At 40.9% G+C, this 288358-nt stretch overlaps 8 protein-coding genes and 1 long non-coding RNA gene across 31 annotated transcripts in view; 3 read left to right on the top strand and 6 right to left on the bottom strand.

The window, feature by feature from the left end:
• The window catches only part of dnaja3 (DnaJ heat shock protein family (Hsp40) member A3), an 18933-nt gene extending 7493 nt beyond the window's left edge, over window positions 1-11440 (bottom strand). For both annotated transcript variants that reach the window (XM_022244595.2, XM_022244596.2), the window contains exons 1-7: window positions 11231-11440; window positions 9247-9380; window positions 7409-7492; window positions 6789-7004; window positions 5734-5886; window positions 2085-2232; window positions 1306-1499 (exon numbers count right to left, since the gene is read on the bottom strand). In XM_022244595.2, the coding sequence (XP_022100287.2) occupies window positions 1306-1499; window positions 2085-2232; window positions 5734-5886; window positions 6789-7004; window positions 7409-7492; window positions 9247-9380; window positions 11231-11411 (1110 nt within the window). In that variant the 5' untranslated portion in view covers window positions 11412-11440. The remainder of the gene's footprint in view (window positions 1-1305; window positions 1500-2084; window positions 2233-5733; window positions 5887-6788; window positions 7005-7408; window positions 7493-9246; window positions 9381-11230) is intronic.
• Window positions 11441-12499: 1059 nt separating this feature from the next.
• LOC147799949 (methionine adenosyltransferase 2 subunit beta-like) lies at window positions 12500-25164 on the bottom strand. 2 transcript variants are annotated; one of them, XM_087133540.1, is made up of 7 exons: window positions 24962-25164; window positions 21317-21383; window positions 20896-21100; window positions 19577-19691; window positions 18077-18223; window positions 15640-15842; window positions 12500-15041 (listed from the first exon to the last, which is right to left on the bottom strand). In XM_087133540.1, exons 3-7 carry the CDS (start codon window positions 21070-21072, stop codon window positions 14781-14783), a joined length of 903 nt encoding a protein of 300 aa, XP_086989666.1. In that variant the 5' UTR covers window positions 21073-21100; window positions 21317-21383; window positions 24962-25164; the 3' UTR covers window positions 12500-14780. The 2 variants fall into 2 exon arrangements, with proteins under 2 accessions (XP_086989666.1, XP_086989665.1); XM_087133539.1 differs by lacking the exon at window positions 21317-21383.
• A 27878-nt stretch (window positions 25165-53042) lies between these two features.
• On the top strand, window positions 53043-125598 carry LOC110984407 (dachshund homolog 1-like). 14 transcript variants are annotated; one of them, XM_022244600.2, is made up of 10 exons: window positions 53043-53855; window positions 102212-102324; window positions 111028-111444; window positions 112290-112367; window positions 115069-115398; window positions 116483-116566; window positions 118019-118186; window positions 119015-119155; window positions 120138-120237; window positions 121067-125598. In XM_022244600.2, the coding sequence occupies exons 1-9, from the start codon at window positions 53458-53460 to the stop codon at window positions 120188-120190; spliced, it is 1782 nt and encodes a 593-aa protein (XP_022100292.1). In that variant the 5' UTR covers window positions 53043-53457; the 3' UTR covers window positions 120191-120237; window positions 121067-125598. The 14 variants fall into 14 exon arrangements, with proteins under 14 accessions (XP_022100292.1, XP_022100298.1, XP_022100297.1 ...); XM_022244606.2 differs by having other exon boundaries at window positions 102209-102324; window positions 111028-111381; window positions 112293-112367; XM_022244605.2 differs by having other exon boundaries at window positions 102209-102324; window positions 111028-111381.
• Window positions 125599-125782: 184 nt separating this feature from the next.
• On the bottom strand, window positions 125783-139847 carry tmem33 (transmembrane protein 33). The gene is made up of 8 exons (XM_022244684.2): window positions 139697-139847; window positions 137305-137515; window positions 134440-134534; window positions 133593-133780; window positions 132082-132149; window positions 131364-131497; window positions 130800-130883; window positions 125783-130439 (listed from the first exon to the last, which is right to left on the bottom strand). The coding sequence occupies exons 2-8, from the start codon at window positions 137428-137430 to the stop codon at window positions 130304-130306; spliced, it is 831 nt and encodes a 276-aa protein (XP_022100376.1). The 5' UTR covers window positions 137431-137515; window positions 139697-139847; the 3' UTR covers window positions 125783-130303.
• A 1109-nt stretch (window positions 139848-140956) lies between these two features.
• On the bottom strand, window positions 140957-193283 carry LOC110984415 (adhesion G protein-coupled receptor L4-like). Of its 4 annotated transcripts, XM_022244615.2 has the most exons (27): window positions 193171-193283; window positions 191948-192285; window positions 191000-191063; window positions 186053-186233; window positions 185182-185319; window positions 173731-173882; window positions 171993-172072; window positions 171451-171574; window positions 169879-169989; window positions 168487-168526; window positions 161996-162108; window positions 161029-161131; window positions 159307-159404; window positions 156687-156784; window positions 155437-155622; window positions 154191-154383; window positions 151214-151433; window positions 150791-150923; window positions 149449-149501; window positions 148538-148664; window positions 147055-147158; window positions 146630-146729; window positions 145753-145906; window positions 144900-144966; window positions 143993-144145; window positions 143088-143256; window positions 140957-142663 (listed from the first exon to the last, which is right to left on the bottom strand). In XM_022244615.2, exons 2-27 carry the CDS (start codon window positions 191972-191974, stop codon window positions 142505-142507), a joined length of 3147 nt encoding a protein of 1048 aa, XP_022100307.2. In that variant the 5' UTR covers window positions 191975-192285; window positions 193171-193283; the 3' UTR covers window positions 140957-142504. The 4 variants fall into 4 exon arrangements, with proteins under 4 accessions (XP_022100307.2, XP_086988802.1, XP_086988803.1 ...); XM_087132676.1 differs by having other exon boundaries at window positions 191948-193218; XM_087132677.1 differs by having other exon boundaries at window positions 150791-150914; window positions 191948-193218.
• A 76-nt stretch (window positions 193284-193359) lies between these two features.
• Window positions 193360-223792, bottom strand: ccdc138 (coiled-coil domain containing 138). Its single transcript, XM_087132679.1, has 13 exons — window positions 223590-223792; window positions 222112-222164; window positions 220127-220381; window positions 219212-219435; window positions 216779-216931; window positions 216138-216257; window positions 215574-215789; window positions 213912-214052; window positions 212525-212647; window positions 210925-211129; window positions 210052-210228; window positions 209684-209822; window positions 193360-207646 (listed from the first exon to the last, which is right to left on the bottom strand). Exons 2-13 carry the CDS (start codon window positions 222143-222145, stop codon window positions 207496-207498), a joined length of 1938 nt encoding a protein of 645 aa, XP_086988805.1. The 5' UTR covers window positions 222146-222164; window positions 223590-223792; the 3' UTR covers window positions 193360-207495.
• A 16689-nt stretch (window positions 223793-240481) lies between these two features.
• Window positions 240482-244861, top strand: LOC110990902 (uncharacterized). 3 transcript variants are annotated; one of them, XR_002600037.2, is made up of 2 exons: window positions 240482-241539; window positions 241962-244861. XR_002600037.2 is itself a non-coding variant. In XM_022255986.2 (2 exons), the coding sequence occupies exons 1-2, from the start codon at window positions 240742-240744 to the stop codon at window positions 243209-243211; spliced, it is 1338 nt and encodes a 445-aa protein (XP_022111678.2). In that variant the 5' UTR covers window positions 240482-240741; the 3' UTR covers window positions 243212-244861. The 3 variants fall into 3 exon arrangements, 1 of the variants encoding a protein (XP_022111678.2); XR_002600036.2 differs by having other exon boundaries at window positions 240482-242164; window positions 242672-244861; XM_022255986.2 differs by having other exon boundaries at window positions 242672-244861.
• Window positions 244862-244903: 42 nt separating this feature from the next.
• On the bottom strand, window positions 244904-275071 carry LOC147799948 (uncharacterized). Its single transcript, XR_015424343.1, has 2 exons — window positions 274774-275071; window positions 244904-251681 (listed from the first exon to the last, which is right to left on the bottom strand). It is a non-coding gene; the product is annotated as an uncharacterized LOC147799948 (long non-coding RNA).
• LOC110984417 (adhesion G protein-coupled receptor D1-like) lies at window positions 254513-287676 on the top strand. 3 transcript variants are annotated; one of them, XM_087133017.1, is made up of 26 exons: window positions 254513-254993; window positions 255416-255479; window positions 258004-258178; window positions 258695-258835; window positions 259473-259618; window positions 260233-260312; window positions 260745-260868; window positions 261746-261856; window positions 262242-262278; window positions 262907-263016; window positions 263971-264073; window positions 267132-267250; window positions 267894-268921; window positions 272905-273090; window positions 273446-273650; window positions 276305-276533; window positions 276803-276929; window positions 277244-277311; window positions 278005-278131; window positions 278450-278553; window positions 278869-278968; window positions 281644-281797; window positions 282485-282551; window positions 282930-283082; window positions 284114-284282; window positions 284819-287676. In XM_087133017.1, exons 1-26 carry the CDS (start codon window positions 254901-254903, stop codon window positions 285038-285040), a joined length of 4242 nt encoding a protein of 1413 aa, XP_086989143.1. In that variant the 5' UTR covers window positions 254513-254900; the 3' UTR covers window positions 285041-287676. The 3 variants fall into 3 exon arrangements, with proteins under 3 accessions (XP_086989143.1, XP_086989144.1, XP_086989145.1); XM_087133018.1 differs by having other exon boundaries at window positions 276806-276929; window positions 284819-287675; XM_087133019.1 differs by having other exon boundaries at window positions 268797-268921; window positions 284819-287670.
• Window positions 287677-288358: the final 682 nt, after the last annotated feature.

Raw genomic sequence — 288358 nt, 5'->3', positions numbered from 1 at the left:
AGAGAGAGAGACCGATGCGAAACAGGGTTGTGTAGCTGAGTCCCCCACAAGTCCTTATAAGACACTCAATTTCAAGTCAAGTCTCAGGCTATTCAACTAATACGTTTGCCTTGGTTTCATTCATCCCCTGTTAATGGTGACAAGACTTGTCACTCGACCTGTAATTGCGACTCAACCCAACAAAATGAGTCACAAGTCAGTGGGGCAACCTCGGCATGACAGGCCTTTAGAAGAATCTTCCACAGTGTAGGTCAATGGGAACCCTCACACATTTTTCACCCATATAGAGTACTGAAACATGATGTCAGTGTTAACCAAGGAGTGTAGTGCAAATGAATGGAGTACGCGCGCGTTGTTCACGCCCTAGTTCTCATGTTCCTGCCTTTTACACACATGACTGTGAGCGTGACGTGTTCACTTCGGTACTCTACTTGTACTCTTGTTCGTTTTCATCAGAATGCCAAAGTGAGTGATATATCAAAACAAAGAACTCCGTTTACTCTTTCTCTTGCAAACTGAAACTGAGCCTTAAGACTCATTTTGTGGTATCCAGTCACAATTCCCTCTTGAAAGACAACTGTGTAAGAGCTGGTGTCTGTGACATCATCACTGGTGCCCTACCAACAGACCTAGCCAGGCCTGCCAGCTAGACAGTAACATATATTAACCCTATCCCCCTAGGTTGTTGAATTAGAAACGTACTGAAATTCGCAGATTTTAACAGATACAAGCAAGTCACTGTAATGAGCCCCCAGCTGGACCAAGAGAGGGTGCAATTTTCCTAGCAACATAGGCTACTCTGGTAGGAACTGTACTCTGATAGTTTACGAGTGGCTATGAAACGCGAGCGTGCAGTCGCATCGCCACCAACAAAATGAACACTCCCGACCAACATGGCCCTTTTCAACTGATGAGGGGATGCTTCTGCTCAAGGTGGATTACTGGCACATGACTGGACAGAACCTCTTCAACTCCATCAAGTTGCCACTGTTGAAGTTTCAGTCATCTGGCATGCATGGACCTCTGTGGTACAGGGGTGACTTGACAGTGGTTGTACCAAAACTAACAAAATCAAGCACAGTCCAACACAAAGTACCACCAGCCAGTCACTCCACAGAACTATCACTGTGTGCTCCCATTTAAACAAGATCCAACACCATCACCCTTGGCCTTTGTTCCTCAATCCAACAAAGCTGAACAAGTTCATAATGTATAACAAATCATTGTTGGAGCTTGAGGGCCAAGAATATGTAGCCACTTGGGCACTAAGAACTTTGCATACAGTGTTGCAGAAGTTATACTTACACTAAGGTGGATACTGTCATAGATGCCTTTGATCTTGAGACTGCCACCGAGCGCGGCTTGGGTGAAGCTAACTGTTACATCGGAATGAACGTCAGCACCATCACGCCTGAAGGTCTGGCTGCGGGCTACGCGGAACGTAATGAAGAGCTCCCTGTTACCAACCGGCATCCGGACTGTCTGGCCATCCTCAACACCTTACACAATCAAAAGAAGATAAATAAACAACCACAACAGAGACATGTCTTTCACTGGAATGCCTTCAAAGAAAAAAAAGCTGTTTTTACAGAGGGAACTGAACCTTTGTTGTCATAACATGGAATTTTTCGTACTTTTAATTAAAAAATTTTTTTTTTGTTCTGAGCCTGGTGTAGGCTCAGAACCAAAACCAATCAGCAAGCATGAACTGAAAGCAGGTAAAAGCTCCGTAGAGATGCTAGAAAAAAACCCACAAAAAGTATAAATCTACACGTTTATTCAGCTATTCAGCCACAAATATGCCAAGTAAGGGCTGCTTACAATGGCAACAATCTGCGCTGAATTGGTTGAGTTTATGCCGTGTATATTCAGTGGGCTACAGCATTACTGGCTACATGTTGAGTGTTTAAGCTATTACATGTATCATAATTCTTTCATTTTTGCTGCAACGGCCGACATGCGTCATATTATGAGACTATGAGACATCACCAAGCAGACTGCATATACGCAGTAGTCAAGACAATGACACCAATGATTACTTTGGAGAATTTCACAGCGTACGTTCTCATGCAATGACTTCTTACCTGCTGGGACGGGCACGGTGACTTTCTTGCGTTGCATGGTTGTCCCTGCGCCCCGACAGGTCATACAAGGGACGGTGACGATGACACGCATGCCCCTGCACTGCCGGCAGGTCGTCCGCATGACAAAGGGACCGGTGTTGATAGTCTCCTAAACAATCAACCCAGCAGAAATAAATTCTTCAAATTTTACTGTAACATAGTCCCCTGTCCTTCGCTGGTTGATTGCTTATAAAACTGAAATGGGAGACATAAAAACCGGAAGTTCTCTAATGTACAACAGTCAAAGACCCAAAACGCAGTATCTCACTATTTGTAATATCCGAGTCCCGGAATCATGCATAAGGCGTGAGGTCAAAATACAAAGGTTAAGAAACAGTTCAACGGTTTGAAAAGAACCATCTGCCCTGGACTGTCTAGCTTCACGAGCAACCCTGACAACAATGGAGTTTGTGGCTTACACAGCCGTAGTTGTGAAGACTAGATCCTATTAAAGGAGAACTTCAGTGGGCCTGGTCAGCCCTCCTTGGCTGGCCATAAGGATTAGTGGTTAACACCTTGTGATAGAGAGGAAAAATCAACTGCTTCGGAAACGTTTTGAGTTTTTTGAGTTGAACATATTTCATGACAAAAAGACATCGCCACAAGATCATTGTTCATCTTTAAGCGCTTTTTAGACTGGAAAATAAATACGTTTATACGGGCGTGACGGGAAATGCCAAACATGGTTGCCTCCTTTTACCGCCTGACCTATCGTCTCTGAAAGGAAATATCCACATAGACAAAATTAATTTATTTGGAACTTCAGTCAGGTGTACCATATTCTTTGAAGGTAATAAAAAAAAGTCAAACTCCGCATCAAATAGTGCTGCAAGTATGTGCCAAGGTTTGGAACGTATGGGCACGGCTATAGGAGATTGGCAAATATCATAATAAATCTTAATATACATGAGCACGATTGGATGTAGTTAGAATTTAGAAATGTTATGCAGCGACAATGCTGTACGTTGCATGTTCTTGGCTGATTTCTGAGTGATTCTCACCACATGCTTTTCACAACCATCTCATGATGCGGGCCATTGTAAGTTTCAGTATGTTCACGCACGTGTGGAGCACGCCGTACAACTAGTTATCCATTTTTCGTTGTGTTTGTTTTTTATTAAGTTTTCTTTTATGTGTTCCTGTGTGCCATCGATGAAATGCCTTATTAAAGCCGTACATCTGAACCGAACAGTTTGGTTCAGTTCAAAAGTGCCTTGTTTGATGATTTTTGCCTCGGTTCGGCAGTTGGCCTGCAGCACTAGATTAAATTGTGTTTATTGTTTTAATTTACTGTGCATTAAAGTTTCATAGGTAAAGTCAAACACCAGAGATTAGTATAAAACCCGACATGTTTGTTTTCCAACATGAATTTTGTGCAGCCACAAAGTATACAAAGAGTACAAAAGAATCCCACGTATAAAACATATTGCAATGTGCACGCATGTACTACTGACTTCAAGGAAAAACATGTATCCTCAAATCGTGCAGATGCAGCCGCGAAGTGAAAGTGCGTAGTTCGCGTACATGTCTTCCTCGATCCTACACATGAAAACCTGCGAGTGTGCAATGCTGAATCCCAGCTTGTGCACACGGGCAAAAAAAGAGGTTTTATCGATAACTATATGTTGGCGAACAGAACACTACGTCATGTATGATTCAGGTAAATACTATTTCGAGTTAGTATATTCGATTCTGCAGGTATACAGTTAGGTGTGTATTTAACTCACGATACCGAGACAAAATATCAAGATTACAGGGTATTGAGACCTGAAAAGACTGGGTCTGGAAACTGACAGCGCAACACAACTACTCAATACACATGTTTTATCAGGAAATAAAAACAGTCTGCCGATCTAAATCCTCCAGCGGAGCTGCAAAGTAAAGAGCTATTGACTCATCCACCAGACCGCAAAAGTCTATGATGCGGTAATGCGATGAGCTGTTCATTGTTTACTGGAAGCTGCAGAGTGCACAGTGTACTCGACCGCAACGGTTTGGCCAGCCTCATTGAAGCGTTCGTCTGTTCGATGTTGACCGTCAGTGGGGCTTAGCGTTTACAAAGCGTAATAGTGCTGCAAGTATGTGTCAAGGTATGGAACGAATGGGCGCGGCTATAGGAGATTGGTAAATATAATAATAAATCTGAATATACATCAGCACGATTGGATGTAGTGAGAACTTTGAAATGTTATGCAGCGACAATGCCTTACGTTGCATGTTCTTGGCTGATTTCTGAGTGATTCTCACCACATGCTTTTCACAACCATCTCATGATGCGGGCCATTGTAAGTTTTAGTATGTTCACGCACGTGTGGAGCACGCTGTACAACTCGTTATCCATTTTTCTTTGTGTTTGTTTTTTATTAACTTTTCTTGTATGTGTTCCCGCGTGCCATCAATGAAATGCCTTATTAAAGCCGTACATCCAAACCGAACAATTTGGTTCAGTTCGAAAGTGCTTTGTTCTATGATTTTTGCCTCAGTTCAGCGGTTCGCCTGCAGCACTAGATTAAATTGTGTTTATTGTTTTAATTTACTGTGCATTAAAGTTTCATAGGTAAAGTCAAACACCAGAGATTAGTATAAAACCCGACATGTTTGTTTTCCAACATGAATTTTGTCCAGCCACAAAGTATACAAAGAGTACAAAAGAATCGTACGTATAAAACATATTGCAAAGTGCACACATGTACTACTGACTTCAAGAGAAAACATGTATCCTTAAATCGTGCGGGTGCAGCCGAGAAATAGAAAGCGTGTAGTTCGCGTACGTGTCTTCCTCGATCCTACACATGAAAACCTGCGAGTGCGCAATGCTGAGTCCCAGCTTGTGCACACGGGCAAAAAAAAGAGGTTTTATCTATAACTACATGTTGGCGAACAGAACACTACGTCATGTATGATTCAGGTAAATACTATTTCAAGTTAGTATATACGATTCTGCAGGTATACAGTTAGGTGTGTATTTGACTGACGATACGGAGACAAAATATCAAGATTACAGGGTATCGAGACCTGAAAAGACTGGTCTGGAAACCGACAGCGCAACACAACTACTCAATACACATGTTTTATCAGGAAATTAAAACAGTCTGCCGATCTAAATCCTCCTGCGGAGCTGCAAAGTAAAGAGCTATTGTTATGACTCATCCACCAGACCGCAGAAGTCTATGATGAGGTAATGCGATGAGCTGACCATTGTTTACTGGAAGCTGCAGAGTGCACAGTGTACTAGACCGCAACGGTTTGGCCAGCCTCGCCGAAGCGTTCGTCTGTTCGATGTTGACCGTTGGTGGGGCTTACCGTTTACAAAGCATTGCACGCTTTCAAAAGCATTTGTATTTGACCTCACGCCTAAATTAAGTTTTAATTTATGAATTGTCTATTACTTCGTGGATTGATATACAAAAATCAAAATGACCAACGGCGGCAGCTCAAAAGGTAACGTAACACCAACAGACATAAAATAACCAACAAAATCCCACTAAACCATTGTTGGAGGGACATTCCATGCACAGCTTGAGTCAAATCATGGTCAACCGTTACTGTATGGAATCAGCAGCAATGCCAGAGTATACGACACAATACTTCGAAGGACCGTTCCTCCTACCTGCCCAGTGCCATTACACCGGTGACACTTGGTTGTCTTGGTACCCGGTTCTGCCCGATTCCCCTTACACCTCTCACATGTGTCCTCCATGGTCACTGTCACATCCTTGTTGACCCCCCTCGCCGCCTCGCTGAACGTCAAGTCCATCATCACCTGAGACAACGTCAAACGAGGCAAGGCAAGGCAAACATACACAGATTTCTGAGTCAACTGCAAAAATAAAACCTCAACAAATTTCTAAAACCTCATTATCTCTTTAAATCTCCAAAACCCTCCCAATACTTCTCAATTTTATTTTCTTTTAAACCAATTTTCTGATGTATCCCAGAATATTGTAACATCACATGCCTTTAAGATCTTCTAAATCTCTCAAGTGTCCTAAACTTCTCAAACAACATATCCAGCTGACACCTTCAACTTCAGTCTTTTCCACTTTCCAGTATTTTTGATAACTAAATAGTCTCTTCCTTGTAATTCCTCCTCACAATCTTTCAAACCTCTTAACTTTCTCCAAAGTCTCATTATCTTCATAATCGTTTAGCCTTAAAACCTAACTCTCCAGAGTTACATGCATCCAACTGAAATACATTTTGTCATCCCTAAAACCATAATATCCTTCCCTTTAACCTCTGATGACTTGGAAAATTCCACAACACTCATTTATAGCCTTCAAAATCTCATTGCAGTCTTCCGTTCTTAAAAACCTGCCAACACTCTCAACCACTGACATGCTCTTCACATCACACAACACCGTTAAACTCTTACCTCGGGAAAGATTCTGCTAAGCCCTCTAACGTTTTGATACATCTTAAACCTCTTCGGCATTAGTGAATATGACTGCTGGACAATAAAACTTCACAGATCCTTGAAGTTCCCTTTAAACTTTCATAATAACATCCTGAAACCTACCTGGTAATCTAAAAGGAATGATAAATATGACCATTTCTTCTTTTATAAATTTAAACCTCTTAGATCTTAATGGACATAACTCCTTGTGACTGAATGAAACCTTGCATATTCCTGAAGTTCTGTTAACTGTTCAATGTGATGCCTACCTCGTGGCCCCTGTCCAATCCGCCAAAGATGGAGTCCCCAAAGGGTGAATCCCCTCCAGTTCCCATGCCAAAGCCTGCATTGCCAAAGATCTTCCTGAAGAGCTCCTCGGGATCCATTTGTTGGCCCTGCCACTGGCCTTGCTGGAAGCCACCCCCACCAAAGCCTGATGCACCCACGGTGTCGTATTCCCGCCTCCGTGCCTCGTCACCCAAAACCTGCTCATTGCCAAGTCACAACATCAAGGTATCAACTCAAAAAAAAATTGCTTTTGTGTGCAGTAAAAGAAGAGCTAAAACCGAATCTACTTTCACTTTCAGAGTTCAGTAATTGAGGACGTCGTCTTTTTCAATGAAACCTACATTTGGGGAAAAACCCTGATTTTTGAAATTCTAATTCTAACTTTGTGTCTCTGTTGCATCTGACCTTTGTTATTTGATATGGAAATATCACCAGACTTGATTTCAAACTATTACTATTTGTTTGGCAGGTAATTTGATTCAATTCATCACTCTTGGAAATTAGAAAATGTGCTCTGAACTTCCAAAATCACATGTCAGATGTGACAGGGACACGAAAAAAATGGACCCCTAACTTCTGGAATTACCCAGATCACACAAACCTCATATGCTTCAGCAATTTCAGCAAACCTCTTGGCAGCATCTTTGTTGTCCTTGTTCCTGTCTGGATGATACTTTTTGGCCAACTTTAAAAACAAACAAGAATAGGTTTGTGAGATAAGCATATCAAAGACCAATGCCACAGAACTGCTGCATACTGAGCTGAGCTTGGGCGAGGAAATTGCTCAACAAAAAAAGAAGGTTAATAGCTAAGACCCCAAGTGATATACGCAACTACTGACTGGTCCTTGGCTGATTTAAATTGCTTGAGCAACGCTTTCTACCTGGCAGCCCTATGAAATAAACTGGGCCCTGATCTAAAGGGAAGCCATTCAGTTAAGTCTTCCACGAGTCATATCATCAGTCAATAAACTAATCTCGCCACGAGTTAAAAACAACAGAAGCAAGTCTGTTTCGAGTCGCTTTGGCTCATCTGGCCAGTGCTTATCTCCGGATCCCTTGGCATGAAATGACTGAGAATACGTCTCTTCCCCCTGGATTGGATGTAGGTCCACAACAGGGTGCTCCCCAGCTAAAATGAGTATCCATTTACACTCCTATGCAGAGAGAGAAAGCAGGGTTGAAGTGACTTGCCCAGGGCCACAACCTGTAGCCAGAAGATGGATTTAAACTCCTTACCCCCTCATCGTGGGTAACGAACCTTAGCCTAGGGTGAATGCATGGTTAAATAGGTGGTACACAAAACTTGAGGGTTTACCTGGGACTCCGGTTTGGGGCACCGTGTGTTTATATGCGTGGCCAGGGTCTCCGAAATCGGACAAAGGGAACAGGGCATTGTAACAAAAGACTGTACTCGAAACAAAAAAACAGGCTGCTGGGCATTACTGACATTTTTCACTCTCAATAGTGGAGATAATCCAGCCTTGTTTTGAAACAGTATACCACGTTTTGGGGCATTTAGTCCGAGCGGATTACCACTGGGGACAAAAGCACTCTACCACCACAGCAATGAGCCACACAGCACCGCTGCCTGCTAATCTGGCCCCTATTGAAAAGAGGTCAGCAGCGCACTGTGCCAGGTTCGTAAACAAAAGAAAGTTACATAACACTGCACAATCTGGGCTCTTTTTACAAGGCTGCAGGCCTGGCTGAAATACTCGGGCGTCAATAGATTTTGTCTTCCAGACTAGAGTGGCTGCCAGACAGTAATTCGTGTGGGTGTAAACGTCAGTTAATTGAAATAATAAATTTTTGAAGAATTTTGAAAACTGAAAATCTTGAAAAAGTCCCGATTATGTGCACTGCATTTTTCAAACCACCCAGCAGCAAGTGGTTAACAGTATTTGGGGGGGGGTACCTCAAGGGAAAGTCTTGATTAACTCCTTGTTTAATATTGACCCTCCTATGCTGAAGTCGCCCTTTGGGTCATTTGGTGAACACTTCGAAGAAGCACAGCTGTGTTGTGTTGTGCACTGCACCAACTGTCCCTCACAGGAATATCAGATTGCACTTTTGTGCTGCCCAACAACTGTGCTCCACTGTTTCATGTGCATAATTGTGCAGTAAACCGAATGCAGTGAAGAAGACTGCACAAAAGACCCTGGGTCATTTTGTGCTGGCAATCTACTGTGTACACACTGAACCTGTGCATGTTTGAGTTCCATATAGAAACTACATGCTCACCAGTGACTGTGGGCATTTGTGCACATTTGTGCCGTAAAACCAAAGGAGGGTTAAGTTAGCATTCTTCCCTAACCACTATGCCACACTCAACCACAAGTGAAAAGGGATAAACAATGACAATGCAATGTCACTGTCAAATGCTCACAACTGTAGCATTAAGAGAAAAACTGACATCGAGGACTCATCAGTGGCCCACCTCATAGTAAGCCTTCTTGATGTCTTTCTGCGAGGCATTCTTCGGGACGCCCAGTACTTTGTAAGGATCTGAAATGGCCGTGGCTGCTGGGCTAGTGTGGATTAGTCTGCCAAGGGATGTCCCCGAATGAACTCCTGCCAAACAATAACAACAAAACATGGTGAGATATGCACTGACTGTGAGGTACATACATACATGTAGCTTTACAAATGTACAGTAAACTCAAAGTCGTCATATCATTTAAGTCGGCCTTTTGACAAAAGTCCTGATCGTCTGCAATGCAGTTCCATCGAAAATTTCATTTCTAAGTCGGCATTTATAGGTCGTCATTTCACATAAGTCGGCACGTTTTTCTTGGTCCCTTCTCCACAAAACCACAAAAAATTCCTTCTTTGCTTCGTCCGCAGGGGCACATGATCAATTATCAAATTTGCAGCCTATGAGGATAATAATCGAGAACAAATTTGCTGGGATCGACCATGGAAGTAGAAAGAAACCAGGGTAAATCGAAGCTATTGAATTAGTGCAAGAAATCATAATGTATATACATGTAGGCAATACATGTGTACATGTAAGTCAGCAAAATGACAACTTGGAGCACAAGACGGCATTTGCGCAAGTCGTCATAATTTCTTGAGTCCCAAGAGTGCCGACTTAGCTGAAGTTTCCTGTGTGTTTTAGTTGCCATGTTCCTGTGTTGTTTTATGACATTGCAGTGTCCAAAATGCAAGGTTGGTGAATAAAAGTTTGACTTTCGAAACTTGCCAATCTTGTAACTTTTAAAGAGTATTTGAATCAGCCAGGGTTGCTTTTGCTGGATATTACTGTATGAGAAAGAGGAAACATACACATAGATATGTACATAATTGAGCTCAGCCGAAAATCCCTTTGTATTAACCCTCACGGTAATATACTGCCGTAACAAGTTAAAACCCATATCAACAATGCTTCTCCAAATTTTCTCACGGCATATAGGCTAGGCCTACTGGAAAAACAAACATCAAAGAACTGAGTAAGAAGGTAAATGTTCAAATTTGTACAAACATTTACCTTGTGGATTGCGTCTGGCAACATTATCAATTGTCACATTTATCATCCAAGATACGCCAACAGACCACAATAAAACAAAGTCAAAACAAATATCCCTAAAATATTTTTCCATTAAAAAATTCATGTAATTTGAAGGAGGGGAGGCAATTTCACTCTTTGATGCTGAGCATGCTGAAGGCACTGTCAAACTGCTAATTATTTTAGCCGAGTTTCAGAATAGCATAGCCACGCATAGGCACCAGCAGGGGTATGGCATGTTGAGCAACACCATAGCAACATGATTTTGTTGACAAAAACCATGTCACTCTACAAAAGGGGATGGGTGACCCACAATTTTCTTTAGCAAAATGTTCTCCTTTTTTGAACGAAGTTGCGAGTACAGGCCTACTATCGGACATGGCATGCTAGCTGCACAAGCGTCAACACATACAACAAGCATCAACAACTTGAAAATACCCTCTAAAGATTTTAAAGTGTTTTTTTCATATTTTAGAGACCGTAAGTCCTGCCACTGTGTAAGAGAAACATTGAATTTACTTCCAGATTCATGCAGAAAAATAAAACTTTTTCGTGATGCATGGATGCTGCCATCTTTCTTTACTCTATACCGTCTACGCGAAAACAAGATGGCAGCCGGCCGGTCGGGCAGCACGAGCAGGCCCAAATTTGTCGCTCAAATTTCCACACCGAAATATCATGTTTGACAATATGATAGTTGAACATGTTGAATATGATATGTGGGAGCCTTACTAATGTTGTAAATATAAAAATTTTGCATAAAAATGTTCAACATTTTGTTGACACTTTGTTGACGCTAAATAGCATGACCCGCATGGGGGGCCTGGGTCCTGATACGAGTGACCGGTGCGGCATGACCGATGACACCGACACGACGACGGCATGCCTTTTTATATTTTTCAGACTCCGAAAATACCATCAATTGTGTTGCCGATGTGCTTTCGCAGCAGATATGACGCTTTACAGCCATCATGCCCAAATGATCTAAAGGCCCTCTTGGTAACAACGGTGCATCTCAAGCATGGGAAGAATGGTTGAATCCTGCGAGAATTCTGCGGTAAAATTCGCAGCAATTTCGTCATGCCTGTCGCAGCCATGTTCCTCGGTAGTCAGATGCCCCTGCTGTTTTACCACACAATTTGATATGTTTGTCGCCTGGGTGTAAACCTGTTAAACTTGTTCCAGTCTATCAGGACGTAAAACTGTCAGGGTTACGGCGGCCGGCAAAGAACGCATCATCGCCATCTGACGGTTAGTCCATGCGTTTTACCATGGTTTCTGCTGTCGCATGAGTTTGATACCCATCCAGTATAAACTGTGGGGCACAACGAACCTTCGAAATTTCACTTTGTTGCATAACTTTTTACAAAGTTCCAACGGCCTCTAGATTTGAAAAAAAGTGATGGTAGCATCTTCGATCCGTGTAGTCCCTTACAAGGAAATAACTAACTAAACTACCCCCCCCACATTTACAAGCCCACACTTTACAAGTCTTCTCTCAAGTGTTCCAATGGTCAGTTTTATATTAAAATATCACATTCAATTTATTTTAGCTCTTTTGCATGCCTTGACACAGGGCAGAGCCAGAACCAAATTTTCTGGGGGGGGGGACTTGTTCAACATTTCTTGAAAACTTTTTGGACGTATTTTCATATAACACTATTATGGCCTTTTTGTGAAGGGTTAGGCTGCATTTTGGACCTTTTAATGTACTTTTGGAAGGGAGAGAAGTGACATAGACAATTAAATGCCATTCAGTATTTCTTAATAAGATATTCTGGCTCTTTTCTTGATGGGGGGGGGGAAGCCCATTGGCCCTGAATTGCCTTGATACCTATGTTGCTTTGCAGACAATTAAAGACTACCGTTCAAAATTCGTATTTGGGTTATAAATGGACAGCAGCTGTGTGACAGTGTAAAGATCAAGAGCAGGCCTCTTGCCAAGGGGGTGGAGGAGGAGCCCCCACCTGGCAAACCATAAGCATCAAGATTATCTATTGTTCTTGTGATGTGTCGCCCCCCATGTCAAAAGCTGGTGACAGGGCTGGTAATGGGTTGGAACTCTCTCTTCTATAATTATAGGAATTTAGAGAACGGATGTAGAAAAAGATCATAACCCTCTACAATTGCCCAAAAGCAACATATTTTGCCAGAACTCAAAGGAAAGGTTTCAATACTTCTTGAATTATTTTTTCTATTCATTTAATGCTCAAAACCCTTGAACTGTCAAAGAGAAAAAAATGTTTGAGAATGAATTCATTATGAGTCTACTCCTGATGAAAATTAAACCGTAGAAAAAAATTCCAACAAGAATGTTCACCATAGCATTAGTTTCAAGTAACACATACCTAATATCTATTTCTATATTTGTGTATTTCTAGGAGTAAAATATTAATAATCAATAGAAATGTACCAGATATAAGCCCACGATCAACAGAATTTTCAACAATAAAAGCCAATACTGCAACTGTTCCCATCTGTGCTCCCACTTAGAAATAAACATGTAGATTTACTCTCAAAATCCATACAGGATTTTTTAGTAATCATCCGCATTTCCAACCCTATACATGTTCAGAATCGAAATATATGATTTTTTCCCAAAAGGTTATATAGCAAATTAAACATATGACTAAACTCATTTTGCACTTGCAATAAACTTTAGATATCCAATCACTCTCCATAAATATGACTTCTTTCATTTTCGAGTCACTTTACAATGCCTGGTGGGGAACTGTACTTCACTACCGTTGTTTCCGTTTATTAGCTTGCTGAGTGACATCCTGGGGATGATTTGACAATTAACAGTGGGACAAACTACTCTCATCAAATGTCCAGTTTATGATCCAGGGATGAGGAGAGGTTTTCAAGTTTTTCACTGACCGTACATGGTGCAGATTTAACTACAGATGGTAAAGTAAAATACCAATTACTTTACTTGCACAATAATTTTCCAAACATTTTTCCCAAATGGTTTGCACTTTTGTGAATGCAGAAGACATGGCTATATATATTCATATCAAGTTCCAATAATATCAGTCAATCACACGGTTGACCAAAGGTCAAATCATGCATGCCAGTTTATGCATACAGGACCCCACTTTAAAATTATCAAAGGGAATATTTCCGCGAACCACTGCAAAGTGGAACTTGAATGGCCTTATACCACATCATAGTTATTCAATCTATCCATAATTGCAGCATGTTGAAATGTTTTTGTGTAATTTTTTTCACAATGAGGTAAAGCAGAAAAACATTAATGTAACAATGCTGAGATCCAGGCACACAGAAAAGAAATTCCCCCCCAAAACTGCTTGATCTTAATTTGAAGTCATGATCAAAAAGGTGTCTGGCATACACCATGGGTAAAGATCCTACGGGGATGGAGTGGATATACCCCCCTCCCCACTTTGTTTTTTTGGGGGGGTGTACCAATATAATTAACCCCCCCCCTTTTCAAGTCACTGACTATGCACACCCTTAGCCTGCACCATTGACTACGTACTTGCCAGCGTCACAGTCTCACTTGGGATGGAGGCCGTGCCGAGCTTTCAGAAATCCCCCCTCCATTATGTGACAAAAAGTCTCCGCCTATGGCTTTATAGAGTCTTTGAGAATGACACCAGCAGTCCCCTTGTACTATCTTCACAGCTACAACAGAACTACTTACATTAAATGTAATATGCAAGTATATGGCAGGTTTTCCTGGTGTTGTTCCAGGGAATATTTTGTCCACACGGCTAGTTACCATCATATACAATGCACATTTTTGAAATGAAGGTCTCAATCAATGCAAAACGTCTTGAGCTCCAAGGATATGTAAACCACAAACAGTAGAAGATGGAGTGAAACAAATGTTGAAAGTTTGGAGAAGACTGAAATATGACAACATGACTGAGGTATGAATTTAGTTGCACAAAATAAAATCTTACAGTAATTTGAAATATTTACATTTAATTATCTGTGGCACTGTGTAAAACTGTTCGCTGTTACTGCAGATCCATTAAAAGCACACGTCTACTCTACATGCAGTTATCTCTTTGATCCTAGTTTGTTGACTTAATTAAGGACTCAGTACAGTTATTGTACAAGAAATTGTCACTTATTGTATCATATAAAGGCATTTCCATTATCCTTACACCAACAACTAACCTCTGTGCAAACAATATGTTCATTTAGTTTTTGAGATGCATGTATTTGACAAGGTTGTAAAAGGTCTTTTCAAATAACCCAGAGTCCCTCAGCATTTTTTGCTCTGGGAAGTTTTGTGAATCCACAAAAATTGAACACTGAGCAGTTGATCTTAATCTTTGTACTTAAAGTGAATCGGGATTCCACACTGATGTAAATGAAAGACGCAAGGGTTATACAGTTCTGAAACCATCAAATCAATTAATATCTCAAGTGTTGGATTTCAGCAGGTTAAGAAGGGAAGGTTAATGTAGAAAGAGCCTTTCAGTAGGAAAACATTACTTCTTTTCATAGAATGGTCTCAAGCATGGCTCAATTCCTTCCCTGAACTTTGTAAACTGACCAATCCCAAGGCTGGTTAGAATAGAGCAGTCCAGACGGCAGTCATACGGCCTGGGGGTTCCAGATGGAGGGTTGGGATTGGCTACCATGTGGTCGGCTTTCAGACCAAAGATGTCCACCATGACTTTGGCCATGTCATGCTTGGTCATCTGCTCGTTGTGGCACCAATGGAAGATTCCCTTAGCGGCGACTGGATTCTGGGAAAAAGAAAAAAAGAAAATTGAAGCGATCACAATTTGCTTCATTAACCATCTCCCTTCCTGGATCTAACAATAACATGCAGATTGTAATTACAAGAATATGTACAAGCTGGATCAGAATGAGCTTCATGCCTTATGGGGCCAATTTGAAGGGCTGCTAAGCACAGAAACTTGCCAGGAAAAAATATTGGCTCAGCATTGCCTCAAGTGGGGGATGTCTACTCTATAAAGTGGCTGAGCGCCTTATTTGCGTAACATAAAAAAGTCTTGCTCAGTAGCAACAGGTTCCCAGCGGCATTGCCATGTAAGGCATATTGCCTGTGAACGATACCTGGCTAATTTTTGCTCAAAGAGAAGAATTGCTAAGTACAATTTCTTTTCTGTTAAGAAAATTGTCCACTCCCCTAAAATCTGGTGTATTTACACATATAAATAGACTCTACCACTCAGTTTAGAAATCTTGGATCTAATTTTATCCACTGAAGCATGTACAATACAGTCAGTGACAGAGTCCATATTTTATACAGGACATCTTTTACACCACATTCAAATTTTTTTTCTTTTCAACACAAACAATAAAAAGTTAAGTATGCACCTTAAGGTAGAGGTCTCCTAGCTGTCTGCAGACCAGCGCAACATCCTGCACGTGGGTTGGGTAGCGAAGCTGATAGGCACACATGGTTGCCTCCTTGCTGCTATCCAGCAAAGCTTTGAAAAGGACGGTTACCGCACTCTCTTCAAGATACTCCACCTCACCGTACAGCACTGGAACTCGCAAGATAGCTGATGGACAGGCAGCTATGAAAGAATGAATATCCAACTTAGATTTGGATCATTCTAGAAATTTGGGGTCTGACATGAGAAATTTTCTGTCCATGTCATTTGACAAAGGATATATCATTGGAATTGACTTCAAACTATTTTTATTTATTTGCCAGGTAATTTGCATTACTTAATCGCTCTTTTAAATTGAAGAATGTCTTCACAATTTACTAAGTCACATGCCAGATGTGACAACAACAGGCAAAATTGGACCTCAAGTTTATAGAATGACCTGTTTCGCAAACTGCTTAACCTACCAGAAAATCACAATGTGTGCCTCACATTTTAAACCCTTTAAGGGGTGTGTGCCATTTGATTTGAAAAGTTCATTCATTGTTGAGACTGTCATCTGTTGAGGTTGGCGGTGTTTCTGCACCTCATACAAATTTATAGGCAACTTTGCCTCCTCCATTGGTCCATTAATGTGTCAAGGAATTCAAGATTGCTCCCTCTCAAATTCTGGTCCACGTACTGATTTAATTTTGTGAAAAAAAAAAAAAAAGAAAAAAAAATCAGCTAACTTGATTTCCAGTCAAGTAAATCAGTGATCCTGACTTAATCTGACCTGTGTTGGTTAAAAAAAAACATACAAGCATGGCTGGTCATGAAAACCACAAAAGGTTTCTAGTACATCATAATTTATGAAGACATTCATAAAACAATAAAACGGTCACAACTGCAGGCATAACGTGAGCAGACACAAGAAATACTTCAGGGCAAAACAAGCATTTGAGTTTACAACGAATGGAGGAAAAAGAGTAAAGTTGCTGGAACCTCCACATTGGCTGAAATGACTATTTTTTAACACAGGGGTTGATGGTTAGACAGAGAGATCTAATACCCTTGGCCAACACCTTGGGCGGAAGTCCTTCTCAAATTGTTTTCTTGCATACATTTACATGTACCAAGCTGGATTTGTACACTGTCCCTTCACTGATATGTATAAAGTATACAGTGAGTGATTTTCCAAAATAGGATCTCAGAGTCTTTTGCATGCCAAGATAAATGTTCCCGTTTGAGTAAGATACAAATGTGCATGTAAGCACGATCTCTTGCCAAAAATCACAGAAAAAACCTTGAGGAAATCTGACACCATGTCTACTGCTCCTCCCCCCCCAAAAAAAAGAACTGCTGCAACTCTTCCAAGCTTTATTTCAGTTTGGTCTTGTTTGAAGTCCAATAAGTAGACTTAAGTATCACAGAGTACATGTAGGGAGTTAACGCCTTGGAAACAAGTACCCGCCCGATGATATCAAAACTAGGTTTCTTTTTTGTGGGCTAGGTACTCGTAAAAAGAAAAAATCCACGTATAAAATGTACATGTACATGTATGTGAACCTTAATGGTGAAGGGTGACATTGCTGAAAAATCACCGTACCGCTGAAAAGCTTGGTCCCACTGCCGTAACTCTGATTCAGAGATTGATGGACCTACTTTTGCTACAAATTAAAGGGAGCACTTTGTTTAATAAAAAGGTGGGGGAGATTCCCATCAAACACTGAGAACAATGTGCTGCTTCCTATGTAGAAAAACAGAGTCCTGTTTCAGGCACATGGTCCGCTGGGATTGCCCTGTGTTCATAGTGAATAAACCTTTGTGCACGCCAAACAATGTTCCCTTGTTTGGTGAAGCAATCTACATTCAGAATTGGCATCATGGCAAGAACAGAAAAAACCTTTTTAGCTTGTTATAGTTGAGTTCTGAAGACACATGACATTGTGTTCGATTTGGATGCTTCCATATTTATTTAAACAGATAAAATCAGAGAAAACATGTTTTCCTTAGAGGTGCTCTTTAAGGGTTCTTCATAGTTTTAAGGGTACCCGGGTACCCGGTACTGACAAAAAATAGGTACCTTGTTCCAAAAATACCAGTAAATGTACACCACTATGAAACAAGATAGTGCAGTCTGGGTGCCTCAGATTATGAAATGAATTCCAAGTGCTTGGAAGACAAGGTATAGTGACAATGGGCATCTGCAGAAGAACTGGATTTAAAAATCCAAGTCTGAATTATTTAGGCAGAAATTTGTAGATTCCTCACACCTTTGTTAAACTGTGCATGGAACCTGTCCATTCTTTCTCCTTCAAAGTGCTCTGTTAACACAATCTTGGTGCTAACTATCTGGTTCTCATTATGCGACCTTTTGAATCAGCGCACATGGGGATGTAGGATAAGGACTCAAGCTACTTTGTACATCTACATCTTACTGTTAGCCTGCACAGCAATCTCTCCATCCAACTTAGATTGGCCGTACTTATTGAGTGGGTTCGGCTTGTCCTGGACTTTGTATGGCGGGTCCTTGCCGTCAAAAATGTAATCTGTGCTCAGGTAGATCATGTAGGCTCCAATCTCACCTGTTCAAAGCAAGCATAAATCCCTAAGTCAGATGGGAAGAACAACGAACATAGGGATGGAGACAGCTCAGTTGGTTGAGCACTGGTACACTGTTAGGGAAGTAGAAGATTAAAATCCCATTCAGGTCAATTTCTCTGTTTAGAATTATGAGATCATAATAATGGCTAATTTCTCTGCTTTAAATGTGACCAACTCTGCAAAAAAATGTATCAAGGGACGCTGTGCTATATCACACCAACTGATTTCTATGTGGAAAGGGTGACTTTTTACTTCTTGGTTTACTGGCTTCTATTACATGTATATGAATACACTCAACCTAACTGTTGCTATGAATATTCAAGAGACTTTCTTCTTGGCTAATTTCTTTTTTCCACTTCCTGTGTTTAAAGGGCTTTATCTCTGAAAGCACTTCTGTTAATGGTTATGATATGATTAAACAAAAAACAGTATATCTCCACTTTTCTCCAGATTGCAAAATGCCACAGGGTTCAAACCTACACCAAATTAATAAGGCTGTGCCGAATATCTGAATATTTGGATATTCGATCGAGTATCAAATATTATTTTCCAAATTCGAATATTCAAATGCAAAATTCATAAAAACGAAGGGAAAATTTTTTTGTTTTGAATGCGAAAAATTGCACTGTGGAGGCTTGTTTCAGGCAGACTCAAATGAAAAGCGGCAGAAATCTTACGATTAAAAAATCAATTTATGCATTACAAAATTTTAAAGGACAAGAAGTATTGTTCGTCTCTTAATCTTGCTAAATCATGGTTAGAGATACTTCCAGACACGAGAAGCTATTACAGTAATTAAAATGTAAAATTTTGTGCATTACTGCAACTGATTTTGTATATGAATTGTTCATCAACAATCTGCTGGTCGGTACAAACGAAAATTCCAATATTCGATCGAATTGGAAGTCGAATATTCGAATGGCGAATTATTCGAATTGACTAAGCCCTACAAAATAAAGTTTATAATGTAACCAATTCAGATGTGTATGTGATTCATTTTGAAAAAAATGTCCCATAATACCTATTTTTGTATTTTTTTTTATATATAATAGTGACTAGTGTTTTCTGGGATTTTAAGGATTTTCGTGCCAGTTGGTGGGCTGTTTCATCAAGCTTAGTGCCAGACGGTAGAACGCTATGGTGGAGATCCCCAACCTGCACCGTACCAGCGTAGCGATAACACTGAGCCACACATTTGCCACACTTTCATTTGTAAGGAACCTCCATGTAAAATGACAGAGGTTGGGCCTCAATCCTACACAATCCTCTGAAAAACATGGATCCTAAAATGCTTGGGGAAGTTGGACGATTATAGATTTGACTTTCATTCTCACCACAAATGGAAGCTATTGTCGACGTTGCCCCAACATTCAAGTTCTTGGTCTCATCTGCCTGTTTTTCAACAACATCCGGCCTCCGTTCAGCTGCCGAATGGATGACTACATCTGGCTGCATAGCAAACGCGAGTGGGGAGAAGTGTCATTACCACAGCTCCAAAATTTGAATCTGTTTCTACCTACACCCACAGCACTATTTTTGGTTATGAATTCAAACTGCAAGTTTTAAAAGCCACCGAATTACCAGTACATAAATGCAATTTCTAGGATGCCAATATAAAGTCTGTACTGGACTACATTCGTTTTGCCTACAATTTATATGGGCAGTTTTGGCAGAAATATCATCCTTTGGTTGTTTTTATGTTACCTCCATTTCCTTCAAAATGTACATGTACAATTGTGTCATTAATTTCTAAGAGCCATACATGTAGTTTTAGTAGCCACTTGTAGGAGAAACACAACAGGGACATAAAAAGGACAGATCCTATACAGGTAAACATTGTAAAGAAAAGTGCGTAGCTAGGATTCTATCGAGAATATATAGAGACGTATCCCTTAAGGAAACTGCCCGCAGCTTTGCATTAACCCTAACCCTCTACACCATGCAAAAACTGAACACTGTTAGGGTTAAAAGTGTATTTCTTTAGCCTTACTATGGGAAAATGAGTAAGTTGTCTAAATCCACTGTAATAACGATACTTGTGCTTTAAAAGTTGATGTGAAATCATTATAGTATCTACGTAGCTCATATTGTCGTACCCTCCTCCCCAAAAAAGATTATATGACCATGCGGTTAAAAACAGTCACAAAACCAAAATGGAGTTGAAATTACCACTGTCTGTAATCTGCGTCAACATTTAATTAATGGTAAAATAAAAACCAACGATGTTGATTTCCCAAGAATCCTGAGTCCTTTAAAGTAAAAAAAAATCAGGGCTTTCACCAAAAAAAAAGACAAAAAAAGGATAATGATTAACCAGATGCAGTGCAATTGACTGCATAATTTTCTAACCTTAAGTTGATATCCAAACGTTTTTTTGACATCACATGACTTACTGTTTGCCAGCACAAATCGTAGTCTTCCACTGTCCTAACCTATTCAGTCAAAGTTGCTGTTTCATTCATTCACAAGTTGGACGGTTTTAACTACCAGTACAAATGAATCCTTACAAACTGCATGTGTATTCATTATAAACGAATAAATACAAAAATGCTCTACATGACGAGCTATGATGTGGGCAATGAAAACAGAAGTGAACATCTCAACTGGTGTTTTTGTGTAAGTACGGGTAACCATACAACTGGATCTTTTTTACCTTGAAATCTGAGATGATACTTTTGACGGCAACGCCATCTCTCAAATCCACCTTTTTCAGAACACCCCCGGCTCGGCTGAAGGCCAGACCTACCACATCCCACGATGCCTTGGTGAATTCCTTCACCAGCGCTCGCCCTAGCAATCCCGATGCACCAGTTATCAACACTTTGGGCATGTCTGCGTTGTGAGGTCTAATTGGCCATCTGCAGAAAAAAAAAAATCACACAACTTGATCAAATATTCATTTCTGTCCCCAACAGACAAATACAGGAGATACCATCACAGGCTGTCCACAAAGCATGTACATGTGCTGGTACGTATTCACAAAGGGGGAGTTCTTAACATTATGATTACCTTGTGTATGGAGGGGGGATCCTAGGCAATGCATACATGTACATAAAGGGCCAACCGGTACTTACATGTATAAAGCATCCAAAGTATGTACATTTCATTTCAATCATCCCCACTATTAACAGCATCTCTGGTCTGGTGAGTCAAAGAGCAATACGGAAATTTATCTGGATTGGAAACTTAATTAAACATCAGTGGCAATGACACCCAATTGTCTGCAGTAAGTCAGTTGGGGTTTAACTTTTTAGTACCAGCTGATTTTAAAAGTAGGAGTTTTGTTGGCGAACGGTATGGGTCACTACATTTAATTCACAGACCCCTGACACACAAATCTCTACAATCTGCTGGTCGGTACAAACGAAAATTCCAATATTCGATCGAATTGGAAGTCGAATATTCGAATGGCGAATTATTCGAATTGACTAAGCCCTACAAAATAAAGTTTACAATGTAACCAATTCAGATGTGTATGTGATTCATTTTGAAAAAAAGTCCCATAATACCTATTTTTGTATTTTTTTTTATATATAATAGTGACTAGTGTTTTCTGGGATTTTAAGGATTTTCGTGCCAGTTGGTGGGCTGTTTCATCAAGCTTCGTGCCAGACGGTAGAACGCTATGGTGGAGATCCCCAACCTGCACCGTACCAGCGTAGCGATAACACTGAGCCACACAACTTAATTAAACATCAGTGGCAATGACACCCAATTGTCTGCAGTAAGTCAGTTGGGGTTTAACTTTTTAGTACCAGCTGATTTTAAAAGTAGGAGTTTTGTTGGCGAACGGTATGGGTCACTACATTTAATTCACAGACCCCTGACACACAAATCTCTACCCGTTTAATGAGGTCTGTCCTTGTTTTCTCAAGCACAGATATCGGTAGTGCAGTCATTAGGAAGCTAGGCTACATGTACGTGTCTAGATATCAAATGGTTGTACAGGTTTGGATTCCTGCATTTTTTGGTCTGCTCCGAAATAGCTTCTACATCGAACAATCACTTGACTTTCCAGCCCATACCACGTGAACTGGTTTTACTTCAAGTATTCCCACCTGCGGCATCCTACCTTATAGTACAACATTTGGGCACTGTCATCACCTTCAATATTTCTGCATGCATTTGCTACTGTAATTATTTGGACAGTCCATCTATCAATATAAATGACAATGTTGGCAGTAACAAGGGTGCGTCCAAAACCCCAAAATGGATTTAAGACCTCAAGTGCATCTCGTGTACATCTCCCAAGGTTAATGTTTGACTCTGACATCGTTATGCCTTATGCCCCGACTATAGCATCTGGGTCAACTACAGTTGGGACAATGCTAGAGTCAGGACGTAACAAGATTACCAACAGGCCCAAAAAGCTGTTCTCATGGTGCACCCATGGATGTTTTTTTCCCTTCCCCAACTGTCAATCTTCCGTCTGGATTTATTGTCTAAACTTGGTCACATTGTTCATACTGTAGGAGGGTAGGATGTGGATTCTGGTTACTCACCAACATTCTTCTTACATACATGTACCAGTGGAACACTGTTATAACAAGGTCCTTGGGACTTCACAAATTTAAAGTAGTTACCATGCAAAACAAAGAAAATCAAAGACTTGGGACCTCAAACTGTCCTTGTTATAAATGTGACCTTGTATTAACAGTGGTCTTATCTGTGTTTGAATGTCCCTTGTAATCAGTAGAACCCAGTGGGAATTTTTTTACATATTAAACACAAGCAGATTAGTCTCCACAAATCAAACAATCCTTATTCTGAATAAAAACCACCTTTTCCCATTTGGTCATGGCCTGGCAGTAGTACTTACACGTAGCAGTGGCCAAGCACCTCTCTCACCAAATCTGAGACAGTGAAAAATTAACTTCATACTTTTTGCAAAGCATGCAAGATTGCATAGCTGCATCTTTCTCTCTCTCATTCTCCTGATCACAATCGTGTTTTTAACTACTAAGAAAGCATCTACCGATGGTCAAAACATAACCTTGGCAACCACGGCACTCTGTGTCTAAACAACCTAACAATTGTCAAGAGTTTGAAAATAGACCCCAAAAGCGGCCACTTTGGGATTAGTTTGGACATGTGTTATAAAGTAATGAGCCATAAGAATAAATTGAAGTCCACCCGAAAAATGGAATTTAGAGTTTGGTCAAGTCCCCCCCCCAAAAAAAGAACGTTAACAAGGAAGTCAAGTTGGTGAACGGTGGGCACGGTGGGGTTGTTCGCCATTTGTCACGTAAACTGACGGCGAAAACGCCCGCAGCATGCACTATGCAGAAAATCATGCTGGTGTTCGAGATCTCTCCGGGAGATTTATGAAGATTTTTCCTTGATATGTTTTTCAAATCTGATCTTAAATATTCTGAAAAGGAGGAGCAAGAAAGTTACAACCGAATTGATAACATGAAGGTAAGAGTGGTCTTAACCCGAGGTACGAGTTATTCAAGGAACGAGTTGTCTGAGATATGAGTTGCCCAAGGTATGAGTTGACTCGATAGCAAGTAAGAAGTGCAGGTAAAGTAAAGGATCGGAGTGCATAAATTAAATAGGGTGTCGGTCACTTTGCCCCATTTCCACCTCGCCCCATGCCACTTCGCCCCTAACCACTTCGCCCCATCTCCACTTCACCCATTGATTATCCTCCATTCTGTTCTTCAGTAACAGAGCTGCAGGCCTAGATGCAACTAGTAAAAACATCGACGTTTGAGTACCCAAATAACGATCGGAGAGCCCAACTTTCAGAGACCAACACAATGCTTCTGATTTCCTGAACGCCGGACCCGAATTTTTCGGCGGGACCCTAAAATTTTTATTGGCAAGTTACATGCAACGCATTTTATGAACAACCCTATGGGAGAAGTGTACCTGCAAAATCTTAATCTGTTTCCATTTTATATACTCCAATTCAAGCCACCGTCTTCCAACAAAGTGTTGCATTATTGATTTGGGACGAAGATATTTACAAACTTCGAAGTTTAAAGCTTGGCAGAGAAGGGAAATTCAGAGAATTCCTTCCAACAACACCACTTTTTGTCATGAACCGTGCTTTGACTAATTTGTGAATATTAATGTTCTAGTATTGTCCAATCAAAATTACGACTTGCAGCTCATTCATCCAGCTTTGACCAGTCACATTCATTCTCAGCCTGTAGAGTGACTGGTGCCCTTAAAAAAGACAATTATGGGTGATTTGTTCTTACAAATATTTGAAAATGTATTTTGTATAATCTGATAATATGCATGCATCTGTGAGTTGATGAGCGGATACATCAGTTGTCATTACATTTACATAAAAAATACTTGGTGGAAAACTGTAACTTAATTTTTGACTGGTTCACTTCCCCCATAGGGTTGCGCATAAAATGCATTGCTTGTTTGTCATCCACACGTATAGTGCATTGCAAACGTCAAAAAGGTTTATTCACCATAATGGACAACGCAGTCGACATTAATTTAATGCCGTAGAGTTTTCAATAATAACTACATGTCTTTGTGGAACTCCCCTCTCGACCATTTTTTGAAGAGGCTTGTAACACACTCGAGCACGGACGACAAAGTGGAAATGGGGTAAACTGGAAATGGGGCGATGTGGAAATGACTGTAAACTATTAATTAAATACAAACAACCTACGCTAGGGTAGATCATGATTCATGGGCTAAATAATGCACCCATTAACATTAAGTTACTTTAGAGCAGACCAGTCCCTTACCTGCAAAAAAAGGACGAACAGAAATATTCTTTTCGATAGGCAATATCGCGACACAAAGCACCTATCGATTAATGAGGTTTTTCACAGCCAGGTGGCATCTGACGATCACAATATTGTACAGGGCATGAGGGCAACAATAAAAGCAGAACTAGGACCATGTTGGAGCTCGGAGATCGAGAACGCCCGCATTTTTCGCAGAACGCCCTCAATAGGCAGCCATGAGCAGGTGTGAATGTAAATTACGGTAGCTGATCACTGTCAAGAACATTTTTATATTACAGCATTAAAGGTGGTGTACACTGTTGTTGTTTTTTTGGTCGTAATTTCACAAGATTGGCTGATTACGGTGTGTCATATTCCCTGCAACTTACATTCCACACACTTGTTTTATTATTGAGTCAATTGCTTTATGAAAAATCGAGAAAAACAGCGCGGCATTTTCAACGCTTAATAAATTGAAGGTCTTGTAGTTTATCTTACGTAAAATCTATGGATTATAGGGCGTTCGTAGTACAAGCGAACATCGTTCGCGGAGTCAGGGTGGGAAACGAGCATGACAGGTTCTCATTCCCTCAAAAAAGGAGCAGTTTTCAACGGCTAGGAGTAATCAGTGTATAAGAAAAAGTTCATCCAGGAACACAGCAGTCGACTCGTGTACATGTACATGTACGTGTCCGTGACATCGAAACGAGTAGGCCTGTATGATGCACGTGCGCGCACGATCGTGTTTATAACGGCACTTTCATGGCGGTTCACACGTCTATGAAAGTCTAAAACACCACTCATAGTTGAGTCATTAATAATAATAAGTAAACAAGAACTATGTCTTAAAACAAGGGAGGGGTGATCTTGAATTCGCAAAGTTTTCCGTTAAAGAAAACTTTCCTTAAACAAAATTCAACTTCACACGGATCCAATTTATTTCTACTTTACACCTAACCGTCAGGTTTCTATAATTCTTGTTCACAGTGTTTGTGGCGAAAGAATGTCGGTATATTTTCAGCTACTTTTAGGTTTACCCGTTCATTAATGAAGACTCCCACAATATCTGCAAACACTATGTAATAAATTTGGCGCCTGTTACAGGAAGTGATATGCGAAGTGAAATTAGTCGGCGAGGTTCCGAGTTGCTCTAACGTTATGGGACAATTTTACCTGCCCCGTGTCCCCTCTAGGTCTACTTATCCTATCCGAGCAGAACAAAAGAGGGCGTGTTTGTAAATGAAATTGACGGGTCCAGTCCACTAATTCAAGCCCCATTGAAAACAGTGTAAAATCAGCACCGTTCAGGGCCCAATAGCATGCACGCCGACATCCCTGAGATTTCTGAAACACAAATGAAATTCTTGTCTGGTCACTTATCTTTCAATTTCTTTTCAATTTTTTGTGGGTTAACCAATTACATTTTTAATTATTCCCACAAAACAAAATCACCCCCCAAAAAGTGATTTTTCCGAAGTCTGATTGCAGCCATTTTTCAAGTGGCAACCCTCAACTTTCTCGGGCACTTAGGACCATTTTTCAACCGTAGTTTTCAGCCCTTCTGCCCTCATATGAAAGCTCAAAGACCCAGGAAGTTGATCCTGGCAACGATTTACACAATCTCACCGTTTTGGGGGCCAAACAATCTGCTTTTTCAAAAGATACTGTGGGGGCACTTTTAATGCTAATGAGCTGGTCAGAAATTCTCACTTGAATTAGTGGTCTGCACCCTGACGGACCTTTTGGTCAGTGAATTGATCTCCATTATGTAGACTGGATAGGACACCGCGCATTGTTTTTGCACAAAATGCGCGGCCAAACAATGGCGGCGCTTCAGGAGAGTTATGTGATGCAGTATGCTGTGCATTCCTGGTCAACATAACCTTTTTCTCAGGGAATGATGGCAAACCCCTCGGGCTCCCTCCCGAAAACAAGCCAAAAATAAACAGAAAATGCAAGCATATCATTTCCGGAAATAACTGACCATTTTCTTATTAACTAACCCACTCAAAGGCGATAATGTTCCTGTGTTCGTGTGTGTTCGCTTTTAATACTTTTTAAAAAACCTATCGTGTACGGCCTTGCTTTAGCAATAGTTTCACTTTGGGTCGGTTCGATCGTTATTTCCACCAGGACATGCAATAGGTTTGGTCAGTAAATATGATGTCCATAACTGTCCATGTGTTTTTCCGTCTGGTTTCGATGAACCAACACTGAAAATATCATCAATAAAATGATTTTAATATTACACACTCTCAGGAAAATTGTACTAAATAAAGTTCATTTATATTGAGTAAATTTTATTGAAAATCGACTTGACACGCGGCATACAGAAATGCGAGAATCTTTTCTGTGAGCACAAAGTAAGCGCAGCTTTAAATGAGCAACCAAACTAACTTAGTGCCATTTAAAACAGACAATTATTAGCTTAATCAGCTTAAAAAGTTGAGTTGACAACCTGACTTAAAGATTTACATTTAACAACTACTTTCTGGCATAAAAAGAGTCAGTTTTAACCGAGAACGAATAATTTTGTTATGTAGACAAAGTTTCTTTCATTGCGTTGACTTTGAATTCCCTTGTAACTTCATTCAACAGAAACGTCAGCACTCTGCTTCTCACTTCAGTTTCATCTCTGCCCCGAAGAAGAATTCTGTCACTCATATCACATCGTCTGTCACACTATTTGGGTTCAGTACGTCTTTAGATCCGACAAACACAAACCATGGCTGTCTTGGACATTTTTCCGGTAAAATCTTGGGAAAATAAACGGGGTAGTCATTCAGTTTTTTAAACCACTTTTTCCAATAAGTAACATCTCAGACGGTCCCAACTTCGAAGTGAAGTGAAGTGAAGTTTCATATAGAAAGCCTGATAGGCTAGATGTATAGACTGTAGTAAATATCTTACCAGGCCTGTATAGGCTAAAAGCTAAGCATTATAGTACAACTTGAGAGGCTTTCTGAAACTACACCTCAACCATTATTCTTTCCAAATTTATCTACTCCAAGTACAGTATTAAGTTTTTCTTCGAAATCTGACGACTGAAGCACAAAAACCTCAACCAGTTTCTGAAAAACCCCATTTGAAAGTAGGCCTACACGCAACGAAAATCGCAACGCTCGTTATTTACCCTCCTGAAAATATGCATACGCAGGACGCGTTTTGGACGCGATGTCCTATCCAGTCTATTTTATAATGGAGATCAATGGTACCAACTCACCACATAGGCACACAAGTGTAATGTGCGTTCGACGTGGATCTCAGAACATGCAACGAAATTATTCCAGAATGGATGGTCTTTCCGTATACGCAGAACGCGTGCAACAAAATGGTTGCAACCATTTATCTTTCTTTTGATGATTGGGGCTGCACTTCAGCTCAGGGCGGATAGCAGAGACATATAAACACATGGACCAACAGTCTTGCGCGTTAAACCGTGACTTTTAAAAGCGTGGGCAAGCAGACAAAACAGTATTTGTTTACGAGTTCTCTAACTTAAGACGCTCCCTTTTTTACTCTTTTGTACTGGTATCTCTTCTTTTCAAATGTTGCAACCACACTGTTTCGAATCTGCACTTGGTCGGAGGATTTTTTCTCACAATCAAAAAAGGGCTTCATGGATTTTTGGGCTGGAATTCTTCATCTGTGTGTAAATTCCCTGTACTACACCTCATAAATATTCATGAGCAAATTGGAGCGCGTCCACCTCGCGTCAGGGAAGTAGAAAATTTGATACGCGACCAAGTGACGTCATAGCGGGGAGTACTCGCTGCCGTGCGAGAGTTTTTTTCTGGTAGCATAAAAAAAAATCCCTCTGGAACCTGCCGCGTAAATATGTAGTTTGTGTCATGTAATCTTTACGGAACCAGTCTGGAGTTGTATCCTAATAACTATTCCAGTAAAGACCCCAAACGTATAATAGCACCAGACTATTAAAGCCCTGTTTCTACGCACATCTGCACTCCACTATCATTACATGGAAATTTAGCAGCTGAGAAACAGCAGTGGCGTCTGTGAGTACAAGTAACGTGAGATTTCTGTTTGAATATTGATGAAGTGTAGTAAAACAAATACAGCATGGTTTATTTCGGGGAAATAGTGGGAATTACTGGTCGATTTGTGTAGGTCAGTTTGACTACCTCCAGCTGACCTACACTTCGGAACCAGTAATTCCCATTACTTCCCCTCAAACCATGCTGTATAAAGCAATACTGAGGGGTGAATTTGCCCACTTTTTGGATTTAGTCGGGTGCCTTATCTAAGCTACGGTACCCCACCGTTGTTTCGAAAAGGAGCTGCCTGTCTATGTCTTTGTATGTCTGTGACTGATAATCTCTATGGTGTAGACAAGAGTAGGCCTACGCCGTAATGAACCATAAGCTGGACCAAGAGAGGGCGCAATTTTCTTCGCAACGGAGGCTCCTTTGGTCGGAACTGCACTTCACTGGTTCACACAAACGAAATGCATGCGTTAAGGTCGTGCAGCTACCAGCAAAATGAACACTCCCGACCAAATATGGCTCTTTTCAACCGATGAAGTTATGCTTATACGCGTGAACTAAAAATATTAGGTTTGCGGCCGTAAAATTAGGGAGGTTGGGTGACTGGAAGCAGAACCGATATTTTTTATGCCTTTGTCACATTTAAGGGCTGGGTTCCCCCCTCTCTCTTTTTCTTATCTTTTTATTAATTAGCTAATTTTTTGGTGGGGAGGGGGGGCGTGCCCCCCATGTCCCCTGGATCTACCCCAGTAACGCCGTAAAATTAAGGTGTTCATAACGCCGTAATGGTGGAAATTCAGTGAACACATTAAAATATAATGGGGATTTCAACTTTGAAATGCATGAGATAATCCTATCGTGTGCCATTTCGCGTGTCCCACATAAATAGCAGTATATACTGCTTCCGTGAACTGTCATTAAAATAGAACTAAATTATGATAAGCTGCTCACATGAAGGTAAGACGAATGAACGGGGAAAAATAAACAAATGCTGCTTTCAACCTCCATTTTGAATGACTGAAAACAACTGTACCCCTGTTTTTTACTTTGAAAGTTTGACTTCGGTTCGGGCAGCCAAAGCTCAGGTGCATGTAGAAGTCACGGGCACATCACACACTTCGTAGAAATATAACGTCTCCGTTGCACATTGTTCTTTTGATGCAGATTTTCAGTTTTAGGCGTTTTTGAACTAAGTTTGAAAACCCCTTGATGACCCCCCGTGGTCATTTCCTTCACGGAATATCTTGCGAAATAGCCCGCCCTCTGTTGCCAGTTATTTGCCAGATGCAGAGACCGTACCGTGACAAATCGTTGTGTCTGCAGTCACAGACTGTCAATCAATACACCAGTGTTTATCGTGAAAGGTTCAAGTTAATGTATAATTATTTGAATGAAAGTTATTTACGGTGATTACTTCAACAGAAAGTACCCAGGGCCAATCCAAAGTCCCGAAGGCCTAGGCTACTGCCTCTAGCAATCAACTCCACAGGTACATGATCATGATGAAAAAAAGAAAAGAAACTGGCCAGATTTGATGCTATGAGTCGACCTATTTCTTCTCTGTGATTGCATTTTATTGCGTTATAGGTATTGTCACCGGTGATTCAACGTAGCCAATAAGGTTGATTGATGGGTAACAGGTCCCAGCAACCCCGCGAACGCGTGGCGCGCAGCTCTTGGCACGGTGCGAGGGGCCAGTGTGACCAACGGACGGCGTGGTAACTGGCTCATCCAAAGTGCAACGAAAAATAAACACAACACCAGCAGAAAACGACCCACGATGTTGACAAGTTGCCAACTACTCACCAATGTCTTCATCCTGGAAACTACATGGGTTTGGTTTAGTAGACGGAACTTAGTCTAGTTTTTGAGCAGTGTGCACTCAGTGACCAAAAGCTGAAAATGACACGTAGCCATATACGACTGATTCGACTAGGACAAGGTGGAAAGTAATATCGACTTCGCACCCGCCTGAAGTTATTATTTTGACAGTGCGAATTTTGCCCAGGCAGGACACTCGATTCTGGGTAATAAATCAGTGCGTTTTCATCATCGTCACTGCCGCCAAAACAACACAAAGCTGACATTGCCCGATAGCATCTGGAAACCCATTCCCCCTTTTTCTCGTCAAATGAGAATTTCGAGGCCCCTGACCAGTGATTGCAATTCGAGGGCGATATATTACACTCATCAATCAGGGAATATGTTTTGAATAAATAGCCGGACACGATTGTGACGAAGGCACACAGAGCGCGTCGAGGCTGATTCGCAAGACAATTACGTCAAGGTTCCGTAGCGCGAATGGCATCTATAGCCGTTCAACGGGCAAGGACCTCTGTTTCCCCAGCGAGCTCGAAGCTTCTTTGCTGGTCAGGTCGCCATCCCTGAACTTGCAAACTCCAAACTCGATGATGCATTTGCCAATAAGTTCGTTGTCATACCCCCATTTTTACATTCTTAATTCAAATGGCAGTCAAACGAGGGCGGATCTCTGGGCAACAAAGTTCATACCTCTACTCCAAAAGGAAGCCGGATCCTCTCCCCTCTTTTTTGAGCGATAGCGAAAGGTAGATTTTTGGTCATTTCATTTCCCTGCCTTCACAAAAGCCAGTGAAAAGCCCCCAAGTGGAGCCTGACCCCCCTAGGAAGGCCGTAAACTATAAAATATCACAAATCTTTTGCCCTTTCCCCCCAAAGCCCCCCTATGGCTCTTAATCCACCCTTGCAGTAAAGGAACTATATTTTGTCAATGAGAAAACATTGGCAAAAGGTGGTCAGTCATTTGTGTCCGTGCAGTGTCAGCCCCGATGCAATGGTGCTCTGCTGTTTTATCCGCTGTCGTGATCTGTTCTGTCATTATGGTTTATTGCTTTGTCGATAAAAGAATCAGACCCAAACCCGAAATTTCTAATTGTGAAATCTCATGGGATTGATTATATTGCAAATTCGAAAAAAGAGCTTTTCCTTATGGAAATATGTGCACTTCATTATATAAATCCATTGGAAGAACTACCTCATTGTAGCTTGTAACTTCTCAATAGGTTCCATTCAACTTGAATCTTGCTTTTCCTGTAATAAGACCCGGGCGTGGTAAATCATTTGGTTGGTTGTTTTTTAACCCACTTTACCTCTCAAGGAAATAACCAGACCTTTACAAATTATCCTCCGGTATCAATTTCGCACAAAAATCCCCTCTAAAATTAACACTATCCACTTGGTACCTTTTATGGTCTCGCCTCCTCTGCAGTTTAGTCACTCTCGCCTCCTTTCTGTCAGCCTAGATCTTCAAAAATGAGATACAGGTTTTGTGTACATAACGTGATACTAGATGACTGGAGTAACAAAATCCGAACTTTACTGATAGTTGGGCGTAGTCGGACTGAAAACTCTCTGAAAGGTCAGGCTTGTTAACAGTCTGTTCCACATTGTCAGGAGACATTGCCGCTCAAACTGGCAAAATGACGCCCCGCCAAGTTCAGCTAGTGACTAGGCAACATTTGCATACACAGCAGTTTTCAAAATATTCTCGGAAGAATTGTGTAGGAAACCATGGAACATTTCAGACCAATTCTTGGTAAAAGTTGGTGTAATGCAGCTAATAAGCACGTGCGTCTGTCATAATTTCCTCCCTCGTTTTTAATGGCTAACGAACGTTTTGCACTTGTCTGTTGATCGGTTTGTCCGTCGGTCTTTTTTGTTAGTCTCAACGCATGGTAGGTTGATTAATGTCAGAAGAGTTACTTGACAATATCTTCCTTTTGTTTGTTTCTCCGTTTACGTTTTTGTTGCTGCCCATCCCTTGCTGAACTTGTATAGATGTACTGTATACCTGTGACTTCATGTCTGACTATAGTCACGTACTTCAACCAGTGTTTTCGTCTTGCTTGTAACCTTGTCAGCATAACCTCCTAACAAATCGATTTTGTTAACTTAATTTGATTTTTGTCAGGTGATTCCCAAGACTTGTCTGGTGTTTCTTTCCAATGATTTAAATTTACACACGGGCCTGTTTGTCATTTACAGGCAAATCTTATAAAGTGTTCAAGTTATTATTAAAAATGCGAGGGTTCACTTCTTCGGCTCTATTTCATGTCACAATGATGGTGTTTATACTTCTGGAATTCGATAAGCTCAGTGTTGAAACTCCACAGTGTAACTTTCAGGCAGAATAATAACGAGACAACAACAGACCGAGCTCCAACGATCATTAGAGTGTATTACGTTAAAGGCTGCTATGGAATGATTGATTCCTGACGGGACAGTGAGCGCACGCAAGCCCGCCACTGAGATTGAGAGGTTATGCAAATTAATGGCCATATTGATTTCAATAATTGGAAAATATTGTAGAAGTACGATGGCCTCGATAAGCGAGAGCCATTAAGATTGTCTCGTTTGTCTGCGGATCCTTGGAGGCAAGCCGAGAAATCACGGGGAGTAATCAGTGGCCATCGCATGAGTGGACTCGCCGTCATCCGTCTTTCCCCGGCGTGCTGATGAGACGAGGGGAACATGCAGCGGCTGGGGACGGACGGCGGGGCAGCATATTGCGTGGTGCTCGATTATTCCCGTAAAATACATCGAGATTAAACCAGAAATGTACTTTTCTTCATTAGAGGTTAATAAATGACACAGCAATGCCATGTGGGATTGCTGCCTCCGCAGTAGTTCTTAGAGAATCCGAATCTGAGCTGTATTTTATTGTGTATAGGTCCTTCACTCGAAAGTACAGGCGGACAATTATTTCTAAATATGATATATGACTCTGCCCTGCTGTGAGTAATGCTGTTTAAATTAAATAATGTCTTGTTGTGTAATTTCACTGATAAACCTCTGACATGTATGAAAACGAGGATCTTATTTCAAATCTAAATTATCTGATACCTAGCTGTTTATATATTTGAGTTTTTGTTTGCATGACTTAAAATTAGGGAAGGTAAAAGACATCAAATCCCTAAAAAATGATGCCACTTTACCGTGACCAGAACTGAAGAAAAATTCTTCGGATTTGAACTCCTTAACACCTATGCCCGCGCTACGGTCGCCAATTTACTGAGAATAAAGCCACACGATATAGATTAGTTGAATACGTTACCCGCATGGATGCTTTTTACAGAATGAGATATTACGCGAAGTTCAAACCAGAAAGCACCCGGCCGTTGCAGTTACTTGGGCGCATGTAAAAGTATGTTAAAATAACTTTTTTTTCGTAATTGACAGCGAGCCAAAAATGCTTGAAAACCTATAAGAGATAAATGAAATCCTTGTCAAGATCTCCAAAGTTGAGACTCGTCATGGAGCATCTGGGATGATGATCTCTGCACTGTGCGTGTTCCTCATTGTCAAAACAGCCCGATGCGGCACACCTGTTTCTTTTGGGTATGCTAGTGTCACATTTACTTTGCTGTGCATGTCATGTTACAGTTTTTCAGGAATTAAGTGATCTTCATGTCACGTGACCTGAAGTAAAAAAACCCACTCCAATGACTTTGCTGAGCTGCACGAGGACACCTCCCGAGTGATAGATCGATGAATTACGGTATGTTATTATTTCTGTTCACCATCATCATCACGTCACCCGTTGCTACAAATATATTTGGCGCCAACTGATATGAACACAATTTGCACTCTTCGTCTGCGCTGGGGGTCTGATAAATACAACTGTGTACATACCGGCCCCAGCAATATACAGGGTTTTTCGCCAACTGTACTTTGGTCTTTGTACAAGAATTAATGGCAATTAAAATTGTGCCTATTCGTGACGGTCGTGTTGCCTTTGTTTATCTACTTGCGTTTCCCGCGCTGGCTCGGGTGAAATAAATGACTTATTCGTCCTGTACACGAGCATTGTCAAATAAGGACTAAATGGGTTGACAGAACTCGTAATCTCAGCTTATTCCGAGAGGTCTATTATTTTGTCTTTTCTTGTCAACTGTGTGGTTATTAAACCCAAGCAAACAATATTAACCAACACAAGGTCTGTTTTTCTACACTAAACAAACTGAATCAGATATAATCTATTGTGGACAACTATATTTCTCTTACTTGAAAAGGTTCAGTGCCGTTTTTTTCCCCGAGCTTGTGTCAATTTTTGGTCTTTTATGATACTTCTGAACAAGCTCGTCGACGAATTGATTATACTGCAATACGTGATATCCAGTTTGCATGTATTTATCATTACAAATTACCACTGTATGGGTATAAACCGATTCAGCTGCCCAAACAAAGTTCTTGAGCTTTGTTTGTTCCGTTGATAGCTATTGAAATAACTATGGCCTTCAAGTATTTATACCTGTAAAAAACATTTTTTGTTTCAAATATCTTTTGTTCATTCTTTTGTCATTTTGTGCTCCTCTAAATCCTCTATGACGATTCTGATAAACATGTATAATTCACTTGTCCAATCGCCCTATTGGCTTACGGGAGCAAGTGCCCTAACTCTCCCCGTCGAAGCTGTGCATGCACCCCACGGTTTCCTCTTTAAAATTGCACCCCCAATACCCCAATGGTTAGAGGGCGCACTTTTGAACTCTGGTACAGTACTATGGAGTATTTTTTCAAGCTGTTGTATTTTTTCTTGAGAGAATTTTTAAAGTGAAAATGCGATGGGAATAGTGGAAACGTGTAATCTCCTAACCGGTCGGTGGACGTTTATTGAATGTTTACCGACATCGGTAATCCACTGTTGAGAGGAGGCAGTTGATAAAGCGCACATTATGAACATCACCAGTTTTCCTATTCCTATTGACATACATACTTCTATAAGCCATATTCTTTTCATGCTCACTTAGAAAAATTCCGTGTCAAGCAAATCCACCACCCACCCGTTTAAATGCCAATTAGGCCTAATGTTATAGTTATAGGCCTAATGATAGAGCCATCTATAAATTTGCTCCATTCAGCGTCTGGTTTGACTAATTTGTTGCTCCAGCGCTGGTGTGTGTAAATCTTGTCCTAATATCTCTCGTTTGACCATTTTGTTCATGCCACTTTTGCCTTTTGAACAAATAAAATACAAGTCTGGTGAATTCATATACCCAATATGTGTCTTTGATATGTTTTTGAGGTTAATTACTATTCCAGTAAGGCATGGCCTCAAGAGACGTATTGCCATTGAAAAAAATTACTGAAGCCCGTGGCACTTTTGAAACTACAGTGCAACCCTTCTTGGGGGGGGGGGTAAAGAATAAGTTGACAATTGTTTCAGAAAAAAAAAAGCATTTGCCCGGGCTCAAAATTTGGATATGCCATTAGCACGTTGACGGAAAACAGTTTTGTACTGTTTTGTTCAAATACTCAGCTCCCTTCTGTTCTCAAAACAGCGCAAGTTTTGTCCACTCTTAATTAACACCACCAGGTGCAAAAAAAATTTGTTCAGCGGCGTGGAGACAATAAAACGATTCCAACTGACCGGAGGTCAGGGTGTGTGCACTGGGCCGACTGCCAAGACGCAACCTCCCTCACCTTTGCCTCCGAAGCTATCTTGAGCAATGCCAGGAAACGGTTTAACACCCCCTCGGTAATCTTCTACTCTGATCCGTTGTTGAAATATATTGGTGAAACAAACTCCAAGTGTGACGAAGCAGATAAAAAACCAGCAGAGCAAAAGCAGCTCACACTGCACACCTTGTATGTGTTTCAAACAAAATCTCTTGAAAAGTAGTACAGAAAACACTTTGTGCAAATTGCGTCAATAGGGTCTTCTCTTTTACGTCACTGTTGTATTTTTCTTACAAGTGGTTGCTAAAACTATGGCTGGCCGTCATACAAAAAGAAAAGAATATTCATAAAGTGTTAGAAATCCCACACTGCTGTCAAAACACCAGACAATATTCAGTAATATTCAGACATGTATTATTCAGTAATAGATGAAAATAGAACCATCTATAAATTAATAAGACAAATATACATTTTGAACGAACTTGAGGTAAAATAATTAAAAAAAAAGAGTGATTTTGTCCAAACTTTGGCCCCCTATACAAATTGTGGGCAAAATGATAGTGGTCGATATTAGTCACGAAAACAAAGCCGATCCTTCAATAGTTTTTTTGAGTTAAATTGATTCTCAAGAAAATTTACCTTGTAAGAGGTCAGTTTTAGCATTATTGATTCTTAAACACTGTAAATATCAGTAGGATATAAAACAAGATGAAAGCCTAAACAGAAAATTCAACATTACTAGCTTTGCAGGGTAATTATTAATAGGAGTTATAACCTTCACAAGTCAGTATAGTTAAGAAACAAGCATTTCTTTATCTAATTCGACAAGGGGAAAAGTTTGGAGAAGTGCAGCCGTTTATCAACATCACCAGACATTTCCCGCGCCAGCCTCACGCGCAAATCTATAACCGAATTCGGGCTGATCTATATCCGAGATTCCTGCCTGGTGGAAAAAAATCCAGAGTTTATGAATAACGATAGTTGATGTGGTTGCCTGTTGGCCTTTTAGCATGGATATTACCGTGATTCGCGCAGGCAGCTCGGCCGACAATGCATCACCTGCTCCCCCGCAGATAGTCGGCTCATTATACGCTCACTTCAACCTCATGTGGACGGACTCCCCCCTAGGCCCGTTTACTCAATCAGCTCAAAACGGTGGGAAAGAAGGAGACCTTTGTTCGCGTTCCTAAGTCACTTCACCGGTTACAGATGCGGTAGAAAATGGATTTAAATCCTTACTATTTGCTTTGTGTCTAATGGGCGAGAAAAGAGAGATGAATGAGGAGAAATTAAAAAGGCTTTAGGTTTTGCTCTAATCAAGCAGTAGCTTAAAAATCAAACATCAGTGAAGAATGCCGCATTGTTCACCTTTATATTGAATTAGTCACAAGACCTAGGACGAGTTTTCTCATGCATGGATAATGAGGACATATAGGCACAAATGATGATTTGCTCTTTTAAGTCAGTCAATCCCATTGTGTGTGACGTCATAAAATAAACTTCAAAACTTCAACAAAAACCAACCAAGTCTCCTTGCATCCGCACCGGCTTTGGTATCTTCATACACCTCAAGTTCGGACCAGAAAAATTGAAGTTGTGACTCAGTCACTTAAAAAAATGATAGTGTGCGATCGATTTCTGGCGTCGGGAATACTAACTCACCGCGAGCTGAATTTGCTGGCGATATTACCGCCACATTCGCAAAATGCAAATCGCTCACGGTATTATTGTAATTATAAAATAAACGCAGCTGCCCGCTATACGGTTACACTTCTCAACCTTGCGCCCCAGGGTGCTGCGCAGTGTAATAATATGTCTGATTTCTGCTTTAGTAATTCTCTGAGTCACTCCGGCATCAGAAGTACAGTTGGATTAAGAGAAATCATAACCAAGTCAGCTATTGTCTGCGTTTCCTAACCCCCAATCCCATCAAAATCTGAGCAAGTCACACGATTGACCATTTCCCGTATGCCTGCAGTAGATAATCCTCACATGATTTTAGTCATTATAAAAAGTAGGCCCTACAATTATGAATATATTACAATGTGCAGACACGGAACTATTAAAAAGGAGATGCAGGAAGGCGTCATTTTGTTTTAACGTCAACAACCAACTGTCTTTTTTCCAAATTTGTTTCCATCTTGAGCGTGAAGACCCTATTAACTCTGACAAGTGGACGACCTCATAGAATCTCGACAGTTACATGCCAACTTTCGTTCTTCCCACCAAAACATGAATACATTGTTACCGGAAACAATAATTCGTCCCATGAGACAAGGCACAGGTGTTCATGTTTGGACTCACCATTATCTGTCAGTTTATAATTCAACCACCCCGGCATGCCAAAGGCGTCATAAAATGTTGCTCTGTAATGTTTTGTAACAAAGATCCAAAATGTCACAGTGACTAAAGAGATACCTAATGATAAAACTTGAAGAGGCATCTGAAAGGAGGATGAGTGGAGTGGAACGAGAGACGACGAGGAGGGTAGAGAAACGACGTGCTTAACTTCAAAGAAAGGGTTCAAAATCTGATAAAAAGAAACTTGAAAATAACGATGAAAGAGAACATTCTGTGATGATGAAGTATGGAAGATCGTTTTGGAGGAACCGTCAAGAGCTTCCTGGGGCTGTTCCCCTTCAGTACCGCCTCAGAGTTAAGTTTGGTATCATTTCATATTATGTCCAAATTCCCGACGAGCCTCCTCTCAAGAAAATGAGAACCTGCGGTTACCCTCCCTAGATAAGCTCCGTATATGTTTTCATTGAGTTCGCTTTGTTGTCTTGTCTTTACATTACAATTTCTATGACAGTTATTTGGAGAATGAGAAGGCTTGACGGGAGGATGATCTTGCCTAAGGCAACTGGCTACGGGTGGATAATTATAAGGCGCATTACGGAAACTGTTAATTAATGGCTTTACGTATTTCCAACAATTACAGAAAGGCATCTTATTTCAAGCCGTTCCAAGTACTGGACGCGGCTAATTATGTTCGCTGGTATTCACGCACTCCGGCACTAATTTCCATCTAGGTACTAGGTATTACAACGAAATGGAAACCTTTAAGGTTGATTGTGACGTTGATTCCTGAGACAATGCGCGATATAATGTGACCACTTCCGTTCAAGGATAGAGAAATCATTGGGCAGTGTGCATTAAAATGTCATTCACCTCACGCACGATCCCGGGCATTTCCGTACAACATTCTGCACTGAAGTTGAGTACTGAATGAGACTGGCTGACCGCCTAGGAATGAGGCGCAGTACCTTCTTCCGAGCGAGGCAAATGTCTCTGATCGAAAAGTTCTCCGCCCCACCTGTTTTGCCCCGTGCATTATGAGTAATTCACTGACAATGATTATTATGGCATACGCACACCATGGTGGATTATGCAATGATGAAGCGGCACTGCAGCGGGGGCTTAAGTGGGCGACACCCGAGAAACTGTGGTCGGCGTGTCTGGTCGAGATACTGGGTCCGACTATGAAACATCTTAAGCCGCCCCATTGCTAAGGTGTGATTGCTAAACACCCAGTCACAACCTGACAAAACCATCGGAAATCGAGTGGATGCAGATACAGACCAAAGTACATGTACATACTGGGGTCGGCCTGCGGTCCCAATTTTAATGCGTCACTTCGCAACTTTTGGTAGTTGTTATTCAACCGTCGAGCTCACTTGGAATGAGTTGAAGGATATTTTGAACCTTTGTGCTGCGTGCCTCCCTGAAACAGCCCCTTCAAATTCTTGATTTCGGCAGTAACACAGCATATTTTCTGACCCTTTCATCGTGATCAAGCTAAAACGAATGACTGGACGTCTAACTAAAAAAAAAAAATTAAAACTACAGAAAAAATAGAGGAACAAAAGTAACACAATCAATCAAACATTATCAACCAACAAAAACATTAGCAACAGCAGCATCCACAACAAAGCAGTCGCAGCAGCAATAGCAACGACAAAGACATTGCTGTAGAAACACCAGCAGCAACTGTAAGAAAAGCAGCACTGGTATTGACAACAGCAGCAACAGAAGCACTGGCCCAAAAAACAAAACAAACACCTGCAAACATGACAGTAACAGCATCTGCAACAACAACATTTAAGACAAGAATGTCTAGGATTTTCTGACAACTGACGTTCGACATGATTCACAGAGGCCTTACTCAGGGCAACCGTGGCTTTTGTTCTTCTAAAAAGGTGCGTCGAAATACTTTAGCCTATTATTTATCCGGGACCGTGACTACCGCTGGAAATGTAGTTTGTGGCTACTACAGCTAAGTGGTCCCAAACGGGCCTGAGTTACCTAGTTAAACCATGCCATTCTAAGACAGCTACTATGCATTAAGTATTGACAATGATCCAAAGAGTACCTCAGAATCTCGACTTCATCTCCCGGCTGTAGGCCCTAGTATCTTGAATTTAGTCCCAAAGTTGAGGCCTTTGTGTTTGCCGAGGCTTCACTGTCGGCTCATGTAATGTAACACAAAGGGTGAAAACACGTTTGTGTGGTTCCCGGCAGTAAACAAAAACACTGCAAACTGATCTATGGAGGTCAAAGAAAAGGCTATGCTCATCTGCATCAAGGTCCGCGTCGTTAACAAAAATGCGGATACTCTTCGAAAATAAATGGACAGTATTATCAGGTATGATGAGCAGTCTGTCGGAGTCCTAGTTTAGTGGGAAGAAATGGAAGATATGGAAGATATACAATCACTCTCTGCAACAAGACGGTGGCAGTGCTTTAACAAGTCACTGGATTCTTTGATTCATTTTGAGTCATTTTAAGCAAGCCGAGCCAAGTTAAGTCAATCAAGATGTGAGGGTTTTTTTCCATTGAATTAAATTGTTACAGTAAACACAAAATGTCGTTCGCCAGAAGTGATGTTTTAACCTAGTTTTCGCAAAGATCGTTTTCTTTTTAGCTTTGATGGATAACGTTTCGTGGGAGTAAATTGAATTTAATTTGGCCTGTTTTGATATGGATTCATATCTCTAGAGTACTGCAATGGCCAGGCAATAATATGCCAAACGGTCTGAAGTGGCTCCATTATGTAACCGTAAAGACAGCACACATTCCTCGTCCACATCCGGAAATGAACAGTCATCAGTCAAACGTTGTAACACTGTTAGATGACATTTTGATAATAAGAACGGCGTTTAAAATGGCTTCTTTTGTCACACAAACGGGGCCAGCAACGCGGGCTCATGTTGGCCAAGATCTTAAGCATGAAAGGCGAATTTGGCCCATTTTTGGAATAAGGCATCACAGGGGGCTAAAATTATAGTGCAAGGGGCGGGCGGTACTTCGTGATAAAGGCAATGATCGGACAGAACGGCGGAGAGCGTACAAGTTCACCTTTACAAAAGGTGGTTGGGTCCAGAGAAACGGACTGTAAGAGGAGATGTTGAGATTTCCAAAGCGAAATCTAGACAGCAAATCGCCATCGGGATGGTTCCAAAGTTTGGAAATTTTAAAAGTAACCTCTCATTGCCTTTCTGAAGAGAGGCTACATTTGGGGATTTTCATACACACTTTTGGAAGATAGGGAATATTGTCTTTCACTTAGGGGAATGGCTCCTAGTTCTTGGGGGAAAAGTAGAAGAAAGTATAATATAATGTATAAAGTATAATATGTGTGACAGTACTACTTTCTTCATAGGCCTGTTTTGTAACTGATATCTGAGCGAAACGAAATTCTATTGTTAAAACTGAAAAACAAAACCCTAATGCGCCTGTTACAAAATGTGAGTTTTGCGCGGCTGCTCGACTTCTCAGTAGAATGGATGAGTAAATTCAACAGAAAGTACATACGTCAAGCTTGGTAACATTATGGCAAGTTCCTTGTGTAGACAACCATGGGATGATTAATAACTCGACGAAAAAGCTGATTTCAGCTTACCTCGACTGTGTAATGTTCTATAATGTTAGTCCCCATGATCGTGATGTTGCCTAGCTTATATTATCAGCGTTAAAGACCATTTCATTCCCTTCGGGTAGTTTCTATTGTTAAAAAAATTGTTAAGGTGGTGTTAAAATTGAAAATACAGCAATGAACTTCGGCCATTGGTTTTTCTCAACAAGTTGTTTTACGTGAGGCTTTGGTGGATCACCATGAACAGTTGTTATTCAGTAAATCGGTTTACTAGTCTGACAATACAAGGTTGTCATTACAAAGAGAAATATAACCCAGGTTTCCTAGCACTGAGCACAGTAATTAGTCACCATACAAATGCCACTTCACCTCATACTGAAAGCAGCCACTACCACGTAAAGGAAATTAGCTCTGTTTGGCGTCGACTTTGCCCACCTATGACGCCAACTTGAAGCTTCCGACCCCGCCTGTTGGAGAATTTAACAACTTTTGCCATAAACGACTTGAGACAGTGTAAGCCTCGTGCACCCAATCGAACTGCCCAGTTGCAGCGAAATGTCATACTGTTCGAACCTTGCCGGTAATATATTATAACAGGAGACTCGAATTACGTAACAGCTTCAGCATCATAACGAGGAGTCGTGTGTGCATAGAGCTACAATCTCTATGGTGTGCATAACAAAGCGAAAAGAGCCCGGTCGAGCTGTTTCGCGTTGTGTATGGACCTTTTCCAGTGATGTCACGATCGTGAAAAAGGTCACTCTTTGGCTTGCACCTCACTCCTTACTTCACTCAGATTTCAACTACCTCGCCGCACGGTAGCTAAGAAAGAGGTTTACTTATGTGGATGTCCGTGGTTCCAACCCCAGAGGGTACGATTTCTCTTTTTTCAGGCTGATGTTTGAAATAATCGATCAGATTATTCAATCTACTGCCCAAAGTTGTAGCCTTGAAATTACAGACATTGTGGACACGTTTCAAAATTTGACATCAGTGACTAATTGTAACTCCATGCCCGATTTTTCTCCCCGCTCGCCCCCTAGTTCCTTTTACTAATTCCCTTCTGAAATCCCCCAGGCCTCAGTCGCCTCACCTTATTATATACCGGTATACTGTTTGGCTGGCACCCCCACCTCATGCTGATTTCAACTGCCTCGCCGCAACTCCCTTCTGTCTCGCATCCCCCTCCCCCTACAGACTCCTACATCTTCCAAACGTCACACCTCCCTAACATCTCTCTTCTTGCCTCACCTCACACTTCAACACTAATCCCTCACCACTTTCACGTAACCGCCCGCCTCATTATTGTCTCAATATCCTCACATTCCTATCCTCTAAAGCACCCCCTGGCTACCCCCGCCAACCCTGTTGTATCTTCCACTTCTTTTTTGCCTCCTTGCCCCACACGTCAACAATCATATCCCTTATCACGTAGCCTCCCGATTTTTCCCCTTCAAACTCCTATTCCCAACCTCTTACCATCATCTTATCCTCCTGTGAATCCCCCAAACGCCCCCTTCTTTTCTCTTCAGTCTGTAAAACCCTGTTGAATATCCCATTCTGTCTCCGCCTCCTAGCATCGCATTATTCCTGTCCCACTTCCAACCTCCCGTTGTTCCCTCGTCCCCCTGTGTGGTGCCCGATATTCCTGTCTCCCCATCAGACTGATATCATGACGGATCTGCACATACAGAAAACGGAGCATAGGAATAATTGATGTGGATCTGGCTGTCAGTTTTGGGCATGGGGGATGAAAGGACGATGGCGGGTACTAGGTGAGACTCAAGAGTGTAATAAACGCTGCTTGATGTAACCGGATGTACGCGACTCGCTCCTTGGAGTAGTCAACCGGTCGAAGAGCGTCCGACAACTCTTGCATGTTTGCACGTCAGAAGTCGAATAGTTTTAGTGCAGAGGCATGAGTGATCAATGATCCAGTCGTGGCTTGAGTAGGCTGCCGGGAAAAAAACGCGAGGTGAACAGCACATCGTCTTACTCACAGCGATTAAAAAAGCGGTCTCTTGATAGCATCCTTGACCGACCCGGGTCTTTATTTCCGAGTGTTATTGCCACTTGCACATTAAACACGACAACAGCCCACACGTGAAACTTACTTTCTGGGGGACGAGTTTGATTTGCATAGAACGATTTTAAGAGAAGAAATTACTAAATGGTAGCTTTACCCTGATTTAACTCCCTTATTAAGACAACTAGTTCCATATGGTAGATGCGTATTCGGTGCGTTTTATGCCGACGCGTTACAACAGAAGGTAAATCCACCGTGATCACAGTGATGGCAGAGGAGGACACGGACACTCGACAAACTCTGAAGCGTACTCTGAAAGGAAGCCTTTAAATTAGGGTGTAATTGATCGAGGAGAGCTTCCACGGCCAACCCTGACCAGGGGGTATAGTCGTGCGCTCTGTGTGTCAAACAAAGCGAGACTGTGGACACGAGGTTGGACACAAGTGAACTTTTGGAAGCTACTCAAACACATCATTAGTTACACCATAGAGGAAGGAGGCTGCAGTCTCTGCCCAGGTCAACAGCCATTAAACAATACTTTATGCAATGGGGGCAATGGTGATTCCCACTACATTACAGAATCATCGCTGGAAACTTCGTTGCAACTTCCGTGATAAAGAAAGTTGCAGTAAACTAGCAGTAGAACTAGTATAAATTGTGCTTTTGTTCCATGGTGAAGAGTTTCAAATGATGTAAACTATTCTCTGATAAATTCCGTTTGAACAAAACTATTCCACGCTAGTCCCTGAAATTAGACGAAACTATTTACACTAATTAGATGGCATATTTTATAAACATGCAAGAGTCGTCAACAATTGCTGTCGCTCTCATCCCACGGCTGATAATCCTCTCATCCCGAAAGACTTGTACGACTGTATACAATCACATGCAATGTATGATTGTATGATCGCCAAGATGTCAAAATAACGCAATTCACGGTGTAACTCAGCGTTGGTTGCGGGGCCGGGTCCAAGCGAGGCGGCCCGGGGCGAGTTGCGGAGGTTTTCATTAGACAGGCTTGTTAATATACCGTTTCATCTCTGTCGTGATACTCACGGTGAAGTGCAGCGCACGGTTCATCCAGAGCGCATCAACCCCGAGACACAGTGGGCCCGTGTAGCAGGCTGATCATGCCCTCTGTATATCACGGCGATTGGGCCAGGTACATGACCAAAAACAGGCTAACTAAACGTCGGCAGTAAGAGAGCGCGAGCCGACACAGCTCTTGTTTTTGTTGTCACTGTAAGGGCTTGATTTGATTCTATTTTGCTCTCTTCAATGGCTTGATAATAGGGGATGTGACGGAGATCGCAGGAGAGACTCTGTGTATGTATACATTTTTTTCAATGGGCTCGCGAGGCCAAGGAGAGCATTCCTCCGGAAAAATGAAATAAAATAGACTAGAATGAAGTTGGAGCACAAAAAGAGAGACAACGAAATTTTTGAGAAATGACTCCACACTGTAGTTCACTGTCTATCTGCTACTGTTGAGCTCTGAAAATCCTCCCCTTCAAAAATGCGGCAATCTAGCTTGTTTTTTGGCATGATGTGAGAGTCTCATTCCAAGGCCGGATCAGCCAAGCCGAACAGATCTTTTAAAGGTGATCGTTATTTCTGAGACCTGACTGAAGAAATTAAAAATAACATTGCACTCATCAATAAGCACTGTTATCAAAGGCAACAGGGAACATAGTAATCGTGGCTGCTGGCGCCGTTCGATTTGGTCAGACGGACTTCCGATTGTTATCATTATTATTGTTGTTAATCACTTCTGGTAATGACACCAAGGATTCCTCACATCGCCGAAGGCGGTGTAGCTCGCAAGCCTGAAGAAACCTGTAGGGAGGAGACGATGAAAAGCAGTTACAGTTTTAGAGGTAGGAGGAAAACCATAGAAGAATATTTTAGATAAACCAACGGAATCAGGTAGCGACTGAAAACCAAATCCACATGTGGACCAAGCCGGGATTCGAACCCTGACCGCAGGGGTGGACGGCGAGGAAAGAACCACTACGCCAACCTGACATCCCATGAGAGTTGCACGTGTTGACTCTACCACTCCACCCTATTACAGAAAACTCGGAGATTTGTGGCATCGTGCAAACTTTAGAGTCTTGGCCTTGAATAGGCCTACCACGAGAGATTTTATCTTAAAACGAGAAGAAATCAGGGAAAGGCAAAAAGTGTCGTATGCGGCTTTTGGTGGTGGTGGGGGGGGGGGCAAATTCAGAAGCGAATGCGGCTTTTGGCTTATTTGTAGTTGTTATTCAGACTCTTTTCGTCCTGGTGGGACTGCATACTTGAGGATTAACGATATTTTCCTCCTGTTCGATGATCCACCTTTTCTTGAACTATTCCCCATCACTTAAGGAAGTTGGGACAACACTTTAGCTTGTTGAAGAATAGAAAGCGTGCCTTTGAAACTATTTCGGATACAAACAAGAAAACGCCGCAATCTGAGTTACCCTTGAAACGTTTAGTTACGATTACGAAAACTCGTAATCACATCGTCAGGCGCCTCAGAAGCATGAATTAAGACCAAAACGTAAAGATTCCACGAAATGAAGCTGAAAGCACGAACCATTTTCATTTTTGATTGTCTTCACAGATTTAAGCAGCCGTCGGAAACTCTTGTGACACTCAACATGTCAATGGCCTCTCTGTCCAAGTCCAAAGAGATCGCTCACTGTACTATTACCAATGTCCGCTGCACAGACCACGGGTAGGATTATTAGTTATCCTTTAATGACGGGGCGGGCCTGCAGCCTTCAATGATCGTTTTATAGTGCTTTTTATAAAAACAAATAGTTTTCTCTTCCACAGTGCATGCAATCATACGATGAGGTACTGTAACATTCTCTTCTAAGCATCGTCCCGAAGTCGGTAATGAATTGCATTTGTTGACTTTTGAATTAGAGAAGGATATCTCGGACTTTTTGTTTCCGAAATGGGAGTGGTTATGTCGAGGAGGGCGGGAAAACAAATATTTGATGGCTTTCTGTTGCATCGCCACCCATCTGTCAGTCCGTCCTTCCTTTCATCTGCCGTCCTACAGACACACTGCAAACAGACGACAATCAACCGCAACTAACAAACGCACCAAAGAAACAAAGACAAAAAAGGAAGACAGACACAAATGCACAAACAGATCTACCATTAATACTAAAACATTCAAAGAAATGTTGAATCGATATTAAAGGAAAAGCAAGCGCAACTGCTGAAATTAATCTTTACGCGACTGCCCTGTTATTCTCAATACACAGAGCAGGTTCGGCAAGGTTTGAGTTTTTAGCGTTGGGGAGCGGGATAGAACATGACGGACGATGAAGTGGTTTCCAATTCATTAAACCTAGAGTGCCCCCGGCATGAATTTTAATGAATCATTATCATTTTTACACTTAACGCCTATTAATCTGCATGATATAAGGCCAGGGCCTAGTCCAGGTTCGGGGCCCAATATAGAGACCTACGAGCCATGGGAATTGTAGAAAGCAGAGACAAGAAATCCTTTCTGCAAACAAGGCATTCTAAATGCGAAACAGCGGCCTCCCAAAAATCCCCGGCAGTTGCGCCTGACGTGCCCAACGCAACGCAGGGCACTCTCCCTGAGCAAACTGATAGATGTCGTTTCCACGCCGCACGTCAAACACCAATTTCTCCCGTCTGAGAACTCGCAGGCACTCCCAGCAGATCTTCAATTTCAATCCTTTAAATTGTTAATTACTATATATTTCTCCATCGTGTGGGGGGCTTGATGGAATGAAACGCTCAGGCCTGGCGGATTAATTGCTAGGTTTTTATTGGTTTGTTCAGTCAAGTGAGCCCTGGCCCTGTGCTGCCGGCCCGCAACACTCGCGCTGCCAAGTCTTTGTTGTGCATTGTCAGGGCCACGGAAAATTACTCCGTTTGTTTAGTTTCGTTAGGCCCTGTTGATAGCATTTTATTAAAAAGTATCGAACCGTTGGTGCCGGCAATAAAAACCATCTCCCCCAATGTCAATGGTATCATTTATTATTTGCCAAATGGCGAGCGGAATTGGACTGTCCGTGAAGTCGTGGAAATGAAGGGGGAGCGAAGGCCTTGCAGCGGTCGTGATGTCAATAAATGGACGGCGCGTCAGCTAGCGGAGCCGTGCCCTCCGGTCCGCTAAAAAGTGAGAAATTGTTGATTTGCCAAGATGCTTCGACCCAAGATCCGTCAGGCCATGGAGGAAAACAGACAGTGGCAACAAAGGGAGCTATTTGAAGCCAACAACATGGCAAACTGCTTTTGGGACAAACTCATCTCAGCACAGAATGAACCAACATTAGCTAACGGATCACAATACACACAAATAACTTGCTCATTTGACAAGTGACATTAAAACTTTTAACAATATTTGTTCATTTCCGTCAGCGTCATTCCATTTAAACTTGTATCTTCCCTATCGGTACTATGTGTAATTAGGTGCTGATATGGGGAGGGGTCATCCCCCTTCCAAAAAGGAGCACTTTTTTAAACAATAAGAGAAAGATACTTTTTGACAGTTCCCTCGCCAAGCGTGTAAAATGTACCAAAATAAAGTTTCACAACCCCATAAAGGCCACAAGGGTCAATAGAAAATTCCAAAATGTTGCTTCCCTCAAAACTCTCCCCAAGTTTGCCCCCCCCTTCGAAAATTTGGTCCTGGGTATGTCTATTTGACAGGAATCTCTTATGTATAATTATGCTGACTGGAGCCCTGTGTGTAGGACTATAACAGGTAAAGTCTAACTACATGTACATTGTTATACTAAGACGATTTAATGGTATCTAAATACTAAATTGAAATTTAAAAAAAATGGTTGGGGAGCTTTTCTATTCTAAAAGCTGTTGGTTTGTTCACGTTTGTAAGTATACAATGTTGTTGCAACGTCATCGACAAAAGATAGATGTGCCTTCTGGAGTACCATGCCATTTTTGTAATCAGCTGTAGTCAGAGTTCTCGCAAAAAGGCGCCAGCGGTTTTGTGTCTCCTTCGAAGGCGTTCAATAAACGAAGAGAGAAGAAATAAATAGATATTGCTTGCGATTGGCTCGCCTCAGTGTTTAAAGAATAGGAAGTACGGGCGACTACGCACGAATCGCTTATTCTTCACGGCAATTATACCGAGGACTTTGGCCAATATTCCCCAGCAAGGTGAAGCCAGGCACGGTGTATGGCAGAAACCATTAATGCCATCATCTTGATGATTAGTGTTGTTTGTGAGCACAAAACTACGGTTTGACCACCCGCGATAAACCGCTTGCCTTGTTTTCATAGGCTTCATCAGATCGATTTTTGAGTTTGCTACACGATAATTTATATAGAAAAATACCTCAAGACAAATCAATAAGCCGTGATAAAGTGTTTCTGTTCCCCAGTGCCACTCTCAAAAAGGTCTCAGAAAATGTAACCATTTATCTGTGTTCATACACATAGTCGGAGCTTTTTGAGTTTTGGAATGTATTTGGTTACATGTTTTTGGTTCATTCGTTTCAGTCTTTTCCCCTTTTCCCATTTTCCCACTCCGCTGATCGTTTCCGGGTTCGGAAATCAAGGAAACGAGACATTTGGTTTATGGGTCTGAAAATTGTAGCTCTGGATTTTGTTAGCTTGATATATTTATGTAATTTAAACTTAGGCTGTAGGACTCCAATTTCAGAGTAGTGTCATGTAAGCCTGTGAATTTAAGTCTGCACACAATGGGTTCATATTATGCTTGTTAAAAGATACCGAAAACCCTGTGGTTAAGTAGTTTTGTTTTAGTCTTTCTGAATGAAAAGGATCTCTTGGCTAGTCAGGGACACCTCAGGGTGCATTTTCATGTTTTTAATTTCTTGTATAGTATATATAAAAATTATGCCATACGTGGAAGTCATGAGGTCGAATTTAGGGCAAAATATTCAGCATTCACCCTAAGAAGTTTGATCACCCATCATGGACAGATTATCGGTAAAAAAAATCCACGTTGTGGGCCTGTAATTGAAAACGAAGTCCCAAAAGACATTGGTACTCTTTAAATAGCAAATTATTATTAAACTATCATTATGACCGTTTTGTGTGATAAAAGGAGATCTTTTTGTGCCCAACGCAAAACGTCACTGTTGCTAAAATTTCAGCCCCAAATCACATTTTTCTCAACACGGAGTTGACCGGGTGCTGCATAATTATAACTGACGCTACTTGTCATATTAGTAACGCCGTTTGATCTCTGAATGGCAACCATCGTTAGACAAGAGAAAGCTGTCATTAAAATAAGATCCGGGCAAAATTATTTGTGTGGCCGAATCCTGTCAGCTACACTGCACACATTTCACGGGGAGCTAGTTAAAAAGTGGACACTCGATCAGGCGGCAGCATACCAGCATTTTGTCCCTGGATCTGCAGCTCTTCAACTGAACTGGACTTCACGCTCGCCAACCCGGAGACGCAACAGGTTCGACAATTTTGTTAACAGGGGAAACACTGACGCGTCGCTTCAAATCATCGCGAGATTTGAGGAACGGATAAAAAGCAAGGTTGCCCCCATTAGCGGATGGGGAGGGAGGGGAAAGGGAGCCAAATTTGGTTTCTGAAAACTAATATTTAGGCCTATTAGGGGAGATTTTCTCACTTTCCTTCCCTCTAAAAGCATGTGGATGTCTCAAAATTTAGCCTCACCTCTCAGAAAGGCTTTAAAAGTTTATATCAAGAATTTCCAAACATCCCCAAACCATTTCAACCCCCTAAAAAGATTGGTTTTGGACTGCCCTTGCTTGCCCTGCGAGGATTTCAGCCGAATTCTGCCAAAAAGTTGAGGATCTGAAGGTTTCCTACACTCGGGCCTAATAGCATGACTGACACACGTCTCTTCTTCCCCCCTCCCCAGTTTCCGATCACTATAGTTTCATCGTTTTAAAAACCTTCCCTCTTATTATTTTGAAATACCTTTTTGTAAAATCATTTCATTAAAAAAGACCGAATTGGGAAAAAGCCTTTCAACTAGCTAAGATTAAAGCTTAATTGCATAATGCAGCTTTTGATTGGTGAACAAACCATTACTGGTCAACCGGGGTAAAGGTTCTTGGGGGGGCATCTTGTGGCCGGGTCTGGTACTGAAGATTTCAACAGTCCACACCTGAGTTAATTAAAACGTGGAATGCGCGTGAGTTTGGTGTGTGAAGCTCCCTTTTAATCAAACTAAGGGTCTGTTCGTATTGTCAGTGCAAAAATGCGGTTTAATATCTCGTGCGTATCAGCCCGTGCGTTGAACACATATCAAAGGGTGTACAGTTAACATTCTTGGCCTGGAGAAATGGTCAGTTTGCGAGAACGGTATGTCCGATTTTCAGAAATTTTGTGTCAAAATGACAGCAAGACATCAGCTTAAAAAACCAAGGAGGGGTCGAAGTGATTAAAAGAATATGTTGCGATTATACTGGAGATAGTGTACAGGGTGGATCACACGTTTAGATGGAGAAAACTGTTCTAACGTGTATTTCTGTGAATTAACCAAGGACTGGGCTTAAAACGGTTTATTCACACAGTTGTCGAGATAGAAAAATAATGATGCTCCTAAAATAGTCGGGTTAAGGCTGCTCCTGGTCAACGCAAACTAACTATTGGACAATCACGATCGCAAGATCTTGTCACAAGTCAACGACTTATGAAAATACCACATGATGAAGATACAGTTGCGAAACAGCTGCGGACCGAATTTAATAGACAGCACCGTACCGTACGCGTGGCTGTACTCGTGCCGTGGTGTCACGGGTCACGCCCTCTAGTGACCGCAAGTGGCCATGGCCACAAGACCGCCCCAGTATAGGCGAAACCGTATACAAAAAGTCCGGCTGCGTATGTTACCCGCGGATAGCTCTGTCAAATAATTTCCAGGCAAAGAAAGTGGAAATTTCTGTATTCCGCTGCTAAGTTGGGCATTGATGCCCTGGAGAAAAAAATGGAAAAGTCTGGCATGGAAATGGGGGGGGGGATGTACCAGTCAACACTGTCCCAGACTAAAATGTTTTTCTGTTCTCGGACATAAATTAGGGACAGCCGTGGAGAAATCGACACCCACAGCTTCAGAGGCCTTAGCAGTTTTAAAGGAAATTACAATAAAAAATAAACTTAGTTCCCAGGCTACCGAAAGGGCTATATTCATCTGGATCTTGAGTGTATTTTGGGGGAGGGGTTGATAGTGGGCAACCTAAAGGTGTCATCTGTTTCAAGTACTTCGATTTGTAGTTTGAAGAATGCCATTACGTATGATCAAATCTTTCAGTGTTACATAAACAACACGTTAATAATCGATCAGCTAAAGGCAATAAAACTGCAGAACGATGGTTGAACCACGGAGGAATAAGAACACACCTCCATGTTAGAACTAGGGAAGACACCAATGAACGAAAATGGTGTTTGGAAACCAAACCGAATAAAAATGTCTTGACGGTCAAGGGACTCATGCATCAATCTTTCGAGGGATGGAAAGATTATGAAAAGGATGTTAAAGTTTGGGAGATATTTTAGTAGCAAATTCAACCAGACTACAAACATTTGTCTTATATCCAGAATTCTTCTAAGCTGTACTAAAGCTTTCCCAGCTTAGACAATGCAGATTGAAAAAAGGACGCGAAATATTCCATAAAGGATACTAGCTATTTAAAGAACAGGTGCCCAATTAATTACTGCCGATGCTTCGTTACGCATCCCTATTCCAAAGTGGAGTGACCCTCTGACCCCACGTGCGTGAAAGTGCGTCGCACGTCCAATACTAATGTGTTCATTTCATTCATTGACAAAACGCAAACCACGAGTACGATTGGTAGAATGATGGACGAAATGTGCACATGACACGCACTGATCGCGGTCTGTCACACTTGTAATCGCGACCACAGTTGGGTGTATGAAGGGATCGGAGTGGATTGAATTGCAAATGAAATTCGGCAAAATCGTGCACGGGGACGTTATCAATCAAGCACTCAATTGCTGCATGCGGTGGTGGTGGTGGTGCTGGACTGTGGAAACATTAACAAAAGACCGGCCCGGGAACTTCGCTTAGTTGTATTGGCAATCGCAGCGTGGTGTTTGTCGTGGCTCTGCTTGATCTTTGGAAAAGAAGACGTGAAGTAAGGTTCAGTGTAACTTCTCGGTACACCGTTCGTTGTTGTGCGAGTTACGGGGAAAGAAAACAATGATGAACTCGCCACCTACTCAGGTCCCACCGACCAGCGTGCTGTACAAGCTGGACAAGGTTGCGTACAGCACCCCGCCACCGGTCAGCTCGGACCCGGCCAACAACGAGTGCAAGCTGATCGAGTACCGGGGGGCCAAGGTGGCTAGCTTTACCATCGCCGGCGATGTCATGATCTGTCTGCCCCAGGCCTTCGACTTGTTCCTCCGGCATCTGGTGGGCGGCCTGCACACGGTCTACACCAAGCTGAAGCGGCTCAACATCATCCCCGTGGTCTGTAACGTGGAGCAAGTCCGCATCTTGCGGGGCTTAGGCGCCATCCAGCCCGGAGTCAATCGCTGTAAACTGCTGACCAGGAAAGAATTCGACATCCTCTACGAAGACTGCACCACAGCAAGGTAAGAAAGTTTTCTTCTGGCGCAAGCTCAGTGTGTTTCTTGGAATCTTAGAGAGGTTTACAGTTTCGTGTCATAGCCCTACACAGAACACGTGCAGGCGAATGAGTCCATTCACATTTTTGTTTCAATTCAGTTCAGGGGATCGAAGATTTTTTTTTAGTTGTGGTTATAGAATGATAAAGTAGTGTACAGATTTTTTTCTCAGAAAGGGCTTGGGTGCTTTGTAACATGTTTGTAAGGTGATGGTCAAAATGCAGGATTTTCAAATGACCATGAGACTATCAGAAATTCAGTACCCGTATGCTGGTACACATGGTACATGTACTACCATCATGACCATGCAGGCTGCCTTGTGTAAGATTTTTTTTCAGTATGTGTTTGCTTTGCCATTTTTAAATTAATAATTCAAAGTCAGATTTTTTTGTATCATACTTAAACACATTTATGTTGGTAGCGCATTTGTAACTGTGTTGCAAAAACTAATTGTTTCAGTCGTTTGACCAGCTTGTGGGTGTACATGTCAGCCTTTCTTTCCAATATACATGATATAGAGAGAGTTCCATATCTGGACATCACTTGACATCCTGTGCACAAACCGTATGAAACTGGTGTGAAACATTCTAAGTGTTTTCTAAGTACATTTAAATGTTTAAATGTTTTCACTGCTAAATTTGGCCTGTAAACTACTGCAAGAGAAAATTAGTGATGTGGAACTCTCACACCTCAATTTCAATTAAATGTAACTCTATTCTCAAAACAAAATCTTACTTTAAAATTTAAGCCTACTTAATAAAAAAGTGGACAGAAGTCATAATTTTTTTAAATGTAATTTACCAGTCATCGCAAGTGATAGGGTAGACGGTGTAACAGCTGGTGCAGAGGCTGTTTTCTCCTCCAAATTCAATACAGAGTACAATGTAACAAATTCTGTAGAACTTTACCACTTTGTTGTGTTGGACTCTGCAACTCTCCGAGGCTTATTGAGACACCAACTGATTGAGATTATGGTTGAAAGATCTGTACCATATTCCATTAAGAGGCTTTCATACAGATAATGCAATGTTTTTGAGAATATCAAAGGGAAATGTGGCCAGCAGTGTGCTCACAGCAGATAAAGAAACCACATTGCCTTTAGTTTCAGTGGGAAGGCGTTGCAGGGCTCTTAGTGATAACTGAAAACACTAACCTGTACTGGCATGCCATCAATTAAACAAACATACCCGTCAAGGGGGTTTTAGTTTTGCAGGTAAATATTGTGTTGATAAATGGCAATCGTTAATAGCGTGATATGTGGATGATTAATCGTAGATAGTTTGATACTGATGTTGTTTTGCCTGCCATAAACACAAGGCCTCATTTTGAATGTTGTGCTAAATCTGCAGTACTGGGTCCCAAGTCCAACTTTATTACACAATGCTTGGTGTTTTGCCCGTTTTTGTTTTCTGGGAAATGTTGAATTTCAGTGAGTAACTTTCAGTGGGCTGCAAGTACTTTGGTTCTCTGCTTTGTTACAGATGTCAACTTATCCCAGTTTGTACGTATACTCTGTTGTAAATAATGGAGAGATTATTGAATCTTTGCATGATTTGGAATGAATATTGGTGCTTAAATTCAAAGGCTTTGAATAATTCTGACAGTGTCAAGAACATGGTCAATCTTACAGACTTTATAAAGCATATTGTATTTGATTGTAAGGAGCTGCACATTCAGGGGGGTGAACTGAACCTTTCAACAAAAACCTCCTAAGCAAACAACTGAAAGACCTCATCGACCATTGTGTTGTCCAAGGCATGTACATAGCACAAGGGATCGCATCACACAACTGCTACATAAACTTACACACTGTGGCGTTACTCGCTTCGCTTGACACATTTTATGAAAGCAGAAATGTGCACGAGTCGCCGTCAATAAAACTCTGCAACTGTAGAATGCCGTAAACAAATTAAATTTCCCTTGTTGGGGTGATGAACGGATGTGGCACTGTTGCAGATCTCATTTTGTGCTAGGGAAGTCCATATCTTTGTCAGGTCCGGCCACAGCCCGAGATTTTATTGCAGGATTCTGAGCAGTTACCCTGCCCTGTGCTGTTCTTGTTTACGCTTTCGAAAAACAGAATTAGGAACAAAAGCTGTCATTTATTACCTGAGATAATGCGTTCCAGTCTTTGCCATAAAAAGAAAATCTGTTTCTTTTGGAAGTATATTACTCAGCGGCCATATAGCCCAGGATGTTGATCATAAATTGTTGGAAAGGAGCATTTAGTGGGGCATTTCCAGTTTTGTTTTTCGACTTGCTCACCCTGTGCACTCGCTAACTTTGTTTACATGAATTTGTCTCTCCTGTCCTGCAGTAGCCAAAACAGCTACATATTGTGGTTCAAGCATTGTTCTTTTTTTCTTTTTAAATCCTGCGGCAGGTCTGTGAAAAATTTTTTTGGTTGTAAGGAATTTATCTTTGCGCTGGACATGGGTCAGCTTACTAAGGGTTGCCGCTTGAAGTCAGGTCACTTGATGCAAGTTCCCAAAAAGATCACTGGAGATGTACATGTACATCTATGTGAATCACAAATCATTAATTATCTGCATTTATTCTCCCACAAAGAGAGGGGCAGACAAAATTCATATCCCTCTCATCACTGTAATTATGACCCCCCCTCCCCCCTGAGGTCATAGCTATAGTTGTGCTGCCTACCTTGCCAATCATTTCCGTTATTTTGCCCCCTAAGAGTTCATTTTGGCCTTGTTTATAGTGGCGAGACTGCTAAACTTGCAAGCCTTATCGGCTGCCCCCGTGCTGAGTCAAACATTGGTAAGTGGTTTGTCTGTTCCTGTTTTTGAAGTGGGAGTAAACTGAAAAATGTGTTTGCAAGCACTCAACTCATGGAGGCTTTTCATGGCTGCCATGACGTTTCGCTTTTTTTTAATCAATCTCCCCAGCTCTCCTTAGAAATGTTATTTTGGAGAAATATGAGGCTGGTTTCTGTGGTTTTTTTTTTCATTTGACACAAAGCATACTTGATACTTGTTGTGGATTAGGAACACATTGTATGTGGTATATTTGAGACATTTTGTGATCAGTGGTTCAGTGGCAAGCACAGGTTTCTGTTTCTGTGAGAAACAAGGAACAGAATAAACATATGTAACGGCATTAGGGCACATTAACAAACAAAACCAAATCAATTGAAAACATACCCAACAGTGGATTCATGCAAATTTACTTTTGTGTTCGGAACCCAAATGAATAATTAGAGCCACATGTATGTAAATAATAGCCAGTTTACGAAACCGAAACAGATTGAATAAAAATCCAACAAATGAAATTCTGGAAATTGACAATTCTTTCTATTTCTAGTAGTGCTTATTAGTAAAAGAAAAAGTTACATGGAAATAAGGTTCAATTAATTATAAAAGGTAGTGTAGCCTTCTTCAGGCTTCTTGTTTGAAACTTGAAAGTCCTCTTTCAGTGGTTTGTACACATTGAAGACAGCCCCTAAATGTTGTTTTTTTGTATTAAAGGGTTTATGCACCCTTTGGTATGATGATTATTCAGCAGTTTGATCAAGAATGCATCCTTGATGGTGAGAAGATGCCTCCTTGGTTGTCAATATTTGACCAGTACTATGCCGGGGAGACAGGTCAAGTGGCCCGGATTGTTTTGTTGGTGAATTGTAAGCTAGGGGTCTTAGTCCCCACCTCGTTTAGTTCTCACAACTCCAGTATTCAGTGATCCCCCACCCTGTCAAGTGGCCCAAGATGAGATATCAAGGCCTGGCTCTGTGTGTTTGAGAGTCTTAGCAAAGGGCAGTCACAAGCTCCTTGAGAATGGAGGGTGTCATCCCTGATCTGGACTGTCAAGAGAATGAAGAAGGCCGAAGAAGAAATCACCTCACGTGGTTGGCTTGGAGTTGTTATTACACTGTGTGAAGTTGCCGAATACAGACGGAACGGCAAAAGGCCTGAACACATTTCTGCTTGTGGATCATGGTGATTTCAAGCACTATCCATCTTAGTCCTTGGCAGTTTGCCTGATTTGGACAACTTCAAACAAAACTTACAGTTTGAGAAATGGAAAAAATCGGCTTTTAAGTATAACAAGCAAATTAACCAGTGGAGTGCAGGTGTGCTGTTTGTTGGTTCACAAGATTTCCCCAACATTTTTTTAATGGTCATGCTTACCATGAAAAAACAGCATTGAGGGTTTGTGCAGCATGAAATTTTCTCAGTGAAAATCTGGGTCTCAAAACTACAGCTTTTGAAAGGAGTGTTTTTGTTCCAACTGGGAGCGTAAGTGAAATCCTAGATGTATTTCTGGATAAATCTGTAAAATTCTGTAAAATGTTGTGTTTGTAATTAGAGCACATTGCTTAACTTTCTGGCTGAGCTATAGTGAACATTTTTTGCCATTTGTTGATTTCTACAAAAATGTTGCATTTTATGCAGTCTGTTGGCCTAATTAATTTAACATAATATAGGAATTTTTCTAATTGACAAGGAGTCAGTAATGTTCGGAAGAAGATGAGAAAACAGTCCCCAAATCAAACAACACCTTTTTGTTGTGAGTGTGGAAATAATAGGTGGATTTGTCATCCCTGAGCAGAAAGTCATTTCGTTAAATACAACATCTGTCACTTCAATTGAGCACAAAAGGACATCGTCAGATATATATGCCGGGCAATCAAGAAAGCATTGGGCAGAATTTAAATGAGACATTGTGGCCGTGAAGCCTCAGATACACACCGAGCCAGTTGCATTTCTAATGATCAGAATAAATCGTGATAGCAATCGAGATCTGGTATAATTAGATCATTTCCCCGGCTTGTCTGACTGTAGTACGCTGTGCTCAGAGAGCCCCCCTCAACAAAAAACTGTGACAGATGGCTTACACTCCATTCCGATCAGCAATCAGAGTTTATATTATTGGACTGCATTGAATGAAAGAGGTCATCCAAGACAAGTGGGGGGGGGTGTGACTGGGCCTGTGCCATGCAGGCTGTTGTTGGTGCACTGGGTCAGCAGATCCGAACAATAACTTCAGCCCTTTTTTCAGTTGCCGAGGGAGCATTCAAATGTATAGAAAGATTTTACAATGCATGGTCATTCATTTGAAACAGTGCAATTTGACAGTTTCAACTTACCTGGAGGAAATTTATTTAGTAGAGAGGTAAACCATCTACCATAGTTTGTTGCCACCATAACTGCTCGAAGTGTAGTGACATGGGTTAGTTCATAGGGGGTAATTCTAGAAATTAGGGGGCCATTTTGTTTTTTCATGTCCCTGTCAGATCTGGCATATGATTTTGTAAGTTCAGAACATATTTTGTAATTTCCAAGAGTGATGAATTAATGCAAATTACCTACCGAACAAATAGTAATAGTTTGAAATCAATTCCAGTGATATCTCCATGTCAAATAACAAAGGTCAGATGTAACAGGGACACGAAAAAGTCACACTTTTGGACCCCTAATTTCTTGAATTTCTCAGGGGTACTTCTGAATATATGTATTTTCTTGGATGACTACAAGTAGAAGCTATCTTTGTTTTAAGTTTTTGTGCTTCACTGTTCCTCAGAACTCCTTCAAACAGTGACAACTGCCTGTGGCAACGCCCATTGAAATTCGAATCTGAGAGCCCAGCATAATCCATTGAAGCTACATGAAGAGAGTTAATTACATGTAAGAGGTCCACAGGACTTCAGAGCACTTTGTCACATTTCCAGTTGGCGAGTTTTAAACCAATTTCACGATTTTTTCTTGAGTTTACAACAATGTTTATTTAAGGTCTCTAAATATCAGTTAGACTGTGAATTTTCTAATCTTGAAAAGAAATTCTTTTCAATGAATGTTTGAGGACAAAAGTGGATATATCCATCTTATCAAAGCTGGTGTTTGGATGCCAAAACGATGCATATAGTTTAAATTCCAGTTGAATGAACAGTTACTTACAATAATTTTAAATATTTTGATTCATTTCCGGACGAGTGCACATGCATGATTTCGTTTTTTGCCAGAGGGCAAATCATCCCTTTTTGACGTGTCACTTTTATGTCACAGTACAAGCCCATATTATGCAGTGTTCAATGGGACTCAAAAGAAAGACTTATGCAGCAAATAGTGCATGTCAGTGTCATTGTACCGGTAGGTAGTTCCGTACTTGTACATGTACTTGGCTCTAAAAAGTGTCTGACCTCACAATATGCTGTGTGTCATAGCTGTCAGGTGTCGGAGCTGAACAATAGGCCTTTTCTGCTCTGATGGAGTAGCTTCAAATAGATCATGGGGAGGTTCCTCGTACTTTCTTGTTGTAAATTTCATAATAAGAGCAAGTTTGCACTGGTATGGTACAACTACACATGTCCACTTCAAGCCCAGACTGACTTTGGTGGAAAGGCTGTCTGCTCAAGGATGGCCTGGATGGTGCAGTTGGCTTCTTTAAACCCACAGACCAACCTTGGTCACATCACTGCCTATTAGTATTACCCTGGCATAGCGTGTATGCCAATGAACAGTGGTGATCCAGAACCAAGAGGTTTTTATGAGGATGCTGAGGATAAATTTGTTGAGAGCTCGTTTGAGCTTTGGAATATTGAGTTGTGCAGTGCAGTGCTAAGTACAGTTTTCTGTGGCAGGTGCTCAGGAGGATGGCCAACAGTCTGTAAGTACATGTACATTGTACAATGCTGTGTGGTGATGGTGGTGATTGACAGCTTGAACTTTTGATTACATTTTAAAATCATGTTTTGATAAATTTTGTGTCATTGGTTTTCTTTTTGCAGTTTTGGGGTTTTGTTTTGCACATTGGTACATTTGTGCATTTGGAACCATCTGTTATTACAGGCACACCAAAAAAAAAAAAAAAATTGAATCATCTCGATGTTTTCAAAGCGTTTCCCTCCAAAAAATTTCCAAGTAGTAGTTGGTTATCTTTTTACTTTTATCACCTGCAATCTGTGGCATTACTCACCGCTACATGTACGTGTACATGTACATGTAGGTGTGTGTAGTCCTTTGTCAGTGCCAGCTCGACATTTGAAAATGGAATTGATTGTGTTTAAGGCCATCTGTCAGGAAACGGCAGGTGAAATCCTGAAGAGAAACCAAATTGCATTACCAGAAATTTGTGAGCGTACATGTGTGAATGTGTGTAGACAAACATTTGTCCAGATCTGAAGTTCTTCTAACCAATCATGTATAATGCACATGTTGTTGGAGTTGAATGCGTTGGTGCTCATGGTAGTTTCTTTTGACTTGCAGACACAATGCATACTCCCATTTTATATGCATACTGCCGGCTCCAATAAGTTGCAATTCATTTGCTGGCGATATTATTGAGGGTCTGGTGTTTATTCAGTGGGAATGACAATATTGAATCAAGAAATTGCTTTTTTCTCTATTCACATAGGTGAATTGAATTCAGGGGAATGTTTGGTGTTGGTGTAACGCCTTTGTTAGGCTTATCAGTTTCACGCTGCTCGTAAACGTCAATGGGAACACAACAGCAGTTTTCAAATAAAGGTGTGACGTAACCTGGACTTCAATTGTGTTTGACATTGACTGTTAGAATTCTGTTATTGTCAGGGATGGAGATGTCTGTTTCACTTTGGATAAGACCAGTCTCAGCAGTGAAGTACATGAACCTCTTGGTCAGTAAGCAGAATTGCCCCCCCCCCAAAAAAAATTAATGAACCCATTATTTTTGGCTAATGTACAGAACTCATTCTTGCTTGCATGGGTTTTAACAAGAGTGGGGCATGGGGACATTTGCCTCCCCCTCCTTCGTCTTTCTTCCAAAAAGAAGAAAAGGAAAGTATGAAAAAGAAAGCCGAAACAGGGATGACAATTCCTCAAAATACTTTGGGACTGACCCCTTTCCAATATTTCTGTTAGGTTGTTATATATTGCCCCCTCCCCCCTAGAGCTCGGCCCACCCCACCCCTTCAACATCGATTAGGATATGATAACCAAGTCCACTCCAGTTTTACCTTGTAACAACCACTACATGACAAACTACTAGTACCACGTGAACCACTTCACATGCAAATGTGTGTGTGCACATAGGACACTGACGCAAACCATTTTCGTTTCCACAGTTACCACGCTGTTACAGAAATACAATTGGGATAAAGACATTTTCTAAAATGTTGGACAGAAATGTCATTATTATGTACTCTCGGGGATTTCAGAAAAAATTTCAATAGAAGTCTTTCAACTGGTTAAATAAAGGTGGGTGGTACTTTGTAAAAACCAAACTGTACCGAGTGAGTGCACAGGGTTTGTGGATGCTACTTTGTGAAAATGGGAATCATTTGGTTAGTGTAAAATATGTGTGTGCACTCAAGTCCATTATGTTGTTACTACTGGCTATTGTTGACAAATCATTTCTTATGACAAAAATTCTCTGCGTTTGTGAAGTGACTTTTTAAACTTGTTTTCTAAGTGCTTTGACACCAAGTATAAAAGAAATTTGCAAGGTTTTGAAAAGTTTTCATTTGAATGATTGAAAGGTGAATAGAGCTTAAGACAAAAGTGCCTTTAAATCAGCTTTGCAGAAAGATTTATAATCAAACAAATAAAACTTCGTATGGGAACTGAAGTTTTGTCCAGAAAAACCAAAAAAACCAAGAATTTGTTCATTCAATCTGAGTTGTGTTTTCCAAGAATACGCTGATAAACATGTAAATATACATACACGTGTACAGCCTTGTTAGGAATGTATGGATTTCAGCTTTCTTGAATTGTCCGAAAGTCTGTGTTGTGGATAAGGCATCCCCAGTGAAATTGAAAGTAGCCTTAAATAAACACGGTTATTTCTTGAAATAATATTACGAATGGGTAATCCATCATTGTGTTTCTGTGTGCTGGTTATTGATGGTCGACTCACCAAAATCTATCATTGGGCACTGAATCTGCTTTTTTGTAACAGACGAACATTGTCTGACCTGCAGATACCGTGTTCTGTACATGTACAAGGCTGTGTGCAGTGCTGTAAACCAGAGCGGAAATACACACACAGAGAGACTTTTATTGCATTTTTTTCCCCCCGAGGGTGACCAGAAAAGACTAAAGCTAGGCGAACTTTGCATGTGTTGTATCAAGAGAGATGATGTCACTGCCAGACGTAAAAATTGGGAGCTGTTGTGGGAACTCTCTCAACACCTCACATGGGCGAAATTATTCACAGCCAGGTACAGCGGTGTGAGTCAATGGCTTTTGTCTGTTGTGGTCTTAAATACCTGTATCCTGTAATTAAGGATTATCGGCCAGGAAGATGGAGGCATAAGACACAGGGGCTGTTGTTGTGGACACTTTTTTTTTCCCTTCATTATGAGCCAATAATATTTTTGGGGTGGGTGGTCTGTCAATCGAGTGGATACATTTTTGTATTCTTTATTTTGGTTTTTTATTCCAACACACATTTCTCACCCTCAGTTTACCTTTTAGAAGAAGGCTTTGAGAATCTGTGAAGATGAGGTATTGAAATGACATGTAAGGAAACTGTGTGTTCAGTGCTGAGTTTATTGGCTCAATTGGAAACTCACACTCAAGCTGTACCATTTGGCCAGTTTTTGTGGGTGGACTGATTGAGATTGGTAGGATGTCTAGCGATTTCATTAAGCCTTCCCATCCACGCTTCCAACCACAGACATTTTCCTCCAATTCGACAATAAGCAGAGAAATAATTCTGGTTGAAGAAGACTTTCTGTACAGTGACACTTGAGCCTGCAGAGAAACCGGCAGCAACTCAAGAGTCAGTTACAGGACATTGTTGTTAGGTTAACTTTTAAAACAGATAGGAAATGCCCAATATCGCTTCCTACAATAAAATGCCGCAGGTCTCCACTTTGAGGAAATCTGGTCATTGAATAGGATTCCTGCCCACGTAGGATTGCCCAGGATGGATGCAGTAATAAGAAAAGTTCTGGAAGAAAGTAGGCAGCGAAGGACTGGGACAAGTTGACTGTCACCGTTGTTTGCACTTTCCAGCAGAGGACATGCGGCACCAGCAGGGGCGTACAACTACACATATGCACACGTAATGTGAATTGTGTTTGTGCATTGTGCCTGTTTGCATACATTCATTTGCACTTGGCTGTTGATAGCATCTCTGTATCACCTCAGTGAAAACAATTTTTTTTACAGGTGGAAATAGAAAAAAAAAAGTCATTGCATTGGTACTGTAGTTTGCTTTGGATAACATCTGACCTTCGACACTACGAACATTTACAAAAGAAACACAGTGCGCTCACAGTGAGCATCTATTGTTATTGCACTGTGCTTCTTTTGTTAGACGTTCATAGTGTGAAGATGTGATGTTACGGTTTAAGAAAGATGATTGATTTATGGAAGATTAAATACATTGCATTTTACAATTTAGTTTTAAGTGACCTTTTCTCAAAAATTTTGCACTTATTTTTTGGAAAGTTTACAAGCGAAAGAAAAAAGAGATACATGGTTACTAATAATGTGCACAGAATCCTGTTGTACGGAATGCACTGCTGCCTCCTGTGGGTGCATGGCATGCAGCCATCAAAGAAATGCTTTGGTTTCCTTAAAGGGCAGATTTTTGGCGTGCAGTTGTTTGCTACATGTAGGTATAGGAAACCTTTTCTTAGCAAAACAGGCTCTTAGCCAATATGTCGGATGCCGTATATTGCCATGTGATTGAAATGCAAACTTTCAAATGACCTTTGTAGCTTTGTTGAACATGTAAATAAGCACTTTGAGGTTACACATTTTTGAAAAAATGTTTTTTACAAGTGTACAAAGTGTAAATGTATTCCAGCCTCTCCCCCTCCATTTTTGATATTTTGAAAAGCCTACATGGCCCCCTAACCCTCTTGCCCAGTGAATGGTTTGTACACTCATGAAAAGATAAGAAAAAAAATCAATGGCACATGTAAAGATGGTTTCTGCATTGTAAAATGTATCCATGTGTGCCCTTGAAATCATCACCATTTTGTAAACTTTTTCCCCAGAGAGTTTGCACCATGAAGATGCATGTAATCTCTATGGTTTGATTTGTTTTTAGCTTTTTGGTCTTGACGTTAAAAAACACCACATGACAACAACTATAAATCACCCTCTTCCTTTCCCGAATAGAAGTTCATTCTCCCGCTGTTCACTGAACCAATTGTGCACACCGCACGCCCTCCACATTGCCTCCAATCCCCTCCTCCAGTTTTATTGAGGACACGTCGGATCAGTTTTACACAGAATTCATTTAAAAAAAGAAGCGAACAAAAGATGTGATTGAATGGAGTACCTCCATCAACTGGGAATGGCACACATCGACAATCTGCCAGGGCTCTGCCTAGGCTGTTGAGTCAATACAGCAAAATGCTTTTTTTGTCTCATGACACAGACGAAAATTAAACCAATGCGTGTATTATTACTGAAACAGATTGTAGCGTATCTTTTCAATGTTTTTGGTAAGCTGTAGACTGCCAGGAAGGCAGTGGAGGAGGCAGTGGAGAAGTAGTGATTAAGTGAGTGGTCAGGCTATGATTTGGTACAGTCGCTGACTGCTTTCCATTCACTGGGCTCGGGGCCTTGTCAATTGTTAACTGGGCCGATGATAAATGTATTTAATCACCCTGCGCTGGGATTCACCATACCCCCCTTCTCAATGAATGTTTTTATTTCATTTGTTTGGTTTTGTGTTGCCAAATGCTTGCTCTGTCATCTTTTGTTGTGGGTTTCTCATATTTTGGCTCCTGCTTGAGTTTCCCTCTCTTATTGTGTTTTTTTTTCTCTGCTTAGCAAGACTTGCCCGAGGGCTCGTGGCCCAAACATTAATATCACAATATCACGGGCTGTATGGAGCATCATTGGCCTGCTATTCACTGACTTACAGCCACAAATCGTGGCAATAACACAGTGCAGGATATGTACCCCGTGACAATGGAGACTGGCTGGCCCTCCACAAGTGGGGCAGGAGAGTGTAATAAGTGGCTCTGCGGATCAGACTGTCGACTGCTCAGTTGCACTCACCTGTCTGCATGGGCATCCCCAGGATTATTTTTCTGGATGGGGCAGACAAACCACTCACCAGCAGCAAACTTAAAACCATTAATGGTAGAAGGTGCCTATTCTGAGGTATATTCAAGCAACTGGTCAATTTTCTTCCTCTTTCCTCCTTTTCAATTATTTCTTTACATTTTTCCCTCCCTGTTTATTTGCCAATTTCTTTTCACCGGGACGGGAGCAGAGTTGTTTTTTTTTAGCTTTACCCCCTACCCATGCCCTTGCAGGGCTCATGCCTGTCTGCCCTTTCAATATTTCATATGTCTTCCACAGGTCGTACTTTCAAACTATTGAGTATTTACAGTTGGAGGTTCCCCCATTTTGGGTTTGAATTGAAACAAGTAAAAAGTGAACTTTAGGGTGTATGACTCATTCTGGGGATTACGTATGTACTCAGACTCGACTTTTCATTTGAGACTCATCTGAGCTTGTTTGATCACTGTACATTGCACCATAAGCCTTAGCTTCCAGTCAAACAGTGCTTTGGTGGGTAGGAGTGCTTGCAAAGAAAGAAGTACTAATGTATAAGTTTTGAGTAAGACTCATGTTTATAGACATGAGTGCAAGCCAGTCAAGGGATATTATGTATCGTTACATCTTCTTGCGTGGGTGGTTCCAGCTTCTGTTTGTTTTTCTTTGAGCAGGTGATGTGACTATACAAATGCATCAAGTTGTTAATTCCCTTCCTTCCAGTTTTGTTCGTACCACATACACACATGCCTGATGATGGAACTGAGCTTTTCTGCAGACGACAGCCAGTCTAGAACTGACGCATTCTTCTGTCAATCTGAATGAAGAATAAGCATTAAGACAAGCCCATTAATAGCCAGCCGGGCCACTGCCAACTCCATCCACCCAGGAAGAAGGGGGGGGGGAGCGTCATGACTTGTGTTTCCATCAAGGTTGTGCGTACTTTAGCCGCAACACCCTTTATGACATTTGCAGATATTGTATTATAAATTTATGCCCCCCTAACATCCATTAGTGTAAATGGCTAACATGCACGGAGACGGATTTTTAATTTGTATTAATTTCGGTTGCTGCACGGCCTTCAGCCTGGCGTGCTTGTTTGTACTGGCGGGAACAGATAAACTGGTTCTAATATATTAAGAACCATACATAAAATATATGAGATGGCAAGATGGATAAGGCTTTTAGGCCTCTGATTGCATTTTCAATAATCCATTTACTTCAGACTAAAAACAAAATCCTTCTTGTCCCCAGAGGAACGTGGGGTTTTGTTTTCCGTCTTTGTTTTGCTTAGGAACTGAGTGTGAGAAATTTATGGGATGTACATGCACAGTGCAGGCTTTGGTCAGCCTGTTGTACTTTTTTTCTTCCGGGATGCCACAAATGCATGTTTCAATCACTGTCACTTGTTTTGCTGTTGAGTTGGTCTTGAGTGGGACTTGTGGCCAGTTTTGTTCTCCTCTGGAAGTTTTCTGTCTCTCCAGGGCTGATTACCATTGCCCGCAGACATGCTGCAATCTGTTGGCTGTTTTTTAAAAATGCAGGCTGTTTCTTTAAGAGTTTGGTAGTGTCTGGAATTGACCTTGTTTTTTGGGGCTATAGTCATGCAGGTCGGGATGCAAGTTGTAAAAAAGAATCCACACCACAAGGCATCCAATTCTGACAGGATGGGATCTCTGTCAACATTTTTTTAGTTGTATAATTTACTTGAGAATGATAATGATCTACACAGTCCTTTTTATGATATTTTGGGAAGATATTTCTTAAACTTTTAAAAACCCTCCAAATCAAAACAGTTGTTGAGTAATGTTTTAAAACAGGTTTTTGCAAACAGTCCCAAATCCTCCGATTTTAATATGATTTTACATATACCCTAGGAGGTTAGGGTTAATACACGTTTTATTCTAACCCCCTGTTTGTTTCTCCATTTCTCTTTGCCATTTGTTAATTTCTTTGTTGCTTTAGTGAAGTTCCTCCCAAAATCTTTCTTTAACCCCAAACCCCCCCTATAATTTATAAAGTATTGGTTGCTGGCCCTAACCTTCGCCATTCACACAAAGTTGAACACCCATATGGGTCTTTGTGCACAGACGCTATTGGACTATGTTTTTCAGAGGTACATGTATGCCAAACCCAATGCAGAAGCCAGCTTTTATTGGCCTACCAGACCTATCCCCACAGAATTAAACACTTTACTACTGTTTAATTCTTTGTGGTTGGGGAAGGTTAGGGTTAACTTTATCAGGAATGTGGTCATCAGATGGAAACAGTATCTTTAGCTATACTGGTACTTTGATACTTCTGAGAAAACAAGAGTTAGAAACAATGACCTGCAGTTGCTTCCCTAGTGTGAGTGATATGGTGCAAATGTTCTCAAATAAGTCACCTGGAGGAAGGTAGTGTGTCGGCCTGCTAATATCCTAGCACTGGATAGGAATGATTATGAGCACAATTGTAGCAGTTGGTTTTGCAGTTCACCATTCATCACACAATGAACATTTAACAAAAGAAGTACAGTGCAATAACAATGGATGCTCCCTGTTAGTGCACTGTGTTTCTTTTGTTAGATATTCATGGTGTCAAGTGCTGATCTGTTCCTACATTGTAATGCGCTACTTGAATGGTTGAGCGAATTACCATTACACCCAGAACCGACAAATGTGAAGTCCCTTTCAAAGGAAGATACTCTGGCTGTGGCTACAGTATGAAAAGGGCAGGCATCTTAGGTTTTCCAAGAAACTCTGTCTCCAGGGAGTTTGCAAATTACAAGTGTATTGCTATTGGGAATGGGTGCATTCCACCACTGAAGAAATCAACAATGGTGAGATAATCACAGGTGCTTAATCAATGACCATTGCATTTGACTACGCAATGTGGCTAAGCTCCATGGTCTAAAGCATTAGTCCTCCGGTCAGAGTTGAGAATTTGTTTGTCTCTCAGCCTTATTCCGGTTTCAGCCTCATTGATGATTAAATTCCCATTTCCTGGTTTGAAGTTTGGCCGATGATGGATTGTCTCAACGTGTGTTTGGTGATCAGCTGCTCGCTGGCACCCAAGTCATAATAATCATTGTTCTGTGAAAACAACTGATAATGAATGATTCATATGCGGAGGCATTGAAGAGTTTGTGAAATGTTTCTCGTTCTGGAAGTTACAACGTAGCACGGTACATTCTGTATCCTCACGAGTTCCAATTTGTCAAACATTAACCTGTTACTTTCTGAAATGATGGCCAGTGCTCCTTCAGGGATGAATGATGTCCTGTACTTTGTGATAAGAAGTTGGTGACATCTTCAAGAGGGATAGGAAAGGACATTCAGAGCTGGTACAAAGACAAAGTTAAAAAAAAAGCCCTACAATACAGTAACTTGTCAGAAATGACAGAAAATAAAGAGGTTTGTGAAGTAAAAACTTGTGTTACCCCCCCTTGACTTACAGGTAGGACAGGCAGTTTTAAAGCTTTGAATACAGTCAGCCCCTTCTGAAAAAAGGGAACATGACTTGTCCAGTGTGCCATTTGGTGGCAAGGACACAAGTGAGTGGGTGATTTGTTTGAAACACGTTATCATATGGCCTGCTTATTACTGCAGAACTTGCAGAATTTGACTACCCCTTCTGTATGTTTGCCTGTTTCTATTTCAGCCAGTTTCCATTCTATTATTACAGACTTACAGGGTTTCTGTTTTGTCGACACTGCTGTGGTAATGCACTGTTGTTCTGAAAAATGAGAACTGTGTGGCTGTTGGACTTTGAATTGTGTACATCAACTGACAAGTTGCTTCTTAAATTTGATGTTTGCACCCTGCCTGTGCCATTAACCAAATTTGCTAGCATTAAGCCCAACTGCAAATGTAGCAGTGATAAACTTTTTTCTTATTGCCTCTCTGTCCATTCTGTACTTTTTGCTGTGAAGAAGAAGGACAAAACCAGCCCTTCGCGAACTGTATTTAAAAGCACACAAATGTCCCTTGTCCTGTGTGTATGCATCCTGTTCAGCACGCATTCAGAACAGAAAAGATCATCCCGCACACAAATTAAAGCAATATTGACCCAGCGGTGCTTGTAAACTGTACACACTGCTGTAAATGAGTTCAAAGTACAGCGAATTATTTCACAGAGGATGTTTTCATTTGCCGGAAATGTAATTCTTGTTGCCACGGTGCCAGATATTCAATATTGAACCAGTTTGGTACATGCACTTGTGGCATAGACCATTTGCATTACATGTATGCTGTACACAGAAGTGAACAGGTACATGTACATGTACATTTACACTGTACATGTACATGTACAGGTACGTATACATGCATGCCTCTCCCATGTGACATCACCAATCTCACTGATACTTTAGTTGCTGACTCTTAAACTTTGACCTGCACATTAATTAATAATGAACCTGTGGTAATTCCGAACAGCCTTAATTAAAACATAAGTCATCGTGAAGTCTACATGTATTGTACCTAAACAAGCAATGACCACTTTCAACATCCTTTGCTGGAAAAGTACTCTCTCTCAACTCGTGTACCGGTGCATCCAACAAAGATGGTTGATTGATCAATTCTTTTTTTAATCTGAAAGCACCGACCAACATGAACAAGTAGAATGCTGGTATTGTTACTCCATGTGTCTTTTTGTCATCAACAAGGACAGAGGGAGCTTCCTCCCTCCAATTGATTTCTTTGTTTGAGGCCGGCTCTGCAATTTTTGTTTGCGTTAGCTTGTATATATTGACATTGCCCGAAGACCAGTACATGTATGGTACATGTATACGCATCCTATACAGCTGGTCGGATACGGTGCGGAAATCCAGCAAGTCGTTGCGTTTATCTGAGTACTCTATGTAGCCTCAAGAGAAACAGAGCTGAAATGGGGATAAAGGTGACAGAGGCTGGGAATAATTAGCCCATCAGTGGCGTAAGTCAGGTTTGGATTCTGTGAAACAGTTTGCATTGACTCACATGCATTTTTGAACTCTGCATGAACTGTATTAAGAGTAGATCCACTGACAAGTGCCACAGGAATCAAATGATAACTCTTATCACATGTCGATGTTTTTTGTGCATTTAGATTGTCGAAATGTACATGTGCACTGCACTTAGAAAACATGATGAGTACATCCTTGCACGAAACTATTGGGCGTTTGAAAATTCTGCCAGTTACAAACAAATACCTTTGCGTATTCATGAATTTACCTGACCCGGTGGTATGGTTATGCAGTGCTTTCCAGGAATGGCTCTGTTGAGCACACAGGATGATTTTGAATGTGGTCTTTGTTTGGACCAAGATTAATCCACCACTGTTGCCTTGACAATGGGTTTTGTAGTAGGAGACACAAATACATGGTGAAATGGCCATATGTGTCTTTGGAGAATGCCTGGAGGTTATTAGTGTAGAGTGGATACAAAGAGTCCAAACTGATAGGGCTCAGAAATGTGACTGTATATGTAGGCCCTTTGCAAGTTCAATTTTAATAAGATCTGGTGCACTGAGTTGTGTGATTCCACATGAACATAATTTGCATTCAGCAGACTAAAGACACTGTTGCTATTCCTTTGGGGCCAGCTTTTGCATAGCGACAACTATCTCTGGAATGGACTGGTTTTTGTGTGCCCTTTTTATCCATTGATAACAGTGTATTGGTGCAAGGCGTCTCTTACTATGTAACTAAGCAAAAGCTGGCCCCGAATCACAAGTTACAGCAACAGTGTCTTTAGTATGGAGAATTCAAATTGAGTTAATGTGAATTTAAACTCAGTGTACCAGATTTTATTACATTCAACTCGCAAAGCCTCATTGCTGTAGACTGTGAGGATCCATTGCCGAACAGCAGGAAATTTCTTACAGAAACAGCAGACAGTGATGCTTGGTCAGTGACGAGCTCCATAATGGGGGACACACACCGGAGGTGTACACATATTTGTTTCGTACTTGTGGAGACAAAAACAGAGTATTTCACCTATTTTGTGGAGACCCCTAAATGTTCTGGGGACAGAGAAATGTCCCATAACTGGGTCCTAATTTGCCTAACAAAGGAAAACGTCTCCTTAACGGGCGAAGGCCTGCCTACTCATACAGGCACTCTAGTTGTGGGGACTAGGTGCATGTGTTGAACAGAAGTTATTGTGAGGACAAACTTGTCATGATCACAGAGTTTTCTCCCCATAACTTGGTCCCAAATTTCCTATCCAGAAAAATTGCCCCCTCATTGCAGGGCCGGCCAGGGCAGTGGTTCGTGCCTGTACTGTGGTGCAAAGTTGACAACCAGGCACCCATTTTCACCTGAATTATGCACAGACTGGAAGCATCTTTGTGTGGGCACTAGGAACACAGCAGCAAAGGCATTTTCATTCTGTCGCAGCCCTTAAAAAAAGCTGTTCAGGATACATTTGTGTGTGGTAAGAGAACAGGTGCATCACTAGGAAGGGGGCAAAGCTCTTTTTTTTGGGGGGGGGAACTGATGAGTCCCCTTCATGAGTAAAAGTGACAAACCATTAAAGGTGGAAAGGTGTTAGTTTTGAGGTACTTTCTTGCAAACTACCCCTTTTATTATTCTTTGCTTTCCTTTTTCCTTTCTTTTTATTCTAACATTTCCCAGGGAAAGTGCACCATGTTCCTTCCCCCCTCATTGCCCAAACAAGCCTGTAGGTGGGGGGGATGGGGGTGTTCAAATGAACCCCCTTGCTTACTTCCGAGTTCTGCTCATGTGTGCGTGATGTTTTTGTAACAAATATATATTTTTAATGCACCATAATTTTTTGGAATATACGCCGCTGCTTATACGTTGATTCACACGCTGAAAATGTCCCTACGGCTTATACGGCAACATTTGAAGAAGGAAACCAGTCACTAGATGCCTTGTCGTGCCTTCACAGCCTAGACTGGGCCACGCTACCTCTGAGGCTGACCAGCCAGCCACATGTGCAGGCGGTGCAGCGCTCTGTTGTCGGTTACATTGGCTCTACTCCAGTGTAAGAAATGAAGGAAACCAGTCCAGAGAGACTGAATAGATGTGTAAATGTACCGTAAGTACCGTTCAAACCTCGAAAATCATGTGGCGCATCTGTTCCTTCATGTCTTTTATGGTTGTGCAGTCATGTTGTTTATCATTTCACTGGTCATTTGGTAACTCTTAAAAAACTGCTGCATGGCCCACCCAGCAAAGACACTAATCCAGCCTGCCAAAATTGGTGATTTTGAGGACTTGAGAAAGTTAAGGTTTAATGACAACACCTGTTCACGCACTGCCTCATGTTGTACCCAAAAGTGGCGCGGACCCTAACCTTGGGCACTTCGAATATTCGCTTCTGACGTTTGTATACAAATATGGCACAGTATTTACCTCCAATCTCACAGAAGATGAAATTTAATTTAACTCCAAATATTCTGATTCATAAATGTTGATTTCACATACCCGCTACAAAGTTCTGATGAAATTTTATTTTCTGTATTATCCAATTTTTTTCAGAGGTGCAAAATGAACGCTTTTAAATACGCCCCCCAATTTGTTTTGGGTACAATTTATAGTTGTGTAAATGAGTGGAGGTAATAATGATTTATCAGAATTTTTCAGTTTTATTTCAATTCTGAAATATTTTGTGGGCCTTTCTGAAATTTTTTAATAATAATGTGCATACCATTTGCTTGTCACCTGTCGCCCGATTCTAGGGTGCTGGTTGACGAGTAAATTCATACCAGGCTAATTAACGACACGACGTGCCTTACATGCATCTTTCGGTTTGTGACAACCATGCAACTTGTTCCAAAGCACAAAGTTCCACTTTGGGTTTGAAACCCCCCCCTCCCAGTCTCTGGTCAGGCAACGGGCCTGCCATACATGTATAAGCGGAGTAACATTGCCTCTTGAGGACACGTTTGTGGAGTTGTCTAAACATCTTTGCAGTTTCCTAAGAAATTATGTAAATTTGAAGTTGTTTCTGAAGTAATTGGAGTATTTGACAGGAAGCATTGATATTATAATGTTGGAGGAGCAAGCTTTTGGTTGGTGCATCTAACCATGAAAACACAGATCTAGAAATTTCAAAGTTGCAAAAAATTAACTTTAAAATTTAAGGGCCGAGCAGGACTGAACTGGGTTATTTTTGATCAACTTCTTGGTCGAGCGAAAAAATTGGCTGTGATCTCCAGAACACTCTGATAGAGCCCTTCCATTGAGATATCCAGCTGTATATTGGAATACTGTGATCACAGTCATGCAATGTCTTTGTTCTGTTTTTAAGTGCATGCATGCACATTCATGGTGTAGAGTGTCCAGTCAGTAATGGGTCTTGATCCGTTCTTGACAGCAGTGTGAAATGAGTGTGAAAAGCCTCAGGAGTTCACAACCCCAGGGTGAATTCTTTTTTTTCACCCAGTATTGGGCACTTTTGTGAAATTTGTGCTCAGGCAGAATTATCTCCAAGTCTTGGGCGCACTTTTGGGTCACTTTGGGTCAGTTACCACCTCCATGGACATGCTGGCAGAGTTGGAGGTGTCCTGCATCCCAGTGGGCAGTGCTGATCGAGATGCATTCTTGACCAAACTTTGGGAACCAGAGGCAAATGCATGTTATGCTGAATGGTCTCCATATCAGTCATAGTACAGTACGTGTAGTACCGTACTGTACATGTGCAGTACGTGCATTGGTCTTGGTTCTTGTGGAAGTGTGAGCAGCATGCAAGGCATGGCATTTTTGCCTGGAACTCGGGCAGAGGGCATTCAGAGCCCTGCCTGACAAATGGCAAATGGCAGGAGTAATCATAATACAACAATTTTTCTTTATCTAATCTTGAGGCCCTCGACTTTCCAAACGCTGACTGTTTAGTTTAGTGTGATTGGATGCCTGCTTCCTCTCAAAAATGAGAGAGAAAAAAAGTAAAGTCATCTAAATACTACAGATGCCTGGAGCACTTTCAAGAGATTTGTACAACAATAACAAAAGAACACGATTGCTGACCGAGAAAAAAAACCCACTCCCGGTTAGAAAGGAATATATGAAGTTGAATATCAAAGCAATTTGCCCCACTTGACGTCTGGTGCAGCCTATCTTAATTGAAACCCAAGTTGGGCAGGCAAGGATGACAAATGGCCGATGTGTTGTCTTTTCCGATTCAACATTGGGGATAGCTGACGCCAGTGTCATTAGGTTTGATGGGACACTCGGCAGATCCCTTGTAGATTTGTTTGAAAGCATTCAATTAATGCTGCTTTTGTGTTCCTTGTCTGTCAAGCAATTCTGCAGCCCCACATATCAGAACAGGGACAAAGTTTTGGTGGGGGGGGGAGAGGGAGAAAAAAAAAAGAGGTTTTGAAGTATACAAACCCCGGCTGGCGACAACTGGAAATGTAGGCCGCTTGTCACAGTCTGTGTACATGAAATAAACAGAAATACAAATGGGACAGTTAGTTTCCACCCTAAATTTGGCATCTGCAGAGGCCTCTGTGTAAAAATAATCAGTATTGGTGATTGTACTGGTACGTGTGTAATGTGTTGCAACAGATACTTCCATTTTTTTTTTTAATTCCAAACTCTAAGTGTTCAAAAACATTTCTAAGCTACTGGTTTTTAAACTGAAATATTGTCTTGACTTCTTTTTTTTTTTTAATGTGTTACACTTTTAAACATGGATTATTTACATTTCATCTCATAGATTTTGTCAGATATCAAGAAAGATTTCATTGCGTTGTACTTGTCTTTGGCCATATACTACATGTACATGTATAGTTACTCCTTTTTTTACAAATGTGAGGAAGAGAATTTGTGTATGGCGTAGGGATATTTTTTATTTCTTTGTACAACTTACATCATGACAGCCCTAAATGACAGCACTTGACCATGGTGTCATATTACACACAAATACAAACTTCTTGGATGTTTTATTATACAGGACTCCACTTCAAACTGACCATGGCCATACCCTAAAGCCGTTAAGAAAAAAAAATACCCATACATGTACGCCTGTTTTGGGCATTTACACATGTGACCAACTCCTGTGTGGGGCTTCTGTTCCAATGTGTTCCATTCCATTTTTTGGCCTGAAATGACTGGACACAGCCAAAAGTACATTGAAGGGTTCAGTTTAAAGCAGTGACCCTGTTGACAATCAGTAACTTAAGTTCCAGACATGAGGTGCATGCATGCATACATATCCTACATAGCTAGGCATGGTCATGCCATGTGAATTATGTCAGTGCAGTCAAACCAGCTTCTGTGTTTTTGTGATTCTGTTCAGCAGTTCACAGCAGTTTGTTGCTGCCTTATCACATACAACAAATGCTTCTTGTTACTGGGGATCTTCTTGCCCAGTGATGTGAAGCCTTGTGGATTCTTCCTTAATGCCATGCCTTCCTTGACATCACAATGCCTCTTTTGTGTCCTGGAGTCTGGACACCAGATCACAGCCGAGGACATCAAAATTGGTGCCACAAAGAGGTCCTGTTGCACCCCTGTATGGCGGAGAAACAGACAAAAAGAAAATACCAATGGCCAGGGACTTAATTGTACTTTGTTCAACTCTTTTTTCCCTAAAGTAAAAGAAACTGAAAACCATTTTAGCACATTTCGAGTGATAATGTATTCATCCCCAAAGCTTCCTAAGTTGTCAAAATAGCTGAGAAAATTGATCCTTGATTGCCAAGAGGGCACGCACTGAAGAACCCAGATGTTGTGTTGGCCGAGCATATTGTATAATTTGGACATCATTATCCTTGCTCGGGGCTCAGCGTTTTTTTAATTTGTTTAATTCTTTGGAGATTAGACTCCAGCGCTGCAATCCATCCAGCTTCTCCAAACAGGAGTTTGGATTGCAATATTAAGAAAACAGCATTTGCAGGGCCGGAATTATTTATTAAGTAAATTGTCTTATGTGGCACTTGCACGGCTTAAAATCTCGGAGCCATCCATTATGTATACAATCAGGTGTGTTGTGTGTGTGTGTGCATGCATATGATAGGAACTTGTGGTGACAAGTCTGCAATTGTCAATTGCACTCTGGTTAAAAATATATGTCTCCTGAAATAAAAATGGAGATTGTATTCATTTGATACTCATGTGACTTTGCGCAACCACTTGCGAGAGCCTCAGCCATGTTATGAATTTATTAGCATTCAAAGAAAATATTAACCAAGGAAATGGCAAGAAGAACTGTGTTTAAGATGTCACAGCTGGTACCATTAGAGCAATTGTAAGACTTTCCAGAGGTCCTAGGGTCCAATCCACCTTACCATTTTCCTTGCCATGTTCTCTCCATTTTGCCAATCTTGTTTGAAAGAGCGCATCAACAGATCTTTCATTCAGAGAAACTCCATCATGTTAAACATTTGGTAGATCTTACAATTACAGAAACTCTATCGCGTTAAACATTTGGTAGATCTTACAATTACAGAAACTCTATCGCGTTAAACATTTGGTAGATCTTCCAATTAGAGAAACTCTATCGCGTTATAACAAGAAATCTCTTTTTGCTCCCATAGTTTTGAGTTTATTTAATTAACCCCAACAACCAGTGTTGTCTTTTGCTAGAGGTTTTTTGCAACTGCCAAAATGTTTGTCAAGGTGGTAATCGAGCTTAGATTCCAAAACCAAAAATGAAACACGAGTAAGAAAACAGAAAAAAATGGGCAAGTTAATTTTTAAAAGTGGTTGCTATTGTCCACGGAAACTGTGCTGTAGCATGAGGGGAAGATAATAAGACCAGGTCCAGTTCTGTAAATATTGATAACTTGCTTTGTTGGCTGTCTAAATGGCCGGATTTGTGTAAACATTCCCAAACCTGAAAAGGCATTGCTATTGAACAAAGACTTGATTGGGAAGTAAACTGTGAACTCATTCTTTTCCAACACACTCCAGCACAGGTTGGAAAGGAAACTGTTTGTTATTGTAACTGTATTAGCAGGGTCACCTGAAATTGTTAACCTTCCTGGTTTGAATTTTTTTCTCTCTCTCAGTTGTTGATGGGGATTGACCGGTTTGCTGTTATTGGTGGATTTATTCTAATTCCGGTGGTATAGAGTTTCTTGGCATTGAAGGATACTGGGGCTTTGTTTGTATATGTAGACCTGCCTTTAGTAGGATTATATCCTTGCCACTACACACATTATAAGCATAGAGAAGTGCTTTGGGTATGGAACAAAAGAATGTCATTTACTGGGCCTTGCAGCTAGTGTTGTACACACAGAAGCCCAGCAAATGCTGCTATAAGACCCCACCTAATAATTTTTGCCAATTACTTGGTGTGCACACAGTCATGACTGTCATATGGTGAATGGTTGTGTATGTGTTGGATGTAAATTGCCTTTACGTGTTCACTGTACACATGCTCCTAAGCCTCATGTCTTATACATGTACCTTGACCTTTTTTTGAAGACTCTGCTCCTCTAAGTTTTAGCATTGGTTGGCAGAAATGAAGTTTGTTTACAATGGAAGATGTGTTTTAAGATCATACTCAGTTTATTTCCCAAAGCCTTGGAAAGAAAATTTGTCGGAAGCATACATAATAGTACTATAGCAAATCACTGAGTCCATTTTGCCCTCCATTCTGGCAGAAATCAAACGAGGGCGCCCTGTCAGTGTAAACAAGTGGCATAATAGGTCAGAGTATCATTAACAAGCAAAGTACATTTCCCTCCATTTTCAGCACATACATGTACTGTTTTCTCCCCTCTGCTTGCGGTAAGCGCCTCAGAATCTCAGTGGCATTCTGTATGGTTTTTGCACCGTGTTCCCCCCCTCCACGATCCCGCATTATCTCTTAATCCCTCCGAGACTCTGGCCGCCCAACCTGGGTGTGATTCCTCAATTTCGTGTCAGTCCTGGCGGACATATTACCTTACTCTTTCATTTGCGTATCGGAAGAGAAATGCTCACCCCGGAGGCATTGAATGGAAGGGAGAGATAATTACTCGGACTGTCTTATAAGGTCATTGAATTCTAATACATCACCGCGAGCTATATCTGCTCAACTACGAGCCTTAAGTGTTTGTTACGAATATCTTTTTTCCTGTTTTTCTGGGTAATAAGTATATACATTTATTCATGATGACTTTTTGATCGAGTTAAAAAGAAAATATGAATTTGCTGCCGTGTTTTTTTCTATGGGACTCATCTCTGGAATATGAATACTACAGTGTTTTATGGGGAGAATTTGAGATTAAAGAAATTCTGAGAAAGTTATATTGACGTTTCATCTCAGGATCTGGAAAAGTCATTTACACATGTTAATAATGGATTAGAGTATTGCCATTTTTTCATATTTGTATTAAGTCGTTACATGTCAGTAATTCTGATGCTTTTTTGCTATTTGCTGACATTGTGAGATGCTGCTGAAAACAGGAAAAAAGCAAAACAAAAACTGGTCTGCTAAAGGCACCCAAATAATCAGACAGTGAAATTTTAATCTTAATTTTGAACACGGGTCAGGCATGGATGCTCAGTTAAGGGAGGAAGGGGCATCACTTTGATAAAAAGGGGCACGGAACTATAGTTGATTCTTATTTCAGTAAAGGGGTAATAGATTGAAAGAAAATGCTATCTTGGACTTATGTTGCGGCCACCCCTTACCCTCTGACCGTGGGGGAAGGCTTCCTCCATGTTCTGACACAAATTCAGTTGTACTCAGCGTTGACAAATCAGTCACTTGATCTTTGCCAAAGGAAAAACACTGAAAAGCATTAGAATCCAAGTACATCGTTGCCAGTGAAAGGTAAAGGCAGGGGATTGTGGTAATTGCACCAGATGTTGGACTTCCTGTACCACAAACTGACTGAAACTTTTGATTTGGAAAAAAAGTGTCACACAGACAAATGGGTGGGTGGATGCCTGTGGGTGAAAGTTACTTATTATTCTTCAGACTAGTTTAGAAAGCCTGTAGGAGTCAGTCTTGTCGGGAATTGTTTAATAGTTTCATGCTGTTGTAACTTGTAATGTGAAGGTAGGAATGTACATACATGTACATGTAGTAAGTATCTGACACCTGTTAAAAATTGCATAATCTTTGAACCATTCACTTTGCCAGCAGTTCTGTTGCAGTCGTTTTGCTCTTTTACTGTGTGTTCCACTCCTCGGGTCAATTTCTGGATAACTAAGTTTGACTGGAGAGTTATATTTTTCTTTGCTGTAGATTGGATCCATTTCCAGAAAGTAGTTGATGGATCCAACTGCCAGTATTTCCTGTCCGGGTGTGTGTGCAGGATTCAGGAGTGGCTTTTTTGGTAGGAAGATGGGCAGGGCAAATGGAAAGGGGGGGGGGAAGAGGGGGAGAACTGTACTGTTTGGGATTGAGGCTACCTCTACCCATACACAGGAAACCAGGAGCAGGCCAGTGTTACATTTGTTGTTCATTTGTAGCACATTTCCAGAATTAGTGGCGGAGCCATGTCTGGATAGTGTAGACCTACAATGCCAGCAGGGCTTGTGCCAGTGGTGGTGTATGGGAGGGGGAGTAGTTGGTGTGTTAGCAGAGTGGAACAGTCGAAGAAGGGAGGGAAACTCTTACTTCATGCATGGAGCATGATTCACGGCAGTCACAATTTTTTACGTAGTAGTGTAAGCAGTATAAAGAGGCTGTGCATGAGCATATTTTGACACCTTGTTTAGCATTGATATTTTGAGGTGAGTTTGGCACATGTGCTCTCCTATTCACTACAGATTAAAAATCACTTACTAGTTGGAACAAGATGATTTTGAAGGAAATTTTTGTTGTTGAATAGGCTGAGTTTCTTCTTGAGTTTCCAGTGGAATGATTTGTTTGGATAGGATTCTAAACTGATTCACTCTAAGTATAGTTTATTTTCACTCTAGTTTTAGACCTTCGTCTGCAATCTTTGAAATGAGAGGAGAAAATTCATTTGGGGTTGGTCAAAACCTGTTCACACAGGATTTCTCAGGTACAGACACCTACCTGCAACTTCTTTTGTAGCAAAACAACTATTGGAAGATCAAGAAACTTTTCCTGTTACCCCTGTGCTCTGCCACTACACTTTAAGAGGAACAGTCTGGTTGGGTCATTCATGTACTTGGCAGTATGTTTTTGACTTGTGTGAAGTGTATCAAGAATTACTATTGTTTGATGGCTACACATTTTTGTTTTAGCTCGACCTCATGAATCCTCTACCCAATGAAGAGATGAAAATAGATGTCCTTTGCACTCTGTTAAAAGGCCTTGGTTTATTTGAACAGTTTAAATGGAATAGCCGTATTTACTCCAAAAGTTAACACGTCAAAGTTGTGGACTATCGGGTGTGGTTGTGGGATGGATCATAGGGCCCTTGTTTCACAGTGGGGTGAATAGCAGTTTTGGGCCTCATAAAATAAATAGTGGAGGGCAGGATTTAATCTCTGTGTGGAAGGAAAAATTAGAATGACAATAGTTTGTGGTAAGAATTGTTGTTTATAATCCTCAGGTGCTGAATGATACAGGTATTTGCCAAGGGGATTTCTGACATGCTTAACATGAACATGATAAATGGGTGTCGTTTCTTTGTTGTAGTGTTTCCTTTGACTGTTGTGCAATTGGATAAATTAGTGCAGTGTTAGGCAAATGATGCTGTAAGTTTGATGAATGGAGTTGGCAATTATGTAGTGACCAAAAAGACATTCTTAAACTTCTGGCATTGCAGATGTAAGCATTAGTCTTGGCTTTTCCTCTTATACACTGTGTATAGTACCAATTGACCTTTGTTTTCAAGCTTCACTGTCATTGCACGTGTACAAATTTGCCTCAGAAACAAAAACGTGCATGTGTACATTTTGTCTCTGCAGCTAAATTCTGTTCTCGCAAAGACAGTGTTATACATTTTCTCCAGTACACATACGGTACATGTACACTGCAGCTTTAAAAACAGGAAGGGCAGCAAAACATTTAGACATCTTCCACAAGATTACCATCGTGCCAGAGATCAACCAATTAAAAAATTGGCTGACCTGTGTGAGACAATCACTTGTGGGATTCTTGATTTTATTGTGGGCCAGTGGTTATTATAATTGCAAATTAATGTGATTAACCCAGACTCCTATAAGAATATGCAATTCGGTTGCCTGAAACACATGAGTAGAAACCCGGTCTTCCGCACATGCAGTGAGTAAATAGTAATAAATAACAGATACATGTTTTGTTTCGTAACAACAGGCATATAATATTATCTCTTCCCAGAAAGGAAGTATGTGTGGCAGAGGGAGAGAGAGGTAAGAGGAAAGGGGAGGTGTTTACTCAATTTCTCCAAGGGCCTTTCTTGTTCAGTGGGCACACAGTGGAACAGGGGTCATGCCTCATAAATTATAGGTATTCTTTGAGTCACTTGGTCTCTACTGAAACATGTGACTTGAGGAAGATACATTGTCGACAATATTTAACTGCAAAAGACTGGAGTAAAAGAACAAAATGAGCTGTGGAGTGTACATGCATTGATCAGTGTGTGCAACCAACTGGCTCGTACTTAAATGTACATGTACCAGCATACCTGTATGTAGGGTTGATTTGCAGAAACGCGGAGGAGCAATTTACGAAAGAAATTAACCATGTGCGAATTAAGTTGAGTGTATCAAGATTTGGCCCATTTGTACATTGATGCTGAAACCTATTCACACTTTAATCGGCCAATTTCCCCCCCCCCCTTCCTAATCGGTGCCTGCAGCCTCTATAGGCAAAAGAAATTACCCAGAATATCCTGTGTTGTATTTTCCTTTGTGCCGTAATTGTTTTGTGCAGGTGTTTCTGTAATTAAAGCCAATATTGAGTCATGGCACTGGTTTTGTGTTGGAGTGCGCAGGAAATGGACTATATTTCATTTTGATTCAGCGGCATGTCAGTGGGGGTAAGTGTGAGAACAGCGAAGTATATACTCTGGTAAAAAAAAGTTGATCGGGGACTTGTTGTCAAGTTGTGAACGGAGTAAATGTCATGGCAGCTTTAGTTTAAGACTGTGGTTTTATTTTTTTGATGGGTGGTGACATATATACCCCTTTTATTAGACAACTTGTAGAAGATAATGTCAGTGTCTGTTTTGAAAAAAATTCATATTATTCAATGGAAACCTAAATGGTGCTCTGTATGAATAGCTTCAATTTGTTGTGTAAAGGTGCAACAAATCATGCTTTGCACGAGGCGCGGACCTTCTTGATCGCTTACATCAATCAGTAGGGTTGCCCATGTACATGTATATGCAGATTGTGGTAGTGGAATACGGTTACAAAATTAGAGTCTTCAATCAAAGTAATCTAGCAGCTGACACGTGCTAAAGGAGTGCATGTACTTGGTAGTGATGACATCAAAGAGAAATAGTTTCCAAGAGAGTCCAGGAGATGAGTCAATGGTTGATGAGTCTGTAAATGTGTAAATGTGAATTCTTGATGAAGCTGCGCTCCATTTCACAAGGACGTGAGGTTGTAATGCAATCCTTTGTTTTCACCTCTCTCGTGAAAGTCTGTGGTACTTTCCATTTGGCTGACTAGGCTAGTGGCAGAGTACCATAGTACCAGGCTTGGGCAGCTGAAAGAGTGTGTTTCTCCCAAAATGTGGTAACGAAAAGTTGCCCGAGTTTGCGACTTGTTTTTGGTTTCTTTTCCAGTAGCTCTGAGCTGTAAGCAGTTGTAAAGGAATCATCTCAGACGACGGAGAGTGGTACACAGTTGGTTCTGCCGATTAAATCGTCATTTTGTGCAATTATTTCACCATGCCAAAATGTCTTCATTTCCACATTTTGCATTCAGGTGCATGAAACCATTGCGGGGAGGGGGGGCAGCACAAAATAGCGATGTAATCAAAAGCTTTTTTTTTGTGAGTAGCATGCGAGTACATTGCCTGTAGTCATTTCTCATTGTCTCCATGTGTCTTCAAACACACTGTATATAGGTGTAGGCTTGAAAGTGGACAATTATTTCAGATTGTATTCCTGTAAAGAAAAAAATGCAGTCTTTGAAAATGCAGGTTGTTTTTAGCAATCAGTAGGCCTATGTTTGTAATTTGAGGGGAATTTTCCTATGGTGCAGTAAACTTTTCTCAGTGTATTTTATGCATGATTGTACACTTTTCAGGTGACTCTTTAGGCTGACTGTGTTCTGTTATGTCTTCAAGTCATTCCTTGCCTCTCCCCCGCTTTCGCTTCCTGGACTGCAAATGAAACTTTTCAGCGCGTTGCCATTGATGGCATAACAAGCTGCCACAGCCAGCCTGTCTGTGCACTGACTGATCGGGCATTGGGGCACTGTCCTCCATCATGAAGATGGGCCTGCAAGGCATCATGGGAGGATGAAATAGAGACGAGAGGAAATATGGTGACAAAAAACAATAGCCCTGAGGGGCTGGACTGGCGGTATCGGTATCGTGCTGATGCCTGGGCACGGCACACCTGATGGGAACTCGGCTTTCATCGAATGGCTCTCGATCATCGAATTACTCGAGAGCCGTTCAACATATCTATTTTTTCCTTTCCACCCTGGCCATTGGGCCATTTGTCTTTAATTGTGTTAAATTACCTCATGCCTGCACTGATACGCGGAAACGGCAATGAGAGATCTGTGCAGGAGGCACTGGTCAATGGTGTGGCATAGATAGTGACTTGATGGTAAAGATTAATAACAGATGGAACACAAGATATAGCAGGAAGGGCAAGCCCAGGCTATTTAATTTCAGCCGCGGGAATGGCCGGGGGATTAATGTGATGGAGGCAAGACTGGGGCTAACGAAGACATTTGCAGAAGTCTATAAATACAAGTTTCTTGGAGGAAGTGTTGTTTCAGCATACCTGCTTTAAGGAAACAGGTTTGATAAATAACAAGCCTTGGGTCCGTTCCCTTCCTCCCACTCGCTTTCTGCGATCGGTTTCCCCGAGCCACTGGCAAGCAGGGGCTGATGCCGTACAGGGCAAACCTGGGCAGGAAGGGCCCTAATTTTTGGCCAATTTTCGGTGGGATTGCTGGGGTATTAGGAGCAGTTACACTTTCAATTTGCTAATTGTCGCTGCTTGGTGGCTGATAAGACAACCTTGCCAACAATGCGACTGTCAGCACCTTCTGCTGTGTGGCCTAAGTCCCTCGCTGACAGCTTCATTTGGGGCGATAACTAAATGAGGAATGGAGTCGGCCAAGGAGGGGTTGCATTAGTACAGGGTTAAGCATACACCCTGCATGTGTCCTGATCCGTTGACAGACCCCCACAAGACACCCCTGTGCTCGACCCCCTCACCTTGGGCGATTAGGGCCCTGCAGTTTATTTCTTCCCCCAACTGCCTGGCAAAAGTGATTGGGACAAAGGTGGGGGATCAGAGAGGGTCCTGACAGCCCACCTGGTCACACTGTCAGTGTGACAGAGGGATTCAGGGGTTTAAGGAGACACAGCAGAAGGGGGATAAGCCTGGATGGCACTATCCAAGTCTCCCACCGATTGCCCAACCACTTCAGGAAGTTGTTGGAATCCAGATAAACATTTAGCGGTTGTTTTAATCATGCTGGTGCCAGGGGTGTTTGCAGTGACCATGCAGTATTTCTCGTAAAGGAAAGGATTTCTTTTCGTGTTAGAAACAAAACAGTCATCTCACATTTCTGATTTCTTTCGTTCTTTTTTTTTATCAGGGCGGGCCCACATTTGAGTGAAGCCCACTTGTTAATCATGCAGGTGGCAGGATTTTCCAAAGTATGACAGTGCATTATTCAGTTAAAGGATTTCTTCTGTGTGATTGAGATAAAATAGAGTTCCTTCATTCAGTATTGATCTGGGTGGGCTTACTTGAAGTTAAGCTTGATCGCTTCTCACAAGGCACAAGTGCTGCGTCATTTTCTAATGATCTTTATTTAAAGCTGAATATTGGTATTATTTTGGCAACATCACATGCAAATAATTCCGTAGATAAAATGTCACACATACCTGTGCACAAGCACACAGATACCTTTTAGAAAGATTTCAGCTCTAGAGGTGCATAAATGGTTTGAGATTAAAGATTCTGATTTTGTACAGTCAAGAGGTGTAATTTCTGTCAAACTTGATCACTCATACAGTGCGATTGATTTTGAAGTGTGTGGAATTGAAAGACAAGGGGGAGGAGAAGCCAAATTGGCTACTGCAGGGAATGCAGCCAGTTCTTAAAAATCGGAAATAGACATGAAGTTGTGAAATCTCTCTGCTGTGTTAGGAGAGCCTTTTTTTGTTCTGACACGAAGTTGCTGAAGCCTAGGTTCCTTGCAATCTGATCAACTTCAGCATTTTTGCTAGGAGATCCGAAATTGCCTATACCAGGCAAGATATGGGATGGAGGGGTACCCCCCTTACCTGTCCAATCCCTATACACACTCTAGAATATTGTTACCTAACACATCCCCCCCAGAAGTCTGTTAAAAATTCCTGAGATTCCCATCAAACAATGACCAACACAAAGGCGGGGGGGGGGGGGATTTCTCTCCGTCCCATATCTTGCTTCAAATGAAATTGCCACTGGACTCTCCAAACTTGTCACTGTCCAGGAAATTGGCAACCACATTCTGGCCTCGTGAATGTTTTCAGTAGATATACTCCAACAAAATATAATAGTGACTTGGCTGTCCCTTCCTCAATCCTGTAAGTCCTCCCACAAGTCCTTGTGAATTTTGGAGGATCTGAGAAAATCAAAGTTAAAATCGTAGTATCCTTTTTTGGAAAGTACTAGTACCTAAAGAAAGTTTTGTCTGAAGTGGGCCTCCAGAGCTACATTTACGGCTTCGAGCACGTCCCCGAGCACGCCCCCCCGCATATCAGTGTTGTTGTCAAAAACATCACAAGACCAGACACAAGACCATGCACAACAATAGGCACAAGTAACAAGGTGAATAATGACAAAGGAATGCTTTTGTTGCAGTTTATTTGAATAGCCTGTGGCTTGAATTCAGACTGGAGGTCTTGTGTTGGTCTTGTGTTGGCCATGTGCTGGTCTTGTGTGGTCTTGTAAAGGTCATAAGTGGCCTTGACTACAACACTGCCCTATATGTCCAGTTGAGCAAAGACAAAGACCTAGGTCTAGTCAACAGATCCAGAACCAGCCTTAGATTTATGGTGAAGTAAGCAATATTTCATTTCTCCTTGGCCTGTAACCAATTTTTTGTGTGTAATTGCATTTATGCATGTCGTTTTGCTTCATATGCTTCACTCGTATTAAGTCTGAAACTTTCAAAATTCAATACAATCTGCCCTTCCCAAGGTAGAGCACATACTGTATTACAAAATATGTGCTTGTAGATAATGTCCTCATCACTTTGAAGTCTTGGATTATAACCAAACCTGACAGCGCATTTCCTGTGCCATTTTCAGTTCAGTAGAGGTTTATTCTCCGCAGAGGCAGAGAATGATTGCGGCAAATTTTAATTTTTTTTTGGTTTTTAAATCTTTTTTTTCTTCTGTTGTTCTGGGACAAAAAAGAAAATATTTTTCAGGGGCGGTGCCAGAGGGGAAGGGTGCCACGGAAGCAAACAGAGACCGATTTGGACAGGACTGGACTGGAAATTTTGTGTTGTCATCATGGCTGTTTCCAGCAGGACCCCTATTTGGAACACTTGGCATCTGTGGTTGATCTGTGGCACAACAACAATGTGTTGCCGATCTTTACACAGGAATTTTGTTTTGTGGTGGTGTAGATTTTTTTCTGGAGGACCAGCTTTCTTAATTCCACTTTCCCAAGGAAATTGCTATGGAAGCACACATCCTGTATAAAAGTTGTGAAATTTTCAGCATTTTCCTTTTGCCATCATGATGTTTATCATTTGATAGCTTTGTACAATCTTTATAAGTTTTGGGCAGACATGATTTCCAACAGAGTTTTCGCCTGTTGTGAACTGAAGAGTGCAAAAAGTGCATTTTTTAACTTTGAACAGGGTCCAAATGTACAGAGCCATAGGACAAAGTTGCTTTCTAATATACAGGTTTTGCATGGCAACATCAGGTGTACCAGCCAGAACCATTTGGTTCATAATGCCATTGACTGGTTCCCAGAGGGTATGGGCTTAACAAGCTATTTTCTAAGCAGCATTTCTTGCTTGGTAGCCAGATTGCGTCTTTGAAAGACATTTTGTTTGGCATGCTTGAGTTGACTGTACAAACTTTTTTTCTGCTTTAGAGGATGTTGGCACTATCTGTCTTGTGGGCTGTCTTTTGGTCTAGGTGTAGTCATCAATAACTTTGAAATGGTATTGGATTCCTCGTTAATTTTTTTTGTTAGATGAGGATGTGTCTGGTAGTTTAATCCCATTAAATGCCCCCCCTCACACATTACCTAGTTGAATTATTCATGTTGTTTCCACCCAAATGCGCTAAAGTCCCCATCAAACTATCAGAGTTTTTAAATAAAAGAGCAGAAGAGCCCCTTTGCTCTTGTTAATATTCATGCAGCGGGACAAGGAAAGGGCACTATTAATCATTAACTGGTTCAGGCTCATTATTTTTTGAGCCCATCGGTTCGTCCTGACGGAGGGACAAACGTTTGACAGGCAATTCCATTGCGTGACCGACCACGTGTATGGTGTTACGAGTAACCGTATCACACATCAATCATTTATGCACTGATAATCATAAAGTGCCTGCAATTCTACATGCGCCAAGAGAAAAAAAAAAGTCCAGATGAGAGACGTAATATATCACTCAATCTCCTACAAACATATTTTTTGCTGGAGTGATGTGAACTCAGAAAGACTGAGACAAGCATCCGGATATCCGATACCTGACAGAAAATGGCTGCTACTGTACCTGTACAGTTTCATTTTGTGACCTGAAGCGTTTGTACATTTCAAACCAAGCTGTGTGAAAAGGCAGCACAGTTGCCCATCAAATGAAATAAAAAAAATTGCTTTTTTGGCATCCAAAGGATGCCTCCGATTAAATTTGGAATCATTTTACATGTATTTCATACAGCCTCGCCATGACACTGTAGAGTAAGCAGCTGGAAGTGGAATGGTATTGTAGGGAAATTACACAAAACTTTCCTGTTTTGAGTGGCAATGACAGTTTTGTGGGCACTCAACCGTATGAGAAATTTGGGTCCCCATAATCCTGCTGAAGCACACCATTGAACATTTTCATTTGATCAACAATAAGTGCATGTCTACTGTTATCTTTCAAAAATGGTGGATACTTTTTAAATACTTAGAAAAGCCAAAAACGAACAAGGAATTTTGGATAGATCATTGATTTTTTAGAAGGTTCTGTGGTTTTTAGAACCCTGGAGTGAAAGTACATTAACCTGACATTCTAAAGGGGATGCATCACAGACAGCTGTCAAGATTCCATGCTGTTGAAAGGAGAGTCTAGAAGGTCACTATAGGACCCCAAAGTAATTTGTATATCTTAAGTTGAGGCTGCATGTCCTACCATTGGAACTATGCATGTATGTTGCTGAGTTGAATAAAAATTGAAAGAGAAAACAAATGAAATGTAAATTAATGCAGTGTTGCCCACTTTCTTCTTTCAGTGTTGCTCTTTTTTGAAGCATATGGGACTGTCCATTTTTATTGGTGTATTTTTTTTAGGTTACAGTTGACATTTTTAAAGTGACATTTTCAAGTCGAGAATTTCATAATCCTTCTTTTGGGGGGAATTATTAAATTTTTTCAAAAGAAAACACTTAACAGAGAGTAGTGCCTGGGAAGTTTTCTTCGTTTCATTAATGTTGCCTTGAATTTAGTAATTTGGTGTTTTAATTTACTCCAATAATCTCCATCATATGAAATATTAACAATGAGAAACACCCTGGACTCTATTATACAATTAGTGTTAAAGGTCATTAGTAAGGCACTCCTTCAAACACAAAGGATGATCCATTTTCACTTGCCGTTGGAATGAATATTTAAGAGTAGCTAGGGAAGCACATGAAGCTAAAAGGAATCATCAATAATTATGAATGCTTCGGTTTGCTTCTGTTAAATGGCTGCTGAGTGCTTTCTCTGCCCCAGTGAATACTACCAGAAATAATTAATTGCGAATATTAATATAACATGGCCCTGAAATTCACTTTGTTGCTCTGTTAACAGTTGTCAAGGCTATGCTAATGCCTTCCTCCTTTTTTCCTTATCTGCAAGTATGCTTATTGTTTTGCCAAGGAGTCTTCAAGGTTATCGTTAGCTTTTGGTTTGGGGGAGGTAGTTTAGCTGTTGAATTATGAATGAGTTCTTAAAATATGGCTGCGTGTTTATTCTCGTTGGTTAATTTTTCACGTTTGCATTAACCTGTGCTATTGGGACGTCTTAAATGGCATTTGCCTGATAATGGGAGTATAAGATGTCAGGTAAGGTGTTGTCATTCGAATCATCTGTGAAGTCTAGTGCTGCTGTTGTGTGTGTCAACTATCAAGGCAGAAAAGGGCATAAACATCTCTGTGTGTTTTTGGGCTGATATGTTTATTCTTAATTTGTTAATTTCTAGTCAAAGAAAGCTTAGTTTTTTCCCTAGGTGTCCATAGCAAGAGTTGCTGACCACACAGTGTGGAAATGAATGAAATGAAAATGAATGAAATTTTAATGAACTGTCCTAGATGGAAATAGTTTCAGAAGTTGACATCAACCACTTGTTCAGCTGAGGTCACATTTCTTGAAAAGTTTCATGTGGATAAAAACATCATGGATTCTCTTGTGTAAAGCTACGCTAAGTGACTTGGAAAACTTATCCAATGAGCCTCTTGAAATGCAGCCAAGAGTCAGTTGTCAAAAAAGCAGAGTTAAACTAATTTGGATTTTTCCAAAATGTGGTTAACAACCAAGTGTGCCCGAAGCAGAACAACAGTTTGTTGCATTCTTAATCACGAACTTGAGCTTTGGAGCTATGACAATGGAATCAGATATAGATCCTGTGTTAATTGAAAGCAATGTTACACACAGACCCGCTCGCCATACTCATGAGCAAACAATGAGTGGAAGGAGCGGCCATTTTGTTATTCCCGGGGGACTGTTGGCATATCACGCATCCAGGGCCTTGAGGCAAATGACCAGATGCACGCCAAGTCATTCACACATGCAGATTTGGAGTGCTGAGCTCGGGGAGCCAGAAAGAACCAAAATATAAACCAGGAGGGTTCTGGCATAATAGCCAGGGGCTTTCTATTAAAAAGCTTTTTAATTAATTGGAATATACTATGACTGAATAATGACAACTTCTGGACAGGCCAGGGGTGTCAAGTTTCCACGCAAGACATGCAGAAAAACGCAAATTGGATTCGGGGCCTGGGTGTTCCCGGCAGGGCTGACGGATTCACTTTCACGAGTCGAAAAAGTCGTCCACTTACTTAACGGAGGGGGTTTTCTGTAACTGTGCTTTATTGATCGCGGTGTGTTGTGTTTCGCCGCTGTTTCATTTCAAAATGTGACACTGAGATGGGACAACAAACCAGAATTAGCGCCTGGGCACCATTTGGACCAGGGGCTGTATCAGCTTGCATGTTCCCTTTCTTTTACTGTGAGTGACTGTGGCCCACACTCATGTTTAGACAGACTCGGCGTCAGTAGGGACCAGGATTTGCTGTCGGATTCCCTCCCCGCCCCGACCGAAATCATAACAACAGTTGTGGATACAGTTGTATGGCTGCACACAAAGAAATGAAATTCATGCCCGATGGTGTGGAGTCCTCGGCGAAGGGACACGATCTGACAGTGGAGCGCTGCTAGCGGTAATAACCAGTGTTTGCAAGCAGACACAAAAGGCTAAATTGGATGTTGAACTGAGGGAAAGATTAAGTTACGTTTGTGATGGAGCGAATTAAGACTGACACTCAGCCCTGGATGGGAAAAGTATTAATTGCTTTCAAATGACAGGACTGCCTATAGAGTGTTCTCGCCAGCTAAAGAAAATATGGCGTTTTCTCAATGTGACCGACTGACACATGATACTTCAATGTATGCTGGCCATGCAGGCTCAGAAAACAGGGAAATAAATGTCTTCAAGGTTTGAAAAATAAATAGAAACTGGCTGCCAGTAAATTGGTTCATCTGAGTAGCAGCTATGGGGAAGTGAAGGAGGTTTGGGTTTGTACTGACCTTTTAGTTTTTTCTTCTGTTGGGATGAGGTTACGCTTTGGTTTATCTGAAAAATTGATAAAGGCAAGTCCTAATACATTATATGCATTTAAGGTTACATGTATACTGTTGCCAATGAGAGTTAGTAAAGTGCTTTGGGGTATTAAAGCTGAATAGCCTGCAGTTGTGTTTTCTCGTAGTTTTCCTTATGTTAGGAGTTGGGCCCCAAAATCGTGAATTATGAGAGCTTTAAGCTGTCATGTTTTGATACTTTTCAGCACTTTTTTACAAAAAAGGAGGATCCATTTAATCATGGCCGTTTTTTAGAGAACTCATGCCCTGTTGGCCACTAAGAACCCTGAAATGTCACATGAATGTTTTGTGGATTTCTTGTCATCTCACACATCTTACCGCTGATGGGAAGGTAAAGACTAGAGGCCAGTGAGTATATATTTAACAAATGACCAATATGATGGAACAAATCCCCAGCCCAACACCTTCAGCAATTTAAGTGAAGCCTTCCTGTCCCCCTCCTGGTAACACTACTCCCTTTGCGATGGTCAGTTGTCTCACCCGCCAATTTATTTTTTTGCTTTGCGGGGCAACTTGATACGTCGCCCCGATCCAGCCCGCGCGCCGAGTTCTGCTGGGAATTAGTTCCGGGTATTTATATGCGAAGATTCGCACTTAAATCATTTAGATCGGGGGGACTACATTAGTGCAATCTAAACAGATGAATCATGGGAACAATGTGTGAAACTGCTCTTAGCTCGAAATGAGTAATTTCGTCTTGCTGTCTGCTTGACAAGGCTTGGGCACGATGCATCTGATTTGGATCAGTTTCTTTGTCTCCCACGTCTAATCCTAGAGCACCAGTATTTTTTTGTCCGTCTCCGTTAAATGATTGGTTAAAAGCACTGTGGTTAAGAATAAAGCAAAAATCTCTGCATGAAATAAGGATGTCCTCCATTTTTTTTTATTTCAGTGGTTCACGCCGGGCAGGATGTTGGCTGTCAATTTTTTTTGCTCATGTTTTCTCTTCCCGGGAATTTTTGGATGTGATATAGAGTTACCACAATGAGGACAGCGCTTGCTCCCATTGGGTGAGCTTTGTTGTAGATTTTTGCCCGATTAAAAAACTCCACAACAGAATACCCATAGGTCACAAAATCACCCGCTGTAGGTTGTTCACAGAAAAGGTTGAATTCATCTGTGGGTTCTTTAATCATTTGGGAGGGGAAGGGTGTGCCTTTTACCTGTAGTACAACACACAGTGAGTGCCAGTATATACTGTGCTTCAGCATTCAGCACAACTGTTAATTTGTTGCAATTTATTTTGTGAAAACCCACAGCTACTGCTTAGTAGAAAATAGTACACACACACACTCACAAAATAAGGAACTGGGGTGCTTACCCCTGGTACTGGTAACAGCGACAGTATCTTTACATCACATTCTGTTAAACTGTCTACATGTACCATCTCGATGTGCTGACATGAAAATTGATGAAGCAGTCGTAATTTTTTGATGTTTAATTTGTAATTTCTGTTTTGCTCATTAATATTTATGTGTTTTCTTGCCAGGGTGTGGGGTCTTTTGTGTAAGATTCGGGTGGCTATTACTTGCATGATGTGATTATCTTGAAACTAAATCTGGACATCTGTATGTTGCACTGGTCACTTCTGGGTGACCTCGATGTTAGTTGGGCTGAAAATAATTGGCTAAAGCCAGAAATGAAACTAACGATCCTGAACTGCTGTTGCTGGAGATTTTTGGGCTGCACGCTGAGCTGCTGTTAGGCCCAGGGCCTGGGGGCGGCCGCCAAACACAAAGAAGGCGTTTGTTGTGGTAATGGCTGAGCCACAAGTTTAAATGGATGCGGTCTGGAGAGGGCAAGATGTGGAACAAGAATGATGGATGACAGTTGTCAGAAATGCCATATCATTTGGACTGTAAGTTTGTCTTTTCTTGGTGTTGGGGTCATGTACATGTACCCAGTGTTTTGGCAAACCCCCATACAATCAACCTTTTTTGTTTGGCCATCAGCTGTCTTGGCCAATTTGTCCTTGGGATGGCCTGGAAAATTTATTGTTTCTCATCTCAAACCTGGTGAAGCATCTGTCCCTGATTCCATGGGAAACTGCTTGAATATCATCCTGCAGCAGGCAGAATGTCCTGTCATAACAGTAGTCAGAAACTAGGAAAGAAATACTCTGTCACTGCATATTTTGCAAAACAAAAAGAGCTTTGTCTGCATTTTAATCATGTATTTCTTGTATACATGTCTTTCCTTTACTATCCAGAACACACCAAATGTAGAGTGCAACTTTTTCAGCAACATTAACTTGTAAGAGAACCAATCTCTCTCTATAGTATAGGTCACGAAGTCAACACAGTTGACTCTCATTATAACAAAGTTACAGGAACCAGACAAATTACTTTGTTATAACTAGGACTTTTTTATATAAAGAGGAATGAAAAAACAAAGAAAAACATATGAATTTAAAAACTTGGGATCTTTGAAATCAGTTTTTATCAGTATTTTGTTATAAAAGTGTTCTTTATAATGAGAGTCAACTGTGTATGCTTACTGTGAAAATGCTGTGAACAAAAATCCAATGCAAAATTGTAAAATGGGTGTTTCAGAAGCTGGGTCATGCAGTACTTTAGTTTAGATTTTTCCTGAGCACATTAAACTGTTCCAAGTGCAAGCTTGTAGTTTGGAAACCTGGTACAAACCAGAAATATAACAGTTTTTTTCTTCCACATCAGAGCCGTACAGGGCATGTTGTTAGCCCATTGAACTCTTTTTGTGTCCTTTTTTGGAACGTATACATTTAGTAAAGCAATTGCTGACAGAATTGCTTATATACAAGTAAACAGAGTGTGGATTGTGAAAAAACAGGCCGAGGTCATTGTTCTCTTTTGAAAAGAAGAAAAGCAAAGCAGTGGAGATTGACTTTTGATACAATCAAAGTGAAGCTGATGGACTGAACATCATTTTTGACAGAAAGAAAATGGAAATTATTTCAGTGGTGATGTACCATAATATGACACATGCTTGATCAACTAAACACACTGATAATGATACGTTTTCCGTAACCCAAACGAACAAATGAACTGAACAATGAGATCAATCAACCAGATCTCGAGAATTAAATTTGGGGGGGGGGGAAATGGATCATTCAAAATGAAGTAGACATTACTTGATATAGATGAGCTCAAGTGGACTGTATGATACAAGATGGCATCTAGATTGGCTTGTTGATATGTCGCAAGTTCAGGGTTGAAGTTTTTGGAGGAGGTGTATGATCCATTATCCCTAGCTATCATCAGCTATGACGCTGTGGTCCTGGCCCGAAACATGTTTTGGTTATCATAAGGACAGGTGGCTGTTTCAAGTGCATTTGTTTTGTTTGGGCAGGGGTTAAAGTCATTTGTATATTTTTACAACTTTTGATCAGTCCGAGCTGGCGTGCATGGGAAATGACATGTGTCCATAGTCCCATGTGTTCTTTTTTCTTTTGATGTTATTGGACGGCTTGGGTTGGGCTGACATCCATTTGTAGAATTGATTCACTGTTAAATATTTGCAACCTGTACAAATAAACAGATAGATTGTCCACACAGGTTGTTGGCAGTTGGTGACTTTGTTATTATCGACCCGTTTATACTTCAACTCCTTGCGAACTGTTTTGATTTTGGCTGCATATTTTGAGATGGTGTAGCCGCAGTGCGTCAGTGTTACGTGTATCAATTTAGCCCTCATGAAAAATGTTGTCTCTTCGGACGTACACAGTGAATGGCCCACCCAGGCCATCAGGGGTATGTAAAGTACTTTGATCCGACGGGTAAAGGCACCGTACAAATTGCGATGATTAATTTATTCAACTAATGATGCCGTCTGTAGTTACGCCGTCTCCCCATGCATTATGATCATATTGATAAGCTCCATAATCCACCCAGGATCTCTGCTCAGCCGTGGGGTTCCAAGAAGTGCAAGTGCCTGTGCATTGTCAACTTGAATTTTGGCGGTGGCGCCGCATATTCAACACACTGCTGTAAATGATAACCACTTTGCCATACAGATATACATTGTACATGCAGCTCTTGACATTTGACGTTTTGACTGTTTGACGAGCACTTTTTCTGAAGATGATCGTACTGTTTTGATTGAAACATGTGAAATTTGCCCCTGCCAACCTGTGTACAGTAGACTTGAATCCGGAATTCAAGCCTACCATTCTTCTCTAAAGTTCCTACAAAGGGGAAAATTTGTTACCGTGACATGGTGCTGACGTGACCCTTTTTAAAGCCAGCTTCATGTATCACTGTTTTGGACATTCAATCTGTTTACATCCTTGGTGAAGAAAATCACCATTCGCTATGTGACATGTGATTAATCTTGTGGAAACGGATCGTTCAGATCATTGGTTATTAATTGTGTTTTTGCATTTTCTAGCATCTAAACCCTATGCAACGAGAGAGCTTTATCAATTGAATTCTGTGACCTCCTCTGTGCAAGAAGTGCTTGCTCAGTGTCACCCCACCTTGCTAGATATAAATCATAGAAATAGATCAATAAATGTACAGGAAACCATTTGTCAAAATTGGTCAGAGTGTGTTTCCAACATGACACAACATGCACGCCTGACACTCTGCCAGCACCAGTCCCTGTGTCAAGCCTGCTCTCATATATGGCTCTCCCTGTTTGTTTAGGTTCCGAGAAAGTTGATAGTGTTTTCCTGCCTTTGGTAAAAAAGATCCCCTGTGTTTGTTCACCTTTGCTGGGCTGACACCGGTGGTTAGTGAGCAGACAGTGGGATGGTTGGGCCCTGAAGCTGACTCTGTCTTCATGTTTCATTAATACTACGGTAGCTTAGCGCTAGTTGACTGCGCCCGTTCAGGGAGCGTTTATATGACAAAGGAGCTGGAGGGATCCTGTCCTCCAGAGAAGGAGCAACAAAGAAGAAAATGAAATTTGAAAATAAATCCATTTTGCCAGCCTAGCCTTTTTCCAGAATAGAGGCAGGCAGTCTGTTTTTAGTCTGTGCGCACTTGTTTACATCTCCGTCCATCCTCCGTCAGTGACTGTGAATCAACTACATAGCTGTCAGTTTTTCCTGGCAACCTACATGTATGCGGAAAATATATAGCAGGTATCGGGCAAAATTGACTAGTGGTCGGCCAGTGGTTGGACTTGGCCTTAGGTTGTGATTGGATGAGCAAGCTACACATGCACGAATCAACCTGGTAGATACTAAATGCTGTTAGCAGATAAATATGGTTTTACCGAAGTTGTTGCTTTCCGGGCGTACCATATCTCAAGAAATTTCCGGTTGAAGAAAAAAGGGATAATTGAGTTGTTTTTTCATGTTTAGAGTTGGGTGGTGATGTGCCGGCCCCTCCATCTCTAGAACAATTCTTGTTCGGCAGGTTGTTGGATGCTTTGAGCATATAAACACAGTCCATGAACCAGAGTCAGTACTTCACGCTGACTATCCTAACAAGCTTGTTTTAAAAAAGAAACAAAAAAAAGGAAAATATATTTTTTTTGTAGAGGTTTATGAGTTGCTGAAAGTTTATGCTTCTAAAACTTGCGGGAGCCTTTTACTTAGCTCAGGGCTGTAGGCTGCAAAAAAGTTTTGGTACATGGCAGCTTGTTGCTTTCATAAAAGAATATAGCTCATAACTTTTTGTTAAAAAATGGTGTTGGGCAGGCGCTGCTAAACTTCTTGCCAGTTTTAATCAAGGCTAATATAGTGGAGGTACAGTACCCATTCTTGAAGGAGACATGAAATAGGCTTTGAATATGTGTAGGAAAGCTTTCTGGCTATATCTAGGGCTTTCCATCTCCTTTGTGACAGTAAAAGGGAGAAACTTCAACATTTTGGTTTTATGCCAATAAGGGCAATTTCCATATTTGTGAGCTAGAGCTTGCTGTCATCCAAGGCAGGACAGTAATGGTCTTATTGCTTTGTGTTCAATATATAGCACAATTTTCTGAAGTTTCTTCCAGCAAGTTCCACTTTTTACTTGTTTATCTTGTTGAACAGCTTTGAAGAATAGAATTTTAGAAATAGCCAATATTTCTTCAAAACTTTGAAGGGGGGCAATTGTGAAGGGCAAATGTTTGTTTTTTCTCTAATGCTCTTTTGACAAGTATTGCCTCGTGTGATGAGAAATTTGTATTCAGAGGATTTTCTGATAATGGAAAAACTGACACTATTTTGTCAGTTTTAATGAAAAGAAGTATTGAGATTTTGTTCGTGTTACTGTTACACATAGTAATGCATATGAAAACAAGTTGAGTAGAAAGTCCACTGCATGTTTCCAGTAATCTCATACATGTATGTGGTGTGTTGCTGATACTCTAAGTTGTTTCTGTCTCTTGTGCCTGAGCTTTATCACATCTCAGCCTTTATTCTGTTCACGATTTTTGAAACCTTTTTTGGTGTTTTGATGCCATGCTGATTTTTGGATCATTATGTTTCAATAGTTGGGTGATTTGTTCCAAGTGTCCTTAAACTACGGATGTTCAGTCCAACAGGGAGAACTTTCCGTTCTTACTTCAGCCTAATGTTGAACAGTACATGCAGCAAGGGCTGCAGAAAATTACCCCATTGGTCGAAAAAGTTCAACTCAAATGTGACACTGTGAATATCATTTAGAAATAATTGTTGATTATAACTTGAAGTGTACAGAAATAAGAGTTCCCTAAATTGGAGGTTGTGTAGTTCCTATGGGAATGAAAATGTTGATGGGGGACATCTGACCAATAGTGGCCTTTGATTGCCAATTGTCATTCACATTACGGATATCTATTCTTAGGAGGTGAGGTCCTGTACATCACTTAGCATGTTCAAACTTGATGAATCTAAAGGCTGGGCCTGCCTTGACCAAAAAAAAAGTCTTAGGAGCCAAGCAAAAAACATATTCGGTTTGCCTGAATTAATAATGAACTCGGAAATGCACACGAGCATGAAGAATGGATGCATTTTTAATGGAGCTTGGTGGCATGGCTTTCAATCATCAGAAGGACTTGGCACTGGGTCCAGTGGGATTTGCCCAGGCAAGGAGTAAAAGTACAGTTGCTTCAACAGCCTGTCTCATCGGGACTTGTGTCAATTTTTTTTTGAGGCAGACGTACAAGTCATAGGCAACTTGCCCTGCACTCTTTTATGAAAATTAAAGCTATAATTGATTTTTCTTGGCTTTATAATCCAGTTGATATTGTTCCTACTTAGGCCTTGCAATATCAAATTATCCCTGGAGTTTCCAGAGATTTGAAAGCAGATCGGATTTCGGAAGACCAAGACATCATCAATCAGAGAATCGCAATAAAGGGGCATTGAGACACAGCTATCAGTCACTTTTCTGGTCCAATCAGTCACTTTTCTGGTCCAGGCAGACTGGATTCAGGCCTTTGGGGAAGAATGATAACTGAATTCGGCATTTTGTTAGACAATCTTCAAAGTGCATGAACTTGGGACGATTGTGCTTGTGCCGCTATCGAAATAGGAAAAGAAAATGAGAAACCTTCACTTGATGTAGCAATTTAGGTCTGGACTGAATGTACAAAAGGTTGTACAATATTAATTGGTTTGACCGAAATTTTTCATTTTCATCTATATTAGAAAGGCACCATTGTCTGCAGTTCAATCCATATAAGATTGCATGCATGTTTAGTGCTGCCTCAACTCGTTTCCTGGGTGAGCAGTTCAATGCTAACACTCTTTAACATTGTCATTATGAACCTTCTATGGTATGGTAGAAGGTAACAATAGATTCTGGTATAGTTACATCATATTCTCAGTTGAAAGCATTGGTTTTACATTTTCTTTGTTGTCAGTTTAATGCACTGATGGTAAAACCTTTTTTTTTTTCCAAAAGCATCTTTAAATGGAAATTTCATGAGACTTATCTTAAAGTTGAAATCGTGCGGAAAAAATCGGAAGTAATCTCTCCTGGTGATATCGCGACCTTCTGAGAGTGTGATCAGGGCAGGACCTGTGCAGATTGATTGCAAGCATTACGATATCCATGACTGCCTGGGTATTAGGCATTACGCTCATTATTGTTTCAGCGCCCGGCGCGAAGAAAGGTAACTCGGGCTAAACACAACATCAGTCTGAGCTGACTGCTGAGTCACCTTGGTGTTAGACCAAAATGAAAACAAAGAGGGGAACAGTTTAAAGATGGAATGTTTGGTGGTTTCTGTGCAGGTTGCTTTAGAGCAATATGTGGACACTCCATATTCAAAGATGTTTACCATTTTCTGACTGTTTTTTGAGGGATTAGTAATTTCTGTGTGCAAATCCTTTATGAAAAGGAATTAGGTTGGAAGTGGAAAATGAAAAAGGAAAAAAAATCATGATGAAAGCAAGAGCTGTTGAAGATTGCCACAATGACTTTGTATTTTTGAGCAATCTTTTGTTGTAATTGCTTTTTTTGGATGGTGTGCTTTGACTTTTGATAAGCGTCAGCTCATAGATAACTATAAAATTGGAGAACATTGTTTGAATTGAGGTTGAAGTGGTTCAGACACAAACTGAGTTGTTGGCAAAAAGCACACTTGGAACAGTTTTTTTTGGATGAAATACCTAGTGATGTAAGAAATGCAGTGTTTGAAGAAAACTTGAGCGAGGAAATGCAATTTTCAACAACTCCTGCAGACAAAGGTAATGGTGCTAATGATAACGATGGGGAAGATGGCATTAGCAGCTATGAGTCTGTGACAGATTTGAACAACTACATGTAATTACAAAAACAGTGATAGTGATAATGACAGAAACATGCACCTGTAAAGTAACAACTCTCTGCGGATGAAAAAATAACTTTAAGACAATAGTAGGGAGATTTGAAAAGTCGTAAAAGAATTTTAGTAAATCACATTGAGTAATGAAATTTGAGTAGAAAAATTCCAACAAATTAATTTTGCAGATAGAATGCTTTAGCTTTGTTGGGTATGGTATTAACCTGCCTGATACATGTTTGTAATGAATTATGTAACAGCACTGGGATTTGGCAGACATATCAAGATAAAACAAAATGGAAGTATCTGTTTAAAAGCAGTACATTTTTGTAAAGAATTATGTAATAGCACCGGGTTTCAGAAGACATATCAAGATAAAACAAAATGGAAGTATATATTTATCAGCAATAATCAATATCAATTATTGAATGCACGAGATATCCTGGTCAAGGTTTGTTTAAAACTGTATTTCCTTACAAGTGTACACCACCCACAAACATGCATTTAATTCAATAGCTGGAGTTTCTCTTAACATTGTAACATATTTGCACATGGTGTGTTTGCTCTTGGCGTGGAAATGGACACCTGTTTACGACAGCTTCAGGCTTTCTGTGGCCCCCCAACAAACAGGATTTTGGGGTTGTAGTGTTCAGCCATGACAACAGCCAAATCAATTTGAAATAGCAATTGGCAAAGTGCTGTTTGCATTATTTGGATACCCGCCTCAATGTTTGTGCAAACGTATTTAAACATCAAAGGGCAAGGCAGGCCGATACAGTGCAATACAGTCTGCAGACTGGCTGTCAGAATATTATGTTATTGTGTTAATCATTAGTGCTGATATGCTCATCTCTATGACCTGACAAATGTGTTTTGCCTATGTGCATAGCAGGCTTTCAAGTACATCTTCATGCTGGTTATACAAATACATGTGTGCATTCCTCTCAATTTGGCAGCCATTTTGGGTTCTAGGTACAAATATACATGTATGTGTATGTGATATTCATTTTTTCTTGCGTGCTGCAGAAGTCAGTTTAGCCATCACTTTCAAAACTGTTTTATGAACTTCCCTTTTTTTTCTCCTCCAATCTTTCTCATTGGCTTTATCCTTTTCCTGTGACACTTTTTCCGTTTTATAATGCAGTGTGTACTTGTGTACATGAACCAATTTCAGATCGAGGGGTTTTTGTGAAAGATGCATGGTGTTCTGGCCAAGTTTTGAGTCATGAATTTTTTTTGGGGGGGGGGTTGATGTCTACATGTACAGACTCAAACAGGAATGTTTCAAGCAGTAAACTTTGATGTTGAATACTTGCATGACACTATATAGGGTGGGAAATTTCAGATTTGTCCCCCCCCCCAATAATGTGTACATATTTTGGTCATACTGAGAGGTTGGTCTCCAGGTCTGCGTTGTACCTTCCTCATGTCAGTTTAAGCACAAGTTTCCTGCACAGTGGTGGATTTTACAGGATTTAGGAAGGCTCCCTGGCCAAAGAAAAAGGCTAATGGAATGATAATTATTAAAAGGGGTATCAATTTATTTCCCTGATTAAAGTTATGGCCTTGTAAATCCAGTAATAAGGTGCTCAGAGAAGGATATGTTCACATGAGATCTTATACTTTGTTCTCGTCTCTTCTTTCTCTCCCCTCTTGCACAGTAGTCGGCCGGGCAGACCTCCTAAGCGCAGCCTGCCCATGTCCCTGTCACAGACGGTTCACATGCTACACGGCCTCGGACATGGAGACCCACTCAAGAAGCCCAAGATTGAAAATGGTAAAATGAAAGCCCTGACACTAACTGTCTTTCCCTCCCACTGGTATCTACACACCCCTCCCCCTTGGTTCCCCTACTGGCACTGGTGTTGATGGTGCAGTAAGGTTTGTTTGATTTGATGGGGGAAAAAGTGAAAAAAGGCCCTCTACATTCCTGGTGAAAATACAGTGTACACGTACATGTACATAAGTAGGTTTTTTCACTGGTCAATCAATGGTTAATCTCCATTAACTCTAAAAAGGGGGGAGGCTCTCGACACCATATTTTTATGTCAGCGCTGTTCAAATTGGATAGTATCCTAATAAAGATAATTTGTGCAGCCTCTGGCCACATGGAAGACACCCCGTCCAACTTAAAAGTCATAGTTATGCAGATGTCTTATGCTCCCCAGCCTAGCCTTTTCCAGATATGGCTCGAGAAGCATTCTGGCAAGACCACCTCATGAAATTATAAGACTGCCCAACTGTTGCCTGACCTGCCCTCTTCAAACCTGCCCCTGTTCAATGTAAACACTTCATGGGAGCTTGCAACTCTTGTGGGAAACGTTTCCTGTTCATACACTCCTGATGTTCATTATCAAAGTGGATGATTTACTTGTCGGGCATAATGGAATTAGACAAGCAGAAACGTCTCAACACTCCAATTTTCCCCCTGCAAAAAATAATTGCTTTGGGGACCGGGGTCTCGCGTGAGAAGAAAATGAGGTTGTCTTGAGTGCGGAGTTTCCATCCAGCCAATGATACCAAGGATTGTGTTTGTGTTTACAGGAGTAAACATCACCGTTGACCACATGGAATGAAATGTCAAAATCTGGAAATATGGCTGTTTCTTAAAAAGAAGTCCCAATGAAAAAAGTCATGTAAAAAGTATGACACTGTCAGTTCCACAGAATGTATCCTTTATACATTGCAAAGGACCTTCTGTTCCTTCTGTTCCTGAACAAATTGGACTGCAGTTGCAGCATTCTGTAGTCACTAATTGATACTGCCATTACTTCTAATATTAGAATTAGAATATTACTGAGCCATAGAGCATGGAAACATTTCATGTGATGACTGCTGCATGTATTTCCCAAGGTCAATTAATATTTCAACCGACACGCTGTTTGTAATTGAGTATGATGCATAAACTGTTTCTCATACAAAGAAATGAGGAATAAATGGAGATTGTGGTGGTTTACACGTCTCGCACTGTTACCCAAGGAACGCCCATTCCCGAACCTGTTTTGAATATTTAATGAGATTATGTTTTATGTTTCCCAGTGCGCCATATTTTGATATGCCAACCATGTTTACTCAAAAGACACCTGATTAAAATCAATGGAGGGGTTTATATACATGGGTTATATATATATGAAGCTACAGTGCCAAATATGCCAATCTGCTAGGAGTTGTCACTATTGGATGGTACAGGTACTTATTGACAGTTAATACCTACCTGCAATGACAAAGGGAGATTAATCCTAACTGAAGGGACTTGGACTGGAGCTTTGGCACTGGGGGAAGATGTCCACGAAGCGATGGCACGATGAGGGAAATGTGGGAGTTTGGGCTCAGCAGTCACTGGAATTGATGGATACAGACGACAGCATTGGCAGAACCGGCCAGGCGTGTGGAGGGCGTGCAGCGCGCTTAAAGACAATGGAAAGGATTACGCGCACCGTGGATTCACGCTGTCAAATAGTGTGAAGGCCAAGGCAATGGGCATTTGGTCTGCCTGTATCAACTGACAATACTGCGACACAGTTTTTCATTTTAAAAAATGGCTTGTTCAGAGGTACATGTATCCCACCTTGCAGTAGGGTTTCACCAACACTACTTCATTGTTGCTAGGTTATTTGAGTTACCTCATCAAGAAAGAGAAAAGGAAATTAAAAAAAGGGCTTGAATTTGCAGGAATCAGTTACATGTATTTTGTTATCCCTTAGAAAATGACTTCAGAGTAAAAACCAGATTGATAAATAAAATTGTTTTTCACTTAGAAATCCTTTGTCGGTATGAAATTGAAAGTGCAGGGTGTACATGTTTATTTCTGACAATTCTCATAAAAAATGTCTCAAATGAGGAAGATGAGAAGGCAATAGTCTTTAGACACCCCCATAATGTAGCATGCTTTAATGCTCTATTTAGGAGAATGGTTGTGCTGCATTAATTGAGGGGAAGAAGGGGTTTATCCCACTGATATTTTCCTCCAAGTGCCTTAATTTTGCAGTTGCCCCATTTTTCACAATACCTTTTTTCCCTCGAGTGCTTTTGATTAGTCTTGCGCTGTCTACTTTGGTCATTATGTCCAGATTCACTTTTCCACACTGAATAATCTCATGTTATTGGCAAGCATACTGCTTCCTTACGCTTTCCTTCTTGAGGCACCACCAATACCACAATGCTGCCCTTGTCTCATTTTAAACACCTTCCATCTTCAACTGAAGCATCCTTTGGCGTGACAAACTCGTGCACTGCAGCCAAGTTGATGTGCAGTGACAGTTACACACCACTAATCACCCGAAGCTGAACAAATTGTTCCACTTTCCTGATCAGCAAGATATAAATACAGCCTCTGGATTGTTGATGCATTGTTGTCCGCATTATGTTCAATAACCATGCAGCATTTCAGCTGAGCATGAAGTCCAATATGTTAAGTCTACTGTTAACAATGAGAACCATTCATAGTTAGACTCTTGATACTTGACACATCAGTCTTGTTCAATCTACTTATCTAGAAATTTATGCAAATACAATATTTTGTAATTTGATTTCTTGCAGCTTGCACATAGAATGCAAGATATCAAAACACCTCTTGCTATAAAAGTATTTAGAAAAGACAGGAGTCCAAAGCCTTACTTTACATGAATACATACATGTATATTTACTCTAATTCCCTAGTGTGTCTGCAAAACCATATTAAAATTTGAGGATTCATTACTATTTGGAATAGCTATGACATGCAATACCCCAGTGATTCAGAAATAATATCAATTGCTGCGCACTTCACTGTGCTGCTTTTCTTACTGTCTGATTGGTCATGTTCTAAAAAATACACGCCTCCGAAATATAGAACTGAAAAACAAAACAACATGCTGGAAGTTCCAAGACTTTCTAGAGCAATTTTGAGGCTACAGTCAGCCCACTGCAGCAACTTAAACTGTGCTGGTAGTCAACAACTTGGGAACAAGTACTCATGGTAGGATATGATAAAACATGTCATTGCTTCGGTGATGTGGCATAATATGGATAAACTTGAGTAACAATAGCTGCATTGGTACAGGTAACATTACCACCACTGCTGTAAACACAGAGACAAAAGCCACTATTCTTGGCTCTTTTTCCTTGAAGGGCAGAAAAATTAAAAGCACTGGCATTAATGATTTTTACAGCCCAAACCATCTCGGGGAACGAAAGAAAAAGTGCAATGATTTATGCTGTCTGAATTGCCAATAACGTTAATGACATTCTGCTCTCAACTTGAAGTAATTGTCCAGGAGGAGGCAATAAAATAAACTGTAATTATCTGTGACCTTGTGTTGTATCAGTTTGCTCAATATGGCATGTAGAAATGGAATTTGCATAGCCTTGTGCAGTTGTCAGTCTTCCATGAATTCTTTTGTCATACCATGGAGCTTTAAAAAGGAGCTTCATGCACCTGTTAACTATCCCCATCCCCCACCATTGGCACCAGCCCTGCCAGTATGACATCTCCATGGTTACACTCAATGGAAGTTCAAAAAGTGTATACCGTACCTTTATACAGGAGAAACTTTGATAACATTGGGTTATGCAAATGTTTCCTATTTCAGAATACATCCTCACTCCTCATATCCCTAAGATTAAGAAGTAGGCTGTATTCTTTATTCACTTAGGTGATGTATTCAAAAGGACAAAAATACTTTTAAGTTTTACCAAAAGTTGCAGGCAGGAGAACACCAAGGGTTACATTTCTTATGACATTGTAGGGGTGGAGAAAAAGAACAGGAAAATAATTAACAACATGATGCATGTGAAATTAAAAAAAAAGACCACCAGAATTCTGGATATGTAACAGCATTCCTGTCCTTACAAAGAAAAATCCATGCAGCTTTCAAAATACCCTATTTCTTTGCCCTCAGATTTAAACAATAGAGACAATTTTTTTCTGGACACAGTTGGACGCGTCAGTTGTCCCTGGCTGGCCCATCCACAAAGTTGTTTACTGTTGAAAATCTCAAATCTCACAGGGGAGACTGGACAGTGTCTTTCGATATATGTATATGAAGAAAATGTAAGGGAAGCTGGACATTAATCACAGTTTGACAGTGTTTGTGAAGGCTTTGGCAGCACTGACCAAGAGGAAGGAAGGTCAGCGTATTTCAACAGGAGGATGGGATGTATTTACCAATTCCAGATGTGTGTCCTTAGCTCAGAACACTGCCCAGACTGTGCCCATTGTTGTGGCTGTTTTATTTTGGATGTTGTGACAGCCATCTTGGACAACCCTCTTGAAGGTTGCTCATTTTTTCCCATAAAGCGATCCATTGAAACCTCTGACTAGTGGTTTATAACAGCTGTCAAACAAATCCTCAGAACAGCCATGCAACTTTTCCTTTAAATGAGCTGATTTCCTTAAAAGTCACATTTTAACTGCTTGTGTGTTGTTACGAGCTGAAAAATGTTCACAAAAGTCATCTGAGATTTTGAGTTTCCTCTTCTTTTTCTGAATTCTTAGTTTCACATTTGTCAGGAGTCTCTTGCTGTATTTAGTCAAGGTGACAATTGGAAAAGTTACCTTGGTCTTCTGTGCCACTTTCAATTTCTTGCATCAGTCTGTCTGAAAATGACCCTGTAGTTTTAAAATTGTGCTCAAGAGAGCCCCCCCTGAATCTGCTCGTACATGTATGTAAATGGTCAGTCCCTCCCAAAAAGTTAAATAATCTGGGCTGTCAGCACATAATCATATGCGCTGTAGTTCAAGTTGTTGAAAAGTACAATGCAAGATACGTACATCTATCAGAATTTATGTCACTTAATGTTGAATCTCCAAGCAATAAAGTTGGTGACTCTGTTGCTTTATCTTATTTGCATATACATGTATGCACATGTAAATGAATGATTTATAGAGTATGTTTTATAGCAATCCACTTTATGCATTTTTCATCTGCCCACCATTGGTCGTAAATTGAATAATTTAAGTCCTAAGTATCCATATGTTGTTTTAATTTGTACAGATTATGGATTACATTTCGAATTTCAATATTTTGAGAGAAAAACATAAAATTGCATATGTACATGTACCTGAGAGTTCATCAATCTTGTTTGGCTGAGTTTTGGCAAGTTTTTGTTACATGCATCAGAGAGGTTCTAATTATATATTATAATTAATTAGATCTACAATTTGTGATTTGAATGTATAGAGGGTTTACCGGCACAATGGCAGGTAAATTGTACATGTAACTGTACATTTAAATTGCTGGCCATTGTCTCTTCAAGCTGGCTGCCTGATTGTATTTCATGAATAGAAAAACTGCAAGAATCTCTATCATGTGCATGCAAGAAATTAAAGAAGCCGGATAAAATTGGATGACTGCATTTTGTACACACCCGTGTACCTGTAACTGTTTCCACTTCAGCTTGTACATGTGCCTTGTTTTCCATCTTGTACTTTGATTTGTTAGGCTTACATTGTGTCGAGCCTAATTTGATGTGGAAAGCATACCACAATTGCACACAATCTCCCCATATTTCGTTGTGGTACATTTCCAGTTTGACCATAGCAAAATGCTTTTATAACAGGCTGGGTTTCAAATGACAAGTTGCAAATTGGTAGGACTAGGATGATAATTGATAAAGTACCAAGATTCCCATATATATTGATATTTGTGCAATTACACCATGATTTTGCTAATCTTGCCGTCCACTCCCTAGTTTGGAACCCCTATTACCAATTTCCTAATATGACTACAATTCAGCTGTCCAGCTGATGGTCCACATGTATATGTACATTGTACATGGACAAGTAAATAGTCAATAGAAAAAAAAACATGAATGCAATGGATCACTTGAAAACAGTCATGACAGCTCCTCCATCCACTGACCTTACACTTTGATGAAAATTCTGTGAAATGATCTGCAGGAAATTAAAAAAAAAAGAGCTGTACTGAATGATGAAGAAATGAAGTGGCTGAAATGTGTGAATGAGTTGAAACAGCAGATGGTCGTGTGATGTGTTTAGAAGTCTGTCCCCGTGGGGGGTCTGACCTGTAAAAGGGACAGCGGATAATTAGCTTCTTGATAACTTCCAATACATCACAAGAATGACAAACCGAGAAGTCAAGATAACAGGTATTTCACAACAGCCCACAGGGGACAAAAAAAGGCAATCAAGTATCATGGCTGGATACTGCTATGCCAACTATGCCTGTATTACCAGTTGAAATATCAATTCATATTCCACACTCTTTTTTTTCCAATGGGAAAGTTATTTTTTTGGAGTTTTAATTGGGCTCTGTAGCCACGTCTCGGCAGGACACTAGTCATTTGATAGGAGACACCTTTGGTGAAAATATAGATTTGTTGATCTTTATGCTCTTGAGAGAAAGATCGTTCATGTATGCGTTACATATATTGGCTTGTTTGTATTCACATTTTGAATTCAATCATGAACTATACTCATTTAAAATGACTTGGGAGCTAAAAATCAAGCCAACCAGTGATGTCAGTATGCTGATACTAAAGTTGTTTGTTTAGCTGTTGTGGTTTGTAGTTGTGATTATTCACAGTTGTGTTGATATCAAGTTGTCCTTGTTTAACCTTTAAAGCGATGATCGTGAGCCACTTTATAATAAATCCATCACTTTATGGAAGATGGGAGAGGATATCCCCTATTACTCCCCCTCCCTGTCAAGTCCCTCCCCCTTGGGTACATGTACATGTATATATGGCTGGATTCTACACAAACTGTGCTTCACAAACGGTGCCTCTGGTCAGCTGTTCAATTTTTTGTTTATTGGCATTTCTCTCTTTCATCCAGCCCTGTTTAAATTGTTCAACCACCGTTTGTGACGGCACATGTACTAGAAAGTTGGTGCACATGCAGTAGCTATACTTAAACCCTTACTGAGAAGGTTTGAAATGTGTTACAGAACAAGTAAAGGAAACACACAGATTCACGTCTGTTTATTGACCCCTCAGCTTGCGAGCTGTTTTCAACTTTAGTTTAAGAGCAAAGGAAACAGAAGATGTACCAAGTTAAGCATAGTATTGTGATGCAGAACGCAAGTGTTTAGCATTTCTTTCTTTTGAAAGAAGTCACCTCATAGAAAGCACTGCCTGACAGATGCAGTTCCAAGTGGAATATTGCCTGCATTTACTCCAAAACCAACCACTTGAAAGTAAACAACCGGTGTTTCCATTCAACCGTTGCGTGAAAACCGCTTAGCCTTTGTAGTAATTTATGCAGTCTGACATCACAAATGATGTTAACAAGGGCAGTCGTCATCAAAAGCTGCAATCAATTCAAGGACAACTCTTTTGATCAACAACCTTTATGGCAGAGACACACTCATTATAGCTAGGTGTCTCCTTCAGAAAGACATCGCAAACACAATCATCACTCGAAATATCTTTGTACGAAGAAGGTTGTCCCAGTACTTTTAACATTGAATAGAAATTGCAGTCTTGCCTTCTCGTAGTCACTATCCGTCACATACAATTGATGCTATAATCCCACAGACACTTCACAGTTATTCATACAAGTTTTTTTTTTCTGTTATGATTGATTATTGATTCTTCGTTGTCAGAGACGGATGGGGTGTCGTCCAGAAAGTCAGCGCGAATGCAGTAAAGGGCTTTTCAGCCGGCAAACATGACAACCTCAAGTGCCCTTAGTGCACAGCGGGGAATCGATAAAGTCGTTCGCTGAGATAATTATGAAATTGTGAAGTGTCCAAGAAATGCTTGTTACAGAGTGATTGTAGTATGACCGGAGGGCAAATTTTGTCGCTGGAGAGGATCAGCTCGCATTGATGATTGCAAGGCAAAGAGCTAGACCTTCATTGTAGGCCAAGTGAAAAAGTTTGTGCCCCAGTCCATGTACATATACGATATCTTTACTTGGCTTGCATACAAAAGGTGTCTGTTTATGACTGAATTAGGGTTTATTAAGTGAACTGTCTTTATATTGCAGTAATCATCAACGATTCTGCTAGATATTTTCTTTTTTGTTGTAGTTATGACTTGGCACAATTTATTTAAGTTAATTGTCGAGTTAATTGTGATATCACAATTTTAAAACCCCCAAATGCTGCAAAGTTATTTTCAAAAGGCCCGCCATTCTTTGCTTGAAATGATTTCCATTTTTTTGTGGAGAAAATCTTTGGGATAGGCCAGCTTTGCACAGCGTTGCTTAACACCAACAAGATTTGCTTGTCAGAAAAAGGGGACTGGATAAATTGCCATGTGTAACTTGAAGCTGGAGCTCGGCTTTTTTCAGTAAGCACACAGTTTTTTTGCGATATTCCCTGCCCTGTAGCCTCTTTGACTTTGGGTCATACCACCTCCAAGATTAGGGGAGAGAAAAGAGATAGTTTAACCTAAAGTTCTCCAATTGGACCTTAAGAGTCCTTAATTGTCTTAAGAGTACTCCGAATTATGAAAGCTGTTCTTATGGAATTACATGTAATCCAGTATCCAGTTAAAATCATTTCCATGTATTGTGTATGTTTTTTCAATGCAGGATTAGCTGGTCTGAAGGCACCTCTACCATTCAATGGGTATGACAGCCTGATGGCAGGGGCGTCACCCTACTTGCTGACTACCCACCCAGCCCTTGTTTCCAGCGGCTCATACCCTGGTCACCACATCTCCTCCCCATCGATCTACACCAATGGCAGCTTCATCGGGGGTGCCGCCTCCCTCCAGAACAGTCTGGGAAGTCCCAACAGCAAGTCGTCGTCAGGCGGGAGTGGGGACCACCCGGGGACGGACAACGAGAGCATCTCACCTCGGACTGACCACTCCTCGGGTGGTGGCGGTGGGGGGCCGGGCTCCCGCGAGCTGGCGTCTCCGCCCGTCGACAGTGACTTTAACGGTGAGGAAAAGGAGGTGGATAGGAAGCACCAGCAAGCTATGGCCGCTATGGAGCAAAGCTTAGGTATGGCACCCTGAGGCGCTACATGGGTACTCTCGCTGTCTGCACCATACACCAGACTTCTGGCATTAGTTTGTTTAACAATTTTATCCCCAAAACAGGTGACTGATTCCAAATTCATCACAAAACCCAAGATCTGAAAATACACACCAAATCTGTCCAGCAAAGCTTCATATATGGCTTTGTCCCCTCCCTTTTTGTGGTAATTAGTTTTTTATTCCCTGTACATTGTTTCTTTTCTACTGTAACATAATACAGTACATTTGCGTTGACAGGACATCTATTGACATCATTTTTTGTCTGTATCCTCAACTGTCATAGATTTCTTTAACTCAGTGTAGTAGCTTTATAAGGTGCCTCTAACTGACAAGTACGTGAACTTGTGAATATTTTGAGTTCACATATTTGAAACAGCAAAATTTGAGCAGTACCATTTTTACATGTTTGTGAGTATAACAACTATTCAGAGATCTTCCGATGGTGACCGATGATCTTCCGATGCTTCTAATTGTTCTGAAGTTGTTGCAACTTGCAGGAAATAAGTGAAAACTAATCACTTCTGTGAGAAAGCATTGTTTCTGAAAGGGCCTGCAAATGTTATTCAGTTGCTTTTTTAATCAATCAATCAATCAATGTACTAATTATTAACTTAACAATTTTCTGTTTGAATGTAGAGCCCATTATTGAAAATCCGTTAAAAGATGCAAGAGAATCGAAAAACTTTGATCAACAAAGCCAATTTGTCCTCTGTTGTATGAAATGCTTTATAGAACCAGTGTTTCCCTTGTCCTTTTATTACACAGCATCCAAGGCTTCCAAGTCTGACATTGTCTTATTTTGTTTTCTAGCAGCCCATGCCAGGGATGACGTCCCAACGAACTCGCCAACTGGTCACACCAACAACCATTCCAAGACGTCACACATGAGTAAGAGACAACCCCTATTAAAATAATCTTTGTAATGGCAACACGCCCAGCCCCCACTTTATCTGGCTGTGCATGTGGAGAACATTTCTCCTGGCCCCCAGCCAACCCCCCAAAAACCCTGTGTTTCGCGCACCTTGAACAGTTTTGTCCTGCAATTAGCAATGAAAGCATTGTTATCACAAGGCACATGTACTTCAATGTATTTTTACTGCCAGATATTTTTATCACTGAAGGCCATGGGGTAGCACCTGTGATATCTATCCAAAGTACTGGTTGGTGAATAAGTTCAGCACTTCAAAATGGTTTTTGAGAAAAACATCTAAACAGGATATTGTTAGGCGAGTATTTTTTTTCAAGATCCGCTTATTTTTGAAATTGGTGTTGATCAATCTAACCCACTGAACCAGCACGAAGCAGACAAAATCCAGATTTTCTCTGGTTTTGGTGAACTAGATGAGTCTGCCAGAAACTTTGTGAATGAATCAGCCAAACCATGTCTTACGTGAAAAGAAATTTCCAAGCAATTTGCATAAATGGGGTGATGCAGATTAAGTTGTGAGTCTGGTTGCGGACCCGCCCCTTTCCTTTCCCCTAGGGGATGTTTTTGGGTGTGGTTCCCCAAGCAAAATTTCAATTACCAGAATTTCTTTTTTTAGTCTGCTGCATAAACTTTTCATGCACCTTTAGGCCCAGTGGCACCTCGGTTGGAAAAAAAGGTCTGTAATCAGGGGATGACAGACAAAAGTACGCTTGAAGTTGAATTAGGAAAACTTCAATCTTGCTTTATAATTTGCACCCATGTGAATGTTTTTAGTAAGATTTTCGTGAAATGCTTTTTTTCTTTGCTTGCCAGCATTTTGGAAAAAATCATGCTCTTAAAATCTCTGGACAAGTTTTCTTCCTCAAATTGTTTTTGAGCCCTTTCCGACTAAAAAGAAAAAAGGAGACTGACTTCGCAATTTTCTGTCTGTCTGCCCATCAAGTGAAAAACAAAAACATTGCAATTCACAAAACAAATCTGAAGAGGAAACGCCAGGAATAGATGTGATGGGAACAAGGGTATTTCTACGTCTTGCGGGAAGACAGATTAAAAACCCAAGGCTCAGAGAAACATCTTAAGGAAAACATCTGTCAGATCGGCCCACCTTTATGTTATCTGCTGCCACTAACTTGCCGAGGAGCTCCGCTCAACCAACACAAAAACAGGAAACCTTCCATTCTTTGTCGAGCAAGGCGGGGGTATTTTTGTACCCCGGCGCCCCCTCGGGCTGGTGCCCCGTCAATGAGTCTGCAACTTTTTATCGGTGGTTCCGACCCCCAGTTAGGCCGCCCTCATTCCTCGAATCTCAAGTCAATGTGGCACATTGCAGCTCATATAAATACCTGCATGGTGGAGGTGGCCGGTGGTTTGGTGGAGGGCGGCCGCCTGCACGGCCGAAACACTTAGTGCTTGTTTGACTGCTGAATTGCATACTTCACTGCTGCAAACCAGAAATGCTATTAGGGGAGAGGAAAGGAGTCGCCAATTCAGGAAATTGGCGCGCATTAGCTTGTCACTCGTGCTTCACCCGATGGCCTCAGTGTGTTACCGATGAGGGATTTTAGCCTGTCATTTCCCCCCCTTAACGCAAAGCTAGCTTTTTTATCGCAGCGTTCGGGCTCCCCGGGGATTGGCCCTCACTGTCTCAACTCTTTAGTGTTTGTGTTGTTATTGGTCTGAAACAGCTTCAGTCCTTTTATGAGTTATCGGTCGTGCCAACTCCCGGGCAGGCTGGCACAAGTAGGGGGCTTAATGCATCGCAGGTTGGGGGGCAGACTATAACAGGAATCTGGGCAGCTGGTTGGAGTACAGACCCCCAATTCCTGTTGTTATTTGTTCAGTGAAGTCTGTGTCATTTGCAAGTCAACCTTTTCAACTCGTTTTCCCCCTCACTCCTTTCATAACTCAACTTATCAAATTAAATCATGATGTAGAAACATGCTGCTTGTGTGTTAGAAGCTGGGGACCTTAGGTCATTGAACCATTGCCAACCATCTAATCTCAGCAGAAAGGAAACACATTAGATGTGACCTGGAAAACTTATCATAGCCAAGACAGCAGCACCAGGGAAAAATTGATGTTTAAAAAAAAATGCTACAAAACTTAACCTGTGTCTTATTGTGTTTAGATTGGCTGTCAAGCATCCTCTCTGTGAAATGAAACTGGTTCCTTTTTTCTCAAGCCCATGCCAATTTTTTGTCACCAAAGTTTGATACATATTGGCAGCGTAAATAATTGTTTTCAGTTTCACACTGTTGATTGTAATGCCAAACTGTTTTAGACCAAAAATTGGGTCAAAACAGTAACAACATACATGTACATGCGGTGGCAACACATGCAGTTTGGTCACCTGGGTTAGGTTATGCCATTGGGGCTTGCCAGAAATACCACCTGTTTCACTGTGCATGTGCCAGGTGAAGCCAAGCTGTAAAAAAATTTGGGTGGGGAAACCCTGTTCACCATGGTGATTGTTTTGCCAATTTTTTTGCAGTTTCTGCTTTCCGGGTAGAGCAAATTGGGGTCTATAAAGCACAGTTTTTTGTAGTCTCAGTCATGGGGGGATACCACTGTTTCAGCAGGGTTCCCAGGAATGATTACTGGCCAACTCAGGTCGGGGTAATAAAGAATGAAAGTTAATGGTGTGATTGTGTTAACACACAGATGGCCTACTGGCTGTGGACGTGTCCAGTTCCAGATCCTCGTCACATTGCCAGGATTCACCCGAGCGGGAGCGGTCAGTCCAGCCCAGCTCCCATTCCACGCCCCATCCGCACCCCCACCCACACCCCCACCTGCACCACAACCCCCACTCCCTGAGCAACTCCCTGGGCCTGTCCCTGGACCACAGCACAGCATCGGCTGCCGCCAAGGAGATGTTCCCTCCCCAGGGGCCCTCGTCCATTGAGACACTGCTCACCAACATCCAGGGGCTGCTGAAGGTGGCGGCCGACAATGCCCGCCAACAGGAGAAGCACATCAACTTGGAGAGAGGTGATTACATAGCAGCCATTGTTCTGGGCCCAATTTTCTGAAAGAGCTATTAAGCAGGAAAGACTGCCTAGCAGAGAACCAGTGACAGGCAACAAGCAACACATGGCATTTGGGCTGTTTTCACTATTTCAAATGTCCTTTTTGCTCAGCAAAGTTGCATCCTAAGCAACTCCATGACATTTGGCCCAGCACAGCGAGAGTTATGCCAGCTTCAGAAGTGCCATTTGCTTACAGTAGTACACACAGCACTTGGAAACTCCTTGCTAATTCTCTGACCCGTTCAAACCAAACAGTCCCGGAAATTTGCAACATCGCTAAAAGAATACTCACAATGCCAGTACGCACTGGTTGATACCTAGCGATATCAACTTTTTGTGCACATTTACACTTAAACTATACTAGCTTTTGGGATGCTTTCTTCAAGTAGGCATAATTCCTCCTGCCACATTTAAAACCGACTGTTCCATTAACTGTCAAGCAACACCCCCCAAAAAGAAATGACTGGGTCAGGATTACACCCCATCCCTGTGGACATTGAGGACCCTCCTAGGTACACCTACGGACATCCTTTCCCCTCCTCCAGCTTGTTTAGAAGAAGGAAATTATTAATCTGTTTACACTTCAGAGCCAGAAAATGTCCTGTGGGGGACTTTGTCTTGTAGAACTTGAAATAGTAGATTTTTGAGTAGATTTGCTCATAGTTTTACATGGGAGACAATGTGCCAATTTTCTGCCATTTCTAAGATAATTTGTTTGTTAGATTTATAGTTACTTTGAAAAAAAAAAGCGATCTACCTGCAGAGAGTTAGAGTTATGTACCAGATTTGGTTATTGTTGAAGTGTCCGTGTGAAGAAGGTTATTTCTGTAGTCTTTGAGGCTTGGACAGATACTGTATTTTGACTGTGAAAGGACAGCCTGCGTAAAAGCTCTAGTTGAGTTTCTACTGTTTTTTTTGTACCGGTAGTTGGTCAGATGTGACAGAGTCCAGGAGACAAGAGGCCATTTTGAAGTCATATTGAAATTGTAAAATTGTTGCGTCATGTGAATGTTAATAACTGCTTTCTCTTGAATTTTATCCGTCAGCCGAGTTGAGACTTGAGCTGCTCAGAGAACGAGAAATGAGAGAGTCTTTGGAGAAGCAACTTATGGGCGAGCAGAAGAGATTGGGTTGGTATCTTACCTGGTAGGACGTAATGTTGCACTCACAGGTGTTGGTTGCCTGCGAGTATTAAACTTGAGCCCAGAATTACTGAAGATAATTATAAGAAATCAACTGCCTTCGCATTTCAGATGTAATGACTCATCAAGTCTTGTGGTGTTTGCCCCCATAAAACCCCATCTCTAATTTTATAAATGACGTGGCTCCCTTCGAATAAACTGGGCTGAATGAAATCATCCCAGGTTGCAGAATAAACTTACATTGAGATAATTTCCTGTTTTGCTAGGGGGTTATTTATGGTCAAACTGGTGTTTCTGCGTGCATCAAAATAAAAAACAGAAGCCACGTCCCAAATATCTATGATACGCTGAGAATAAGGTCTAGGGGAGGCTCCCATCCCCATAACAGCTGGAGTGTATCAGGCATGGGTACCAGGCGTTCTGGTTTTTATCTCCTTCCCATTCATGTTTGGGGGCTATGAGGAGTTCAACGAGGATCACTAGAGGGCCCCCTTCCAGCCTTGTGATAGGTGCTTGCAAGCACAGGTTTTGGGGTCAGATTATGTGGGTCGCCGTATTTCAGTGTGTGTGTTGATGCTGTGTTATGAGGACACTCAGCAGTCCCATGACAAAGGTAGCTGCATCTCAATATTTGGGCTATGGCTGGAAACAATACATGGGCCTGTGGTAGTTGTTGGCTAGAGGCTTCAGCCATTCTCATAGGTGGGTGTACATGTATTCCTGTTAGCCACAACTGAGGCTTCTCAACACAGCCTTACAGGGGGGGAGGAACATTGTTGAGACACTCTGAAGTCCTTATAAGTTGGTCAAATATTTCCTGACTGTTAAATATGTTGTCTCTCTATTCACACATTCTTTTCATGAAACAAGAATTTGTTGCCTCGTTTAAGAATGTACCTGTGGTACTTATTCTCAAACTTCTTAGATATATTTTCCGGCTTTGTTGATTTTTTTCTTCGGAAAATCCCATTAAATTGCTTTTGCAGTTAGTTTGTAATCTAAGTGGGATATGTAGTGCTCTGTTCAAAAACTTCAGTGACACTCATGATTTTTTACAGTGCGCACGAGATTAAGCGGGGGAAAGTTCAGATTAGAAACTGATAGCAGAAACGATTAAATGGGATTTTCTGAAGAAAAAAATGAACAAAGCCAGAAAACCTGAGAGAAAATTATCAAAATCACACCCCTGTACACCCCTTGCCGCCAAGGCCGTATGTGCGCGTGCGTGCATAATTGTGAATTTATTAGTGAAAAGGTCCACTGTTTTTAGGAAATCCATCAAGTGAAGTATGGATTGAAAACCCGATACAGACTCTAGCTGAGAGTCACAGTTTCAAGTCTGGAACACAGAAGAGAAGTTGGGAAACATACCACCACATCAGCCTTTATTGCAGCTCTCATGTTTTATGTCTTTGTGTGTTTTCCTCTCTTTGTCTTCAGCCATCATCCTGAAACGACTGAAGAAAGAGAAGAAAGCTCGAAGACGCCTGCAGGAGCAGCTGGAGCTAAGCCACAGCAAGAGACACAGTGTGTCTGGGGAGACTGAGGCTGCAGCTATCGCCAGGCAGAACTCCACCGAGTCACTGCGAGCACTCAACGGTGAGTGTGGTATGTATCACTCGGACTTCTGCTTGTGCACTATCACAGGCTTCAGTATAAGGCACGGTAGGGGAGAGTTTTCTTGGTCGATTCATGAAGCTCATGTTGTTAATGGGTTACTTCAGTGAACTGTGTAGCAGTGGTCAAGTGGGAGTACCCATAAAAGAAATATAACACGAAAATGCAAAACCAGGGAAGGGGTACAGAATCCTCATTTCTTATTAAGCACAAATTGTTGCCAAACAACCTCTGCATGTTGATGTGAAATCTCTCCAAGCATTTCATGTTGCCTGGTGTAAAACTCACTTGTTTGCTCATAAATTTAGTCAGAGGCATTAAATGCAATTTTTCACTGCCTGTCATGGTGTTTCAAACCTTTTTAGTTGTTTGCATCAGAGAAACTTTTTCAAAGGCTGTCAATGTCGGTTCTTTCAAGCAGTAATCAACAACACAGAGGAGTTTAGCACTGAAGTCTGCCTTCCTCATAGTGTGTGCTAATATTCAGAGACATCTAAAATGGAACTACAATCCTGGACAAATCTCATTGGACCATGCCTGCCCTTGTCAGTGTTTTTTTCATTGGGTATTAAAGCTGGGTCGAATCTTGTTCTAATAAATGACCGCAACATTGAATGGCGGAGAGGGGGGAATCTTTTCACCGTGCTTCCCACAAGGTGTTCCAACTATTTTGTCCAGGATTGTAGTTTGCTTGGTTGGGTGAGCGTCAGTATTCAACATTCCAAAGTTCCACAGTCATCCTTTCGAAATTGATAGTGTTGAGTCTGACAATTGAACCCTCCAACTTCTCATCATTAAAAGAAAGGAATTGAATTTCAGCAGACTCCCTCTCGCACGAGTTGGAGAAGGAACGTATGGCGAGAAGCGAATCGGATAAGAAGTCGGCAGCCTCCGACAGCAGTCCAATGTCCTTCAGCCCTCCACCACCGACCCAACCGCAATTCCAACAGGACCAAGCATGTAAGTAGTGTTGGATTCTCCGACAGTTGTGCTCAGATGAAAACTAGCATTGTGAGTTTGTCGAGAAGGTGGCTCTCAATATCTGTGGACAGGGCTCACTCAAAATGTAACTGAGTCGAGTTGTTACAAATTTTACTGGTCTAAGTGGGGTAGTGGAACTGCAAAGGAATGAGAAGTGGTGGTGAGAGTCGAAGCTTTGATGCTTAATTAAAACTGTACATGCCAGCTGTTAGTCCTGCCACTTGACTTCTGGGGGAGGGAGGGTCCAACTTGGCACTGTGGATTTATCAGGTCAAAGAATGGAAACCCATGAACTTGTTTGAAACCTTACTGATCCACTTGTCCAAAGATGGAAGATGGGAAAGGGTCTTGCTTGAAAGTAGTTGTACAGTCATTGTTTCTCACTTGGCAAAACCTAAATCAGGTTTGCTGGTCAATTTTTGAGGTCCAGTTTGGCCTGGCATTGTCTACTGTGTTGTGCTGTTCTTTCCCCCATTCCATGCATAGAACAGTAGTTCATCACCTGTGGGCAGTTTTTGGTTTTTTTGGTTCATTTGCAGTGTATGTTGTGACGTAGGTGTGGGCATTTGTGGTGGTGTACATTTTGAAAGACTGTTTAAAACTTTGCAGAAATTAAGTGAAATTCATTGTTTTCGTCTTGCTCTGTCTGTTTTGGAAAATACCCTTTTTTGGGCTTTCATTTCAAAGACTAGCTTGCAGATATGATATGCCATTCATGAAACATTTTTGTGTATCATAAATGAATGATGCATGTCTTACAGTTGACAGTAAAATTGTCAATCAATATACTTCCTGCTGCTTTATGGCATCTCAGTACCAAAGATTTCTAAAATCTTTTTTGAAAATTTTACAGAATGCAATGGATGCTCCCTCTAACTCTTAAATTTTCTTATAAAACTGCAAGATGGTGCGCACTTGGCAAACCACTGAATGCACACCCCCCCTTCACTCCTTCCCTTAGATTATCGTTGGCAAGAAGTGGAAGATGGACGCATGAAACGTCTGGACTACTAAAATATTGCTGTAGGCTGCAAAAGCTGTAACAATATGCAAAACACAAGGCAAGCTTGTTTACTTTCACTTGCAAGACACTGTCTTACCTAAATACACGTCACTGCAGCTGAGCTTTTCTGATTGGCTGAGAGATCACCATGTGACCAGTACCGACAACATTATGATTGGCTAATGGCTTGCTTGTGAGCCAAGATAAAAGGACTTAGCATCACTTGCCAGTCAGAAATACCAACTGCCAAACTTCAAGCAAACCACTGCATGCATGCTCAGTTGCATCTGGAGAAATGTACAAGATTTAATAAAAAGGCCCCTCATCTATCAACGGTCATTTCCAACAAAATATATTACAAACAGATTTTGACTGTTCTACAGCAAATCACATGCAAATCAGGCCAGTGCACTTAACAGATTTAATCCATTGGCAAATCAAGCAAGTGTGATAGCAAAACAGTAAACATTGCAGACTGCTTTTCTGCCAAAAAACTTACAAAACAAGTTTCATTTGGAACCTATAAAGCACAGTTATTACCACTTGTAAATTAGGGAGGGATCTTTTCAACCTGCATGTATCATTTGCATTGCTTCTCCCACCAAAATGATCGTCTTGTGTATGCTTGGCGATACCTTTATTTTAAGTGATTTCTTGCATGTGCATGCTATGTTTCTGTTTGGTTTCAGAGTCCTGTGGATAGATGTTTCAAAGTCTATCACAGTTCTAAATGTGATTGCTTAAATTTGAATTGATTTAAGGACAGTTTTCCCAAACCTGTGTGTTTTGCTGTAGAAAGTGATTCAGTGATGAGATTCCCCAGCCAAAAAAAAAGTCAGTGGCATGGAATTGATTATGAAATAAATGATAACTTTGATTCCTTTCAGATGCTCATCTGTATTATAAGCACGCGGCAATGTTCTCCGCCTAACCAAGTAGTCTGGTCTCCATTGTGGATTTCCTCTCGTCTCATTAGTCTCTGGGGGAATCAGTCTGCTAGCTTTGGATAATTTAGCTCCAGTGTGCAATGCAAGTTGGTCTGGAACCCAGAGCCCAGGAGAGTCAACTTGGGAGGACATTACTTATGTATCCAAGTTGGTCTTTTGCATCTCATGTCGCATGTGTCAAAGTTAAATGGAAAGCCATTACTCAAGTAAGCTCAGAGTAAAGAAAAATCCCCTGGCCGTAGATGCAGAGACTATCAGTGTAAGCTTCAATTTGTGGATTTTAAATGTTTGTGTTTGGATATTTAGTGATGGGTCCCAATGAAGATTTGGAGTTTGTGCAAGTGTACAGAATTTAAAAAAAAAAGGAAACTACAATTTCCTCAGATGGGGACCTTTGCATGTCGGGCCATGTAGCCATCTAATTTTTTATTTATTCTAGTGGATGCCAAACTGCTCGTGAGGAAAGCAGCATTTTTAATGAAAGGAGTGTATAGTTTTCAGTTTTCATAATTTATAGTTGTGAGTGTAATGTGATTTATTTTATTAATACGTGGGACGCTTGTAAGTAAATGATGAATGACAATCAGAAGGAATAGGACCAGTCTTACATTACATACATTCCCAGTGGAGTCTAGCGGCATTTCAGGATGGATCCCTGACTTCAATGTGTTAAGCATCTTGTGTAAGTATTAATCAAAACTTATTGGTATTAAGACAGTGTAGATAGATCGTTGACGTCTAATAGTCCACATCCCAGTAATACATCACGATTTTTGTTAATTAATGTTTTTATTCTTAAACACTCAGGGTCTTTTAATGCTTTCTCCCCTTGTTTTTTATCTATGCACACATAGACACAAATAACGTAGGTATAAAATGTGGATGTGATAAAGTGGACCAAAAATAAAAACCAAGTTCTAAATAAGTTTACTTGCCAGCACTTACAGATTTCAAATAGAACATTTGTAGGGAAAAAGTAAATTGAATCCGGCATACCGGTATATGTACATGTACTTTAGAGAAAGACAGACGGTCAGAAGACATTTCATTGGGCGGTAGTTGGCAGTGTCTGGTCAAAACTTTGTTAACTGAAGATGTCTCCTGAAATCTGAGAAATTCCCACGAAGCTTCGGTATATGAAAAATGTAGTCACAATGAGCAATGCTACGTACGTCAGAGGATGCTGATTGCATAATGAAGTGTTTTTGCTCATTGTGCATGTCGTGGTAGATTGTAATTATTGCTGAAATTTGATGAAATTGTACTTTTTTGTGGGATATCGTAACAGTTAACAAGTGAAAGCACAAATGCACGTCAAGATGAACAGACACTAGCCTCTTTATGCCTTTGAAGTCTTACAGAGTGACCAACTGTTGGTGAAAATGAAAATCCAAGTCAAACCCCTCCCTTCAGAAAAAGAATGGCTTGATGGCAAACAGCCATGAAAATGCGAACTGCAGATTTGTGGTCTGAAATGGAGCCCATGAATCCTTTGAAGTATACACAAAAAATGGATGACGTTTAAAAAAAAACAAAAAAAACATCCAGGCTGCTGACTGGGATAAGTACATAGCCTGGTGTGACAATGGACAAAGTTATGTCCCCACTCCCTCTGCAGTCTGCCAAATGAAGCCTGTCTGCCAGACAGTTTTCGTAATTAGCAGACGTCAAGCCAGACTATTGGACAGTACACCAAGCCCCATCTTGAATTGCCATGTGTAGTTGCTGCAGGCTTCACTTCAACAGTTTCATTTGTATTTGTATTCATAAAGATTGCTTTTTATATCAAAATTGTATTGTGTACATTAGCGTCATAAAAGTGAAGCCAAATTGCAGCATTGTTGATTTAGTTGATCAGGAATCAAACATTAATTTAGGAATGTAACTTTTGATTCATTTGTAAAGCATGTTACCCTGTAACTTGATGCAACATTGAAACTGAAATGGGTCCAGTCTGACAAGAAATCTCTCGCACTTAATGTGGATGGAGTCTCTGGGAATTATCACAGTAAATGTTTGGGAATTCTGCATAGTTTCTATCTGGTTTCTACGATTGTGCAAAGTTAGGTTTCAAGAATTTTCACATTTGATCATGGAAATGATCCTGAATAGGCCATTGAATGTTACCATATCATGTTCTCTTGGATTTCCGACTAATCAACCTCAAATTTTCACACCGAACTTGGAAATTCCACATTTGAATTTTCTGTATTGTTGGAAAAATTCAGGAAGAGCCACGGCATACATGTAAATACCCATCTGTGTGCTTGGGTATCATATTTTCCACAACAGAGGAATTTCCTGAGGTGAGTGTGGAAAAGATACAGGAAAGGTCATGGGAATCCTTCACTTCCATTTTGGACGTGTCTTCGGTGCTGTTCACAATCAGATTTCTCTGATCAAATAGTGGAAATTTCTTGGGTCAGGATGATTCAAAGTAGACTTTGTGGTAATTATTCTGTCTGTCATGTTTTTATTTCAGAGTCATATACAGTAGTCACTGCCAATAATTTCAGTTCTTCTTGAAAAATGATGCTCTGAAGCTTGATTTCTTGTTGAATACATTTTTAGTGCAAACATGAAGTTTGTAGCATTATTGACTATTGAGATCAACTTGAACAAAATAATTTCCAGAAGTTAGAAACAATCCTTTACATTTGTCTGGTATATGCTTGCTTTTCAGGTTGGGTTGATAAAAGATTGTGGGTTTCTCTTTCTCACAATGGCGCATGTGTGCTAAATTTGTTTGGTTACCAGGGTAACATACACATGAATTAATAGAAATGAGTCTAGTGATGTCTTAATAATGTACATAATTTCCACTGGATACCACTTATTCTTTGATGAAATTTTGTGCCAAAATTATTACATAAAATCTCTGTGAATCTTTGATATGATGAAAGATGTTGGAAAACATCTGTTAAAAACATTTCCATGAAATTCTACAATAGTTCACTTTTCAAAAATAATGACGGCGTCAACCCACCTTGATACATTTGATACAAGATATGTGGCGAAGGAAGACCCTCCCTCTATTGTGTCCTCCTTATGTAGACGGAATCTTTGGAATTCCTTTCAGATTTTCGGGGGGGGGGGATAAAGTAGGTACAATAGCCTTACCTATAGCTTGTGCATCACATTGGGAGTCCCCCTTTGCCACATTACATGTATCATGCTGGGTACACCTTGATGAGTTGAGGTCATAGCGCCTCAGTTTTCAACGAAAGTTTTTGATGTTTACTTCTGTTGTGGCTATGCGGGTTTGATTTCTCTCCATAGGTTGTCTTGATGCAAGACCCTCTTTTCCTGGAAACAGTTGGTAATTGTTCAGGCAATAACCCCTGTTCCGGTTTTAATATTAATCTTTTGGTGATTGATCAAATTCTTGTCGAATTCTTGTCTTGTTGCATTTATCTTAATCTTCAATGTTTTCTCCAACATCTTGATGACTTATTCCTTAATATATATACAAGACATTGACATGTAAATACGGATAGCTAGATGGCTTACCGATGTACATAAAAAAGTCAGCAATGTAAGAAAAACTTTTTTAAAGGAACTTAATGCCAGATGTTGCATGAGTTCTGGTACATAAAAGTGTGGTGATCCCTAGTTTGATTTTTTCCCTCCAATCTTTTTCTTGTAAATTAAAAAAAATTGACAATTTGTATTTTTGAATGTCTTTCTTGTAGTTAGAAGCAGTGTGCATGGATCATTTCAGATTCTGTAGGTTTGAATGTGTGTGTGTGTTCTTGTAGGATCATTTCTAGTTGCAATCACTTGTAATATCAGTCTTTGATTTTCATTTTTGTTAGTTTTAAGACTTGTACAGAATTGATGTTTGAGTAATGAGGTCCCACCATTTTGTTAGTAACAGGTTAACCTGTCGTCATTTGAGCACCGTTTCTTAAAGAGAAGTGATAAGTTGCAATATGGATAAATTTGGCCCTGTGTAAGTTTTTTTTTAATTTAATTGTCATACAAACATGTCCTTCATGAATAAAAATTGAATCTATTACTGGTTCAATTCCAATTATAAAAACTGCTTGTGAAATCATTTTCAGAAAATTGCAAATCATGCCACTTTTTGTCATAAAAAAAGTCAATTTAAGAGCGACAGAAGTTTACATTATCAGGGTCAACTCTAAATTTTGCACGACACATTCAGATTTGCTGACAATGTATTTTCCTTTTCTCAAGTGGCCTTTTGCGTGGTTTTGATTTTAGCTCCAGTCAAGTAGTTGGAAAAAAAAACCAAGTTAGTAAGTTATTTACCTTAAACCTAGACATGTTTTAATGATGTTTGTCTGAATGGAGGCCAGTGGACCCCCCCTCACCTGTTTGGAACTGAGTACACATTATTTTACTGCCATTTTCAAACATTCTTCTTTCACTGTGTTTGGCATCAACTCGTGTAATTTATACATTCAACAAAGTGGTATTGCAATAAAATAAAAAACTTTGTATTTTGAGATTGTTGTTGGTCATCAGTTATTCACTTTTCTTCTTTTTTCCAAACTGCTGTACATTTTGTGAATCCTTGTAAACAAAATATGACCAGCTTCTCTGGTGGTTTTTTTTGGTTTCATCTTCCTCTCTACAATAGTTTTGAGAGCCTTCTGTTGAAACCAAATGAGACTGAAGTCGGGAGATGTGTTTGGCTTTTTTGCACGTTCTGTTATTTTGTTTTGCAAATTGCTGCCCCAACATCAAAAATATTCATTATAATCAACAAGAGAACAATAACTATTATCTTGATAAATATGGCAAATAACGCATGATACTCCTTGATAATTCTTAAACACCGCAATAACTGACTACACTTTTAGGCCAAATTAGGAACAGAAAAACCAGTCGAAATAAGACATGACAATTAACAAAACAATGGGTCCTAATGAACCTAAATCTAAAACATGTTTTAACCACTGCCGGGGATACCGGGTCCGGACATGTACATGAATGCTTTATATGCGTGGCCGGGTCTCTAAACTCGGGCAAAGGGAACAGGGCCTTGTAACAACAGACCGTACTCGGAACAAAAGACCAGGCTGCTGGGCATTACCAACTTTTTTTCACTCTCAAAAGTGGAGATAATCCAGCCTTATTTTGAAACAATATACCACGGTTTGGGGCATTTAGAGCAAGCAGATTACCACCAGGGACAAAAGCACTCTACCACCACAGTGATGAGCCACGCAGCACTGCTGCATGCTAATCTGGCCCCTACTGAAAAGATGTCAGCAGCACCGAGTGCACTGAGCCAGGTTCATGAACAAAAGAAAGATATATAACACCGCACAATCTGGGCTCTTTTTACAAGGCTGCAGGCCTGGCTGAAATACTTGGGCGTCAATAGATTTTGTCTGTCAGACTGGAGTGGAGCCAAGACAATTCTTCGTGTGCAGTAAATGAAGATAAGAATTTTTAAAGAAAAAATGATAAATATCCCACCCCAGCATCATCATCGATAACTGCCCCGGCAGGAAGTGGTTAAGGCTTGATCATTATTTGGCTCCACAATAACACACATGCACTGGTGGTGGAAAGGAGGAACCAGTGGCTTCCCCCCCCCCAACACGATTTGCAGGTCCTACAATGAAGTGAGGCTTAATGGATCAGCCTGTTAACCACTTTGCTCTGGTGGCATTTATCAATGTTGATGATGCTGAGGAAGGATAATTATCATTTTTTTCTGTTTTTAAAATTCTTTAAAAATTCCTATCTTCATTTACTGGACACTTACACCCACATGAAGGACTGCCTGGTTTCTACTCTAATCTGACAGACAATATCTATTGACGCTGGAGTATTTCAGCCAGGCCTGCAGCCTTGTAAAAAGAGCCCAGATTTTGCAGTGTTAGGTAATTTTCTTTTGTTCACGAAACTGGCACAGTGCGCTGCTGATTAGTGTGCAGCGGTACTGTGTGGCTCATTTCTGCGGTGGTGGAGCACTTTTGTCCCCGGTGGTAATCTGCTCACACTAAATCTCCCAAATTGTGGTATACTGCTTCAAACAAGGCTGGATTATGTCCACTTTTGAGAGTGCAAAATGTTGGTGATGGCCAGCAGCCTGGTTGTTTGTTCCGAGTACGGTCTTTTGTCACAAGGCCCAGGTCCCTTTGTCTGATTTGGGAGACCCCGGCCACACGTATAAAGAATACGTGTCAGGTACCGGAAACCCCAGGGGCAAGTGGTTAATAGCCGATTCCTGATGATCTCACAACTGGCCCCCTGCTTTGAAAATCATTTCGCCGCCATTGCACAGATGCACCTGTGTCTACACGTACACATGTTGATATTTAAACTTTTCCAATTGCTTTATTGAGGGCGCCGTTTACATGTAGCTTATTACAATGTAATTGGAACTAGTTTTAATAAGAATATACACAGCTAGGCCGAGTTCGGGCGGCTTGTTCTCGCATGTTCGCGAACAGCTCGATTTGTTGTTCGTGGGTCGGCCGCTCGAACGCCGGGAACAAACAACTGGTTATCGCTGGTAGTTAGTGACAAGCAACATGCAACATGGCGGCGTCCATGTATGCTAAGTTATTTGAGAGTTAATGTTTGGATGGGCTGAATTCTTTTGTCTGTGTTACGGAAAATAATTAATGTTAATTTTGCAAAACTTCCCATTGTCTTTGGCTTTGGAAGCCATCTCTCTACTTTTTGCAGCTGTTCAAAAATCAAAATCTCCCGAGTTTTTCCGTGTGTTCCTGTAAAACCCTGACGAGGAGGTGGTGTGTGATCCTGTTCCGAGAACAGTGTTCTTGAGTCCCGTTCCCGCTGTTTGAGCGCGAGAACAAGAAACCCGTGTCAAGAACAGGCAGCCCGAACTCGACCCTGGTGACAAGTCAACTTTACTGCAGTGCTGCCATGAACAGGAGTATCTAAAACCATTTCAGTAAAGTTCATTATAAACAATCCAGTCATTCTGGGGATGTTAAATTGCTGTATACACTATATATGCACATCCCCACGCCTTAAAATGTATTGTTTCCACACAGTTTTCTAATGCTTTCTGGGAATAAAATTGGGAACTTTGAAGTCAACAAATTTATGGACAGTCCATGAATTACAAATGCTTATCTTCATCTGCTTCAGTGCGCAAGTGCTAAAAAAGTAGTAATGATCGTGAAAAAGATTTCAAGAGGGTTTATTTAGTGTATACTTATCTACATTCTACAAACTACGGAAAGAAATACAGTAGATCTATATTTGCAAATGCTTTTAATCCAAGTGATATTGCAATCAGAATGTGCGTCACAACGAATGGGTGAAGAAAATACCTGCCCTGGCAAAAGAATTTTCTTTCTGCTTACCAATCTGCCCTACTTTGACCGAGTGACCCTTAAGTATTGGAAAATGAGACATTGAAAATGCAGAGAGGAAAAAACAGTGTCCAGTGTCATTTGAACATGGTGCAAAGAGATAATAAACAGACTTATTTATGGAAACCACTAGTGCCTCTTTAAAGTGGTATTCATTTCATTTGAAACCAATGCAACCCAACCTCTCGTGGCAATTATTTTCAACCAGTTAACACCTGAACACTGACAAATTCAGGATAAGTCAGACTCTTACCTCACTACCTTTGTCATGTGCCATGTGGTAGGAGGCAGAACCATACTTTTTGTGTTTTCCTCTTTTTTGGACCTTAGCGTGACGGGCTTCCAGCCAGGATGCCAATCAATGTATACGGTTCGTGATTAGTTCCGAACTGCTTTTTTACTCAGCATGTAAATTGGCTGAGCAATATTTGCTGTCACTACACCAGTTGCTCCATCTTGTTCTTGAGCAAGATGTTGGACAACAATTTTAATCCATCCATGAAGAACAAAAAAGTGCCAGAAAAATCAGACTGTAAATAGGTGTGTTTAGTCAAATGATTGCCCTATATCAATATTCAATGGATAGCTATATGGCAAATGATTAACATGTTGGAAGGCATCCTGACCAAGCTATAACCCACCGACCCCAACCAAGGAAGAATAAAAAAAATGATTCTGCACCAGCCCGAAAAAAAGTAAATTTAGTAGTTAAACACTGACTCAAAGCCCACTGTCATGAACAGAAAGTTATGGCAGTTTTGGGAAATTTAAAGTTGTAAGCTTTGCGATTCCCCTGCAAAAGTTCAGAAAGAAGCAATTTTTCAAGCGACTCCTGTTTGGTTCGGAGTTGGCGACAGGAACAATTGCCTTGGAAATACACTGCACGTTGCATGTGAATCTACCGGTAGAACGATGGCGTTGGTCCAAAGTTTGGGTAATCTTGGAAAAGTGTGACAGCTATTTGCTTTTTTTCAACAGATATTACAGAGAGAAATGGTAATTTCCTTTAACTGACATATTTGTTCACAGTACAAGCAGCTACATTTTGTTTCCCAATTTTTAAGTTTGTGGTAAGGTAACGGTGTGGCTTGTGACAGTTAACACAGTGCCATTTGTAGCCAATGTTGTAGTCAAGTCCTTTCTGAAGTCCCTTCACAAGACAAGTCATAAATGACTTGAGTAAGGAATGACAAAGAAATGCTTTTGTCACAGATTATTTGAATAGCTTCTGGCTTGTAACGTGGCTTAACCACTTGTTGCTGGGTGGATTTTTCTTGAGCAAGACAAGATGCCGGGTCCTTTTCAAGATTTTCCATTTTCAAAATTCTTCAAAAATTCATCATTTCATTTAATGGCCGTTCATACCAAAATGAAGGACTCTTTGGGCACTACTCTAAAGCTGACAGTTAACCTTAATTGACTTTTGAATATTTCAGCCAGGCTTGCAGCCTTGAAAAAAGAGCCCAGATTGTGCGGTGTTACGTACGATTTTGTTCCCGAAACCGGCACAGTGCACTGCTGACCTCTTTTTAATAGGGACCAGATTAGTGTGCAGCAGTGCTGTGTGGCTCATCGCTGCGGTGGTGGAGAGCTTTTGTCCGCGGCGGTAATCTGCTCGCTCTAAATGCCTCAAATCATGGTACACTGTTTCAAAACAAGGCTGAATTATTTCCACTATTGAGAGCAAAAAAATAAAGCCTATGTACTCGAAAACGGGTCGCCCGGCAGGGAGTGGTTAAGATGAGATGATTTTGTGATTGACTTGTGATGGACTTGCAGGGACTTGTGATGGACTTGACTTGTAGCCACCTCACCTTTATTCAAAAGCATTACTTGAGCATGAATAGGTTTACTGACTTTGTATTGGAGGAGCAAATCGTGAGATCATCATAATGCATTTTGTCAGAAAATTGCGGAGGAATGGAGGTGTGTTAGGCTTGTTGCAATAGTTCTCGGTCACGACGCGTAGCTCATGGAATATTTGCCTATGACACAATGAAAACCGAGAGGAAATCATATAATCTTATCCACACTTGGAAATAATTTTGACGGTATTCACTTATAAAGATATGCTTCTGTTCCCCTTGGATTGTAGAAAATAGAAATTTTCTACAATCTTTTTGACCGTCTTCACTAATAAAGATATGCTTCTGTTCCTCTGGATTGTAGGAAATAGAAATTTTCTACAATCTGAGTATTAACAAATAGAAACCTGTGAGAACTTACTACTTAAACTGTTTAAACATCAAACTGTTTTCAGAAACAAGCTTTAGGCGTTGAATTTGCCCAGTTGCATCTTGAATGGCATTCAACCCTGGCTTAATTTGGTAGAATTCAAAACTTACTTGCAATATGGGTTCCTCCGTGATGCATAGCGGAACGTCAAGAATCTAAAGTACATGAAGGGGACCAGGAAACTCACCCGCCCCCTGAGGAAGGAATCATGAACAAAAACAGCCTGTCAGGGGTTAAAGGTTCCTTGGCCGACTGCTTACATTCTGGTTGGCATTCAAAATTCATTGCAGTTTGCTTTTAAGGAGTACTGCCCAAACACAAGATAGCCTCCTGAAATGTGGGCTACAGAGAGCAAAGATGAATGAAAGAAGTCAGGGTGATGTTAAGCATCATCTGACAAATTAGAGGATGCTATGGCAAATCTCCGACATTATTTTTCCTTTTTGAGGCTACTTAGCAACGACTGTGTATTAGAGAGTGAAAGTGATTGGCTGTGATGGAAAAATGATGGTGGGGAAAAAAACACCTTGGTAACTGGTGGGTAACTGAATTGGGGAAGATTTAAGTTACACTTTCATGAGAGAGACTGGAGAGAAATTTTTGAACACTTTCAGAATTTGCGGCATACGCTGAAAAATCCAGATGACTTCGTCACAGCAGTACAGTGTACTTACGTAAAGACCATGAATATAAGGCAGGGCATCAGAATAACCTCATCCAGGGCAATGAAGCGTAGTATCTGGCTTTGGTTGGTGATCAGCTTGTCTACCAGCTTACGGACCAGATACAGTGAACTGGGACCCAGCAACTGATAAAATAAACAAGGACCACATGTTTTAATTACATGGACCAGTGCTAGCACGGGAAAAAAGAAAATTCGTTTGAAATTCTGATTTAAATTTCATAAAATGCTGTTTCAACTGTTCAAACCACTTCCGAAGAGAAAAACCAAAGTGCATGCATGCATCATTCAGTATCCACTGAAAAAGAGAAAAGGAACCTTTCCTTTCAGTGCTGTAGTAAACAGAATTCACACAGGACACACCTACAAAGGCAGGATACCAGACTTGAAATCCATACAATTTGTACAGAACTCATCATTCATCCATCATTTCAAATGTCTCACTCCAATTCAAGCTTTGAATTACGCTTCATTCCGATAAAATGCAACAGAATACACAGGGAACTCCAAGGCAGGAAAATTAGCACCACTCAAAAGAAGCACCACTCCAAACCACTTTGTAATAAGTGCTTTCAATGAGGCCCTCCAAGACTGCTGTGCCTACTATGTGCGCAGGTGAAAGCATTTTGAAATTTGATTCTCTTCAGATATTCAGGACTTGGACTCGCCTTCAAGACAATACATTTTTCCTCAAAAAATGGTAAACTTACATTGAGAAGTTTCTTGGTGAAGCTGGATGCATGCAATAGTGCAAACAGGAAGGGCGGAGTCAATGCCACTGTGATGGGCGCATTTAAGGAAAACATGCGTGTATGCCAGTGTTGGGTCACTCTAGCATTTCTGGAGTTAATTCTGATTCCATCCCAGAATTCTGATTCCCCATTTTGACTGGCACAAACTACAGGAAGGTTATGTCCACGTACACAATGGCTCACTAGAATTCATCAAGACACTTGATGCATCTTTTGTTCAACAAGATCATCAGCTTTGTTGTAAATCATCCTGATATGAGGACCAGCAGCGGACGCAGCGGGAGGGTCCCCCGGGCCGGGATGGGCGGCCGGGGCCCCCGTTGTACTGTGGGCCGGGTGTGCCCCGGCCTTGCCGCAGGAGCGGGCGCAGGCATAGGACGGCCTTCCGGAATTGACGGTGGAGTGAACGAGCGCTTTTTCACCGACACTTAAGCCAGGCCTATGTAGTGATGACATTTCCTACGGAGCTTCGAGTACATTGTGCCCACCCAGCTTCCATATGGTAGCACACATGTAAACAAGGTGTGACGTCATTAATAAACTGGCGTATTTGAGGATTATGATATTGGGCCCCATAGGCAGATGGGGGGGTCCAGGGGGTCTGGACCCCCTTTCATACGAGGACCCTTTTTTAAAACTCAGGATCAAGAGTGAAAACAGCACTTTGTTGATGTTTTCTGATGTGTTTGGATGGGGGACCTGAAATGAAACCGCATGTGCTTGGAAATTTTGGCTTATACTTTGATTCTCACGCTGTGGGGGGGGGGACATGTGGCCAAGTGGTTAGGGTCTGTGGCAGTGTAGGGTGAGCTACTATTGGCACTCTCCATGGAAATATATGAATATGCAGTGCAGTTGTTGCATACATGAATATCCATCCAGAATCAGGTTGATCAAGTTGTTAGGCAGGCACAGTGGGGTCATGGGTCGGCGTGCGCCAAAACCCAGTACTGAACAGCCCATGACCACGTATCGTACCGTATGGGCAGAATTAGTGTGGCACTTATAACAAAAGACCATGCTCAGCACAAAAGACTGAGCTGCTGGGCATTACCGACATTTTTTCGCTCTCAATAGTGGAGATAATCCAGCCTTGTTTTGAAACAAATACACACTGTATGTGCCCTTGGTTGGACCCCCCGTTTTGAAAATACCTGGACCCTAAAGTAGGACAGAGAAAGGGCAAAAATTCTACATGTTCATGCCAATAATCCCAGTTAAAATATCAATTTTCTATGTGTGTACAATGCACCCAACGGAAGGCATCTAATGTGGTTGCTGATTGTCTCCACGGCAGTCCCATTGCCATCTTCAGGCACGGGGGACCACAGTATCACCTAGGAAGGACTCACATCACAAGAACAAAACACAAAGATAAAGCGGTGTATGTAGCCTTGGGGGGACGGGGGCAGCTGCTTTCCGGGGTAGGGGGCCCTGCTCGGAGGGGTTGACTACACAACAAAGGATACATGTGATGGGATGGCTGTTGACAAAGATGAGGGAGAAGAAGAGATTGTGACAGCTGTCTTCCAGGAGGAGCAGCGACAGGTAGACCCTGGTGAACTGGAATGCTGGTAGACGCTGGTGGAGCCGTAGTGCGCTGGTCAGACCGTTACAGATGATGGCCCGCTGGTAGAATCCCAGGGCCGACTGGGGGCTGGATATCAAAGAATACAATTCAATGGGGCAGCTTATTCCGAAACCATTTTTTGTAAGACTTAAATGAAAAAAATCATACTTGGCTCAACTTGTATCCTGGGTAAGGTAGCAAGGGATAATACAAAAATGCTGAGGCTGTGACAAACTATAGCTCGCACTGTACTATAGTGCAATAAACCAAGAACCCCATTCTACAGAACACTACAGCTATCTGGTTCAAGTCCAAGATGGTCTGAAAGGGTACAGCTTTGTCTATCGTCCACATGCGTTAATTCATCTGCAACTGGCAAAGGCCCAGAGCTACAGCTCCAGACACAAGGTTCAGATGTATGCTGGAAAATGAATAAATGTACATATTATTTATGCATCCTACTCAAATACACGTAGTACGGTGTTTCCAGAAATTAGGGTCCATTTTTTGTGTGTCCCTGTCATATGATTTTGTAAGTTCAGAACACATTTTCTAATTTCCAAGAGTGATGAATTAATGCAAATTACCAACCGAACAAATACTAACAGTTTGAAATCAACCCTAGTGATATTTACATGTCAAATAACAAAGGTCAAATGTAACAGGGACGTGAAAATGTCACATGTTTGGACCCCTAATTTCTGGAATCACCCAATAGAATTGAGTTAACTGGAAGGAGTTCTCACCCATAGATTGGTATAAGATAGAACAGGCTACAGAATACTGTGACGATCCGAGACATCCATAGGCAAAAGTCTAGCTTGTTATTGGCAAGATAATTCTGTGGATATCAAAAATACAAATACACATAAATACAGTTACTTAATCACAGTGCATTAGTCAAAACCTCTTAAGACCATCACAAGGCCACCACAAGACCACCACAAGCCCTCCAGTCTGAATTCAAGTCACAAGCTATTTAAATGAACTGCTGCAAAAGCAATTCTTGGTGATTGTTCATCCTAGCTGACTGGCCTTGTGACTGGTCTTATGAGGGTCACACTGCTAAACTGAAAGCTAACATGATGACTACACTATTCAATGATGTTATGCCGAGAGACTTCCACTGAATTTAAAATATGAGCACTTGTTCCATATTATTGGTTGCAAGATTTCGTTTCCATGCAGCAAATGCAGTTACAATATGACAAAAACTATATATAAAAAAAGTCATAATAATATGCTTCTAATTTTACGTACAACTGTAAGTTACATTTTGACAAACTTTACAACAGGCTTCAAAAGGTAAGAACGTGTAACACATAAAACTGCTACATGTATATATCATACAGGTTTGCGGTCCCCATTACCGCTGGGCAATTATTTTGATTAATTGTGATTAGTTCCTCCTACTCATGTCACTTCTCGTGGATTTGCAACTACTGTAATTAATCGCGCCAGCACGATTACATGTAGTTACCGTAGAATTATAAGTACCGGTTAAGTTACACACACTACCTCACTGTACATGATCATGATCTAGGGCACACCTGCTTTATTTCGGCAGTCTCCATTGACAGGTTTGTGGTCGACTGGGCCGTCAGTTCAGTTCAACGAACTTTAGCCTTTCCTACTATCAACCTCAGTCCAAAATTGTAGCAAGAGTTACCAACTGCAAGTATCTAAGGCTTCTGTGTCATGTTGAAAGGAAGTAAACTACTCATAGTTCATGGGTTCATAAATTCATTCTGCACAATCTGGATGTTTCAAATTACGCACAGATCTATTTTTTGATGCTAGTTATTTTGTGTCTTGGAGTTTTGAACTTTGTGACTGAAACAAATAAATGTAGAACAGCCTTACTGCCCCATCTACAAAAATTTGGAAGTTTCTCTGTTTCATAATTTTTTTCCACACTTAGTGAAGGGTTTGTAGAATAATTAACTTGGTGAGTTCGATGAGTAATGCCTGAACCGTCATACATGTACTTCATGTTCAATGAAGGAAACAATTTTTCTCTGTGTGAAATTCTGATTTCGAGTCTTGTTTACCTTATTTTGTATAATTTAGAGTTATTGCTTCATTCTATCCACCATAACGTGACTGAACTTAAAACACTTGTGAAAAAACACCACATTTTACACAAATGAGAATTTCCCAAGGTAATCACTTACTGCACTGGAAAACCTCAAAAGTTCAGACAGAATGCCCTTTGAGACAGACAGGCACTGAAACCCAACCATGTGGCCGCCCTGTGTAGCCCCAATCTTAGAAAGTGTGCCAGATACCCGCCCAGTTCAGCCAGTGCCAAAATGACGCCACGAGACTGTGGCTGCACTCACTGGCTATTATCCGTCAGTCAGTTAGTGATAAATTATCCATATTGCCTCACATGCTAAAACAATGAATGAAGGCTGAACAACAATGTCTGTGGGCTATACCACTAAGAAGGTTTAGGGAGGTTATTTAGAACTTCATAATGTGAGAATTTGGAATAAAAGTAACTGAGTAATCAGAATTTTCCCCACGTTTAAAGGTAAGAATGATTCTATTCAAACAGTTTCAGACAAGCTAGCAGCTTTTTTATTTTAAAAGTGAAGGAATCTGCAATCTGTATTAAAGCCTCCACAACAAATATTTATTAAAATTGTCCTATACACATTCAAAATGGAATCGGTGGCCAGGCTTCCTGCTTTTTGGCAGACTATGTAGTTTTCCAATACTCGACTGCTACTGTTTTTTTCTTTACCTGACTTTGAAGTTGTTAACACGATAGTAAGTCTGACAGTGCCACAAAATATCAAGTTAGATGCAAAAGAGCCAAACATTACAGTACTTCAAATTAATTAAAATGCTTTAGGCCTACAATCAGGGATTTGTTTTATAGACGAAGCCTCAGACAGAGATGAAGTTGAAAAATGGCCCTTAGTCACATGTAGTTGTTGTATGTACTCGGATCCAACTGGAGCTCAAGCCGCAACCGTTCCAGCATAACCCGTATGTAATCGTGATAATTTTATAGCACATATAGAGAATACTGCCACTGGCTTTCCAGATTTCAGAATTAAGGAAGAAACATAAAAGCAGAACAAAGAAAAACAAACTTGCCTTGGCACTTGCTGCTGCATAGTGTGCATTATACTTGTGCAGAATTTCTGCAATGAAACTGATGAAAGCACCATCTTCATGTGTTGACACCACGTCTCGGAATTCTTGCCACTGCTTGTGATTAATCGATTAACCCTAACCTTCCCTAACCACACAGAATTGAACACCAGTAAAGTGTGTGAATTTGTGGCACAGGGTACTGTACCCCTTAACTGCTTGTGCTTTAACATGGGTTCAGGCATACCCAAAATAAACAGAGTCCAACAGTTTTTGTGCAGAGTTTACCATATGGTGCAGGAATTTGTGTGAGTGGGTATGGTTCCTAGTAAATCACTCTGGGAGTTAGTGTTAATTGCGATTAGTTCGTGTGTGGTTAATCGATTAGCAAAATTCACTAATTGCCCAGTGGTAGTCCCCATTGTGTTTATTAAAGTATTTATTGCACTTTATATATGGGGGAAATACATGTAGATTTATTCGTTCACATGTAAAGCAATGCTTACAGTCACTGCAGCGAAACCTCCACCTGGACTGCCATTCCCCGACTGGTTGCTGCTGCTGGTCCCTGACTGACTAGTATCCTGACTCCCCTGTGGTTCATTGTCTGTGACATCTTCAATAACTGGCATGGTGCTGAACAGTTCTTGGCTTCACAATTCGGCTTGCTGTTAATAAAGTCAAATCTGCGACTGTGTCTCAACTCTGATAAAGAAACTGATAAAAAAATACACCTGTTGGAAAACGTGTCACCACAGTAAAACGGCTTTACATGTAATTCCGGTTGCTGAATTATACTATATTTGGCTGGTGTCAGCTACATTTATTGTAACTAAATGATAGTTTACCAGATAAACGTGCAATGACACTTTGGGAGAATAGAAATTTTTATTGTGACAAATCTTAGTCTGCTTCTCAGTCAACATTGTTGCTGTGACTTTATATGCATGAGACCGGAATCAGACCATTTGCTAATAACTTTTCAAATTTGTACAGCATTTCCTCTCTTCTTTCTTTGATAGGTACATCAAAGGGAAGACATTCACAACTGTAACAATGACGTCAAGTTGGCTCACTTCTTTTTTTGTTACCGTTGCCATGGCAACTCGTCTAATCTTCAATTTGGTTATATAGGTAATAAAAGATTCATTTAAATTCATAGCATGTATTGTACATGACAAGAAAACATCCATATTTGTTAATTGAAAAGTACACAAATGTTGTGTTCCAGCGAGAAGTTATATTCAATTAATTGTATTTTCAACTGTCTACTGTTGACATGGTAGACAACTTGGTAAACAAATTCAAAGAAACATATTTCTAAATTGGCAGGTGCTGCAGAGCTTCTTTTTTTTCATTTCTTGTGACAAAGTGTGGTGGCCTCACTCTCTATAAAGTCATTGTAATTTGCTCTGATAACTAAAGCAAACTGAAGTTAACATTGGAGCAGAATATTTGGTGACAGTACAGTAAGTGCACAAGGTCCGCCACCATCCCCCCCCAAAAAAATAATGTGAAGTGAAAATATATTGCTTTCAACATGACAATTTCTAACATTTTGATATACAAGAAACAAACAGAAGGTTGGGCTTACATGGAGGAAATCAATCTCAGCCCCCACAAAATCAATTTGTGAATTACACCTGTGGGGTTCACAAGTACATGTAGCCGAACTGTTGCTCAAAAAAAATCCCCCAACCACACTTTATTTGTGTTTGTATGTACAATTTTTAAATTAGAATTAAGAGGAACAAAGTCAGAAGAGTCACCAAATATAACAATACATGTATTTGCTACTTCTTTTGAAAAACTGTAAAAACACAGTACTTAGTGATAACTACGAACTCATGACACCATAGACAAAATCACCAAAAGTAGTGCGTATCTGCCTCTCTACGTACAGTGGCATGTGTGAGGCTATCGGGCGCGACCGTCATGTTGACCGGCTGCCACGCACTCATGCCCGGCGGTGGCCATTCAGAAAATCATGGTGCACTTCATTGCTCGGCGGTCAAATGTGCTCACACTCACAATCTAAACCTCAATCTTTCTGAGGAGTTTCTGACACAAATTGTTCAACAATGATTGCCAGTTTCTTGTAGATGTACTGGAAAGCCCGTAAAATATCACTTGAAACAATACCCATTTTTAGTGGATCAAAACTCCCAGAAAACTTCACGTTTTTGTGGAACTCTTGATGACGAGTTCTGGCAGTTTAAACCCTATCCACAAATGATGAAAATAGTATGGTCCCTGGGGCTAGCAATCAAGGTTACTGCATCATACAGGGAGTCAGGTGACTATGTTTGTGTACACAAAAACGATCCATGCGCACAAAGCGTGCAGAGTAACCCATTTCGGTCCTGACAGTCTGGTGAATGAGCCATACATGCGAAATGGGATTCATAGGTGTTTTCACTGAGTCTCCACGTTTAGGATGGACCATTGTGGGGCCAAGGATATGGATGTAGTAGACTGGCCCCGCAGTCTGGGGCCAGCTAGACAGAATCCAAACAAAAGTTATAGGGGCCTAGGTCAAGTCCCCCGAACACACAGCATACTGGAGTGGGAAATACTGCTTACTGGGAAATAAACAACATCTACAACCACTGCAGCGTCCACTGGAGGTCTTTGACTTTGTAATGGTCTGCAGCTTGAAGAGAAAAACTGACCAAATAACGACAGTCATTGTTGTAAAGCGCCCTCGCTGCTCGGTTTGCTAATCATTTAGCCTAGGCATGCTAGGGCCTACGTGAAATTTCGAAGACGTTTGATATCTCTCCTGCTCCTTTCATGTAAAGCAGAAGACCAGTTTACCCGGTTGATGTCGTAAAACTCATACCCTTCTTTTCAACTCAATTCAAATCAATAAGCAACAGCTTGGGTCACGACTCTTACCGTCAGCCTCTGTCACGGTACGGTCTTGTCCGTCGATGGAAATCGACCAAAACCAACGAAATATTGCATTAATGTCGGGCGTCCAGACGAACAATCGACTAACCATAGGAAGGATCTTTGATTATCACTAAAGAGCCACACTACGATGTAGCGCCCTCTTAACCTCTTCTGGGTGCAGACCACTAATTCAAGTGAGAATTTCTGACCAGCTCATTAGCATTAAAAGTGCCCCCCCCACAGTATCTTTTGAAAAAGCAGATTGTTTGGCCCCCAAAACGGTGAGATTGTGTAAATCGTTGCCAGGATCAACTTCCTGGGTCTTTGAGCTTTCACATGAGGGCAGAAGGGCTGAAAACTACGGTTGAAAAATGGTCCTAAGTGCCCGAGAAAGTTGAGGGTTGCCACTTGAAAAATGGCTGCAATCAGACTTCGGAAAAATCACTTTTTGGGGGGTGATTTTGTTTTGTGGGACTAATTAAAAATGTAATTGGTTAACCCACAAAAAATTGAAAAGAAATTGAAAGATAAGTGACCAGACAAGAATTTCATTTGTGTTTCAGAAATCTCAGGGATGTCGGCGTGCATGCTATTGGGCCCTGAACGGTGCTGATTTTACACTGTTTTCAATGGGGCTTGAATTAGTGGACTGGACCCTTCTGGCCAAACTAGGGATATTTAGGGGCGGAGTAACATAGAGAGATGGAGGGGGCTGGGCAAACGGGATGTTATAAGCATATACCCATGCAGTGGCGTAGCTAGGATTTTACGGGGGGGAGGGGGCACCAGTATCTTATGGGGGGCACCAGCTTTCAGTGGTGTGGGTTTTTTGAGGCAAGCTTTTGTTAGCCTTGTTCGGGGGGGGGGGCACCTGGAGGGGGCACTGGAAATTTGTGTGTGGATGTGTGTGTGGGGGGGGGAATACAAGTGAAAAACTTTTTTTGGCAAAAGGTTGAAAACAACAAAACAGCAACTTGACCACTTTAAGATAATTGAAATGCTACAAAGTACAGTTTTAAGTTGATACTGCAGACCAGGAGTCAAACATTTGACTTGCATATATTGAGGATAAGAATAAAAAGCCCCACTCTAATGCTGATGACATCTGCTTTCTATAAATCTAACATTTTCAAAATGCTTTGCATCATGCCTGACCACAGACATCACCAGAGAGGGGATAGTTCTCTTTCCAAAGGTGGGGGGGGAACACTCTTAGGCAGCAAACCCACAATTAACAATAGAAAGCTAGGGGTCGATTCCGAGTTACTTTCATACAATTTGGTGATTTTCATCTGCTTTTCTCTTGTTTTCTTCATTCCTTTTATTTTTTCTGCCTATTTTATTTTTTTCAACTTTTAAGTGGGGATGCAAAGCACTCCAAGTTAGTCTCCTCCCATTACACCCATGTGCCTGATTTACTGGATTTCCTTTTACAACTAAACAATATTGCAATGTACACACACACACAAAAGGGCTTACAAAGTCCAAGAAAGCACAAAGAAGGACAGAAATATCCACACGGTGATTGACGCATCATATATTTAAGGAATAAGTGAGTTAAAATTTGTTATTAAAAAATTATCTTAATAATGATGAATTAGTGTGCGGGCAGGTGTGTTGTTAAGAAAAACTAGTGCACAAAGTGCAGATACAAGTACTCAATTCCAATACTCATTTAACTAGCTCAGATACACACATTCAGTGTTACATACAACCCTAACCTACTTTCAGAACTGGTTTTTAGAACTGAATTCCTTTAAATTGTCAGGATTATTCACTAAATTGTACGTGTAACAACTAGTATTTGGTACCACAGTATAGCCAATATGTGCAGAAACTAAAACATGCCTTTTCAAGGCAACAACAACAATCAAAGGGAGCGGCACTAATTACTTGCAGAGACTTGTACAAAATATCACATAATTTTCAACTGTCTTTGATGAACATGGATACATGTCAAACCTATTTTTGTTGACACGCTAAACAAGTTTCAACTGGCTACATTCCCACAAACCTGTCTCTTCTTTGCATATGATCTGAATGCCACAACCAACACATTTCCACTTCAAATTTGCTACAAGATTTTATATGATTTTCCACATTTCCACGGTACATGTGATAACAGGTGTTGTGCAAGGTGGGGTGAAAAAAAGTGCAGTTATATTCTATTAAAGCAATTCTACTTCAATGCTCCATTAAGGCACCATCATAAGATAACTATTGAAGTTGAATACACATTAAAACATTAGTAGTGTTACAAAACAATGTCTTCCTTTCAATGTTAGTTCATGAAATGTATTTAAAAGGTCCATACAATGCAATTGTTTCTACTATTATGCTTGAAAACACACCTGTGTTTTTCACTCAACCTTATTTTGAACTTTTATTTTGCCTTTTTCAGCACGTACATTTTTGAGGGTTTTGGCAAATGCCAACATGAAACATACCCTTCCCATGATCTGTTCTTAATGTGCAAATGTTGGGTTCACAATGTGAACAAAAATACAATGTAATGAAATTAAATATTGCTAATTTCCTGAATGACATCACAGGAACAGTGCCCTCAGATGTCTGGAAAAGTACAAACAATTTTGAATGTCTAAATTTAACAGGTGCAATTTCCAATAGTTTTCATTCATTTGAAGCAAAGCATAAAGTTGCACAAAAAGTGTATTTAAGAAAACTTCACTGCATGGCCACCTTGACATGCAAAGAGATCACATATTATTCTACTCCAAACTTTTTCTAGAAGTATCAAGTTTATAGCAGGTAAATGATGAACACTCTCTGTTCCTTTCATAGAGAGACACTTTAATCATGTACGTCCTCCACAGTTGGGAAAAATGATTCCATTGTTTTCCCGCTGCTCTTGTTTGTACTCATAGTTGACCGGTTGGATTCCTTAAGTGGTACCACTTTGGAGGAATGGACGTCCCAGTTTGCCTTGCGGCGTTTGAAAACCTCTTGGACCTGAGTGATTGCAACGGTAACATGACTCGTATTTCCTAAAGTTCCAAATTGTGCAGTGACAATGGACAAACTATTTGAAACCTTTGTGCAAGTGTGTGAGCGAAGTTTTAAATGGGCTGTCAATCAGCACTTATTATGAAATGATATTGGCCACAAGAAAAACTAAAACATGTATTCAGAATATTTAAAACCGGTTTTGGTGTATTTACATACACTCAAAATCCCCCTATTTTTTTTATTCGTACACTTGCCAATGATCGTATAACTGTGATTTGTAGTCCTCAAAATAAGTCTTATTAAGACTTTGCAAAACTGATTTTATCCTATAAATGGCATTTCAAGGCAGCCGTATAAAACAACAAATAACTCAAGTTTGAGACTTGATAATTCGAACAGTTATCAAGGTAACATGCACACAACCTACCTCCGAGTTTAAAACGCAGTAGAACAGGAAAAGAAACAACCCCTGAAGTGAGTTGAGAATTGTGAAGAGATACAGGAATACTGTAAGGTCTGAAGAGAGGCTCAACATGCCAAATACCCAAGTCAGCCCCAGCACTGGCTGCAGCATCAAGGTAGCTTTGGCTACTTGTCTGGGGATGAGAATAAAATGTGTGTGTGTGTAAGATTATAAAATGATAACACAGAGAAAATGCGCCAACAGAAGAATATCAGATATTGCTGTGGTATAGTAACAATGCTCCACGGCCAATTTTCAGTTGGTATTCATTAGGTCACGAAAATGCTGCATCACAAGAGCATCAAATACTGCGGCGGTATTAACAACGGTGGAACAGGCCTAGGCCTCGATCTGGACCAAGAGATTGAGGGGGCAATTTTCCGAGCAATGCAGGCTTCTTTGGTTGGAACCACACTTTGCTGGTTTCCAAATGACTATGAACAGCACTGTCGCGTCACAGTCGCATTACTATAACAAGAAATTGAGCACTTCTGACCAACATGGCTCTTTCAGCCGATAAGGGGGTGCTTCTGCTCAAGGCGGAAAACACACTATGACAACTTGAATTACTTCCATGGTAAACAGTAACATCCACTGCAAAAGTGTGGAGTTAGATAGAATAGTTTGCAACTCTAAGATACAACTCTGACTGGTCAATGCATACTGAGAGGAGGATATAAGTCTATAATGCAGAGTCCAACATATCCAATCAGGAAGCTGTATATACTGTTGTGAACTAAGTTAGTGAGTTTCAAGATATACAGCAAATATTGGCTGATATCATCCAGCTTGGGGACAAAAAATGAGTTTGTCATGAACCTCAAAAATTAACAACCGAAACGCCAAGTGATTCTTAAAAACAGACGTACTTAGCCTGGTTCAGTCCACTTGTTGCATTCGCAGAAGAGAGTTTCCTGATCAAGCTGACAACACGCACAAGGATGCAGGTATTGATAACTACAATAGCCAGCATGGGTGCCACAAACATCCAAATGGAGTTATCGGACGACTGCAGCCAGCATCTGGGAAGGAGGATGTCAGAAGTTTGCTGGGAAATGGAAGCTCTTAGAACTATTGAAAGTTGTTCTGTATCAATGCACTTTGAACAAGTTTTATATAGCATTAAATAAAATTAATGAAAGCCATAATAGCCATCATAAAAACAACAGCCTGAAAATACAACATTGCCCCCCCCCCAAAAAAGAACAGAAGGATTGCTTTGATTAGATTGCAACAGGTTTAATACGCATGCTGACAAACTATAAACTAAAGTAATGCTATAATGAAATAACATAGCATCCGTTACCACATCGGTGTTTTAAGCAGGTTACTTCAATGTTTATGCTCATCTCAAAGGTCTGCCAACAGCTTTTGTCAGTTAAACTAAATGAGCCAGTTAATAGTTCAGGCGAATGTGGAAGCAAAACAGATTTGATGTCATGAAAAATTTGCAGAAAAATCCTGCTTCCAGTTGTGCTGGTATAAGTCAGTCTTGTTTTACAAGATGCATTACATCAGTAGGAATGATCGTAACAGTCTAAATTAAAAATAAAGTAAATGCTCACGTCTTTGTCCTAAAATACGCAATGAACATAACTAGTTTCATAATTGGCTCTTTTAAGGGCAAATTACCCTCAGGACTTCCAATCTTTTAGGTACTTCAAAACAGTGTGCTCACATCCAAAATTAACTTCTGGTTGGACTTGGCAGGCCTTAAATTAAACACATCTGCCATATGACCTGTCTTGATAATTTATGCTTCAACTGTCAACTTACGTGTTCGATTTGCGAATGCTCTTTGAGAATACCCCCACTGTGACTGCTGCCAAAATGATTGGAACGCCTAGAAATTCAAGCATATTTAATGACATCAGTGATTTCTGGACCAACTCATTCAGTGCATACAAGGCCCATTGGCAGATCAGACAAAGGTACCTTAAATGGCTAGATGGCAGGAGAGAACGGAAACTTTCCATGACAACTGCACATTCCCTGGGCCAGAGTCCTCATGCATGTGCTCAATGGCTACAATTTCATAACCTCTCAAACTTGACCTTTTCCAACTGGAAAAAATCTCAAAAAGGGGAAAAGAAATAACTCCACTGGGATTCGAACCAAGAACACCCACCATCCTTGTCATTACCCATTATCCTTAACGCAAGCCAGCATTTTTCTTTTCTTCGTCTATTGTACCCAGGACCCCACATGCTTATGCTGAAGCTGTTATGTATAAGTCAGGTAATACAAAAACATATTTCGGCGATTAAAAACTGAGCATTTCTCTGTAAAAACCTGTGTATTAACAGCCTTTCAGCATTTTAGCAGCATTTCATGTCTAGTTGTGGTTGACATCAACTAACTTTAACTTTACATCAACTAAACTAAAAAATGCACATGTATAACAACTTAATGCCATACTGATAACATACACTTTATGCTGTATAATTTTTTGCTTGTCATCTATCACTATGAATTGGTCAATTCTACAGAGCACCAAAGTGTGATGTCATTTTGAACCAGAATGTGTACATGCACGTGTTGGTTCATATGCTAATGTTTTTTACACATGCATACTTGTGCATATGATGTATTTACTTAAGTATTCAGACGTAAATTTTGGGGAACTCACCCCATGCAAAAATCATGTACAACTTGAGCCTGCTCCTCTCAATATTGAACACCACCACAACCTGTAGGTAGAGGTGAATACCTTCAACCAACATCCAGAAGAAACTGGCCTGGTTGGTGTAGTAGATCCCCATGGCAACTGCTATGCATGCATCCTGGTAACAAATACAAAGCCAAATCGATCCCTATCATCAGTATGACCAACACTGACCAAGGCTGTAAGCCTTTGCTTGTATGCATAGCCTTATAGCAGTGTTGTACATGTAGTTGAGTCACCATTCAGTTCGAGTCTGAGTCATGAGTCACAAACCTCGAGCAGTGGCTAGCTGGGATTTTACTAGTGGGGGGGTACAAGCATCTTTGGGGGGCACCAGCTTTCAGTGGTGTGATTTTTTGGGGGCCAGCTTTTGTTAGCCTTGTTTAATATCCATTCATTCATTTTTAAGTTGGGGGGTACCTGGGGGGGACACCTGGAATATGGGGGGGGGCTGTGCCCCAGGCCTCCCCCATGGCTAAGCCATGGCCATGGCACGAGTCTGAATCACAAGCTTACTTTGAGTTTGAGTCTGAGTCACAAGCCCAAAGGCAACATCTGAGTCACAAGTCATTTGTTATTCTAGTTTCTAGGTATGCGCAGCAGACAACGTACCTGCCAGATTGGTGAATCACAAGAAAAGGTTGTATGTCAAATATATATATTTGTCAGTATGACAACTGTTTGTAGTTAATTTCAAAGCATATCAAACCACCTGCTGAATAATGCAACACGGAGGCTTTTTCCTCAGTATTCATTTCTAAAGAATGGCATTTTCAGTCTAAATGGAATGTTGTGTCCTTATTCAATGATGTCAAATTGTCTTTTTGGAAAATCTACTTACACTGTGCTTAGCAGGGACGTCTAAGAATAGAAACGTAATGCGAGCCAGGCCAACAGCAATGGCTAGGTTGATGTGGACCAACACACGTTCTGTCTTTATGCTGGTATGGATAAAATAGTATTAAGACTATCAGATTTGTTGCAGTTCATTCGACGAACATTATATTGACAAATTTACCTTTCTGCGGGCATGCTTCCTGCTCAAGTTTTGAGAGAGTGAATGAATGAAGAATGCTCAAAAAGAAAATTTACAATCATATACAACCCCACTCTGATAAATTACATCAGTTGTTATGAAGCTTACCTTTAAGGGGATTGTTTGACCTCAAAGCGCATTAATTAAGCAATCAAGTCTCCTTAACTTTGTTTTTCTTTTTTTCCATGAAATAACTGAAATAAATTTCAGCTCACTAAATTTCAGCTCACTTTAAGAAAATAAATGTTGCAACCAACATGATGACACCAGCTACCGACAAACTGCAGCCGATGTAGGATGCAATCTCCAGTGCTCTCTGATTGGTTTCAGATATCTGAAGCAGCAAAGACACAAACATGACAAAGAGGAAGAAAAACTACATTAACAAACAAGCAACAACAACAATTACACTTTTTACAACATGAGCTTGTCTGCGTCAGACTTTAAAATTATCCTGACCTTATTACTGGGGTATGTCAGTCATGCATGCAGTCCTTGTGATTTGAAAATTGCAAGTGTGTGAAAAAAACACTCCTGGACATTTCCAGGCGTGCAATTTTTCTAGGCGTGTGATTTTGAAAAATGAATCATAACCTTGGGTCAATCAATACATAGTAAAATAGAAAGATGAAATTGGGTCAACATTACATATAAACAATCAACAAAACCAACAAAAAAATGATGCAACAGTTTCAGATCACACCCGCTTACTTCAAGAAAACTCGAAAAGATATGTCCAATACATGTAACAGATTCAAAGTTTTATGATGGTTACAAGATCATGCCCTTTCCATAATAGCAGCCTTGACAGACCATACAGAGCTCCTCTGATGAGCCACAAGATCACTCCAATTCTCCATTAAATTTTTCAAATAAATTTCCTGATTTTCCAGAGATTTCTCACTGCCAGATCTCTTTCCTGTGAGTTATTTCCATTCATAACGCTAAAAAAGTTTATTGGGAAACATCAGGACGTTTACGTGTCTGCACACAAAAATCTGCTGTGATCCACGCTGGCATGATCTCTCCATGGCTTTTACGCACTATGTTGTGCATCATGATTGACTGGTCTGGTCCCAGTCTGGACTTCAAAGGAATTCGTTGTTTACTACGCATAGGGAGCGTGTGCCTGCGTATTGAAAGCATGTCAACTTCTGGAGATCGTTTTGTGCAGATGCGGGTAAAAGCCCAATTTTTTTTCCGAAAAATACCATTGTTGTGATTGGAACAACTTACAGGACAGACATCTCCACGAAAAACTTGGGATAATCAGGGAATTCATTGGGAAAATTTGACTGAAAAGTGGTGTGATCTCATGGCACTGCATTTGACATGTAGAAGCACGTAAAGCCATGTACAGTCTGGTGTATGTAGCATTACGCATGCAGCAACCCTTGCTGCAGTGCTGCGCAACGTGCATGTGCTGAACGATTGTACACTGACAGAGCTGTTGCGCTCAATTGTTTCGCTGGGAGAATAAAAAATGATTCCGTCATCCCTTTCTGTTAGGTAGGCCTACTGTTTGATTCTTTTTGTTTCATTTTTCTCAAAAATTGCAAAGTATAATTATAAAGTAAACTCATGCCGAGGAGTGCGGTACGGATCGTTTCAGGCGTGCAATTATTTGCACTTCTCGGGAAGCTTTAGGCGTGTGATGGCGTGGGAGTGCAATCGCATGCCTTAAAACAAAAGGACTGTGCATGACGGTCTCACCTCTATGTCCTTGACTTGCGTCAGGACAGCAAAGCTGGTGAGATGACTGCAGGAGCATGTGACGTAGTTGGCGGTGTGAGTGGTGAGATTACATCCCTTGGAGGACCACCTACCTCCAGAGGAATTCCTGCCCAAACATACAAACAATTAAAAGCAACAAACCAACCCACCCCTCAAATGAATGCCTTCATGAATCAGTGTTGTAATCGAGATCACTAAAGACCATTCCAATGCTCCACAGAACAACATGCAAGACATCAAGTCTGAATTCAAGTCACAAGCCATTCAATTGAACATTTTGCATTTGTCACTGTCTGCACCCGGCCTCTACTCTGGAATGATCCATCTTGTGAATGATTTGTTCTCTCTTCCAGTCATAGCAAAAGTCATGTCTTTAAACAACATGTTTCAAACAAGAGAAATAAAAAACACGGTTTTTAGGGTGTAAATTCAACTAGGGAAACCCTTACTTGTTTCCCTCAACTATGGCACTAAAAAAGGGTACTGTGAGGGCACAGATGGGTGTCATGCTCCAGTATACCCTGAAATGGCTGGATCAAGCTGTATACTCCCCAGAGCTGACATGTTAATCTTTCCTTAGCTAGCCCTAACACTCCTCAGTCCTCCAACAGGTGAAGGATTGAGGAGGGTTAGGGCTAGTGAGCAGGGACAACAGCATTAGTATACCAGGACTTTGTGTATAATGGGCTTAGGAATAACATAAAAATGCCCTGTTCATAATATTATCCTCATTTTATATAATATTCACATAGCACTGGTGCAAACATCAACAGTCTTGAACAAAACATGAGGAATCAATTACATGCCAAATAAAAAAAAAAAACAAAACCCAAATACCTCCTCCCCAAAAACAATAACCAATGATAAACAAATGTGCAAGTCTGACTCACTTTGTGTCCCAGTAAACACATACAGCTGGGTCCAAATCAACATCTCTGTTTAACTAAAGTATGTTGAAAGAATGACAAAATCAAGAAAAATGATAAAACTTGGAATGATTCTGTTAATAACCTTCACACCACAGATTTGTATAAATCTTCCCAGCAGAATTTGCAAACTTTGCATGCGAGTTAATGACTTTTTTGCTCAAAGTCTGCAAGAAAGAAATCAATGATTGAGATCACCAAACAAAGAGCAAAATTTATTTATTTCACTTGATGAGCATGCAAATTTCATACATAGGAATTTGTTGTTTGTTTAATGTTAAACTTCTTAAGTTGTTAACAATTTGTAAAAATTGTATCGTGAAATGAAATGTTTAAGCAGGGATCTCAGATTACACTGCCAAATTGCCATCAAAGGAAGAAATTGGAACAGAAGTTGGAACATATACAATGGCAGAAGCAGGAAAATAATTACTTTCAAAATGTGATGAATAATGCAAAAATATTTTCAAAAACTTCCAAATACTTTCAAGTAGCCAAAGCATACACCACTTATACACCCCTGCTAAGGAAAGGTGTATGTGGTTGTTGCACATGTAAAGAAACAAATTACAAATAAGTAAAACTGTATTTGTCAGTAAGAATCATTCAGATAAGAGATTCTTTATCAGCCTTTGTGACGGAATGGAGGTTCAGGGCAAGTGTTTGCCTCCAAACAGTGATTAAATGAACAATTACAGAAAGTATATATGCCCTTTTGGTCTGTAATTTGTCACTTGAGGTTAAATCATGCAAGCCAATATGTGGTACGTACCTCTTTCATTTCGTTTAAACCAGGTGTATTCTTCCTTTCTATTTCTTAAAAATTTTTTATTCCTCTTATATTAAAGTTTTGATGGCTTGATGTGCCAACGTGCTTGCCGATAGATGAAAATCAAAGTAATATTTGGGAGGGAGTTCTCCTTAAAGTCTCCAAGCGCAAAATTAAATGACGAGTTCGCATTTTCTACTGAATGTGTGAAAGTACACAGTGCAACCGAATTTGAAGGATTTAAATAAAAAAAGAAGCGTTAGAGCAATGAGATGAGAAAAATCGCTCAAACACAAATGCATGTTCATGAATCTATTGTTTTGACGAATTTGGCAGGGAAAACCTATAGAGAGTACAACTAAGCAATATGTAGGAGGTACTGTCCCTTTTCCATCGCATACAAAGCAAGTACTGCCTGTAGGAATCAACCTATTGAATCAGACTCATAGAAGTTTGAAGAATTAGAAAGTACGGCCTGCCATTTCATTATAAAAAACGAAAACCAAAAACAAAACGGGAAAAGTATCTTGCAGGTACCTTACGAATGTGGGTCTCAAACTCCATAGAGACAGGTTTCTGTGTGAAGACGCTGTCATCTGGTTGAGGTGTAATTGAGACACTGAGGACTCTACTCAAAACAGCAATCTTAGCTGAAGAATTGCTAATAATGCTACAGCAAAGAAAAGTATAATAAATTGTCATGTATTCACCATGAACAGATGGCATAATCTTGCATATGTAGGAACAAAAGTACCCATAACAGTAGCATCAAACTAAATTAAAGAAACCAACACTTTATTCCATCATGACACCATAGCAGGACAAAAAAATATTCACTTTAAGTATTGTTTTGTGAAGTACATATTTGAGAAAAACAATTTCAAATGCAAATCCAGTGTTCACAGAAATTTGGTTTTGTTACTATTCCAATTTAACCTAATAACAGTAAGTATAATGAACCTTTCAGTGTGGGAAAACATCATTTTCACATCTGAACTAGATGAAGATCCAATAACCCCGTCCAAGTTGCGGTACAGAATGGACACGACTGCAGAGTTCAACTCATTCTCAAATAGTTCCATTGGTACAAAAGCTCTGGTGGCAACATCATCAGTGAAACTGTCGCTCTCCGGGACCATCAACTTTGAAGAATTCCCATCCCACCTCTTGACTGCTGTGGCTAAGTAAAAAAAACAAACAAAAAAAAGAAAAACGTGGCCAGGAACATGAGGAAAGAGACTCTGTTGTGGCTTCACTTTCAAAACTCTCCTCATTTCACGTCTACTTCCTCATCCCTTCCCTCCATCACACTTTTAAAAGATGAGCAGTACAATGAGAAATTGGCTCTGAGGTTCATAACTCAGTAGCACAAATTGAATGGCCATCAAGAAATTACATACTGATCGATTAGGGCCACCTCCCTTCAGATTCACATGCTGCTAAGTTATAAATGCATACACACGCCCCATGGTGAAAACTGAGATTTTTTTTCTCCATTAAACAGCTGTCATTCACAACTCATTACAATGGGAAAAAATTGAAAAGATGAGGACAAAAGATGTGACCATGCATACAGTCAACAGAAAAGGGGACTAAAATCTGAATTTTAAGATTTAGGGCATCTTTTATACCTGGCCTATGCTAACTGTACATGTGATGTTGATATACTGAGATAGGCAATAGACATAACTGTAAACTGTTGTTGAAAGAGGGTGAGAAAATGAATGAGGTTTTAAAACTCCAGGCAGCATTCAAGTCGATAAACAGCTGATGAAACGGGATGAAAGTGAATATTAATGATGTTTGGTTGAAAACATTTACAATCGATGCAAATACAACAGTACAAATAGGCATCAAAATGACAATATCACACTTTAAGCTCATTTTGTAATGATGACAGGTCACATATGTATGGAAATCAAGGGAAAGGTACTCGGTCGTAATATAAGAGACAGTGATGGTCACACTGATGGTCACTCATATGGTCCTTGTGCCCACATCAGTGGTGATGATGACAGTCATGGTGATGATAATGGCTCATATATGATGGTATCACCAACAAAGAACTTTATACCAATATATCAGATGACAAAAATGGAAAGGCAGAATTCCAACCAAATAAGAGGCCCAGGAGTAATGGACCAAGCTTTGGTGTGTCAATTATCAACACCAAGCCACGTTTTTATTTTGGGTACAAAAAACAGTGGAAGCAGCAAACAAAGGATGATTATAAATGGCAATGAAGAACACACAAAAATCCTTGGCAAACATGCCAGAGAAAACCAAATCTGCAGTGGAGACCTACTGTTTTTGAAAACCCCATTCAAGGTACCTTTTTGTGTAAAAGTTCAATCAAAGTGGAAAATTTAAAATTTTCTGATTTTGTTTAACACCTTTTTTTTTTTAAACTAATGATTTGTGACACCCATCTAACCACATCTATTGACTCACTCGCACAGTACTAATGTCTGCTTAAACAGGTTAAATGGCATATTGGTGCACTTGATACGTACTGCTTGATGAGTTGCAGAGCACAGTGGCGTTGCAGCTATCTGTAGAGTGGAGTTTCAGCTCCGAGAAATAAAGGCTCATTTGCTGTACTGTACATGCCTGTCTGTCAATTTTGGTGAATGAGGGTTACAGGTTATAAAGGGGAGTCAGGTTGCTGTTGTAGTGGTTCTTTCTCACCTTCCACCTCTGCAGTTCGGGTTCAATTCCCAGCTCTTTGGTCCACATGTAGATTGGGTTTTCAGTCCCTATTTCTGATTCTGTGGGTATTACTCAGACTATTCCCCTGGGGTTTTCCTCTCACTTCTAAAACTGTAACCGCGTCTCATTGTGTCCTCTCTACAGGTTTCTTCAGGCTAGTGAGCTACAGTGCCTAAAACACTTTGGCTGAATCCTTGGTGTCAATACCAGAAACAAAACCAAAAAAATGGAAAAAAAATGGACAAAACCCAATAGGAAATTGGAAATGTGTTTGAAGCAGTGTTGTAGTCAAGTACTTTCCGAGTACCAATGTTCTCCGCAAAATACTGAACTGGGTAAGAGGGAATAAAGCCAGAGTGCACAGGCATTTGATGGTAAATGTGCAAAGGTAAGATTACAAAATAAACGGTAGACTTCAGACACTCCCAGTTGTGTAAAATTTAAGTTTTAAGGAGAAAGGTACTCGCAAAGTACTCGGCCGAGTACTTTCTGAGTACTTTTCTCCTAAAAAGTTGATTTTAATCAAACAGTGATGGTCTGAAGTCATTATGTTGCTTAGTAATCTTACCTTTATGCATGTACCATCAAATGCCAATGTACTTCAGCTTTGTTTTGTCCTAACTAGTTAAATATTTGGTAGAGAACTTGGTTCTCAAAAAGTACTTGACTACATCACTGGTTTGAAGCCAGTTAGTACCAGCAGTTTTGTCATATGTTAAGAACAACACATCTGATGGCCCCTCGACCTCTGGAAATGGAAAACTGTATGAGGTACATGTAAGCAGCCCTTAATACTGTGAACAAGTAAATCCCATTTCCATAAAATAATATGCTGGGAGGGGGCAATAAATCCCCTTATGAATTCTTAATGTGATTTCTTTTAACACAAAGTACCTCTGAATTTATGAAGCTGTCAACCAGTAAACAGCTGTTGGTTATTAAAGATAAAAGTATAAAAACTGAGTAAAATGAGGCCTCAAGAATACATCATAAATTGCACCCATAAGCTCATAAGCTATTGGCCAGGTACAGTGAGTTAGAATAGATGCCAACGTCATGCACATGCAAGTTCCACATTAAGAGTTGACCTACCCCCGCAGGCTAGGGAATAGGCCTGAAAACATGAAAAACAAAGACTGTGATAAACAAAGGCTTCCAAAAGTGACAAAGCAGGTGAGAAGCTCACATTACTTTCAAATAAAAAACACTGAATTGTAAGTTTCCAAACCAATATTATCACTGCTGGAAGAGAAGGACTCCCCATCATTTGTCAGTATCTTATCAGCAAGGGACATCATCAGATGCTCGGTGGTATTTGCAATTTTGCCGGCTGGGGAGCTTGTCATGCCATGGAAACTGGTCTTTTTATAGAGGTTTGTGTACTCCTCCTTCAGAAGGGAATTCGCTACGGACACGCCTGCCTGTAAATTGAAAGTTTATTCATTTATTTTAAACAACATCCTATGATGCGTACACTAGAAAAAAAATGCTAATCTACAATAAACGTAAAATGTCACAAGAACTGTCTGAACCTGAATTGTCTGAAATCGTTATGGGTGTATCGACATTGATGTACGTCAGAATCCACAGGTAATACCAGGGCCTACTTATAATGTCAACCATGCATAATGATGAGCTGTCTATATTTTCAAGAACAGTTTAAATGATCTTTGAAGCTTTCGTGGTGATGATGGAAAATAAATTAAAGGTTTGCAGCATAAGCATCATGCAAGGATATCTCTTTTTTGTTAGTATGTGTGGTTTGATTTTGAAAAGAACCGGAGGGCACTCAATGTTTCAGGCAGTATGCTCTGTCCGTTGTCAGGAGACTACAGAGGCTCCAATAATGAAGCAGCTTATGTGGTGAGGTGTGAAGAGGATGCTAACTTCAACATCAGCAACATCTGATGCCCCATCCTCACATCCCAGTCCAATGGGTCTCCTATACACCAGGACAAGTTTCCAGCCTATGGGTCTCCTATACCTTCCCCCAGCACTGTCCCTCCCTCAGACTGAAGCACCTCGCCGATCATTCAGCATACCATTTTCTTCTTCAGTGCCCTTAGTAAGATGCTGAGTTAGCATCCTCTTCACACTTCACTGCCTCCAGACACCATGCTTCATTATTGAAATCTGTTCAGTCTTCTGATAACACTGAGCATACTGTTTGAAGAGTCAAGTTCACACCCTCGGGTTCATTTCAGAACCGCACATGCTCACAATAGATATCCTTGCATGGGGCTACTGCAAGCCTGAATTAAATAACGTGAAATTTATAATGTACAAAACACAAAGAGAGTTTATATTAAGATATAATGGGCTGTAGAACAATACATTATTATTTACACTCACTGCCTCTTTAGGAATCACATCAACTTCTGCTTGTAACTTCCCAGGACTTGAACAAAGATGTGAGCCCCGCATGGTAAACCCTTGCACCCTGTGACACGTGAAGAGTGTTGACAGTATCATACCTGCACAAATGACTTTGAGCTTTCCAAGGTAGCATTCTGCAGTGCGTCCACATTGCCAACTGTTGAGTAAATGTTAACTAATGACACCAGCTCCTGCGGTTGGTCAATCTCGCCTCCGCGATTCAAGATGCTTTGTGCCTGTTCGAAAATCTCCTCACCTTCCTCCAGGCTGATGTTGACAAGTGTCTGTTGGGGAAAAAACAGAGAAACAGGTGGAGGTAAGAGTGAGTTGATCCAACTGAACTAAAACAAAGCTCATTCAATTCAAAGCTTATATCAACCTTTTGACACAGGTCCTAGGTTATTTCTGTTATGTCGAAACCATATTGAATTACCTTATGCAAGGCTTTCAGTTTGACGTAAATTTTCCCTTTTTTATCCAGATTGATACAGATGTAAAGTGAATGCATGGCAAAACTGTGCAAAGACAGTACGTTTTGGCAAATCGGCAGTCTCATGTCACAGATTAGCTGACATGGTCGATTATTTTCTCATCTTATTCTTATTTTTAGGGAGACTTCTAATTGTTTTGCGGAAAGTCTGTAATTTTTAATATACAAACTGACAGGATTTCTGCCTTTTGAGTTTCTGCCTATTGGGCAAGATAAGACTGACTTCCAATATTTTTGTTATTGCTTGTAAATGAGACAGTTATGATACTCTCACCTATGATTATTTGGAAAAAAATGTGAAATACAAAGTGACAGGATATCTGTGGTTAATTGCAGAACTAATCACCCAGATATGGAAAAAAGTGCTTTGGCAGGCAAGATAATGGGTCTCTGTTTTGATGATGTCACACCTTGTTTTATATACGGGCCTCTTTCTATGGAGCCAATGCAAGCCTACAGTCTACAGAGCACCATAGGAAAGCATGTACATTACGTTTGATGTCCTAAGTACAGAGGCCTATTCTTGGTAAATATTACCATCAATGTTTACCACATCTACATAACATATTCCTGTTGCTTAATTAAGTTAACTAGCGGGCAGAGGGCAAGGTAGTGCCATCATTAAAAAATGACCAATAAAGTGACCAAGACCATGCAAATAAAGATATACCAATATTGGAACTTTCAACTAACAAGGAGCCTTCATAAACTTTTGCCGATGACCCATAGTGAATCAAACTTTGTATGAGCACTGTCACTTTTGTACAGCTGCTGTTTCAGGTCAGATACCTCTTACTACCAGGAATTTCTCACTATTGTCTTTAGTACATTGTGGGTAGCATCTAACTATAGAATTACCCTGTTTAACAGCTCTTCCAGCGAGATTGGTGTTGGAGTTGTAGAATTAGACACACTGGTACTGTTATACCCTGTTGTCCATGCTTCAGTTGTGGTCTCTGTTGAGTGAAAATACTTCATTTATGCTAACCTGTGTTGTGAATCTCATCTGGGCCCAATTTAAGGGCATGATTTTTACGTTAAAAGAGGGTCCATGTACTTCATGGAGACCGTGAAGCAGTCGGTACAGCAAAAGGAATGCTTACCTCGGAAGAAAAAGTGCTTGACTTAGTGACATGACAATGGAATTCTCAATTTGCATGCAACCATTAGCACAATCATGCCTAGTACAATCATGTCTAGCACAGCTATGACATGGTGCTTATGGCCAGCAAGATTTTGTGCTGTAAAAAGCACAACTTTTCTGCTGACTGTTATGCAGCTCCATGAAATAGGACCCTGAACATTAATGCCATTGGCCTAATGATGGACTATAATATCCACACCACTTGTTTCAAGAGTGAGGGCTAACTGGGGGATGAAAATGCGAGGAAAAAAACACTTTCGGGGTCTCGACAGGTTATAATTATTGGGCAAGGAAACAAAGAATTAGTTTTTTATCCAAGTCCCTTTATTTTTCACTCATTACATTATTAAAAAATTTTTTTGGTTGATATGTGAAAGTGTTACAATGTGTTTGTCTGTGTCAAAGCTCCACGCTGTGACCACTGGGTATCCAACTGTGTAGTTGTGGGCACGGGTGAATAGTGATGGGCGTGGGCTATGAGTTCCGACCAATAGTCATAACACAGTCCAAATGGTCTCTCCATCACGACTAGTCAACTATCTAGAAACTGATAACTGCAGATATTGGTAACTAATCCACAAGTTGCACTAGTCGTATGGCTTTGCCAACACCTACTTATCTTTTTACTCATAATGCATCATAAAATATACGTTAATTAGTAAGTTTTCTGTCAAAAGTTCATGCAATAAACACGGATGCGGACTGACACAAGAAGTTGGCTTTGAGCTTTTCTTTTCAGGGACCATTTTGTCATAAGGAAAAATAAACATAAAACAGCCATCAAAATTGGCAGTTTGGATGCATTTTAATTGTGACAGACTGGTTTACAGTGAAATGGATCTCACAAAATATCTTTGCTAAGATCAATCGACATTAAGTTCTGAGAGGAGTTGCATAATAACACAACGTTCATGAAGATTGTGTAAAAGATAAACATGTCCTCCCTGGTGAATGTGTCCCCCTGGACACTTTTACTGGATTGTACCCCGGTAAAAGTGTCTGGGGGACACATTTAGGTAGGTAAATCTGCCCCCCTGCCCAACAGTAAATGTGTCCCCCGTGCAATGTCAACCGGAATGTCAATGTCAACTCGTGTACAAGAAAGAGACTTGAGAAAAAATGTCACGATGTATTGTCATGTACTTGAGGGACATTTGTTGGGCAGCAGTTTCAAGATGTCACGTACAGTCGTTTTCCGAGTTCCTGTTTTATTATGTACCCAAGCCGTTGAAATGAAAACCTACCTCCTTTGTATTGTTCTTTGGGACTAAAATGTATAACTGTGTGGCAAAAGGGGGGGAGGATTTCCTGGAGGGGACTGATTTACTGGGGCCGGGGGGGGACACTTCTACCTAGGTAATTCTGTCCTCACCCCCCAACCTCTCAGTTTTATTGTCCACGCCGGCCCTATATTCTATGGGCTATTGTCAATGATGTCAATGACCGTCAGTAATGACGGATTTCCCTCAATTCTTGAAGCAACTGATATAATTATAAAATTCTACAAAATGTTAATCTCTTTCAAATGCCAAAGACATGGCATGCACGTTATGTTGTTTTTATGCAAGTGAGGAGATCTAACCATTTTCTACTCTTATCAAATCACAGTAAAATTTTATTCATGGAAGAAATTATTTTTTTTTATATGAAAATTTGGACAAACATCTCATGTTATGAATGAAGACTTATGAAAATGTTTTGTTGTTGGTGCCTCTCTAAGAAGACTGAGGACTGTCCACCCCCTCCCTTCCCCACTTTTTCCATAATTTGTCTTTCTTATTTTCTCTCATTCACTGGCAGTGATTTTCACCGCTGGCTCAATAAAGAAGTGACTGAATCCTGCAATATCATTCAACATTCCGTTCATAGAGCAAGCAAAATATGAGAAACAAAATTCAACTCACTCACTTATATTTAGTCTGCAATGACAATGCTGGTTTGCCAAAGAATGGATTACCTTTTGCCAGATTATTGATGACGAGGAGTGATGGAAAAAATGGCAGCTCTCCGGTGTCTTTATGCAGGACCTCACCACATACATGTACTGGCAATGTGCATGCTCAACACTACTTAGTCATGTTAGTGGAGCCACGCTATTTACATGATATGGGACGACATTCTAAGTGCCTTGACTTCGATTTGTTTAAACTACAGGAGAAAATCACTTCATTTACCATCCTACCTCAAAAGTTACTAGTCAAACTTTTTTTGGTGGTGTTTTTAAAGGCAGGTGTAAAGAAAACTTAATTGCAAACACGATGGCGGAAATATTTTTGAATTTTGCGAAGTAGGCTTGAGAATGAGAATATGGGGCAAAAATAAAATTAACCATACCTTCAGATTGGTTGGATCCATAAAATATTAGCTGCTGTTCAGCCAATGAAAGGGCCCGATTCCAGACTGCAAACTCTTCAATTACTATCTTAGTGTTTCTGCATTGACATGAATATATGTTGAAACATGCATGATTTAGTACGACTGAACAAATAACTTCAGCTTTGTGACTAATCCCTCTAACTTTGGAAAAACAATGACTAAAATTTAATTTTGTCGATTTCTATTGTGCACATGAACAACAAATGTTGAAAACAGTTGAAATTCAGGTCTTTGAATTTAGAAGAGAATTCTCAGTCCTCAGATATCATAATTGAGACACGTTTTCAAAGAGAGTCAAGCTATTTTAACAATCAAATAATTGGTGTCATCTGCAGTAAAATAAGGCCACAAGAATTGCAAAAACTATTGTGGCTCACTCTGACAGTTTTTTTACAAAGGCACATCAATTCACTCATACAAAATACAAAATCAGAACTTTTCCTTCCTGTACTTGGACCTATTTTATGATCAGCTGATCACAATACGGGTTCACTGTTTTCCTTCCACGGATGTTGGCTAAGCAAACTGTTGAAATATTTGATCAAATTCAAGGTACATATGCATGCGTAGTTTATACTGTAGATTTATTCTTTCTGTAATGCTAACTATACAGTCATTAAAAGTGGTGAATACAAGTTAACAAGATACAAAAGATCAACATTGTTGAGAAAGAAACTTCTTTTTAGGTGAAATCATGTACAAAGTGCCAGCAAAGGGAAAGAGGAAAGCAAAGGATTTTTTTGTCACCCTCAACCATACCTACATGATCCCTTTGGTTACTTAATGTACACAAATACAAGTGCAAGAAAGAACAGAAACAGTATGAGGTTTTGCAGACAAAACAGAAAACTGACGAATAGAAAACTAAAAACCCACAGCAGCTGTGGATCGGGGAGGGGAGGGTTAGGGTGTCGAAACCTCCCCATGCTCTTAATGAATAACAGGGGAAAAATGAGGTAATTAATACAAAATAAATAACTAAACGTACCAATACCACTGCAAACGATGTATGTCATGCCATTTCTCATCGTTTCTGCTTGTTCGCAAAAAAATGAGACATTAAAAAAAATCTCCGATCTGAACCCCCTCAGATGTTTTTACATCAGATGTAGAATATTCAAAGTATCCCAAAATATCTTAGTTTTGGGATACTCAAGTGCTGGTTCACTCACTTGTTACAAGTTACATTAATGATTATAATAGTCTCTTCCGATTTACTGATATTTTGTTAAGTTGCTTTGCAATTTTAAGGTCTATACAAGTTTAATGTTTGTCCAGTAAAACATGATTCTATACTGGTTTTACCATATAAGCATGATAAACGTATAGCTAAGTGGTTTGGATTTTAATCATATGATTTCATTTTCAATCTGTCTTGTTATGTGCTTTAGAAACATTTTTAAGCATTTCGCACATTAGAATGTCATTACTGTTGATATTATTATGCATGGTTTGTAATATGCATTTGGCAAAGATAGTTCACTCTAGCAATAGGTGTGGTATACTGTTTATGAAAGTTTGTTTCATACATGTGAATAACAAAACTGGTCATGTCCAGATTTGGAGCCAAAGAATTACCAAATCTTTACAGAATTATTTAAGCAAATAAAAGTGATCATGGAATTGGTCAATTAATAATCTAAAAAGCAAAATGGAAATCACTGACTCTCATTTACTCACCCAAAAAGAAGCTGGGGTCCTGTAAATTGTTTCGATTTCAAATAGAGATTGAACGCACCTGACGTTAAAACACTCATATTTACATACATCTTCATCTCTAGCCCTGCAATGCACAGAGATAAGACTTCCATTGAAATCTATAGAGGCCAGAACATTCTTAAACTAAGTACTGCATCAATTTTAAAGAACTTTATTGGAAACTGTCCAACTGAAATGAAGTGTGCAAAACATTCATGTATAAGCTGTACAATGATTAAATGCCAAATTTACATTCATGGGTTCCTACGTTATGTATTTGTTTGTGGTATATATACATGTACATTTTGTAATAATGATCATGGTAATGCATGTATTGGCATGAATCTCGGTAAGTCATGCCTAATTTGCTTGAAAGCAAAGAAATGTTGATTTTGCTGTGAGAGCTAAAATTTGAGATTTGAGACTTCACTTTAACAGGCTAAAATTTATTTGAGTAAACAAAGTCATAAAATGTGCAGCTGTCATCGGTCTGTACAAATTCAAGACCATTAAGGCCTTATTGTTTGTGGGCTTACCAACAGAATGCTGCACAAGCCACATTTGAAATTCCTGTGCTAAATATTTCTTAAGTTATGGCATTGACAAGATTTCTGTTGTCTTAGCCATTTCGACTTTGACCTTTGTTTCTTGGACCCAAATTCAATAAGCTTCTTAGGATCACCCATGAGCAATCTCTAAACCAAATCTGAAACTTATACCTACAGTAATTATCAAGTTATCGCACTGACAGGAATATTCTGGACACCATGATATACACCACACCCACAGACCACCCCCCACCCAAGGAAGGAAAAAGCTGAAACAGTATATTCCTTCACATTGGTGAGGCATAAAAATCGTATGCAGCCACAAACAGTCACTCATTAATTCTATTCAAAATGTGCAAGTTATATTGTTTGGTGAGAAGTTGCCAGAGACTATGACCAACCTTTTACAGTATTTGGTTCCCAGTTTATGTAGACAAGAAGTTCCTTATTTATTAATGAAGGACCAGCTTCTAAATTTGCTTGCCAAAGATGGCTCCCATTGACGATGTCACATCTGTGGAAAAGAAAAGACTGTATTAAAAATGTATTCAAATTCACGAGAGATGGAAGCAAGCATAATTAAAAGCATAACTTAGTAGTAAAAAATCTCAGTAGGGGATCTGGCTGTTTCCAGTGTGTACACTGTTCATCCAGACAACATGCAAACACAATCTGGCAGCCTGCATGCACTGAGATACCTGACATGATGGGCAAAACTGCTTAACATGCCTGATTCACTGCCAGCAGGCATCTGCCAATTTGTTTCCTACAAACACTCTGGGAGCAGAACTTGACCGCTGAACATTGCCTGTTGTAACAATTAAATTTGCTTTAAGGCAGCCCCCTGAATTTTTGCAAAATATGAAATTGGAGTCAGAAGATCCGATATACAGACATCATTCAAATAACTTGAACAAGTTAGTATTTGTTGTATTTGGCTTTATCTCAAATTTTGTAGGCCACAGCAAATAGCATCTAAGAATATGGCTCTAAATCTGTGGTATACTTCCATAGATTGTACGTAAGTCCAGATACCATGCACGATATGGGGCTGATGGGTACCCCCCATGTCCAATCCCTATACACACTCTAGACTATTGTTACCTAACACATCCCCCCAGAAGTCTGTAAAGAATTCCTGAGATTCAGATCAGACAATGACCAACACAAAGGGGGGGGGGGATTCTCTCCACCCCATATCTTGCATCATAAGTCCACTTTAACACACCTGCAGCTCAGTCTTGGTAAATTGTCTTATTTCACGTCAAGCATATATACAGTGTTTTGCCATCTCTAACAATTGAATGAGGGCATGGAAGTAATACAAGAAAATCTAGACCCATAATGTCCTTAATTGGCACACAGAGGTCATTGAAGCCACTGGTGAACATGGCACTGTGCCGAATACAACGATAATAGGAAGGCTTGCTTGCTATTGCCAACCATCTTTATTTGTTCATGGCATCAATAGTTAAAATGGCAAGTGAGCTGATCATTGCCTTCGTATTTGGCACAGTAAAATGGCTGCCAGTCACCTACTGATATGATGCAGAGTAGCACAGTTTACCAGAGAAGGGTTGGCGAGGACACACAAATCTGAGGATCACATGAAAAATCCTACTAATGTGATAGCAAATCCTGATCCAGAAATTTAATATAAATTAACCTGACCAGAGGGTATATGGAAATATATCGTATATGGAAACTTAAGTAATATAGGGGGGTGAGTCAGGTTGGCATAGTGGACATTTCTTTCCTCGCCTTCCACCTCTGGGGGCCTGAGCTCAAATTTGGCCTGGTCCACTGCATTGGCTATAGTCCAGCTGAAAAGATGCATGATATACAGTATAAGCCATCACTGTCACAGCATCTGACTGGGTGGACTTGACCTAGAGTGGAGACTAGAAGTGATGGAGGGTATTGAATACCGCATGAAGATCCACTGCACTGATCTGAGGGCCCGGAACGCGAAGACTCAATCAGTCCTACACAAGCTGAGAGGACATCATGATCAATGCTCCCAGCGCAACAACAACGCAAATTGTGGCGATCATCATCTTTGCGGTGATCATGGAAAGTAAAGGTTACTGTTGACGATGTTGAGGTCATCTGTCCAGCAATATATATGTAAATAGAGTATAGCCATTAATGGTATGATCACAAGCATAATGATTGGACTTCATTTGGGAATATATGTTGTAGATGTTGACGTAGTGGTGTCATCATGCAAGAAACACTATGTGGGACAAGATTTACAAGGCTGGCCATTAAAGCCCAACGAGACATAATGAAGTGAGATCCACTATTGATTGATGAGATATACATGTAAGCACTGTCCAAGGTTGGTACGTACATGCTGGAGTTCATCTGATATCGAGGTGGTTCCCAGGAAGACAGGTCATTGAGTTAGGCCAATTGGAGTAAATTTCTTGGAATTTAATTTAAGTCCTAGTTGTCCAGATATTAGAGGATCATGGCATCTCCAATCTAGATATGCTGCAGCCACTCTATGTGAGTGAAGACCCTTGGTAATGTTGAGAGGTCAAAGGGGAAGACGTAGAACTTCAAAAGATTGTCATGTGGAAGTACCACAAATACCTCATGTAAAGGTGAATTTGAATATGGAGATAGGTATCATGGAGATTTATCAATGATGCCCATGCATGTTGTAGAACTGACTGCATGATTGTTTGAAACATCTCTATCTTGAAACACTGAGGGTGAATGAATTTGTTGTTGCAAATAGATGAATTTGACACTATTTGCCTGAATCTTTCTTCAGGGTCTGGAAGAAAGTAGATTGGAAGTCAATGTCTGGAGTGTCCAAAGAGAATAATGACATTGTTTCTGTAGGAATGGGAAGGTCCTATTCCAAGGACTTGATGTTTGTTGTTCAGGATTGGAGTTGGACAGGGCTACAAGGGTTAGGTAGGAGGTGCCTCAGACCTTGAGGCAGTGGACCTAATTGCCACAACAGCCATCCATGCAGCGTTATCACTGATTGTGACTGAAATGTTTCGGTAGAGCACAAACAGGTTCAGAGGCAAGGTCGGTGAAGAGCCATTAAGGTCATTGACACCAACTTCCAAAGCAGGAGGCATATGTCTTACTGCAGAACTGAGTATATCCACATTGGATACAGTTGATTTTGAAGCATCTGGTGAAATGAGGGGTTGATTAAAGTTCCCATGAGTCTGAGGTCAAAAAGTGTGTGCAGGGTCCCGCATAAAATGGCAATTTAAAACTATAGGTCGTGGGGGGAGGGGTGCATGTCTGATGTGTAAGACTCCTGTCCCGAGGAGCTCTGTGAATTGATCAGCAAACATATATCTTTCCCAAGGAGTGGAAGGCTATATGTAGGCAGGACTTGACATAAACAAAACTCATGTTATTTCAACACGTCTAGGCAGATGGAACCTGAATTATTAGTTGTCAAAAGTGAGATGTGGGTGATCTGTTCAAAGAAGACCCCACATTCTTCATCTAGATATGGTGGACTAAGCCAGTAGTCGGAGATAGTCGTATGAGATACAGAAAATTTTGGCCTTGGCCAATTATTCTATGCTCTCAGCGCTGGTTTCCTGGAGTAGGAGATGTGAAGACTGAAGACTTGGTCTGTTGTGAGGCTATACAACTTTTAGTGGAATGATGTTCAGTAATGTTGACAAGGCCAGCAGCAGATGGCAAGTTGAAAGCCTGCATCACACTCTAGTGAAGCGAACAGACTATATCTTGGAGGACAATTGTTGTCAACATCTAATGAATAGAGGGGAGAAGCTGATTGTTCAGCTCGATGTAACCAAGTATTTCCTTTGAATCTGGTATGGGCCCGCCTACAGAATTTCTTTATCATCAGGAGGCATATTAACTTCACAGCCGAAGCCGACCACCTCATCAAGCATGTCGGACCATGCAACTATGCCGCAGCTGCTGGACTTTGTCTAATGGGCACAGCTATATGTATGCCAGCCTGGTCAGTCAGGTTGGGGAATCGTGCAGGGATGGCAGTGTGTAGCACTGTTGCATCAAAAGTTGAGGTTCTGGTTGGGAGACAAGTGAAATCATTCAGTGGGAAGTAGGGTGTTCGAGTAAGATAGCCCAAACGCATAAAAATGACTGGAATATACCTTCCATTATTATAAGTTCTCACTTGAAATAGCCTAGCGACAGCTTACCACGATGAGACACAGCTGTAGCCTTAATGTCACTAACTTCCAAAGAGCAAGATGGAAGTGCTGAGAAAGTAGTTGGAAGCAGAGGTCTAGAGCCTCTGTGGGCAAGTTCGGCGGGATCTCTACCGACTTAAATTTGTTAAAGTCTTTGTGGGCGGAGGAAGGGGATGATTGCTTGGGCAATACAAGCCAACATGACCCCTGATTTCCACTAATGGGAAAGTGGTTATTGTTTGGAAAATCAGCTGAGATGTGACTGTGGATCAAGGATTACTACTATGTGGAGAACATGTCCTCGTGACTGGAGTGCAAGACTAATCTGCTACAACGGTTTGATCTACTTGGTGGTCACCAAGTTTGTGGTGAACATACGAAGATGACTCCTGTGTCCACATCCCTCATTTCAATCAAATTTGTGACTGTTCTGTTGTCTCTCTGTGATTTCCATCAAACCTGCCATATTTACAAATTCGTCCCTGTCCTACTCTAGATGAGTTTGATGATACTTTTTTCTTACTTTGATGCTTAGATTACCTCAAAGTTTAGACCAAGTCGTCATAGGTCAATATCATATTGCGTTTCTTAATTGCAGTCATTATAATTTTGACTGAGAATGTTTTCAAAAAGTAAAGAATTTGTGCACATCTTAACGTAAGCCAAAGTTTACTTTAGAAATTCTATCCATGTTGATATCTGTTTAAGATTCTGTTATTTCCCCATATAAACATTTCTTTTGCAATACGTTCCATGATTTGTCCAAACACTGACTTCATGCTCCCTGAACGCTGATGAATGAATTGAAATTGCTGTATGAGCTTCCGTTGATTTGAGTTTACCGTTATCAAGTAAAAGACTTCTGGCGACTAGTCTAAATTTACACGTTTTCCAACAGTGGACTCTTTGGCAACCGTGGACCCCATTGTCCCCTATTGTTATAAGTCCATGATTGAAGGCGTTTACACACTCACCCACAAATACCCAGGTGGACAAGGGCATTGACCAGCACTGGTAACCCTGACAATTCTACACACAGTGTACGCAGTGTTTTAAAGGGACGGTCACTTTTGATAGTCCACTTACTTAGCATATACATAGTATATTTAGTATTTCATTTGGCTACTGGACTGGACTGAACAGAGACTGTTCTGTTGTCTCTCTGTTATTTCTCCTTCCATCGAACCTGCCATACTTACAAATTCATCCCTGTCCTGCTCTAGGCAAACACATCACCAGAATAAGCCTATTGAGCTACCCATGCATATATTGCTCAAGACAGTGGGTGGCCTGGACCAAAGCCACATGAATTTCATTCCAAAACCTGACTTAGTCGAGGGGAAGGAGAAACTGTGCATTTGAAATTAACCCTGAACATCATCTGCACTTAGCCCAACACATCTTCGTCATCCATTCACAAGCTCTTTTGCTGAAAGCCTTTCTACTGCAAGCTCTACAGCTACATACTTGCCAAGTCAAGACAAGCCAAGTCGTCCCCAACTTCAATGCACAGATCATCTTCAAGCTAGGCCCTTTATTTATCTTCATTGTTCATTGTTAATTATTTTCTGTTGGGACGATCATGGTGGAAAAGGACACGTTGCATTGTGGCAGAGGAGGGTGCACTGCAGTTGATCAAGTTTTAGCGAATGGCTGACTGGCATTAGGAAAATAATGCACAAGTTGGTGATTCAGGTAAAGTGAACACAGTAGACTTCGTGACACATTTACAAAACGGAAACTGAGGCTCTAACCATTCTTATTCTTATCTGGCCATAGATTTTCTTTTAACTTTTGATCATTGATGTGCCCCATGTTGCATTCAAAATATATACATTTACAGAATATCAACACTTTGCTGCGAGGTGGCACCCTTTGCAATGCTACCTTTCTGAGCACTTTCCACCCTCTAAATCTAAATGTGATTATCATAAATGGTCCCTTTGATTATCTTCACGTTCATGAGTGTGATAAACTGCCAGTTATGCAGACATCCAGGTGATGACTTGCTAGTTATTTACTGTGCAAGGTGTTGACCGTTGTAAGTTATTCTTTAATTCCTCCGTTCACTCTCTCCTCTACTATAAAGAAATCGTTCCATTGACTCTTAGATGGTTAAAAGTACCCTCAGATAGATAACAGATAGTACCCTTGGATAGCAAAATTAGGCAGTACAGTCAGACAGTATGCAGTGTTAAAATTTCACTCTTGTGCAAAACTTTAACAGATTGTTGGGGAGTAAACTGGTCTCCATGGAGAGTGACAATTTCACTCAGCTGAAATGAGATCATAAAGGAGATTTTCCCTTTTCGTAACAGGAGAATGAAGAAATGTGCTCACGTAGGTGAAACAAGTGTGTGCATGAATGCTACCTACTTTGTGTGGACATTCCTTCCTTTGCATGTCGTTAAGAAATTCAGTGAAACCACTCCTTTTTCTTCATCTGTGTTTGAGCACATTTTGTGCAAAAGTTTTTATGACATCATTGACTGATTCTCTTTGTTCTGTGACAAATAGCTCTAAGGTAAAAATATCTCTAAATCTGTTTTCAGAAAAGGCATTACATTGTTTGAACCTGGCTTTTAGTCCACACAAGGTTCACGGAACCTGCATTGTGTGGGCCTTGTTTGTTCATGGGTACATACTGCATATATAGGTATGAAAGGGTTGTACACAAATAAATGGTCTGCAGAACGCTCATGGTTTCACGCGTGAGTGTGACTCACCTCAAGGAATAATCATTTTCAACTGTAACATGTACATCTCCTGCAAAAGACAGAGACAATAAACCAAAATGCAATGAAATCATTAGAATTAAGACTGAGTATGTAACGAAAATAAGAATCTGTAAAAAAAGTTCCTGACATTGCTACGGCAATGAGGCATGATCTGTTTCAATGGCTAATAATGGAATTGGTTAAGACCTAGGGAGTGTACATTTATGTTTTTGGAAAAAAGACTGGAACAATGGTTAGATGAGGAACATTTTATGTTTTCAAAGGAGAAAAATTTTAGGAGTTAAAGAAAGAAATTCTGCATTTTCCCCATGGCAATGGCTTGTAAACTGAATGCTAAATAAATGCAAGCTTGCATTGACTAGTGCACAGCGTGCTTGCCATACAGTGAGCTTTCAGCCAGTTGGCATGGCTTGTAAGCTAGCAAATGCTTGACCTCGCATGAGAGCTTGCAAATAAGCTCATGTGCAAGCCTGCAAGTTTCCTTACAGGCATACTTGCAATAAATTTCGCAATCACTGAAGTACAAGTACATGTACGCGCACATAAGAACAACATATTGGACTCATTTTAAGATAAATCCTTTTAATAACAGCTATAGATTCACCCAAGAAGATGCCATTCATGCAGGGCCATCACACTCACATATGGAAATGTTCGACAAGTCACACTGGCACCCTATTGGTTGGGGGAAATGTAAAGCACGCATACCACCTGCATGCAAAAAGAATGGCCCTGATGGCTTCTAATTATGGTCGTCAGATTAGTACATAGGCAATGTGAAGAAAGATTTAGTACATTTACCCTCGAAAATTGCTAACTATTTTGTGCAGTATGCCTAAGCTGTCTTGGACAAACTGTTAGATTAATAAATCTCCTTGATGCTTATAAAAGCTGCATCGAATCCATTAGCTATATAGGTTTAGTCTTCAATCCGTTGCAAATCAATGGGGATGCACTGAAATACGTATAGATATCTATGTGCCACACTTTCCTAAAGCACAAATGAAATGCCAACTGCCGATTTGTCACATGAAAGGAAAAAAAGGGGGTGGGTTAAATAAAAATATCTCTGTGTACATAAGAGATTTGAAAGAAATTCTATCTGAGTAAAAAACAACAGGATATTTTTAATAAAAAGAGTAGCTGGCTGCAAATGACCGACAACCAAACCAAACCCAACCAACATGACCAAACCAAACCAAACCACATCCCTGCACTGCACGGCACAGCACCACACCACAACACAATACAAGTGTTTACTTTTCATGAGATCAGAAACAAAACCATGGAAACACAAGCAACAACACATGTTTCAAATTTTTCAAGCACATTCATAAATACAGTCAGCTATACATAAAAACAATAAGTTTGGCAACTTACTAGAAGCGACAATCCAATAGGAAGCTGGGTTATGTGGAAGAAGCGTCACCCAGAAAGACATGGCAAAACCACTATTCTGGCACTCGGCAAGGTTAGACAGACACATGTTTCCTATGTACAGAAAGAACCAGACAGAATTGGTAATCAGATGTAGCATTACACTTGTGTTAAACTGCTACCAAATGCAACATACAAATAGAATGTATATCAGTGGACAGACTCGGGTACTATTAAGACTCTTCCACAGAGGTGGCAGCAAGTCATTTTTTGCAAGTCCAAGTCAAGTCATGAGTTATTAGGTCCAGTCACAAGTCATGTCATAAGAAATTTGATCACAGGGCAAGTCAAGTCACAAGTCTCTTTGTCCAAGTACAAGTCAAGCTGCACATAATTTTGTCCAGGTGTAATCAGCAAAAAGAACCATGCATCAATTTACGAAGTGACAAGTTATAAAATACTTGCGGCAGGTCGAGTAGTGTCTGATATTTTGCGAGTCCAAGTCAAGTCACAAGTCAAAGCTGGTATTTACAAGTCAAGTCACAAGTCACAAAAATAGCCACTTGAGTCCGACTTGAGTCCAAGTCACATGACTCGAGTCAGCAACTCTGCTATTCCATTGACAGCCAGATTATGTACCTTAATTCAACTAGGTCTGCAAGTTAGACTATCTGCCCGACCGGTTTTCTCTGTCAGGTTCACTTTCAGAGTATTTTTTGTGGTCATGACTCTATTTTAAGGAATTTTTATTTTCAAAAGGTTTATTAGATCCTTTTCCACAAGCCGAAGCAAATTTTGCAGTTCAGCCAAAATATCGAATGCACTTGCACTATTCACTGCATGATTAAGAATACAGGTTGGGAGTTTGGAAAAGTTATTCATCAGGAGGACAATATCAAAATCAAACCGTCTTTATCTGGGATCTTCAAGCCTGCTAATAACTTCACAATACTGCAATTTAGTTTCAGTGCTTGGGTGTCCGATGTGACCAACGACCCTTATTCCTCCCAAATGTGAATCCCAGATTGGGGTGGGGGGGGCAGTATTCCACTTAAATTGCATCTCTGACGAGAAGCTTATAATGTTGGGATTGTATCAAAATACTTCAACCAACATACATTTTTGTTTGATGTTCTGACAGCAAAAACCTGAAGACATTATGAGGTGGCAACAAATCAGGATGAACCCAAGTATCAGAGACTAGAATACCTTCTACATCTGTGCTTTCGACCATAAAAATTGTGAGAAAAGCTAATCCAAGAATAACAGTTGAAAGCCTTGTACCACACCCATGTGCATATCTTAGCAAACATTAAATGCCTCCTTGGCTAGTAGAGTAGTTTTGACTTACCATAATTCTAGCATACCTTTTAAGTAATTTGAACTTTTGTTTGCAACCCACGATTTTCTTTAAACAATTTTCTTTAAGAGTAAAAACCCCAACAAAACAGACAACAAAGAAAAATTGCAAACTCCTCGACATTCTTAAGATCCATCACCAAAGCTGATCAAATTCCATTAAAAGACTGCTTAGACTGTCTGTCATCTAAGGAAGTCAATAACCCAATGACATACCATCTAAATTCAAGAATTGCATCTGAAAGTCATTTATGAATAAACCACCACCCTTGCTGGTTTGTTGAAACTTGACAACACTTGGAACTGTGCCCATCAACTGGAATGAAGCAACATCAAAGGTCTGTACATTCAAGAAAATTGAGGAACAGAAGGTCCAATTAAAGAATATACGAAGCCTTTTAGTGCAAATACCTGGCATGTCAGCATAAAACAGGGTCCATTTTATGGAACTGTGAAGCAGAAATATGGCTAGTTAGTACCTAGTAGTACTTAGTTCGTCAGATTGGGTCTAATGAATAATGGGTCCAACAAAGATGAATGTGTTTGCCAACTGAAAAAATACAATGAGAAACAATTACTACAGGTTTTCTATTCAGATATTGAAACAAAGAATACTTCATCACTACTTTTTGTCAAAAAGGCCAAATATTATAAACAATCAAAATGCATCAGCTTCAGTCCATAACTTATAAGCCTTCTGTCATTTGTGTCCCAATGAAAATTCTTCCATTGTAAACTGTGGAAGAAGTCAAACTTGCCTGTCTGTCCCCGGTTGCATCTGGGTAACTCAACATGTCCATTGGGAAATAGAGAAGGGCATCATAGTAAGCGCTTAAAACTGCAACGTAATTGAATAATAAGCTGAAAAATTAAGAAGAATTCTGTATCCGACCATTACAAAAGGATTGCATACTGACGATATCACACTTTATATATGCTTTGGGAAATGGTGGGGATGATAGATATTAAGCTTCTAGTTAACAAGGTGTAGTGTCCTCTATACACACATGTAGGCCTATCCTTAGTTGTCATTTAACACCAGTGAGTTGAAGAGTTACATGTTCATTTTAGGGTTACTCTTAACAAGGAAAATGGCTTGATACCCGGCGTCAAGGGGCTTAAAAGGTAGGGTTCATCCTGTTGATGCTTATCAGACTCAATAATTGTGGTGGTCTGACATTACAACTGTCGGCATTTCAACAGCTCCATCTCATTAAGTCTACTGGCCATGTATGCTAAGAGACATGCATTATTGTTTACGTATCTGTTAACTGGAAAATGTCAGGAAAAGGCAGTGTGACCAACCCCCAATGGGCCAGCAAATACTGTCACTTTCAAACATAAAATGTTAACGGACAGTATTTGTAATTATTCTGGTTTTAAAACAGGGTACTCTTGGCTTTATATTTTTATTTCATCTTATTTGCTTTGGTCAATCCAGAGATACGCCTACTAACCAAATGCAGCCAAAACTGAAGTTGCGCCACTTTCAAGTCTGATCCCTAGACCTCACTGAAATAACAAAATGTGCATTTCACCTTTACAATTTCATCTCCAGGGTGGGACAGTGCCACACACTTTGATACGTGCAGAAGAGTAACTTTTTTTTGGTGGAGAAAATGGTTACTTAGGTATCTACTAAGGATAAGACACAGGCCTCTGGGATTGACAATATAAAATGAACCCATTAAAAACATGCTCTCTGAAACAGTGTGTTAGGTATAAATGTTACTGTTTGATGTTTCATGTTTAAAACAGAGGGTACTTGTTGGCACAATTTTAGGGACACTATGTGCATGTACTTTATACTCCGCAAGTATAGACCACTCTCATTTCGCGTAAGACCTGTATGGGTGACCAAACTTTGCAGAAATATCACCATTAGGTCGATTTTCAATTTCACCTCAAATTCGTTCAAATTGACATTTGCCCCTTTAATTTTTGTATAGGATTGTACTTTTGTTTAGTACTTAGGAGTAAGTGTACTGTACGTTATCTGGTGTTCTGAAAGATGCATGGGACTTTTAACAATTTTGGAATTATTCTTTTTACTTTTGTACGAAATGGCAAATTCTAGTTGTAACAGATACTTGAAGGAAAAACATGACTTTGACATCAAAAAGAGCAGACCCTTTTCAACTGCTCATAAAAACTACAAAAAGTTTAGCAATAACTGGACAATAACTGGAACCTTTAGGAATCAATCCAAATGAGAGAATTGATTTCACCACTTTCACCTCTCCCTATGCATTCTGCTGCATTACGTGCTTCTTGTTACAAGACAAACATTGATAGTGATTAACGCTTTCTTTATAAACCAATTTCAAGTTTGCTCCTGGATAATAAATGGAGCAAATGTAATTTCTGCGCGACAACCATTGGTACAAAGAGTTTCTCAGTTTGACTCTGATGTACATTAATCAGCCTTCACATATGATGAAGATCCAGGCAAATGATAAGTCTTCTACTGCAGCAGTTCTGTTCTTATTAGTTTACCTTTCTTTGCGCTACAGACGGCTGCATTGGCCTCAATGTACATGTAAGTATCATTGGAAGTGACAAGAGTCCATAGGTTGCTTTCACGTTGGAGGAGCACAGGTGCTGGTAACAGGGGATTTGAATCCAAACCAATCACAGTAATACCAGACCTGCCAAAGCAAAAAAAATTCATGAGAATTAAAATACATATTAACTTTGGCTATTGTGTATTCATATTCCTCAGACAGATTTCCTACTCAACAATGTACAACTTGACCGTGAATTAACATTTGATAATGTCCACTGAGACGTGATATTGCCCGCTGCGTAAAAAACATTCTAAGCACTCTAAGCACCTGGATACAAGAGTTTACTCCATCCCTATAGGTCAAGAGTCTGCGTGCGATGCAGCATGCAGAATGCGCCACGCACCCAGCAAGTCCATACATGGAGATTCTTCTGGACAATTTACACAACGAATACACCATAAAATGGACGGGGGTGTTCGGGAAAATAAAAGTTAAATTCTAGAACAAAATCACTAGATATCTATCTTATATTGACTTCTTTTGACTCAAGACAATATTTATGAATAGGAATAAATATTATGTGCTTGGCCGGTCGTAACCTAACATTTAAGACCGGCTCAGGAGAATAAACACTGATAATGCCCAAGCCCCACATCTGTCACATCCAGTCTCCTAAGCTGGTCTTCAATGTACATTTCAGACACATATTTATTCCCTTATTATTACTCATAACAGGCTTGTTATCAGATGCAGTGGAATAATATACATGCATCATCAGTGATGAAGCTTTCTGTAACAAGAAATTTGGAAGTTGACCAAAAAAGTTTGATTTAGAAATAGGATTGAGGGGGCATATCCATGTGAAAAGGGAAAATGGACTCAAATTTTTTTCACTGAGTTTTTTAATTTAGTCAAGAGTAATTGACCACAGCTATGGAAAAAAGTCCATGACTAATCTTTGCTGGCTTTTTAACTTGAAAATTCACCTATTAAACATTATGTCAGCAATTATTTGGTTTTGACACATCAAAAAAGATATTACACATTCCTCATTCCAACAATCCCATTTCAATTTGTATGCTGAGTTGAAATTTGGATATAGTTTCATGAGAGCATTTTCTCATTACATTTTATGACAAATAGTCCCTTTCTATTCTAGTTTTTCAGGACAGACCCTTTGAATCAAGTGGTGGTGATGATGTAACACAAGTCACATAATACACAAAAAGTTAACTGTATACCAAATTCCCAGGGGTATTGAGTTTGTCAATTATAAACCTCCTCCTTCAGTGTGCAACAAACCAAATTAGAAAAACACCAACCCTAGGTTATCTGCCTAGGATAATATATCTGGCACTGAAAGTTGCTAACGCGAGTCAAATGTAATGCGAGTCACCGCATTTTAGGGTAACATGAGTCACAATTTAAACTACAGTAGTTGCACTGCTTGTTATCTTTTCATCAGTGCAATTGTTTTCTAAAGTTTATTGGCATCTTAAATAGGGGGCAGCAGATAATATTGTCATAATTCCATACACCGGGTCCCGTTAGTTTTGCAACATTCCTCATGTACATGTGTACATGTGGGCAGAAAAACAAAAGATTTGCATCTGTCATCATCTATCTGAAATAAAGGTAATGTAAAATGTAACCTTCTCACAAAATCATATCAATAGGGGTGAAAAGTGAAATACAAGTAAAACTTTGCTCAAAGTGAAAGTAAATAATGAGGGGAAAAAGAGTCACAAATTGCTCCCATCGTAGAATTTGGTCAAATGAAATGCATGCAATTCTGTGAAGCATGGCCTCCACAGTTATTGCAATACATGTAATTTGCCAGATTACACAATGTAGCATATATCGGTAAATTTTTCTCCTATTTTAGCCTCATTTTTCTCTTCCTGGATTTCAAGTGTCATACATGTACATGTACTAGGCCTAAAATTTGTATAGTTGACAATATTACTTACTAGCACTTGGCATACAGTACAAGTACATGTACCTGTATTGCTGAATGGCGTTGTAGTAAAATGGTTATGGAGCATTTTTTTTCACAAACCGCACATAAAGTGATTTAAGAGCTGACTGTTTTCCACAACCCAGCAGAAGTGCCTGCAAGGTCACCTTTGATAATTTGTATCCCACAACATTATACATGTTTACTAGTGCCAAATAATCCAAAGAATCAATGTGACAGTGACGGCGCATTAAATGTTCAAATTTGTATGTACTTCATATAAAATTACAAGGACACACACGTTTGCACTAAATATTTTAATAATTAGCAAGGTATTATTAATTGCCTTTCATTTTGGTAAAAATTACCCATAAAAAATGTCAAAAAAATTTACTAGAACTGTTTCTTTCATTTCAGATATTGCCAAATGGCTCTCACAGCAGCAGAGAGACAGCAAAAAAGACATGAAAAGCTTTGTGCTACCGAGAAGTACATGTACATTGACTACCGTAAGCAACAGAATGAGATGAGCGGAAAAAGTTGTGAGCTGAGGAAGGCAAAGGAACAAACCTAACAAAAGCTAAACAGAACAGGCTGAAAAATTCACGGTCAACCATCGTGGCCATTACAACTTCTTGTTAGGAAGTGTGCTTGATCAACCATACGTGGTAATGTGGCATTCATTCAAAATGACATTTACCAGTACATGTACAATGTATGTTGGTTTTTTGGGGGCACCACATGTCAATTCTTCAAAGTAATTCTTTTATTGTTCATGATATGAAAATGTTATAATTGTTAACTTGGCAACTATTTGTCTTCTCAACTGCAAACCTGAAAGCACTGTTGCACTGGTAACTACATGCATACACAAACAATCAAGCTAATGCGTGCATAATCTAGGGTAATCTTGAGGTGACATGAGTCACGGTAAAGTAAGTCACATCGATTATTTATGTTTTTTTCTTAAAATGGTTGGGAAATGCATCTCCTTTTAGGTGATATAGAGTTTGAGTTTCTGATAACTATTCATTGTTTTCTCCAATTCATAGTTTGAGGAGAAATTTGATTTAAACCTAAGCCGATTTTACTGCTTTCCTTTTTGAGTAATGCAAGTCACGCTATAATTACAATGCAATAAAAGCGTTGTTATCTGTTGAAATCATTTTTTGTTTGTGTATTTTATACCAAGTGTCAGTAAGTACCTACACAAAGTAAGTGGAATTTTTAACTGCTACATTTCAGTATGTGTGTGGTTATAAAAGTTTCAAAATGAACTAAAATGTAATGCGAGTCACCGTGGAAATGCCCGAGGGATGTTTGATAAAAAAGAAATGAACTTGTTAAATAAAATCAGAGAAATTCACACAATTTACAGCTTATTTTGAATTTCTGACACAAAACACATTCTTTGCCTGCATTAAAATTTAGTACACCGTTGGCTCAAGCGATTATCACAATCCATTTTCTTGATCTAGTCTCAAGATGTTTAAGACTGGCTAAACACATGTTTTAGTCCCTGAATAATTGGGAGGATAGTGCACTTGCCTTAACAATACTGCACTTGTCTTCAACTTTTGCAGTATTGTTAGAGTTTGCACAATACCTCCTTTCATCCTCCTCAAAACTGTAAACTGTCAATTTTACATAACATTTAGGGTTAATTTCAACAAATAACGCTGAAAGTTAAGAGGGATTTTTATACAATGCTCAAGCAAGCAACACAGAAACTTGCAGTTGCGAACCACTTTAATTTTTAAAGGCAGAACAGCTCATACAATGTTGCGTCCAGGAAAGGCACCCTTCAATTAGCAATTCAGGGCATATATAAAGTCCTTGTAATGTTCATTGTCTGTGCATTTGTTTACTTGTTAAACTCCACCTCGTGGTGGCGCTCTTCAACTCCATAGTTCATTTAAGGTCAAATACCATGCTGGCACCCTTTTCAGACACTTCACAATGTCTTGAGCACAGAGCATTTCTACCCTAATTTTTCAATGATCAGATGAGTAAATCCTCGATATTTGGCATTTAAAGACACCTTTGACATTTCTCCTGAGTCAACTACATGTTTTGATCTCCCAGAACCACAGTCAAGTAAGTGATTTTTAGGTGTTTTTTCTCCAGCTAGCAGACATGAATTTCATTGTTTCAGATTCAGGCTACCGTCTCCCTGAGGCTACGCTTATTGCGGAAACCAGTACAGTGAATTGACTGTGCCCGACAAGTGAACAGGCAAGATGTCTGATCAGAGCCTACCCGTTCAAAGTGAGTTACCGGACACCAGTGTTCAAGATGATACAGATGTACCTGGTCGTCCTCAACGAGAGAGACGCCCCACCTACAAGGCGCTTATCACTTCCATCCAAGCAGCCGAGAAAGAACTGAACCAGCTGTGGAAGATGACCCAGCAGGCCCTCAGACAGACGTCAGAGCCAACTACTGCTGATAACGCCCTTGCCATAGTCAAAGAGGCAAAAAATACCCTAGAGGCCTACCACGAGTGTTGGAACAAGCTGGAGAAACTGTACGATCAAGACGAATCACTCAAGGAAGATGCGCTTCAAGCCAGAACGACATTTCTCGAGAACAGCAACAATGCCAGCAGTTCCATTGCCCAAGCCACGGAATGGGCATACTCCCTTGCACTTGAGACGAAATCCAACTTTTCGGGCCGATCGAGACGCACTGAACACAGCCTGCTGTCGAAATCCTCCAAGGCGTCGTCTTCATCTTCCTGCAGTGCCAAGGCCCAAGCCTTGGCCGCTGCTGCTGCTGCAGCCGAAAATGCAACATATGAAGAACTGATCGCCAGGCGTTCATCAGAATTGGTCGCCCAGCAAGCCGCCAGAGAACTTGAACAGGTTCGACGAGACGCAGAGGCTCGAGTAGAGCACGCAAGGCGAGAATTGGAACATCAGACACTTCAAGCAGCAGCTGAAGCAGATATACAGATCCTGAAAGCCAAGCAAGCTGCGGCCATCGAGCGAGCTCGCTACGAAGCCATCACCCAGGCGGACCAAGAAGAAAACGCACTGCTAACTTCGCCCAATCAGACCTCTAATGACCACGCTTCATTGTTTCGTTCATCCAATGAAGCCAAGATACCCCCCACAGAGACATGTCAACTCCGCCCCTCAGCCCCAGAATTCAAACCAGCAACAGAACAGTCCCCCTCACCTCAGAATTCCCCTCTCCTCTCAACAGGACCCACACAGTCAACGGAGCCATTAGGCAAGCAGAGCGCCGACATCACCCTAGTCAGTCTAACAAAGGACATAACCGACACGCTTGCACGCCAGAGACAACCAGCACATGAGCCTGACATCTATGGGGGAGACCCTATAATGTTCCAGCCGTGGCTGTCCTCCTTCAAGACGATGATTAGCCAGGCCCAAACCCCATCTACACAGAAACTTGCTTTCCTGGCAAAATATACGAAGGGAGAAGTCAGACAACTAGTCGACCGTTTCCGTCATCGCTATGTGGCCAACCCTGAAACTGCCTACAAGGAGGCGCTAAAGGAACTGGAGGAGAGGTTTGGTGATAAAACCAAAATCACAACCCAAATCATAAAGAAACTCCATGATTTCCCCAAGATCAAACCAGACGAGCATCGCAAACTTCTGGAACTGGCAGACTTGTTCGCCGATACGGCCGCACAGATGAATGATCTAACCGGTCTACAGATCCTGAATTACTCCTTCAACACGCACCCAATCCTGGAAAAACTACCCAATTACATACACAATGCGTGGAGAAAAAGAGCATCGGAATACAAGACGTCTGTCGGGACCTACCCACCATTCTCCATGCTAGCGAAGTTCATCAAAGAAAAGGCCAGAATCCAAAACGACCCCGAGCTGTACCCTTCCCCCCATCTGAACCACAAACCAGAAAGAGCACCTGCCCGCCGGAGTCCCAGCTCATCCCTTCGAGTAATGGCCACCTCCACACCAGCAAAGTCTTTGTCTACTTCCCAGACGGTGAGCAGATGTCTTTATCATGACAAGCAGGGCCACCACATTTCTGAGTGCATCGCATTTCGCCGAGAACCCATGAAAGAAAGGAGAGAGTTCTGTAAAACCAAGGGCCTCTGCTACAAGTGTGGTGACAACCACAGGGTTAAGGACTGCAACACCAAAGTGCAGTGCAAGAAATGCCAAAGTCCGAACCATGCCACTTTCATGCACACAATCCCGAAGGAGAACGGCGGGGAGCCGTCTGTTGACCCACCAGCTGACAAACCGAAGATTGAGGAAACAAATACGAAGTGCACCAAGTTCCTGTCTTGCTCCTCTGCACGATCGTGTTCCAAAATCGTTCTGTGCAAACTGTACCACAAGGATCGTCCCTCAAGATCCATCCTCGGGTACGTGGTACTGGATGATCAATCCAACGCGTGCCTAGCAGACCCAGAAGTCTTCGAAGCATTGGAACTCCGAGGTCCATCTTTCCCCTATGAGCTCTCCACCTGCGGCGGAAGTAAAATAATGACCGAAGGACGCCGAGCTAGCGGCATTGTTGTCGAGTCCCCCGAAGGAAAGACCGAGCGGCTTCCAACAGTCATCGAGAATGCACACATCCCTGGAGACAAAAAAGAAATCCCCTGCCCAGAAGTCTGCGCAAAATTCCCACATCTGAAGTCCATAGCGACCAAGCTACCAGAGATACGAGATGATGTAAACATCATCCTTCTCATCGGCAGAAGCTGTCCTGAGCCCCTCAAGATAAGAGAATCTCGGAATGGGCCGAAAGGTACACCGTGGGCTCAGCGCACTGATCTTGGCTGGACAGTTTCCGGACAAATCTGCATGGCCGGTGAAAATGGACGACTTCATGCCACTGTCAACCGCACGGTCATTCGGCCTGACACCTGTGAGAATCACATCAATGTGAAAGATGTCCTGTCACCCCCCAATTTTGCCACACCAACAACCGACATATACAAAGAAACCTGTGACGACAACCTGAGAGCAATGTCCATAGAAGACCAGCGCTTCATCAAAATACTGTCCGAAGGCGCACACATTAATGCAAGTGGAAATCTGGAATTTCCCCTGCCTCTCAAAGAGACATCCACCAAGCTCCCCAACAACTATCCACAAGCCCTGAGACGACTCAACAACCTTGTGAGGACCCTCAAACACAAACCAGAGATGAAAGCAGAGTATGTCGTGTACTTCGATAAGCTGTTGACAAGTAGTCACGCGTCTCCGGTACCCGTGAAGGAGCTCACCTGTCAGCCTGACAAGGTGTGGTATCTTCCACACTTCCCACTGTGCCAGTGCAGAAAATCACAGCGTCTCCCTAAACAAGGTGCTGCTACAGGGCCCTGACCAGATGAATGGCCTACTTGGGATTCTGCTGAGGTTCAGGGTAGGAGAAGTTGCAATCATGGGCGACATCGAACAGATGTTTCACAACTTCCACGTGAACAAGGAGCACAGAGATTTCCTACGCTTTCTGTGGTTTGAGAGCAATGACCCATCCAAACAGATAGTGCAGTATCGAATGAATGTGCATCTGTTTGGAAATGTATCATCGCCGGCAGTGGCCACCTTTGGCCTGAGGATGATCGCAAACGAATGCCAACAGTCCCACGGACAGGACGTGCTGGACTTTGTCCGGCGCGACTTCTACGTCGATGACGGGCTTACGTCATGTCCTGACACCCAATCAGCTGTCAGTCTCATCAGGCATACCAGTGATGCATTGGCCACAAGGAAGGTACGTTTTCACAAAATTGCTTCAAATGACAAAGATGTGATGAAGTCCCTCCCACAAGACGCACAAGCCAAGGATTTGAGAGCCCTGGATCTCACCCGTGACGCACTACCCACACAGCGGTCTCTGGGAGTCTACTGGTCACTCGAGCGTGACACCTTCACTTTCCAGATCAACTTGGACGACAAACCCTTCTCACGGCGGGGAGTACTGTCAGTAACCAGTTCAACATATGATCCGATGGGCCTTGCCACTCCCGTGACGATTGAAGGGAAATGCATTCTCCGTCAACTCATAACCGATGCAAAGGGAGAACCGAGCAAACCCCAAGATGTCTGGGATCGGCCACTTCCAGAAAAGCATCTCCCCAGATGGACCCGCTGGCACGACTCACTCCATCACCTCGAGAAGATCCATCTCCCTCGGTGTTTCCAACCGCAACAACTCGGCAATGCCAAGCGGAGGGAGATTCACATTTTTTCAGATGCCAGTGAGCACGCTATAGGAGCTGTAGCATACCTGAAGCTCATTAACGACTGCGACCGACCGCACGTCTCCTTCTTACTGGCCAAAGCGCGTGTAACGCCTCAGCATGCCGTGTCAATTCCTCGTCTGGAGTTGTGTGGAGCGGTGCTGGCAACGGAGCTGGCAAAGATCATTCAGTCCGAGTTCAAAGATCGAATATCTATCGACAGCACTTCATTTTACACAGACAGCAAAATCGTCCTCAGCTACATTTCGAACGAGTCTAAGCGCTTCCACGTGTATGTCGCCAACCGAGTGCACAAGATCCACACCATGTCTACCCCAAACCAGTGGCATCATGTCCCCACCGATGAAAACCCAGCCGACCTAGCTTCTCGATCAGTCCCAGCCAGCCAGCTGAATGCTACAATGTGGTTCAGAGGACCAGATTTCCTCTGGAATCAAGAAGACACCTCCAGAATCGTGGAGATCCATGCAAGAGACGAATTCCTCGTAAACCAAGAAGACCCTGAAGTGCGCAAAGAATCTCGCGTCATTCACACGAGTGTCGAGGACGAGGCACATGGCACAGCCAACACGAAGAATGGACAGCAGTTGGGCTGCAGTCGCTTCTCCCGATTCTCTTCATGGACGACCCTTCTGCGAGCAGTATCAACTCTGATTAGCCACGTGAAAGGGTTCAAATCACAAAACGATGAGACCGACAAAAACCCACCTCGCCAAGTGACATCAGGAGTGCTACAGCAGGCAGAGAACGTGATCCTCCGTGCCGTCCAGAACGAGTACTTCCATGACGAAACGGCTGCTCTCAAGTCAGGCGGAACAAACGCCCTGAAGAAGGATAGTCCCCTCCGTAAACTAAGCCCATTCATCGACGAAGACGGAATCATTCGAGTCGGAGGAAGGCTTCGAAGAGCGGATCTCGACCTTGGAGGACGCCATCCTGTACTCCTACCCAAGAGCAGCCACATCTCCATCTTAGTAATACGACATTTCCACCATGAAGTACAACACCAGGGTCGACATTTAACCCTCGCTTCAGTACGAGCTGGAGGAAAATGGATCATCGGAGCCCACGACCTAGTCCGAAGCGTGATCAATCGCTGCACTGTATGTTGCAAACTGCGAGGCAAACCACTTACCCAGGTGATGGCGAACTTACCCGAAGACCGACTGCAAGCAACCCCTCCATTCACCAACGTTGGAATGGATGTATTTGGCCCATGGTGCGTCATCACAAGAAAGACGCGAGGCGGCTCGGCTGAGGCCAAGAGATGGGCAGTGCTGTTCACCTGCCTTTGCACCAGAGCTGTACATGTGGAAGTTATCGAGGCCATGGACACCTCGGCCCTGATCTCTGCGCTAAGAAGGTTTTGCTCCCTCCGGGGCCCCATTGCTCGACTAAGATGTGACAGAGGGACCAACTTCATTGGCGCCGAGGGAACACTCAATCAAGAACAGGTTGCCAGGTACCTGACATCGAAAAACTGTGAATGGATCTTCAATCCCCCTAAAGCTTCCCACTTCGGAGGTATCTGGGAAAGACAGATTGAGATCATTCGCCGAGTCTTAGATTCAATGTTCATTCAACTTGGGAAACACCAACTTACCCACGATGTCCTCATCACCTTTATGGCAGAGGCATGCGCCATTGTCAACTCTAGACCCATCACGACCATTTCTTCAGATGCAAACGACCCGCTTCCTCTGACTCCGGCCATGCTTCTTACCCTGAAGTCTCACCCCGTCGACGCTCCCCCTGGCAACTTTGTGAAGGAGGACCTGTATGGCCGACAACATTGGCGACGTGAACAGTACCTCGCTAATCAATTCTGGACACGATGGCGAAAGGAGTACCTACAGAGCCTCCAACCCCGTCAGAAATGGACTCAGGCCACGCCTGACCTCTCAGAAGGGGACGTCGTGATTCTCCGGCAAAAGGGACTTCCACGCAACAGATGGCCACTAGCGCGTGTCACGAAGACCTACCCCAGTGATGACTCCAGAGTCCGCAAAGTCGATATCGTGATCTGCGTCGACGGGACACGCCGAACCTACCTGCGACCAATCTCGGAACTTGTGCTCCTTGAGAGGGCGTCCGACTCAAAATAGCACCCCGATACTGACTGACAGATGTACCAAGCACAAACAATGATCCTCTTAGTTATTCTGTAAAAATTCTCCTCAGATTATTTTTAGACGGGGAGTGTAATGTTCATTGTCTGTGCATTTGTTTACTTGTTAAACTCCACCTCATGGTGGGGCTCTTCAACTCCATAGTTCATTTAAGGTCAAATACCATGCTGGCACCCTTTTCAGACACTTCACAATGTCTTGAGCACAGAGCATTTCTACCCTAATTTTTCAATGATCAGATGAGTAAATCCTCGATATTTGGCATTTAAAGACACCTTTGACATTTCTCCTGAGTCAACTACATGTTTTGATCTCCCAGAACCACAGTCAAGTAAGTGATTTTTAGGTGTTTTTTCTCCAGCTAGCAGACATGAATTTCATTGTTTCAGATTCAGGCTACCGTCTCCCTGAGGCTACGCTTATTGCGGAAACCAGTACAGTCCTTGTAGCTAAAGACAAACAATTCAGACTTGCCCAAAGGTTTTTAAAGTGGCTAACTCAGAACACTAGTGTGAATTTTTAGAGGTCACAGGTTTAAATCCCCCAGTCAATTCATTTAAGATTTAAGTATTTCTTTCTTTCTATGACTTCTTTTAGGCAAACACTGTCAGAAAAATGCACCAGAAAAACTTTCTCCGGAAAAGAAAACTGGCCTTAAGCTTCTGAAATTATCACAAATACATGTAAATTAATTTGCAGTGAACTGAAAGACTAAAATGCACTCGAGAACCATACATTACAACATACATGAAACAACAATGCTGGTAACTGCATTAATGAGGGCCTGTAATTAGAGCATAATGATCATTTTAATGTCTGAAAGGAGCTTTTATGTAATTTAATTTATGTTACATTTTAAAAATTGTTTACTGATATTTCAGATCAATGGTCATTCTTAGGCCTAACAAAAATTGTTCGTTTTTGGATACTGTTCCCTACATGTATTTTGTAATTGGTTCATATTTGAACACTGGAAAGAGGGAATACTCCTGTGGGCTAAATCCGACAGACACTTGTATTAATATTTAGAGGTGAAAAAATAACATTAAACCACAATTACTCTCCTTGCTACCCTTTTATTGCTTGAATGTTAAAGGAAACATGGCTTTTTGGGAGGAGGGGTTCATAACTTACAGGGCACTGCTGTTGAAGACTTTCTTATTCACCCATGAAAAGTTCTCGGAGGTAAGCTGCAGGCCTGTCCACACTTTGATGTCATTTGGCAGTTGAGTAGCAATATCGTGTGTTCCCGTCATGTTGTAATCAAAGTGTCTACAGGTGAAAAGATGACAAATGCAAAACACCTCACACAGGTGGCTTTCACTGTGACATGCGGTATTAATTTGATAAATCTGCATGATACTTTAATATTTTCATGAATCTACATTTACATGTTACCGGCCTGCACTGCAGGATTTGACCCTACAACATGGGTGTTGCTCAGATTTCTTTTTGTTGGGGGGGACCTAATTCCAGGAGGAAAAACTTTTCGAGGGGCTTAAATACTCCTCAGCTTTTAATTGTCAAACCAACAGTGAGAAGGGGTCATATTGAAGTTTTCTGATCAAATTGGTGATTTTCATCCCTTTTGATCTCTGTGATTTCATTTCTTTGGCTGTTTTCCCTTTTTTTATTTTCCAGTTTAATTGCGGGGGGGGGGCTCCCTTGCGATGCCCATGTCATACAGACAAGCATCAGCATCGCTGTCAGATATCAAAGTCATCAAATGAAATTGTATTGTCATTTTGACCAGTACTCTGTGAATGACTATATTGGTGATTTGGAGGAACACACAAGTAAATCTGCAGAAATTTGCATAACCCTCTAAAGTCATAGATGTAAGTGAACATGCACTGGAAAACAATAAGCAAAAGAAAACGCATGCTGCTCTCTGTGAAAATGACCTACGTGTACATTTCAAGATCTGCCTAACTTTTTGTGAGGATGGGTTATTTGGTTTAAAGTGTGACTGAATGCAGATTTTTGGAAAGTAACCATTTCTAACCTGATTGTGGACTGTATGAAATCCAATTCATCTGTGCTCTGCCATGACACCAGGTCCATTCCAATACGGAAACACGTTGCTCTGGCCTCAGTAAAGTTGAGACCCATCTCTTCCCCAACGGCTGCCTGCACTGAGTAGCAGGTGTCAATGTAACGCTTGGAGTAGTAAGGACATCCCGTTTCTATAAGATAATGGACAGGATAAGGTTGGTAAAATGCACGTCAGTTAATGCTTTACAACCGACGCCAAATTAAGTTTGTATTGAAGCTAGCTAGTTTGGTTTATATGACCCAAAAAGACTAGACAATATAACAAGGAGAGAAGGGACAAGGCCAAATTAACCTGATTATTAAATTACTGATCATGCCACATCAATTATTTCTGAACTCTGTGTGAAACATGCTGACATTTGGAGAATTATCAGGACTGACAAGAATACCCAATGTAGCACTAATGATAAACTGTCGGCTATGGTGTGGGGTGGGGGAACCATCTACTGTATGTCTGTTCATTCCGTAGCCACTCATCACAAGCATTCATTATCCATCAGATATTGCAGTGTGACTTTTGTTATAATGCTGCGCTGCCATGCTATCCATCCCAAGATGTGCAGTGGCATGGCAGGTATTTCATCTCCATGTGCTCCAAAACAACCCAAAGGGCGGGTACTTCTTGTGTTTTCTTCTTCTTTCATCTTTCTTGTTTTACGCATAACCCTCCCCAAATTATTCTAACATTATCATATTTTCCAAAAAAGATTCCCCTCGATACACCTGTTGGAGGAGATTTTCCAGCTTTTAAGTTGGTGATTGATGAGAGGAAATGAGCTGTTTTAATTGTTTCATTTTTATCAAAATATTATATATTGTCTTTATTTTTACAAATTGTGTAAATAGCAAGTGCAAACTTTACAACAGTATTATTCACATTTTCCTTTCAGTGAGTAAAACTTTAATAGTCAATTAATAATAACAATGATAATAAATACCTAAAAACGCATCTTAAAGCACTGTAAAATTACAATTACAAAATTTTACAAATTAAGTAACAGCATTAAGAGAAAGATTAAGAGAAGAGCTGTTTAAAAAGATGAGTTTTCAGGTGAGTTTTAACAATTTCAAGAGAGTCTGCAGATCCATTGGTAACCAAATGTGTTATTTATTTTTGGTGAAGCAACCTGAACTGTAGGCTCACACGCCTCATTAAACCACGGAAAGAAGACAACGTGACAACAGTAATTGTTTTTCACAAATGTTGATCTGGGAATAGCTTCAGCCTAGTGGAGATTCCACTGGAGTATATCCTTCCCCTCTCAAGCCCTAGTGCGGTCAGAATAACTCATTCTGTTCCTCGTTTCATCAAGGGATAGAGAAAAAAATTTATGACTTATTTCAAAAATGATCCATAAACAAACTCAATGGGATTATCAGCACTAGACCTCCAGAGAGATTAAATGACAATCAAGTATGATTACCCACCAAGAAGCCTTGCAAGGAAATTAATTACTATTAATTATGACCTTGTTTTAGGACGCTGTCTTTGAGAAGCTCCCTTAATTTGATGTCCATCATGTATACAATTTTTTGTGATATCTGTTCATCCTCATCATTATATCCTACGAAGCATACTGCAACAGAAATCTATTCCAGACAATAACACTTTACAATTTAAATGTAATATTTCTTTACCTTATCGTTTCTGTTTAAAACCCATATTCAACATGGCAGATAATTGCTAAATAAAGATTAATAATTAAGGAATGACCTATACAGAACATCTCCCCTCAACAGAATAAAAATATCATTTAGGTGTGCATAATGATAAAAACGACAGGCTGAATGAATGTAAATGCAGCACTGTAGTGATGAATGCCGACACCTTGCAACATAATGCCTAATTATCCATACAAATGGAGACATGAAAGTTTATGAGTGCAATGGTAAGAATGACTTCATTTCTGACTGAATGTTCTCCTCTATAAGGCAAAGCTGAGTGGAACTTGACATCCTATTTGGAAAAAAGGGCGATGTGCATGTATACAAATATACTAATTTGTAAACAAAATTACACCAATATACAAATTCCTCCAGTTCTTTGATGGTATTTGAGTTTTTCTTTGACTTTTAGTGCGAGAACATCCTGCACGATTTCAGAAATTTCTTTAGTAGATGGGGGTTGATGGAGGTGGTGGTAGGGTTAGATTTCTCATAATCTCCTCATAGGATGCTGGGTAAGATACAGTGAGTACGACCGTGAGGCCACACGTATTGCACAAGCATCCCCTTAGTTTCTAATAACAACCCCAAATGAATGTTTGGCTCTGTAATAACAAAAGACTGAAGTGCACACGGAATAGATGAGTGACTTCAGTGCAGACCCTACAGGGTTCAAGTCTGCCAGCTAATGCAATGGATTAACTAGCCAACATCAGTCATCTTCCATTACTGAATGTAGTCTCACAAAGTCATAGATACAAAACATCCATCTCTCTAATGTTCATGCATTTTTCACATTTTTACGTTGGCTTCGATCTTGTGAAGCAGTCGACACAATTTAAAAATGACAAATGATGCAGTAACAAAAGATGACACAGGCAGCCCATCAGGTTGTAAATGGTTTTGCTCAGTTGTGTATTTTCCGAAAGTAATGAATTATAAATGGTACAAATAAAGCAATACAACTGGTCCTATACTGAGAGAAAGGTTTTGACGACACAAGGATCTGTGGAATCATTCGATCTGCTGGCATTTCTTTTAAGATATATGTATCATTCCAAAACCCATAATGATTAAAATTAATTAAAAAGAAAATGGGCCCCAAAAGAATCAAAAATTAGAAAGGTAGTGGATACAAATACAGGGCAGGCATAATGCAACTTCTAAAATTTACAGTAACAACACTGCACATTAAGAAAATGCCCATCCGTATAAGATTATCAAGACTTACAAACATGTACACTTGTCACACACTGGTCTGGTTCTTATTTATAATGGTACAGATTGTTACAATAGATGTACAGCAAGTAGTCTAAGGTGTCATAGCTACATGTGTATAGCTACTGCAAAAATATAATTCCAAAAGTCATTATAAACTTTCAATGAGAAGGGTCTCCATGTTTGGATGGATATGAATTTAACTATTAGCAAGGATCAGTGCAATGAGAAGTATCCAGGGGGGGTAGATTTTGTTTTAAATGACTGTGGTAAATATGATACCAAAAGTCATTATAAACTTTCGGTGCATCAGTATTATGTCAACTTAACACAAAGAAGAGGAGTTTCCATGATGAAAGTGATCTCAGTAGCAAGTTAATTTGGGTGGTTATGAATTTAACCATCGGCAAGGATCAATGCCATGAGAAGTATCCAGGTACTGCAAGGGGAGTGGGGGGGAATTGTTTTAAATGACTGTGTTCATTAACAAGAATCCTAACTCCCAAAACAAAGGTGTAATGTCATTTCATAACCCACATCTGAATCCTGATGCCTTTCTTGTGGGCCTAAAGCAGGCTTTATTAGTAAGGTGGCCAAAATGTCCCATTTCTGATACAACTGTGGCTGACTGGTATGAAGCACCAAACCTGGCAGGTACATTCTTTTAGTCCTACAAAAGATCTTTAGAAAGGGTGATGATTGAAACTGCTTTTGGGGTATTAAATGTGCACAAAGTTTAAATGACTTTTATGCACACACTGCTTAGTACATGTACATAAAATCCAAAGGCTAGATTAATATGAGGTGAGGGCATATAAGAGATAAAAAATATGGTATAAATGGCATCACAACTGCTTTGCCTTCTTAAATCATGAAGTATTAAAGACGGAAATGACGGAGAGGCAATTCTGGAACTAACTTCCACTGCCTTTCTTCCCCAAGCACGTAAAAAGCCTAAAATTGTGGGACTCATCCCTCCAAAAGTCCACAAAAGATAGTACCACATAATGAAATTCCTGACTTTTTGTGCCCCTGTGAAGAAGATATGCTCTCCCCATATTCACCCTTGAATTGACTCAGTAGAAAATGTACTAGGGCTGTAACGAATATTCGAATGATTATTGAATATTCAGATATAATTTTCTGAATTTGAATATTCAAATGCCAAATTCTTTTGTTTCAAATGAGAAAATTGCACTATGGAGGCTGGTTTCAAGTAGATTCTTAAGAAATTTTATGATTCAAAAATTAAATAATTCCTTAAAAAATTTAAAAGGAATAAAAAGTTTCAACAAGGCAAGAAGTATCTCATGTCTGTTAAATCTTGTTAAATTGTGGCGGGAGTTACTCCTAGACATGAGAAGCTATTATAGTGATTATAATGTACAAGTGATTACGTTATTGCAACTGATTTTGAATATGGTTTAATCATCAACAATCTACTAGTTGGTAAGATCGAAAATTCGGATAGTTGATGCATTGCATTTTTTTTGAGGAATTGATCCTTTAGTTTTTAGAGTAACTCTTCACGGTCATTTTTGACACCAAGTTTGCGAAAATCAAACATACCTTTCTTGTGCAGTGCACATTTTTCCGAGGCGATCAGCCAAAAATGTACACCTTTTTCCCACAGCGGTGTTCAATGAACAAGTGGGATGTAGATTTTTAATATGCAGGGGTATGAAACGCATTGATTAACTTGATTTTTCTCAATTTACGACAGCAAGTTCTGCCATAACACTTTCCTTTTAATCAGCCACTGGCAATATTGAGTACCATAATTCTCACATCCAAGGTTGTTACATGTGATATCAAACAATATGAATTCTACAATTTGTAGTTACCCTAATAATCTCATAGTGTACCCACATGCCTACTATTTGGAGACAATATCAAATCAAGTCTACATGCAAATAAAGGGCAAATTAAGTTTACATGCTAAATTGGGTTCATTGAACCAGTTGGTAACAATCCAACCCATTAGCCAATGGCAAAAGTCATTGTTCAATCTTACCTTTATTGATTGCAAAAGGACTTGGCCAGCGACTGGTGCAATAGCAAGTCCAAACAACGGATATCTAGAGAAAGGAAAAGGCAGAAATTTATCATCAGTGGTTGCAGTCAAATAGTCATAAGCTGGCCTAAGATTTAATCAATCTCCAGATATCTGAACAGTTGAAATACACTTTGCTCAGTTGGAAAATCGAGGCATCCTTTGACATACACTTGTGTCTGAAGCTCTTTGCAGAACTTGCATGTACACGTACCTTTCCCTCCGACATTGTAACCACTTGATTTCTAATTCCAAGCAATTCCAATTAGAAAATGAAAATAAAGAGAGCTCAGTAAACATTACCAGACATTTTTGACACGTGATAAGCTGCAAAATGTGTAGGCCCGGCATAGCTGAATTGCTCTGGGTTAACTGGTGTGATGTTTGCTTTTCATCCTCAAAGCAGCTCATCTTGCAAAAAAGCTTGTATACAAGTATATTGAGCAAAACAACCTTGAACATTTTTCTCAGTGCCAAAGTTGGGTTAAATTTCTGAGGGGGTGGCCGATGGCACACACATAGAAGCTAATAAACTGTGGCTTGCACATAGGGTGTGCCAATTTTCATACGTCAAAATTCCAAATGGGTGGGGGAGGGACTTCTCCTGGAGTGATGTGCTCCCATGGTTAAGTTTTGATTTTCAGAGTAGGGTGTCTTCCGAAGGTCAATGTATATAATAGACCTGTTTAGGCGGCAAAATTCACTGGGTGACATGTCACACAACACATTGTCTGTAAGAAGATATTTTTGAGTATGGATCACACTTGGTTGTATAAAACAAATTGGGAATGTTACTCAGCCCAAACTCTGCGTACCGGTACCCTCATTGTCTAATAATCCATTACCCTGGAATTGGACATAACTAAACTGTTAAACAAATTAAAGTCCTTCCGCATGCTAACAACTTACCAGTATGATTATCCAAATGCAGTCCATTGCCAATCCACTTTGACTGTGATGAGTATACGTTCAGTGCAAGCACGGTTTATACACCAACTATGCAAGGGAATTCTGAACACTTGCGGCAAAGTGCAAATGGTCGCTTACATATCATCCATACCTTATTTCATAAACTGCAGTGCTGCATGCTCACACAACGCAGCCGTGATGGCCCAGAAATGGTTCTGGGAAATCCAGTGTTTGGGAGATTCAGTCGGGCGTAAAGACGCCGTGCTGATGGATCATGAGCCTCAATAATGCATTCGTAGTTTCACATACAGTATAAACCTGTACTACACATGTATATACTATGGGGAGACAATGCCAAAGAGTTGTTATGAATAAATTGAAAATATCCGTTACAGTAATTAATTCTGGTCACATACAAGAGAAAATAAGTGTTTTAGTTGGCATATTTGATATCATTGATCATTAAAAATTCAACCATTAGGAAAAAGCTCATACACAAAGGTTCATTTATTTCTCAAGGTAACAGAACTTGTTCAATTACTGCAACAAGGGTCACTATAATCAATTAATACCAGATCTAAATGAAAAACCTCACAAGAGTAAAGGATTCACAATTTAGCAAACAAATTTGCTAAACAATGGTTTTTTTCTTTGTAGCCTTGTGACAATAGGCCTTTAGCAATGCAGCACTTGTGTTAAAACCAAAACTGCACTTACTGGTAAAGCAAACCCTACCCACGACAAAGCTCAAAAAATTAGTTTACAATATTCCAGCACATTCTGAATGCTCATATGAAAATATAAAATAATGACAAAGTGCAAAATCTGGGGTGTTAAAATTGTTATTGACTTAACAATCTGGGTGTTAACTTCAACCAGTTTTTAAAGTGCATAAAATCCTGGTACACTCAAATCTAATACATTCAACACAAGAACGAGGTTTGAAAAAAGCACTTGTCTTTACAAAGCATGAAAATCATTGAAATTGTATTCCCTTGAACACACCCTTACCACATTGACCACAACTGCAAAGTTTACTGTCACATATCACTCGTCTTGGATTAACTGCATCGAGAAAGAAAAACCTGCTTTTTTAAAAAAAAAAATGCAATGATGGCTTCTAATTGGACACCAGCTCTAACTGACCTAGGCAACCCAGCATACATGTACATGTATGGTCTGTTCAACTTGACTCGATAGAAAACGTAGAATGTGACACTTACACATAGCATTTCAAGCAAATGGGCGAACAGGGGCAAGCCTCAATGTAGATTTCAAGGAGTCAATGGAGATTTCTAGGAGTCAAAACGCAACAATAAAAATCTCTATAAACAGCACATTTCCAATGATTCTGGAAAAACCATTGTTCAGCTAAGCTACATAAACCAGAAAACACACAATAAAGCATGGTGTTCACAGTTCATGGGTATTTATTACGAAAGGGCTGAAAGGAGACAAATTACTACAATGCTCAACAAACATTTAGCTATCATTACTTTTTTTAACAACACATCTCCAACACACAAAATTGAATCCAACCCTATACCGACGGTGATTTGTTGTCATGACATCCTATTTTTCAAAGGCACTTAATAATTAAATTGTCCACATCACACACAAAGGCACACAAACTGACAGATGAACTCATATATGTTGTGGGGTTGGGAACCCCCCCCCCTTTATTTTTTAAAAACACCACCTCCCTCATCCTTCTTGGAACCACATTTGCATTTTATGTTTATTGCAGTCAGTGGTGTGCACTGCTGTTTCAGGTGCAGTGCCACACTCTCTCATGAAACAGTTGTTGGGCACATGTGGCAGGAAATGATGTCACTTCCTGGGAGACACTGGAGGGTTGTGTGGTGGCCTTTGTTCTAGGGTCATTCTAACCCAAGACTCCAGTGAGTGCAGAACATTGACCACTACACCAAGCAAAATCAGTGTCTCCTTGTCCTTGTTTTACAGGTATGTTGCATTTCTTACATTCTACCTATTTACCCTAACGACAGATCATGGAAGTGCTGACAGGGAACATGTGTTGCTTTTAACTACATGTATAATGTAAAGCTATTTAAAACTGATGTTAGAGCCTGGTAAGTTTTAAGTCCTTTGTCTTGAAGAAAGCACATGGTCATAGTGTTGCAGAACATGGGGTCAATTAACTTTCTTCCCCGAGACCTGACTGAATTTTGCCAGTTGGAATACTGCGTGATTTATCTTGTACGAAGACACGTGTATTGAACTGAGAATGCTAGATTTTTGAGAACAAGTTTCGGCAGTACTGTTTGACTTATAGATATTGCTCCCAGGCATTTATGGAGAACGGCATTCTCAACTTTTACTTTGTAATTGTAAAGAGTAACTACTTTTCCCAGGCCCATATGTTCCTTTTGTTGAAACAGGTATTTCTTTGGGGACTTAACCCCCCTTTTTGGCTAGTTTTGTACAATTGCTTATAAGGGCCAGTTTGCACTGATATATTCCTTGAGTACATGTGGCATGTGCCATAGAGTTAGAGCACAGCATAGGAAAGCACTCATGCATAACTAAGTAGTGAGTTATCCTTGGACTAAAGATAAGAATAGGCCCAGTATCGATTTAGTGATGGAATCGATTATGTCTATGGCGAAGTGAGCCAGAATCGATATTTTTATCGATACCAGAATCGACGTTTCAGTCATGCGATTTAAGTATTTAACTTTGAGTAAAAGGCACTTAGAAATCATAGATGGACATGTTAGTCTGTAGAACAAGCCTCGTGTATATATAGCAGATTGCCTATTTAATTATTCTGTTAGCCAAATAGTTTTCGGACTGAGTTCCTGATTTTTGTTGTAATTATCGGCGATTTGCGTGATGTATTCTGACCCAAGACTCCAGTGAGTGCAGAACATTGACAGCTACACCAAGCCAAATCAGTGTCTCCTTGTCCTTGTTTTACAGTTTTCATCAACTATTAATGTACACCTTGTAGCGGCTAGTCCCGTGGCCGTGGGGGTGCAACATTTGGCGACCACGAAGGGATAGGTGTTTTGTCTCTGCATTGATGTGTAGAGTCAATGGCATGCACCTGTCCAGTGACATAGACACCCAAAGAAACATGCGGTAGTGGCAGTGAGGACCTGTGACTTCACAACCTGACGAGGAGAAAGGCTGGCATCAGCAGACCACGGTGAAGAGCCATAAGCGAGGGACGGTGGGAACAACTGGAGGACCAGCCTAGCGAGTTTGGCCCAAGTGTGTATTCCTGTTCGCCTGCAAAGATGGAAAAGTCACCGCAGGAACTGTGCCAGCAATTGATGCGGCAGGTTAGTGCACTGTCCCAGGCCTCATTACTCCGAGTATGCCAACACTTGGGCCTCCCAGGTTTTGAGGATCTGACAGAGAGGGAGGACAGTGTCAAGTCCCTCACCAGAAAAGTTCACCGCTATCTTCTGCGGGAAGAGCTGGAAGACCAAGAAGATGAAGGGATGGCTGTCTATTCAGAGCTGGAGAAGTTCCTGCAGGGCTTGGCAGCAGTGACCCAAGAAGAAACCAAAGAACCACTGATGAAGGAGAAACCTGATGCAGTCGCTGAGGCCCCCCTTCATTCCATTGGTTCCAAAACTGGACTGTTGACTCTCACCCACAGGGAGTTCAAAATCTCTGGGCAGATTGGGAAGCCAGGTCAGCGAGACCGGCTGACATTCTCCAGCTTGGCTCACCAGATCGAGAGTGGCCGAGCCAAAGGTCACAGTGAAAGGGAGATTGTTGAAGCGGTAATCCGTGCTGTTGTCCCAGGATGCGCTCTCCGTAGCTACCTTGAGGGAAGGAGCAACCTGACTTTACCAAGCCTCCGTCGACTACTACGGTCACACTACCAGGAAAAAGATGCTACGGAGCTGTATCACCAACTCTCTCGTCTAGCCCAAGACAACAAAGAGTCGGCACAGAGTTTCTTGGTACGAGCCCTAGACCTACGCCAGAAAGTGATTTTCGCGAGTCAAGAGAATGGATCTGGCTTAAAGTATGATTCATCACTGGTCCAGAGCATGTTCTTGCATGCACTCCAAACAGGCTTGAGAAGTGATGCAGTCAAGAATGAGATCCGGCCCCTATTGCAAGATCCCACCACCACAGATGAAATTCTCTTCGAGAAACTCAATGTCGCCGCAAGTTACGAGGCTGAACGACAGGAGAAGTTGGCTCATCCAAAAACTGCGTCAGTGAAAGCAGTGGAGCAGGGCAACCGCAGTGAAGTGGAAATGGTGGAGAGGGGGAAAACGAAACAGGGTACGCTGATGTCAGACATAGCAGAATTGAAGGCAGGAATTGCTGAGCTAGCCAACCTGAAGAGACAACTGACAACTCTGCAGGATTCCCTGCATCCCGATCGCTCTCGGGGCCAGCAACTGCAACCTGGTCAGAGATTGCAGTCTAACCCCCGACGGTCACAGAACAACCAGATGAGACGCCGGGGTTGTCCTGATTGCCAGCAGCAGGGTAATGGTGATTTCTGCAGCCATTGCTATCGATGTGGCTCGAGTGAGCATTTCGCCCGCGGATGCCGCCAGCCCAGGGATCACGGGGCGGGAAACGACAACGGGTTACTGCAGCGGGACGAGCAGTAACCAGGAAATCTACAGCCAAGAAGTCCCATGTTTTTCGTATATCTTCTTCAAAACAAACCGAAGTGGCCCGACTCGTGGGGAAACGATGCCTGGTGAACTGTTCGATCCAGGGAGTGAGGACTAGAGCACTGTGGGATACGGGTGCACAGGTGTCCATCATCCCCAGCGATTGGAGAACGGCCAATATCCCAGACTTGCAGATACAACCCCTTTCAGAACTCTTGGGCGTAGATGACCTCCACCTGACAGCAGCGAATGGCTCACCTATCCCCTTTGATGGATGGCTCGAAGTCTCTTTCAGATTGGTAACAGAGCGTAGTCATGAGATTAGAGTACCAATGTTAGTCACTCAAGCAACCACTGGAGATCCTATCATCGGTTATAATGTAATTGAGGAGCTTGTCAACATGGACAATGCAGGTTCGAATCCAGTAAAAGCGGTGGGAGCTGCATTTCCATCCATGGCAAAAAGAGAACTCAGAACTCTTGTCCAACTCATCAAGGAGGAGTTGCCAAACAACATCTGCTGCATTACAGCTGGAAGAAATGTCACGATTCCAAAGAGAAGCATTGCGGAAGTGCCATGTCGGGTGCATCTTGATCATTTAGCAGCAGGTACAACTGTTCTCTTCGAGCCAGATCTTACCGCTCCATCCCCAGACGAACTCCAACCTCAGCCATCCGTATTCAAGCTAGGAAGAGGACCATCATGCCAAGTCTCTATCTTGGTAGCCAACTGTGCAAACCGTGATGTCGTGCTCAGAAGACACACCCTGTTAGGCACCCTTTCCCATGTCAACGAGATCCTGCCCTGCCAGCGTGTGTTGAAACCAGACCTAGCTGAAGTGCAGGCGAGGCCAGTCACAGCTACAAAGGACTGTGATGAATGGGTCCCTCCGGTTGATCTGAGCCAACTAACAGAACATCAGCGTAACCTAGCAACGAAGATGTTGAGGGAGGAAGCAGGAGCATTTGCCCGAGACGAAGATGATTTGGGGTGCATCAGAGATCTACAGATGCATCTCCGCCTACAAGACGATCAGCCAGTCCAGAAGTCGTATATGTCGGTGCCACCACCCCTCTACCGAGAAGTCAAGTCTTACTTACAAGATTTATTGGCACGAGGGTGGATTTCAAAGTCTGAGTCTCCATACTCCTCCCCTGTCGTTTGTGTCAGAAAGAAGGATGGGTCTCTTCGTCTGTGTATTGACTACAGAGAGCTGAACCGTAAGACAATACCAGACAGACAGCCCATCCCACGTATCCAAGATGTTCTCGATAGCCTCGGTGGGAATTCCTGGTTCTCAACGCTAGATCAAGGCAAAGCCTATCATCAAGGCTTTATGGCGGAAGAGAGTCGTGCGGCTACAGCATTCATCACTCCCTGGGGTTTGTATGAGTGGTTCCGTATTCCATTTGGTCTTACAAATGCCCCTGCTGTATTCCAGCGGTGTATGGAGTCCTGCCTAGATGGACTGGTTGGTGAAATTGCTGTGGTCTACCTGGATGACATCTTGGTCTACAGTGATACCTTTGAGAACCACCTGGAGCATCTTCGTCAAGTATTGCAGCGCCTTAAAGGGAAAGGTGTCAAATTGAGACCAAACAAGTGCACCCTTTTCCAGAAAGAAGTGCGCTACCTGGGACGGATTGTTTCAAGTGAAGGGTATAAGATGGACCCGGCTGATGTGGCAGCTGTAGAGTCACTTCGAGAGAAGGAGCCAAGTACAGTTGGTGAGTTGAGGAAGATGCTGGGTCTGCTCGGGTACTACCGGCAATACATCCAGAACTTTTCCAGCATCGCCAAGCCACTGTACGAGTTGCTACAGAAACCAGAATCAGTCAGCCCATCCACCAAGAATGGTGAGAAACGGAGGAAACCACTGAGGGGGACACCAAAGAAGAATGGTGCAGCACAAATCTCGTCACGACAGCCGATCGCCTGGCTAGACAAGCATCAGTCAATTCTAGACCGTCTACTGAGGTGCCTGACATGTCCTCCAGTAATGGGCTTCCCGGACCATAACAAGCCATTTATCCTGCACACCGATGCCTCTCGAGATGGGCTGGGAGCAGTACTTTACCAGGAGCAAGATGGCAAGAAGCGGGTTATTGGTTACGGATCGCGCACTCTCAGCCCTGCCGAAAAGAACTACCATCTTCACTCCGGTAAGCTTGAGTTCCTGGCCTTGAAGTGGGCGATCACTGAGAAGTTCCGGGACTACCTGTACTACGCACCTAGTTTTACAGTGTATACCGACAACAATCCGCTCACCTATATCCTCACTTCAGCCAAGCTCAATGCAACAGGGCACCGGTGGGTAGCAGAGCTTGCAGACTTCAACTTCAACATCAGATACCGCCCAGGACGAAACAACGCTGACGCTGATGTACTGTCTCGTACTCCTCTGGAGATTGATGAGTACATGGGGCAGTGTACAAACGAGGTCACCATGGACCACATGAGTGCAGCGGCCCAGGCAATCAGAGCGAGAAAGTCCATCTTTTGCCCATGGATAACAGCTATCACAACTACCACCTCCTGCCCTGATGACAAGATAGAGTCTATCCAGAAAATCAGCAAACAAGAGTTAAAAGAGGCCCAGCTAGCCGATAGTATCGTCGGCCCGATTCTGCATCATGTCAGCCGTGGACAACTACCAGACAGACACGATCGGGCAGGTGAGCATGCAGACACCACTATACTTCTTCGTGACTGGCGCAAACTGAGTGTTGATGAAGATGGAGTTCTACGTCGCAGATCAGGTGAAAGGTCCCAGATCGTTCTCCCTTCTAAATACCATCGCTTGGTTTATCGAGAGCTACATGAAGAGATGGGCCACCTGGGGGCTGAACGAGTCATTCACTTGACACGAGACCGCTTCTATTGGCCCCACATGCAAAGAGATATTGAACACTTTGTCACCAACGTCTGCAAATGTCTGCAGCAGCGGAAGCCAAACCGCCAGACGAGAACGCCACTACAGAGTATTGTGACGACAGCACCATTTGAGCTGGTCTCAATCGATTTTGTGCACCTTGAGAAGAGTGTTGGTGGGTACGAATACATCCTTGTAGTGATGGACCATTTCACCAGATTCGCGCAAGCTTACCCAACAACTAACAAATCCGGCAAGACTGCTGCAGACAAAATTTTCAATGATTTTGTCTTGAGGTTCGGTTTTCCTCACAAGCTCCATCATGACCAGGGAAGGGAGTTTGAGAACCAACTTTTCCAGAGGCTCCAGAGGCTAAGTGGCATCACTCCATCCAGGACAACTCCCTACCATCCTCAGGGTAATGGCCAGGTGGAGAGATTTAACCGGACCCTTCTGGGAATGCTGCGCACCCTGCCAGAAAAGGACAAGTCCCGCTGGAAAGAATCGGTTAATAAAATGGTCCATGCATATAATTGCACTCGTTCTGATGCAGTGGGATTTTCGCCCTTCTTTCTCCTGTATGGCCGCCACCCTCGCCTGCCTATCGATCTAGCCTTTGGGCTGCAGCACCCACCCGCCCATCCGAGGGACCACCAGGAGTACAGTCAGCGTTGGAGGAGACAGATGCAAGAGGCCTATGAGTTGGCACGACAGAATGCGGAGAAATGCAGTGCCCATGGTAAACGCCAATATGACACAAGGGTACACAGCAGTGTCCTCCAACCTGGCGACAGAGTTTTGGTGAGAAACCTCAATGAAACGGGTGGACCAGGCAAGCTTCGAGCCCACTGGGAAACAGCTGTCCATATCGTGGTCAAGCGGTTAGGTGAAAACTCCCCAGTGTATGAACTGGTCCCTGAGAACAGAAATGGGAGGAAGAGAACACTCCACCGGAACCTGTTGTTGCCATGCAACCATATCAATGGCGATGGAATGAGGGCACCAACAGAACCCCCGCCCCGACCAGCTCCCCGCACGCGAAGACAAACTCCTCAAGACACTGGACCAGAAGAGAACCTATCCAGTAGCTCTGATGACGAGTACCCAGTTTTGGTCCATCCAAATCAACTGCGGCCAATAGACAGAACACCACCAGTCCCCGCCCCAAGGAGCAAACGGCCAACCGTGCAGCTGAACCATGAAGCCGAGGAATTCATTCCGTCCACAAACCAGAGTGAAGCGGGCACTGTAGACAAGCAGCCTAGTGCCCCTGGTTCGATTGGTAAGTCTGTTCCGGCTGATGTCCCAGTTCCAGCCGACGCCCCAGTTGCAGCTGATGTCCCAGTTCCAGCCGACGCCCCAGTTACAGCCGATGTCCCTGTTCCCGCCGGCGCCCCAGTTGCAGCTGATGTCCCAGCTGCAGCCAGTGCCCCAGCTCCAGCCCACGCCCCTGGCCCAGTCGACGCCTCTGGCCCAGTCAACGCCCCTGGTCCCGTTGACGCCCCTACTCCTGCTGATGCCCCTGATCCAGCCGACAATCAAGCACCCTCAGAGGACTGCCGGAACTACCCAACCAGACAACGGCAGCCCCCACAGCGCTTGACTTACCAACAGCTAGGTGAGCCCGAGTCACAAGCGCAGCCAGGCATCAACTCAGTCAGCACTGGAAGGAGCAATGTGAGCCCATACCTCTCCACTCAGTACATGTACCAGCAGCCCATGCTCACATCATTACCCATCCAGCCAACACCGCTGTGGCCACCAGCTCCGATGCAGTGGACTGCACCAATAATGCTGCCCTGGCATGTCGCTCACACACCGATGCAATCATGGTGACCAGATTCTTACCCGACACCGCGTGGAACATCCGTGCCTTCCCATGGACCATGCAGAATAATGACTCTTGGACTCAGACATTTTCCATTTTAAGCCAAATGTTGAGGACAACATTTATTTTGCCCTGGGAGAGTGTTGTGGGGTTGGGAACCCCCCCCCCTTTATTTTTTAAAAACACCACCTCCCTCATCCTTCTTGGAACCACATTTGCATTTTATGTTTATTGCAGTCAGTGGTGTGCACTGCTGTTTCAGGTGCAGTGCCACACTCTCTCATGAAACAGTTGTTGGGCACATGTGGCAGGAAATGATGTCACTTCCTGGGAGACACTGGAGGGTTGTGTGGTGGCCTTTGTTCTAGGGTCATTCTAACCCAAGACTCCAGTGAGTGCAGAACATTGACCACTACACCAAGCAAAATCAGTGTCTCCTTGTCCTTGTTTTACAGGTATGTTGCATTTCTTACATTCTACCTATTTACCCTAACGACAGATCATGGAAGTGCTGACAGGGAACATGTGTTGCTTTTAACTACATGTATAATGTAAAGCTATTTAAAACTGATGTTAGAGCCTGGTAAGTTTTAAGTCCTTTGTCTTGAAGAAAGCACATGGTCATAGTGTTGCAGAACATGGGGTCAATTAACTTTCTTCCCCGAGACCTGACTGAATTTTGCCAGTTGGAATACTGCGTGATTTATCTTGTACGAAGACACGTGTATTGAACTGAGAATGCTAGATTTTTGAGAACAAGTTTCGGCAGTACTGTTTGACTTATAGATATTGCTCCCAGGCATTTATGGAGAACGGCATTCTCAACTTTTACTTTGTAATTGTAAAGAGTAACTACTTTTCCCAGGCCCATATGTTCCTTTTGTTGAAACAGGTATTTCTTTGGGGACTTAACCCCCCTTTTTGGCTAGTTTTGTACAATTGCTTATAAGGGCCAGTTTGCACTGATATATTCCTTGAGTACATGTGGCATGTGCCATAGAGTTAGAGCACAGCATAGGAAAGCACTCATGCATAACTAAGTAGTGAGTTATCCTTGGACTAAAGATAAGAATAGGCCCAGTATCGATTTAGTGATGGAATCGATTATGTCTATGGCGAAGTGAGCCAGAATCGATATTTTTATCGATACCAGAATCGACGTTTCAGTCATGCGATTTAAGTATTTAACTTTGAGTAAAAGGCACTTAGAAATCATAGATGGACATGTTAGTCTGTAGAACAAGCCTCGTGTATATATAGCAGATTGCCTATTTAATTATTCTGTTAGCCAAATAGTTTTCGGACTGAGTTCCTGATTTTTGTTGTAATTATCGGCGATTTGCGTGATGTATTCTGACCCAAGACTCCAGTGAGTGCAGAACATTGACAGCTACACCAAGCCAAATCAGTGTCTCCTTGTCCTTGTTTTACAGTTTTCATCAACTATTAATGTACACCTTGTAGCGGCTAGTCCCGTGGCCGTGGGGGTGCAACATATATACAAAGGCATCAAAGTTTTTCTTGGCCCAAATTGTCTGAGGATAAAAACTATCATGATTGATTTCTTGGAGATAACATCAGCGGATTGTTACATACATTACACATTAATTTTAATCACGGCCAAACTTTGTCCAGTGTCAACTTACTGGGTTGGGCATGCCCAACTTCATGAGCACAGCTGACTTTGAAAAGTATCAAAAATTACAAGTGAAAGAATCAAATACAAAAATAAATATGAACACAATAATAGAAAATTATACTGATGATGAGATACATGTAAATCCTCAAAACAAGTTATATTACTATCAGGTGTTCCTTTATAATGCTAACAAAAGCGTTTCTACTTTTATGATGTCACCATGAAGTCACGAACATTGTGTAACTGGTGCACATCTACATGTACTTTGCCTCACAAAGGAAAATATGTCTGGCAATATCTTTTTTCCTTCAGGAGAAAGGTTGACTCAAAAGCAAAACATATGAGAAATAAAATGATTTATAGCAAATGTGATGTCATCATGACATCATCTCAATAATCATGTAAAACACACTACACCTTGAATACAAAGTTCCAAGTTAATCAGATATGTTGTAGTGTCAGAGATACAGGCCTTCAAAATGTCAAAATTTTGAGACTGTTTATAAAGTTAATAACAGATTGCAATTTGACAGTCATGTGCTGTAATAGGAAGAGTTCATATAAATATGCATGTATAGAAGTGATCAGGGGAATTTAAGAACATGACATTTGGGTTGTTCAGAGAAGCTTTCATCAAGGTGGTTATAATAACCACCTCGATTTAATTGATAGATTCTGGGGTTTCTGGGACATTTGGAGGGGGAGAGGAGTTTGGTCAAATTTAACATTAGTCCAATCATGGCTCCATGGTCCAATGAGTAGTGCAGGCTGAGCAGACACTTCAGAAATACTGTGCCTGTTCAAAAACTTTTCATGGGAAAACATTTTCAGTACCGCAAGATAGACTGTTCTACTTCTTTGATTCATATTGTGGTTAGCAAGATAGTGACAGAAAAAATGTCGGCATAAGGGTGTACATGTACATATATATACATATAGTCATGACACAGTGTGTGGAGATTTTGTTTTGATATTCGAAAATACACGTAATCGACATTTATGAGAATAAGCAGTTCATATTACAGGTTTTTTTTGTCTTGATAGATACTAATGTCAGTTATGATGAAGATAATATCAGAGGTCGTAGTCTATGTTTGAGAAGTTCTGTACAGGTAGTGGAACACTGTGAAAATGATAGAAAAAATGACGGATGCTACATGCAGCGAGTCAGTTTGAAGTTTATTCCATTAACCAGCAAACGTGAAACTGCATTGTGTCAGCCATTTGATGTGTCGAAAATATCTTTTACTGGTCAAGAAATGTACAAAGAATACAAAATGGGATCATCAGAGTCAATGAGAACAGAGCGTGGTGGTGATTGTTTTTAGGGCCATTTCATGAGCAAATTCTGGAACAGAAGACAGATGTCATCACAGGAGGATCATCACATGTTGAAAATTGAAATGAAGTTTCAGTGTTTAAGAAAAGGCTACAAGACAGTACAAGATTATGAAATCAGAGAAGGAGTGTTCAACAGCAGTGCATGGGCTACATAAGTAGAAACTATGGCAATGGCTGACATGCTGGATGTAAATATAATGAATATCAACAAGTAGCATGTATTGTTTGGTAGATGTTATGATAGAGAGGCTACAATGTCAGGTAGTTACAGACAATGTGTTGGGAAGTGCTCAACCCAATGACTGACTTGTTTAAATGAGAAATGAGGTTGCACCCCTGGGTGAGGTACATAAGTATGGTTTGAGGAAACAAGTATGAATAGATGCAAAGTTGAACTCAGGCCAGCCCCAGGGACATCCTAAGTTACTACCCAGGGGTGCTTTCACCACAAAATGGATGTTCCATTTAGTAGAAAACAGCATTATAGGGTCACAAAAGTAAAACCAAGTACTGCCAGAATTCTGAAATTATTGACAAAGTGCTGCAAATGGCAAAGAGAAAAATATTATATGGATACCAAGCATAGAGAGAACAAATGTTATGAGTTCAAAAAGTAAGCACTATATATATGGGTAAGGAGCAAAGAGAAATGTGATTAGGAAGGCAAACAGCCAGTACATGTATATGTATCATGAGGACGTAGAACACAGGGAAAAAAGATATCAGAGGCAAACAGCAAGTATCATGAGGATGTAGAACACAGGGAAAAAAGATATCAGAGGCAAACAGCAAGTATCATGAGGATGTAGAACACAGGGAAAAAAGATATCAGAGGCAAACAGCAAGTATCATGAGGATGTAGAGCACAGGGAAAAAAGATATCAGAGGCAAACAGCAAGTATCATGAGGATGTAGAACACAGGGAAAAAAGATATCAGAGGCAAACAGCAAGTATCATGAGGATGTAGAACACAGGGAAAAAAGGATATCAGAGGCAAACAGCAAGTATCATGAGGACGTAGAACACAGGGAAAAAGATATCAGAGGCAAACAGCAAGTATCATGAGGATGTAGAGCACAGGGAAAAAAGATATCAGAGGCAAACAGCAAGTATCATGAGGATGTAGAGCACAGGGAAAAAAGATATCAGAGGCAAACAGCAAGTATCATGAGGATGTAGAGCACAGGGAAAAAAGATATCACAGGCAAACAGCAAGTATCATGAGGATGTAGAGCACAGGGAAAAAAGATATCAGAGGCAAACAGCAAGTATCATAAGGATGTAGAGCACAGGGAAAAAAGATATCACAGGCAAACAGCAAGTATCATGAGGATGTAGAACACAGGGAAAAAAGATATCAGAGGCAAACAGCAAGTATCATGAGGATGTAGAACACAGGGAAAAAAGGATATCAGAGGCAAACAGCAAGTATCATGAGGACGTAGAGCACAGGGAAAAAGATATCAGAGGCAAACAGCAAGTATCATGAGGATGTAGAGCACAGGGAAAAAAGATATCAGAGGCAAACAGCAAGTATCATGAGGATGTAGAGCACAGGGAAAAAAGATATCAGAGACAAACAGCAAGTATCATGAGGATGTAGAGCACAGGGAAAAAAGATATCAGAGGCAAACAGCAAGTATCATAAGGATGTAGAGCACAGGGAAAAAAGATATCACAGGCAAACAGCAAGTATCATAAGGATGTAGAGCACAGGGAAAAAAGATATCAGAGGCAAACAGCAAGTATCATGAGGACGTAGAGCACAGGGAAAAAAGATATCAGAGGCAAACAGCAAGTATCATGAGGACGTAGAGCACAGGGAAAAAAGATATCAGAGGCAAACAGCAAGTATCATAAGGATGTAGAGCACAGGGAAAAAAGATATCAGAGGCAAACAGCAAGTATCATAAGGATGTAGAGCACAGGGAAAAAAGATATCAGAGGCAAACAGCAAGTATCATGAGGATGTAGAGCACAGGGAAAAAAGATATCAGAGGCAAACAGCAAGTATCATGAGGATGAAGAGCACAGGGAAAAAGATATCACAGGCAAACAGCAAGTATCATGAGGATGTAGAACACAGGGAAAAAAGATATTAGAGGCAAAAAAGAAGAAGAATGAAACAAGGAACATACAATAATTCACAAAAGCTATCATCATAACTTCATCTTAATTTCCGTCTACGACACATAAGAGTCTAGGAGGAAAACAAAATTTAATAATCAGACTTGTATCAGAGATATTGACCATGAAAAAAATCAGCCAATAATGGCTTGTCATGTGACTTGTGATGACATCATTACGACGTCAATGTTCAGCGCACAAATTTAGCCTAACTCTTAACTTGGTTTTAGTTTGATTAAGATTAACGATTTAAAACTGGCAAAAGTGCCACTGAGAAAAATGATGTAAAAAACCTATTGGATTATAGACAGAAAAACTAAGGAAAAGAAGAAAACAAAAGGGAAAAACATTGACAGAAACTATGGCTTTTCAGCAACCTTCAGGAAAGCCAAAAGGGATAATTAAATGTGTTGAATAAGAAAATTGGGCTGTTGACAGCTTCCACATGGTTTTTACATAATTTATGCATAATTTATTTGTCACATACCTGTGCTGTGGTTCCTTTTAATTTCATTTTCAACACAATTTAATGATACTTAACTCTTACTGATGTTCTTTTTCTCATTTAGTGTTTACCCCAACAAAAGTTTTGCATCTACCCGAAGTTGGCCTTGGACAAAGTTGAGGCAATGGACAAACTGGAAACACAACATGGCTGAGAAGTTAATGTCTTTGCAAATGCAATAATAACACAGGCGTAAAACGTCCAGTGGGGATGTTTATTGACAAACTGAGTTACGACTACTGATGCTACATGTACCCTACTTCGGTTTTGGTATGCTCATCTTTTTTAACTCCCCCCCCCAAAAAAAATAAATGAATAAAAACATCAGTCACCAAAGTCAACGTTTGGTGCTTGGAATTGCACTTTGAACAAAAATTTGAAGAACCTGGAGCAAGGAATTTGCAATGGGATTAGGGTGTGGAGGGGTTGCCTATGAGAGGCTAGAGGTTTAATCTTCTGAACCGTCCTTCGGTAATAATGCCAGCTACATGTACTTGGCCATCTGAAGGATGTGGGTGCTATTAAAATCAGCCTTGCACAGACCTGAACACCAAATCTTCCAACTGCAAGTCAAGAGCACCAAAAATCTTGAAGCCACCAGATACAACCACATCACAATTACGATGTAGGCGATCTCTTGGCAACATTAAAATTGAACAAGATAGACCTGAGATTGAGCATTAAGAATGTATTTTCTTGACCACTGGTCCGTAATAAGTCCTGCACGATGCCTGTGATGCCCTGCACTTCAAAGTGGCGCTTGTTGGTTCTGGAATGGTAAAGAATAGATGCGGAAGAAATAAGAAGACATCTGCTTAGTTCAAGGAAGGCTTAGAATGTGTCATGTGCTTATGACAGTCAAACATGGCTATTTCATGACTACACAATTGTTTGTGACTAGATGGGGCACCCTGTGTTTTGTTTACAACAGCCTACAATGGACGAAAGGTGGCTTGCGGTGGCATGGGTTGCCATAAAATTGATACAAATAGTGCACGGTGCATGGAACTTATTTTCACGGGAATGAGCACAAAACCGGTACCGTAGTCTCTCATGGCAACAATGCACCTGTTAGACAGTAGAAACAGCCAAAAAATGTTTGCCAGTAAACAATATTATGATTAAAATGTAGTACATTGTGCAATGTTAGAGATGATACATGTCCTGATGATGGTGTATTGTGTGGCCTGGTGCTTCTTTAATTGCATCGTTCTTTGATTCCTTGACCGTGATTAATTATCAGTTTTTTAGACTGATTATCTCACTTTGCTGCATCACCTTACAGTATTTAGAGTGCTTTATAAATTTCATGTTGTTATTATATATTATTGGAGAAAGTTACTCCTTCCATGTAAAAGCTGACAAAACTGAAAGAGTTCATAAAATCCTCCAAATTAGAGGCACTACTGCCTGAAATGATAGTCATATGTAAAACAGACAAGATCTTTCCTTTAAATGATGTGTAATATACAGTTCACTGTTTTTAAGACAGTGAGAATTACCCTCACGGCGTACAAGCTTAATCTATGTGTCATGGAATTGGCCAGGCAGAGTCATACACAGGAATCACAGTTCATAAAGTGGACTCTGTCTTAACTACATGCTGCCGGTTGGTTTGAAAAATGCAGTACATGCAAACGGGACATTTTCAAGATTTTCAGTTTTCCAAATTCTTCACGAATTCATCATTTCACTTAATGGACATTTACACCCACACGAATGGCTGTTTGGTGGCTACTTCAATCTGACACACAAAATCAACTGACGCCTGAGTATTTCAGCCAGGCCTGCAGCCTTATAAAAAGAGCCCAGATTGTGCGGTGTTATGTAACTTTCTTTTATTCACAAACCTGGCACAGTCCGCTGCTGACCTCATTTCAATAGGGGCCAGATTAGCGTGCAGCGTTACTGTGTGGCTCATCGCTGCTGTGGTAGAGCTCTTTTGTCCCTGGTGGTAATCCGCTTGCGCTAAATCCCCCAAACCGTGGTATACTGTTTCAAAACAAGGTCAGATTTTCTCCACTATTGAGAGTGGAAAAATGTTTGTAATGCCCAGCAGCCTGGTCTTTTGTTATGAGTACGGTCTTTTGTTACAAGGCCCAGTTCCCTTTGTCCGATTTCGGAGACCCCGGCCACGCGTATATAGCATACCTGTCTGGTACTGGAAACCCCGGCAGCAAGTGGTTAAGCTTGCATTTCAACTGAACATTCCAAACAAAACAAGCAATATACACTTTAGCAAAAATGGGGACTGACCATACAAAACATAACAAATAATTGCTCACAAGAACAGTTTCCTAACCACACGTTCACCATGAAGATAGTTAGGAGTGATGGACCCAGATTGTTCTTGTTTCAAAAAATATTGTTGCACTAAGGGATTTATGAGCAATTCAGAGTAAAATTGTCCCGTCACCAGCAAACAAGCAAAGACAAAAACAGCAAAACACCAACCCCCGTGAACTGAAAACTACCTGGAAAAAATTATCTTAATATCTTACTGCACCAAAATCCATCTAAATTAAATTTCTGCTTTTGTTATATTTTGATGGATATCAGTTCAGCCCATTGCAATTATCTTTACAAACATAGATGTTGAAATGTTAGTTTACTAAGCAGTCCTAAACTGTCAATTCAGGGAGCGTCTTCCAACAATGTGACAAGGACGGAGGATTAAAAAGCCAATAATCTTGTATGAATATTGTGCTGTCTATCTTTACATTATCAAGCAACAGTTAATCCCAGACTTATTCAACTGAAAGTTTAGAACCTATAATTGCATGAAGTCCCAGATATTTGCACTTACTTGATTTTTGAGAGCTTCTGCAATATGATGCTAAGCTTCTCCCAGAGCTTGGGATCTAGGTTGGGTGTGCGGAGTACCGTAGCACAGGCTCTGAACCACACATCTGTACTACAACTTTCCAAAAACTCTTGTGTCAGTGCTAAAAATGGACAAACAAGGGACAATTAAAAACAACAATTGTGGCACAATTTTGTAGTTTGGTTTTACTTCCAAAATTTCTCAACAAAATCCTTCTAAAATGGTTTTCTTAATACCTGAAAAATTAAGTAAATGGACTTACATGTATGAATCCCCAGTCCTGTGATTTGGAACCAGTTCCCACCACCAACAGTCAGGTACCTGTTTGCAAGCCACAACACTTAGCATACCTGATTCCATGGACATCTGGAGGAAGACGTCTACTGCGCTGCTTATCAGGGCCTTGTGGGTTGTCTTCAGGTAAGGCACGACTGCCTGCGTGGCTCGGTAACGCAAATACAGCTCCTTGGCTGAATCCTCCTTAAGATCCATCCGCAGGACGTCAAACACCTGCGCCAGGTAGTCCACTGCCAATATGAATCAACAGATTAGCAGCATGCAGATGTAGCTGGCATATCCACATTATATGACGAGATGTTTCCAAAAGGCGAGACTTGACCTTTTGCCTATTACAAAATTGATAACTGACCTCACACTGGGGGAAATCAACATCAATTTTCATAGGAGCACAGGCTTTAAAAGTGTGCAAGCTCAAGAAAGCAGTATACAATTCTACTTTGGGCATGTTAATTGGAGGGCCACTGGTTAACAGAAGGTTGATTTGTGTTGGATCTAGACAGCTGATGCCCTGTAGTCAGACTGTGGTCAAATGTTGACACAGAATTGTACTACCGGCTCAGAGAGAAGTGTGGCTACTGATGATCTGTGATGCAAGTGATGTCTTAAGGCTGGTCCTGCTCAGCCGAGCACTGCCAACTGGCACAAGTTTTCCCTTGCATCTCTTTGACCTACCGTCTCTGATGACCAGCCATGCCCAAACCGGGTATTGTTGTTTAGGGCTATTGCTATTGGCCAAGGCAGGCTGATGGGAAAGCCTAAAGCTATAGCCATAAAATATGCCAGTCTGACATGGCCTGAAGTCAGAGTTGGAGATGGATCTATTGCTTTGATTAAAATAGCTCTTTGTTGGAGCACAGGAAAACAAATGACCGCACTGTTGGCCACCTTGATCTGTGAGCCAACAACAGTGGGCCACATCTCACCTTGAGACAGAGTCTTCAAAATGATGAGACATGACAGCATCCTGATGTGAAGGTTGGGACTCCTGAAGAACACAGCTGCTTTGGGTTTTTCGTGCAGGCCCTCTGGTGTCTTGATGTTATCCACTGCTCCAGCAAATCGAACCACCGTGGGTTTATACAACTCCTCTCCAAGCCGACGATAGGTAGAGGAAAGGGGGTTGCGTGGCTGAGAGGAAAAAAAAAAAAAAATCAGAAAGGTTGTTGTCATCAGTATTACCACTGCATTGTAGCTATGACGAAAAACAATGTCCAGTTGAATGTGAATAAAAGCATACCAGGATAGTTTGAAATAGTACTTTTAAAATGGGCGAGGGGCCTGGGGTTGATAATGGCCCGGGCTGAAAAAACCCATTCACCTATATCTTATGGGGTATAAAAAATAAAACAAGTTGATATTTAGCATTTTCCAACAGTTTGTTCACCAGTTCAACCCCACAATCAATTAACCACTCCAGCCATACAAAAGAAGACTGAAATTCTGACTAAATGATATGAGGAATCACAGGGAACTTCCACGCAAAAGCAGGAACATTCATGTATCTGTAGGAACTTTCAGAGTCAGCAAGAATGGTCCATTTTGTGCGTACAGTAGGCAGTGCTGAGGCATCATTCTGGTGGGAATGCTGTGGTCCAAGTGGAAGGTCGCCCATTACGGTATGAGAACATGGCGTTCAAATAGAACGTTCTGACCTCTGAAATATGAGACACTTCCTTAGAGTACATAAAAGGGGAGTCAAATTTGCATACAAGACCAGGAGAGTGTTACATTAATTAGTATCTTTATCATCCGTTAAAACCACCCACATGCTGGGATCTTGATCGATGGGAATGGGTAGCTGCTTGATGTATTCATGAATGAGTATAAAAAAAATTAAGGATTTTTTTCATTGGTACCAACTTCGTAGTACCATGACAACCCAGCTTTGTGAAGCTGTTAAGCATAAAAGATAATAACAGTAATAATGACCATTTATAGAGCGCAAAGATCCGACAAGGTGCTCAAGGCGCTAATACAATGAAATTTATTAAATGCCTCATTGAAGAGATGAGTTTTCAGATCCTTCTTAAACTTCAGGAGAAAAGGGGAAGATCGTAGCCATGCCGGTAGACAAGATACATGTATACTTGGCACATTAACATTTTCTAAAGTAGAGAAAGACAACTGGCCAAAGTGCCAGGAACTGCATATTACTTGTGGCAGGTTTCCAGCAGATTTCAGCTCACCAAACTTCCTGGCCAGTACTTTCTGTGGAGCATCTATTTTTTGTTTCCTCAAAACTTGTCAAAACTAAGTCAACCAAAATACACCCCTAAAGGATTCTGATATTTGTCTTCCTTTTCATTTGATATTTATTCCAAGTCACTGCTACTTGTGGGACTTTTGGACAAATCCTAATTTGCCGAGTGCAGAACCATTCACTTAGCAAAAACAAGTTACCAGCTAGACTTTCCAAGAAAAAGAATCTGGCTGGGCGAACTTTTCTGTTTACCAGCTCTATGAAACCTTGCCCTGCTCGAACATTTCCCAAGTTACTTTTCTTGTACTCTTCTTGTATCTAACCTGTGACACTTGACCCTGGTCCAGATGCACCAATGACCAATAAATGAACTGCAGGCATGGCAGATGCATCTTGGAACTTGCTGCCGGCAAACTGTGTAGAACCTCAACAAGTGAGGGCAGTATCTAGGAAAGATCCAATCCAACAAGGGACTGAAATATACATTGTGTGACTTTCTGTTTTCTTTACAGTTTTTACCTTTTTGGGCCCTCAGCCACATTGATACACACTTTGACCATATCCTGCTGGGGAGCCTGTTTTCGGGTACCTTGGGTTTGTACGCATAGCCGGGGTGCCTGAAATCGCATGAAAGAGCTTGGGCCTTGTAATAAAAGACCGTAATTATAACAAAAGACAGAGCTGCTGGGAATTGCCAACATTTTTTCAGTTGTCAATAGTGGAGGAAATCCATCGTCGTTTTGAAAGACTATACCACTGTTTGTGGCATTCAGTGCGAGCAGATTACCACCGGGGACAAAAGTGCTCCCGCACTCCAGAGATGAGTGATACAATACCGCTGCATGCTAATCAATAAATACTGTCGGCCCGATGAGAGTAGCCACCAGAAAGTCACTCCATGGGGTTTAGGCGTTCAGGAAAAAAAGGTAAGAATTTTGAAGATTTTTGAAAACCGAAGATTTTTAAAAGTCGCCCGTATGTAGGCACTGCATTTTTAAAAGCACCCAGCAGGAAATGGTTAAGCTCAATGTTTTCCAATATACCTAGTGGAAAACCCATGATCTCCAGCTTAAATGTGGGGACATCATTAATACTACTCAGCTATCAAGCTTTTAACTCAAAAAGGGCTCGGGGTGAAATTTGCCCTTCAACATTTTCTCTGATATTGTCATGGCACCAAGCCATCCCAAAAGTTCCCTGCATTGTCTTGGAGACATTTCAACACCAATTTTGTGAAAATCGGACAGACCTTTCTTGTAAAATACAGATTTTTCCACACCATACATGTCAGCCAACAAATGTACACGTTTCCTTGAATTGCACGCAGGCTGACGTGTGTGAACTGCCTTTTACTAACAACAAAACCATTTGTCTTATGATTTGAAAGTGAAAAACCTGACTGAAACTTCACAGGAACACTTATGAGTGTTGAAAAGGACTGGGCACTTGACAGCCAAGTTTGGGGGAGGGGGAGAGAGAACCCCGCCCCCGACGGCTGAGCGGTAAAAAAAAGCCTGACTCTTTTAGGTTTAAAGGGTTGACTAGCCAGGGCACATCCAATGAAGCAGTCATTACTATAATCAACTTAAGATGGAATGCTTGCTTTTAGAAGACAAAAATTTCAATACATATGCTCTTCTCTAACAGTGCTTCGATTATATACTACATACGTAGCAAAAGTGGCCCACATTCTTAACTGTAGTTAGTTACTTTGGCGCAACGTTCTTTAGTGACGGCGGATGCAGGCAACAATGGCAGAGGCTGTTTGATGTCATCCGTCTGGACATTCTGGAGATGAACTTCACTCAGCCATGCAAGCATGAAACCAAGGACGTCATAAATGGCTGTTGTCTGCAAACAAATTGGGGAAACAGTGGGTGACACAAAAAAATACTATCTTTGAATTGCAGGATGGAAACTGGAAATGACAAGAACCCATGAAATGCCCGCAGAGGGTTTGTGATAACGACTACAAAAATTGTGTGGCTTTTAAGAGGTTAAAATAGCAAATTTTTTTCCAATAGGAAGTGAAAAAGTAACAAAACTGGAATGATTTAACCTCTACAAATCCAGAATTTGGGTTACCACAATTCTGAAATTTGAAAGCTCACACAATGTTTTATTTGTACACTGTAGGATGCTTGAGGGCAACTACTGCCTTGAGTCTGGTCCGAAATGGGCTTACAGAGCTATGGCTAGGTCTATTGTCTGCACGTCTCCACGCAATTCAAATGGAGCGAAGACCTAGACCTAGCTCTAGACAAGAGATTTGGATGCAGCCTCAGCCAAGGTTAATATCTGACGGCTTCCAAATTAATGGACCTTTCCCATGAAATATGCAAATTGGACGGGCGCATGCGCACTACTTCCACTGGTTGGCAAGTGCAGCCGTCAACACTGTCGGTAGCTTAGGCGAGCTGCTAGTAACCATAACCTGGTGCGTTGCCAGTCAATCAAAACCATATTACAGCCTTTGCCTGATACTTGAGCACGCTTTTCTTGAAACTAAGTGAAGTTTTCAGTGTCCTGAGGTTGGAAAGTAACAGTTCCTTTTCTTTAAGTTTGGCACTCATGTCAAACTATACTAGCACATAAACGGCGATAGTGACGCACATGGAAATTTGTATTGTTACGTCAAAGATTAAAGCAACTTTGCCAACCAGTGGTACTGATGCGCATGTGCCTGCTTTATTTGCATATTTCATGGGAAAGGTCCATTGTTTTTGGCCAATGACTACACATGGGTTTACCTGCCTCCTAAATTTGTGCACATTCTGACGAAAATTCTAGGGCTGAGTCAATTCAAATAATTCACCATTCGAATATTCGACCCTCGATTCAATCGAATATCCGAAAATTTGGCCGTACTGACTGGCGGATTGGGGATGAACAAACCATATACAAAATCAGTTGCAATAACACACACATTTGTACATTATAATTAATATAACGGCTTCTCTAGGAATATCTCCAGCCATGATTTAGCAAGATTTAAGAGATGAGCAATAGGAATAGTTTTTGTCCTGTTGAAAATTTCTATTTGTTTTAAATTGTTTAATGTATGATTTACTTTATGAATTGTACAGATTTCTGTCGCCTTTCATTTGAATCTTCTTGAAACAAGCCTTCTGAGTGCAATTTTTCTCATTTAAAACCAAAAAAATATTTTCCCTACCTTTTCATGAATTTTGCATTTGAATTTTCAAATTCGGAAAATTATATTCAAATATTCGATAATTGATTGAATATTCGATTATTTGGATATTCAGCACAGCCCTTGAAAATTCCTCACAGGTAATGTAAGGATTAGACGGTTCACTGTTGTTATTACAGATCTATTTTATTTCTGTTGAACTCCATTACTTTTCATACCTTGCTCTGTTTGGACACCCCTGCGGTCTTGATTGCCTCCATTGTGTCTTTGGAAACAGACACTGGACGACTCTCAGCCCTTGCTTTAGCAGACACACTGTTGAGTGCCCTCTGTCTCTCACCAAGTTCCTGCTTGCGCTGCAGGTTGGCCAAGCGACTCTGCACGCTAACAGCTTGAGATTCCAGCTTCTTATTCTGCTCCTGGACTTCGTTCAGCTGTGTAAAGGGACAATGGACCAAAACTGATTTAAAAACACATTGTGAGCGCAAGTGGGGTTTTTTCCACATATTTCTCAAATTTATGAGCAGTACACAGAAAATTAAACTACACGTATAGTGCTGATGGACTGAACTTAAGCAGGTGTAACAATGTTATTCAATTGTTTTGTCTGCATGCAAAGAACAAGATATATCTATATGCAGGTGCACACCCACCAACTACCACAGTTAATGAATAGTTTTTGCACCTTTTTAAAATTTTGTACAAGCAAAGCTGCCTGTCCTCAGGAATGGTTGCCAGGTGAGACACTGCTCACCAGAACTGGAAGGGAAAGGCTGACGTACCTGTCGCCGTAAGGTGTCGTTGGCCTGCTTCAGGGTGTCAAAGGAAGCCTTCAGTCGCCTTGTCTCCTTTGTCTTATCCTGTAGCTGGTCTGTCATCTTAGAAAGTTCACTTTGGTGTCGCTGCCAATGAAGAGACAACAACATTTTCATAGGGACATGTATTTCTGGTGTGTGGTTTGGCAGTCACCTCCAAGTATTGGTTTAGGCAGTATTTTTTACTCAATTGTTTGGGAAATTTTCCCATGTATTCTTGTGCGATTAAAATGCCAAAGAAATTTACCAGTTCAGTATTCCAACAGTGTATGCTAACAATGAAACACATCATTGTTCATTCCAGAACTGCAATACACACATGTAAAGGTTTAAGCCCTATCAGTCTGGCCATACACTGACTCGTACATACCAAGCATGTTGGAGCTTGTCTACTTTGTTCTTGAATGACATTGTCTCCTTTGGAAATACTGAACTGGGCCATTCCAGGTTATGACTACAGAAATGAACCTCAAGTTACAGGAACTAAACTACCGAATTCTGGGCCAGTTTAACCTCATATATTACTCTTCGTCAAAACAGATTCCAGTCATATTCATCCTCAGAACGTGGCCATCTTTGTATGCATGAACTTTCACAAATAAACCAACCTCCTTCAACACAGCCCATCGGCGTTCTACCTCTTTTTGCGCGTTGCGCAATGTGGAATCCTGCTCAATGAGGCTCGCCTGCTCGCGGTCAACAAGTGCCCTCTCTCGTTCCATGAGGGCCAACTCCCGCTCATGAAGAATGGCACTTTCTCGCTGCATGAAACAAAACAATTCTGTTTCAAGTAGAAATCGCTCGATTTCTTTTACTAATAAGTGACTTTTGTACTAAAATTTGAAGTACAGATACCCCCATGTTTAAAACTAAGGACTTGTGAATCACTGAGCATCAAATCAAATCTTCTTAGACTAAGTCTGCATGTATTCCCAATAGCTTGAGTTGTCAGTTGCTTTCCACAAATGAGACATGTGGCCCACAGGAGTTTGGTATCTAGCAGGTGGTTACATGTAATTTCTATTTGCCTCCATCCATCCAGAACTACATGTAATTGTTCCCTGTGAGAAATAGCTGTGGTCATTGTGAAAAGCCAACTACACTCAGTGGGGCTAGAATTAGGGATCAACCAATGATGTGATTGAACATCGGATTGGGCCGATGTTCGGCAACATCATCAAAACATCAGATCGGCAACAGAGCGTGAAATTACGATCGGACGTCAGACATTTTCCAAGCACTTAATATGTTTGTCCGAACATAATCAGAGATGCTTGGGCAAATTGTCTGACCAACATATCAATAATCAACAACTCATAATCCCACAACACAATGTGTGGGCTTATGGCATCCAATTTATTATTAGTTTAGTGTTAGAATTACGTTAATTACGCCCAAGGCATTCATCGGGGCTGATGGCTCATCACTGGCCCATGTCACCCAGCGCCATGCGTGTATGAACATATGTGAGTATACCTTGCTTGCACAGACATGAAACCGCTCCATAATTCCTTGTGCATCGTATAACGTAGATCATGCAGTCAACCAATGTTCAATTTTCCATGGTAACCCACGCATGACACATAACCTGGGTACCAGGCAATATGAACCAGTAGTGGTTGGCTGTGTTCATGCAGTTCCTCCAGTTCAAACCGAGTGTGGTGCGCGTGCATTATATTTCTGTATGTGCGATGGGAGTATGCCCTCTTTGACCCGCAGGTCTTACTTCTGCCAAACACGAATAGTTTGCTCGAACGCAGCCCTTAGTCATGACTCAAATATTGCTTCTTGATGATTAGGATAAATGGATGCATGATGGCTAGACGTATACACTTACCAGAGTACAAACTTACATGTATGTAAGTATCCTTTAACCCTAACCCTCCTCAATCCTTCACCTGTTGGAGGACTGAGGAGTGTTAGGGTTAATAATCATACTGTCTTTGTTAAAGTGCATGCTGTGGAGAGTACACAAATTTTACACTGCACGTTACAACTCTACCTTTTATATGATATGGCAGATCAAAAGCTGGTCATGGCAGAACAAAATTGATTGTGTTGTGACATTTTGTCCATTTATACTTTTTTGGTCTTATTTTGAGTTCTGGGCAAAATTTGACCTTCCTTGCTGATATGAGTACCGATGTTAAATTGAAGTAAGGAAAAAACTCTGTACTAAGTTTTGGCAAACACAAATGTCATTTGTTTATTTGAGCATGAATAAAAACAGTGTTTTTTCGTTTGGTGAGACAAATGAACAGTTATACCGTGGTTAAACCTTCATAAAGTATCCCTGAAAATACATCTTCGCGATCCGTGTTGCAACAACTCATCGCACGGACCGCGGACCCAAGGAGCAGTCAGTGTACATATTTACCATTTCCATTGACTGCCATGAAAAGAGCAAGGGAACTACACCGCATGTGGCACCACAAGGTATTGTGTGACCGGTCTGAAGGTAGCCTGCGATTTAGCCTTTACTCAAGGCATGCGTGGACACATGATGTGCATCTTTGCTGTTACGCGTTGGCACGACGATTGTGTGGTGTTATATGACTTTCTTTTGTTCAGTGTGCTGCTGACCTCTTTTCAATAGGGGCCAGATTAGCACGAAGCGGTGCTGTGTGGTTCATTGCTGTGGTGGTGGAGAACTTTTGTCCCCAGTGGTAATCCGCTCACACTAAATGCCCAAAACCACAGTACACTGTTTCAAAACAAGGCTGGATTATCTCCACTATTGAGAGTGAAAAAGTGTCGGTAATCCCCAGCAGCTCAGTCTTTTGTGCCGAGCGCGGTCTTTTGTTACAAGGCCGGGCTTTTGTCCCGGTATAAGGCTCCCCGGCTTCGTGTATAAAGCCTATGTGCTCGAAAACGGGTCCCCCAGCAGCAAGTGGTTAATCCGGCCATGGCTGTTGGGTCTCATTGTAAAGGGTTGACTAGATTACTACCATCCATCACTTGGGTGAAGTTGTTCGAACTATGGTTTATTCCGAATAACACTTAAACTGGCCTGAAGTGTCAGTTTTTCATGCTGTTCTTACCTGCAGTTTCCTGTTGATTGTAGCCAACTCCTCATACACATCCTGCACTGCTGCCATCTTATGAACTGGCTCTTCTCGGTAGAAGGATGGGTCATCTCTGTTCATCGTCTTCTTCATTTTGGGTGCATTCTGGCGGGAGTACCTAGGCACAAAGTATTCCTCGCTCTCATACAACTGGTGAGGAGAGTCACTCGGGACCTCATCGGATGCCCGCAGGGAGGATCCTGGTGATGGTGACCCAGAGAAATGAGAAAGACTGGAATGTGGCTGATGCAGAGATTAATGACACCAAGGAATTAAACTGCGGAGTAGGTCTACACTGTAACTTGAGCAGCAGTGGTGGTGATGGTGATGCAGATGTGGTAATGATAAAGATTCAGGGAGCGGTGATGACTCTGACAAGTCAATGACCAAGACAACGTCTACCATGGAAGTTTACGTATAAATTTGGAAGAGGTGGACCAAACCTTTACTCTAAGCTGCAAGGATGAATCACAGCTGCTAACTGGGCCATTCCATGAGGTTGGGGCACAATTTGTGATGGTGTCCTTTGTTACTTGGGTTCCGTAAAAATGAACAGCTATTTCCCTGCATGTGGATTCAAACTTATACTTCTTGCAAGGCTGAATACAGAGGTGTGTGTTATTTTTACAGAGTAAATGACCTACATTGTACTCTACAGGTCATGAAAGGTGGTAAAAGTTACTCATGTAACAAGGACATCGTCACAAATTGGGCCCCAACCTCATGGAATGATCCAACTACCTTGACCGCACTGTGCACAAAACCTTAAGCAGTGCTTCACAAAGAATTTCATGGTGAAATATTGCTACATATGTATGTCCCACTCTCCAGCAGTAAACAGTTGTTCATTAGTTCATATTCCTCATACAATGCTGACTACTAAGCCCATACCTTCGTCTTCCTCAACATCCTCTGCCAGGGTCATTTCCCTCCGACTCTGATCCCCCTCCCTGTCAATTCCACGATGCATTGTGTCCTCTAACCTCTGGCTGTCCAAACGCAGTAGTTTGCAGAGCTCCCTCAGGGCACGGTTGTAGTGCCGCCTCTCTGCACTGGTCAGCGTAGCCCCACTCATGCTGGGCAGGGTCTCGGATGACATGGGTGTCAGGGTACTAGGCGACATTGAGTGTCGAGCTGGAGAAGTGTCTATCAGTGAAACATTAAAAATAGACTCACTACTCAGTAATACTCTCTAGATGCAACATAATCCTGAATTACATGTATTTGTCAAAGATTTATGACAAAGGAATTTGTTGGGTCTCAACAGAAAGGGAAAGCCTTCACCGACAAGGAACTGGAGACCATGAAAAAGGCACAACATAATGTCTCTGTATACACAACATTCACAAACAGTCAGAGTATACAGAACACACAGAGTACATGCGCGGCAAATATTTTTCAAATAAGAGCTTTAGTTCCACAGGGATACATATGAGTAGATTTTTTGTTCCATACTTCTGTCGTGCACACCTGTCCCTGCCTCTTACCGGTACATTCCCTGACCTGGGTTGCCTTATACTAGTTACGCCCCTTGGAAATTTGACCTGTTAAATTAATAACTGTTTTATTTATACTGGGTAGTCTTATCAGTTACAAAAGTGCTTTCCGTAAGCTGGTAAGGGCCCTGATTCAATTTGAAACATAAATTAATTAATACAGTATGCAGTAATCTAATGTTAGCAAAGATAATAAAACAAAGATGACATGGATAAAACATTAACTTCAAGGCATCTGACGGTGGTGTAAAATAATCAATGGATGGCCACTAAATAACAAGTTTAATAGCGACAGGTTTTTCATTGCTAATGAATGTCAGACACCTTGAAAAAAGGGAGTGTGCAGCAAAATTTGAATGGTGCACCGTAAAAGTGTCAAACTTGCTCATACATGAGGACAAGCATGGCTCTTTTTACATCAAAGTCACAGTTTTGCCGACAGGGGCTGGTGAATCTATGGCTGGCAATCAGTACAAAAGCAAAAAGCTTTCAAAGCCCTAATTCTACATAAACCCTATTACTCAATATGATATAAAACATGAGATCCTCTTTGAAAGTAATGGGGCAAGTGAACGTTATTGTGGAGGTACAAATGTAACATCCGACACCAATGGTGTAGGGCTGTGCCGAATATTCGAATAACCAAATATTCGATCAATTATTGAATAGTCAAATTTATTTTATTAATTTAGTATTTTCCAAATTTGGATCTCCGAATGCAAAATTCATGAAAAGTTAGGGAAAATGTTCTTTTGCTTTTGATAAATGAGAAAAATTGCACGATAGAGGTTTGTTTCAAGCAGATTCAAATGAAAAGCGACAGAAATCAAAAAGTGGACTATTCATTCAAACAATGAAATTTATCAATCCTTTCTGGACAACTGATGGAGCTGTTGTCATGATGTCATCTATCTAGGGAAGACATACAGGTACATGTACATGTAGCTCAGTTTCGGGTTCTCTGTTCAAATTGTGAACCTAGAATACACTTACTGAAAACATAAATTTCTGAGAAGACGATGGGTGCTAACTTAGTGCTATGCACATAACCATGGAGGAAGGACACAACCATTACCAACAATGAATCATCAGTCTAGAAAAAATCTACAAAAATGCAGGACAAACTAATATAACATTTAGGCTTTCTTCAAGGGATGACATCACACTTTTGCTCATGAATATGGAAATACATGTACTCAGCATAAAACCAAAAGGCAGTAAGATACCTTTCCAATAGTGGAACAACAGTCGAAAATAAGGTTAACTGAGAAACAAAGGTGCATTTTGCAGGTGTGTATTGAAAAAAGGTGATTGCAGCTGCCCTGCAACTTTTAGCACATGCTCAACTATACAGTAATCCACAAAAGGGATATCACTTACACTCCTGTCCCAGGCCAGATTTTGACGTAGACATTCTTTCGAAATGATGTATTCTGAATTCAAAAAGAAAATGGGCACAACATAAACAGGATACACATACTGTTCACACTATCTGATGCTTGATGAGCACCCATCATCAAGTGCAAATAAGCGAGGTTACCGGAGCTAAAATTTCATTTCAGTTTGGGTCTATATAAAGAGGGCTTCCACTTCATTTGGTTCAGCATATCAACAAAATAAAATAAATACATGAACACAACGCTGTAAACTCCACGGCCCCCTGCCATACACATTATACATGTAGACAAAGTATAAAAGACCTCAAGTCCACAGGAAATGGCCTATAAAGCCTAGATTCCATAAAACAAATCACTCCCTTCTAGTTGTTGAGTTCTACCATGTCTACTTTTCTAGTACCCACCAGATATGTATGTGTAAAACATGGCCATGGGTCCGAGCTGTGATGCACTGATTAATTTTCTCACTGTCAGTAGCCTGAAAGAGCAGGGCAGTGGTGTACAGGTGGGGGTGTTCCACAATCCAGTTAATCTTATTTACATGTACATGTTGGGCTTTGTACAGAAAGGGGGTCCATCTCTGGACAGTCGGATCACACCATTTTGTTTCTCATCTGGTTACTCGACTTAGGCATTTTGATATCATCAAACAAATCTCCATCCATGTCAAGGAACCAAACTACAATGTCACTGTTCACATCTCTTTCGGGCGCGAAATGTACCGTACCTGTACATAAACATGTACGTCCTCAAAATTTTCTTCAAACTCCAAAAGCCCCATTCTCTTTTCTCTCTGACATGAAAGACGGCCTTACCAACAACTTGTTTTGACACACTGTTTCAAAAAAGTAGAGTTTGTTCCTTTATTGTTGTAGGAACAGGGTGCTAATGCCAATGGTAATGAATGCCAATCCTAGACAAAGTCTTGTGGGTACAGTCCACTAATTCAAGCCCCATTGAAAACAGTGTAAAATCAGCACTGCTCAGGGCCCAATAACATGCACGCCAACATCCCTGAGATTTCGGAAACACAAATGAAATTTGTGTCTGGTCACTTACCTTTCAATTTCTTGTGGGTTAATAAATTACATTTTTAATTATTCTCACAAAACAAAATCACCTCCCAAAAAGTGATCTTTCCGAAGTCTGATTGCAACCATTTTTCAAGTGGCAACCCTCAACTTTCTCGGGCATTTAGGACCATTTTTCAACCGTAGTTTTCAGCCATTCTGCTCTCATATGAAAGCTCAAAGACCCAGGAAGTTGATCCTGGCAAGGATTTACACAATCTCACCATTTTGGAGGCCAAACAATCTCCTTTTTCAAAAGATACTGTGGGGGTGTGCAATTTTAATGCTAATGAGCTGGCCAGAAACTCTCGCTTGAATTAGTGGTCTGCACCCGTCTGGCAGTGGTAGGTGCCACTAGCATGCACTATGGTGCAGTAGATTGAAAACTCACACTTTCAGCTCAGCAGGGTCTCCCTGGTCACTCACAGTGTAATTTATTATGGTTAACTTTGTTGAGATATCTGCTGCTGCAGTTTCCACTATCTGGTGCACACTGGATGTACATGTAAAAAAATTTGCGGGCCGTGGTGCATGCAGTGCAGTTCGTTTTGAACGAATATCGCGCCACAACAACAATACATCAAGTACATGTACATGTACATGTACATTGTACATGTAGGAACTAGTGTAACCAAAAATTGTATAGCGCCGCCCAGCGGCGCAAGATGGAAAATCGGAGCCCGTATACTTCAAGTTGCCGTTGCTTACGTGTAAACCACGCGTGTCGTCATTTTCCCGCGGACTGGTCGTATACCAGTACAGGTGTAGTTCTATTTTAACTACATGGTATGACTCCACAACTCAATAAACTTTCAGGGAGTGGTAGAGAAGTGAGAGTGCTAGACCAAACGCCCCTTTTTGCCCGGTTTTTGCTCAAAACCCTTGGGTAGTACATCGACCCAAAAAATCGTCGAAACATTTTTGGTGGGAAAAAATGGGAAAATCCAGGAATAGTGCGAGATCCCCAGTTTTTGAGCCCTTGGGTAGTACATCGACCCAAGAATCTCGGGGGAATTTTCACTTCACTGACCTTGAACTTTTGACTAGCACCGACCCCTCAAACAAAAAAGGGACTTCCCCTCGCAAACAAGTCGAGACTTGCCCGATCTGAACTCGTGACTGGCACTGACTTACACATACAAAAAAGGGATTTCCCTTCACTGACCTTGGCTCTGTTCAAATCAAAACAAACCGCCTTAAATAAATGCTCTTTATATAAAATAAAAATAAATGGCAGATCAAACTACAAACGTGAATTGTTATTTTTGCAAAGACACGAGAAATTCGGTTGACTTGATAGATTCGTACGATTGCTCTCGTTGTTTTAATTCCAAAAGTTTACGCAAATGTATCGATTGTAAAGAATGTCGCAATTGTCACGAATGTCAAGACTGCGTCAGATGTAAGGACTGCTCCACCAGCGACGATTGCGGTAGATGTATAAATTGCGTGGCTTGTTTTAATTCATACGACTGCAGAAATTCAAATGCCTTGGACAGTTGCGAGGACTGTTACGACTGTGCCAATTGTATTGAGTGTTTTGGTTGTACGTACTGCACCTGCTGCGTAAATTGTGTCGAGTTGGAAGGAATGGATCACGTGGTGTTCGTAGACGGCAAGCATAAAAAGCTGAGGCACGCGCGAGAGAACGAGTCACTGCCCGATTCAGCTACTAAATTCGACGCGGACTTATACAAAATTGGATTAATTATTGAATACAACGCTGACGTCTAACATTTAATTAAAGTAGAAATCCCGCCCGAATGAAATGAGAAAAATTTTAGAAACCTAATTATAAATAAGAACTATGTCAACTCAAGTATTTATCGTTTCAGACGACCACGAGCGCCTAAATGTCGACAACTGCGATCCCAATGTTACCTATGGCCCCTTTGACCCGAGTAAATTAATCATTTCAAATCCCGTGGTTAAAGAAGGGATCTACACTTCACCCATTTTTTACCATCACAACGACCAAAACAAACGCCTGTTGATTATGACGACAGAACCCTGTTACTGTATAAACCCACTATACAAATATGGCACTCGAGATAAAACGCCCGAAAATACACAGGGCCGTCAAATTTGTTACCAGATACAATCACCTATGGCAAGCGTACTCGATCACATAAATTTGGCCGTTTATAAATTTATCGAGTCTCAAGGGTCTAATCTCCCGTCTAACACCGTAAATGCCTACAAAGCCAGTCACGATATCGATGAATTGAACAAGATTGAATATGTAGTTAAACCGCCTTATACGGCTAAAAACCAAATGTACGTTAAAATAGATCCCTGTGCTTCGCTATTTGATCACAAAAAAGATCTATCGACTCGTCAAATTTCGATAAATTTATCAATAAGAGATGCGACGCGCAATCATTTATTTGTGCAAAAGACGTATACTACGGTACCCACGGTTCACTGTCTTGCGGAGCCAGCGTCAGGTATAGAGTGACAGCGGCAATGTTGAAAAGCGTTTAGCGGATTTGAATTAAAAGACAATTAAATTTGAAAAATCAATTTAACCTCGGTTATATCAACCGGGGTTAATTTTTTTTTTACTTTAAATAAATAAACCCTTATATAAAATGACTGATGCGGAACTTTGCCACTTGTTGAATAGAAAGGAAGTACACATAATTGGGGCAACGACAAATGTGCAACCGAGACCGCCTTGTGACCACCAAATATTTGAAATAGATGAAAGATACGCGTGTAAACATTGTGGTCAAATTTTTGGGTGGGTTTCTTCGTTTGGAGCCGCAGACGTGGGAGATCGGTACTTTAATCATCACGTTTGGAGGAAACCCAAGCCGCCAAAATCGAGAAAAACCCTACAAAAATATAATATCTGTTTTCAAAACGGCGAAGCGGGTAAAATAGAATACAAGTTAAACCAAGTTTTAAATGGTAAGATCTCTCGAGGTAAACCGTTGAAGGCTTTAATTGCAGTCTGTTACCAAGACGTAACCGGGGAAATCGAATCTGAAGTTAAAGACCTTTTTCAAGTCTCGGATAAGCACTGGGAAAACGCTATGGAGAAGTTTAACCTCGCCAAACAAGACGTATAAAACGTATATAATAAAATGGAGATTCACACTTTTCACTTAGCCCAAAATCCTCAAACGTTTAAATTGAAAAACGAGATCAACAACACCAAAGGCGACAAGGTCGGCCGAGTAAAGAATATTCAGTTTGAAGCTGGATATTTTAACGTAACAAACGCCACTGAAATTGAGTGGGATACAAACTTGGACGGTAGGCCAGCGGGGGTACTTGGCGAACGACCGCCCGGTATACCCAGAAGAGAATTAACTAAAAGACTGTTTTTGACGGGGCTAACTGGGCCTATATACGACAGACTTTATTCGCGAAGCTCATCCGAACCATTACCTCAGGGTCAAAGAGGAAGCATCGTGGTATCCCCCGGTTATTACGGCATAGACTGGTTTCACTTTTTGTTAAACTCGATACCGGGCGTTTCTTTTAAGGTTCACTCGGAATCTAAACGTGTGACTTTGGCCATTACGGACCCCAATCTCAAGTTGCGACTAAACAAAGAAGTGTCCAAGCTACTGAACTTACCCAAAATAAAACTTTTACCCAACGTTATTTACGAAGGCAAGTACGATTTAAACCCCTTGAAACTCGCGTTTATTCATTGCAAACAATTAAATACATTTGACAACTTTTATAACGGGAGGACTTTAGACTTGCTAGACGTGATAGCTACCGAGCCTCGCACCTGTAATCACTGTAAAACGCCTAAAAAGTTAATACACAGAAACATCAGTGAATTGACTTTTTCTGTTAAAAACGACAGAGGCGAGCTCTTGAATAACATCGGCAAAATTTTAATCGAGTTAGACATTTTTTAAAACGCGTAATTATAAAAGATGACGACTAACGTATACCCAGATTTAAGTAAACACCCGGAGTTGACTTTAAACTCGACTGAACAAGCGGAAACAAAGGTTTACAGGCTAAGGAAGATCGAAGAAATTAAATCCCAAATCCAAAGAGAACGCCACGCGCGGGAAAATAGTTACAAAAAGATCAAACGACTTTTAACCGCACTTGGATACGTGGAGTACGGCGTGCAAGCCCTGGGCGCGTCTTCGGCGGCCGTCGGAATGCCCGCTCTTTTGGGCAATTTATCGGCACCCGTGGGACTAGTGATGGGAGGCATCGCTATCGGCGCGTTTGGCGCTTACTCGGTTCTAAAGTACGCCTCCCGTAGACTCACCCACAAAACTAAAAAACACGAACAAATTAGAGTGTTGGCAGACGCTAAATTAAACACCATCGAAGAATACGTATCTCACGCGATTGAAGACGGTGACATATCCCAGGAAGAATTTGTCCTTATTTTATCCGAGCTGAAAAAGTTTAATGAGATGAAAGAAAAGATTAGATCAAATTCTTCTACAAAATTACAAGAAATTAAGGAGACATCCAAAGAAGAATTTGAACGTAAAGTCAACGAAAGAGCAGAAGCGCTGGCCAACGAACGAGCGGCGGTTTTAAAAAAAGATCATATGAAAAAACTTGGCGAATAAGTTTTACAAAGTCGGTTAAGTATAAAGAAAATCCAGCGAGCGAGGAGAATCCACCCACTTATCGAGAAGCGACTATTCCAACGGCCCCTCCTTTAAAATTCTTTTAAAATAAATGGGAGGCAATTTTAGTAGTCTAAATATTTTAGTAAACGAAGACAATTCCTTTACAGCCAAGTTTCCAAATTTAACGCAAACGTATAAATTACCGAGGGTAACTACGGATGAAGCGGTAAATAGGTGGTCTGCCGAGGCGATATCGTTTTACCAAAATCAATTTAATTTTGCGGTCTATTGCGCGACGACGGCCTGCGGTGTGGGCTTTGATCTACTGTCTGACCCTAATCCGTACGTCTCGGCTTTATTTAACTTTCACGTATATTACACCGTACGAAAAATATTTTACGACTGCGTGATGCCCATTCCGAGCGACGACGTATTTGACGCGTTACACAATAATTACGACCATCGGAAGTTTATGGACACGTGTCTTTTATACGGAGTAGACCCGAATAAATCGTACAAACAAACGAGGGACACTTTGTCGAACGGATTAGGCACAGCTTATTATTACGACAATGGATATATACCTGTTCCGGGTAAAAACTATGACGCTCACGACTTATACGTGACCAACGGTAAATACGCTGGGTCTACTTACATGGGATTTGGATGGGGAGGTTCCGGTCACGCGAGTACCTACACAGTCACCTGGATTTCACAGTCGGATGCAGTTACCTTGGCCTGGTGGGATTTCGTTCCTAAAAAGTCTCGTTTGACGGACGTGGGAATCACCAAGGTAAACGAATCAATTCGAGCTTACGTCTACGCCTTACTCGGGGCACAGGCGCAGACCAAGACCAGCGTTTTGGCCACCGGCACCGGATTAGACGCGCAAAGGCAATTTATTACGATTGTAGAATCTTTAATTAATTCGGGTCCCGATCTGGAACAGTCGATCGACCAATATCAAGATTCGTTACAAAACGCGAAAACGCCGTTGAATTTCGTTGTTGCTCCCGGTTTGTACCTGGTGCCTTCGGACATGGACTTACGCATCGGTACGTTTGAGGGATACAACAATAATTTACAAGTCGCGACTGCAGATATGAAGACTGGATACGTACCGAGTTTGAATAATGGAGCGAGTACTAATGAAGAAGCGATTCAACCAGAACCAGAAGTGTTACCGAGGAAGCCAACTGTAAAGCCAGTTTTTAGTAAGCCTTTAGACGCTCACAACGAAGAGAAACTGTCTTTAACCGTTGGAGCCGTTGCAGTGGAAGTCATCGGTTTTATATTCTATAAAATTTTAACTTAAACGTTTTGAATTAGAGCAAAAGAGAATATTCCCTCCTAAATCTAGGAAGGAATATTTTTTTTGTCCTTTTTACCCATTCTTTTGCACGTCCGTCAAAATCAAAACACCCAAGCCCACGAACAAAGTCCACACGTGCTCTGCCACCCATCCAACAGCTTTACTCGCCACGTTAAAAATCCAGCTCAAAATGCTACCTATGATCCCAGGCAAAGCGCCTAAAGCTTTCAACCCGAGTTTCTTCAATATGTTAGCCAAGTTCCACAGTTGACGTTTGATCCAATCGGTAACTCCACCCTTGGAAGGAGGAGCCGGCGTTGGTGTCGGTTCAGGCGTTACGCTAGGAGTTCCAACAGCTCTAACGCTGGCCACTATACTACTAACGATGGTGCTCACAGCTAAACTAAAAGCCGTTAAAATGCTCACGATTGTGACGCCTTGTTCTCTAAATATCGTTCGAATCTTCTCGCGTAGTGTCAAATCCGAATTCATGATCTTTTCGATCGTTTCCTTGATGCGATTAATTTAGCTTCTCAATTGACTGGTGTTTCTATTGATGACTTCTAATCTACCCCGTCTTTCGACTCGTAAGTCGTCTAATTGTCGTTGAAGTCCCATACGTTCTTCTTCGGACGTCGCTTCTTCCAACTCGGCTTCGACCTGTTGAATTTTTGCGTCTAACTCATCTAATTTACCTTGATTTAAAATTAATTCTCCTTTTACCGTTTGTAACGATTTATCTAAAGCGACGAGTTCTCTGTAATTTAACCCTTCGGTTTGAACGTCTACGTCACGGGTGAGGTCTTCCACGATGTCGCTCGCTAGATCTGCTTCTTGGGGTATTTCTACCAATTCTATGCTCTCGGGATGAAGTTTCGAGAGTTTACAAGAGACCCTAGCAGCTTCTTCTTTTGTTTTTCCGGAAACATAAGGACGCAAGCCTAAAACGCGTCTTATAAAATCTGTGTTTGTTCTTTGTCTAATAGTATTTAGGCTAAGAAATTTACTATTATTTATTAGAACCTTTTCGCTTTCAAACTTTACGTACAAGCGATCTTTACTATCTAAATTAAAAATATTTGGGTCTTTAATTTCTGTTTCGTAACCAGTTTCTTTTTTGATAGCTGAGTAAAAATCGTCCACTTTAGATTCGCGTAACAATTGCCTAAGATCCATTAAGTTGACTTGTCTTGTTAGTTCTGTTTCGTGTAAAGGATCGACGTCTTTAATTAACTCGTTGTATCGCTTTTCGATCTCTAAGCCGCCATATATTTCATCTTCTTCGTCTGGCCCAACGTCAATAGGATGTGTAAAATCAGGGTCTTCTAGCGTTGTATCAAAGGTATCGTCCCATTCTAAGTTTTCTTGGTAGTTTATTTCTTGATTTTCCAAGAGAGGTATTTTCTCGGGATCGAATCCTCCTTCTGCCATTTCTTTTATAGTATATGTTTTATATTTTTTTAAGCGGTTGGCAGGCTCGCAGGTAGGATACCTTGCGCCACCAACCAACCCTGGGTAGCCAATGCACCACTGGACAAAGCGGTTAATTTTAACGCATCCTCGGCGGACAACCTAATTAGATCTGGCGGTTTAATTTTAAATAGCTTGCTCGATAGCATAGCGTATCCAAGTGAGATTCCCGAGACGACAGCACCGTGGTAAACCGTATTTGCGATTCCGTTTACGTCGATTGATTTAGCGTTACTCATATTTAATAATAAAGAACTTTTAAATTGAGGAATTTTTATTCCATGTCCAAAATTGGTTCTTGGTTAGGAATTATCGCTTTACTCACTTCTCGTTTTGGTTGAATAATTTGTCGAGTAGTGTGAGCCGTCGACTTATTTTTCCAAATTAAATAGAGTAAGATCCCAGTGATACCCAATCCACCGATTATCAAATTTCTGTTTTCAAAGGCCGTTTGATAGATCTTATTTTTGTTGCTCTCTTCGCCCGCTAATTTCATCTTGACGAGTTGTTGCTTCATCTTCTTGTTATGCTCGGCTAATTTTTTACCTTGTTCTACGCGTCTCGGATTTTTACTTTTGGTGATAGTAACTGACTTAACTGCTTTCTCCGGCTGACTCACTTTGTTCTCGTTCTCGCTGTTGTTTTGTTGCTGGCTCACTTCCGTTTCCGTTGACATCCTCTTTTATAATAACAGAACTTTTGTTGAATTCCATGTGTTTAGTTGTAATCAACATAGCTGTAAGTGGAGACAAGTACACTCTGTACTTGTAACAGACCTCGGTAAGTAGTCGGCCTATAGTTTGGCTGATGATAGGATCGTCGTTTAAATCTTTGGTCAGCGCTTCTTCAGACTTTAAGTTGACGTTGAATCCGAGTAGATCAATCGGAGTAGCTATTCCTAGCAAGCGAGAGTAGAGGCTCAAAATCGAGTAACCAAGAGTTCTAACGATCTCTTTACCAAACTTAATTTCGTAGAGGTTAAATAATTTTTCTTGTTCTTTTGGTGACAAAGCTTCGATCTCTTTGATCGTGTATTCTTTGCCGAGGTATTTTTTAGATTCGCCTGACGCGGCTATCGCGCAAAGTCTGTCTTTTACGTTTGGTTGGTGCTCAGTGGATTCGCTTTTTGAATCGGCCAGTATGCTTTTGATGTCATCCATTTAAATATATATATTTTAAATTTCTTATAGGCATGCTTTAGGTGTAGGTATTCGATCGTATAATAAGTTAAGTTAGCTGCAATATCTAGCTGGATAATTAGTTGAACATATTGTAACATTTTTGCTTATTTACTATAACAAAAATAAAATCACTTGAGCACAGCTGAATTAGTTATGCTCAAGCAAAGGGTAAGTCATTTGTAACTAGTTAATAAGCAAAGGTAAGCAAATAAATAACTAGCTAAACCATATTGCAACAAAGCTATTATTTAGTTACAACTGGGCTGAGTTAGCCCGATTATAACAAAAGTTAACTAGTTTTATAGTAATGGTGTGAATATTCAATCTCTGGTTTATCAACTTCCGCGCTAGGTTACACTTTAAACAACAAAGCACACAATTTGATTTAATATGGCCAACGGAGTTATCTAATCGCTCAATAGTACAAAGATCGTCTCTATTATCTAAAAACTGCATTTCAACTTCACAATCTGGGTAAAAACAGCGCGGATAATCCTCGATCAGCCCGCGGCAAAAGTCGGTGTCAATGAAACGATCTGGATCAAATCGATTATGCTTCTTATCTGATTGTCGAGCGCTACGAATCCAACTTCTAATCGTCACTTTGATTGGATCGGAACAAATTTTGCAATGATATCTTTCTTTTTCGTGAGGGCAAATACCTTTTCCACGACATTCTTTACAATAATATCTTATTTTCCCGTGCAGGCAGATACCCAAACCGCCACATTCAGCACATTGATGTCTTTGTCGCCCGTGCAGGCAGATACCCGAACCGCCACATTCCTTACAAATATTCATTTGTCGCTCGTGTGGGCACTTATTTTGTTCTTGATTAGCTCGTACTTTAGCAATACAAGCATCGCAGTTCAAATTGACTTTACCAGTTCTTTGTACAGAGAAATTTGACAAGCTCAGGAGACACCGGCACATCTTACATTTCTTTTGACTTGCAATCATCTTATTTAATAATGGTAATTAAAATTTTTTTTCGTTTTTATTGAACGAAATAATTTGCGGGTGGTTCGGTATTTAAAATCAACTTACTAAATTTCACGTTGCGTAGGTGTCTTTTGATCTCTTCTCGTTTTTCGTCCGGTACTACATCGTTCTCGTCGAGGCATTGGTCAAAGGACGATCTATCTTTACAATGAAAGATAGCAGTCCAGGCAGTATTTTCGCGAAAATCCTTTAGCACCGAATTATACTTCTGCGTAAGTAACCAACAACTGTGAAGGTAATGTCGTCCAGAAAATGCCATTTTAGATAATGCACAAACTGAACTACCCTTAGACCTCTTCCGATACTTGATAAATTGATCTGCCGCACAATCGTCGATGATAAACAAAGTATTTATCCCGTCAAAAATTTTTGGATAAAGTTCGATTGCATCGTTTAATTCTAGTCTTTCCCGATCTAAATCACATAGGTAGACATTCTCGTCGCTGTATATCCACAGCCGTTCTAAATAAGTTTTATTCTTAAAAAGCGTCGGGCAAATGATCACGATAGCCTCAAAGGTGAAACGGTAGTCGGTCTCCAACAAATTTAAGATCCAGTTAGTCTTCCCGCTACCCGTCTTGCCCACGATCAAAGCGCAGTGGGGATTCTTAAACATTTGGCTCATTTTTAATAAACAAGATTTTTAAAGTTTCCGTCCTCCACCGTGAGTTGAGAATCCATAACTAGGAATACATACATAGTCAGCGGTCCGCTCACTTCGGCCGTTCGTTCCATCTGTATAGAGATGTCTCCTCCTCCACCGAGAGGTCTACCCGATCCGTGAGCGCTGTTGTCGTCAGAACTGCGGAAGTCGAGCCACAAACCATACTTGTCTTTTAGGTAGTCGGCCATATCTACTCCCAACAAGGATATATCTGAGACGACCCCTCTAGCCAATTCTTTATCCGAGTCTCCGAAATATTTAGTAACTTCATTCCAATGTTGGTATTCAAACAGGCCCTGTGAGTACAATTGATTAGGTCTACCTTCAACCGTCACAATCGTCTTAGTTATATGCGGATTATAGAATTTTTGGGGACTCTTATTCGTCGGGTCTTTAAACAGGATCAAAATTCCTTTCAAGCTCTTGATCGTCTGGTCTATGCTTATATTCCATAGCGTATCACTCTTGTTTACCGCTTGCTTCTTCCACGAGTGAATCCGGTCGAATAGATAATACATCATTTTCTTGTTTCTCAAGGTTTGCGCCAAGTCTCTATTGGTAACGCCCTCGTATTCCAGGGTAAGGTCTGAAATGGTGTATTCAGCCGCGGTATCTGAAGAGTTAACCACTTTGTCGTGCCCGTTAAAAGTTAGTTGGTACGTCAGAGGCTCTTTAAACCACGAAGGATAGAATGGGGTATGATCCGTCAACATAGGCGTGTCTAGTGGAATCGCGTACCTGTATTTAAAAGCGTCGGCAATCGCTTTACCTTTACCGTCGTTTGCGGCAGCATTAGCATTGTCAGCCCCTAGACGTATCTTGGCTACATTTTCTTTCTCTAGTCCAAAATACGCCATGTTTTTGGTCTGCGATGGGGGTAACCAATTGTCCTTGAAATTGTGAAATACGTCTGCATTCCGGTAACTTACGATTTTATTTCCTTGGAGAGATATATTTATTTCCGAAACCAGGTTTCTCGCCACGTTGCTATAAACGGTCCTGTTGTCGTCCGAGGCGCCGTCTAGATCGAGTTTAAAAGCCAACTTTGCCGTACCGGGCACAATGACATCGTCCGTGCCTAGGGCTGGAAATTTTACGTTTAACGTGTGGCCCGCGTCTATGGTGCTCGGGTTGTGCGTAATTGTTACCTCCCTCCTTTCGCCTTTGATCGCGCGAGGAACTTTAAGTCTGCGACTCGGGTTAAGTTTTTTGGTGTACATCTTACTTTTATATAATAGTAACCTTATTTTAAAAATGGCTAGTGCTTTGATGATGGTTGGAGGAGCGATAGTAAACGCCTTGGCCTTCACGGGATCAAATTTTTTATTTAGCAGTTTATCAAAAAGTAAAGTCGACGAAGAAAGAAAGCGTCACGACCTCGCGTTGGAGCAATTGGCGCAAGCGAAGGAAGAATGGGAACAAAAATGTGTACACATGTTAGATTTTTTAAACAAACGAATGCGACAAGAACGCGCGAGTCAGCAGACATTTGTAAACGTAGACGATGCCTTACGAGCTTATTCGGAATTGACCGGTAAGAGTATTGTCCCGTTACCGCTAGAGCCTAAGTTATCCAATTTTTACGAGCCTTCCGAGGATCAAAAAGTTCGCGAGTTTGTTTGAATTATATCCGGAACGGCTTTGGTGGGGTTGTTAGCTTATCGATTTGCATAACTTATTTTAAAATGAACCAAACTTTTAAAAAACTATTTTACAGTCCACAAGGCTACTGGCGAGGAGAAAGCGCGGTTGATCGTCTACACGAAAAGACCGGTGCGGACAAATCAGTTATTAGGAAGTGGCTAAAAAAGCAGGCCATTTGGCAAATATATTTACCCGCACCACATTACGTACCCAGACCTACAATGTTGCAATCAGAATCGGTCGAACCTAATTACGCGCATCAAATGGACATACTTTATTTACCCTGGGACCGCGTTAAAAGAAAAACGTTTAAGTACGCTTTAACCGTGGTAGACGTGGGTTCGCGGTATAAAGAGGCGGAACCGTTGACCAGTAAAACCGCCGAGCAAGTGAGCGAAGCGACCAAGAAAATTTACGAGCGATCACCTCTGACCTGGCCCAAATTCGTAATGGTAGACTCGGGATCTGAATTCAAAGGCGAGTTTAAAAAGTTAATGACAAAAAATAAAGTACAAATTCAAGCGGGTGAACCTGGGGTACACAGATCTCAAGGAATCGTGGAAAGGTTTAACCGTACTTTAGCTGAAAGGTTATTCGGCCACCAATACGCTCAAGAAATGTTAAACGTGGGTGTGCGTAACGTGGATTGGGTGGAACGTTTGCCTCAGGTCGTGAAATCGTTGAACGAGGAAAAAACGCGGTTAATAGATGCCGTGCCTGCCGAGGCCGTCAAATTAGACCGAGTGAAGCAAACACCTAGTGCACCTCCAAAAACGAGCAAGCAAGAACTTCCCCCAGACCTGGTCGTTAGGTACCTCTTACCCGGGTGAGCAAGAGGGAGGCACCGTCAGAAGGGCAACGGATCCGATCTGGTCAGTGGACGTTTACCAAATTGAAAAGCGCACCAGTCAATTTAAACGAGTGAAAGGAAAACGCGTCAAAACGGGCCCCACTTTATACTATTTATTAAACGGGCCAAATAGGAGTTTCGTCAAAGAGGAACTTCAGGTAGTACCCGAAGACACCGAATTACCGGAGTAGCTTATGTCCTTGTGCCCATAAGCCAACGTATCGATTCCGTTCGGTAATATGTAGCGCTTTGTATCTAAAGGTGATAAACTAAGTTTCTGTTGTGAAATGGTGAAGACCCGATGTTTATCCGATCTAAATAATTGTTGTTTATTGCAATAATGCGTTTTGTTAAATAGACAGCTTTTATACATCTCGTGGGTCAAGCTTTTCTCGGTTACTACCTTGGAAACCCCTTTCGCCTTCTTTAAATTGTGATCGACCGTCAGAATTGAATACATTTTCGGTCTGATACAAACGGCTTCTAAAATTGTTTTGCCACCAAATTCGTCTTTCATTTTGCCTATAACTTTTTTATTTTTGACGCTGTAAAGCGGATGATCGGGCGGATAATTACTAAAGTCAAATACATTACGCTTTTCGTTTAGGTAACCAGTTAAATCGTCGGAGCTTCGCTCGATTTGAACTAATAGAGAATCAGTGTATGTGTAAAGTAAGCGTACCCCCTCACCAAAAGTTGATTTTAGTTCGTTGTAGTAGAAATCATACATTAACGTTTTTGAGATATCGAGAATACTTACACCGCAATAGATTGGCTTATTTAATTTTGTTTTGGTTCGGTACATCTCCACAAACGAAAGCTTGCACTCCCCAAATGGCACCGTCGATTTATAATTCGGTTTATAAGTTAATTTTTTGTATTTGTCTGCATCTTGTTCGTCCCTCAGTAAATGACCGTCAATTCTATATCTGACATTTTCCATCGTCTTTCCAAAGACCGAATTGTTCATCAATTTGAAAAAGTCTTTCTCAAAATCATTTTTCGCTTTCTTGCGCAATTTCGTGTTTTTATCGATGTAGCTTTTCATCCACGGCTTTTGACGAAATTTCAATACCCGGTGAACTTCTTTGATCCACAACCCGAGTTTGAGATATTTCTGCAATGTACGATAATGAACCACATATTTTCGTTTGGTGTTGAGAGTGGCCACTAGTTTGTCCACCGAGGACACTTGCTCGCCATTACCAATGAAATCCTGTTGGTAACTCGAAAACCATTCATTCGGCACCGACATATTTTCGGGTGCGAGTGGAAAGTCATTATGTTTGTCATGGTGACGTTCCGGGTAATCTAAAGAGATCTCAAACATGTAACCGTAGTCGTCAGTTAGCCGCAACTCTTGGATGTAATAGTAATTAAATTTTGCTAAGTCTGTTTCCCAGGTAAATTCACCTACGGGTAGATATTTGCTCATCGCCCAGCCGTATAAATTATTTGCGTCTAGGTACATGATCTGTGACTCTGGCTTATTGGGGTCGTAATCAGGTAGTTCTGGATTATTGGCCTTTGCATATCGCTTTGCACCCACACTCGAGATACCGCCTCTTTTTGCCCTTTCAAAGAACAAGTGCTTGTCAATGTCTGTCAGTAGTTCCAATTGGATGTCAGAGTGTTTTAAGAGGGCATCCCACGACAGGCCCGGTGACGTATAATAGTTGGCTGGGTCAAGGCCGTAGTGTTGTTTACAGACTTTGCAGAAGTTCTCAAAAACAGCCGCTAACAATAGCACGTCCGTTTCCACATATAGGTCGTGGTAGTCGCCTAGGTTTTGGCAATTAAATTTTTGCCATACTGTCTCTGCACGAGTATATTCTTGCTCGGTTATCCCTCCCTGCTTCAGAGAGCTACAGAAAGCGTCTCTAGGTGGGAGTTGTCTCTCTTGGAACCGATCAAAGGAGTCTATATATTCATAGGGGTAAATTCCCTTTTCCAAGAGTAAATTACTGTTATTTGAAACCTTTCGCAAAGTAAGTTAAAATCATCGGGTGAACAATTTTTAACCAACCTATCTAAGGAGGCCGCCATGAAATGAAATGAGTCTAAAAATCTGAGTTGGCCAAAAGAAAACGAAATGTAATTCTCGGTATTTTAGCAATCAACTTAATTGATTTCCCGTAAAATTCGTGAGCGCCTTGCATGATCAAGAGTGTGTCATATTTCTCCAAGTTGTGTAAGATCACCGGAATAGGTGTTTGATCGACCACTATTCTTAACTTGAGATTACAACTAGCGTGCGCTGGACCTCGGTACTTCCCCGTCACGTGACAATGATCTCTAACCTTTCTAAAATTGTTAATGGGCTTTTTGCAATCCAAACATTTCCATTCTTTGAACTCTTTTTCTTTGCCTTCAACTTTAACTATACGGCAAAACTCGATTTTTTCTTCTTTTGTCTCTGGTGTTTTTGGAATATCACATTGGCATTGAGATTCGTTCGCTTTTGTTCGATCTATCAACTTTTCGCAGATCCAACATCTATTACATTTTTCGTAAATTTGTTGTAATTGATCGTTCCAAATCAACTTCGCTTTGTTTTTAAACGTTTCGTTTATATTCTCTGTTTCCTGAGAAAGTGATTCTACAAAATCTACAGCTGCGTCTTGGTCTCTATATGTTTTTCGGCTAGTGCAAACTCCATCACATCTGACGACTGCGTATGAGTACCCGCAAGGCTTGTGAATCTGTGTTTTGAGAGTGTTTGTATCGGTCGGCGGTAATTTTTCTAAAACAGACTCAAAATCGGCGTAAATGACGAAAGGCGCGTCTTGCTTATTTTTATAATTTTCAAACTTAAGTATATTATTGCCTTTGACCGGCATTTCAACTTTACACGTAGGAACGTTTAAGCCTTGACAATCTCCTTTGTGACTAGCTAACTTTTCTTCCGTTAGGAAATGTGTCATACACTTAAAACACCAATGTTTTCGGCCGTTGTGTTTATTGATGTCGCCCGTCAACCTAGAAAAATTTTTAATCCAACAATAATGGTTCTTCTCGCCCTTGTTAAATAAAAGTAAATTGATCGGTTCTTCTAAACGCTTGCTTTTGTGGAGAATGTAAATACCGTCTTTTTTGGTGTAACCAAACACATTAATCGCTAAGTTATTTTGCGATTCGATACGTGGGATTTGTGAAATCGGTGTTGGAAAGCTTATGTTTGTAAAATTTAAACCATCTGATTCTGACTTGTAAGTCGATGTTCGCTCGTCATGTATTTTATATTTTGGATTTGTTTGTTGCTGACTTTTGACTCCGTCTGAATATAATTTTAAAGCTGCTCTCAACGCCCACCGGATGCATTCTTGATCTTTATTTTGGACGTTTATGATTGCTTTTTTGTCTAACAGTTCCTTAGGCAACGGAATGTAAGAAGAACCCACCGGGTTATATTTAACCACGTTGATGTAAAAAGCGACAACTTTGTCAAAGATCCAACCCGAGCCTTTCTGCGTATGGGCCTCCACCTGTTCGATTTGTTCTTCGCGCTGCTTAGCAAGTGCATTTTTAACGTCAGCTTTATTTGTTACTACGTCTTGATCACTCTGAAAGGGAAAGGTGCCGTAGTCAATCGTTTCGTCAAGTTTTTCCAATCTAAACTGCACTTTAAGATGTGTTTGTAATTTGTAGCCTCCAATTTCTTTGAGTTCAGCCAACGCTGTTTTCTCTATCAACTGCTTGTAAAAATCAAAAAAATGTATTAAATCGTCTTCATAGAAGCGAGGAATCAACTCCCAATTACGAAAATTATTTTTAAAACGCCATATACGTTTAATGTCTACTTCCTCGAGTTCTTTAGGTTGTGTATACGCTTTAATCGCATTGATAAAGTCCTGTTTGACGTATCTGTCTTTGTTTGCATAAGGAATATTATATTTTTGTACCGTTTTCAACAGCTGCCGATATGACTGACTCTGGAGGTACCTAAATTGTTTTTGATCCGCTCGTATAGCGTTTATTAGTTCAAATCGTGTATGATATTTTCGTTTTGGTGCAAGTAATGGGATGTTATACCGTTTAACAAAATCTTCTAAAAACGCCTTCTTAAATCGATTGAAATTCGTTAGTAGAGGTCGGTATTGCTGGTTGCTCATGTCTCTTTTTATGTATAGATTTCTTAAATTTTTCTCATTTTTATTCAACATATTTTTTAATACTACTATTTTTTTATATAAAGAGCATTTATTTAAGGTGGTTTGTTTTGATTTGAACAGAGCCAAGGTCAGTGAAGGGAAATCCCTTTTTGTTTGTGTAAGTCAGTGCCAGTCACGAGTTCAGATCGGGTAAGTCTCGACTTGTTTGCGAGGGGAAGTCCCTTTTTTGTTTGAGAGGTCGGTGCTAGTCAAAAGTTCAAGGTCAGTGAAGTGGAAATTCCCCCGAGATTCTTGGGTCGATGTATTACCCAAGGGCTTTGATCAAAAACTGGGGATCTCGCACTATTCCTGGATTTTCCCATTTTTTCCCACCAAAAATGTTTCGACGATTTTTTGGGTCGATGTACTACCCAATGGTTTTGAGCAAAAAGCGGGCAAAAAGGGGCGTTTGGTCCGGCACTCTCACTTCTCTACTACTCAGGGAATCATGCATCGGATCAATGAACTCGATTAATGTCTGTTTAGCACAAAAAGTTAGCCTCGATATGTGCATTATGAATCGTTTGACTTTCATGGTGCCCCCATATTCAGTGTATACCGTCGCCTCACTGCATGCGCTTTTGTGATATTTATGGAATGGTTCACAAAGGATGCTCACATACAGTTCCTGGCAAACCGACGCAATCTCGCGTAGATCAGGGGCAGTATATGCCAGGGTGGAATTTCGGCATTAGCACCAGTACATGTCAATATCCAAGAGTCACGACTTGTTCTCCGCGGCAGAAATGGCGAGGAAATATTTTGTCGTTTGCCTCATGATTGCATTATCATACTTGGTGTGTTGTAAATTTTGGATCATGCCCTCTCAACGCTTAGTGCCTCGCCCTCAGTTAATACGGCCGAGTCCCCACAATCGCCAGATGGCTGCCACTAAGAATGGACTTGGCTCCGGTCTGAGTTTCACCAAAAGCAAGAATCTGACGCTTACGATCCGCATGGCAGCTGTTCCCAAAATTGTCAGTCTCCTTTACTGTGTACTTCTGCGATCTGCAGCTTTATTCTGGTCCCCTAAGTTGGGCCCCATCAGTTTAATACTGGACGCAGAGTCGGAGAGGGGCCATCAACTGGCAGCTAAGCTCCGCAGGCACGAACAAGCACTCGGCATGCAGTTCGATATCTCGTACGAGCCATTACCAGCAGATGCGGACACGATCTTTCACAGCACGATGAGGTCCATGGGGTATTGCCGGCAACTCTGGAGCAGCTTCTTCACGGATATGTACGTCAGCGCTGACGTCGTTGCCTGGATTGACACGGATAATATGTTCTTCTCGCCTGTAACCCCTGAGAACATCTTCAATGGCGGTAGAATACGAGTTCTTGGGGTGCCTCTTGTCGGTACTAGATGGGAAAGACTCGTCAGTGATTCTGTAAAAACCGCAATCGGCTGGAAAACGATTGCACGCTTCCCCAACTTTCCGATCTACCTCTGGAGAGATACGATTACAAATTGCAGGAATCACATTCTAAAAACTTTAAACGTAAGATAACATATTTCCTATCTCTTCGTTCTTGTTTGCGATTTTAATCAGAGGGATCATCGGAGGGGATAGAGGAATCAAGTCATTTGTAAGTTGTACTGACTGCCTTTTATAAGTCTTGCATATCACGATTTAGACAGTATGCGCACGTTGCCAATGGCAGGCCCAAATAAACAACGTTTGTCAAAACATCGTGTAAACTGTCATCATTAGGCTTACCTAAAATTACGCTAGTAGAGGATTCGGCTCGGGAAAAAAACTAACTGACTGTAATCTCCAATTATGCAGTTATTTCAGGAAACATGAGCATTTATGTAAACATAAACATTTTTGATGTGAAACGTTCTTGTTCATGATTATGTGTTTCCAACACTCTCCCTGTGTACAAACCATTTTGAAATAGACCATAATTATTTAAACAGCTGACATCATTGATATACAAGGCAGCACGTGAAAGACCTACCACTCTCCCCTATGGATGCTCTCAACTTACCCAAAGCAAGGGTTAAATGAGTGCGTTTGAATAGCCATCAAGTGATACTCGTGTATGCTTCGGGTGTCATCCTCAGGCACCCTAGCTCTCTGCATGTGCCATTATTATACAATGGAGGCAGCAAGACGGCACGTAAGCTAGGACTTAAATTTGACAGAGTTATATATGTTTCACCTATATGAAGTATTTTTTAATAAACGGCGTTATTCCCATGACACTGCTAACTAAATAAAGTTGATGTCGCTCCCGCTAACTCTTTAAGAGTCGATAGCACGCTTTCATCATGTTCATGATTGAAAGAATGAAATTTCCGTATACCTAAGCTTTAACATTAGGTTTCAAACATTTCTGGGTGGAGACGAATATGACGTTCGAGTTGGCTCATCTTGCACTATCTGTTCGAATAATTTGGTGTATTCATGGGGAAACTAATTGGACGCACCCTTCTTGAGTAACTAGGCCAACCAACACGCAGCTAACGTGATAATTTGCTGCCAATGGTTGATCTTAAAAACCGTACATGCTACTGTTGATAGGAAGTCACTTTATTATATTTATCTCTACACCATGTATTGTATGACAAACTTTTACAATTGTTCCGGAACTTGAATCACACATTTCCACTTTCCTTTCCTACAGGTTTCTCGTTTTGGAGATGCTTTTGTCAAAATCTATCCACAGGGCAAAAAAATCTGCCCAAGTGACCTCATTTTGACCTATGCTTATTACTTTGAGCACAACCGCTACTCTTGGCACATAGATGTTAAGAAACAATCCCTTGCAAAATACAACCAACACCAGGTGCCTGCTGGATTTGAAATCAGAGGGAACGAAACAGAACCCGGATTTCTACAAGTCGCAACACACAAGAAATACAATTTCATGTTTCAAGGTTTCTGCATCGCAAAGCGGTACGTGGGCACACTTCCTGCTAACTGCAAGATGTACGAAAACACTACCAACTTCCAACACTTCAACGCCATTTACAACCACCTCAAGACATGGTGTGCTCCCGGCAGGGGACGGGCAAAGTGTGCCCGACTTATTGAAGCACACTATCAGAACTTCGCCGGGTATTATCGGTCAAGACTGATGGACCTAGATCTTCAGCGAGTGCTCGCTGTAGAAGAAGAGGCTAAGAAAGAAAACATCTCGTGTTCAAAGATATTCGAATTTTGATCAACTTCTTCTTATTTCACTACTTAGTACGCGTTGGAATGAGTCAAATATTTTGAAGGTACTGTTCGTTAGAAATATACAATGAATACAATTGGTGTTATTTTATTTGATTTGCATTTGAAATTTGTAAGTTTATTTGTTTTGCTGTCCCTTTTGATTTGATTTTTGCGTTTTTAGGTATTCCAACACTGCAAAAACTGGGATGTTAAATTTAACACCCCCGGGGGTTATCAGAGGACTACACCAACACTTTTCGCTGGTATTGAAAAGTTTGGTGTTACTTTCAACACCCTTTACTGTATTGTAACACTAATTATAGGTGTGAAAAGTAACACCAACGGTGTTAAAGGAACACCCTATGGTGTGGCCATTTGATAAGTGTTGTTGAATGTTGAAAGTGTTGATTTTAACATCACAGTTTTTACAGTGAAGGTTTCTACCTGATTCAAAATACGAACGTAACATTTGTTCTCGTTTTTTGTACAAATGAATTCTTTTAAATTTGACCTTAACTTACTCGTAATTTTATGAATGATGACCTCATAGTAACGTCCAAAAAGCGTGTTTAAGCGTTGCGAACAGTGCGGTGGGCGCGCGAGTGATACATTCCTTTCCAGTGTGGGCACCACAGAGTGCTGTCTGGAAGGCCAAGTCCACGGTCGCACACTTGCCTGGAGCTCGAGGAATTTGGGGAATATGGAATTTCATGAAAAGAAAATAAAGGAACGTAGGATTTGAATCATTTAATTGTAATCATAGCTGGACATGTGAACCCCCAAAAGCTGACGTGTAAATAAAACTCTGTATAATTGAGACAGTTACATTTGGACTCATTCACTGCCCGTCTTCCTTTGCCTTGGCGTCCTTAAACGAAAAATTTAAGCGGACATCCTTAATAGATGGCCTGTCATTACAGAAAGTGGCGTCGTAGACAGGAGGTCGAGGACAATTTAGGATGGGTTGTTCTCAAACATTCTGAGTTCTGTTATTCCCGAATGTCTGTCTTAGGGCCTGCAGGGGACCTTTCCCTGGCAGATTGGTTGGACGAGTTTTAATCGTATTGCAGAGAATTTCATCTTGAGAGTGTTGCAAAGGCATGGCAGTTCTTGACCATCTAGGAGGCGTTGCCAGAGAAGAAGTAGTTTGTAGTCCTCCTGAATAACGTAGAGATTTGTCTAAGATCATCGCAATTTTGAGCGCAAGATTTGGTTCTCAAGAATCTATTCATTCTCTCAGAGAAAAGTTTTATGCTCGGAAGCAAAAACCGGGTGAATCATTGATGGATGGGCAATTGGCTTATTAGAGATATTCCAAACCAGTTGATGTTGACAATTCACATTAGTTTTTTTGTTGTGCGAAGCAAGATGACGTTCAAATTTGTACACTGTAAAACCCGAGAACACTTGACGCGTTTGTAAAATGTATTTTTGTGTTAAAAGCATTAAACACAATATGTTTTTCTAAACACTGGTGGTTAGAACATGTTCAGATTAGCTCAACACTGCGTTTACCTTGTGTAAATTTCCAGAAGTACTATGATTAAAAATCAGACTAAGAGCTCAAAACAAGTGTCGATGACAAGGACGGAGGTCAGTTTGACATGTTGCGATTACTATCTAAAAAATGGTATATCCAATGACACTCAAACAAAAAAAAAATTAAATTGATGGAATCATAATATGGTCGACAAACTCATAATTCATTTCTTTGATTTATTGAAGTACAAGTATGTAGCTACCACTGTTTGCATCACTGTTTGTAAGAAACTGAGTCTGGAAAAGTTGAATTTTTCCAAAAGAGCAGTACATCTTCAAGCGAAACATGCCAGTTCGTAAATACTGTGTTCACTGCCGCTCTAAACCGACCGTTTAAAATTGGACTCCTGATCATGCACAAACCAATTTTTCTGCCCGGATACATGATCTAAAATTAGCTGGTATCTGGTTCATAAGTGACCTCGTCACAAAGGAAGACACGCCACAATTTACCGGCTCCTATTGAACGCTCGCCGAAGTTGGGGGTTAACTCCCGGTTCCATGGTTCCATGCATTAAGAGACGATCAATGCATGTAACTCTATTGCAGTGCATGTGCTGTCGGCGTGGTTTAAACTGAGGTTACCGTGTATTCAGTGCCAGTATAATAATGGAAATGAAGAGGTAAATACAATTAGAACCCAGGCCGAGAAAACTGTATTGTGGGTTTTAAATTAAAAAAAAACTTGGTTCCTGCATTGAATGTTAAGGCAGAGGAAAAAGCAGGGAACCCAAGTGATCCTCCGTTGGTGTCAACTGAGGTAGATGACAGGTTTGAATCTCAAATTGTTGAAAATACAGTAGTACACAATGATCTTTACAATGACAATGAAAGTGATGAAGGTTATAGTTCATCCTCAGATATCGATGGGTCTGAGAAAACCTCAAATGTGGCCTCTTTCAGTTATCAGTCGATCCCAAATTGGTTGTATAAAATGCAAACATGCTCAGAGAGTGTATTGATGGAAATCTCATTTCTGCATGGAGTAGCTCAACTGAATGAACATGATATGCTTAAAATAAACACCGCAACTCTACCGTTAATTCCTTAGCTGCAGTTCTATATGGTTGACATTAATTGCCGTTTAAAGTACAATTCCATTTAAAATGCAAATAGCGCCAAATGCTGACTTCCGTGCCGGATTTACTTCTCGTCATTTCGGTTAAAAAGATAAATTTACCGAGAGCAAAGTCCCAGTAATCATTATTCAGTTTGTAAACAATAATCCATCACTAGACTGTTCACAACATTGTGAAATTGCATTAGGAAATAAATTAACTCCTTTGCCTCTCTGGTGTTCTCGTCCCCCACAATTAAGTACATTGAGCTGTTATTCTCAAAGAACTTTGACCCAGACAGAGCTTTGATGCTTTTTTAACGGATGACTGGGTTGTGTGCGCTCACGCGTGTGTGCCTTTATGTGTGATGTGAGCGAGTCATTTCTTTAGTGAATCTGAAAAAAAAAAAACAGGTAGTCGTTGTAACAAAGCATCGTCAGGACAGGGTTTGATTCAGTTTTTTGTGTGAGTTAAGGTAAATCATAGCAGGAGCCCTTTTCAGCTTTTCAGCTATAGGTTGAACTATGTTTGCTAAGCAATATTTCTATCCCCCAAAAAAGTCAAATCTGAGCAGCGTGTTTCAATAAGAGATAAATATGTGCTTGGCCGGTTTTAAATGCACGTTTCAAGAATAGACGCGATCAATGCCCGAGACTTGCACAGTCTCAAAATGGATTCAGGGCTAAATATTCGACTCAACTTGCCTTGATTGATTTAACCCACTTCCTGCCGGGGACTCTGGGATCGGAGACGTATCGTTTATATTGGGTGCGTTCGATTAGCTTACACGTGTAAGTCAAACTTACACCAGAGCGTTTGTTTAGCCATCACGTGATCCTCGTGCCTGCCCTGGTGTCAGCCACTACTACCCCAGCTGGCGAACGGGTCTCTGGAGGCTGCCCGAGTGTAATGACGTCACGGATGGACTGTTAAAGCATGGACGTACATGATGGACCGTGGCGGGGACTTGACCTTTTTCCCAGAATGCCTTGGAAAACACACTGCAGCGTTCGACAAGCCTCATTTTATATATAACGGTTTGCCCGTACCCAACGTATATTAATAAGCACTGTATGCTATGTGTCTCCACCAATCAAACGATTGCCTCTGTGGCACATGTAATAAATTATTCATCATTACAATGGGCGGGCGTATTCAACACGGCGTCCTTTCCGGCAGTGGTGTAAGCTCTAAACTACAATCTCTTTCAGAATTGCCTCAAATATGCAGCACCGAAGTTTGGGATTCCGATCGACAAACTGAAACCACAGCAAATGTTGGCCGTGAAGGCTGTTCTGGAGGGTCGAGACTTATTTGTCAATCTTCCAAGTGGATATGGCAAGAGTTTCAAATACCAGGCCGCACCGTTGTGCAAAGACTTCATTAACGTAAGTGGCCAAGACATGCCAAGACATACAGTATATACTCGGACTACTTAGCCCCCAAACACGATTGGTTCAGAGAAATGTAAATATTTCATAACACTAGCATATTGAATAATTCAGATAACCACTGGAAACAAAGTCCGTTTTCCAGTACTCAACTTCGTCTCCGTCTTAGGCTTCGTTCCCAAAACCAATCCCCTGTGGCCCTGAAGCGTTTTAATTACATTGGATTACTGTAATTTTTGGCTTTCTTGCATCTTATTTGATGTTCTGTGGCACTATTAGACTGATTACTGTGTTTAAAGCTTCAAAGTCAGCTAGTAAAAAAACAGTTGAAGTCAGAAAATGGCCAAAGCTCCAAAGGCGCTTGCGGTGGCGCGCGCGCACAGTCCACGACACAAACAGCTCGGCTACTACATGGAGGGCTTGCATGCAGTTCGTGGTGTGGTTTTTGACTATCCATTTCACCGCGGGCGCTTTTATCAAATGCTAACACGCTTTACTTTACTTTTTACTTTACTTTATTTCCACAAAAAGGTGGAGGGGCCACTAAGAGGCACAGCTTGTCGAGAAGGGCCCCCTATACAGACATAACCGGACATGTAGGACAAAAATGTTATATACGTGTATAAATCATCTACATACAACAATTAACCAAGAAAAAGTGTATATAAGTACGTGAATGAATTAATAGACAAAATAATAAAACCTGTAATCTGTAACCTGTAACGGCTCAGTTATTTCCCTTGTAATTATTCAGTTAGTACTTCTTATATTTCTGTTTAAATAGCGACAAGGTGGGTAAATCTTTTCACAAACCTAATGAGTTCCACAGTGTCACACCCCTAGAGTTGTCCTACCCTTAGGGACAGACCTTTGGTAACTGAGACACGAATATATACACACCTGTTGCTGGAAATTTGTTTTGCCTGTACAATATTTACATTTTATTTATAAAAGAACACAAAATAAGGATTATTTCTTACGTTAACATTGTTATTTATTACAATTTAAATGTGGTGATGAGCGCCTCAATGTCCCGCCACCATGTTGTTTCTATTTCTTGCGGTGTAGTCGGCTTCCGTGGCCTGTGGCTGACTCGGCAAGTTTCTGCGTCCCGCCGCCGCGGTCCAACCCTTCCGTCACCACCGGTCAACCGACTCCTTCTTCCTCTTAACGTAAAAACCCTGAAAATTACCACCATATTCCCATGTTTCTGGTTTTGCAAGGAATAAATGTATAAAATAAATATCCAATATCATATTTATACAAGGCTAACTTACAGGAACTGGTCGTTTCCTGGCTTTCCGTTTCTCTGAACAGTCTAAATGTACATGCAGTTTATTCTACTTCCATAAGTAGAAGTTACTCATCTTCAGACTAACTCGACTCACGACTACAAGTCATCGAGGCTGGCCGCTGCCCTCTCCTCGGAATCCAGCAATGAACTCCTCACATCACCCCATATCTTTTCTTTTAAACCCAAAAGAAAATTCCAGCACTGCCACGCCTTATTCAAAAGAATTCAAAATGTTTTGTGTACAATACCCTTCATAAATATTCATTATTCAAATTAATGCGCGATTGGCTACATCTACCAATAACAACTCAACTGACACTCAGCCCATCATTCTGGTAAGGTTGACTGACTTCAGGAATGTTTGGGTGTGGCGGCTCAGGAAAATAAAATCTTGTTTCACCACTAAATACCACGTTTATCATTTCAACAATCAGGGCAACAATTATACGGTATTAATAATTTAAAAGTAATTCTGATTTAATATCACTCTGTGACACACAGCTTTGGACCCTCATGCTTAACTGTTTTGGTTGCAAGTTTCGTGCGTACAGAAGAGAGACGAAACTCACTACACTGCCTTGTAAAATGGTTATGGATTTTATCATTTTTTAAAAAAACATTGAGCTGATGTAGTTGGGTACATTAGTATTATTTACTCGATGCATGAGGTTCCCTAGCTGGAAAGAATAAATATCACTGACTGTTAGTGTTTTACATTAGTAAATAAAGGATTACTATGTTCTTGAAAAAATGCAGAATTGATAATGCGCAATGCCTTTTTTTCGATGTTAAAGTATTCTATCTATTAGGCTAATTCCACAGTTGCCCCATGCAAGTATGCCATATGATAAATCTGGTAGAACTAGAGTATTATATAGAGTCAGTAAAATATGTTTAAGGAAAAATGCTTTTAACTTACACTTCTTCTGTTACAGGGGAGAAAAATAGAATCAATGTTAGGATTTGTTAAATAATTCAAATTAAGGTCATTATCCGGGATTTCATCACAGAGATTCTTACCAATATTTGAAAAATAATTATCAAAATAATTTGTAGTGTCCTTAGGATTATCAATGGATACACCATGTGATTCGATTTTTAATTCAGTTTGATGACTATTGTGGTTATGCAATACATTGTTTATTATTTTCCAAGTATTTCTAATATTTCCCTTTTCTTTATTAAATTGTTTGGCAATTACTTAAGTAACTAAGTAATTACGTTTAGAATTACGAAGGACAGTTGTCAGTACATTTTTATATCGTACATATCTAGCATGATTAGTTTCTGTTGGGTTAGACTTAAACTTGCGATTAAGTTTGTTTTTATGATTAATGGATTTACATGAACTTACAGTGACCAAAGGGACTTTAGGAACCAATTTATTGGCTTTTGATTAAACCCGTTTTAAAGGAATATGCTTATTAAGATCTACGTTGAAAATATCCATGAAGTTATCAAAGGCACAATTTACATCCAGCGTGTTAATGACTGACCTCCTATCATGTTGTCTAAGTTTTTGTTTTAGGTTTGCAATATTTGCATCTGTAAAATCGCGAGTAAAACAATGATGAGAATTATGTCGGTTTGTCGTAAATATGAAAGCAGTAAATATTGGAAAAATGGTCCGATATATCAGTCACTAGAATGCCAGATTTTGATAATGGTAATATGTTAGTGACTATGTTATCAATTAAAGTTGCAGATGTGCTTGTTATCCTAGTGGGTTTGAAAATAAGAGGTATGCAGGAAAATGAGTAAATGAGATCTAGAAATTTCTGTGGATGGCCAACTCTATCGGAAGTAATTAAATTAAAATCACCAGTTATTAAAACATATTTATTATCTTTAGTTTCATTATGGAGGATTAAATTAAATGACCTTAGGAAATCGTCAAAGTTAGCATCCAGTGGTTTATATACGACCCCAACAATTATGTTCTTTTGGTTATGAGGGGAAATAATTTCGAGAAAAATACATTCTGGAGTGCTATCATTAATGGCATTCAGGTCTGGCCTCAGAACATATTGGAGGCTACTTAGGATATATAATCCAACACCACCTCCAGTTCGATTTTGTCTGTTTTTAGTTACTAGAGTATACCCTGGTATATTCAATTCACTCATACTTGAGTTAGCGTTAAGCCAAGTTTCACTCAAAACTATGATGGAAAAGTTATGATTTAAGGGATTAAGCAAAAGTTTCAAAGAATCAATATTTTTTGGTAAGCTTCTCATGTTTACGTGTAAAAGCAAGAAAGTTTCCGCTGGATTAGCACTGAGGTAGTCCTGAAAATTGTTATGTGAATAGTAAGAGGAGTTACTAATCATAGGGTGAGGGTTATTTGGATCTTCTATAAATGGTAACTCACCAGGGTGTAAGTCTAATATGGTCTCTAATTTCATAGGCACATGTGTAGATGAGTTTAAGTCCATTATTACACTATCAAATTCTTTAGGACCTAAACAATTAAATGGTAAATTATCAACCAGGCACTGTGGACACAGCCAAGCATTATCATCTTTCGTTAAATTATAGTAGTCAGTGAGGTCCAAATTAGTACATTTAAGGTGCATCCAAAGTTTACAATTATCACAGAAAATCTCATTTTGATAGTTTTGGAAATATAACAGGCATATATAGGTACTAAAATTAAAACTAAAAACAAACACAAACAAGTCACAAAAGGAAATAAAAGTGAGAATAGGGCTAGTAAGATTACATGTAGGAATTCGTGCTAGTCTAGATGAGTGAAGTGATAATAGCAATATTTAATTTTTCATGTTGTGATGGAGTAACACTACAGGTTCATACCGCTCCGATCCGTTCAAGTAATCAGATTCTTAGGACACCAAATTATGATATGGATGGAAATACTGATACACGAGGAGTATACCTCTGACCATTGATAAATAACTGTCCATTAGTGACACTCTCTCACGAGGATAGTTGTCTCCACAAAAGTCACTGGGAACACGCCACCCTACATCATCTTCCAAGTTGAGGAAGATTGCCGCTTCCGGAAGGAGTTGGCAGATATCAATGTAGAGTCTGAAGTGTCTGTCTAAGATGATAGACTCCAGTGTATCCGGGAGGAAACTCTTCGTGACACAACTCTGCAGTCGCTGGCCAATTTGGTTATGGCAGGATGTCCGAGCAGTAAGTGCCACTCTCTATCAGAAAGTACTGGCCCTATCGGGACGAATTAGACACACAAAATGGTATCATTTTCAGAGGTACCAGAGTTGTGATACCCGCAAACCTGAGACGTGATCTCCTTGCTAGATCCCAAGCATCACACTTATAAATCCAGAGCACAATCAACAAGGCAGGCGAGATCAGGTTCTGGCTGTACATGAATCAAGAACTTACTGATGTTGTCCAGAAATGCCCTACTTGCCAGGAGGTTCAACCTGCAAATTGTAAAGAGTCTCTGATGACGCATCCCTTACCAACCGGCCCATGGCAAGTTGTTACAACTGACTGCTTCGAGCTGGATGGTCAGCCGTACTGCGTCTTTGTTGACATGTATTCTGACTTCATAGAAATTGCAGAGCTTGAGGACCTGACCACGGAGACACTTGTGAAGAAAACAGAACCAGTCTTTGCCACACACGGCTACACTTATAAGTGGCAACGGACCAAACTACGCCTCTCGAGAGTTCAGCCAGTTGCTCACGAATGGGACTTTTGCTAGATCACTATGATAGCAGAGCCAACGACAAGGCTGAATTTGCCGTCAAAATCATAAAATATCTCATCAAGCGGCCCAAACGAGATGGTGGAGACGTGTGGCTGTCCATTCTCGAGTGGTGCAACACTCCAACACCAGGGATGATCAGTTCTCCAACTCAACACCTCATGTCACGCCGAGGCAGAAACCTTATGCCATGCAACACTTCTTTCTACAAGCCAGAACCACAGGAAGTAGTACCAAATTAAAGCAACAGGCCAAGAAATTCTACGACCGCTGTGCCAAGCCATTACCTTAGCTGGTGGTTGGCCAACCTGTCAAAACCCGTCCTCATGTGGACAAAGTTCCTTGGAAACCTGGCGTTGTTAGAGATAAAGTGTCCCCACGAAGGTACATCGTTGAGGTGGATGAACGTCAGTACCGTAGAAACTGAGTTCACCTCAGGATACATTGGTTACACCCAATACAGGAAACACAGCTGACAAAGCCCTGATCCTGGACGCACCCTCTATACATCACCAGACTCAATTCCCGAATAATCTGCCTCTCACAGTGAATCACAGGTTGTGATTAGGTCTGGCAAATCTCCAAGCGTCCCAAGTATCTCAAGGACTATATATGTGACCTAAATGAACACTAACTGAGAATCAATAAGAACTGTCAGAGACTCAAACAAGGAATAGTTGGCACGATTCTCGAACACTTGTTTTAATTAAGCATTGCTCAGCATTTATTGCTCTTATGTGTTTCTTTATTGTTCTAAAGTGTTTAAAGCAACAACAAAACACCAAACGTTCGTAAATGTTACGGAATATTGTTCACCTTAGTTTTGCCAGAAAAAGTTATGCCTTTCCTAAAACAAAACAAAACAAAACAAAACAAAACAGAGTGTCGACTGTTAACACTAACTTTATGACGATTTGCTGTTTTGAAAAAAGAAGAGGTAGAAACTTTCATCCATTTTTTTACCCGATGACTCTTAATTCAAAAGAAAGGGAGATGTTATAGAGGTATAGCTTGCAGTCATGCATGGCACTTACAGACCACCATAGATCCCCGCCATGTTTGTTACTGACATGTATTCTCGCATGATGTATTTGTGAGCCATGCAGCAATAAAGACACTTGCGTTACGTTACACGCTGGTATCAGTCTACACGGTAAACACACTGAGGAAGAGACTGATTCAGTGTTGTTCGTAGGGATATTGTCAGTCAATGTTGCAGAATTTTCATTTATTCCAGTGGTTTATCAACAGTGGGACAGGAAAGATATGTATAGAGGAGGTTTAGTGCATCATAACTACCAGCGTGAATATCAATATTCAGTAAATATATATTAAAATCCCCCTTAGATAACACTTTTTTACTCTGGTCCAATTTTAGTTTTTTAGTTTGTTTCGTTTCCGGTATCCCACGTGGAGTTTAATTAAACTTTGTATTTTGAACTTCAAGCTCTATATCATTAACGCTGGCAATTGGAAGCGTTAAAGCATAACTACAAGAATTCTTTCAGACATAATTTTTTTGTAACTTATGGAGATTCTTTTACTTTCCTATTTGTTTAAATGCATCGAAAGATGCACTTTTTAAAACACTTATAATTAACTATGACTTCCTGGACAACTAAGGGTGCTGCAGTTGTAATGTAATCCAGGGAAGACATAACCCAGTTTAGGTTTTTCTGTTCGAATTGTTAAACAAGAACTCACTTATTCAAAACATTCTGAGAAAGGGATTGATGCTTGCTTATTGCTGTGCACACGGACACCAATGAATCAGCAAAGAGAAAACGTAATCCAGCAAAATCTACAGAAATGCAGGCATTTTTGTGCATAAACCAATGTAACATTGAGGCTTTGGATGACGTCACAGTTTTGCTCATGAAAATAACAATTCTCAGTAGCATAAACACCAAAAAGGCAGTGAAACACACAAACAAACAAAAGGTTGAAAATTAGGTTAAGTTGGATATTGAAGATTTGTATTAAAACAAATTAATTGCAGCTACCCTGTAATCAATTTGTTTTAATACAAACCTTCAAAACGCATCTCTATGTCTCAGTGAGCGGAGAAATAATGGTAAGCAATAAACTTGACATCTCTGGCTACATAGCACCCTGTTTGGGCCTAAATACGCATTTTCCGTGCTTACCAAATGTGTGTGCCTAAAGTAGTAGCTCCGGGAACTTGGCCCCTGCAGCTAATTGCTGGCGATTACTGTCGTTGTAATTAACCCGATTTGTCACTGCTCGACATGAACGAGTCTTTTCGTAATGGTTCCAAGAAATAATGGATGCTACCAAATTTGTCGAGGCGAGGTACGTGGACTTTGAGTGACCGGAATTAATCTCGGGAAACCGAGAGTGAAAACCTAAGTACTTGACCGCCTCCTTTCTCTCTGGTTTATGGGACGTGTCATAAAATTTATAAATTAATAAGCTGAAAAGTGATTTAATTCACTAAAAGCGAATTGTCGGCAGAGCAATGCTCCTTCATCTGATGACTGATTGGTTTGGTTGCACTAACTACGAGTACATTTTGTACGACGCGCAATCTTCCACGTTTTATATAACTGGAAAAACTCTCATACCCTCCAGACCGGTTTCTGCGCCATAACAACCACTTGACTTCGTAATGCGTAGCGCCTCACTCTATAAAATCAGGTATGAACGACGTTAAAGACAGATTGTGATAGGTGCAGTCAGAGTATCCCTTCATGGTTCGCAGTTACCGTGCCGTATTATTGAGCGTATACTCCCAACGCAGTTCACGTCCGTTCTCAATGAATTTCTTTTGGATCATCGTACTGGTAAGTTTTGATTTGTACTGTAGAAGTACTTCAGTTTAATTGTCAGGTGAACTCAAGTTAAATTGACTCTCATCGGTATGGAAACCAAGAAAATTTCAATCACACAAGCCTAATAATTATGCATTGGTTTAAAACGTGGTGCCTGTATTCGTTAAGCTCACTGTTCTTTTTAACAATGCTTGTTTGGAATTCAAAAAGTGGTAGCAGAATTCAAGAAAATGGTTATAGATCTTCAAAGAACTTTAAATACAACGATTTTTTTTCTTACAGGATGCCTTGAAAGTTGAAAAGAACTATGTCTTACCACACTAAACGGTACCTTTCAACAACAGCTGTACTTAAATCTAGAGATCGAATAAATCTTCCAAGTAATAACTCGCTATGACGATATTCATTCAAGTGATTATCATCTTTTTCTCCAGACATCTGTCGGTTCAACTTGCTTTTGCACCACTGGCCTTCTGAATACTTTTGCAATCAAAGCAGGTAAGATTAAAGGACAGCTTGCTTTAGGATCTCGAGCAAATTATCCAGACAGAATGTGGGGGTGTTTCAGGGTGTAGAACCACACTACTTAAAGGTAAAATTACGTAAGCTTTATGACCATCCAAGTTAACGCGTAACTGGGGTCATTTTCATTATGAAAAATCTGTCTTCTGCGATAAGTTATGAGAGCAAGAACTTAGTTGCACTGAGAGTTTATTAGGATCACTCTTTATTTTTGTATTTTCTCATTTTTTCAATCATTTTTAAAGCATTTTTTTCAGGATTCTCGGAATTTCCAATAGCCCAGTGGTAAAGCTTTCAGTTGTGCCACTAATAATGCCACAATGTCTGAAACAAATCACAAAAGAGAACAATCATTATCAACCACATCAATGCCTGCTCCACACGGGCTACGTCGTCTTTTTGGGGGAGTGCATCATACTGAATCAATTGTCATTTTGAAAACGGTGTTGACTTGGTTTACTTGGGCTAAATCAACACAAACAGTAATCATGAATAAAAGTTTATTATCAAAAAAAGGTAAGTTAGGTAGTAGTTTGCATCCCAGCAATTCCGAAACCCCTTGATATCAGATGAATTATTAATCCATTCCACCTGTCATTTGGTTAAAATTCGCCACTTTCCAGTACCAGTCGTGTTTACACGAGTGCCTTCACTGTCGTACATCACCGTGCTTACAACGTCAGATCCTATAAATCGAGTTGTTTTTTGGGGGTGGCAATTTTTTTCTAGATAAGCTGGTTGTTCATTTTATAGCTTCATAGAAACAACATTGTCAATTTTTATCGAAATTTTTTTTTACAGAGTGAAGGCTGATTCATACTTCGCTCGAATACGAAACTGAATTTGACGTCACGAAAAATTTGCAGCGAGATTTCTCTCGAGTCGAATAGTGTTAAACTTTTGCAAATTTGCAACGCGATTTTTCCACTGACGTCGCAAATTCGTGTTCGGTTACTTTCGTGAGATGTATGAACCGGCCTTAAGGAACGATTGAAGACAACAAACCATGCTACACACTTAACAACGCATCCAAATTCTTTTCTTTTATTTCCATGCAAGGAATACATTTATTAATATGAAATTTTAAGATAAATACCTTCTTTGTTTAATCTAGGCAACCAGACCTGCGGTAGTGTAACCAATTGAGGCCTCTTTAAGAGCGCCCACGATATTTTAGCTGGCACTTCTGACGAAATCCGAAGAGTAAAAACCCGCGGACTAAATGTTAAAATTTATAAATTTCAGTTTTAGTTCTAATAGAAATAGAAAACAATCAGGTTTGCACTAAAGATACTTTTTCCATTTGCTATTTCACCAGAATATATTGTCTGGGCTCTTGTGTAAGGAGGGGACAAATCTAAATTTTACTGGTTAAAAATTAAAGGCGATAACTACGGTACTGGAAATCAATTCGACCTATCAAATTTATAACCTTTTTTAGAATATCTGTTTTAGAAACGTGTTAAGTATTCTGGGGGCTTTGGAAACTGCCAGTCTGTGCGCCCTGGGCACCTGTAATAGGCCCCACCCTGCTGCTCCTTCTTAGCTACATGCACCAATTTTAAACACAGCTGGTTAATTAATTAGAGCTGATATTAAGCTGGAATAATACGCAATGCAACCTTTTTGTGATCCCTTCTAGATGATCAAGCCTTTATGTGTGTGTAAATGTTGGTGTTTCATGACACATAATTATACAATCTTTTCATAGGCCTCGGAGTTTTCGTCAATCCCCTGATATAACACAGGCCATAGATCCATGTCAACACTGCCTATGGAATATTATTAATTTGGCTCCGTAAAGAGCGAAAAAATTGCCTTGAAATAAAAGCGGAATTTACCTCAACCTTTCGAGGACATCTGTTTGATCATGAACATCATCATATCTAAAGAAAGCAAACTACGGCAGATTAAATCTGCTTTAAACCCAGTGGCTTGTGACACTCTTCTTAAACCTGTTTTTTTTTGTTGTATTTAGATACATTTCTGAGTGGTTTAGTTTTCTCCTTTAATCCTGTATTTCAACATAAACCGCAAATTAGACACAGACAACGATAATCGCCAAACTGCAGCGATATGTAGCCAATAAGAGGCAAAATAGCTTGATGAACTGGCAAATTCCCGTACTTCCATGGTACCGAGCATGATTGAAACAAATTGACAGATTGTCGATTTGCTGTCTTTTAAATAAACCCTATCAACAGGGCTGATGCGAAATCAGTTCAAAGCGGCAGGGGGCCCTCGGGGGCCGTACCGTGCCGCGCCCCCCTGAAAAAAGAAACAAAATTTTTACTGGAAAATGTATTGAGGAAAGTCGATTTTCTTTGGTTCGTTCATTTCTCTCCCGTCCAAATCCCCTCAGAAAGGCCATAAATAGTCCCATGAAAAAGTGTCAAACTTTTGCCCCCAAAACTTTGGTTTTGCATTTGTCCCGGGTAAATTTCAAAAGTCCAAGCAGCCAGTGACTCATGCCAACCCTATTCTATGCATCATCTTATAGACACAGGATGTCCTTACTCCAAGCGTCGCATTGACACCTGCTACTCAGTGCAGCCAGTCACCACAGAGACGGATCTCAGCCTTACCAAAGCCAGAGCGTCATGCTTCCGCATTGGAATGGACCTGGTGTCGTGGCAGAGCGTAGATGAATTGGATTTCATATGGTCCACAATCAAGTTAGAAATGCTTTCTTTTGAGATTTCTTTGTATGCAGTCAGACAACCTATCCTACCCTATCATTAGAGAGCCGTTTTTTCCGGACCATCTCATGGCTGGGCGCGATTTTTTTAACGTACCACATTATTTCCTATCGGCGCGAATAAAACCTTATTGAGTCCAGTTTACATGAAATCATGTATGATTCATGCGAGAGTTTCGACCCAGACGTTTTACGCACTCACAAGTCATATGTACATGTACGTGTACAATGTAAATGTACTGTACATTGTACGTACACAACGCGCAAAGTTGAGGTGCTGATTTTGTTCTTGTGACCTTTACCCTTCATGTATGACCATTTTATTTTCTTAATTAACAAATACGTGATGATGTGTTAATAAATTTAGACACGATGACACATTTGATCGTTGATAACGAGACACAAAATGGGCGTTGGTAGTCCTACAATGCGTCAGCTGAAGCAACCAGAGCGTGATATTCATTTTTTTAATTTATGGTCTTTTGAACTTCAGAAGATTTTTTAGCCACAATGAGACGGGAGCTTACGATATTCTCAGTCAACTGCCTCATGACATCAAAGTATGGACGGGCCTGCAGCTTGGCTCTGGGGGCTTTTTATGGGTGAACCAGAAAGAGTTTGACTTGAGCGCCTTGTAAGTAGCACTTTCCATTACCACCATTATACTTATGCATTCTTTTCGATTTTTTTTCATCTAGTTAGGTTGTTGCAGCTTAATTTCACGCTGTTAGTTTAGTTTCAGAAGCATACAAATTTTGACCAACTTTTTTTCTGAAAGCAACTGCAACAGAAAAAAAATGATTGGAATACGTCTGAAATACTCAAAGGGAATGCCGATGGGAAATAGCTTGAGAATATTTGGGCTACAAAGCAGTAACTGCATTAAACTTTTACATGTTCAACCCCTTATAAACAAACCTTGGGTTGTTTCAGAAACGTGTGTCTGAAGCTAGGTCTAGGGCCATGTTAGCTGTGAATAAATTGCCACATACTGACAAAAAGACAATTCCATCACTCGTGGATGTCTGTTTAGGCATGTCATTATGTGCTTCAATCAATTAATAACCCAGTCTACATCTCCCTACGTTGCAGTGTAATTTGAGGACGTGATCTCTGATCTTGACCTCGATGTAGAATAATCCCACTGGCCAGAGTTTAGTCCAAGATCCATCAAAATCGTCAGTTACATGTATTTACTGGAATGCAAGTAATGTAAATGCATTTCGTGAAACAACGTTTGTTGAATATCTAACGAATTATGGATTCAACAGGTCAGGTATTAACGTGACAGGACTAGAATCAGACCCTCTGTATCCTGTGCCTGTACTCCTCCATCGCAAAAACAGAAGGTGGACCTTCTTTACTGCCAATCATACTTACATGGATGCGGATGCTGCTGTCTGCAGCTCTAAGAGAGGTAACATTAAAAAAACTTCAGTTGGGGCCTTTAACCTGTAATCCATGTCTTCAACGAATTTGTTTATAAAATCGGAGAAATTTCCATACCAGCTTTTGTCATTCGGCAGAACATTTAATTGTTTTAAAAAAGGAAATTGATATCCCTGTGAATTTTTGTCGTATTGAAAGAAGCATACAAAATGAAGTCAGTGTGCCAAAAGGGCACATTTCACTTTATTGCCACAGACTACACTGCAAGTTGTACATGAGGATGGGATATTATTTGCTGAGCTTATTTACTTCCGTGTAGTTAATGCAGAAATTCTCGCTGAAAACTTGAATACTCACAAAGTACATTTACTTTAAATTAAGTATATATTTATGTAAACTTATTTAAAGTAACACATCTGTTTATTTAATGGACAGCTCGGACCGAATCAGAGAGATTTTTTGAAATGTACACAGCTTAATTTAATTTCTCAAAAATAATTCTATATTGGATCATCATATTTTAAGTGCCACAAACACCAAGTTAAATCCTGTTGGAATTTGTTGGCGCTCATGACGCTTGAGAATTATGGTGGTACAAAAGGAATTGTCTCCAGTTATTAGACTTCTTTCATTATGTTACAGTTTTGAATGTTTACCGTGACTCCCAGCTTTACTTTCCGATGAACGTGTTGAGTTTTGCGAATGCAGAAGGAAAAAAACAGGTACATTTGCTAAATCAAGGTTTTACAAAGACAAAATGACGTTTGGACGCAAATATAAAGGCCGTGTTAGAGCTTGTTGGGTGTAAATGGACTGAAGTTGGTTCGTTTTGATTTTTTATAGCATTCAGCCTTTCAGAAAAAAAAGTACCTATGATATACTTCTAGCAATATCTGACGAAGAAACTAAATTATGTGGTACTCTTTTGAATGTTCTGAACTGCAATGTGCGGTCATCTGGTGGAACCATAATTCCCAATGAGATCAGCAGACTGCACTGAAATACTTGCTAACGGCGAGCAAAATTTCTTCTTAGCAATGACATAAATTGAACCTGCTTTGTGTACCAAAGAACCAGAGGTGATTTGTGCCAGACTTAATCGTCAGTTCTTTTCTTCTGCCACTTTCTGTTTTTCAATTTTCTCGAATGTGCAGACCTTTGATGTTGTTTCGTTCCAGTTGATGGGAAAAATTCCTAGTGAAGTCACACTTGTACGAACCGGCAACAGTGGTGGTTTTTTGATCAACGGAACTGGATTTGTGTTCTTGAACTTAAGTGGTATGTCATGATAAGACCAACAAAACGGAGGTTGATATCGGGATGTCTAAGGCGTCTACCTATCGAGTTTCTTTCTTTGACTTACTTGTTTGTTTATCCTAATAGACATTAAATTTATGTTTGAAAGAAATGTGGCTCATTTAACCTTCCATAATACCGAGATAAAAATTACACAAAACTGTCAGATGTGTATTGACAGGAATGGTAGCCATGTGGAGGGCACAGCACATTAAACTTATGAGGTAAGTATCGAAAACATAGCAGATTACGTTGATTTAGGTACATTCCTTGTTTTCAAGAATGTGTTCTTAAAGCAAAGGCATTTGGTATTCTGCACACTTGCATGGTTGAGCCTTGTTAATCAATATGCAAACTTGTCACAGTACCGATTTCAGTAACCTTAACATCAGTCTAGTTTGAGCACTCATCTGCGTAAATAACATCACTAGCTCTATACATTGCAAAGAGGACATTCTGCCCTTTCTAGGGGTATATTTCTCTTTCCCATACATTAAGTCGTTTTGCCATTACAGTAATTTGTTTGTCTCGGTATACTTTTTATGTAGACACCGTGCATAATGAGCCATATATGACTGAACCCTCTTCTACAACATCCTGGATCCTATGTTAAAAGACTAATTGTTCAAAATATACGTTTACGTTTATAATACCCTGTTGGTCGAAGGAACATTTTAAGGTGCAGAATTCATCAAAGGTTAAGAGTAATGACCAAGCCTGCTGCAAAAGAGATATTTCTTCGAACCTTTGACCGCCCATTTAAGAATAATAGACAAATAAGTGTGGTCTATACGCTTGGCTGGAGTGACAGGTCAAGGCATTGTTTTGATGGTCAATTTTGCTTCTTAATTCTATGCAGGGGACGTGTGCTTGTCCAACCCTGCTGTGTGCCAGGACAGTGGTATGGCCATTTCTTTCTGGTTGACAATTCTCCCATCCAACCTGTCTCCATCACACGTTTTCCAGTCTCGTAAGGCCACCCAAATTTGTTTCTATTCTGCTGATCGTATTCATGGATTTTATTCCTCTTTTAGGATTGAAACCTGCATTTTAAAAAATGTATATTAATGATTTTGCTTATTACCTTCTCCCAAGCCCATAGATCCTCTGACAGTAAAAGCAAAAGCTCCTTCTCATTTGCATTATCAAAATTCTAATTCAAACAAACATTTCGATCTTTTTCCATAACTTACGTTCTCTAAGTCTTCAAATGGCCCTCAATGCAATGTAATCTTCAATGCAGTATTTTAGTGCTCCCCTGTGTCCAGTTTCACCTGATTTTAGAGGTCTGTTTTTGGTCACTTTGAAGGCATTTTTGGTGCCTCATTTAGGTTTGTTTTGTCTTTCTTTTGCAGGAGGAATCGGTGTCAGCATAATGCAAGAACAACTCATGTGAGTCGATCATGCACAAAGACAAATGAATGTAAACGAATTACAGGGTTTGTTGTATGATGGTAAGGGGCCTATTATTTTGGCCAAAATTTTGACTTTCAAGAATATACACTAGCCAAATATTTTGTACGGTCAAATACCACAATCTTCTAAAGTATAGCCAACCTATATATTGCAATACTTTGGGCACTGGTATAGAGCTTGAAGTGAACAGGAGGCTAGTGCAACAAACATCCTTAGTCCTCTTTGCATGGGTGGGGTGAGTGTGAGCGTGTGCGTGTAGCTAGCCCTTACCACGTTACGAGTTAAGTAAATAAGGACCGAACAGCAAGGATATTTTAAATCCTCCAAACACTTTTGGTCGTCGCAAAAATTATTGTAATCGTGAATGTATGTCCCCACAGCTTCGAAGTAATAGTATATGGGAAAGTTTCGCTAGCAGTGATTCAGGGTGGATGTGGCAGTATATTCTATTAGCAAATTTGTGTCAGGTTGTGTTTACTGTTTCTGAGGCGTGAACTGCTTGCATTGTATCACTCAGAGAAGCCAATAACCCCATTGGTTTTTCTATTTTCGCACTGAATTTGAGCATTTGGCTTCACGGAAGCCCTTTCTGACTTCTTTGCAGGTGTAACATTACGAACGGAAGTCGTCAATGGTATACACATGTGGAACTTGATGCACCCATAAATGAGGAACTTCTTGTCAACATCAACTGGAAATCTAGTGATGTGGAAGGTTGGACAAAGATTCTTGCCTCTGAATCAATGCACACGGTTTTTACTTTTAAATGTTTTTCTTTAAAACCACTGATTTTATGACAACCGCATGTTTATACCACGTCTTTCATTTCACTGTATTTCGCACCGTGTTGGAATCAGGTTCCATATCAAACACACAGTTCTCTCACGGCAAAATAAGCTCTTCGTTGTATTTAAAGAGAGCAGCAAGTGAATCTACTTTAATACTGAAGATTCATTTCAGTTTTATTTATGATCACCAGTACAAAATGAATGCCGCAAGCTTAATGCTGCCAGTCATTTAAAGAGCACCTAAAGGAAAACACATTTTCTCTGATTTTATCCGTTCAAATAAATATGGAAGCATCCAAATCGAATGCAGTGTCATTTGTCTTCAGAGCTCAACTATAACAAGCTTAAAAGGTTTTTTTTCTGTCCATGCCAAGATGCGAATTCTGAATTTACTTTGCGTCATTCTGAGAAAGCAGAGCCTAACGAGGGGAACCCTCGCCCTGTGTTCGTAGTGAATAAACCCTTGTGAATACCAAACGATGCACGTAGCCATGGCTTGGCGTGCACAAGTGTTTATACAGTGTATTGTGAATCATTGAGTCCGATAAATGAAAATGAACTTGAGGAGATAACTGCAGTGGAATGCAAATAAAGAGCCTGATTAAATCATTACTGTGGTAATAATGAAAATACACAAAGGATGTGAAAGCAGGATGACATTTACGAGAGCAGAGGATATAAAAGTTAATACGCCACGCTTTGGGGGGCTGTGTCAGATGTATCCATTGTTTCCCTTCTATATTATGTTGGTTGAAGCTCTCTCGCAAAGTCAGTAAGGTAATTCTTTACGTTGAAGTGAGAGCTTCCCTCCTTAACCCCCCAACCACACATTCCTCTCTTCTTTTTTTCCAATGGAAGTTTGTATCTCTCTTCGTTGCAGGGCTTGAGGTGAATGTTTATGTAAATGGAAGTGTTTTTACATCAAGTATGTTTTATTCAAAACCATGGTCTTCATGGTTTGGAGAATCGCAGCTTTATCTTGGGTGAGTAAATGAGAGGTGAAGGATTGAGATAAATTACCTCTATAATCATTTCCATTTAATTTATGTATTTCTTTCTTAGAAAGCCTTAAGCTTGAGCATTACCAGTTTTGTAACATACATGTACGTGTAATACATAATAAACAATAAGTCACAAACTCGCTGTGAACATTCCTTTGAAACATGCATGTTTTTAAATGGATGTATCAAGCCAAGGGTATACATTTTTGCAGTATACTGGTTGTGCTCTTTCATTGGTGCTTGGTTCCAGTATGAATCAGCGACCCCTCCTAGACCACCCAATGTGGCAATTTGGTGGCGCAGGGTTGGCATTGGGTTAGATAGGATTAGGTATGGCTGGGTGGGGTAGAGATTTGGTGGGATGAGATAGGAATATGGAGGGACGGATAGGGATTTGTTTTGTAGTGGAGCAGGATGAATAGTTAGGTTGGATTGGGTGGGGCTGGATAGGGTTTGGATCTAGTCAAGTCGAATGACGATAAGATATGAGGGTGGGTTGAGAAGTTGGTAGTGCCCTGCCAATGGGTACAGGAATTAGGTAGAATGGTACAGGGTAGGTTGTATTAGAGGGGATATTTGGTGGGCTAGGATAGGATTTGGATGGGATGGAGTTGGGATAAAGAAAGATACTGTGGAGTTGAAGTTGTTTGGAGGGGTTAGGCGTAGATTTAGTGGGGTGAGATGGGGATGAAATGGGGTGAAGATAATATAGACTGGATATTAGGCGCAGTTGCCTTTGTTGTGGTTTGGAGGGGCAAGGTAGCCTAGGAATTAGTGGTGTGGGGGTTGTTGTGGGTTATTGATGTGTGGCATGCATAGTGGGAACTTGGTTGGGTGAGATGGGATTTGGGAGAAGTAATTTTCATGACTTGTCGGGTGGGGTGGGGATTTAGAAGGTGTGGGTGGGGATTTACAAGCACAGGGTTCGGTGGAGATGGGGTGTGTTTAACTAGGGGGTTGCACTTCGGATGTGTTTTTGCACATAATCTACAGGGTGTCCCAGAAAAAACCAAATCCTGAGGAAAGAGGTTAGTATGCCCAATCCATGAGATATGATTACATGTATAATGTATAATGATCCCCCAAAAGTAGAAGCAGTATTTTTTCTAATGATACCTCGATGGTATCCCTCCTGCCATGCATGACTGAACAAAATTGTCTTGAAAATGGGGCATCCGAACTCAGTTGAAACACTTTGGATAAACCATGCTTGTCCTGGTTGAAAGTGACAACAAAAGGTCTGTTAATGAGGGAAGATTGCCTTTTGTCACTTTAAAGTTATGCAATAACCTGGTTCGAAGCAAGACAGCAAGGACAGCAAGTCTGCAACATGGGGCAAAGAGCAAAGAGTGTTTGTCTTGACGAAATTTCTTGAAAACAAGAGCTTTCAAGCCACCCAAGCTGCATTTAGGGAAGCCTTCCCTGATAGGGATCCACCGGCAAAGTCGACCATCTGGGGAAATGTGCGCAAATACCGAGAACATGGGACAAGCTTTAATTTGAATAAGGGTCATTCAGGAATGACCCTTATCCACATCCGCCACCAACTTTTGCGTGGAGACCTCAGGAGGAGACGGGAGTTTGCTCAATGGCTCCTGGAACGCTGTCAGGCCAATGGAAGGTTTCTTGAATGGTTGACAATCGGTGATGAGGCAGCATTTGGGATGAACGGAGAAGTTAACACCCACAACAAAGTCGAATACGCACCGAAACGGCACCCGCCAAATTTTACCTTTGAAACCAACATGAGTCGTGAGAAGTCGTGTTTGGGTAGGACTGTGTGGGAATGGTGTCATTAGCGGACCATTCTTTTTCGAACGGAATACGAATGGTCAACGGTACTTGCACATGATCAACGAAGACGTGGTACCCCAACTTCAGATGCATTTTCAACGGCATGAAAATGGTGTTTCCCGACATCTGTGGTGGGCCCAAGACAGGCACCTGCACACAGGCTCATCGCTGTGAGGAATCTCCTGCGGGAACTGTTCCAAGATCAAGGAATTGCTCTTAACCATCCAATTGAATGGCCGCCCCGTTCTCCGGATCTCACCCCGTGTGATTATTTTTAATTGGGGTATCTGAAGGACAAAGTTTTCACCAGTCCGTCCACCACGCAACATACAAGACTTACGAGGTTACATTGAACAGGAGTCGACATCTTACGATATGCCCCTGCATTTGTGAGACGAGCTGTGGCTGACATACGCCGCCGTTGTGAACTTTGCATTGAAAGGGAAGGCGGACACACGGAAGGTGTCGGTGCATAACCAACGGTAAATTACGTAATGTGTAAATAATCGTTGCGCCTGATATCATATCCAGGACAAGCGAGACAGAGGAAAACCTCATTTACTGGTTTATCCAAAGAATAGTGCTTGTACTTTTCGGAGATCCTTATATATTATAATCATATCTTATGGTTTGGGCATATTAACCCCTTTCCTCAGGGTTTGTTTTTTTTCTGGGACACCCTGTACATGTAAGCTTGTACATGTATGTAGTTTGAATGTGGTTAAATGCCCGTATTGAAATATCTTATTTGATGGATTATGCACGTCGTTAAAATCTCTGAAAGGTTAACGATGAACCTGAATTGTGACAGGTTCAATTGATCTTAGCCCCACCTGTACCAATTGATCACAAAAGTAGGTTAACAAGTCTTTAGCATAAGACAAAATCGTTAATGGTAAAGGTATACACTAAGCAAAAGACAGAACAGTTCTAAAGTTTCATAGGTCTGCTTGAAACGTTTACATTTGAGTCACGGCAGCTCTGCAGTTCTGGTTTTTCTCAAGCAGGTGGCACCAGTTATGAAGTCGAGTAATGGGTCTTAGCAGTTCAATCATTCATGAAAGGTTGCTTCACAATTAAGATATTCGCGGATCGATTATTCTCTCCTAGTGTTGTTCATCTGCACATAATAGACATTTGCCAAATGATACCAATGAGCGCTACTTTAAAGTATATATTTTAGTCACCAAGCTAATGGCTAATGTTATATTTATCGATCTCACTAAATCATAATCTTTGGTTTCAGATGCGCAGCTGAGTACAAATATCCGTCAAATATAATCATTAAAGAGTTTGCAGTCTGGCATCGGACCCTCTCATCGGATGAACAACTGCTAATATTTCATGGATCTGACCAACCTGAAGGTACGATTAATTTATATCCCCATATTTCGCCGATATCAATTGATTTGAATGAAACAAGAAGGCCCCGGTATTTATAAACAAATGAGGGGCGCCTGATAAGGTTGAACTTCAACGTATACGAAAAGACTATATTTTTTCTGGAAAACCTCTTTTAGATGAATAATTTAATATACGGTTTACAATTAAAGAAAATCTATGATATGAAGCTGGTTCATCCCGCAGTGACAATCTTTTTCAGCTTGGTGACTGGTGCTCTTAGTTTAAAAGATACCCCAGGCCTTTTATTCTTCTTATGAGCAATAGAATTTCTTTTAAATACAACTATTTGATACCTGCATAATTGTGCATTCGTTTATGACTCAATGAATGCAGGAAAGAAAGTACTTAATTAGCACATTCCCCCATTAGGCAAAACCCATCGCTTTCTGACTGTTCAGTCCCATGATCTGAAGAGAGTTTGAAAAGGGTTTAATGAGCCATTGAAAGTAACAAACAAAATCAATGCCATAATTGAGGCAGTCATGATTTTTTTACACCATTGCTGTGATATCTCATCTCATCATTCAAGTCACCAATTTTTATCCAACTGATATGAACAAAATTCTGCTTTGAGCCATATTTGCTTTGTCGTGGAACTGCTTAGGTGAAACCCCGACTACAGTAGCGTACACATCCAGTGCTTCCATGATGCAAGAGCCAGCAACAAATAATGCACCATTAATTACTGAAGCAACTTACACAAATAGTGCAACATTTCCAACACAAGACGGTATCACCCATGATGCAACTTCTCAAGAATTCACAACACAGATCAGCACGAATAAAGTATCCACAACAGAAGCTAGGAAGACAACAGTGGCCACGAATGAGAAGCCCACGGTGGAAGATACCACAGTGGAAATATCAACAACCAATGCAACGTCTGTTACTTCAGACACGTTCCTTACAAAAACGCACACAACTGTGACACAAGCTACAACTGAAGTACCCACAAGGAAACCTACAGCTGAAGTACCCACGTCACAAATTACAAATGAAGTGTCCGCAACGCAAACTGAAATTAAATTAACCAGAAAACTCGCGACAATTGACGCAACTACAAAAACCACATTTCTGCAACCAACAGCACAAATTATAACTGAAGTACTGACAAGGAAAAACACAGTTGAAATATCCCCGCCACAGCCCAAAGCTGAGACACCCACAACGCGAACAACTCGACTACCCACAGCTCCAACTACAACTCTAATACCTTCAACACAAATTACAACTGATGAACCAAAAACAAAATCTAATGGTGACGTTGCAACTACACAAACTGTAACAGAAATGACAACAAAAGCATCCTCGTCAGAAGCCACTACTCTGACACAAAATCACGATACGTCTACTGCAGAAAGAGTATTTACAAGTCAACACAGCAGAAACGATATAGCGACAGAGATTATACTAGCAAGTCCTTCAGTAAGAGAAGAAACTTTAAAAACACATACACACTCAACTAAATTATCCACAGCAAACTTTACAACTAAACTATTCGCAACAGAAGCTACAACTGACGCACCTACCACGCAGTTTTCAAGAGGATCAACAAACTACACTTGTAACAGCAGCAATGTTGCTACTGGAACAACTCAAACTTCGGTCTCGCTGGAGGATCTGTTAAATAAGGTAATTCTAGTTAGATAATAATATTAAGCCAAGAAAAAGCGCTCCCTGCTAGTAAAAGGATCTAAGCTGAAACAGCGGCTGTGGGGAAGTGACGATGTATTCAAACTATAGCTAGCTATGAAATATAAAAAGGGTTCCAACTTTTTTGTGGTTGCATACCAATTCATGCGTTAAATAGCGACAGCTGTATTTCCTGATGATTGTCTTATCTGACAAAACACAGCTATGTGTTGATCACATACCCAATATAATCATGATTAAAGTAATTCTGTTATAATCATTTGACAAATGATACCTGAAAATCTTTGAAGCCTATCTTTTTATCCTGCCCGTGCGTCCTGGCCGAGACGTTAAACTGCATCCGGTGGCAAGTTCTCGGTCAGGAATGACTGGGATGGTGGTGAATGTAGAGTCACCCCTTAGATGTTTTTTTCTCCCAGGTCCACTCTGGCCCAAAGTGGTAGCACCTGTTAGGGTACCAGGGTGGGTGGTTCACCTTGGGTTTAAAGTTAAGGGCGGAAGAGCTTTACGAAGTCAACGGCCAACCACCAACTTGGAGCTGGGGCCCCATTTAACGCATGTGAGATTTTCATGGATATTTCCCGTGGTAGCCCCTGTATCTGGTCCTACTGTCAGATGTACTGGCGTCTTTCCTCTGGTTTTGAGAGAGCTTAGACGAGAGAGGCCATTAAATCGCAAGAGGACCACCCAGGGATGCCTAATTTGTCCTGCCTGAAATTTTCCATTTTCCATCTTCCTCACACTAATCATCCATGCACAGGCAACTGTGACACCAGTGAGCATTCCTGGTGGAAACAAACCAGGGTTATGGTGGTTACCGGTTTTAAGCAAAATTTATGGTGATATAGCCTGGCGCGAGGGACCATGACCAACAGTGGGAGAGGCTTTTTAGTTTTATTTATAGCTACCGCCCGCTTAAATCAGGGAGCCCCTGATCAGTAAGGTTCTATAGTTCACCTCACGCTACCAGCATAGGTGTGCTGGGAATAGCGTTTAACTTTTCACCCAAGAAGCCTATACTTAAATTTGCCACATGCATCGTTCGGACAGTGACCACTGGAATGTCTATCAACAATGATTTGGGTAGCGAAAAACTGCAGGCAGGAAAAACTGTTGTTATTTTCCGTGAACTCTTGAAGCAAAATGTTCATATTGCTGCCCTTCAAGAGACTCGTTTGTCTGACTTGAGTACCATTAAGGAGGAGGATTTCACATTTTTCTGGTTCGGAAGGCCAGCAGGAGAACCTCAAATGTATGGAGCTGGTTTGCAGTGAGAAACAACCTGCTCTGTAGCATTCAGACTCCAGAAACAGTATCCAACAGGCTCTCATTCTGTCGGATAAAGACAGGAAAGTTTTCTTGTCATTTCATTTGCATATGCTCTTACATATAAAGCCAGACACGGAAACCAAAGATAACTTCCACAACCATTGGAGGGAATACTCAGACACTCACCTGATAAAGAGAGACTTGTGATGCTTGGAGACGTGAATGCAAGGATTGGTAGGATCTATGAGGATTGGCCTAACAGCATCGGCAAGTTTGGTGTCGGATGTTTGAATGACGATGGTCATGCCCTTCTAGAACTGAGCTGCAGGAATAACCTGATAACCAACACAATGTTTCCCGGTTCCGTCTCTCAGATAGTCTTCTGGTGTCATCCTCGTTCACGTCATTGGCATCGATTGGATTTTGTTATTGTGAAGCATGTACATCGTACATACAAGAACATACCGCAGTGCTCACTCTGACATCTGCAAAAATCGATACATCTCAATCTTCCCAACCAGACCTGAAACAGGCTTACTATGAGAAGCTCTCTGCTGAGCTTGAGAAATTACTAATAGGTACTAGGGATTCTGAAACCTATTGGAAAGTCTTAAAGACATGTATTCATAGTCATTTGCATAAAATGATTGGAAAGAAACAGCAGCATAACCCTGACTGACACATTGCAACGCTTCCCACAGTGCAGCCTGTGATGGAGCTGAAGCAAAATGCCGTGATCAGATTGATTGAAAGACCAACTACGGAAGCCAAGGAAGCATATAAAGCTTATGCACAACGTACTGTCAGAAAGTGTGTAAATGAGTACCGGGAGGGTCTCTGCAAAAGTATTAAGGATACACGGAACAAAGGTGACATTGCAGGGATGTATACAGCTATATACGTAAAACAACTGGACCCACCACACAATCTTTCGACCTTCTGCAGAAAGACGGTTTCATAATTACCGTCAAAGATGAGAAATTGGATCGTTGGACTGAAAATTATCCTGAGCTGTACGGATACCAGAGTACTGTGTCTGAAGCTGTTATACACAGTTTCAATTAATGATGCACCTCAGCTGATAGAACTTGATGGTGAACCATGAGGCTGTAAACAACATTCTACACCTGAAGAATAAATGAGGCTACAGGCGAAAATGACATCCCTGCTGAACTGTTAGAAGCTGGCACTACAATCCTGGCAACCCATATACACAGGCTTATCGTCTTATGCTGGTCTAGTCAAATCATCTCTAACGAGCTGAAGGCTGCCAAAATTACAACCCTAGAGGTTGCACGGAAAGTTCAGTTTGATGGTGACATCTCTGATAGATTTCCAAATTTGAGAGAGGTGAAACAGGGGTTTGTTCTCCCACCAACCCTTTTGGTATAATCTTCTCTTTTCTTTTTCGACAAGCATATGAAAACCTCAACAAGCGCAATGGTGTAAAATTCCTCATCAGAGACGATGGCAACTTCTTCTTTGCTTTAAAGCAAAGATCAGAGTACAGCCGGTTGTAATCCATTAGTCTCTTTACGTCGATGATGCACCTATCTGTGCCTTATCTGGTTATCAACTCCAGGACCTTCTCACATGCATCTCAATCACGTGCAAGGATTTTTTACCATCAGTTTGTCCCAGTCCAGTGACGGTTCTCATTGTGTCTTTGATAGTACTAAATTAGAGAATATTGACATATTTACTTATTTGGGTTCCGCAGTCAGCTCAGAAGCTGGCCTTGAACCTGAAATAGCGTTCTCTGATAGATAACGTGGCAACGACATAAGTCGTCTCACTAAACGTGTATGGAGAAATAACATCTCAATTTCAATACTAAAGTACATGCGTATTAGGCCTGTGTGCTTAGTGTTCTCCATAATGGTTCAGAATGCTGGCCGACCTATCGTCCACTGGACTCTCGTCTTGACGCATTCCATACTACGCCTACGCTCTGTCATAGGTATATCATGGGACGACAAGTTGACCAATACATGGGAGGACAAGTTGACCAATGAGGTATTGTTCCGCATCACCAAATCTGGAGCCCTTCTTCTAGGCTAAAATAGTTCAGGTTGAGATGGGCTGGCTATATCAACTGAATGCCTAAGGAGCGCCTACCACATGCCGTGCTTCACAGCGAGTTGAACGAAGTACCAGACCTGTTGGTATACTCTTCAAAGATGTTCTCAAGAGAGACTTAACTGACCTTGGCATTGACCAAGCTTCTTGGACTCCTATCCCTTGTCAGCGAGACATTTGGCATGCCGGTCTTCTCCATGGAAAACAGGTTCTATCAATAACTTGGAGAAGTTGAGAAAGTGTCGATGTACAATAAATGACAGATGATAGAATATCTCGACGCACGCCTGCCATGCATGCATAGCTGCAGAATAGCCCTACAGCAAACTATGTCCACAGCTATAGGGCCTATTAATACAGGCAAGCGGTAATGGAAAGGGTTAACAGGAAAGCCACGTGCTGCAAAATATTTTACATTTACACACAAGGCGGGAGTCAGCTCATTATGTAAATATCCACAGGCAAATTGTGGTCATATAGGTCCAAGCATCTCGTATCAGGTCTGCTTTGTTGCAGAGCGCAAATCTACAATTACGAGAATGTTCTGCTTGTGGGAACTCACTTTGAATTTTACGGTAGTAGATGTCATGCACGTTCTCTTTCTTCCCCGACAGGAACTTGGCAACATCAGCCTGGAGGAAGGTAAGGAGATTCTAGAACAGGCACAAAGCATCTTGGATGGCGAAAATCAGGTTAACCAAGCCTCACATCTCGTATCATTAGTGGACATTTACATCACTGTTGGCAATGTTGATGAACTGCAGAACGCTACCTTGGAGGACTCTCTGTCATTTGTGCAGGTATGATATGCTGTCAACACACCTAGCATACATTTACAACATCGTCCTTCGAATCCCAGGTATTAATTTAATTCCTTGATAGAGGAGTTTATGTGATTCAAAATCTAGAAAAAATATTTATTTATGTGATTCAAAATCTAGAAAAAAATATTCATTCACTTTCATACAGAAAATCTCAATAGGCCTAAGCATCACAGGTTACAACTCCCTTGAAAACACAAATTCGAAAAGGAGCTAGGTTTTTGCAGTTTTTATTACATGTTAATTAACACTTTTACCGGTCATTTTTTAATGCATTGTCCAATTCTGTTTGAAATAATCTGAATTGGTATAATCAATTAAATTTCAATTGCAGACTGGCATATCATTAGCTAATTCTCTTCTGAGGGACAAGTACACCAGTTTCTTTAAAGAGACCAGTTGCTCTAAACCTTGCAATGACTCGACAAGCTCCCCAGCTGGCAAAATTGCAAATACCACCGAGCATCTGATGTTGTCCCTCGCTGATAAGATTCTGGAAAGAGACGGAGAATCCTTCTCTTCTAGCAGTGATAACATTGGTTTGTATAACTCACGGTTCATTGTTATTCCTTTGATATTTATGTTAGTTTCTCATCTCATCTGCATTGGCTCTTTGGCAGTGTGACTGCCATTTTGAAAGCCTTCCTTTATCATTGCCACTTTCACATTCAGCAGTGTAAATTGTGTAACCTGGACGTGGAGTTCTAGGCCGCCGCCGGTGGTGGAGTGTTAGGTCCATTCGTATTAGGTGATGAGACATCAAGGACAAGTGAGTTAACCCAAACGAGTGAATCAGACACCAGATAGACAATCCAATATTTATTTTAATTGTTGATTCATTTGTTTCGTCTCAGGTCTTGAATCTTTCTCAGATCAAAATAAACCCTGTTTGCAAAATAATTACATAACTGTAATGGAAGAAATATTGTACACAATGGACAGCATACTGCCACAATAGTTAAATCATTGTATAATTATTGCACATGAAGTCATAAAAATGGTCAGACAAACATACAATCGAATATACATGTAGGCCTAGTTGTACTTTGCTAAATTACCCCAGTGTCATGGACATGCTACAGTAGCTGACAGTTAGTAACGATCGAGCCTACAGTCAGGCTTGCAGGCTCCCACAGCTATTTCTTATGAGCTGCGGCCAAAACATATGGCACGTGTACATACAAGTATGAAAGACAACTATCCATCACTACCATATGTCGAGGAACGGCAGTGTGAGCAACTGCACAGGAATGGACCTTGCATTATATAAAATGTACAGAGGCTTACTTCCAACGTTCAATCATGTTCCTAACGCCCCACCACCCCAAACCATTACAGCTCCGCGTGCGCGCAGTGCTACAATACACAGCCAGTATGTCACACACAAGGTCTACCGTGCACATCACGTACAACGTTGTGCAATTTGACATCTACACGTATAGTATTGTTAATACGTAACGTGTATACACAAACTAGTGTGAAAGATTCTCACATTTATGGTTAAGAAAACATTCCCAAAATGACTTAAAATGTCATTAGCCTCAAGTATAATACCAACTTATATGCTCTATGGCGAGCAGTGTTCACGATGGTACGAGTCTAGTGGAGGTACATAACCTAGAAAAGGTACCGAGAGAAAGGAAGTTAGGGCAACTTTCTTACCTGGGCGTTGCTCAGTTCGCAGCGGCGATAAAGACCGTACTCTAGAAAATTCGAGAACGCCTAACGCCCACAGGCACAGCCACAAAGCCGTGGCTGAATATACTGCTCCGCACTTCTTAAAAATGCACTGTGTAATTAACCTCAACCATTGCATACATTAGAATCAGCATATTATCAACGAAACAGTGTCCTTGGTAATATACACTCCAAGATTAATAAAGAAATATAACCTAACTGAAGGAATGAAATGTGGACTCCGATGGACTATTTGTTGCAGTGGATGTTGAGGCTCGATCTGTCCGCGCAAGGTACAAGCTGGCCTGCGGGCTGCATAATTAATTAGCTCTCACCCCATCAGGGCGCTGACGTAACTACAGGCCGCTACAATTGTTTTTCGCGTTGTCTGATCACAGTGATATATCAGAATTTAGGATCGTCCCTCACCTAATGAGGAGAGGGAGTTGTAAAATTAAAGTGCATGTGAAGCCTTTTGCTTGTGCAAGACAATTTTTAAGTATGGATGAATTGCGGTAACGCAGTCGACGATTATCTCTTTTGTGAATTGTGTGGTTCTTAAAAGAACCAGTTTCAAAAGTTCAAGAGAATGCCTGTTAACATAAACAACTGTGCCCGGTTTGCTCCTGTGAGTATCATTCTACCATCGTCTACCTTGTCATCAGCATGACGATAATCATCTTCATCACCACTGTGGCTGAAATCATTGCAACCCTGAGCACTTTGCCCTTGAGCACATAGATATGACCTGTCACTGCAAAATGAGCTGAGAGTAAGACAATTTTCAATTACCGACACCGTTCGTAGTATTTACCGGTTGTCATTATTTGTTGGATCAAACATCTTCAAAACCTGCTGTTACGCAATTTTTTTTATTAGCTCTAAACTGTTCTTTGCCTATAATGCCGCCAGTGATTTTAAAATGCCATTTTCCAAAAGCAGAAATACTTCTCCTGTTATGATTACAGTTTGCAAGTGATATGTCTACTACAGAGATCATTATCTTCACGTTATGTACCATCACGATTGCGTTTGTTCTGCATAATGCAAAAATGCTGAATATCTCATTCCCAAATCTTCAAAAGTCTGACTTCATTGTCATTTTGTATTGACAAGTGACATACCTGTGTCCTGCTAAAAAATTCTTTAAAATCTTTCCTTTGCGTCTTTCCTTCATTAATTATTTGTGTTATGAAAATTATGACATGTATTTATGGAAAAAAGCAAATCATTGGTTCCATTATGGACTGTTTATGTCAATCGTTCCTAATAAGAACAAAATAATATCAAGTTTATTTAATATGTAATGGATCACTTAACAATTTGTGTGTAAGGGTTGTTTCTCATTTCGCAACCGGTACTAAATACAACCGAATTAACAAAAAGTGGGATTTTGGGAGAAGAGCGGGGTCGTGCCACAAGACACGTGACCGTGAAAGATTTTAGACGCCACCTGAATAATGCCAAGCCACAATCAAAATGTCCATGTCTCCACGACCTTTGTTCATTTTTCCAGCCACCGGAATCAAGAGGTGGGACCGGGAAGGGAGTTCATCGCAGTTGACGCTCCCGGAGAGAGACCAGCAGTTTAGTAAGGATGTTGCAACCGAAGCTGTCATACCAGTGGAGCTATTTCAAGATCACCCGAACTCTGCAGTCGTGTTCGTCCTGTACCGCAACCTGCACCGTGTTATTGGAAATTCATCTACTGCAGATGTGAAAATGATGTTTCCCCAAACTGATAGGTGATATATATTTACTAATTAAAGGGAAGTTAGAGGAGTAGCCCTGATCGATTTTAAAAGAGCATTATCGTGTACAATACGGTGCTATTTGCATTTAAATTATATCTCACTTTGTTAATGTGAGTAGGTTCGGTTTAAATTGGTCTGATGCTGTCAGGATGAAAATATGTGTCAGTTTTTTTGTTGAGCTGACTTTGCTGTTATTGCCGTTAAATCCATCTTTTTGTGAAAATGCAAAACAAGTTATCATACTTTTCTTTGTGTGATAGCAGCAATTCTTTAGCAGAGATTGCAGTCTTGAGTAGAGTCCTCAGTGTCTCAATTGTACCTCGACCAGATGAGAGCGTCTTCACAAACTACCCGGTCTCCATGAATTTTGAGACCAACATTAAAGAGGTATTTGTAATTGTTTTTCATTTAGTAATTAATAGCCCTTTTCTGTTTGTTTAGTTCTAATTTGGTATTTATAACAAAAGTGTAGAGTACTCCAATAACCTGATTATTCTAACTTCTAATATGAGTATAATTCAACAGGTTGATTCCTAGAGGCAGTGCGGTAGGCTGTGGTGGAGAGAAAAGGAGAGAAAACCTGGAATATTTTGCCAATCTTGGCTTAATACAGATCGGTGGTGGGCTGAGGTTTATCAACAGAGTTTCCAGATTGGCATTTTGTGAGGCCTTGATCTTTTCACTCATTTGAACTATTTCAGGTAAATGCTGAAAGACCCAACAAAGTTGTGGATTTGGACACAGCTGTATGTGTTTACTGGGACACAACGTAAGTCAAAGCCTTTTGCACGTTTGTCTATAATCGGCTAGTTAATGTTTGTATTCGGTAATTGTTGCCAAGACATTATACTGTTCTATCAATGGGGCATTTCCTAAAATGTGCATCATGACTTGGTGCACTTATGTCATTATAGCGTCTGCTCATTAGGGACACGTTACTGGGGAAAAATGCCAGATCTTGGAGAGTATAGAGGTCGATTCAACCATTTCAGGCGAACACGGCTAATCGAGCACGTTAACCATCTCTGCTCTTGCAGATACCTCCGTTCACTCCCATAATTTAGGGAGGCAAGTTGGGGTTTGTGACGTGCCTCGATACAATTAGGTTTGAGTTCACATCAGCACACAACGTGCCGTATGGTTTTGCACTGTTTCGTTTGTGGGTGGATAGTAACTCATATTGTACATGAGTTTACTTACGATGAATTCACGACAACGTTGTAGTCAAGACCAGACACAAGGTCAGGCACAAGACCACTCACATCACAGTCAGTCACATACTCAATAAGCTGGGTGGATAATGAAAAATAAAAATATCAGTTGCTTGTGATTTGAACTCAGACTTGATGTGTTCGCGTGTTGTCCCGTGGAGTCTTGGGGATTCTCGACTGTGATCCTGTATTGGCATTACTTTGATGGGTGGGATGGATTGTTGCTTTAAATTGCTTAAATGTTATGGCAGGGATTCGCCCAGAGGTAGTTGGTCCTCCAAGAGATGTAATTTCACCACAGTCACCCCTGCCTACACCACATGCTCCTGCACTCATCTAACCAGTTTTGCTGTTCTGATGCAAGTCATGGACATTGAGGTGAGTGCGTCAAGAATGTCTGACATATACCCCTGTAATAAGGTCAGTGTTACGTGTCTTGCTTTATAGACAGGTTCAGATAGTTTTCTATCATCTGCTTTGAGTCAAAGGGTTCGGGGGACTGGTATCAGAACTCACCAATGGGTGATGTGAATGAAACGCATGATGCAAATATTATGCAGATCCGTCAACAGTGGTCTTGATGGTTTTAAACTCGAGCTCTGGCGGGCTAAGCTAACGCTTTAATAAACGCAATTGCTTTGTTCTTTTGCCTGCTTTTTCAGTGTTTTAATTTTGTTTGTTCCCTTGTTTCTTCAGATATCTGAGCCTGATCAGAGGGCATTGGAGATTACATCCTATATCGGCTGCAGTTTGTCAATAACTAGTGTTATCATGTTGGTCACCACATTTATTTTCTTGAAGTAAGTTCAGAATCTTTCAGATCTTACTAAGGTAAACAATAAAAAGTCTAAATAAGGAGGCTTCATAGCTTAATCCATGCTCTTTGTAGTCAAACGATCCACATAAAGGTAGGTTTCATAACAACTGGTATAATTTACCAGAGTGAGTTCGTATTTTAAAGGACCAGGTTTTTGGAGCATTCTTCTTTCATTCTCTCAAAATGAAAGCTGAAAACGTGTCAGTCGAAAGAATCAGTACTTGTCAATGCTTGTCAAACGTGTGTCAAAATATACACTTAAAAAAATGTGACAGTTTGCATGTTTTATCTATGCCAGCATAAAGACAGAACGTGTGTTGGTCCACATCAACCTAGCCATTGCTGTTGGCCTGGCTCGCATCACGTTTCTATTCTTAGACGTCCCTGCTAAGCACAGTGTAAGTGGATTTTCCATAAAAGTTTATGGTTTGGTAATAAGGATAGAACATTCCTGTCGGAGTGAAAATTTCATTTATTCTTTAGAAATGAGGGAAACGCTCCATATGTTTCATCACTCAGCGGTTGGTTAGATGTGCTTTTGAATAACTGCAAACAGTTGCAGAAAACGACTTTATTTTGACACCATAAACGTTGCTTGTACACAAGCAATACTCGATACTCATCAATACATATTGATTTGAGCAATGAAAAAATTTTACAGTCAAATGCAAAATGAGAAATAGCTACAAAGGTGAAACCTGACGATTACATGGTACAATAGAACAAACAGGGTGGCCATGTCCACGGCTGTTTACTTGCTCCTGGGCGAGGGAGCGGCCACTGCCGTTAACCCTCCTTTAGCATGCAGCACCTCCAATTCATCAGCAATTGCCTGCCTAACGCATGATAATCGCATACACATCTGTTAACGTGCGGAAGCTGGATTGTACGGAAGCCGGGTTTTTGCAAGCATTGAGGAAGGAAACGGATAAGTGATGCAAAAGTACTTTTGTACTACAAGTGAATATTTTGGCACCATTGTCTTGTAGCTACCATTTTATGGGGGGGGGCAGCCACCAATAGACTTCAGGCAATATGCAACATGTTAGTTGTTCCATCAGTGGGGTACACTTCGTTTGAATGGACAACAAATGTAAACAAGTGGGGGCCGCCGGCATATAAAGCATAGGGAATAGAGAGACCCCCCCCAGCCTTTGTATTGGCCATTGTTATACTGGTATCTCAGAAATTCTTTTCAGACATCTAGGGGGATGTGTTAAGTGACAGTAGTCTGGAATGTGTATAGGGATTGGACTTGTTGGGGGTACCCCTCTCTCCTTTTTCGTGCCTGGTAGAGCCACCGCATAGTTTTCGTTAGATAAAATTAATGTAGCGGGTACTGCCGGTACATGCAAAAGTCCCCCCCAAATACGCGTTGTTCGCCTCCTATCCCTTGGTACTCATCCTTCTTGCGTGCGGAGCGACTCTGGGGGTTAACGGTGTATGCATGCACACATACTTCCGTGTTTATGGTGCCTTGGGGGACACCAGAAGAACACCACGAGGAACATTCGTTGCCCCCTACAAGAATTTCACGCAATAAATTTTTAGATTTATTGAGAAAGGAGGAATTTCCCAGGTATACCTTTCAGTCGCAAATTGAAGTATTTTACATGCATGAGGGACATTTGGTCGAAATATCAGCAGTGTTGTAGTCGAGACCATCACAAGACTATTACAAGACCAGATACAAGACCATGCACAAGACTACTCACAACTGACAGGTTGAACAATGTCAAAGCAATGCTTTTTGTTGCTTGCGTCTTGACTGGAGGTCTTGTGTTGTCTTGTGAAGGTCTTAAGTGGTCTCGACTGAAACATCAACATAGGAAAGCTGTTCTGGTTCAAATGGGAGCGAATTGGAAACAGTACAAACTTTGTGTACTGTAGTCGTGTGGACGTACACTCATCCTTTCACCTTCCTGTATTTTGTGGGACTTAAACCTCTATGGGAACAAATTTTGGTCCCAACAACTCGGTCAAGAATATCCAGTCAACAGGTACTGTCTCTTAACCCTTGGAATGCTCACCCAGTAAACTGTGTCCCCAGTTGTGAAGGTGTTAAGTTCACTGATGAATTAACTTTGATCATGTTACCACGTGGATAGAATAAGTCAATTACTAGACCAAATATGAGGCTTGTCCATAGAAATGTTAGCACCTATATATTGCGTAGCCTACGTGCAGTGGTTGGACAGGTACTTTAAATGCTGGATCTGTAGACCAGTTAATAAATTCACGTGCTTAATAAAATTACGTGCGAATGCGCATAAATGGAAAGTGGAGACGAGATGCTTGAGCGCCCAGTTGAAAATGTGGAGGGACACAAACTTCAACGTTATTTTCTCTCAGATTCTTCACGTTTTTTCACTTTCGTCCTCGGAAAACCCTCTCAAATCATTATAGCTATTACATTCTGGAATGAGAGGAACTTTTGGAGAACAAATAAAAACTTGAAAAATTTCGTTCGTTCGAAGCGCACGAGGTCGCTTCGTAAAAGCCTACAGGCTTGGCAAAACAAACTGTGCGATACGTGAGGGTACAATCCACCATTCTCGGCCGACGACGTTACTAAGTGGCAAACAAACCTAAACCAGTCAGAAACCAGTCAATTCAGCATAGTATGAGTGGTGCATAATACCCTGAAGTACAAAACTATCTAATGGGACATGGTCGGAGAAGAGCCCTGTAAATTTCTTTCGACCTCGTGCGCTTGGGGAGAAAGCAAAGACTTTTTTTAGTGCTATGTAAAATGTATTACAGCAGAAAGTAACAGAAATGATAATGTTTAGAGTTTTTTCGAAGACGAAAGGCAAAATGTGCAGAAACTGAGAGAAAATGACGTTGAAATTTGTGCCCCTGTACATTTTCAATGGACCGCTCAAGCTTTTTGCCTCCACTTGCACGTGCGCATGCGCACACGTTAGAATTTATTAGTGAACTGGTCTGTGTAGTGAGTGGAAGCAGACGAGGGAAGAGGTTTTTCGCAGTACCAGCCACTTGCTTGCTGCATCAAACAAGCAGATAGCCATGATAAATATACAATGGAATGGGACTTTGCGTTTGTTGCCAGGATGCATGTATAGCGGTTGCCATGATGATCTACTACACCAACATGGCTAGTTTCTTCTGGATGTTGGTTGAAGGTATTCACCTCTACCTACACGTTTTGGTGGTGTTTAATATCGAGAGAAGCAAGCTCAGGTTGTACATGATTGTCGCCTGGGGTGAGTTCTGAAAAGTTACTGCATGTGATACACTTAACCAATCATATATCGATGCTGAGAAGAGAACATATTTATTATCATCTTTTTTCAGAGTTTATTTGACCTGGTAATCACACACACATGTACATGTACATGGTTCTCACTAGCCAATAACGAGCTGAGATTGATACACGAAGCCTGCGTCTGAAGCCTTGGCAGATCCATAACCATTTTGGGGGGGGGGTCTTTTCTAGCATATTGATTGCCTGAAAGACTTCAAAGATCAGGATCGTACAGGTCTATACTATAGTACCGGGTTAGCTAGCGGAATACCTGGTGGAACTAAAACAGCCCAGGTACCGCAGGGGTCCTTTTTAAACTGGGTCTGAATGGCCACGGTGTCTCGATTTCTGCAACGGATCAGTTTCGACCTTGAATAAAATCAATTTGCCCACCAAACACCACAACTTCACTGGACTTGCCGTTAACATGTGTCCTCTGAAATGACATCATAATGATGTCATTAAATGATATTTCAGCAAGTAGCTAATGACAAATACATGTTCAAATTCGTGAACCATGCTGTTTTTCCCTCTGACTTCAGACATAAATAAATTGACTACTTGATGTTTGACAAATACAATTGTGCCCAATAGCTGCGTTCGTAACTCGTAGTTTCCCATCTATTATTCATTATTTATTTTCTAGGTGTTCCAGTCATTCTGGCAGCGGTCACACTAGGCGTATTCTCAGATAGCATTCGCAAATCGAACACGTAAGTTACTGATTGCAGTAGAGAATATTATGGGGCTGATTTCACTGCACTGTAATGATGGATGTTGCAGTTTTTAATACTCTGTTTCAGCAAAGAGGATGTAACTTTTCCTCAATTTGTTGTGTCCAATTATAGCAGCTGGTGCATGAAAACTTTTTTTCTGGCTTGCAAATAATTAAGAAGGGCAATTGTTGAATCAACTGTAGTTGAATATGATCACAGATGATTTTCCACACGTATTAAATTTGTGCACATTATCTTTAATCTGTAATGACAATTACTTCTTGAAATATATACAGAGTATACATTTTGAACGAGACATTTTACCATAATTTCCAAAGTGTCCCTCTCTCTAACTCCCAACGTTCTCCTTCCAAGGTGCTGGTTGCAGTCGTCCGATAACTCCATTTGGATATTTGTAGCACCTATGCTGGCTGTTGTAGCAATCAACTCCTGCATCCTTATACGTGTTGTCTTAGTGATTTTCAAACTCTCCGCTGTGCATGCAACAAGTAGACTTAAACAGGCAAAGTACGTCTTTTTTAATACCATTAGAATAGACTATTCGCACGGTTTCACTTTCAATATATCTGTGTCTGGTAAATCAATTCGAAAGCTGCCGTTGTGCCCATTCAGATGGAATTTAGAGCAAATCTTCTACCGTATGTAACTTACACTGATGTACGTGGTGGTAATGAAAAATCAATCACATTGGTAATTCACAATTTCATTTTAAAACTGGAAAATATTGGATTTGCAGTAGCTAAAGTTGAAAGGTGACGTCAAATGCTAGCCCCCCGCTTCTGTCAGAACCAGTTAGCTGTCTCTAAAAGTTTTCAATGACCAAAGCAAATAAAATGAGGTCTCCAAAATCTTCTATATTTTCAGTAAGTTTATTATATTAAAATTGTACCCTCACTACAGTACTTTACAAACATCAAGTTAAGGTTAAAATGACTTAATACAGATGATTGACTCTGCCCAATAGTTCAAGCGATATAAATTCGAATTCCTCCCCCAAATTAATTACAGCTTTCTTGTGAAATTAAACAATGAAACTTCCTTAACATCTCATATCCCCACTTATCAAGGAACAAATTCAACTTGCCCTTCAACAAGTTCAATTTAGCAAGCTTAAATTCAACACGCAAGTTGCGCGCTTCCGTGGCAGGGACGCTTTGCCCACTTGGTGTTCAATACGGGCGTTTCACAATAGTGCGCCTCCAAGAGTTTGCAACGCGTTGGCCAATCACAATGCACGAAATCTGTCGACCCAATGCGTGTTTAGAAAGGGTAGATAGATATTGTGCGTTGAGATTGGCCAACGCGTTGCAAACTCTTGGAGGCCCACTGTTGTGCGTCACCCGTACTGTAGCTAAATGACGAGAGGGCGCTGTTGTGCACTTCATCGGCAGAGACGCCTTCGCCATTTGGAGTTGTATTATCGACACATCTTAGTGCCAAATCTCTGTACTGTTACACAGTTTATTACCTTGGGCTGTTACAGCATACCGGATAAAAACATATGCAGCTTAATGAGAGTGCTTTATTCTCATCCCCAGACAAGTAGCCAAAGCTACCTTGATGCTGCAGCCAGTGCTGGGGTTGACTTGGGTATTTGGTGTGTTATCCCTCTCATCAGGACTTATAATATTCCAATATCTCTTCACGATTCTCAACTCGCTTCAGGGGGTGCTTCTCCTTCTGTTTTACTGTGTTTTCAACTTCGAGGTTGGTTGCACACATAATTGTTTAATCGCTATTCAAATGATTATTTTTTAACATCTGCCTTGGAGCGCCATCAAATTTAATTTTCAAAAGGCAATATAATTGTGAGGTATCTTCCAACAAGTAGCACATTACAATTTGAATGCAATACGAAAGTGATTTTGAGAAACTGGCTGATTGCATCATAGCTTTTGTTGTAACCAGTAATTGCAGTGGATCTGTGAGCGTTGTTAAAAAAGGGAAAAGAAAATAGTACCCGTGGTATTTTTGGTGTAACTTGATGGGCAGCAGTGAAAAAGGTATTTTCCCACAAAATATTTATACAGCAGATATGGCTGTGCTAAAAATATACTGAATACAGGTCGTAGTTTTTTCCCATTTCCGGCGAAATTGAATGAGGAGTGCCAATTAAAACTTTAAAAATCTCGCAAACAGGTTTCAAATAGTTCGTCCTTGGTCGCTATACTTCATTTATGCTTGGCTTGTATTAATTTGGAACCTTAGGAATTATGATTTCTGTGATTGTTGCAATCTCTCAGGTCCAAGACGCCTTCAAACGTCGCAGGGTAAACTGGAAAATACTTGGGCGGGCCACCAAGTCATCCAGCGTAGCCCCATTAAAAGAATCCAACCACTCGACATCCTTTGCGCGCAAAGATAGTGGTATAGTAGAGTCATCAGCCTACCTCTGGAAGACATTTCACACAACTGATGGAGGTGACTTATCTAAAGGAATTAATCTGGATCAACTGACAATTTGAGAAACCCTTGAGTAAAATAATGTTGTATATTTATGTTAAAATTATTCCATTTTCAATGGAAAGTAGCAACTGAAATATAGCATTGTAGAATAACACTACTGCTGTTTTCACTGCCTATAAATTTCCCGTATAGTTTATCGTCTGCTATAGTGCCTGAATGAACCAACGCAGTAGAAATGCTTTAAAAAACACTTTCATTTTGCCTACAACTTGTACGGGCGGCCAGAGTTTACGGACTTATCACCTTTTGGTTGGCTTTCGATTTTGCTTCAGACTCGTTCAAAATCGTTATTGTCCCATTAACTTTAAAGAGGGTTGTATTTCCATTTGGTATTTTGTAGTACGTGTATTATTATCTAGCATTATCTAGTGTTCTGATAGCTGGGGTTTAACACTCTGTGAATTATTTTGTCACTTTTGTACCGACGTTCAGTATAGTTTTAGCAGCCACTTTTAGGACAAACACGACTGCGACGTCACAAGAGTAGACCCTGTAGATTTTGCCCACTTTGCATCGCACGTATTGTCACTGTGAAACTGTTGCAAATCAGTAATCGCTTGTTGCAAATTAATGTGAAAGTGTTAACGTTGTAGCACAATGTTGCATTGTACGTTGTCGAGTGCTAATTCAGTATCAGTGATTCTATAGAAACTGCAATTGGCAAGAAAATGATTGCACGCTTCCCCAACTTTCCGATCTACCTCTGGAGAGATATATGATGAGAAATTGCAGGAATCACATTCTAAAACCTTAAACGTAAGATGAGATATTTCCCCCTTTTGTATTTTCGACTTTAATCCACATGTAAACTTCTGTGCAACATTGGAACAAGACAATTGGAGGGCATAGTGAATTGCCTTTTGATTGGACAACATGAGCCAGTTCGGTATTCCAACAGCGCATGCTCAGTATAAGGCTATTCGGGAAAAGCTACGCGCAATAGTTTGTCCTATCAGCGTATCTATACGCTGACTCACGTGTGCACATCCTAAAAGACCCTGGCATTTTGAAACACCAAAACTGGCCCATTGATATTATAAAAGTATTGCATATGTAACTCTTCATTCGTAGTATACTGTAGCATCGGAGCTTGATTAACTCTGCCAATTCAAAGGACTTTAATATAGTTAGAAAAGTTTTGAAAGTAAGTGGATCAGTTGCTCTAATGTTAGGGTTATTTCTTATTCAATCCCATGTAGTAAAGAATTGATTACCTTTAAATTGGTTGAACATTTTCCTAAACAATTTATTTATGTGGATAGATAAGAATGAACTAGTAGTTAGGTATCGCAAATGGGAAGTTTTGGATTACATAACTGGAATCTCAAATACTATACCGTGTGCGTTTGCTTACGACAGTCCAAGTTGCTGGTGCCTTCTGCAAAAGTTTTACCGACAATTATTTCTTGTGATTGTAGTGTATTCTTGTATTATGCAGCTGAGTAAAAAGAGATCAAGACATTACTGATGCAAAGTGTGTTGTTTTAAAAGCGGTTGCTACATGTGTATTAAAAAGGTAGCCCGTGCGCTTTTAGATAGTGGCGACTTCTACGTTAGGTTTACTGATTTGTTGGTTTTAGCAAGTGAGTGTCGAAAACATCAAAACGCCTGCACCACCACCTTTTCTTGGGGAGATTGGAACGTTGGAACTGCGCACGGTAGTAAAAAAATATTTTAAATGGAGAAAGACACATTTTCGATTTTTTAAAGTGTTTCCAGCTAAACTAAAAAAAAAATTCTCTGGTTGGGATCTTTGAAAGCTTTTTAAAAATCCGAAAAAATATGAGGTCTGTTCCGAATCTTTTGAACAGTGAAGTAGACCTAATTATTCTCTTGGATGAGACAGACAGGTTGGCAATTTGTAATGGGATCTTTTCCCCATGTATTTCCAACAGTGCAACAAAAACGTCCACTATAAGCGTGGTTTGTTTCTCGATTAGTGATCCCAAAGCTGTTTCGAGTTCTGGCGTCATTGAACCAACTTCGAAACACCGATCACGTTCCCGATCCACATAAAACATAAAGCTGTCTTCTATTGACCGTACTGCGCATGCGCATGTTAAAACAACTAAAATTTAGTTAATGGCCATTGAAGCCACAACAGGCTATGAAGTTCAAACAGCCTACCTGTCCACAGATTTTTCCAGTGCCACTTCAAAGTATAGTTGAGGGCGCCCTTGATTGAGTGACAAGGAGTGTAACCTTGCTCTGCTTTAAATCTCTTTTCACACCAATTAAGAAACATCCATATATAGTGGAGCTGCTTAGTAAAAAAATGTGCATTTTGTGATAAAAGCATGAAATTTGGCAAAATGCATATGGCTCCAAACTGGCTAAAAGTCATTTTAAGATGTTGACCAATATCAGATCTTGTCTATTTTGGGGGCTGATACTGATTTTTTAAAAAAGGGGGTGTAAAAAATGAAACGCCGGGAAAATTATAATTACATCAATTGCTCTTCAATTTTCATGCTTAAAATTAATGGACATATGAAATTAAACATTTGATAAATGTAAGTCTGTTTTTGCTCCATTTTGTGGGCGCGGCCTAAAATGTTGGTGAATATTTTAGAAGCTTGTCTCAAATGTGGGAAATATAACTATACCCGAAAGTGGAAAGTTAGCTTGAAATGAAGTAAAAATATATCTGACGGATGGATCGGTTGGGAATATTAACCATGTAAAGGGCAGAGCTAGATTTTTTTAAAGGAGTGAATAAAATTAAAATTCTTTTCGTATCAGGTTGTGTTTGAAAGGGTCTCGAAGTTCAGGGCACTCTAACAGGATGTGTTGAGCTGTCTGTTCTGGTGCACCACACTGAAAGGGCAGCTGATGAGCGTAGGCCCCACTGGTGCATGGCTGAGTTGAAATGACCCACACCAGTCCGAATCCAGTTAAGCGATACCCACTCCCTGCGAGGAAGGTTTGAGCCCGGTGAGAGAATCGTCTTTGGGCATACTGTGAAATGTACTAGATGTGTAGTTTCCTCCCAGCTTTCGTCCCAGGACTGCAGGAGGCTGAAGTCCAAGTCTCTCAGTTTCGCTGCATGGCGAGAGAATGGTCTCCTGAACTTCAAGCGTTGAGGGGTAACCTAGACTCCCTAAATGCTACTGAGGAGGTGGCTAGAGTCACTGGCTGCCTTTGTAACCATCCTATAAGATTGTCGTACTCTTTGCAGGTGCGCTGGGGAAATGCCTATTTTGTTGTTGTGGGACGAAGAGAGCCTGTGATTAGTCTCAAAGCACTGTTTAAGGCTGTGCCAAGGCTCAGGGTGTGATAGCTCTTACACCAAACAGGAGAAGCATGCTCTGCAGCAC

This window comes from Acanthaster planci, linkage group LG02 (assembly GCF_054643075.1).
Source record: "Acanthaster planci isolate LZ-2023a linkage group LG02, COTS_SCS, whole genome shotgun sequence".
NCBI lineage: Eukaryota > Metazoa > Echinodermata > Asteroidea > Valvatida > Acanthasteridae > Acanthaster > Acanthaster planci.
The sequence above is the reverse complement of the archived record's forward strand: the minus strand, read 5'-3'. Positions and strand labels throughout refer to the sequence as shown.

What these genes read in the sequence shown, in the direction of transcription:
- LOC147799949 (XM_087133540.1), bottom strand. Translation starts at nt 21,072, where the DNA reads ATGCCCAAAGTGTTGATAACTGGTGCATCGGGATTGCTAGGGCGAGCG. An exon ending in GACAATAGCTTCCATTTGTG is followed by an intron (nt 18,224 to 19,576) that starts GTGAGAATGAAA and finishes TGCTTTGAACAG; the next exon opens with GTGAGATTGGAGCCTACATG. An exon ending in GATTGCTGTGCAGGCTAACA is followed by an intron (nt 15,843 to 18,076) that starts GTAAGATGTAGA and finishes ATTCTTTCATAG; the next exon opens with CTGCCTGTCCATCAGCTATC.
- LOC110984407 (XM_022244597.2), top strand. Translation starts at nt 53,458, where the DNA reads ATGATGAACTCGCCACCTACTCAGGTCCCACCGACCAGCGTGCTGTAC. An exon ending in GAAGCCCAAGATTGAAAATG is followed by an intron (nt 102,325 to 111,027) that starts GTAAAATGAAAG and finishes TTTTCAATGCAG; the next exon opens with GATTAGCTGGTCTGAAGGCA. An exon ending in ATTCCAACAGGACCAAGCAT is followed by an intron (nt 119,156 to 120,137) that starts GTAAGTAGTGTT and finishes TCCTTCCCTTAG; the next exon opens with ATTATCGTTGGCAAGAAGTG.
- tmem33 (XM_022244684.2), bottom strand. Translation starts at nt 137,430, where the DNA reads ATGCCAGTTATTGAAGATGTCACAGACAATGAACCACAGGGGAGTCAG. An exon ending in GAGGTTTCGCTGCAGTGACT is followed by an intron (nt 134,535 to 137,304) that starts GTAAGCATTGCT and finishes TGATATCCACAG; the next exon opens with AATTATCTTGCCAATAACAA. An exon ending in CAACAGCCATCCCATCACAT is followed by an intron (nt 132,150 to 133,592) that starts GTATCCTTTGTT and finishes CGCCCATCACAG; the next exon opens with TGGCATTGACTCCGCCCTTC.
- LOC110984415 (XM_022244615.2), bottom strand. Translation starts at nt 191,974, where the DNA reads ATGGACTGCATTTGGATAATCATACTG. An exon ending in ATGTTTTCCCACACTGAAAG is followed by an intron (nt 150,924 to 151,213) that starts GTTCATTATACT and finishes TCTTTGCTGTAG; the next exon opens with CATTATTAGCAATTCTTCAG. An exon ending in ACTGCGTTTTAAACTCGGAG is followed by an intron (nt 142,664 to 143,087) that starts GTAGGTTGTGTG and finishes GCAATCACTCAG; the next exon opens with GTCCAAGAGGTTTTCAAACG.
- ccdc138 (XM_087132679.1), bottom strand. Translation starts at nt 222,145, where the DNA reads ATGTCTACGTCAAAATCTGGCCTGGGACAGGAGT. An exon ending in ATCTGGCCTGGGACAGGAGT is followed by an intron (nt 220,382 to 222,111) that starts GTAAGTGATATC and finishes TTTCACTGATAG; the next exon opens with ACACTTCTCCAGCTCGACAC. An exon ending in GGATGTTGAGGAAGACGAAG is followed by an intron (nt 219,436 to 220,126) that starts GTATGGGCTTAG and finishes CACCATCACCAG; the next exon opens with GATCCTCCCTGCGGGCATCC.
- LOC110990902 (XM_022255986.2), top strand. Translation starts at nt 240,742, where the DNA reads ATGTCAATATCCAAGAGTCACGACTTGTTCTCCGCGGCAGAAATGGCG. An exon ending in ACATTCTAAAAACTTTAAAC is followed by an intron (nt 241,540 to 242,671) that starts GTAAGATAACAT and finishes CCTTTCCTACAG; the next exon opens with GTTTCTCGTTTTGGAGATGC.
- LOC110984417 (XM_087133017.1), top strand. Translation starts at nt 254,901, where the DNA reads ATGGTTCGCAGTTACCGTGCCGTATTATTGAGCGTATACTCCCAACGC. An exon ending in TGCAAGTCATGGACATTGAG is followed by an intron (nt 278,132 to 278,449) that starts GTGAGTGCGTCA and finishes TTGTTTCTTCAG; the next exon opens with ATATCTGAGCCTGATCAGAG. An exon ending in ACCACATTTATTTTCTTGAA is followed by an intron (nt 278,554 to 278,868) that starts GTAAGTTCAGAA and finishes TATCTATGCCAG; the next exon opens with CATAAAGACAGAACGTGTGT.